The sequence below is a fragment of the Pelodiscus sinensis genome, chromosome 4 (assembly GCF_049634645.1).
Source record: "Pelodiscus sinensis isolate JC-2024 chromosome 4, ASM4963464v1, whole genome shotgun sequence".
NCBI lineage: Eukaryota > Metazoa > Chordata > Testudines > Trionychidae > Pelodiscus > Pelodiscus sinensis.
The window spans coordinates 112,136,848-112,425,205 of record NC_134714.1 but is presented as its reverse complement, the minus strand read 5'-3'; the positions used below and the strand labels follow the sequence as shown (position 1 = coordinate 112,425,205).

Here is a 288,358-nt window from a genome sequence, read left to right as displayed (position 1 = left end):
CACTGTTGGCGTATAGCATACGCTATAGCTTGCTGCGTACATTATCTCCAAGAGCATGTGAAACATTAGGCTGCAATACTACAAAGGCTTGCATACCTTTACTCAAAAGTAATCCCACTGAGGTAATCATTTCCCCAAGAACATCAATCATATTTGTTGAAGACATTATTAAATTATAGACAGATATCTTTAAATTATATAAAACCTGTTTTCTCTTTCGGAAGTCGTAGCTAATTTTCTAATGCTGCGGACTAGAAGAGAAAGGCTTGTCGGGTTTATCTTCCTGGAACAAAAAATGCACTCAACCACATGTGTCTGTGAACGAGGGCGTTCAAACTAGCAGCTTCTCTCTCAGTGATCATCACCTTGGTCATGAGTGAAATGCACTGCATCAGGATGTCTTTTTAAGAAAAAAACTACTAGTAGTTTGTAATTTACACGCATTAAGTTTTAAGTAAAATCTTCAGCAGTTTCTCAAAGTGACCGCGGGCCTGCTTTGGGAAAGCTGCTAGTGGGCCTACACCACTTTGTTTCCCTAAAGGGTCTGTAGCCACAGAACCTTGCAGCTCCCATTGGCTCTGGTTTGTGGTTTCCAGCCAAGGGAAGCCATGGGAAGTGGCAGCCCAAGCCATGAGGCTCAATGGCTAAGGACCATCTGGGTAAATAAAGTGGCACTGGCCTCTAGTGGCTTTCCTAAAGCAGGCCTGCACCCCACTTTGAGGAACACCGGTCTACAGGGAAGATTCAATCAGGTAACTCAAGTTAAAATGACATCTCCCATAACCCCTGGGATTTTGCCTTGTGCTAGAGACCATGTTAGCTAACGCTATGTCTATGCAACAGAGGTACAGTTAGGGAACTGCAGCTGTGCTGCTGTAGAACAGACACTTGCTCTAGCAACAGAACGGTTTTTGCATCACTGGAGTTATTCATCCCCTTGGAGAGGCAGAGGTTAGGTCTGTGGAAGAATTCTTCCATTGAGTGAGCAGTGTCTATACAGGGGTTTAGGTCAGCTTCACTGTGTCTCAGGGCTATGGATTTTTTGCACTCATAGCAATGTAGCTATGTCAACCCAAGATTTAGGTATAGACCCGTCCTGATAGGAGGTAAACACACTCTTTTTTCCCTAGTGGAGACAAAGTCACAGAGACACACCACATAAGAAGCTCACCCATTAGCTGTTAAATACATTTTGTTAGTTGTTGATCAGTACACTCATCCCACTACACAGTTGTCCAAATTGGAAACAAAAATCAATGGAACTGTATGTTTGTATCTTTCTCCTGTTTGGCTTGAAGATTCTCTTCTCCCATTTCAACATTATGACCGGCCTCTCTGCCTGTTTTCAATTTTTTTTTAAAGTTGCCTCTTTATATGGTCTCTTTTTAAAAATGCGATATTGAAGGCACCACAATGTAACAATTACTGGGATTTGAGTAAGTATAAAATCTCTCTCCATCTATGCTTCCATGACATAGGGAAGCTTTTAGTTCCTATCAACAGACATGCAAAGAGAATTGTGTCAATGGGTATGTCTACACTGAAGAGTTTTTCCGGAAAAACGGCCATTTTTCCAGAAAAACAATACTTACATCCACACGTTTTTCTGACAGAAAGTCAAAAGAACGGAGGGGTTTTTCTGATGGCGGTAAACCTCATTCTACGAAGAAGAAGCTTTTTTCCATAAAAGCTTTTTCAGAAAAAGGCAAGTATGGATGCAGAAGAGAGTGTTTTTTCAAAAGAAGAGTCCTCCAGGAAAAAGCACAGGTGCGCTGGTAGCCACTCTGTCCACAATAATCACATTAAATGTGATTTAGCGTCCAATCAATGTGGACACTATCTTTCGAAAAAGCACATTGCTTTTTCATTGCATTTTTGCTGGGTAGATGCTCTCTTTCGAAAAAAGTTTTTCCGGAAGATCTCTTCCAAAAAAGCTTCTTCCAAAAGAAGCCTGCAGTCTAGATATAGGCAATGAGAATCAGGCTTTTTTATAGCCAAATCTCTTTCCATAGTTCAAGGGCACAAGTTCTCTGAGAGCCAGGTTTCCAATTTTGAGTGCACTAGTCCTGATACAAGCTACTCTGATCCTTTCAAAATCTTCCTTAAGACCCAAAGGGCTGCTCCCGCATCACTGAAATGATCTGAAGCTTTTTTTCTATTGGTTTCAATGGACACGGGGTCAGGTCCACAAGGTTAATGACATGTACCATAGCTCTCTCAAAGGATGCAGTAGCAAATACCTTGGAATCATTTGCAGCCTGCCAGAGCATCATTTGGACTAGCTTAAATATCTTTCACTTGCCTTCGTTTCCCATTCAGTCTGTAGGTCAATAAATGTCTTCTTTTCCCATTTAAATGTTTGTGGAACATTACAATTTGCTCTTAAACAGTTGCAGTTTCTTTCGTAGGTAGCTACATTTCACTGATGGGTGGAACTATCCCAGTGTGTATGCTTATATAATAAAATGTTTTAAAAGATACTAAATAGAAGGAAAAACAAGAATGCTAAATAGAAAAAGTGCAGTCTCTAAATAGGCTAGTTCCAAATAAAGAAATTTGCTACAGCTTTAAACATCTGGGCTACGTCTACACTGGCCCCTTTTCCGGAAGGGGCATGTAAATTTCACGAGTCGTCGTAGGGAAATCCGCGGGGGATTTAAATATCCCCCGCGGCATTTAAATAAAAATGTCCGCCGCTTTTTTCCGGCTTTTAAAAAAGCCGGAAAAGAGCGTCTACACTGGCCCCGATCCTCCGGAAAAAGTGCCCTTTTCCGGAGGCTCTTATTCGATCAGCTGTTTGTCGGCTCAGCGCGGCAGCCATGTAAATTTAAATGAAGCCGCGATCATTTAAATCGCGGCTTCATTTGCCTTTGCCTATCTGTCTAATCTACATGGCTCCATCGATGGAGCTATGTAGTCTAGACACAGCCTAGGTGTGTTGTGCATGCAACAGAATCCCCTGGCTTCAAGGGGTTTCCATCAAGTACAGGGTTTACAGTTTGGTTCAATGTCTCTCAGCAAACCCACTATACAAATTGTTCCAGCACCTCTGCCATCAGCCAACAGTGAGCATATCTCAGCTCCCTCTTAGCACAGCTCCTAACATCAAAAAATATTTTCCTTGTCGGGCTGAAAGTACCATAGAGCAACGAGAGATGTAATTGGCATAAGTTTGTGGATCTCTGCAGCCCCAGCCTGTTTAAACTAAGAAAACAACAGCTACAAGGTAACTGACATTTCTGATTAAGATGTTAACAAAACCAAGATCACTACATCAGCATAGCATCCTTTATGCTTGAGGGCAGGTGGGTATGAATCAGTACAACATGCCCCCTTCATCCTGAGCCTTCTCTCTTCCTGACATTCTGGGCTCCTTCCTCTGGTTTCAGATCCTGGATTCTTTGGGGCAAAATTCTCTCTTCTAAGGCTAGCCCGAGCCACTTGGCTGAATGAGTGTGTGTGTGTGTGTGTGTGTGTGTGTGTGTGTGCATGTTTCCCTCCCACCAGTTAGTTGAAAGTCACTGGCATTGCTCAGTGGCCATTATTCCATCCTAAATCTAGTGTAAGCTCTCTATCCACCATCAGAGCATCTCTTCCATTTCTCCAGGTGGCATTGGGAAGAATGGGAGGATTCATGTAGCCACAATTCCTAACGGAGTAATGTGAATAAATAGGACCTAGAAGTTCAGTCCTGCAAGGTGGGGAGCATCCTGCATTGCTACTGATCTCAGTGGGGGACGATGACCCTGAACCTCTCGAGAGAGTGTTCAGCACCTAGCAGGATTAAGCTCCAACATTCCATTGCCTGAAATTCTCCTCACATAGGGTGGTAGATACAGGCTCTTTTGGAACAAATATTATTGTTTGTTCAGACATAAAGTTGATAATGTTGTTATATGAATAGACTAGACTAAATATTTCTCTTGGGGGCCCTTGGTAATGTTTCCATGATGCATTCCATCTGGACAGGTCAAAGGTAATTTAGGCTGTGATTTTCAATGTTGTCAAAAGTATTTTGATGCTCACGGGTGATTTTGAAATTCTAGACAGCAACACTCTGGTGCCCTGCTCCCTAGCAGGGTCTTCAGCCCCAAGTTAGACATCCACGGGGAAAGCAAAGGCACCTACAAAAGGCAACCTTAGGAGCCAGCAAGCTGAGAGAGGAGCCCCTAAACTAGCCAAAAGAGAAACACAGAATCTTAGGGCCCAAATTCAGAGATAGTTAGGTGCCTAATCCCCATAGATCTGGGCTTTAGGCCCCTGACTAGTGAGGCACAGGTGCCTCCTTCTGCTTGGGATCCTCAACCATGAGCCATTTCCTGGGATTAGGCACCCAAACCAGTTAGCATCTTAGGTTGTCAATGGGACTTGTGCTCCTAAATCACTTAGGCACTTTTGAAAACCAGACCTGATGTTTTTAATTTCATGCTGATGCAAATAAATCTAGAAGCACTCATTTCTTGGCTTACGGGCTTTTTCTGCTTTGAAATCTACATATATTTCATTAGTGAGACAAGGTGGGGAAGGGAATATCTTTTTCTGGATGAACTTCTGTTGCAAAGAGAGATGAGCTTTGGAATTTACACAGAATTCATCTTTAGGCCTGTGTGAGCTTCAAAGTTTGTCTCTGACCAGCAGAAGCTTTTCCAGTAAAAAAATATTACTTCATCCATCTTGTCTCTCTAATATCCTGGGGTATGTCTACACTTGCACCCTCTTTCGAGAGAGGGATACAAATGAAGACATTCAAAATTGCAAATGAAGCCAGGATTTAAATATCCTGCACTTCATTTGCATATTCACGTTATGGAACTATTTCAAAATAGCGCTACTTTGAAATAACAGATGCTTTTAAGGTGCAGCTTTTCGAGAGAAAACCCTTGTTTCTAAGTAACCCTTATTCCTCATACAATGAAGTTTACCAGTTATTTTGAGAGATGGGTTTTCTCTCGAAATAACCACGTCTTAACAGCGTCTGTTATTTCAAAATAGCGCCATAATGCAAATATGCAAATGAAGCGTGGGATATTTAAATCTCGGCTTCATTTGCAATTTTGAATGTCTTCATTTGCATCCCTCTCTTGAAAGAGGGTGCAAGTGTAGACATACCCCCTGGTTACCATAACACTGAATATATATATTATATATGAAGTGACCAAAACAACTAGAAAAGTTAGAAATTTCAATGGCATTTTAAAAATTTAGTTAATTCTGAGATCATTTTGTCTTTACACAGCAGAAATGGGATTTTAGTTTCTGCTGGCCTGTTCCAACTTTTATTTCCAAAGAAAAGGCTCCATGTTTAAAATTATGTCACAATTTAAAAACAATTCCTTGCCTTATTTTCATCCATTTACCTTCTATCTCCACGGAATGTAGATCAGAAAAGCCACCGGAGGTGAGCAACTGGGATCAGGAACTATTGTGTGGAGACTTCAGCCAGATGTTTCCATAATGCATACAGTGGATGCAGTCTGAAGATGTTTGGGTATCTGGAGAGCTGTGATCAGTACTGATCAGCTACGAACTGTGCACATCCTTGTAGATTTATATTGCTCCCTTTCCCCAGCTGTTTGTTTTCTTTATCCATGTCTCAAGCCTTGTCTTTCAGATTGTAAGATCTTTTAGCACATTTGCAGGGGAGTAGGTCACGTGTTTAGACACTAGGAGTGTGTCTACCCAGCACCCTAAACTTGAAATAAGATTCACAATTCAAATTGCATATCTTATTTCAATTGTATTTTGAAATAGCTCATTTTGAAATTTGGCGTGTCTACACAGCACCAAATTTCAAAATAACATGCTATTTTGACACATCCCTTAACCCTCGTGGAACGAGGGTTACAGAGATGCCAAAATAGTGCGCCAGTTATTTAGACAATATGTCGAAATAAAGGGCATGTTTAAAAGACGTGAGGTAACTATTTCGGGATACCTCTGGTATAGATCATATGGCTCCTGATCTCTAGTCCAGTGAAATACATGGGGAGATGCCTATTGATTCCTGCAGTGTTTGAATCAAGCCAATGAGAAACATACATACAAACTAATAGCATCCCTAAGAAAAGACGTTAAAAGGGCTCATTGCTTACAGATATGACAAGGTGTAGTTGAGATAATGGAATCATCACCATCACTGACAGCTCACCAAATTGTCAACTGTGTTACAGAGACTGAGGAAACAGCTCACCTCAGAACGTTCTAGTTTAATCAGTTTATCTAAAGCACCAAAGCTATTTAATCCAATTGCTCTATGTGGACTACAACTTTACTCCCGTCTTACAGATCCATCCTGAGCATGGACAATACAATGTGATGTTTGATAAGGGGATGGCACCCTGGATGGCTCTGCCTGCACGCACCACTCAGCCCTTCCTCAGCGCCGCCCTCCAATCGCCGGGCACAACTATGCTGGTGGGCCAATGAATTCACGTAGCATCCGACAGGCAGTGGGTGGAAGGAGCTCGCTGCAGCCAACGGCAAAATGAGGCCCTGCAGGGAATTTCCCCTTCCCCCTACACAGGGTTGAAACTTAATTTTAAAGGTAAGAAGCTTGGGCCTCAGCTTGTGTAAAATGGCACAGCTCCATTGAGTTCAGCGGGGCTATCCTGATTTACACCAACTTCAGCCTCGTCTAAATACAAAATCAACAGCATAGTTAAAGTAGGTACATACAATCTCCCTAATGCGGACAAAGCCATGCTGGTGTAAAAGTGCTTTGGTATAGTTTATTTCCATACAGGTAGGGGGATAGTCTAAATTATAGCAATATAGATTACAGCCGCTCTCCGAGTTACGAACGAGTTACAGACCAAACACTTGGCCGTAACTCGATCTGTTCGTAACTCGGACCCCATTGAGTTACACGTGACTGTGCTGTTCATAAGCGCGGGTCGCGTTCGTAACTCGTGGACCGCCTTTACGACCGCTCCATGGGAGCTTTGGTCGTAAGTGCGAATGGTCGTAACTCAACTGTTTGCAACTCAGGGAGCAGCTGTATTATAAAAAGAGAGGTGTCCGTCGTGCTATCTGTCACAGAGAACATTTGAGAAGACTTGAGAGGTTTCTAGGGAGAGGCCAGCACCCAGCCCCACCTGCAGCGATGCCCTCTATGCTGAGGCCCCATTCTCACCATGATGAGGAGGAGGAGCAACGTACCGAGTGTATGTGCATCCCCCACCACCACGGGTAATAGAAGAGCATGCATGCACCCCAGCATCCCTGGGAGCAGCGGAGAGGAAAAAGGCCACATGCACATGCCCCACCACCACCACGAGGAGGGGAAGAGCATACGTGCACCTCAGAATCTCCAAGGCAGTGGGGAAGGAAGAAGCCCCACGGCCCGAACCAGCTGAAACCTTCCCAGCCCCGGGAGCTGGGGGAAGGGAAGAGACCATATGCACGTGCCCCACCACCACCATGGGGAGGGGAAGAGCATGCACATCCCCCAGCATCCCCGGAGCAGTGGGGAGGGAGGAGGCCTCGTGTACATCTACCGTCACAACAGGGTGGGCCATGCTAGTACTACTAATAATACTTTGCTCTTATACAGCACTTTTCATTAGTAGATGTCAGTGCTTCAGACGAGGAGGTATGATTATCTGTCTGCCACAAATGGAGAAATTGAGGCACAGAGCAGAGAAATGACTTGCCTAAGGTCACCTGCATGCCAGTGACAGAGCTTGGAATAGGATCCAGGTATTCTGAGTTCTAATCCAATGGTCTGCCCGCTTGACAGCACTGACTCTCGCTTTGTACTGGTATAATTGTGTCCATACTAAGAGACTGAAATGGTATTCCATAGATAAATTACTCCCTAAGGGTACGTCTACACTAGCCCCCTAGTTCAAACTAGGGAGGCTAATGAGGGCGACTGAAATTGCTAATGAAGAGCAGGATTTAAATATCCCATGCTTGATTAGCATAATCCCAGCCGGTCGCCATTTTGGAAACTGATTAGCCCGAAGTAACTGCCCGCGTCTACACGTGGCAGGGAAGCGGGATTCTGAGATAAACCCCTTAGTTCAAATTAACTGTTAAACCTCATTCCATGAGGAGTAACAGTTAATTCGAACTAAGGGGTTTATCTCGGAATCCTGCTTCTCTGCCGCGTGTAGACGTGGGCAGTTACTTCGGGCTAGTCAGTTTCCAAAATGGCGACCGGCTGGGATTATGCTAATCAAGCACGGGATATTTAAATCCTGTGCTTCATTAGCAATTTTGGTCACCTTCATTAGCCTCCCTAGTTCAAACTAGGGGGCTAGTGTAGACGTACCCTAACTGAACTAGTCAATGAGCAGTCCTGTGACACCTTAGAGACTAACAAATATATACAAATAAAAATATATAGAATCATGAGCTTTCATGGGCAAAATGTACTTCATCAAAAGAATTGGAGTGGAAATATCCAAGTGGGGAACCTCACACAAGTGAGAAGCAAAAAGGAAAAAACAAACTCTCACTGATATGGCCCTGACTGAGAAGGAGAAAGACACTCCCTACATTTTCCTCACACACTAGAGTCTAGAGGGAACCTGGCTAGTAGATTTTGTTTGTGTGTGCTCCAGCCCCACGGCGGGACAGCAAGGGGAGCTGGATTGCTAGCATGGCTCCCCAATGCTGGGGGATGGGGGAGCGCCAGGCCTCAGGGGCCAAATCCAGGCAAAATGGGGGCTGTGTCTGGCCTCCGGGCCTTAAGTTCCCCACCCCTGCATTATGGTCTAGTCTCTCAAAGATCCCTATTCCCATGCCAAACAGCATCAGCAGCATATATCTCTAGTAATGGTAACCTGTACTGATGTGTATTTGGGTGAGAGGGAAAATCTCAAGCTGCAAACCATCAGGAGCTGTCAACAACCTCAACAAATCTCAGAGACATCTGTGGCTTATCAAGCAAGCAGCATTTTTTCCTACATTAATCTCCACTAGGCCTGCCCCAGCTTTCGTTTCAAAAGGCTTGGCATTATATCTTTTAAAAAAATGCTTGATTTCTTCAGATGCAGCTGGTTCAGAGGACTGTCTTTGAAATCCGAGCATGTCTGACATGCTTGTTGCAAGCAGCTTGCAAAGCAAGGGACAGTCTAATTACTGAAAAAGGGGTTTCTTTGGTTCTCTTAAATGAGCTAGGCTGGGAGGGGTTTTTCATCATCTTCCCTTTCCTTTGTAAGCCATCTAAAGGGGGGAAGGCTGCTTCTAAGTGGCTGTTAAAGAGGTTTGATCTGGATGCAGCACACACGTGCCAACCACCCTCCACCCATCAATTTACTCAGCAGAGCTTGTAAAACAATGACATTATTTCCTAAGAGGTCTTTGTTTTGTCTCTAACGGTGTCATCTCATTTTGCAAACCAACACCGTGCTGTCAGACAGACAATGTGACTGGAATGGCCCACTGTTCTTAGTAGCATACCAGGGGTGAGCAATAATTTTTGATGGGGGAGAGGGGGCTCCAAGAATTTGGAAAGTGGTCAAGGACCACACTCATCCCTAGGTCTGGGATGGAGGTTGGGTGCAGAAAAAGAGTTTGCAGTAAGAGATTAGGGTGCAGGAGAGGGTGTGGGGTCTGGGAGGGAGTATGGGTGAAGGATGCAGTTGTGACCTAGAGAAGGGGACTGGGGTGCAGGAAGGGGAGGAAGGGTTTGGGCTGTGACCTAGGAAAGGAGGGGACTTGGGGCAGAAGACTGGGGAGCAGCAGGGGGTGCAGGGGTTTGGGCTGTGACCTGGGGCAAGGGAATGGGGTACAGGATCTGTGAGGGAATGTGGATGGAGGAGTGGGGGGCAGAAGATTTGGGTTGTGACCTGGGGCAGGTAATTGGAGTGCAGGATCTGGGAGGGGATATGGATGCAGGGGGCAGAGGGTTTATATTATGTGCGGTGGGCTCTGGCTGGGAGACTTACCTGCTTGACTCCCAGCCAGCAACCTTCTGAAGCAGACTCCCTGCCTGCCCCGCCCTCTCACAGGCTGCAGAGGCCATGTCATTTTTGAACAGCTATGAGCCTGTGGGGGGGAGGGTATTTCACAAGCACAAGCTGCCTATGGACAACCGGTAGCTCCCATTGGTTGGAAACCAGCCAATGGGATTGTGCAGGGGGCATAGGCAGTACATGAAGCCTCCTTCCTCCACTCCCAGGCTCACAGATGTTCAAACAAAGCCCCTCAGCAGCTTTTCTCAGCAGCTTTTCTCAGCAGCGTGTGGAGAGCAGGGTTCCCCGATGTGTCCGTAGGGTGGATCTGGAGGCCCACGAAGGATATTTTGCCCAGGCCTGATCCAGCGTCTTAAACTGACATATATTGGTCTCCCAGGCCTACAAATGCATTTTAAGAATAAGCTCAGAATTAAAAGGGTCCTTGATCACTGTCAATACTCAGTGCTGCAGCCTCCTCCTCCTCGGCCTCCCCAATCTCACTTGCCATTCCATGCATGATGTGGCAGCTAAAATCATCTTCCTAACCTAAGCACCTTGGTCTGTCCATAATGGCTCCTCCTTTTCCACTTCTTTTCATTGGGAGCCCAGATCCAGCCCTTTTACATAGGCAAAAGAGCCCTAAAAGCCCAAGTTCCAGCAGAGTTAAGAAAGATCCTCCCTCCCTCCTACTTTAGACACTTCCCTTTGCCATCCTCCCTCAACTCTGTGCTGTATCTTTTAGAGGCTCAGTACATAAGTCTTACCCCTTGTCTAAGGCTCCTCATAACTCTGCCCTTGCCTGCATGCCAGCCCCAGGGCCAGATATTCAGCTAGTGTAAACAGAGGCAGCACTATTGAAACAACTGAAGTGAAACCCTTTCCCAACAGCTGAAGATCTGGTTTGTAATGTAATTCTTTGCTGCTTCCAGACACAGACTCTTGGTTTTTTTCCTATGCAAGCAATGCTCTCCTACCAGTAGACCATGACTCCTTACTTCACTGGGATCCTTCCCCTTGGATTACATCTACACTGCCTACAGGAAATGAGGCAATGACCACCATGATGTGTATTATAAAATAAGTGCTCAATGAGCGGAAGCAAGAAGCTGCGTGTATCTTTGCTGAACACCACTATTGCTGTGTCTGTCCATTTTCCTTCACCCCATCCCTTCCTAGCATGGAATATACACACATCAGCTTGCAAGCACCATAGGCTAGGGACCAAAGATGTCCTTAGGATTTATGGGGCCCCATGCAATACTATTAAACCCAGGCCCCTATGTCCAACAGCAGCCAGGAGGACAACAATTTGAGATTTCATAATATTCAGCAACCCACTTATGAAATATTTTTTAAAACCAAATTTCAAACTACGGTCCATAGACCACCACGGTAAATTCAGAAGCTGTTTGTGTACCTTGGGGTTGGCAAATGGCTGTTAAATGACTTCATTGCCATTTGAATTGCTCTTTCACAGGTTCAATGTTTTGCTAATAGCCCTGGAAGGCTTTTTCACTTTTAGGTGAACTAGATCTTCTCTGGAGGAAGCACAGCCATAGAACATAGGACAGGAAGAGGTGGGTGGGTGGTCATTAAAACCCCGTGGTGCCCCAAATTTTCAGGTACCCTATGCAGCTGGGTATTCTGCGTATGGGTAAGAATGGCCCTGGCAGGGACTGGGTCATCCTATAAATGTAGTTAAGCACCTAGCATTCACAGACAGTGTATTATGTTATAATTTACGAACAAATGCTAATGGCCTAACAAAAATATTCTGTCAGTTTAAGCATCCAGCTTTCTATTTTTCAACTACAGTGACTGTATCCAATGCTACATTTTTCCATTCTTCTCCCTCCCCACTCCCATTCTCTCTCTCTTCAGTACATAAATTTGGTAATTGTGCCAATAGGATAACCCAAAAGCAGTGGGGCAACATAAGGGAGTGCCAAGCAAGCATTGCTATGCAGTGCAGACAAGGCAACTCAGCCTAGTTCGAATCATCACTGCTAGTCCAGTCTTGGGATGCTGTTGTCTTGGATGTGTTTCCCCCTTTTTCTCTGAGAGTCTTGCTTTAACATTACACGTGAACTCATTTCACTCCACTCAAACTTTTCCCTAACCGGGGGTGCTTGCCCAATTTGTCAAGTGGGGGGAGCTGAGAGCCACTGAATCAAACTGTACACCCTGCATATAACAGAAACCATTTCAAGCCAAAGGGTGCGCCCACACTCCCAGCAGCCCTAGTTCCAGCACCTATGTCCCTAACTTTGAGATTCGTCTTTGGCCACATCACATGAATTATCCTGGGCTCAGCTACTGTCCTTTCATAGGTTTTAGGGATTAATCTGACCTACATACACACATCATCTAGGGTATGTCTACACTACCCCGCTAGTTCGAACTAGCGGGGTAATGTAGGCATACCACACATGCAAATGAAGCCCGGGATTTGAATTTCCCGGGCTTCATTTGCATAAGCCGGGCGCCGCCATTTTTAAATCCCGGCTAGTTTGAACCCCGTGCCGCGCGGCTACACACGGCACGGAGTAGCTAGTTCAGATTAGGCTTCCTAATCCGAACTAGCTGTACTCCCCATTCCACGAGGAGTACAGCTAGTTCGGATTAGAAGTCTAATCCGAACTAGCTACTCCGTGCCGCGTGTAGCCGCGCGGCACGGGGTTCGAACTAGCCGGGATTTTAAAATGGCGGTGCCCGGCTTATGCAAATGAAGCCCGGGAAATTCAAATCCCGGGCTTCATTTGCAAGTGCGGTATGCCTACATTACCCTCCTAGTTCGAATTAGGAGAGTAGTGTAGACATACCCCCTGTGATTCCTGCATCTTTCCCAACAGCTTGTATCTGAAACAAAGAATCTCTTTTCTGAAAGACATTTAGCACTTTATTCTTACTTACGTTTAAGATGCCTTTAAGGATTTTTTCAATGCTACAGTGGTTTAAAGCAAATGTCAATCTGTGCTCAGGTTCAGGCATCCTTTACACAACCAGAGCAGTGTAAATTAGCCTTTGTGTGAATGAAAACCTGGTCCCCAAGGTCTTAATTTGGTTGGTAGCTTTCAATTTGCCCTTTATTAATACATAGAGGAGGTTGCCAGCCTCCTTTATGAATGTAAAGTACAAGAAAAAGGATGGCAGTGATCAGCACAGATGAAAGAAAAAGGCTAATGGTGTTTATAGTTATAGCCCTTCTTCCAAGTCTGTTCCAGCTGTCTCAAAGTAGAGTGATATAAAACACATAAGTTCATTGTATTTCCAAGAGCGTCTCCATATGCTTTCATATCACATTAAAAATGTCAAAATATATTTATGTCTGAAGCATGCATGCCACAAAAGGATCAGAATGTTTTTTCAAAGTTCAGAATGCACAGTCCATCACTCTACTAAATCCTGTTTGTCACAAGTTGGTCAGATGCTGTGTTACAAATATGTCAAACCAAGTCATTCTCCTTAGTTAGCACAGTGGAGCCCTGCAATTCAAATTCACTTTGGTTAAAAAAATGGACATAGAACCACAGAAATGTAGAATTAGAAGTGATCTCCATAGGTCATCTAGTCCAGTCCCCTGCACTGAGGGAAGATTAAGTATCATTTCTAGACCATCTCTGAGTGTGACAGATGTTTATTTAAGTAACCTGTTCTTTAAAATCTCCAGTGATGGAGATTCCATAAGCAATTTGTTCTAGTAATCAACTATCCTTACAGGTAGGAAGTTTTTTCCTCATGCCTAACCTAAATCTCCCATGCTGCATTTTAAGACCAGTATTTCTTACCCTAACTTCAGTAGTTAAGGAGAACAACTTATCACTCTCTGCTTTTATAACAACCTTTGACATATCTGAAGACTTATAGCCCTCAGTCTTCTTTTCTATGATTAAACAAACTTTTTTTTCAATCTTTTCTCTTAGGCCATTGTTTTCTAATTCTTTAATCATTTTTGTTCCCCTCCTCTGGACACGTCTAGACTACACGGCTCCGTCAACGGAGCCATGTAGATTTGTTTACTCGGCAAAGGGAAATGAAGCGGCGATTTAAATAATCACAGCTTCATTTAAATTAAAATGGCTGCCGTGCTGTGCCGATCAGCTGTTTGGCAGCACAGCGCTGTAGTCTGGACGCTCTGTGGTCGACATCAAAGGCATTTGTTGACCTCCCCGGTAAACCTCATCCCACGAGGCATAATGGGGAGGTCGACAAATGCCTTTGATGTCGACCGCGGAGCGTCCAGACTATAGCGCTGTGCCATTTTAATTAAATGGAGCGGCGATTATTTAAATCGCTGCTTCATTTCCCTTTGCCTACAACCCTAATTTACATGGCTCTGTCGACAGAGCCATGTAGTCTAGATGTGCCCTCTGGTATGTCCACTTCTTTCTCATAGTGTGGCACCCAGAACTGAACATAAAACTCCAGTTTAGGCCTTTTCAGTAATGAGTAGAGTAGAAGTATCACTTTTTTTTTCATAGAATAGTAGAACTGAAAGGGACCTCTAGAGGTCATTGAGTCCTGTCCCCTGCCCTTATGGCAGGACCAAGCACTGTCTAAGTCATCTCTGATAGATTTCTATCCAACCTACTCTTAAATGTCTCCAGTGATGGAGATTCCACAATCCCCTATGCAATTTATTCTAGTGTTTAACCACCCTGACAGTTAAGAAGTTTTTTCCAATGTCCAACCTAAGCCCATTGCTTCTTGTTCTATCCTCAGAGGCTAAGGAGAAAAAAAATTTTCCCTCCTCCTTGTGACAGCCTTTTAGATTCTTGAAAATCACTATAATATCCCCTCTCAGTCTTCTCCTTTACAAACTAAACAAACATAGTTCTTTCAGTCTTCCTACATAGGTCATGTTCTCTAGACCTTTAATCATTCTTGTTGTTCTTCTCTGGACCTTCTCTAATTTCTCCACATCTTTCTGGAACCTGCAGGCAAGATGGAGAAGATGCAGCTGCCTTTAATATTCTTCTTGCCAATATTCTTCCTTTGTCCAAGCTGCCCAGCACATGGCCAGGAAGCCTTAAAGTTCTCCCCACAGCCATGCCTCTACATGTCTTGCTCAGTTGTAAGGCATAGCTCTTGCCTTCTCTCCTCTCAATGAATCAGTTGCATAGCTGATGGTCCTTAATGGGCCATCAAGTAGGCTAGGCAGTGCCTTACCAAGCTGTCTGGGTGTGTCACTCAGAAGCACAGAACAAGTTTTTATATACAGACATACATATCCATAACTCAAAATACAGAGGGTAGGGAAGCAGAGAGATGGCCCCTACCAGCCGGGGGGAGAGAGAGGACCCCTGCCAGCCAAGGGGAGAGAGACAGCCTTTACTGGATGGGTCCCCCCGACCCTGAGTCCCCTCTTCATCCCCAACCCTGTCTCACATGCCCCCAGCCTCCTGCTATGCCCCCCCAAACACACACGCGCCAAGGCCGTGCCCTGACCATTGCACCCTCCACACGACCAGGACCCAGGCAATGCTGGGTAAGTCTTCTAGTGCTAACATATAAACAAGATTATTATAATTGGCAAATTATAACATGCTTGTAGATGCATTACATGGCCTATCTGGCACACTTCATAACAATATTGTAGAATGGCAATTCTTAAGGTTCTAAATGTCCCCCAAATCCATACAGCATCACAGATGGCTCATCATGCATGTACATACCCTCCTCCAGTAAAGGGTGGACAAAATCGGTGGTGGTCACCTTCTCAGTAACATTGCCTAAGCAAGGAAGACTAGGACCAGGGCAGTAGCTGATGAAGTCACCTGAAAACATCCACTCAGTGTGCAGCGGCAGTCAAAAAAGCAAATAGAATCATTAAAAAAAGGGATAGAGAATAAGACAGAAAATATCTTATTGCCTCTATATAAAGCCATGGTATGCTCACATCTTGAATACTGTGTACAGTCGCTCCTTCACAAAAAAGATATATTGGCATTGGAAAAGGTTCAGAAAAGAGCAACAAAAATGATCAGGGGTTTGGAACGGGTCCCATATGAAGAGAGATTAAAAAGACTTGGACTTTTCATCTTAGAAAAGAGGAGACTAAGGGGAGGACATGATAGAGGTCTATAAAATCATGACTGATGTGGAAAAAGTGAACAAGGAAAAGTTATTTACTTATTCCCACAATATAAGAACTAGGGGTCACCAAATGAAATTAATAGGCAGCAGGTTTAAAACAAACAAAAGGAAGGGGTTTTTTTTCACTCAGCGCACAGTCAACCTCTGGAACGCCTTGCCAGAGGATGTGGTGAAGGCTAGTACTTTAACAAGGTTAAAAAAAGAACTAGCTAGATTAATGGCGGTTAGGTCCATTAATGGCTATTAGCCAGGATGGGTAGGAATGGTGTCCCTAGCCTCTGTTTCTCTGGAGGTGGGTGACAAGGGAGGAATTACTTGTGGTGTTCCCTCCCGCTAGGACATCTAATATTGGCCACTGTCGGCAGACAGGATACTTGGCTAGATGGACCACTGGTCTGATCCAGTATGGCCGTTCTTATGTACCAGGTGATGTCCAACTAATTCTCAAAATGACAAGAGCATGTTTTAGGGTACAGAACTACACTGAAGCATCAGGGTAGGTAAGTATAATTTTAGCCTGTGGGTAAACTACATAAAGTATTGTCCAATATAGGAATTTAAATAGGACTCCAAAGTCAAAGTAGAGACTGTGCTCAGTAGTGCATCAATTTTAAAAACACTCTTACAACACTTAATTTTTTTCACTGGCGCTTAAATACCACAATGATAGGTGTCTGAAATGTTGAACATTCTTCTGCTAGTTTTATACCCCATAACAAAATGGATACTGAAGCCAATGCCATTATATCATCATTCCTATTGTTACCTGCACTGGCCAGACTAAATACTAACAACACTGTGTTGGCTGTCTAGATGTGCCCTTAAAGAGAGATTATAATCTCACATATATAGGTGTAAATCAGAAGGCACCTGAATCTCTTGGGTTGCTGCCCAAGTGCTCATCTTACAGGGAACACTGCAATGGAGTCACTTCAATGTAAAATCAAGGCAAGTTAGAATATAATCTGGCTCTTACTGTACTACAGTGTACACCTTTCTATATACTACTACAGTGGAAACCAATCATCTTTAATTTGGAGGGGAAAAGTCAGATTATGGACTAGAGTCTCACCTAGTCAAATTGGCATAGCTCCAGAGAAATCAATTATACCAGCTCAGGATCTGGCTTGTAAATCCCAGATTGTTTGCAGCTTGCCCGGTGCCTACATGAGGTTGCTGCCTTTGTTCTGTTCAAATTTTACCCCTCTTTCATAAAGTATACAGTAATATGAAACCTGATAATGGGCAGATGGATGGAGAGTTATGATCACTGCCCTTAATTGGCTAAGGATTACATTTTATTATTTTTGTTACCTAGTCTCCCCTGCCATCTCCACCTCAGCCTGTTTCTTTATCTCATCCACCTGTTATGTCTTGTCTGCTAGACTAATATCACTGGAGTGGGGACTGGCACTTCCCAAACATTTATAAAGTACCTAGCACAATGGTGTCTGATCTACTTGGCCACTAACATCAGAAGTTTATTTTTTAATTAAAAATAATAACCTGAGCAGAGAACACTTTCATTCTGTTCTATATGCAGATGTTTCCACCACGCTGAGTTCTGTGTGGATTTTAATCGGGATTTCTTTGTTAGGTAAACACTTATAAGCAGTATTATCTTCTTCAATCTGTTTTATATTTTTCAGTTTGGATCCATCTCTGAGAAGTTTGTTTTGTTCCTGGGCTTCTCCTCTTAGAGCTTGATCCAAACCCCACTGAAGTCAATCAGAATCTTTCCACTGATTTCAGCAGGTTTTTGATCAGGCCTAGGTTGCATGAGCTGCCTCCAGTGTGCAGTGAATCCAGTCATCAAGATGTAGCCACCTCAGGAATACAAGTCTGTGTGAGATGCTAAACAACAAGCTAGTTATAGATTAACGGTTAATATAGCTAAATATATTAATCAATTGGCATCTCCACTATTGCATTGCAGCACCCATGAGTATAACATCAAGAAGGTTTGTTTGCACTTTAAGTAACCAGAGATGTGATTTAACACTGATGGTAAAAGCTGATAGACATTATGGGCTCGTCTACACTGGCCCCTTTTCCGGAAGGGGCATGTAAATTTCAGCAGCCGTCGTAGGGAAATCCGCGGGGGATTTAAATATCCCCCGCGGCATTTAAATAAAAATGTCCGCCGCTTTTTTCCGGCTTTTAAAAAAGCCAGAAAAGAGCGTCTAGACTGGCCCCGATCCTCCGGAAAAAGTGCCCTTTTCCGGAGGCTCTTATTCTTACTTCAAAGTGCTTTGAAGTAAGAATAAGAGCCTCCGGAAAAGGGCACTTTTTCTGGAGGATCGGGGCCAGTCTAGACGCTCTTTTCCGGCTTTTTTAAAAGCCGGAAAAAAGCGGCGGACATTTTTATTTAAATGCCGCGGGGGATATTTAAATCCCCCGCGGATTTCCCTACGACGGCTGCTGAAATTTACATGCCCCTTCCGGAAAAGGGGCCAGTGTAGACGTAGCCCACGGGTTATATACAGGTAAGGCAGTTTACTGAAAGACGTTTTAATTTCCCATTTGAAACACCCTATCCACATACCAAGGGGGTGCAGTTTGGACATGCTTGTAAAGCTTTATTATTGACTTAAAAGATATTTTTTTTAAAATCATACATTTGGTCATGTCACCCAGACTTTACATGTCTCCATTCTACCAGCTGATTTAAAGACCAAAAGGTGATGGGATGTTTTAGTTTTTAAAAGCCTTCTCTTTCTCCACGCTCATGCTACCAACAGTAGCACTGCCATGCTCTAGCACATTTTCCACCTCTGCTACTTCCACAAGAGAATTTGTGGGTAAACCACAGAAAAATAAACTGAAACATGTTTCATTTACATTTCATATGTTAGCAGACTTGCAGCTAGATCAGATCTGGATAGGTCTGTTTCTAGTTGAAGAGAGTCTCCTCACAACACATTGGCAGCCTCTCCAACTAGTAACACTTCATCTAGCCATCAAGCTGTCTGCTATTAGTTTCAGACTGTTGCTACTCTTTTTTATTTTTATTTTTGTAGCAATTACATATAAGGAACATTCTTTAACATTAGAAGATTTAAACTGCTTGTGCACAGCTTCATCAACATCACTGTTCTAAGCCTTGCATTTTCAAAACTTTTCCTACCAGTCACAGCATGTAACCTGTTTTTTGCTTTCCTTGATTAGGTCTGCATAAGACACAGGGAAACTCCTCTGCTGTTCTTAGCAGACTTATGTTTGTGATGTGTTTGTCTGCTCTTTCCACACAGTACCTTTCCTTGCCTCTTGGTCTGTTAAAACCCTTTCCAGGAGACATGACTATTCCAAAAGAGGGAAAGACGTTTTGAGATGTCAGAGAAATGTGCAGCTCAGAGTTCATTCTGTACAGTACCTTTATATTATTACTGCTGGAAGAATGCCGTTACATACTGTAATTTTGAATTGTTGAACGCCTGCAGAACTGGAGTGCTGAAGAATTCCAGTGGACTTGTACCAGCACAAGATTCCAAATGACTCGTAACAAGGATTTTTACTGTCATTTTCATTTTGAACAGCCTTCCTTTTATGGACTAAACATCAGCCATGTCAAGTTGAGATAAGTGAAGGACACAAACAAAGCTTCATGTATCTTTAAAATACATTTGTGCATGTGTTCAATTGTAATGACCTCAGTTTGTGGTCTGTATTTCATAAATTGTATAGGCACCATGGTTCAGTGGCTACGTGACTAGTAGAAAGCAAGACAGTTTCACAAATTAGATCTTTCTTCATAGTGTTCTTTCCCTGATATTATAACCCAGAGATGCCTGACACAGTCAAGACCAGTGCGGGTCAACTTCAAAGGGGCTCGCTATTGACACACAAATTCCATATCACCTCAGAGATTCTATGTGCCAATTTCTTCAATAATTAGGTTCTACAAGCAGAGATGTGAAATTATTATTTTAATATTAGGCTTCCTTTTATCTTTGAATGAGACCATTTGTTTTGGCACTGGCAAGGCAAACCTTAATAAACTGATTGGCAAACAGTATGTTTAGCAATGAAAATGATACCCGGGCAGGGATTATAACATAAGCAATAAAAGGGAATCGAGAGATTTAGGAAAGGATATGATTTATAATGACTTTAAGGAGGATAAGCTTCTACATCTGTGATTGTCTGATTGTATAATATTTTTAATTGATTATCAGAGCTAATAGGTTTATTGTTTCATGTGAATAAAAGCTTTTATTTTGATTTTCATTTGCTTTTATTTTACAGTCTGTATTGGCATGGATACTTTTTGTAAGTTTTGGCTTTATCATGTTGTATTCATTCCATGATCTGGGACACCTAAATTAGGTTAGGAGGCAGGCAGGGAAAGAAGGAGAATCTGAAGATACACCTGTTATTCTCCACTCTAGTGTTGTTTCTTTCCCTCTTCTTTCCCCCCTTGAGTTTTAGGAGGAAAACAGTATAATTGTTAAGAGTGAATTTCCTTAATGTTTGCTGACCAAGTCCCCCTGTAATTGGCCACCCCTTAATTCCGCTGTCTTCCCTTTCCTATCCTTTTTCCAGCTGGGCTTTGCTACAGCTTCTCTTCAAAATTAATGTATGGTCCTCCTCTTCTGAGCTTTCAACCCAGGAATCAGTTATTTGAGGATGATGAAAGCAGAGCCCAAGGTAACATCAAGGGGTACATGGGAAAAGTATCCTTTGACCCACCAAAAGACAAGCATGTACCTCTGTGGCAGGCTTGAACTTTTAGCAGAATTGGCCAAATACATTGCAGAGAATATCCGTTGCAAAGTTAGGCTGCATTTCAGGAAAATACTTAAGTATGAGGTTAAATCTCATGTATATTGTGAAAGTCTCCTAAAAGTCAGTGAGTCTTAAGTGAATATGAATGGATTTAAGCAAATACTAAAGGGCTTTGGTGAAGCCCCTTTGAACTTTTTTCCATATATTAATCATTTACAAACCAACCCTAATTTCAGTTTATGTATTCATTATCTGTAGGGCTGGTCAAAAAATGAAATCTCAATTCTGGAGGAAATTTTGACATTTTAGGAAGATGATCAACTTAAAGAAAGGACAAAATGTCCCACAAAACAAACATTTTGAAAAATTTGATTCGGGATCAAGAAAACATCTTAGTTAAATAAGGTAAAAATGTGCTGTTTTATTAATTTTATCTGGATGTTTATATTTCATTAAATATTAAATATGTATTAGATGCATATTACATTTATTTTAATATAATTATATTTATATACTTTAAAAGTTTAATATTTTAATTCAGTATAAATCCAAATGAAATTAGTCAAAATGATTACAATTTAAATTAAACTTTCTTACCAAATGTCTATTTCAATATGATTTATGTTTCCACAAACTATTTCAATTTTGACAAAATGACATTGTTCAATAGAACATTTTTCCACTGAAAGTTTCCCAACCAGCTCTAATTACTCATCATTTGTTAGAAATACTTACATTTTCATTAGATCAGAGAGAGAGAGAGAGTGAAAAAGAGGTTAGGGCATTTCCCGAGGTTGAAGTGCCTGCTCTAAATCAGCCAGAATGGGGATGTGAAGCTGAGTTTCTCATACCTGCTGTGAGAACTCCAACCACTGGGCCGTATGAGGAGGCTTTTAGGATGTGGGGGGAGGGGGGAGAAAGGCTGATCTAGCTAAGCCACCCAGTTCAGGGCTGTGAATCCTGAGTGAAGGGAAGTGCCCCCCTTGGGCTCAGTTAGGCACCTAACTCCCTTTGAAAGGAAGGGCTTAAGTCATACCCCAAGCTGAAAGTAAGCCAGTGCACCCTGGTGTGGCACACCTGTAAGAGACTGGCCACCAAGGACAAGGGCCCTGGGTGCTGCTGCTCAGCCCTGGTGCTTGCGTTCATGGGCAGCATGGTTCTTGCTGCCCCAGACACACCCAGGGATCCGGCAGCCGGGCAGCGTGGTAGCCATACGCTCTCTGAGCTACACACACACACAATCCTCTCCCCTCAGCCTCTCCCCCCCCCGCAAATCCCCTGACTTGAGGCCCCTCCCACACCCCACAACCCTCTGCTCTGACTCCTGCACCCCTATATCTGCCAAACCCTCCATGCTCATGCCCTAACACCTCCCCCCAACCTCCTACACTGACTCCTGCACCCTGCCGCATCCCTCCCCTGAGTCCCAAGCACTCCATCCCATACTTACATTTCTTACAGGTACTGTCCTATCAAAATACACTGCCCACCCCATCCACTGCCCCGACTCCCTCCAAGAGGCGGGGAGGTTGCAATGCAACAATACCTGAAAGAAATGTAAGTTACATTCACCCCAGCATACTCCTCTCCTATTGGCTAGTTTAGGCAGCTCCCCCTGCTCTGCTGTCTGATTTTTGTGAATCCCATTCTCTCTCTGGTGCCTAACTCCCCTTCACACACTGTTTTGGGAGCTTGGGCACTTAACTTGGGGACGAAGACTCAATTAGACAGTAAGGCACCTAAACGTTAGGCCTTGCAATGCTCTGTCTACATACAAGTGTTACAGCAGTACAGGCGATAGGACTGCAGCTACACTGCTATAGCATAGCCCAGTGGTCCCCAACCATTAGAGGCTGTCGGGCACCAGGGGGCGTGGCCGTTCGCCTGCCGGGCACCAGAGGGCAGGGACACTTGCGCGCCTGGGGGCGGGGGCAGGGCCCCCCTATAGCTGAGGGGCGGGGGGCGTCCCCCCCCATGTGCCGCGCGCCCAGAGCGTGGGCGGCCAATCTGCGGCACTCCCGGGGCCAGCACTCACCGTGCGCCATGCGCCCAGGGCCGGCTCCGGCACCATGCATGTGCCACGTGCCCGGGGCCAGGCCAGCCCCGAGCACTTGGCGGGCGCACACAAATGACCCCACGGGCGCCATGGCACCGTGTTGGGGACCACTGGCATAGCCCTGGACACTAAAGCCATACAGGCCAATGTGGGAGGGGCAAAGGGGGAGGGCAAACGCACAAGGGCCCAGAAGCTCAGACCCCATCCTTTTAAATAGCACTGTTGTAGCAACATGGCAGCAGCTGCCCAGAGCCCCAGAGCTGGGCTCCACAGAACAGCAGGATGGGAGGGACCCCCTGAGCTCAGATAGCAGAGCAGGGGATGGGGGGGACTGGCAGAGGTGCAGCTGGGGGAAGAAGCTCCCTGCCCCTTGATGTGTTGTCCTGGGGCTGGAATTCCTGTTGGTAGGCCTGACTACAGTAAAAGAAGGGGTTTCTCCATCACTTTAGTAAATTCCACCCCTCCCGCCCCGCTTTCCCTTTGAGATGAAGTCCATCACGCAAGCTGCATCTACAGCGCAGTGGGGGAGGGGGGAGATCAACCTATGTCCAGGGAGCTGACATCCTCCATGGATCCCCGGACAGAGCCCTGAGCAGAAGGGGCAAGGCCTGGGCAGCCAGCCCTCAGCACTGTCAGAGCACATTGAACTGTGCTCCGATAGTGTTTTTAAAAAGCCCAGGGCTCCTGCACTAGCAGCCAGAGCACCAGGTTCTGGGGCAACTGCCCCTTTTGCCACCTCCTCTCCTACCCACTCACCACCCCCAGTCAGCAGGCCTGCCTATATCTCATAGCGTGTGAAATGTTTTGCAGGAGTGGGTGCAGGCTCTGGGGGAGTCTGGGTTCAGGAGAGGGTTCTGACCTAGCACAGCAGTGCAAGAGGGGGAGATTGGGTGTGGGGGGGGGGTATGGTTGTGACCTGGGACAGGGGTGCAGAGGGGTAAGATGAAGGAGTGGGTAGTGACATGGGGCACAGGGTTGGGAGGGGTGCCAGGTGCAGGCTCTCGCCAAGTGAGACTCACTGTAGGTAGCTCCCAGATGGCAGCCCAGTGGAAGTCTCAGGCAGGCTCCCTGGCTGCACACGCATCTCAAAGCAGCTGGATGCTGGGGCCAGCACATGTGCCTGTGTGTTGCGCACCCTTTTGGGCAAAGGCAGTGTTCGTGGGTTTGCACTGTACAGAGACACACATGCTGGTCCCAGCAACCAGTTGTTTTGAGCAGCGTGTGTGGCCATGGCAGTCAGGGAGCCTGCCTGAGGGGGCGCCTACACCGCACCTGTAGCTCGAAATACGCTACACAATTTGAGCTAAGCAAATTGCGTAGCTTATTTTGAGTCAATTTTGAAATAGCTTATTTTGAAATTTGGCCCTGTCTACACAGCAGTTATTTCAAAATAAATAACTATTCCGAAACGTCCCTTACTCCCCGTGGAATGAGGATTACAGGGACGTCGGAATAGCGAGCCTGTTATATTTCAAAATAATGGGCATGCTAAAAAGATGTAAACTAGCTCTTTTGGGACACCTCTGGTATCCTGAAATAGCACTGCAGTGTAGGTGTAGCCTGAAAGTCCCACTGGGCGGTGGCGGGCCACATCCAAATGTTTGGTGGGCTGGATTCAGCCTGCAGGACGTATTCCTCCCCCCCCCCCCCCCCCCCCCCCGCGCGTTCTAGGGGATTTAAGCACATGCCTAAAGAGGAATTTTTTGTGTGTTTTCCAGAACAGTAGCTTTACTTTGGTTTAGTAGCATCATACTCTATGAGAAATTCCACTGACTGCAGTAGTATTGCACATGAAGTGAAGTACCAATGAATTTGAATGAGGATATAAAAAACTGGACCCTAATAACTTGCCTGGTTTTACCCAGGAAAGCTCTGCCAGCAGCAAGAGCAGAACTGACATCACCTGTTATTTTAGCATGAGCAACTGCAGATTAATAATTTAAGAACTGGAAAAGAGGCTCTGTACTGCTTAATCTGATTTCAATTCAGCTCAGCATGTAAACACACACTTACGTTCCATTGACTTCAACAGGACAAAGGTCTTTGCTGAATTGGAGCTATACATGTGTTATTATAATAATCTATGGATTAACCTATGCTCTACTAGTTGAAAATCTAAAGTTAGATCAAGCATCTGTATATTTTATAAGCAGCATCACTGATGCTCAGCCAGTCAGACTCATAATTAGAGCACCTGACTGGCAAAGTCATCAATTTTAGTATCAGTAATACACAGCCAGCTAAAATAGCACAAGTCAAAAAGTTCACTGTGTACTCCCCATGGACTGACAGAGGCCTTATGTTATACAATTCGGCTCTGACCCAAGTCGATGACTTAACGGAAATTTTTCCACAGAATCTGATGGACTTTGGATCAGGCCCTGAGTGAGCATACACCAGGGCTTCTCCATATGCGGCCCACGGTGCAGTTTGGGTTTACACAAGGCTCAACATGCGGCCCGGAGGTGGAAGCCAAAACAAAAAAGTAGTCAATAGAATGGTCTTCTGTTGATACATGTTTTAGTGGTCAAATTCCTGGAGTTTCGCTGCTCATTAAAAGTGCTGTCATATGTGTAGAAATTGGGTGAATATTATATTTCATTAATACCAGCAGAACTGACTGAAACAGGGCCTTTGTGTTGTGTAGTCTTGCCTTAATCTCTGACAATGGTCAGCATGAAAAGCTATTTGCATATATTTGTATATATATTTGAATGTATATGCAACCACACTTAAGTTGCAGCTCTCAGCATGTGCTGTGAGTATCATTGTGGCCCAAAGTGGAGTACCCCTGGCATATACTTTGTCTCTCTGGAACTATTATGGGAAGACTGCAAATACTAAAGTAATGTTATCTGAGACAACTGAAAAGTTTAAGGGCAACCACAGTTTCCCTTTTTAAACAAAAATGGCCTAAACTGTTCTTGATGCTAAGGATCACTTTATTTATTTATTGTTGCTATTCAGTTTAAGGTTCCCTTATTTAAGCCCCAAGAGGAAGTGGTGATTTTGATCTGACTGTATAAGTTCAGAGAACTATTCTGTTCCAGCCACTAAATGGTGGCAGATATGCAGCTCCAAGAGTAGGCACTTGTCAGAAAGGCTTAACAGAAAATTTAGCATTTCCCACTTTTCAACAGACTTTAGTATTGGGGAGGAAAAGGCAGAAACTTCAATACTGCCTCAGTTCTACTAATGAAATAAAGAGCTACATGAAATTAGAACCCAGGTTGGCTCTTGTGAAGTTGCTGTACATAAAGACAAAAACTGTTTGATGGCTTCTGCTTGTAATTTGCAATCAAACATTGTTTATCTAAGGGTTAAAGATTCAGGATTTTATTCAAAGCTCACTGACATCAATGGGAATCAGCTGAGGAACTTCAGTCGACAATGGATCATGACACATTGTGCTTATTCAGTAGAAATGAAGAATTCACTTTCCTTTCCCATTTTTCTCACCCTATTTCCCTTCCAACCCAACACACTCCTTCATAGAAATGTGCTTGTTATTATTTCTACAAAATGTCTAACCCGAAGAGATCCTTCAGGGAAGAAAGTATTTGATCTGAGGAAGTGGGTCTGGCCCACGAAAGCTCATCATCTAATAAACCATCTTGTTAGTCTTTAAAGTGCTACATTGTCCTGCATTTTGGAAGAAAGTATATCCAGGTAAAATGGAAAAAGTTCTCCACCTCAAATCTTGAAATGCTTAGCTAGAGAAACACAGTAGAGGATCTGCTCCTGCTCCCATTGACTTCAGAGAGAGCACAGAAGTAAGCAGACTGAAGTAACAGCTGGCATAAAAAATATTTTGATTGATATTCATAAATCTCACAGATAAACCTAGTTGTCAAGAAGCAGTTCACCTGTTTTCCTTTATATCAGTTTAACAGATATTCAAACCTATACAGTTACTATTGTCATCCTTTAGGTATGTGATACTGTGTTGATCTTTTTTAACTTTGTTAGTATTGGTAAAATACTCCCAAGCCAAACTCATCCTGGAATTCTTGTACAGAGTCTCCAGCCATGGTGATGAAAATGGAGGTCATCACAGAATGGAAAAGACTCTGTATAGCACCTCCATACAGTCCCTCATCTCAGATATGCGCAGGATTTGGTGGTGATGGGGACTTCAACTGTCCAGATATACAGGGCTCATCAAATCATGTAATCTACTCGCCTATGGCGAGTAGATTACAAGCCAGCACAGCTGGCGCTGCGCGATCTGCGCATGCGCAGCTCACAGAACCACACAGCTGGCGATCAAGGATCGCCGCTGCTTGGCAAGCCCTGCATATATATGTTGGGAAACTAACACAGCAGGGCACAGACTATCCAACAAGTTCTTGGACTGCATTGAAGACAAATTTTTATTTCAGAAAGTTATAAAAGCTACTGGGAGGAAGCTGTTCTAGATTTGATTTTAACAAATAGGGAGGAACTGGTTGAGAATTTGAAAGTGGAAGGCAGCTTGGGTGAAAGTGATCATGAAATCATAGAGTTCATGATTCTAAGGAATGGTAGAAGGGAGAACAGCAAAATAGAGACAATGGATTTCAAGAAGGCAGATTTTGGTAAGCTCAGAGAGCTGGTAGGTAAGGTCCCATGGGAAGCAAGACTAAGGGGAAAAACAACTGAAGAGAGTTGGCAGTTTTTCAAAGGGACATTGTTAAGGGGCCAAAAGCAAGCTACTCCACTGCATAGGAAAGCTAGAAAGTATTGCAAAAGACTGCCTTGGCTTAACCAGGAGATCTTGCATGATCTAAAAATAAAAAAGGAGTCATATAAAATGTGGAAACTAGGACAAATTACAAAGGATGAATATAAGCAAATAATACAGATATGCAGGGGCAAGATTAGAAAGGCAAAGGCACAAAATGAGCTCAAACTAGCTACAGACATAAAAGGAAACAAGAAGACATTCTATAAATATATTAGAAGGAAGAGGAAGACCAAGGTCAGGGTAGGCCCACTGCTTAGTGAAGAGGGAGAAACAGAACCAGGAAACTTGGAAATGGCAGAAATGCTAACTGACTTCTTTGTTTCGGTCTTCACCAATAAGTCTGATGAAGGAATGCCTAACATAGTGAATGCTAGTGGGAAGGGAGTAGGTTTAGAAGATAAAATAAAAAAAGAACAAATTAAAAATCACTTAGAAAGGTTTGATGTCTGCAAGCCACCAGGGCCTGATGAAATGCATCCTAGAATACTCAAGGAACTGATAGAGGAGGTAACTGAGCCTTTAGCTATCAACTTTGAAAAATCATGGAAGATGGGAGAGATTCCAGAAGATTGGAAAAGGGCAAATATAGTGACCATCTATAAAAAGGGAAATAAGAACAACCCAGGAAACTACAGTCAGTTTAACTTCTGTGCCAGGAAAGATAATGGAGCAAATAATTAAGGAATTCATCTGCAAACAGCTGGAAATAATAACGTGATAGGTAACAGCCAGCATGCATTTGTAAAGAACAAATCATGTCAAACCAATCTGATAGCTTTCTTTTATAGGATAATGAGTCTTGTGGATAAGGGAGAAGCGGTGGACGTGGTATACCTAGACTTTAGTAAGGCATTTGATATGGTCTTGCATGATATTCTTATCAATAAACTAGGCAAATACAACTTAGATGGGACTACTACAAGGTGGGTGCATAACTGGCTGGATAACCATTCTCAGAGAGTAGTTATTAATGGTTTACAATCCTGCTGGAAAGGCATAACAAGTGAGGTTCCACAGGGGTCTGTTTTGGCATCGGTTCTGTTCAATGTCTTCATCAACAATTTAGATATTGGCATAGAGAGTAAGATTATTAAGTTTGCAGATGATACAAAGCTGGGAGGGGTTGCAACTGCTTTGAAGGGTAGGGTCATAATTCAAAATGATCTGGACAAACTGGAGAAATGGTCTGAGGTAAATAGGGTGACGTTTAATAAGGACAAATGAATGCAAAGTGCTCCACTTAGGAAGGAACAATCAGTCTCACACATACAAAATGGGAAGTGACTATCTAGGGAGGAGTACCACAGAAAGGGATCTAGGGGTCATAGTGGACCACAAGCTAAATAACCTAAACTCATAAGCTAATTTCCCCCTCTCTTGAATAATTAAGGTGATTACTGAGCAATATGAAAATTATACAGACAGATCAATGATACTCATTCTTTATTTTTATATTACATTCAGTTTAATATGTTCTGTCCCCAAATGGTCATTTTCATTGTACCACAGATTTTTGTCCAGCCTCTACGTAGTTTGAGTGTAGAAGACAATTCTTCAAGAAGATGGAAGTTTTGGTACGGGCAGGCAGCTAATGACCATGAACTACATAAGCTCTGATTCAGGAAAGTAGCCCTATTCAGGATAGTGTTTGAGCAGTTGCTTAACATTAAACATGTGTTTAACTGAAACAGGACATACATTTCAAAGTTAATATCCCATCAGGAGGAATGGAATAGCTTGCACCACTCAGAACAGTTGTTTTGGGTGGTTTTCAAACTCAGGCACAAATCACTACATGCTATATACTCAGAACTGTCCACGGCTGAACTATCTGCAGCTATAAAAAGGTAGACATTTTTAACAAATGTTTAGATTCTGGAGGACAATTTCAGGGCAAGATGACTATTCTGTATCATATTCTGAAGCCTAGGAGCCATTAATCTATAGAATAAAATTAAATGGCAAGTCAGCCTTTAAAGATTATTTTTAAAACAGCAAATATATTCTGAAGAAATTATGTGGGTTTTAAGAGTTCAAAAAAAAAAAAAAAGATGCTACAGGGATGTTTTGCAAAAATGTGGTTACTGGTGGCATGGTATTTTGATAACTTGTCTCATGTTTAGCTGTAGGTTCCCTTTTAGCAGAATGAGTGACTTCACAGGCCAGATTTTCAAAAGTGCTAATTTGCTATTTAGGTAACTTTTCCTACTGGAAATTGAGCACTACTGAAATCCAGAATCAAATTTTGGATGCTGCACATTTCTGAAACTTGAGTTATACAAAAAAATACTAAATAAAAAGGGATGGAAATGATCTGAGAGCAGAATGTTTCAGATTTCATTGTGGCAAAGAAGCCAGTTTAGGACTTCCCTACACTGAAAGTTTTCCCACTTTAAATATACCAATACATTTTTATTTTACTAGTATAAAGTTAAATGTTGACAAGCCCTTTGATTTCTCAGGATTTTTAAAAGATGCTAATCAAAACCATTGTTGTTAAAATAGTGTTAAGAGTTTGAGTGTGTTAAGTCTAATGAAAGCATACTTTCTCCCCCTGCCCCTTCACAAATCCTTTGAAATCTTTCGTGTTTTTTTTAAAAAGCAAATAAATCTTTGCATCCTCTGGTTGAGGAAGACATTTGTAGGCAAAATCTTCTGAATGCTTGCTGCTCTCACTAAAACTGGCTAAGAAGGGAGATTTTGATTTGACATCTTCATGATGATGAATTCTCTAGAGAAGACTGAGATTTCACAGTGCTCACCTTACACACACTAGTGCTGATCCACTGCTTTGTGACACTATTTCAGTCACAGATGTCACACAGGGAGTCCGTGCCATCAGAAACCCAGTCTGATCAAACATCTGACCTTTTTGTGGTGCATGGAAATGCAATACCTGCCTAAGTGAAGTCTTTGGCCTCCCTATGATACCCGGTATAAAACCATTATCATAAACAAACCCAAAACAAACTTCATAAGCTGCATCTTGCTCAACCTCAAAATGGCACTTCAGCAACATATACAGAAAAATAAAAATGTTGGTAATAAAGAATGTGAAAAGCATGCACCAAATATATATGCAGGGGGAAAAAGTGATACAAAGGGGCAAACTGACTTTCAATGTGCACATGTACTGCTCATTGGCCCCCAAGAGCAGACAACATGCAGAAGCTTCAAAGTGGACTGTATTATTACTACTGATGGTCAACTCTTTTTATTCTAACTTAGAAACTTTTCATTAAAAAGATATCTAAAGAAATGGCACAGTTTCACTGCTTTATAGATCATTCCTAATTATTATTAATATGAGCCAGTCTCGACAGTATGACCAGAAAGAACACAGTTCCTGCCTCAGAAATCCTATAGTCCAAAGTAAAGAGCCAAATTCTGGACTAATTTATACCTTGTACAATGTTATTTACTGCTGTGGGACATTGTGGCTACATCTACACTGCAGAGCTATTTTGGGATACCGGAAGTCAAAACAAGCTTTCTTTGATAGAATAACGAGTCTTGTGGATAAGGGAGAAGTGGTGGATGTGGTATACCTAGACTTTAGTAAGGCATTTGATACAGTCGCACATGATATTCTTATCAATAAATTAGGCAAATACAAATTACATGGGGCTATTATAAGGTGGGTGCATAAATGGCTGGATAACCATTCTCACAGAGTAGTTATTAATGGTTCACAATCTTGCTGGAAGGGCATAACAAGTGGAATTCCACAGGGGTCTGTTTTAGGTTCTGTTCAGTATCTTCATCAACAATTTAGATATTGGCATAGAGAGTACGCTTATTAAGTTTGCAGATGATACCAAGCTAGGAGGGGTTGCAACTGCTTTGGAAGATAGGGTCATAATTCAAAATGATCTGGACAAACTGGAGAAATGGTCTGAGGTAAATAGGATGAAGTTTAATGAGGACAAATGCAAAATACTACACTTAGGAAGGAACAATCCATTTCACACATACAGAGAGAGAGAAGTGACTGTGTAGGAAGTAGTAGTGCAGAAAGGGATCTAGAGGTCATAGTGGACCACAAGCTAAATCAGAGTCAACAATGTGATGCTGCTGCAAAAAAAGCAAACATGATTCTGGGATGCATTAACAGGAGTGGTATGAGCAAGACACAAAAATTCATTCTTCCACTCTACTCTGCACTGATCAGGTCTCAGCTGGAGTACTGTGTCCACTTCTGGGCACCACATTTCAAGACAGATGTGGAGAAATTGGAGAAGGTCCAGAGAAGAGCAACAAGAATGATTAAAGATCTAGAGAACATGGCCTATGAATGAAGACTGAATGAATTGGGCTTGTTTACTTTGGAAAAGAGAAGAGCGAGAGGGGACATGATAGCAGTTTTCAGGAATTTAAAAGGGTGTCACAAGGAAGAGGGAGAAAAATTGTTCTCCTTAGCCTCTGAGAACAAGATAAGAAGCAATGGGCTGATACTGCAGCAAGGGAGGGTTAGGTTGGACATTAGGAAAAACTTCCTAATTGTCAGGGTGGTTAAACACTGGAATAAATTGCCTAGGGAGGCTGTGGAATCTTCATCTCTAGAGATATTTAAGAGCAGGTTAGATAGACATCTATCAGAGATGGTCTAGACAGTACTAGGTCCTGCTGTGAGGGCAGAGGACTGGACTCAATGACCTCTTGAGGTCCCTTCCAGTTCTAGTGTTCTATGATTCTATGAAGTATCCCAAAATAGCTATTCCACATCTTTTGAGCAGCCCGTTATTTTGAAATATAATGGGTTTGCTATTTCGACATCCCCGTATACCTTGGTCCACGAGGATTAAGGGATGTTTCAGAATAGTGCTTTATTTCAAAATTTGGTGCTGTGTAGACTATAAGCTATTTTGAAATTACCTTGAAATAAACTACGCAAATTACGTAGCTTTATTTGAGGTAAGGGTGCAGTGTGAATGCACTCTGCATGGACACACATTTACATTGCAGGTTGGTGGCCCAAGGAACCTAATTTGAATATAATACTTCTTGACAAATGCTTTACAAATAGCATCCAATTAATCAGTCAACTTTCTCTAACTGATAATTGTTTTCTAACCTAAATGGATGAAACATACAACTAGTCCAACACACACTTTTTGTCTTCTTAAATGACTACATCTCCTCATGCATGGACTCTGCTTTTCTCCATTTCTACACTGGAGACTAGTCAATATAAACCCTGAGCATTACATATATAAAACCATGAGGAACTGGGCATACTAAACAGTACTGGGAGTTTTTAGAGAGTTTAAATGACAACTGGAGTTACAGCAGAGCAGATATAGAAGAATGAGCTGTGTGGCTTGATAGTATTTCAATACATGGAGTAATTACCTACTTTTGATGGTTCCTTTGGACTGCCTCATAAGTCATTAGAGCTGGCAGATTCCCTCCAGCAATTTTCTGAATCTATGGCATTTGGGCCCCAATCTAGCAAAACAGTTAAGCGCATGTGCTTAAAACGATTTAATCGCAGAGCTGAAGGGACTTTGAGAGATCATCAAGTCCAGTCCCCTGTCCTCACAGCAGGACCAAGCACTTTCTAGATCATCCCTGACAGGTGTCTGTCCAACTTGCTCTTAAATATCTCCAGTGATAGAAATTCCACAACCCCCCTAGGCAACTTATTCCAGTGTTTAATCACCCTGACAGGCAGGAAGTTTTTCCTGACATCAAACCTAAACCTCACTTGCTGCAATTTAAGCCCATTAAAAAGTCCTGTTGAAGTCTATGAGCTTAAGTGCTGGATCAGGACAGTATACTATAAGGCTATGTCTAGACTGCAAACCTCTTTCGAAAAAGAGCGTCTAGACTGCAAGCGGAACTTTTGAAAAAGCAAGCCGCTTTTTCAAAAGAAAGCAGCGAGTGAGTCTGGATGCTCTCTTTCTAAAAAGCCCTGTTGGCATTCAAGAACGCCTTTTTTCGAAAGAGCACTTTTGAAAAAAGGCTTTCTTCCTCGTGAAATGAGGCTTACCGCCGTTGAAAGAAAAGCCGCGTTCTTTCGATTTAATTTCGAAAGAACACGGCTGTAGTCTAGACGCAGGTGAAGTTTTTTAAAAAAAAGGCTACTTTTTTTGAAAAAAACCCTGAGTCTGGACACAGCCTAAATGTAAATAGCATCAAAGGAAGTTTAGAATGATCCTGAATTACTTTTGATGTTTAAGATTACTTTATCATTCAAAACATCTCCTGCAGTATCAGTTTCATGACTTTGCAACTTTTGGGTAAAAACGTTTTTAAGTGTAAATGGAGATTAAGTATAGAGCTAGAATGAATGAAGGACATACTTTATAAATGATGGATTGTACAGTGGGAAAATATCAGCTCCACTAACGCTAGTGGGAGTTTTGCTATTTACTTCAGTAGGACCATAATTTACCCAAAATGTATAAGAGCATCTAATCTCAAGCACTTTGGGCTAGGATCACTGCAGAGCTGGAACTTAATTTTGCAGTGCAAGTCTTACTTTTCAACACTGGATGGAGCAATTCCCCTGGACTTTTTTGAATATACCACATGAGAATATATAGTTATGATGCAGAAAGCTGGAGAAAGCTACAATTTATCACTTTGCTCTTTGATGCATTACAAAACGAAAACATCCACTTTGGAAAAAAAAATCAGGCAATTTCTATACAAGGATTTAGAAGCCTAAGGCTAGCATCCTATTTTTGAAAATCTTGGCCCTAAATACTAAAAATGGATTAAACTTCGAGGTGTCACTGGACTTTTGCTGTCCTTATGAAAGCATTGGATTTAAAGAGTGATGGGGTCTAATTCTTCTCTCACACAAATTCTACCCTGAGGCATCTCCATCTCCTGCTGCATCCCAGGAGAAGTGCTAAACAGAACCAGGTTTGGGTTTCTTTACTTGCAGTAACATTTAGAATATTTTTCACTTTGGCATGTTTGAGAAAATCATGAACACTGGGGGGGAGGAGGGTGCAAATTTACATAGGAGTGTTTCAGAAATGGAGTGGTCTAATAGACCAGCAATGGGATATATAACACATTTCACGTGAAATATTGCCTCCAATCTTATTTAAGTTACAGGTTACCAGAGAAATGTTAGAGCCACTGTTTCAAAGGCTTTTAAAAAGATTCCACTGTAATCAGTATACTGGCAAGTTACAACTATGGCAGCAGCAGTTGGGTAGCTGGCTTACTTTTCAATCCTTTAATCTTAGCTTGGTTATATCAGACAATGCTGTCAACAAATGCCATCCCATAAAAGGTGGGCATTCTCACTTTCCATGATTAGAGCTTAAGCCTACTCATCATGGACTTCCTGAGCGATAATCAGAGTTGGGCAAACAGTCAAGTTTTCATGGTGACATTTTGTAAACTGCAGTCAAAGCTTCAGCAATACAGTGTACCCAATAGGTAGGAGAGACTGAGAATTCACTATGATCTAGCAAATATCAGCCTGGATCCTGCAGGTAAGGCCCTTTTGCTAAGAGAAAAAAGTATTTTTTCTCGTGAAACAGTGCTGGGGAAATAAATCTTTCTTTTGGTAAAGTGGAAGAATCCCCTTTCATAACAGAAAGGTTTGGTTTGGTTCTAATGATGAGCACATAGATGACACAGTATTTCTGGCCAAACATCCAAAGAACCTGTAGGCATTCCCTGGGGGTGGGGGCACAGCGTGTTTAAATATCTGCACCAGTTTTACTGAGAATGCCAAAAGCTTTGCAGTTAGTACAGTACTGGGAAAGGGGGAACAGTCTGTCAAGTTAAAGGAGCTATTTCAAAGAAAACCCTCCTAAAAAGGGGGATATATTCTGCTTGCATCTCATCAGTTGAAACAAAAGGCTCCCGTTCAGTGAAACTTTTCAGTAACATTCACTCAACTGATTTAGGGATAAATTCTATTCATTTAATCTGATGGAACTCCACACACTACATATACCTTTTAGTGGCAGATAGATTTAAAAAAAGTTAAGCCTTTTTTTTTTAAAGCTGTTGAATTTGGGATCTGTGTAAATAAAATCAGAAGAGCCTTCCTGTAAATTCATTATCCCCTTCCAAACTCTAACACAATGGGTCATATCCGCAGCTGGTGTAAATCAAAGTTGCTTTATTGAAGCCAGCTGAGTGCCTAGACAATGTTGCCTCTAATCTTTTCCATCCGTGTATGGATTTTTTCCACCCATGTGGAAAATTAAATTTATTATGTGCACTGGGGCATGTGTGGATGTGCACTACCAGTAGCAATACATGCCACCAGCTGTGGGCACTCTGCTCATCAGTTGGATGGCATTGGAATTGCTCCTGAGCAGCTACACAAGCACTGAGCTTACAGGAACCACTGGGCCTAGCCATAGAAACCAATGAAGTTGGTGAGCACATGCAGTTGCAACTGAGTTAACAGTATGTAGGATGTGTACCTGAGGTAAATTGGCCGTTCAGTGGATGCAGATCAAATTATTTAAGCCATTCCAGACAGAACACCTAGGGTACGTCTAAACTACATGGCTCCGTCGACGAAGCCATGTAGATTTGTTGTTTTGGCAAAGGCAAATGAAGCCGCGATTTAAATAATCGCAGCTTCATTTAAATTTCCATGGCTGCCGCACTGAGCCGACAAACAGCTGATCAGCTGTTTGTCCGCCCAGCGCGCTAGTCTGGACACTCCCCTGCCGACATCAAAGCCCTTTGTCGGCAGCCCCGGTAAACCTCATCCCACGAGGAATAACGGGGCTGCCGACAAAGGGCTTTGATGTCGGCAGGGGAGCGTCCAGACTAGCGCGCTGAGCGGACAAACAGCGGAGCAGCTGTTTGTCGGCTCAGCGCGGCAGCTATGTAAATTTAAATGAAGCTGCGATCATTTGAATCGCGGCTTCATTTGCCTTTGCCTATGTGTCTAATCTACATGCCTCTGACGACAGAGGCATGTAGTCTAGACACAGCCCTAGTGTCCATGAAGGATACAATTCATGCCTGCCTGTGAATGGAAGAGGTTTATCCATCTTATGCAATATCTTTTTCAACGTCCATCTTTCCTCACTCCGATTTTGCTGTGCACTGCAAATATCCTGTCTCAAGTTTCTTAACTCTGGAAATATTCCCCACCAACGTTTTTCTTCTAAAGTCCTTACACATTTAAAGAGAACCTTCATTCATCTGGAAACAAATTTGAAACAAATTCTGTCACTATTTGAAGCAAACACTCCTTTACTATTGGTCTTAAATGTTTCAATCGCCCTCTGCTTGGGAAAATGCTCAATAAAACATATACCTAACAAGTTTTTTTATTGTTCATATGTCCCATGAGGTCACTGTTGGGGGGGTATAATAATCAATAGGTTTGGAATGGCCTTTTTGCATTGGTGGTTAAGGATTCAGCCACAGCAGACATTGCCCTTGGACATGTTTTTTCCTTTTGTTTTGTAGTTTGGGATGACAGGGTCTGGTTGAGACCAGTATTATGTTTTGACATATATAACCTTGCTCTCTCTCTGTTCTGTAGTCTAGGAAACCAGATAAGTATAGGGCTGCTCTACCTTGTTGTGACTCTTGCTTATCCTCATTGGATCTGCATAACATCTTTAGGGTCAACTTCCTTGTAATCTCTGATTTGTTAGCTTGTAATATAAAAGTGTTGATTTAATTAGAAAGTCTGTAAATAGTAATTGAGGTGGGTATAATTGTATTCATTATTTGCTTATTAATATTCATAGTATGGGAGTTAACATTACTAAATAAGGCTTTAGGAAAAGTAGTGATAGACATGTGAATTAACGTACTAAAATAGATAAAAGATTTTGACTACTGCCAGGTTGTTGCCACTCAGACATTGTGTTGAATGTCCGAGGTAAATATGCATAGGAAATAAAGCTGTCCCTTTTACCCCATCCGCTCCTGGGTCGCCTGTTTCTTCTCCAACAGTCAGTACTGAACTCATATCCCCAGAGAATATCAAGCTGCACCCATAGTCCTTTGGACAAGAAATATATCTGAGGTCCTGACCTGCAGAAGGCCCATGAGAAGATTTAACCCCAATGCCCTGGTTTAAACACAGTTGCCATAACATCCCGCCATCCTAACATTTCTCAGTCGTGAGAATTCAAATTAATTACACTTCACTTTCCATCCTAAATTGTTAGGTAGCATTGCTGGGTGCTCCTAATTAGCTTCTGCCTTTGGCCCCGGAAACCAAACACTTCAGTGGTGATGAAATGGTCCTTGGGTGTAAAAGGCCAGATTCCTGCGGGAGGATCGCCTGATATGGGGAAATGGTGTAAGGGGAATGAAACTTACATTTGATTTGGAAATTAGAAGCTTTGCACTGGATGAGCTGAAACAAATTGCTGTTATGGGAAACAGGCTATTCTTGTCTGGCTGCCGCCCTGGCACATTCTCTTTTCCAGAAACCAAGCTCCATGTTACTGTGTAACAAAAGTAAATAATGACTCATTAAGTGTTCCTATGAAGAAAAGCTGAAGGCTTGCTCCACTGAAAAGAATCTGCACTAGGAAACTTGATAATGTCACCAACTCCAGCGGCAAACATTACTTGCAGAATTTATGGAACTCCTCTCTACATCAAATAGCCCGCAGTGTGCTGGAAGCATGGCCCCATATGGTTATGTGGTGTGTTCTTACTATTAAGCAAAACTTAGATTTTGATAGGCAGATTTCTCTGAAGAAAAGGGAATCTCCACATTATCTGTCTGCAAAGATAGCTTGAAAGGATCGCCCAAAGGTATAAACAGAACAGATCCTCTTGCAGTAGGGGATATATTTTAAAGACAGGTTCAGTTTCAGAAAGTTCCATTTTAATGCTGCCTGAATTTGACTGACTGTTTTGAGTCAAAATCTGTTCTTGTTAACACTGCGGTAGATCAGGTGTATCTATCTTATCTGAGCCTCATTACCATAGAATCTAAGCATCTCTCACTATGTATCTGTAGTCAACACTCCTGTGAGTTAGGGACATGTTCTTGTCCCCATTTAACAGGCGGGAAACGGAGGCAGAGAGTGGCTAAGTGACTGGCCCAGGGTCACAGAAGAAGTCTGGTATGGAGGAAGGAGTTAGGGTTACTTCTGCTAAACTTGGTAAGTCTCAACTGGGTTTGCTTAACCCAGGCCAACCCTATCTCGTCTTCCACTTTGTCCACCACTTGCATCCTGTCGGATACGTACATAGAAAACTCTAAGGGGGTAGGGATGGTCTTCTTTGTTATTTGCTTGCACACGGTCTAACATAATGAGGCCCTGCTTTTTGACTGAAATTCCCCAGTGCCAGCCTAATAGAAAATGGTAAGTAATAGAAACTAGTGGGAACCAGCATGAGAACAGAATCAGGCCTTTTTATGCATTGCTACCACTGACTAAATGTTTGAATACATATCCACACTATTGTAAATGGTGGGGTGTCCAGCTCTGGAATGCGGGTTCAATCAGTTATCAGAGATGAGGCCCGATTCAAAGTTCAGCTCTGTTTTTTGACTCTGGATAACTTTTGCTAAACTCAACATATTCAGATTTGCAGTTTTGCTCTGTGATCAGCTCTGCTTTCTACCTCTTCTGTAAAATATATTTGATTTTCATATAATAGATATTTAAAATAGATGTTCAAAGTATTGCTTTTTACTGTAGATTTATAACCAAATTGAATCTTCAGAAACCCTCCCTCCTCCACACTTTTTCTTATTTGCTTTAAGATCATTCTCAGACAGCCTCACAAATACCTCTTCTAGGTTCCCAAGGTGTTCTTCATCTCTGTCTCCTATGATTAGTATGCCATCCAAACACCACCCATGCAAGAATACCCTGTAATACCTGGTCTGTAGCACTCTGCCAAACAGCAGGTGCAGATGCTATTCCAAACACTAGTTTATCATCTTGAAATGCGCCTTTGTATGTTATGTGAAGTATTTTCACAATTATCATAATATTTAATCTCCATTTATAGACAGGCTTGGGCTAGATGTGTCCTGGAGAAACTCCTGTCACCATCTAATGAAGCAATCGCTCACAAGTGCCCCTTTATGGTCAAGTGTGGGTGCCTGCACACTCTCAGTTGATGTGCCTCTTCTGCATCTCTGTCCTGTGGCTGAGTCACACACCAAGGCTGCGTCTAGACTGGCATGATTTTGCGTAAATACTTTTAACTGAAAAGTTTTTCTGTTAAAAGTATTTGCGCAAGAGAGCATCTATACTGGCATGTGCCTTTGCGCAAAAGATTTGTTTTTGCACAAAAGCATCCGTACCAGTGTAGACGCTCTCTTGCGCAAGAAATTAACGTGGCTGTCTACACTGACCCTCTTGCGCAAGAGGGCTTATCCCTGAGCGGGAGCATCAGAGTATTTATGCAAGAACCACTGATTTTGTACATTACAAAGTCAGTGTTCTTGCGCAAATACTCGCGGCCAGTGTAGACGGGCGGCAAGATTTTGCGTAAAAACAGCCGCTTTTGTACAAAATCATGCTGGTCTAGATGCAGCCCATGTGTGAACAACCACCGCCTTACAGGATTTACCTTTAACAGGGGTCCATCTCCAAGCCCATTTGCTTAGCCTGTTCGCCACTCAGATGGAGAACAGTGTCCCTAGGGCTTCCCCTCCTGGAAACAGCTTCCTCGTCCTTGTCAGGGCTTTATCTCAGAGGCCCAGTATAGTCCATCAGCCTCACTAAGCTCACCGCACAGAGTTGCCCACAGTGCTGCTGCTCCTTTATAAGCCAGTCTCCACACCTTGAGGTCTTCAGCGGTACTGACTACTGTGTGGTCCTGCAGCTCCTTTTCTAGGGCCTTCCTGGCCCCTGTGTGGCTTCAGAGAAAGTGGCCACACTAGCCTGCTTGGAAGACTACTCTATTGTCTTTTTGGGGCAGGACCACAAGGCCTCTGATGGGGAGGGGGACGACTCAGGTCTTGTCTACCATGTTGCAGGCAAATGCACAATTTGTTTTAGGTAAAGAATATTGAGTCACTTGCAGTCCTGACAGTCCTATTCTTTGGAACAACTGGCACTTTGGGTGCTCCATTAAGTCCATCTAACCTCAGATACAAATTCCAGAATCCTGTAAGTGCTGAAATTCTGCCTTTAGGATTATATTGTAAAAGGTCCTGGAAACATTTTGCTAAATTGTGCAATTGCTCTCTCTTCAAGCATAATTTTTACTTTCATATGTTTTAAGGCTCTGATGTAATCCTGAGACACATCAGCTGCCTTGTCCACAAAAATTCAGCTAATTTTAGTTTTGCAGTTGAGTTCCTAATTTCTTTTTAAACTTACAGACATTTTACCCTGTGTCAGTACAGCTGAATCTGTGTCAGCTGTTCTCTATAAAACAGTGCATGATAGTTTGCTAGAGATTTAGCTGCTGCTTACAGTTCTGGTGAGTGCAGATTTCCCCTGTATGTTTTAGAAGCACTGAGGTTCTATGCAGTTTCATCTCTCTAAGCAGTCTTTGATACCTCTGCTGTAAGAATACAGAAACAGTAGACCCTGTATCAAACCCCTCCCCCATTTAAATTTTACTCCAACTTGGAAAAAAAATCCACATTCATTTGTTGTTTAAATTAAACTCAAGAGCTACAAAGAAGCTATAGAAATCCCAGTAGACTATGTGATCAGCTACATACTGATACATCTGCAATCCCATGGCAGTATGTGCTCTAATTTCTTGCCTTTCTTTCCTTTTCTACAGGGTTTTTTTCTGGAACCAACTATCATCTGCACTGTGTGACTGTTTCCCACAATGAAAGCACACACTTGGGTGTTGGCCATGCTGTGCCTCTGGCTTGACCCTCAGTTTATTTGTTGCCAAGATCACATCATGCTGTTGCAGATTCCTGGTATCTTAAGCAGCTGTCTCCATTGATGCAGCAGTTTCTAGTGAACATTTTAAGGTTAAATCAGCCTCAGTCACCAGCTAGTTTTGGATTGCTTCATTTTGCATAGTGTACACTCACTGGTCCCTTAAGTTAGCCCAGAAGCTCTGCAGAATGGCAATGATCTGTTAGGGTATGTCTACACTGCAAGCTTCTTTCGGAATACGTTTTTCCAGAAGCTATCTTCCAGAAAAGATATCTGATATCCCTGTTCTCAGGGCAATAAGGCCTAGTGGTCACTGTCACCAAATGAGCAGGTTACTCAGTGCTATTGGCCGAGTTTCCTTTTCAGTTTCACTAGGTCTTTGCAGTCACTTGGCTTTCTGTCATGAGGATTCTATTTTGTTGCCCGTGCTGTGTCTTTTGCACTTTACACAGTATGTAAAATACGAAGGAACAAGATGGGCATGGGAGGATATGTTCCAAGTAATCATATTTATGAGGTATTGTCACAGGGTGGGTACACCCAGCCCACTCAGAGGCAGGGGGGTAGGCCGTTAAGGCCCCTCAAAGAGTGCTCCACCTCATGTGCATCTCAGTCCTTTCGGCTCAGGCCCAATCACTGCACCCTGTCTCCCACAATGTAGTCCTGCCTAGTGGCCACAGACAGTAAAACTCCCCTTCTCGACAGGTAGCGGGGCCCAGTGGCCACAGTCCCTTCCCTCAGGGCCATAAGGCCTAGTGGCCTGTATCAATAATTAGTCCGTTCCCTTAGGGCAGTGAGGCCTCGCGGCCTAAGTCCATAGTAACATTGCCTGTTCTCAGGGCAATAAGGCCTAGTGGTCACTGTCACTAATCACTGTTGTGGCGCCCCCCCCCCCCCCCCCCCGGGATTAATGGGGTGGGGTAGGGAGACTGGGCCCTCCTTCTCCACTGGGTCCCTGCCCAGGTCCCTGCTAGTGGTGGGCTTGTCCCACCACTAGCTCAGTGGGGAATCCCCAAAACATCTTGGGGATTTATCTCCCTGCCCTAGGCTACTTCCTACCAACCAGACTCACAGCAGTTGGCATCTTCAGCACTTTTGTCTAAACTGGTGGCTTCTCGGGCCATTCCCCACTGACTGGCCTCCGCGGTTCGGTCTGTCCACAGCTCTTCCTCCAGAGCTCTGGCAGCAGCCCCTGCTCCCGAAGAGACCTACTAACTTCAAGTCTAAGGATTCATAGTAACTGGCAAAATCTGTCAGATGAGTTAAGGAGTTGATTATGAGTGGGGAATGAAGTACAGGTTGGACCTCACTGGTCCAGCACCCTCAGGGCCTGAGCAGTCCCGGATGAGGGAATTTGCTGGACCAGGTCCTGCCTCCAGCCCCCTCAGACTGCGGCCCCTCCCTGCCATCAGCTCCTTCAGCCCTGCTGCCGGCCAGGTGACACAGCTGCCCAGGCCCCTCTACCATAGCTGCTGTCACAGCACCACTGCCACCATGACAGCCGTGGCCCTCGCCTTGCCACCACAGCACCGTTCCTGCTGTCGGATGGCACGCCACCCCGACTGAGCTGCCACCCTGCCACGGCCCCAAATGGGATTTCCCTTCTGGGCTGCCACAGCCTGGCCTTCCTGCCAGTGTGCTTTGTCCCCACTGCTAGGCTGGCACTCATGGGCTTCCTCTGCCATGCCCCACTACTGCTGCCAGTCTGAGTGCCTGGTCCTGCTACCACCAGCCTTGCCTTTCCCGGGCTCTCAGCTGCTGGTCCTCCCACCCTGGGGCTCTCTCATTCAGCAGTACTGCCAGACAAGAGAGTCCCGGATCAAGGAGGTGCAACCTGTCGTGAATATTTGAAACTCTTTTAGATAAGGGACTTTCAGGGGGAGGGGAAATGATCTTTGCTGTGTGGAAAGAAAATTCATCAATAACACTGAGTGATAATTTAGGGTGTTCAAGACCAAGAGACATCTATACATTAACACCGTGGAATAAAAACCATGCTTGGGGGTGGTGCGTGGTTAAACTGGAAGACTGCTGTGTAAACATTCCAACAGGCCCCTCTTAATGGACACTGCCAGACAGAAATGATTGATAGGTGATTGCTATTATTGGTTTGTTTTCAAAGACAACCTTTTAAGACACCATCAGACTATAACCCAATTCATTCCAGTGTAATAAGGCTTTATGACATGCAAAGGAGAGGAGAAAGAGAGCACATCCATCTGAAATACAGTGTATTCCAAGACATTCCCCAGTCCATGCTAGTACCCATGTTCCCTGTAAGCTGTGTGCTTGGGCAACCAATCAGGAGAGATTCGAATGCTGCCCAGCTGGTTATAGCCCGCAGCCAGCAGCACATGTTTCTATTGGTGGTGCACATCTGCATATGCTTTGGTAAGCATAGTAAAATTTATTCTGCACATGGATAGAAAAAAGTAGAGGGAACATTGGCCAGCGTAGTTAGCCAATGAAAAAAATCATGCTTTGACGACCAAGTCCTGAAATAACAGAGCCCAACCAAGGGCTCAATCTTATAACCCTTATTCTGATACAGAGTGCTCACCCTTGTTGATAAGCCTGTTGATTTCTACCCATGAGGACTACTTGCATGAGAAAAACGTGCATGATTCAGGCTTTCCGGATCAGGCCCAATTTAGTCTTCTCCAATTTAGTTTGCTTCCACGTATCAAGTCTTAGACATGGCTGAGAGCATTTCTGTGGCAAAAAAAAAAAAAGCCTGGCTAATAGAAGTTGCGGGACACAATGTATGCCCATGTTGCGTAATTCTTGTCAGCGCTACCTCTGCACCATGTGGGAGAGTGCCTTTGTCACTGCTTTCATTCAGTTTCACTCAATTACAGAGTATTCTTTCCCTCAGCACACAGGCAGATGGAAACTGATGCCTAGAATCTGAAGCTCATTCTTTTTTATTGAGATCATATCAAGCCTGTTTCCCAAAACAATCCAGCTTTGTTGGAATATATACAGAATAAAGACACTTGTTGTTTGTGTCCTGTTTTCACTGTCATACATCCTACCACAGAAGTAAAAGGCAGGTACCTAAGAACTAAATGCCCTCCTACGTTACACTTCCATTTAAGTGAATGAAGTTATGACAGTTCACTCCCGCTAAGGCTTTGCTTCTTAGCATATTCTGCTGGTATGCATTGGTTGTTTCAAAGGAGTTGTGCCAATTTATCCTAGTAGAGAAGTTGACCCAGTGTGGCTCTGTCAATTCGAGGAAATAAAGAATGGCATTTAAACATAGTTGATAAGGACAGCTAAGAACATCAAACTTCGCAACATTAAAAAAACCAACCAGCATGCAAATATCTCTATTAAGGGTCCCCTCAAAGATTGTTGCAAAGATTGACCAGTCAGACAGGAAATCCCTAACTTTCATCTGTAGGTTGCTATTTAGGTTAAGCTAAATCCTTCTGGAAGAATGCAGTATATACTTTAGGTATGTATCTATATACTTAGATGCAGAAAGAACTTCCAACCCCCAGGAATCCTGCATTCCTCTTCTTTCAGTAAGCTATCACTCACGTAAAGTGTAAGAGAAACCAGCTAAGCCCACGGGGGGGATAGAACTATTTTAAGTAATAGCGTCTGACACCAGAGGAGCATGAAATTCAGTCCTGCCATAACTGAAATGCCTAACCCCCTCAAAAAAAAAGTTTATAATCTGAACTTTTCCAATGGCTTTACAGATTGTGAAGTGGAGAACCTGGCTTGCTACTTTAGATATCAATAAATTAGCCACAGAGACAAGTCAATTTGTTTAAATTGTATTTTGCCTAAGGATATGGCGGTGACATGAGTTATTTCATATCTTGGCAGGTTGATTGTAGTCGGCATGAAGGTACCTGATTTACCACTGCATGGTTGGTGGAGACTACTGCTGAATGTTTCATATGAAGCTACAGGAGCACCAGGAGAAGTGTTCTGATATTTGCAGAGATTAGAGCTGCCAGTATCACAGTTGTGTGTGCACATGTATCTCACACAGACCTGGGTCCGATATTTAAATGAAATATTTAGAAAGGGAAAATTACAATAATTCTTGGCACTCAAACAGACATTGGACCAAGCTGAAATTCTACTAAGGCTACTTTGCATCACTCTGGTGGCATAAAGCTCCCTTAAAGCATCTGTACGGGAATTGGTCTACAAGATCTAGACCATTATTTTAGCTTTTTCTGTTTTTCCCTCACCACCATCCCACGCTCTTACGAAAGATTGGAACAACACTCGATACAAATTAAGACCAGTATCACACTTGACAGACTACCAAGAGAAAACAAGCCAGCCATTTAATAAGAATAGCCCACCAAGAAAGACCAGCATCACACTTGACGGACTACCAAGAGAAAACAAGCCAGCCATTTAATAAGAATAGCCCACCAAAAGACCCTCCTGATCAAGCCACCTTCTGCCCTAGTGCACAAACATTTGGCAGACCACTGGTTTGTAACCTATCATTTAAATCAGCATCTGTACCCAACGACTGGAAGATAGCTAACGTAACGCCAATATTTAAAAAGGGCTTTAGAGGCGATCCTGGCAATTACAGACCCGTAAGTCTAATGTCAGTACCAGGCAAATTAGTTGAAACAATAGTAAAGAATAAAATTGTCAGACACATAGAAGAACATAATTTGTTGGGCAAAAGTCAACATGGTTTCTGTAAAGGGAAATCATGTCTTACTAATCTATTAGTAAGGGGGATCCAGTAGATAAAGTATACTTAGATTTCCAGAAAGCCTTTGACAAGGTCCCTCACCAAAGGCTCTTATGTAAATTAAGTTGTCATGGGATAAGAGGGAAGATCCTTTCATGGACTGAGAACTGGTTAAAAGACAGGAAACAAATGGTAGGAATAAATGATAAATTTTCAGAATGGAGAGGGGTAACTAGTGGTGTTCCCCAAGGGTCAGTCCTAGGACCAATCCTATTCAACATATTCATAAATGATCTGAAAAAAGGGGTAAGCAGTGAGGTGGCAAAGTTTGTAGATGATACTAAACTGCTCAAAGGTAGTTAAGACCAAAGCAGACTGTGAAGAACTTCAAAAAGATCTCACCAAACTAAGTGACAGGGCAACAAAATGGCAAATGAAATTTAATGTGGATAAATGTAAAGTAATTCACATTGGGAAAAATAACCCCAACTATACATATAATATGATAGGGGCTAATTTAGCTACAACTAATCAGGAAAGAGATCTTGGAGTCATCGTGGATACTTCTCTGAAGACGTCCACGCAGTGTGCAGCGGCAGTCAAAAAAGCAAACAGGATGTTAGGAATCATTTAAAAAGGGATAGAAAATAAGATGGAGACTATCTTATTGCCCTTATATAAATCCATGGTACGCTCACATCTGGAATATTGAGTACTGATGTGGTCTCCTCATCTCAAAAAAGATATACTGGCATTAGAAAAGATTCAGAGAAGGGCAACTAAAATGACTAGGGGTTTGGAATGGGTCCCATATGAAGAGAGATTAAAGGGACTGGGACTTTTCAGCTTGGAAAAGAGGAGACTAAGGGGGGATATGAAAGAGGTATATAAAAGCATGAGTGGTGTGGAGAAAGTGAATAAGGAAAACTTATTTACTTGTTCCCATAATATAAGAACTAGGGGCCAACAAATGAAATTAATGGGCAGCAGGTTTAAAACAAATAAAAGGACGTTTTTCTTCACACAGCGCATAGTCATTCTGTGGAACTCCTTGCCTGAGGAGGCTGTGAAGGCTAGGACTATAACAGGGTTTAAAAGAGAACTACAGTAAACTTCCAATAATCCAGCACCTTTAGGACCCAGGGGGTGCCGGATTATCAAATATGCCGGAGTACCAGAAGGGGTCTATGAGGGGTCGGGGGGGGTTGGGGGTCGGTGGGGAACTGCAGAGTGCGGCGCTGCAGGACCAACCTGGCAGCACCCCAGCTGCTCTGCCCCTGGCTTTCCCAAGTTAGCCGCTGCTGAACCTGACCAGCGGCTGACTTGGGGAAGCCAGGGGCAGAGCAGCTGGGGTGCTGTCAGGTTGGTCCCACAGCGCCACCCCTCACCTGAGTGGCGCTGCGGGACCAACTCGGCAGCACTCCAGCTGCTCTGTCCCCGGCTTCCCCAAGTCAGCAGCTGGTCAGTTTCAGCAGCAGCGGACTTGGGGAAGCTGGGGCAGAGTAGCTGGGGTGCTCTGCCCCAGGGCTTCCCCAAGTCCACCACTGCTGAAACTGTGACAACGGGGGCAGAGCAGCTCCAGTTGTCTGGCTGGCTGGAGCACTTCCGGGTTCCAGTTGGTGGCGGATTATCAGGAGTGCCAGACCACTGGATGCTGGACAAATTTGGAGGTTAAGTGCATAAATAGCTATTAGCCTGTATGGGTAAGGAATGGTGTCCCCAGCCTCTGTTTGTCAGAGGGTGGAGATGGATGGCAGGAGAGAAATCTCTTCATCATTACCTGTTCGATTCACTCCCTCTGGGGCACCTGGCATTGGCCACTGTCGGCAGACAGAGTACTGGACTGGATGGACCTTTGGTCTGAGTGACCCAGTATGGCCATTCTTATGTTCTTAAGTCAACAGATGTTTTGCTGTTGGACTTCAAGGAAGCAGGATCAGGCCCAAGGTTACAGGGCAAGCTTGTGTCAAGCCAAAAAGGGAAACCAAACTTCCTTTCACCTAGGCCTGTCCTTTAACCCCTTGTGTTATTCCCCACCATTTAACACATAATATTCACTCAATACATGGGGGAATATATTCAGATTGGTGCACAGGGCTCTGTTACAGGCAGTCCCCGGGTTACGTACAAGATAGGGACTGTAGGTTTGTTCTTAAGTTGAATCTGTATGTAAGTCGGAACTGGCGTCCAGATTCAGCCGCTGCTGAAACTGACCGCCAGTTCTGACTTACATACAGATTCAACTTAAGAACCCCAAGCGTCCCCAAGTCAGCTGCTGCTGAAACTGATCAGTGGCTGATTCCAGGAAGCCTGGGGCAGAGCAACTCTGCCTTGGGCTTCCTGTAGTCAGCGCTGGTCAGTTTCAGCAGCGGCTGACTTGGGGACGCCTGGGGCAGAGCAGCTGGGGTGCTGCTGGGTTGCTCCAGTAGTACTGCTCCTCACTCCTTGGTGCTACTGGACCAACCCAGCAGCACCCCAGCTGCTCTGCCCCAGGCGTCCTGATTCAGCCACTGCTGAAACTGACCAGCAGCGGCTGAATCAGGACCTGGGGCAGAGCAGCTGGGGTGCTGCCGGGTTGGTCCAGTAGTGCCCAGAGCGACGCTGCAGGACCAATCGGCAGCGCCCCAGCTGCTCTGCCCCAGGGTCCACAACAAAAGCCTGGTCTGCTGGGGGGGGGCACACTAGCTGCGCCCCCCCCCCCCCAGCAGACCAGGGACACGGGGAGCAGAGCCGCAGCGGCAACGGGGTGCCGCGCCTCTGAGGCTTTGCTCCGGCAAAGTCTCAGAGGCGCGGGACCCCGCCGCGGCTGCGGCTTCAGTCCCGGTGCCTGTGGTCTGCTGGGGACCGTCTCCAGCAGACCAGGGGCACCGGGACTGAAGCCGCAGCAGCGGCGGGTTCCCGCGCTTCTGAGACTTTCAGAGCAAAGCCTCAGAAGCGCGGGAACCCGCCGCTGCTGCGGCTTCAGTCCCGGTGCCCCTGGTCTGCTGGAGACTGTCTCCAGCAGACCAGGGGCACCGGGAGCAGCTTATGAACGGGGCTTTCTCGCCCCGGAGCTCGCAGGCAGCAATCCACCACCTCGACCTCCGGGGCGAGAAAGCCCTGTTCGTAAGTGCGGATCCGACATAAGTCGGATCTGCGTAAGTCGGGGACTGCCTGTATTCACAAATTCAACACACTGTTTAACAATGGACGTGATCTTTATACTCCATACTAGGAATATCAAAGATACATCATGCTAAAAATGTTCCCCATTATAAATAATACTTATTAGACATGCAGCTAGAATAAAACTGTAGTTTACTTCAGAGCTATATTCAGCTGATGTATAGATCATGAGTCACTGAGCTTGCTTTTATAAAATGAATGTGCAGTTACTGGAAGACAGAGGGACGGGCCCTCAGATGGCATATATAGTCAAATCTATTGAGGTAAAGGGCACTGTGACAAAGGATACAATTGGTCCTTATCCTTTGGGATGCTATTCATAAAATCATGTAAAATCATTGTACTGAATTTTTCTTTTATATGTAATTGTTCTCAAACTACAGCTATTCAGCTAGAGAAAGAATAAGCTCAGTGCGAAAATAGAGTTAAGCATATTTAAAAAAATGTTTCCTCCAAAATGAATGAGGGTCAGAATTAATTTGCTATCCGGAACAAATCTATAGACAATAGAATTTGGAGAGTAGGGATGATCAATTCTTTCAGTCAATCAACATACAAGAAATGTACGCATTGGGTCACAGAAACAGTCTGTTGTTCTAATACCCAACATCCAGCCTTCCCCACCATATTCACATGTCAGTCAAATGACTAATAGGGTTAATGCTGCCAATAAAAAGCAGCATACTGCTGAAGACAGATGATTAGCACAACAGGAAATGTTCATTTTACTGTCTCTGTGCTGTGTGTAATTCATTGAGATTTCTACCAGTGCCATTCAAATGAGACTTTAAAAACTTCATGTCTGACAGGTGAAAGGATAGGGAAGGTAAAGAAAGATTCTCCTGTTTGTTAGGGACAAAAAAGGCCTTCTTGCATTCATATTGACATTCAGATGTCTTTCAAAGTATGCTGTAAATTCAAGTGAACATTAGCTGAATATCGATATTGATATTCGTTCCTTTGAAAGTTGAGACATAAGAAAGACGAGAAGTGTAACACAAACTGCAGATATGTAGAGATTATAAGTGATGAAACAACCCAGAAGTCTACACCACAGTTCAACGGCCCCTTAGTCTAAGCCCCATGAAGCCAAGTCAGCTGACATAGGCCAGCCGTGGTTTTTAGCTGCACTGTGGACATACCGTGACCAATTCACCCTCTTTTTTAAATTTCCACAAATGCAAAGGGGAGAAATAAAACAGGGGGTTTATTTCCCAAGAGCTGTTTTTAATCATCCCCTTTTCTTTCCAAAGCTCCGCCCTTTTTATATCTGTGTTTTGTTCCCTTGTTCCTCTATGTGCAAGTTGAGAGTTTAACATCAGATGGAAGGTGGTGTAATGGGAAATTCTCTTATGGATGTAACTAGTGTGGGTTAAAAAAAAAAAAAACTAAAAACCAAAAACCTACCAAATGGAAAGAAACCAAACCCTCAACCCCTTTTCTCCAAAAGGCAATCAGAAGAATTCTCTACTCCTGATCACACTTGTAGAAAGAATTTTTAATTGTTTACTTTTTTAGCCTCTTCTGTTAAATAACTGTAGTGAGAAATCATATGTTAAAATGAATCATGATGGTTTTCTATTTGTGTAGAGAATTTAACAGTACTTTTGCTGGGAAGAGCAATATGATCTTTGATTCTGAGAAATTATTTTAAGTGGAGGCTCTTAGGCCCTGGACACTGGAATGGTACCTCTGCTCTGGAACACAGAAGCCATTATGAAAATGCAAAGCAGTTGGTCAGCATCATATGCATAAAACAGCACCTACATTGCAAACCTCTAAAATGACATACAACACTAAGGGTATGTCTACACTACAAAGTTCATTCGAAGTAATGGGCGTTAGTTCGAATTAACTTTGATAGGCGCCTCACTAGTGCTCCGCTAGTTCGAACTTAATTCAAACTAGCGGAGCGCTTAGTTCGAACTAGGTAAACCTCATTCCACGAGGACTAAGCCTAGTTCGAACTTACTAGTTGGAATTAAGGGGTGTGTAGCCCCTTAATTCGAACTAGTGGGAGGCTAGCCCTCCCCAGGTTTCCCTGGTGGCAACTCTGGCCAACACCAGGGAAACTCTACTGCCCCCCTCCCGGCCCCGGACCCCTTAAAGGGGCACGGGCTGGCTACGGTGCCCGTGCCAGGTGCAAGCCTGCCAGCACCCAGCCAGCAGACCCTGCACCTGGCATGCCTCGAGCCAGCCACCCGATGCCCCAAGCCCTCCCCCTCTTCCCGGGACCAGGCTGGCGGCTCCCGGGAGCTTGCCCGGGACCGTAAGAGGCGGGCACTCGCCTGATCTAATGCGGACATCGTGGACCTTGTCCACGACCTCCGCACTAAGCACAGGAAAGTGTCCATCTAGGGCAGGAGAGCTGCCAGCCTGGCCACCCAGGAGCAGGTGTGCATGAAAATCAAGGTGGTCCACTGAGACCCCCGACCGTGAGCCCTGAGCTTAGAATGGCCGTACTGGGTCAGACCAAAGGTCCATCTAGCCCAGTAGCCTGTCTGCCGACAGCGGCCAACCCTGGGGACCCTGGAGGGGATGGACCGAAGACAGTGTCCAAGCCATTTGTCTCGTGCCATCCCTCTCCAGCCTTCCACAAACTTTGGGCAGGGACACCACTCCTACCCCATGGCTAATAGCACTCCATGGACCCAACCTCCATGAATTGATCTAACGTCTCTTTAAACTCTGTTCTAGTTCTAGCCTTCACAGCTTCCTGCAGCAAGGAGTTCCACAGGTTGACTCTTTGCTTTGTGAAGAACAACTTTCTGTTACTAGTTTGAAGCCTGCTACTCATTCCTTTCCTTTGGTGTCCTCTAGTATTTCTATTATGGGAACTAATGAAGAACTTTTCTTGATGCACCCTCTCCACCCCACTCATGCTTTTATAGACCTCTATCCTATCCCCCCTCAGTCTCCTCTCTTCTAAACTGAAAAGTCCCAGTCTCTTTAGCCTCTCTTCATATGGGACCTGTTCCAAACCTCTGATCATTTTAGTTGCCCTCCCCTCTCCCACCCTCTCTCTTCTCCTCTCCCACCTCCTTTTCCCAGTCTCCCTGAGTTTTGTTCAATAAAGAGAGATTCTATTTTTTACCACACGTTTTCTTTATTTTGTACATCAGGAAGGGGGGCTAGGGAAGGGTAAGTGGAAGGAGGTGAGGGGGGAATGGGGTACGAGCCCCTGATGGGGAGGACTGGGCTGGCTCTGCGGGCTTCTGGGGGTGGAAGCTCTCCTGCAGCCCCCCAATTGCTCTCTCTCCCCAGATGACAGCCTGCGGCAAGTGCAGCCAGTCTGATGGCCGAGTGCTGTGATGTGCCCAGTGTGGGCACTCAGGGCACTACAAGCCAGGACTGCTTTGCAAGCGGGGCACCCCTGAGAACTGTCTGTCCAGGTTGGGGGTCGGGTCCCTTTAAGCACAGCCCTCGGCTAGCCTGAGACAGCAGCTCCATGCTCTAAGTCCTCATCTGATGCCCTGCCGGCACTGCTTCCGGCCATTCTTAAGCATGGTTCAGGGTCCACTTAATGTGGACATGCTAGTTCGAATTAACAAAACGCTAATTCGAACTAGTTTTTTAGTCTGGATGCGTTAGTTCAAATTAGCTTAGTTCGAATTAACTAATTCGAACTAAGTTAGTTCGAATTAGCGCTGTAGTATAGACATACCCTAACATAAAGTGAAGGTCATTCATGGTCGGCACTGAATACACACACACACACACTCCATTACTGTCAAATCTCTCCTCCTCGCGCCCGTCTATGAGCAGATGTCCCTGCTAACCAGAATTGTGTCTGTCTCACTGCAAGACCCCAAAACAATTTGGACTTTTAATTTGCTTCTCCAAATCAAGTTTTGCCCTGTTTGTATTTGCTCCAAGCAGTTTTGTGATAGGAATGCATGTATCACTCCATGGCAGGAATAGATTGACCTACTTCCATAGGAGCAAATTCTGTCTGCAATTACATCTATCTTCATGGTCCTCTGGAATGATGCAGCCTTTTGATGGAATTTATTAACCTAACCTACAAAATTCCATTGCAATGTTTTAACTCCTTATTAACTGCTGCAAGGTGGTTTGACAGTTCTAGAGAAGAAACATTCTAAAAGATTTTTGGAGTAATTTTTATAGAATCCTATTGGCCTTACACCAGTTTAGTAATAGAATATTTCCCATGCATCTCATTGCTGTCAAGCTGGCACCAGTAGGGTTGCTTTGGTGGAAATAAGACCAGTTTGTGGCCTGTATTGTGCTAATCAGTCCTCCTCTGGGGTTGCATAACACAAAATAACTATTTACAAGAAGATAGCAAAGACAATGAACAAACATGACTAAGGCTTCTCCATCTAAAGTCTGCGATACTTTCTAATGAAACCCGTTTCCCTGGCTCAGAACTCAAAGAATAAACATCCCTTGCCTTTTGGACACCCTTCCTTGTGAGGGAAATTTCCATTAGTAGGACATTAGTAGAGTATGTTCCTTGGCTGCCTCCCATTTTCAGATAAGTGTTACTTGCTGGTTAGCTAGAGTCTCAGAGGCGGGACTAAGCAACAGTACCACTAGCTCTTACAGTTTTCTTCCTTCACTACCTATTCAAAGCTTGAGAATGCAGGGGGGTTATCAGGAAGGTGAAAGCGCAATTGGAATTGCAATTTGCAAGGGATGTGAAGGATAACAAGAAAGGTTTCTATAGGCATGTTAGCAAGAAGAAGGTGATCAGAGAGGGTGTGGGACACCTACTGGATGAGGGCAATGACAGATGATGTGGGGAAAGCTGAAGTACTTAATGCATTCCTTGCCTCTGTCTTCACGGACAAGGTCAGCTCCCAGACGAATGCGCTAAGTGACACAATAATGGGACGAAGGTGGACAGCCTTTGGTGGGGAAAGAACAGGTTAGGAACTACTTACAAAAGCTAAACGTACATAAATCCATGGGTCCAGACTTAATACATACGAGGATACTGAGGGAGTTGGAAAATGTCATTGTGGAGCCTTTGGCCATTATCTTTGAACAGTCGTGGAGATCAGGAGAGATCTCGGATGATTGGAAAATGGCAAATGTAGTGCCCATCTTTAAGAAAGGGAAGGACGACGACCCAGGGAACTATAGGCCAGTCAGTCTTACCTCAGTCCCTGGAAAAATCATGGAGGGGATCCTCAAGGAATCCATTTTGAAGCACTTGGAAGATGGGAAGGTGATCAAGAATAGTCAGCATGGATTCATGAAGGGCAAGTCGTGCCTGACCAATCTGATTAGCTTCTATGATGAGGTAACTGGCTCTGTGGATATGGGGAAGTCAATGGATGTGATATACCTTGACTTTAGCAAGGCTTTTGATACGGTCTCCCACCATATTCTTGCCAGCAAGTTAAGGGAAAGTGGATTGGATAAATGGACGATAAGATGGATAGAAAGCTGGCTGGAAGGTCGGGCCCAGCGGGTAGTGATCAACGGCTCGATGTCAGGATGGCACTCAGTTTCTAGCGGAGTGCCCCAAGGTTCGGTTCTGGGACCGGTTTTGTTCAACATCTTTATTAATGACCTGGATGAGGAGATGGATTGCACCCTCGGTAAGTTTGTGGATGACACTAAGCTAGGTAGACATGCTGGAGGGCAGGGATAGAGTCCAGAGTGACTTAGACAAATTGGAGGATTGGGCCACAAGAAATCTGATGAGGTTCAACAAGGACATGTGCAGAGTTCTGCACTTGGGATGGAAGAATCCCAAACATTGTTATAGGCGGGAGACCAATTGGCTAAGTAGCAGTTCTACAGAAAAGGACCTGGGGATTACAGTGGATGAGAAGCTGGACATGAGTCAACAGTGTGCCTTTGTAGCCAAGAAGGCTAATGGCATATTAGGTTGCATTAAGAGGAGCATTGCCAGTCGATCTAGAGATGTGATTATTCCTCTTTACTTGGCTCTGGTGAGGCCACATCTGGAGAATTGTGTCCAGTTCTGGGCCTCCATTTACATGAAGGATGTGGATGCATTGAAGAGGGTCCAGCAGAGAGGCAACCAAAATGATTAGGGGGCTGGAACATATGACCTACGAGGAGAGGCTGAGGGAGTTGGGTCTATTTAGTCTGCAGAAGAGAAGAGTGAGGGGGGATTTGATAGCAGCCTTCAACTTCCTGAAGGGAGGTTCCAAAGAGGCTGGAGAAAGGCTGTTCACAGTAGTGATGGATGGCAGAACAAGGAACAATGGTCTCAAGTTGTGGTGGGAGAGGTCCAGGATGGATATTAGGAAAAACTATTTCACTAGGAGGGTGGTAAAGCACTGGAATGGGTTACCTAGGGAAGTAGTAGAGTCTCCATTCCTAGAGGTGTTTAAGTCTTGGCTTGACAAAGTCCTGGCTGGGTTGATTTAATTGGGTTTGGTCCTGTCTTGGGCAGGGGGCTGGACTTGATGACCTTCTAATGTCTCTTCCAGCTCTATGGATCTATGAAAGCAGTAGTTCTGTCCATGAATAATGAATCATGAAAGCAGTCAATGGGACTAGAAAACAGAGTCAATACTTATCTTGACTTGTCAAATGTCCCTGCCCTAATGTTATCTTAGCACAACTGCACAGTTTATGAGCATGGAAATCAAGATAAGCTCTAATTTTACTGAAGCTAGAATTTACAGTGTTAGGGCCTGATCCTGCTCACGTGGAGGTCAAAGGCAAAACTCCCACTCATTTCTATAGAAGCAGGCTGAGAGCCCTACCTTCCCAAGTTAAATCTCGAAATTAACTGACTTAGTCACTATCCTTCCTAGGATTTAACCCAAAGTTAGTGCTATGAAACTGCTTGTTTCAAATAAATTAATTGGTATTTCAGTTTGTAACCCCCCAAGGAGATTACCTAGATTCCTGGGGTTCTGTCTGCTGGCAGCTCAGGGAGAGGCATGCTGTTCCTGGCAGGGAGGGGGAGCCAAGGCAAACTCAGAGTCTGCCCAGCAACAAATAGGGAGTGAGATGCCCCTCCCAGAGGTACCTCCAACGTAGCACCCCTATCCACCCGATTACCTTCTTAAATGCCACTCTGCCTACAGGTTTCGGTGGACAGGCTGAGTTCTTCTGGGTCCTGCCACCCACTCAGCAGGCTGTATCTTCTTTCTTTTTTCCTATGAATTTATTTGGTGGTGCCTTCACCCCCCTCACTCCTTCCTGGCAGGGTCACCAGGGCAGTTTGGTAGGAAAATTCTACCACAGGGTAATCCCCACTTAGTTACCCCACTTACTCCAGACTTCAAAAAATAACACAAACACATACAATATATTCAACACAATACAGGCAGTCCCCGGGTTACGTACAAGATAGGAACTGTAGGTTTGTTCTTAAGTTGAATTTGTATGTAAGTCGGAACTGGTACATATTTGGGGGGGGGGGACAGGGATCTGGAGTTAGGTGGAAAAGACCCTGATTCTCATACAACTTCCTTATTCTAAGAAAAACATATACTGTTTTGATATGAAGGTTTTTTTGGTTGATATTTTAATTAAAAATTGATCATAAGTTTCAGTGTTTCATGCTATATCCAAATCTTCCTTTTGGGGTACCTGAAAGATCCCAGTTATTCATTTAATAGTCAGAATCTTTGTTTTTTATAACTAAAAAAAGTTTATTCAATGCATATTACTGTTCCAAATAGAATTTGCTACAGATGGTTCAGTGAAATGGGTATTAAGTGTAATCAATAGTCATTGGAGAGCACAGTGAAATATTGATACAATCAAAGCTGTTGTTGTATTCTGCTAAGCAGAAAATGGAAATCCCTTCCTGTGAAGTGTGTGTGTGAATTTATCCACAGGATTAATTTTAAAGAAAAATTCTGTGTTGGGAACAGGAGTTTAGCCACAGGTGGGTCCTCATTGTCCACTCACCCACTTTGCAACTAGACCCATCCCCTCGGGGCTTACCCTGCTCCGCTCCAGCCAGGGTGTGGGGTTGGGACTTATCCCCTCTTCCCTTCTGTCCTGCTCCTCCCCATTCTTGCCCACCCAAACCACTGGGTAATTTTTCAGCTTCACCTCTGCCAGGCTGGAAGGGACTTGTTAATTTCACGTGACGCTAACAAGATACTTGCAGCTCTAGTGCTGAAGAGGGAAAGAGCTGTTGCTCCCAAGGTGGGGGCTGTGTTGGGCCTTTCCTCCATCAGGGACAGGGAAGGAGATGGAAGTTGACATCAGGTCCTGGCTGGCCTTGGGATAGGGACCCTCAAATCCCACACACCCAGGGGGGGAAAGGGGCTCGTTGGCACAGCCTGGGCACTGGTCTATTGACTCTGCCCCACCTCTCGCCTCTGCAGCGCATCAGCTCTTGCATCATGTCCAGGGTATTCTAAGGGAGAGCCAAGGCCCCAGGAGCAGCAGAGCCTGGTTGTAACTCCCCGCTTCCTGCATTGGAGGTGAGTGACCTCTGAGCTGGCCCCTGACCAGCTGCACAGGCTGCAGGGCCCGCAGCGGCAGGGCTGGGGGCTGGCAGTGACCCCTGGGTAGGGCAGAGTCAGAGCCGGGCCTGAGCAGGGTGGCCGGGTGTCCGGTTTGGAACCAGACAGGCCAGAATTTGAGCTCTCGGGATGTCTACACTACAGCACTAATTCGAACTAAATTTGAATTAGTTTATTTGAACTAAGCTAATTCGAATTAGTGCATCTAGACCTAAAAACTAATTCAAATTAGCGTTTTGCTAATTCAAAATAGCATGTTCACATTGAGTGGACCCTGAACCACTGTGGTCTGGCAGTGCCGGCAGGGCATCAGGTTAGGACTTAGAGTGTGGAGCTGTGCTTAAAGGGACTCGACCACCACTCCGGACAGACAGTTCTCAGGGTTCCCCGCTTGCTTGTCTACCTCGATGAGGGACAGCAAAGCAGTCCTGTCTTGGAGTGCCCTGAGTGCCCACACTCAGCACATCACAGCACTCGGCCATCAGCCCGGCTGCACTTGCTGCAGGCTACCATACGGGGGGGTTAATCGGGGGGCTGTCAGGATCCAGGAGGCCCTGCAGAAGGGCTTCCACCCCAAGGAGCCTGCAGAGCCACCCCAGTCTTCTCCATCGGGTGCTCATGCCCCATTCCTCCCTCATCTCCTTCCACTTACCCTTCCCTAGCCCCCCTTCCTGATGTAAAATATAAAAGACACGTGTGTTCAAAAATAGAAACTCTCTTTATTTAACAAACTGGGGGGGGGGATTAATCTCTGGGGAGACTGGGAAAAGGAGGTGGGAGAGGGGAAGAGAGAGGGTGGGAGAAGGGAGGTGGAAATCTGGGAAGAGGGAGCTGGAAGGGGGAAGCCAGGGAAAGAAGGAGGAGGGGAAGTATAGAACTATGGTACGCCATATCTTCAGTACTGTGTACAGATGTGGTCTCCTCGCCTCAAAAAAGATATTTTGGCCTTGGAAAGGGTTCAGAAAAGGGCAACTACAATGATTAGGGGTTTGGAACAGGTCCCATATGAAGAGAGGCTAAAGAGACTGGGACTTTTGAGCTTAGAAAAGAGGAGACTGAGGGGGGATATGATAGAGGTCTATAAAATCATGAGTGGTGTGCAGAGGGTGCATACAGAAAAGTCCTTCATTAGTTCCCATAATAGAAGGACTAGAGGACACCAAATGAAATGAATGGACAGCAGGTTTAAAACTAATAAGTGACAGTTCTTCTTCATACAGCACATAGTCAATCTGTGGAACTCCTTGCCACAGGAGGCTGTGATGGCTAGAATTATAATAGAGTTTAAAGAGAAGTTAGATAAATTCATGGAGGTTGGGTCCATGGAGTGCTATTAGCCAGGGGGTATGAATGGTGTCCCTAGCCTCTGTGAAAGGCTGGAGATGGATGGCCAATCTAGAAATGTTTATTTTCAGTGTTCCAGTTTGGCCCAGGGTCAAATAGAGATACATAACTCCTTACTTCTAGCTTAGGGTAGCTAGGTTTTCCAATCTGTTGCTAAGTCCATCTTTACTTCATACCATGTATCTTCTGAGTATGTAGCTCCAGCAAGACACAACTAAATGTGGGTATGTCTACACAGCAAAGTTAATTTGAAATAACAGCTGTTATTTCGAATTAACTTTAATAGCATCTATACATGCAAATCGCTATTTCGAAATTAATTCGAAATAGTAGAGCACTTATTTCTAATTTGGTAAACCTCATTCTACGAGGAATAACACCAAACCCGAAATAGCTATTTTGAATTAAGTGCTGTGTAGACACTTAATTTGAAATTGGGGGCCTCCAGCCCTTCCCAGGGAGCCCTGGCGGCCACTCTTGGCACAACCAGGAAAACTCCTCTCCTATCCCCCAGCCCAGGGGCCCTTAAAGGCGTAGAGCCTGGCTACTGTGCATATGCGAGCCAAAGGCCTGCCTGAAGAGAGCCAGCACTGTCAGCCCCGCATCCAGTGGCCCCATCATGAGCCGGGTAACCAGTGCCAGCCCGGTGTCCCCTGCCAGTTCCCCAGCTACCAGTGGCCAGCCAGGGGTCGTAGACGGCACGCGCACGCCTGGACTGGTGCGGAGATCATGGACCTCATTGAGGTTTGGGGGGAGGCTCCCAATATCCATGATCTCCACACCAGGCGGAAGAACGTAACCGTCTATGGCCAAATAGTGGCCACCATGGCCAGAAAGTACCACAGGCGCACCCAGGAGCAGGTGTGCTTCAATATAAAGGAGCGGCAGCAGGCATACGCCAGGGCCACCAGGGGTGACGTCGCAGCAGGGGCTGACACCTGTCCCTACTTTCCCGCCCTCGACCACATCCTGGGGGGCGGAACAGTCTGCACCACCCTGGGGGGCAGCAAGCCGGGACCAGAGGGCCCTGACCCGGGTGCGGCAGAGGGGCCAGCACGGAGGGTGCCATGCCAGCAGGACCCCTGAGCTGTCCCAGCACCGGAGTCAGCAGGGTTGTCAGGGGAGGCCACACCAGGTAAATGCCATCACTGTCCCCTACCCGGGGGAAGGGCGGGGAGGGAGACCAGGGACCGTGCACATTGGCCATGCCTCCCACGGATCACGCAGCCACCTGTACACGTGTGGGCACATGCCATGCCACCCTTGGGCAGGTGGCTCCAGCTGTGTGCCACACAGGGGCCATGGCCCAATAGTCACACAGGTGTGTGAAGAGACCTGACACGCTCCCGACCCTGGAGCGGGACCCAGCAGGATGCCCTCCCTTCACACGCCCCCTCTACACAGAGGGAGGGGACATCTCCCCTGCCACCTCGGCTGCACTATACACAGCACAGAGGCATGGGTGCGGTCTTGGGGCAGCTCCCACTCCCGGGGAGAGCCAGACATCCTGACCATGGCCTCTCTGCAAGCACGTCGGCTCTGACGGTGCAGGGCATGGTCGTCCTCACCTCGCAGGGGGTGCTGGGCATCATCCACTGTGTCCCCAGGGAGAACGGACCACTCCCCTTCTTTCTCCACAGCCGCACCAGCTGCATGTGCAGGGCGCACCACCCCACCCGGGACAGCTTCCCGTACCCAAGGGCTCCTCCGGACCACCAGCACGCAACAGGGGTACCGGGACCAGCACCTGGGGGCCCCGTGAGCCCTGCACCGCACCATCCAGAGCTGGGTGCTAGAGGACCTGCAGCTCCACCAGGAGCAGCTTGCCCAGGGCCGTGCCATGTGCTCACACCTGCAGGCCCTGGTGCAGAGCGTGCTGCCCCATGTTGCCCCAGTGCCTGCGGCCCCTCCCCCCAGCTATTGTTCCTCCTCCCACTCCTGTCCCCTCTCCTACCTCTCCCTCCTCAACCTCCACACCCTCCTCCTCAATCTCTCTACCCCCCACCTCAACCTCCGTACCCTTCTCCCCATCCCCCCTGGGGACGCTGAGGACCCCTTCTCTGAGGTGCTGGGAGGCAGTTGGCCCAGTGAGACCCCCACCCCTGAGAGCTGAGCTTCCCCTCTTCCTTCTTCCCCTCGCTTCCCCCTTCCAGCTCCCTCCTCCAAGAGTTCCCCTCCCCTCTCCCACCACCCTTCCCCAGTCTCCCCAGAGTTTTGTACGATAAACCCAGTTCATATTTTTGAACATATGTGTCTTTTATTTGACATCAGGAAGGGGGGGCTAGAGAGGGGCTAGTGGGATGACATGAGGGAGGAATGGGGCACGAGCCCCCGGGGAGGAGGACTGGGGAAGCTCTTAGTGCTCCTCGGGGTGGATGCTCTACCGCAAGGCCTCCTGGATCCTGACAGCCCCCGCTGGACCCCCTAGATGGCAGCCTGCAGAGAGTGCAGCCAGGCTGATGGCAACGACCCCACGGGACGCACCGGCATGCCCAGGGGCAGCTCTGGCTCCATGTGACCGAGTGCTTTGCTGTCCCTCCTCACCAAGGTAGACAAGGCAGCAGGGTACCCTGATAACTGTCTGTCTGGGGTGGGGCTAGGGTCCCTTTAAGCAGGGAGCTCAGTTAGCCTCAGGCAGCAGTCTCACACATTAAGTCCTAACCTGATGCCCTGCCAGCACTGGTTCCAGCCAGCCTTAGCTTCAGTTCAGGGTCCACTCAGTGTGGACGGGCTATTTCGAAATAGCAAAATGCTATTTCAAAATAGTTTTTGTGTATAGATGTGTTATTTCAAATTATCTTATTTTGAATTAACTATTTTGAAATAAGATAATTCAAAATAGCACTGTAGTGTAGACATACCCCGTGAGAAGTGAGAGAAAATTTTCTCTATGCTCTCGACCAGTGTTTCTCAACCAGTGGTACAAGTACCCTTAGGGGTATTCAAGAGAAGTTTAGGGGGTACGTCAACACAACTGAAATTTTGAGAAAATTGAATTTGTTTTAAGTTTTACAGCGGTCTATTATTTTTTTACTTTTTACACCCAAAAATTGAATCACCTGCCTGGCTAAGATTAAGTTGTTTAAACAAATGTGTTGCAATGGTAGAAAAAAAAATTGTGTCTGAAAACTGTAGGTACTGGGGGTACTTATATTTTTTAAAGGGGGTACTTTATAAAAAAAGGGTGAGAAACACTGCTCTAGATACGAAGTCTTGCCCTTAATCTGTTGAGTAAGTGGCATGGGATGTGTTATGCAGATGTTCTGCCCCTAGGGAGCCTGAAAACCAAGAAATGTTATACTTGCACTCAAAACCAGACTGAACTGGTGCCCTATCAGCCTTAGTGTATGTCTAAATTGCACTGTTATTTTGAGATAACTAGCGTTCTTTCGAAATAACAATGTGAGTGTCTACACAGCCATTCTGTTATTTAAAAATAATTTTGAAATAACAGACAGTGTATGCCGAAATCTGTAAGCCTCATTCTACGAGGCATAACGCCTATTCCAAAATAGCTATTTGGAAATAAGGCATGTGTAGACGTTCTACTGCTGCTATTTTGAAATAGCCCCTCATCAGGGCCATTCTAAGTTATTTCTCCTGGGGCTCTAAATCGAGATAGCACTTCTACACTAGGGAAGCCTGCCTTGGACTTATTTTGAGGCTTCCTTGCAGTGTAGGAGTGCTATTTCGGAATAACTATTCCAGAATAGCTTATTTCAAAATAAGCGTGCAGTGTAAACGTACCCTTAGAAAGGTACTCAATGCCATGTTTATGCATGGTGCCCGGTATGATCAAGATCAAAGGAAGCCTCCAGGTACTTTCATTAAAAGCTGTGTAAAACATGGCTGAAGAGAGAAACGGGATAAGGAAAAACCCCTGACTGACATCTTGCTGTGTGCCGTTGCATAAGCCACAGGGCAGCAGTCAGGACACTTGTAGGAGGGAACTCCTTGATAGACAAGGTGTCACCTTGGGAAACCCTCAGTGCCAACTGGCAGAGGACCCAGTGCGTTGTAACTTGTATCAGGCCTGACAACATCTGTTTACATTATGTATGATATCTAAATGTCATGTAACAACTAGCAGCATGCTGGGCCTGAAAATCTTTGCATGAGGTACGTACGAATCATGTACAAAGTTACATATGTGTGGGCCTGCTGACAGAAGGCAGGGGAGAGGGGCAATTGCCCTGGGACCTGGCCATTCAAAAGAGTTTCTACTGCATCAGTGGCAGCAGATGGAGCCCTGGGCCCTTGAAATCGCCACCAAAGTCCCTGCATGGCAAACTCCAGACAATGCTAAGCACTGGCGGGTGGAGTGCAGTGCAGTCCAGGCATTTTGTTTTTGTCTTTTGTTGTAAACTGTTAATGCTGATTTTTTTATAAAAACACTCTCAGCAAATTTCACCAATACAATGATACCAGGGGGCTGTGCCCCCTGCTCGCTATGCTACCCCCTCTCTCAAGAGGTGGGTGTCTGTATGGGGGGGAGGGTGTCTGGCCAGAGGGTAGGGACAGGTTGGGGATAGGAGTCTGGCCATGGGAGGATGCAGGAGCAGGCTAGGGGCAGGTGTCTGGCCAGGGAGCAGGAGCAGGCTGGGGGTGCAGGGTCTTGGTGGAGCGGGTATGTGAGGGGGCTGGGGTGTGAAGTCTTGGCAGGGTGGTGAGTGAGTGGGCTGGGGGCATGGGGTCTTGGCAGAGGTGATGTGTGAGAGGGCTGTGAATGTGGGGTCTCAGCAGGGCAGTGAGTGAGTGGGCTGGGGCTGTGCTGGGAGCCCATGATGGGGCTCCAGCCTGCTCCTCCCTCCCCCCCCCCCCAAGATTGAAGCGCCAGCTTCCTGCCATGGCAGGGAGGGAGAAAAATCTCAAGATTCTCCGCATGCTGCTGCTTTCCCTCAACTGGGGGAGAGCGAAGGGAAGCGGCAGTATGCAGGGAGCCTTGGGATTTTCTCCCCTGTCCACCCTCTCTCAGGAAGCCGGTGCTGGCTCTTCAACCTCACAGAGGGCAAGGCTGTAGAAATTCTACAGCCTTGCCCTAGAATTATGGTGTAAGAGGGACCTGGGGGTGCACAGTCTCAGCTAGCAGCTGAGTGAGGGGGCTGAGGGTGCAGCAGGGCAGGGATTGAGCAGACTGGGGATGTGGGGTCTCAGCTAGGGGGGTGTCAGCCGACAGTCAGGGCAGTGTGTGTGTGTGTGTGTTACCAAGAAAAGGTTTAACACATGTGTCTTTACCACTAGGACCAGGGTCCCATCGCGGAGGGCAGCCAACAGGCTGACAGACGCCCCAGAGTTTATAGGAAGAGCTTATTACATCTCAGATTTCAACTGCTAGGATACAGGACCCCTTCGCAGCGGGCAGTCTAGGGAAGACAGAGATGCCCCAATGGATCTGTCCTTTGGAAGTGACACGATCCAAATGTCCCAGCTCTTCCTATATCTGTCCCTTATGACCAGCTGAAGTTCTTTTAAATTGTGCTTGGTTCTGTTACAGCAACTGAAGGAGTCAGGTTAAAGCTTAAACAGTTACAGGTTTATTAAACAAGCTTATAAATCATATGGTTACAATGGCTATTGCTCTATTTCTTAACTGCTAGCAAATATAGATCTTAAAAATGGTTACAAAGAAAATAAAGATAGAAAATAGGAATAATGGTACCAAGTGACAGCTTAATCTTTAAAGAGCTCTAAGTCTATGTGTACACTTAAGACAAAGGACCACATGCAGGTACAATTTTTACCCCCTTCTGTGCCTCTCGACTCCAGTGGGTCAAGCCAGGGCCAGTCCCTCAATTCCTAGGAAAGATGAATATGAGGTGGGCGTCCCCGTGGAACCTCGGGAGGTCAAACACCTAACCCGATCAGCAGATACATGGTAGATTGACACTCAGAGTAAATGTGCTGCTGGACCCATCTTTATACCCATAGGGGCCCATATCCTATGAGGAGTAACGGTAGTTCGGACTAGAAAGCCTAGTCCGAACTACCTAGTCCGTGTAGCCGCACGGCACGGCGTCCGCACTAGCGGACATTTAAAAATGGCAGCGCCCGGCTTTATGCAAATAAAGCCCGGGAAATTCAAATCCCGGGCTTCATTTGCAACTCCGGTTGCCTACATTACCACCGTAGTTCAAACTAGGGTGGTAGTGTAGACATACCCTAAGATGCTAAATTATACTGGTCCATCTTTGTGACGCCAGTTCTTACAAGGAAGTTTCAACTTAATTTACACTTGCAAGAGAGATAGCTAAATTGTGAGCACTGGACATTTTTTTTTTTTACTTGGCGGGAGATTCCTCCCCCCGCAGACGGCTGTGTGTTCATATCAATATGGGTTTCAGTCAAGGGCACTCCTCCGAAGCCTCTTGGTCAGCAACTGGCGTATCTCTGTTTACAGCCATTCAGGGTCACAGCAGACTGCATATCCGGGCCTTCTGTTCAAGGCTTTCTGCTCTGCGTGCCCTGTATGCTCCATGCAAGCAAAAATGGATGTTACAGGGGGGTTCCTGTCTGGCTACAGGGGGCAAGTGAGGGGGTTGAGGGTGGCATGAGGAGGGCCTGCAGCAAGTAGGGCTCCTGAGGAAGGTGCCAGTCAGTGTGAAAGGCAGGGATGGGTATTCTGGGCTTGGTCCGCCCAGCAGCAATGGTAGTGTGGCACGAGGAGGGTCTTCAGGCTGCAGGGGAAGAGGCCAGTCAATGTGGAAGGTGGCTGGTGCCAGGGGGTGGGGGCAGGAGCTGGTAGTGGCCTAAGATTGATCCCCCTGTGAGGAAGGAATGTAAGGGCCAGAGGAGCTGAGGGCAGGGAAATGTGATGACACCACTGTTGTCCCACCAGAAATTTTATATATGTGTGAGAGAGAGAGAGATTCTGAAAAGCTGCTATGAAACAGGATTGATCAAAAACTCATTTGAGTGATAGATAATTACATTCATCAAATTGATATGTCCGTGTGTGTGAAGGCAAGGGGCAAAGGACAAAAACACTTTCTCTATTGTGCATTTACACCAATAATGAATTTGACTGAGAGTAGGTACCACTTATAGTATTTCTGATGCTTCAGGAGAATCAAAGGGTTACATTAAACTTTGATCATCATATTTCTATATTTTACTGCAGTCAGTTTCTCCCAGTCCAGTATGTTAATTAAGATGCATTTAAATAAATGTGATTTTAATTGAATTTTGGAAAAAACTCTGGCAACAGTTTTGCAGGACAGGTACACCCCTCAGGTCTTCAGTCAGTTTCATTCATGCAGGATGTTCATCATTTTATCTACTATCACTTAAAAAAAAGAATAAAACATAACTATTCTCTTCTCACAAGCAAGAGAAAGTGAATTATGTAAGCATATTTAAAAGTGACCTGGGTGAAACTGCATCCTACTTGAGCAGAGTTTAGGTTTCTGCATTGAACTGGAACATTTTTCTGTCTTCAATGTTTGAGTATCAGTCTGGAAACTTGAGAAGGTTTTTGAAAGATGAATTTACTGTGAAATTAACTCATCAGAAAAATAAACCTAAAGAGTGCTTATCATAATGTATTTTCCTCTTGATAAAGGCATGTAGCTTCTTATTGTCTAATTTAAGAGTTTTTAAAATGAAATTATCTTAAAAAGTTGATGAAATAATTTAATAGAAATATTGCTTTAAAAACCCTACAATTTTTGAAACCCTGGTTCTGGAAAGGTATAAAAATGAGACAGGACATTTCATGCACCAGAGTATGGAAGGACATAATAGCCAGATAAAGCTTTCAAATAAAGCAATATAAATTTAGAGCAAATCTATTGACATATATTGACATGATCCAACAAACTAAATTTGGATCATTGATAAATATCTTGTATGGTGTCAGGGGGTTCACACCCCAGTGTGCCTCAGTGCCCCCTGACTGTCTTCATATAGCCCCTCTCAGGGCAGAATACAGTCTGTATGGGTTGCTCATCATAGGCATTTGGGCTTATCTCCGCAGCCCCGCTTACCTAAGCCAGGCTGTAACCTGCCTCCAAGCCTGGGCCTTGTCTCCAGCCCCTCATCAGGGTAGCCTTAGCTGGCCTTCTCCCAGCCCTTGCTGACTATCCCCAGCAGGTCTCCCTCCTGGGAGCTCCTGCTTCCTCCACAGTCAGCCCTTCACCGACCTCTCTCTCCTTCCCCCTTGAGCAACCTGGGCTTCTCTATATATACGTGCCAGCTGTGCTCCTACTCACCCTAATGGGTTCAGCTGGCTTCTACCCGCCACTCGTGCAGTCCTGGATCTTTGCCAGCTGGGCTCTCTCTAGTCTTAACTAGCTCCCGCTGGTCTCCTTTCTGTTAGCCCCAGCTCCGGGCCGGAGTCCTGGTGTTAAAGGGCCAGTGCAGGGCAGGCGCCCTGTCACATATGGGTAATTGAAATTCATGTTCTACACACATGTTCATCCACCAAGCCTTTCACTGTCATACCCCCTCCTGCAGCCCAGTCCCCTACCCTAAACTCCATTCTGCACCCAACCTCCGTCCCAGACCCTGGCACCCCCTTCCATAGAAGGGTCTGGCCCTTGACCACTTACCAAAATTTTGGAGTGCCCCCCAAAAAAATTGCTGCCCACCCCTTTTCTACACAGAAGTAAATTTATGGATTTGGGGGTTTACTAGCAATTCTGAAAAAACAAATGAAAAAAGTTTTGGGTTGAATAAAAAAAAAAGAGTTACATTTTTATTGAATAAAAAAGTTGAATTTTGGGTCAAATAAAAGGTTGTGCCAAAACTGAAACCGTTGCTTTTCATTTGACAATTTACAATATTATTCATTTTATTTAAATAAAAACAAAGTAAATTTTGAAACAAAAAGATTCACCCACCTCTAGTTCTACACTCCTATATATTCCATGCTTCATTGAAAGAATTCCTACTATTCATTACAAAGACAGAAACCTTTAAAAAAAGTATTTCCTCCATCAACTTATGGATAAATCAGCCCCCTCATTAATGACCCAAAAGCTTCCATTGGCAATGGTGCTGTTTTGCTGCTTCAGGTTATGTTGGGAGTCCACAAAGGGGGTGTAAGTCTCATGCAAGGCAGGTCCTATGTGGCACTGCAGAGGGGGGAAAGGAAATGGATAATCCAGAAGGTGGGGGTGGGGCATGGCCAAAGAATGCACTGCTCTATAAATCATTCTGTACATTGTAGTCGAAACTACTTCAACATCCCACTTTCCAAACATATCGCTACCTACCACCTACGTTGGCTACTTAACCTAAGTAGGTGGGCTAGTGGTCCTGGGCTAATGGTTTGGTCTATAGTGTCTTACAGTGATCAAATTCACTAAACAAACAAACAAACAAAAAGCCTCTCTCTTACAATAAGCAGATGAAATATTATCCATCAACAAACGGAGGCATTCTCATTTAACAATTTGCAAGCTCCTGCACTTGCTCCCAGGGTCTGCTTCTGACCAACCCACTATCACTCTGGATGGGGAAAAGTTGTAGCCTTATTTACACACTACAAGGTTACAAGACATCTTGTTAGGGAAACTTCTAATTGCCATGAACTCTCTAGTCATTCACAAATCATTTCCACCGTATTGTGCTACCAGTAAATCCATAGCTATAAGACATTGCCACACATGAAGTGGCATGGGTATTAATTAGTTCTACCTCATACTCCAGTCACCAACAGCACAGCCTGGCTTCCTAGAATGGAACAGCCAGATGTTTTATTTGACACACATTAGAATTCCATGGATCAATACTATATGTTCTCCACATCCATCCTGTCTGGCTTGTAGTCACCAAACCATAGTGACTTTGTCATGACCTAGTCATTGTACTGCTCTGCAAGTGGTCTGAGATGATCCTTGAATCTATCAGAGTGCCATCTGCCAATTACACTAATGCCACACTTTGGAAAGCCAACTGTACATCTAGACTGCAAAGTTTTTCTGGGATACCAGAGGTATCCTGAAAAAGCTCTGCCACATCCAAGGAACGTGTCTACTTTAAAAAAAAAAATCAGAAAAGCAGACACGTTTTTTCGGCATCCCTGCAAACCTCGTTCTACGAGGAAGAAGGGATGTTCCAAAAGAGTGATGAGGAGTCCTGTGGCACCTTATAGACTAACAGATTTATTGGAGCATAAGCTTTCGTGGGCAAAGATCCACTTCATCAGATGAGCAGTGTAGTCGGGCCAAATGTCGGAAAAGCCTCTTTTGGAAGAAAAGCAGAAAAAGATACATATCTTTTTCCAACTTTTCTTTGTAGTCTAGACACAGCCTTAGCTGAGATGGCTGCTGCTACTACTGGAATGTGTGACAGTCTGACCAAATCTTGCTTGCTACAGACATCTCTGTGATAGTTGAACCAAAATGATTTTGCTGATGTGGAATCTGTATGTGTTTCTTCCACTTCGTATACTGGGATATCATTTATATTTCAGCAAAGTGAGTGCCAAAGGGCTACAAAGTATTTCTCACTGTCAAGGGTGGAGAATTCTGATTTGGTAGCACTTGACATCTACTTTATATAATGTGTAAATGATTACATCAGATGGATGATACTTCAGGACCAAATCCACTTTGCTCTCATGGAAAAATTTTGGTTTCATTCCTATTGAATTATACACAGAGATTATGTTAAATGTTATTCAATTTAACAGAGAATTTTAATGTTCCTATAGTTTTTTTAATCCTTGTATATAATAAAGTAGTAAATTTCTGTCAAATTATATAGAAAAGTTGAAAAAAGTATAGAAATATTATTTTTTATTCAGTTATATTTGAGTTTTATAGAAAAGAAAACTTAATCGAAAACTTTCCCTACCAGGCCTCTTTTTCTGTTGTGATCCTTACATATCTACAACAACACGTGGTTTTAAAACACACACACGCACGCGCACACATACAGAGTCCTTGCTTAGGTACATCCCACACTAAAATCAGTAGGAGTTTGCTTGATTAAGGTCTAACTCAAAATAGCAGGATTTGGCCTTTCGTTGCTATAGATGGAAGTTGCCATTAAAACTGACAATAAAAGTCAACATTTACAAGAGATTCTACAAGTTATCAACACTACTTCCTATTCTAAATAAGGAAGGGGCAGATGATGTTTCAAGTATTGTGCAGAAACTTCTCAGATGATGGCTTTTTTAGAGTAATAACTTACTTGCTTCCTTTTATATTAAAAAGTATTGTACTAATAACTTTCATTTTACTAGAAGAACTCATCCACCTTGATTATAACCCTATATTTCTTCAATAATGGGCATTTGTGCACTCAAATTGGGTTTGTGGGCTTGAAAATGCCTGCCTGTTTGTGCAGTTACCCAAATCTGGAGTCTTGTGCAATACCTGTGCATTTGTAGAGACCAACCGAAAATCAATCAATCAATGCTTCAGGCATCAGGAGATGGGATTTAAATTTCTGTGTGTCACAGACTTCCTATGTGCCCATAGGCAAGTCACTTAATATCCTTGTGTCAATTTCTCATTTGTAAAATGTTGATAACACTTCTTTTCTCTTACCTTCGGTCTATTTAGCGTGCAAGTGCCTCAGGGCATAGAATGACTCTTTATATGCTTGTTAGTGCATACTAGGCTGGATTCTCTATAAAAGGTACAGCATTAACTGAGGTAGATGTTCATATAGACATTGCTGCCACCATTTCATTGCTACCTTGTTAATAAGCTCAATTAACAAATTTCATATTTCCCCCCTCACTAGTGTTGTATCAGTTGTGACTTTGAATGCAGATGAAACAACATAATTAGATTAAACAGACATCAACATGTCAGTTGCCATGGGTACAAGCTCCAAGGCCTGTCAGATGAATAGCCATTTTTAAAGCTACAGAGAAGGAATTCCACTTAATTGCTACTATGAAAGCATCTCATCTGATGAATTTGTTAGTCTCTAAAGTGCCACAGAACTATTCCTTGTTATAGAATTAAGTTATTACTGTCTTTAGAGCTTGATGTATAAACACCAGTTTAAGTCTTTACTTAAAAAAGTTCAGGTAAAGTTAAAAATAACTTTTTATACCTTTGGATCCATCTAGACTGTAGGGTTGTTGGGTTTTTTTTTTTTTTGAAAAATGGCCATTTTTCTGAAAAAACATCACGTCCACATGGCTATTGCATTCTTTTGAAAGAAAATCAAAAGAAAGCAGGGGTTTTTCCGACATTGGTAAATCTCATTCTACGAGGAAGAACGCCTTTTCTGAAAGAGCTCTTTCAGAAAAAGGTGTGTGTAGATGCAGAAGAGGAAGTTTTTTTTTCGAAAGAAGAGGCCTCCAGCAAAAACCCCAGGTGCCCTGGTGGCCATTCCGCCCATACCAATCACAGCTTATATGCGAGAGAGTGTCCGATGAGTGTGGACATTCTCTTTTGAAAAAGCAGATTGCTTTTTCGATGCACTTTTGAAGTGCGGATGCTCTCTTTTGGAAGAAGTTTTTTTGGAAGATCTCTTCCGAAAAAGCTTCTTTTGAAAGAAGCCTGCAGTCTAGATGTACCCTAGTAAGTAAATGGAAATGAATGTTGTTTGTGTACCCATTCCCTTGAGGGCACAAATTAATATTATTTCCACAGAGGTCATCATGATAACATTTCCCACCTATTAAAATGAATAATTTTTATGTAAAAAGAGATCAGTTTAAGTGTAATTAAACTGGCCTGAGAATACTACCCTGTCCTAGATTTGCTGTAAATATTTATGGGGAAGATTTTCAAAGATACAAATTGTTAGGCACCCAGCTCCCACTGATGCCTTTTGTCGTTGAAAATCTTCCCATCACTATTAAAAGAATCCTAAATACACCCTATTGTAGATTGTAGGCCACATTCTGCACTCATATGCATGTGTGACTCTTACTATATTCAAAGTCAAAATTTGATCTCTTTTATTAATATAGTTGTTAGAGTAAAACACTAATACCAAATTCCTGCTCTATTTATTTGGCAGAATACATGGTACTAAAACTCAAAAATTAGCCTTACTCCAGAACAGGCACAACACATTCATTCTGGAGAGAAGGCCAAATTACATTTTTAATTCTGATCTGTGCACTAGATCTTACAGCATTAAGGCTACATATGCCCTCATTAAATGGTGGAGCTCCCATTGATAACAATGGTTGTTTGCGAGAATATGAATTACAGAACATGGACTCTATGTAGTTATCAACTTACAGAGCAATTGTTTTCAGACAGTGGTCTGCACATCCCTGAGGGTCTACAGACAATGTCTAAAGGGTCTGTGAAAGGTGCTTATGAAAATAAAGCTTCAGATCTTAGGAAGGGCATTATGTTATTCTTATCAGAAATATTGGACTACCTCCACCTACAGGTCAAAACCCAGAAGTGGTGTCTTTACTACAGAAGCCCACAGTTTGGCACAACACAAGTGGGTGTGGGTGCCGAACATGCACAACATTTGTAGTTTAATTCTTTTCCATCAGTTTTCAGTCTAAGACAGGTGTCTGCAGACCAGAAAGTGAATTTCCAAGGAATGCACAACTCCATTGGAAATTGTTTAGGAGTCCACAAAGGTTGAAAATCATTGTTATAGAAGGTGAAATGGGGGAAAAAAATATGCTGGCCACTATTAGGTCCACTGCTATTTCTGGCCTTTGTTTGCCTATCTGCACAAGCATTTACCAATTTTGTATATGATTGCACTGGCTGTGTACAAAATATGGTATATATGCATCAGATGCAAGTGTGAACTTCTGAGACCTGTTTAAAAAAAACTGTCCGCAGGCTCAGGAGGACAACATTGCATTAGTTACACTTGGAAGGTTGTTGTCATAATAAGCATAAGGACTAGAAACGTATATTTCTTTTTGACAGCATTTGAATCTGTCATGGAGCAGGGAATGAATCTACCTCCGATGGGATACACCTGACTCCTGGGCAAGGCGACTGAAATAACTGTTCTAATTAGAGCTATTTTAGCTTGGGAGGTATCCAAAACTGATCTGGGAGCATACATCCATTAAGCCCCTTTGAGAATCCCAAACCTTATAACTGGGAGTCCAACTCTGCAAACCTGCCAGATGGTGAGAAGTGATATACAGACTCTGTGAAGTAGTCTCATTAGGGATGGCTCACATTGTAAGGTATTCTTAGTGTGAGTAATGCTGGCAGAATTTGGCACCAAATATAATTACATGTATTGGGTTTCAAAAACCCATCTGCCCTCTTATTAAATTAACCCAATGCCTTAGTATTAATTTTGTTAAAAATCAGCCTTAATTTCTATCACTACATCAGTTATCCAAATTCCAGTATAGATGATTATCAATATACAAAGGGATATGAATCAGATCTACCTACAATGAAAGAATCATACTAGGTAGTTCAACATCAATGTTAAAACTAGGGCTGTCAAGCAATTAAAATTAATCTTGATTTATCAACCTATTAATAGAATTCCATTTATTTACATATTCTGGGATGTTTTCTACATATTTCAAATATATTTATTTCAATTACAACACAAAACAGTGTACGATGCTCACTTTATTTTTTTTTATTTCAAATACTTGCACGTAAAAAGACAGGTGACATTGTGAAAAAGAAGACGGCAGCATTATCTCCTGCAAACTGTAATCAAACTTGTATTCTGCATGATTAACTGAACAAGAATAGGACTGAGTGGACTTGTAGGATCTAATGTTTTAGATTTTTATTTTTGAATGCATTTTTGTACTTAATTCTACATTTATAAGTTACAATGTAGTGAGAAAATGTAATACTTATGAGGTGAATTGAAAAATGCTATTTCTTTTGTTTATCATTTACAGTGCACATATTTGCATTCAAAAATATAAAATGAGCACTGTAAACTTTGTATTGTGTTGTTATAGAAATCAATATATTTAAAATTTAGAAAAACATCCAAACACATTTAATGAAATTCACTTGGTATACTATTGAATACCAGTTGACAGCCCTAGTTAAAACCACACTTTCTAGCAGAATGTTAATATATCCTCTGTAGCTGTCATAAACAATGGTGTACTTCATTTTTTCTGTGGTAAAGGTTTTTTCAGCTACAGTTTGACCCTCATGGAGTTTAAACAGCAGCAAATGGTTCAAGGCATGACTGTATTTATGCTAATAGTTCCATTGAAAATGGAGCCATTGAAAATAATCAGGCATTTACCTAGAAATTGATTGAGTGTGTGCAAGGTCATGAAATGCAGTGAACCTGGGGGTGACAATGCCCTGGTGTATCTTGAACTGTGCTCACACCTTCAAAATGGAACTCACATGCCAATGTCTGCAAAGTCATGCATTGGAAATAATTAGGTCATTAAGGGATATACTCTAAAACCCATTGAAGTCTTCCTGTCAGGATGAGTTGCTTCTACATTTGAATGGAGATGTCCAGAAACTCTGTTTCATAACAAGTTAATTCTGTCAGCTTCAAGGTACTGTTAGTTTTCTTCTGTCATATTACTTGAGAGCTTCATTTAATCCAGATCCTTCAAGAAACAGGGTAGTTGTGGGATTTACTAATTTAGGGGCAAAAACATCCTGCTTTAAACTCTGCTAGCCCTGGTCTATACGAAGACCTTATTCCAAAATAACACCCCCCCCCCCCCCCCCCAGTTCAAATTTGTAAGTGGTCATCCAGAGTACCAGGCCCATTATTTCAAAATAATGGGCTGCAGAATTCAAATGCTGTATCCTGCTTTTTATGAGGAGTAATGCTAGTTCTGAAATAACATTAGTGTGGATGTTCCGGTGCCACTAATTCAAATTTATTGTTCTCTGGGTGGCCTCCTGCAGCTCCCCAGACTGCTTCCTAGGGCTCTAAGTCAAGGTAGTGCATTCACGTTCACTGCTCCTGCCTCAGACTAATTTCGATGTTTCCCATAGTGAGGATATGCTAGTTCGAATTTGCTAAAATCAGGAGTTCTTAAATCAAATTTAATAATTTTGAAATTGTTTCCAAGTGTAGACACTGTGTTAATGTAAATGAGCTGATCTCAGTAGAGTTAAGCCAGAGGTGAATTTGGCCCATTGTCTTTTAAACTCCCACTCAGCAACACCTTTTACAATTGTGGTGCTTAAAAATTCAGTAGGAAAGAAAATTCCTCAGGAAGGTTACCCTATTGAAAAGTATCTTTGCTTCTGAATCCAATCCAAACTGACTATTAAAATGCAAGCAAAATTAACAATCCTGAAGTTTGGGAGCCTGCAAAAAACTCACAGCAAGATGTTTCCCCCTAACTAACTTTCCCCAGCCACATTTCTTGCTACTGTCATGGTCCTTGCATTACAGCAGTGGCCCAAAGATGCATTCATACAACAAAGCAATTAGCTGTGAGGCCCTGTATCACTAATGAACACTGAACTGCATGGGAGGTTCGGTATATGCATTCCCCTTCCCACTTGATTTGTTCAATTGTACCTAGGTATTATTATTGCTATTTAATTTTTCTCCTAGGAGTTGATTATATATTCTTCTGCTTGGAGTCCCTTGGGATCTTTCTTCAGCTATGTTCCCTTCCCAGGCTACATGCAAGCAGTGTAGGTAGGCATGCAAAGATAGCACTGTCCAGTCCCCATGATAGGTCAGAGAAGCTGCACAGCTGCTCTAATTTATATTAGACGGTATATGGCTTAAGAGGTTGCTTAGCATTTAGGGATCCCCTAAGAAATCATCCATTCTCTGCTGAAACTGGTATTTCAGTTCAAAGTAGCATGGGCTGCACAAAGCAGCTCTAGATGACCAACACATCTGAATCACTAAAAATTTCTTCTGCTGATTGAAGTAACTGAAGAGCAGGTGTGCTCAATTAGCATGGAATTAATCACAGCAACTTGTGAGTTGCCATGAAATAATGTGAGGTTTTATAGAGTGAATCGAATCTCAGGGGATTACTACTTCTGCATGAGCCAGGAATAGCCATTGCCTGGTTTAAACCTCTGCACAAAACAATAGCTATAACAGGGTTGGTATAAACTAGTTCTGCTATCTAAATCCATAGCTAGGCTGGATAGCAATTAGCTGCCTAATAATCAGGAAGAACTTTACCATTTCTCAGAAGCCAGTGAATATAACTCAATTGCCAACTAGGAAAGAGCAGAAGCAGAGAATTGGTTTAGTGGATACTGTTACCTCCCAGCATTGGCTACTGCAGAGAATAGATAGGACAGTTCTCCTCTAATCATTGTATAGAAAGAAAAACAAGGCATCTTTGGCAGGGAATGCTGAATTTTAATGGTGCCCATTTTACCTAAGTATTTGCCATGTACAGCATCAACTTTGATTTAGTTCCTGTTCCAATTCTTTGAGAATTTACTTGCCAAAGTGTCAAAGGGAAATGCATACACACATGCACAGAAATTTGGAGAAAAATCAGATCCAGACCATCACATCAGTATAGCTCACCCCGACTACAAGGCTAACAGCAAAGGGTATCAAGTGCAGATAGCTGGGAGCAGTCAATATTGCTTGTACAGTGCACTATTAGTTACTTTCAACTTCTGTGTTCTAAAGAGTTTGATTAGTTCTCCAACTGACATCAAACCTTAGGATATGCACTGTCATGGATTAAATATTAAGGCGGGATAGTAAAGAATTAAAAGATCTGAAGTAGTATTTTTTTCTTAAATAAAATCTGTATTAGCCTTAATTTAATTTATCAAGATAATAAAAGCCAACAAGATTTATTTTGGCAGCATGGAAGAGTTTGGAATAATTTAACTAATCTGATTTCAATAAAACACAGAATTGAAAGTACAGCTGTTGAACCTTTATGGTTTGTAAATCTCTGGAATTATATAAAAAATTTCCTGACTACCATTAGCATAATTTGGGAAAGAATATTCTTTAAAACCTAATCAATTATAGTTGCCAAAAATCTCATAGTATTTTAAAGCACAGATAATTTGTGCTGAAATTCACACCTCAACTTTCACAAGCAGTCTCTAATTTGTCCCTTTGCTATTTAAAAATAATCTAGATCACAAGTTGTGTGAGGGGAGGGTTCAAAAGAAAAAGTGTTGCTAAGGTGAAGTTTTATTCAGCCCATTCATAGAATTTTCTGAATAAATACATTCAGAAACTATTGTTTTGCTTTTTGTGGAGAGCCCAAAATATACAGTGACAAATACTGAATATAAGAAAAACTAAAATACATACATCTAATTACACACTTCTGCTTTCCATGCCTTCACTTCTTTCTGCACAATCCCCATCTTACAACTGCATGCAGAAATGCATTTCCTTTATAGCAGCTTTGAAACAGTCTTCACAGTTTATCTTTACACTTAATTCTTTGCAGCTGTTGCTGACTGCAGACTGTACATGCAAGTAACAGTATGAGGGACTCCGACTGTACAACCAGAATACTATAGAATCATTTTGTCATTTCTACCTCTCCCCACTTAATCCCCTCTGCTGGCCATGATCCAATGAGTGCCTCGTGAAAAACAGATGGCAGTAACCGATATCTTTCGTAACTGTGGCCAGTTAATAGCTCAGGATAACAGTGAGATAAGGAGTAGGCAAGCTAGAGTTCTTGAGGCCAGCTGCTGCTGTTTTAACCCTTCGTAGGGCTAAACAGGGTGGGGTTCAGGAGTTGCATGAATCAAATTGTTTGCAAGACTTGTGATAAATGTGAATTTCAGTTCTGGTGTCTTACTATCTTCTTTATTCCAGGGCATTCTTAACTCGAATGATTAACACTTAACTCTTAGCACATTCCATCCAAGGATCTTAAAGTCTATAAAACCCCCCATGAGATAGATAATTGTTGTTCAATTTACCCATCTGTAAACCAGGAACAAAGTTAAATGACTTGGCCCATGTCATACAGAGGTTTAGGACCAGATTCTGATATCAGTTATTGGTACAAATCCAGAGTGACCTGAATTAAGTCAATGGATTTACCTCTGCAACAAAGGAATGGGTGAGTCACCAATGCCCCTCAGCTCCACTGTCAAATAGCTAACCACCCAGTGGTTAGATGCACCTGGGATACAAGAGACCCAGGTTCTCACACTTTGAGAAGGAATTCCATCTTGGATCTGAGAAGACTTTCCAACAAGGAATGGTTAGTTGACGTGAGCAAATACCAGCCCACAGGCCAGATCTGGTCTGCTAGAGTTAGCTTTTGGTGGGTTCCTACCACTATATTTAGCTGCACCACCGCAGATACAGGGGACCACAGTTCCTGTTGGCCATGGATCGCGGTTCCTAGCCCATGGTAGCTGCGAGAAGTGGTGTTCCGGTCCACTCCACTTCTTGCCACTCCCATTGGTTGGGAATGGTGATTCATGGCAAATGGAAGCTGCGATTGCCAATACCTGTGGCTGTGCAGGTAAATATAGCGGCAGCAGCCTGCCAGGGGCTAATCCTGGTGAACCACCACCATGTTATCTAGAGTTTAAGAAAAAACCTCTGTCTGACCCCTTTCCAATCAGAAAGGGAATTTCATGGCAATATCATTATTTAAAAAAATGAAAAGCTCTATCAAAGTTAAAACATCATCCACAAAGCTCCACTACCGTCCTGTCTAATGTGCAGGGAAAGCAGTGACCGAGTCCAAGTGAAACCCCCTCTCCAAGCAAAGGTCACCATGAGCATAAACATTCATTACTAGCTAACCCATTCAAAGTTTATTCTGATCATATATATAGTAGCCCAGTGTCAGAGTCTGTAACACCAAAATGCTGGCTGTTCCCTCTGGGCGGCCCGTGCTGCATGAGGAGTGTGGGGCCCAAACGGCTGCTTGTGCCACTTACTCCCCCGCGGCGGCCCGGCTGAGCAGCGCAGAAGTCAGCCATGCGCCACAGTGGGAGGCGAAGGGGGATGGGGCGGTGATGTGCGGTATGACAACGGCTCCGTGCCCTGCCTCCTGGCCATGAATGTCATCGCCCCCCCCCCCCCTTCGCCTCTCACTATGGCACTCGGCTGACTTCTGCACTGCTCAGCCAGGCCGCCGCGTGGGAGCAAGCGGCACAAGCGACCGTTTGGGCTCCGCACCCCCTATGCAGCATGGGGAGTGCAGAGCCCAAACGGCCATTTGGGCTCCGCAGTCCCCTGAGAGAGAGGCAGGAGGGGGAGGAGAAGTGAAAGAGAGAGAGAGATGGAATGAGAGACCAAAGGCTCAGGAGAGAAGACCGACGTGGAGGAGAGACCTGAAAATCCTGTCTTATGACAGGCTAATTGGCTAGTTAGGGATAAAAAGACATTTTGTTAAGACAAAAAAGATGAAGGAATAAATATGTAAGAATCAGCCAATTTAGTCCAAAGGTGGTCTCTTGCCAGGTTATTCTACCTATTTTAGTGGTTTGGGTTTAATCATCATGTTCTCACTCACAAGTGGCCTTAGTGAAATCACAGGATAGGATAGATTATTCTCATTACAAGTATACATTTAATATATGTGTAAATTCCTCTTTCATCCAGCAGCTATCTTCTCACATGCAGTCTCACTTACCATTGTTTTCCTGAGCTTCTGCTCAGAGATGGTATGACTTCACAACTGTAGAATCTGCTGTACAGGAGAAGGTCTGATAGAAATATTATAGGAGAAACACAGACATTTCCAGGAAATCTTGCCAAAGCTGTTGAACAATGCTAAGAATTTTTGTTTTCAATTAGTGTAGCTAGCCAGTGTAGTTTAGGATGTATTGTCTGTGGTTGTCTAACAGTTACTATAGCCGTCATGTATCCAAGGTTTTCTTGATGATAAAAGATGACAGATGTAAAGGTTTCAGAGGAGTAGACGAGTTAGTCTGTAACAGGAAAAACTTAAAACACAACAAATTGTCTAGTAGCACCTTAAAAAGACTAACAAAACATGTAGAGGGTATCGTTAGCTTTCATGGGCACAACCCACTTCTTCAGATGACCGAACACTCTGGTCATCTGAAGAAGTGGGTTGTGCCCACAAAAGCTCATGATACCATTTACATGTCCATTCTCTGGACTACGTACAGTTTAGACCAATGTTTTGGGTAAAACCTCTTGGTACATGGATGTCTGTTGGCCCTGTTAATAGTAAGACACATTCAGTTCCAGTTCCTTTCTCCCAAGGAAGACTAAACTCAGCTGACACATTTACCACAAATAGTCCACTTGTAGCATATCAGATATATTATTTCTGTTCTTTCCTTCCTATCTACCTTGCTTGTCACCTTTCCTTGTCCACTTCTTCCCTTCAGCCAGAGTGACGAGTAAATTGAATAGTGGCTGCAAAAATTCAGGATGTAAAATTTCTCTCAGCTAACTGATCTGCAGAAGGAGAGCTGCCTTTTACAAAATGAGTGTGCATGTTAGTAAATTCAGTGCTTTTTGTGTAGCAGCATCAGTTAAACTAGAGGAGAATGCTTACTTTTCTAGGCTCAGATGTCAAAAGAGGGCTTCCTAAATTGTGTCTGAACACACTAACATGCGAATCCTGGTGCTCTGGCAAATCACCACAATTAGGCTATGTCTACACTGTGCATTGTTGCGCAAGAAGATATGCAAGTAAGGCATGGCGATGAATATCGCCGTGCCTCATCTGCATAATTAATGGGCCACCATTTTTGTGGAAGGGGCTTTTGTGTAAGAAGGAGCTGTCTACACTGCTCCTTCTTGTGCAAAAAACCCCTCTTGTGCAGGAGCTGTTCTGTTGCTTATTGCGCAGGAGCCATTCTTCCTGAAAAGAGGGGGTTTTTGCGCAAGCAGCAGTGTAGACAGCTCCTTCTTGCACAAAAGCCCCTTCTGCAAAAATGGTGGTTCATTAGGTATGCAAATTAGGCACAGCAGTATTCATTGCCACACCTCATTTGCATATCTTGTGCAACAATGCACAGTGTAGAGATAGTGTTAGGGTGTGTCTAGACTACAGGTTTTTTTTAAAGGTCTTTTTTCGAAAAAATTTCCTCTGCATCTAGACTTCAGCCAAGTTCTTTCGAAAGTAAATCGAAAGAATGCAGCAGTTTTTTTTATTGCGGTAAACCTCATTTTACGAGGAATGCTGCCTTTTTTCAAAAGTACTTTCAAAAAAGGCGCTATTGAATGCAAACTGCTTTTTCAAAAGACAGCATCTAGACTTTTTTTTTTTGAAAAAGTGGCTCTTTTTTCAAAAATCTGCTTGTAGTCTAGATGCTCTTTTTCGAAAGAGGCTTGTAGTCTAGACGTAGCCTTATTGTGGTACATTCTGGAATATTTTTCCCCTCTTCGGATACATCTGGGATAGATTACTACAAACAGGATTCTGGATTAGATGTGTTATTCTTTCTTGGCAGTTCCCTCTACTTCTATAACTAGCAATATATTTTTAAATATATTAATACATGTAAATGTTGCAAAATCATCCATAATAAAATTTCTATGCTTGGCTGCATCTAGACTAGCAAGTTTTTCCGCAAAAGTGGCTACTTTTGCAGAAAAACCTGCCAGCTGTCTACACTGGCCACTTGAATTTGTGCAAGAACACTGACGATCTAATGTATAATCGTCAGTGTTTTTGCCAAATACAATGACTCTCCCACTTGGGAAAAAGCCCTCTTGCACAAATGCTTTTGCACAAGAGGGCCAGTGTAGACAACTGAGAACCGTTTTGTGCAAAAAAGACCTGATGTCAAAAATGGTGATCGGAGCTTTCTTGTGCAAAACCGCGTCTAGATTGGCACGAACGCTTTTCCGCAAAAAGTGCTTTTGCGCAAAAGTGTCCGTGCCAATATAGACGCTCTTTTCCACAAATACTTTTAACGGAAAAACTTTTCCATTAAAAGCATTTGCGGAAAATCATGCCAGTCTAGACGCAGCCATTGTGTTGTCTAAGAATGAAATTAGGTGTCTGGCAACAGTGAATACAGTACAGTCCACTCAGTGTGGAAAGCCACTTTCTTGAAATGTTTTCCTGGGAACCAGTTTACCGTGGGGAAAATAGCTGCTCCCTTACTCAGACAATATTGGCAGAATTTCTAGGCAATGAAGACACATTTGGCAATTCCAAAGGAATAAATGGCAGTAGACACATGTACAGGTCAATTCTTTTAATACGGATGTTGCCATGTAAAGATTGAAAGTAAAATGAAATCCAGTGATAACATTTTAATTTGAAGGCCAGAAAGGATCATTGTGGTAATTTAGTCCGACCTCCTGCATAACACAATGCAAAAACCTGCACTGAAAAGGTTACATTTGTATGTGGTAACTAAGTCTTTTCAGACTGTTTTTTTCAAAATGACTTCTCCCAATCTCCAAAAACAAACGTTATTGCTACTTAAGGCCATTTTACTATACATTCATATTGAGTTTTGTTACATAAACTCACAGTAGTAAACTAGCAGAAGACAGAAAAAAACCCCCACCCCCACCCATCAAATCCAGAAGACAAAATGCTTTAATTTATTTTGAAAGTTGCCACGTGACAAAAAAAATCCAGTTTCCTCATGTAGAAAAGTTAAGCACTAAGAAGCAAGGAAACTAAGTTTAGATAAATACTGCAAGTTCACATGATGACAAACTGTCCAACCCTACTTTTTTCTTGAGAACAGGCAGCTGTACATCCACGCCCCCCCCCCCAGAAAGCCCCATCTAGTATTGTTCTGATGGCCTCCTGTGCCTCTATTGCTTTGTGAGACTGGATAGCACCCTGCACCTCCTTGCCACCCACATGTAGATAACCTCTCTCTCTCTCTCGCTCTGATTGGCTACCTCTCATCCATCCACCTCATCTAAACTGGAGGCCCCACACAAGCCCATCCCTCTGAAGATATTACCTCCTACACGGGCCCCATATATTCTCTGTCTTACCATCAAGGCCTTTCATCCAACCAGCTTCAAACACTGCACCCTCCCACCACTCCCTCCTCGTCGGCCATTCCCACCAACACTTTTCAAACATATCCCTTCTAGATCCCCACCCCCAAGCAGCTTCTCTCCCCCATAGCTGGACTTGATGTTCACCCACACAGTGTGCTGTACCCTTCCTGAACTAGGTGTGACAATGAACAAGAGCTTCTTTGCCACAGACAACTGCAGCACTGAGCAGATTCCATTTCCTGCAGCGGCAGCAAGACCCATTGCACCCACAGCAGACATAGGAAGCAGCTAGACCTTCTCTAGAATCCTCTTGCCCCCCCACCCCAAAGTTGCAGTGTCAGTTACATGGCTCAGGAACACGTGGAGGGAGAGGATTGCCAGGTCTCCCTCAAGCCCATGGAAGGAGAAAAGTGTTGAGTCTGTGGAGGCAGGTAGGAAGGGCTGCAGAACATTTAAGGTCCGGGCACAGCCAGGAAGAGAGGATGAGTTGTAGGAAGAGGTTGGAGAAATTAGCTATGAGCATGGTGGTCTCAATATCTGAAGCCACCACCCCTGCCAGGCAATGTTAGTTCACAGCTAGCCCCCAAGCTAGAGGAAATAGTAGAGTTCCAAGTCATGAGTCTGATCCCAAAATCACCACAAATAAGATGCATGTTTAATATCAGACTTCTTTTTTGAAATGTAAAATGTATCAATATATTATGATTTTTCACTCCACCTTATGCTCCCGAGATAGACTTCAGTCGTTTCTCTCTTACTATATTAGATTTGTCATGTGAGTAGTATGGTAAGACTATAATATGGATGGTGATGGATGGGTAAGACTAAAATACGGATGGCTAGATAGAGTGGTCCCTTGGGACATAGAAGACCAAGAGTCAATTTCACCTTCTTCCCTATGGCAAGCCACTTAGCCTCTTTGTGCCTCAGTTCCCCCTTCGCAAAATGCCCTCTTTCACTTGGGTATTTTGAGAATAAAAACACTAATAATGGAGTTATTAACTCAGACACTACAGTAATGAGGTCTGAATAAGGAACATAAATACTAGATCATAGGAGGAAAATGCAAGGTATGGAAATGCATGATAATGTAAAGAGGGGGAGATTTCAAGGAGTATGAATAATGTAGAATCATAGGACTGGAAGGGACCTCAAGAGGCCAGTTAGTCTAGTACCCTGCACTCCTGGCAAACCTAAGTACAGGCAGTCCCCGGGTTATGTACAAGATAGGGACTATAGGTTTGTTCTTAAGTTGAATTTGTATGTAAGTCAGAACTGGCTCCCGATTCAGCCGCTGCTGCTGAAACTGACCAGGGGCTGACTACAGGAAGCTGGAGGCACAATTGCTCTGCCCCCAGCTTCCTGGAATCAGCCACTGATCAGTTTCAACAGAAGCTTAATCTCGAGACTGGGACAGAACAGCTGGGCTGCCAGGTAGGTCCCTGCAGGACCAACCCGGCAGCACCCCAGCTGCTCTACCCCAGGGTCCACAACAAAAGCCTGGTCTGCTGGGGCGGGGGGGGTTTCGCACTAGCTGCGCCCCCTCCCCCCCAGCAGACCAGGGACACGGGGAGCAAAGCCGCAGCGGCGGTGGGGTGCCGCGCCTCTGAGACTTTGCTCTGGCAAAGCCTCAGAGGCACGGGACCCCGCCGCCGCTGCGGCTTTGCTCCCGGTGCCTCTGGTCTGCTGGAGATGGTCCCCAGCAGACCAGGGGCACCCGGAGCAGCTTTTCTCACCATGGAGGTCGAGGTGGCGGGACCCTGCGCTCTGGGCGGTCCCGCTGCCTGCGAGGTCCGGGGCGAGAGAGCCCCGTTCATAAGTGCGGATCTGACGTAAGTCGGATCCGCGTAACTCAGGGACTGCCTGTATTATCTAGACCACCCTGATAGATGTTTGTCTCACCAGCTTCTAAATATCCTCATCACTGGGTATTCCAAAACCTCCCTAGGCAATTTATTCCTGTGTTTAACCAACTTGACATTTAGGAAGTTTTTCCCAATGTGCATCCTAAACCACCTTTGCTGCAATTTAAGCCCATTGTTTCTGTCCTATCTTCATAGTTCAAGGAGAACAATGTCTCCTTCTGGTAACAACCTTTTAGGACTCCTTAGACTTCTTTTCCAGACTAAACAAATCCATTTTTTCCAATCTTCCCTCATAGGACTTTTTTTTATTTTTCCACTTTTTCCCTTGAACTGTGGCACCAGAACTGAACACGATGCTCCAGCTGAGGCCTTAGCACAGACTAGAGCAGGAGAATTGCTTCTTGTATCTTGCTTACAACACTCCCGCCAATGCATCCCACACTGATGGTTGCTTTTTTGGAAACAGTGTTACACCATTGACTCATTTTATTGATGATCCACTATGACTCCTCCCTCCCTTTCTGCAGTACTCCTTCCTTGGCAGTCATTTTCCAAACATCTCATATCAACATTTTCAGTGATGTTGAAAAGGCATTAAAACTGTTAAAGAATTCACCACCTCCCCATCTCTCTTCTGCTGTCATTTACAATGAAAAAGCAATGAGGAGTCCTTTGGCACCTTATAGACTAAGGCTATGTCTACACTAACCCCCTAGTTCAAACTAGGGAGGCTAATATAGGCATTCAAAGTTGCAAATCAAGCCCAGGATTTAAATATCCCGCGCTTGATTTGCATCTTCCCAGCCGGTCGCCATTTTTGAAATTTACAAGTCTGGACTAACTGCCTGCATCTACACGCAGCAAGGAACCAGTATTTTGAATTAAAGCCCTAAATCGAACTACCTGTTATTCCACCTGCAAGGACTTTTTTGATTTTGTCCACTCCTGTAAGGAGGTTAAACAGGTAGTTTGATTTAGGGGCTTTAATTCAAAATACCGGGTCCTTGCCACGTGTAGACGTGGGCAGTTAGTCCAGACTTGTAAATTTCAAAAAACGGCGACCAGCCGGGAAGATGCAAATCAAGTGCGGGATATTTAAATCCCGGGCTTGATTTGCAACTTTGAATGCCTACATTAGCCTCCCTACTTCAAACTAAGGGGCTAGTGTAGACATACCCTAACAGATTTATTGGAGCATAAGCTTTTGTGGACAAAGACCCACTTCATCAGATGACATGCATCTGCCCACGAAAGCTTATGCTCCAATAAGTCTGTTAGTCTAGCCACAGGACTCCTCGTCGCTTTTGCAGATTCAGACTAACACAGCTACCCCTCTGATATTTGACAACTAAGAAACTCAGAGGCATTCCACTGCTTGAAGTTCTTTTCAGGTGATGGAATTCTGTGTTTTGCTGTTCCAATGCACTAGGTACAGACAGGTTTTTGTAGCCATGAAATGCCCCTCCCCCCAGCTCAAGCCACACACACGGGAGTCAGCAGGTATGGGCTAGTGACAGTTGTCTAATTACACTGTAGACAAACCTGCAGGGGGAGTCACATTTCCATGAGATCTTTTTCTTGCAACAGAATTCAAGGTGTGCAACCATATTCCAGCATGGTGTAAGAGAGCATCTCCACGGCAATTCAGCTGGATCAGGACTGAATTTGGTCTCTGATTTCTGATGAAATTCCCACTTGTCTTATTCTTCATGTTCAGGGCATAAAATACAATGGTTCTCAGAAGGCTGAATTCTGCTCCTGCTCAAGTACATCAGAATGCCTCCTTTAACTTTAAAATGGGAGCAAGATTAGACCGTTAGCCAATAATTCTTTATAAAAAAAAATCTGTAAAGAACACGGCAGAGATTGAAGCATGAGACCTTAAAAGTCTGAGATGTACTGTAGTTTTCTCCTCTCATATCCAGTTTTAGGTTATACATTTACACTGCAGGGAAGTTCAGCCCAGGGATGTAACAACTTGTCATTAAAATTATGGAGCTAAATTCCCCAGTCCTTACTCAGGTACAAGATCCACTCATTACAGTTTCAGTCAGATAAAGCCAATAGGAGTTTTGCCTGGGTGCCGACTGCAGAACCAGGTCCATTAGACCTACATCAGCAATGGGAGAGCAATTGGGATCTGATGCTTTATCGTGCAAGGATTGTAATGATTATACATTTTCTAATCCTCCTTCCTTCTGGCGAAACAATAGGTTTACTATGACTTTATAGCCACTGTATGTCAATCAGTTGGGTTTCTATCACCAACATTCTTTCCTTACCACTGACACGTTGCTTCCACTTGGCCATAAGCCGTGCAGTAAACCCTTTCGTGCTGTGTAGTTTGATTCAGACCATACAAACACCCTGCTCACGTGCCCTTCTTGCCTGAGCAGAAGGCTGCGGTTGAACATCTTGTTTTTTCATTTGCTATAGACATTTGTTCTTGCAGCTGACCATATGCAGGAGAATTTGCTTGTGTTCCAGAAAAGGACAGCTGCACCACAAATTACCTTAAACCTCCTTGCTTCAGGGATTAGCTGGGTACAGTGAAGTGTGTGTATCTGAGGGCAGGGGTATTTTCTAACCATAAACACAGTTTTTAACCTTTTATTTACCAGAGAGAGTTAAACTCAGAAGTGTAGACAGTTTTGTTATCAATCACTTCTGGCTGGTACTATATATGGATTTAAGATGGCCACCCTTAGGCCAAGCATTAGATCCCTTCTCTGGTCTATTTCTTTAGCCTCTTTCTTGCTTCCAGGTGGATTAACCCTTTCTCAGAAGAGCCTTTCACAAGCTTCCCACATTTGGAAAGAACACACAAGTCTTTGGGACTCTGGCTATGGAAGATTGGGATCTTTTAACCTCCCTCCTTAACCACCAAGCCTTCATGAGAAGGTACCAGCAGGGATGCCGACAGACTTGCAGGGCCCCTAGCCAAGATGGAGGAGGGCTGGCTGGTTCCACTGTTCCCCAAAAGAGGTGGGGTCTCCAGCAGAAGGGGCAAGGGCAGGGGCAATCAGCCCTCAGAGCTGCCTGGAACATGCCACGTGGCGCTCCAGTAGCCATTTAAAGGGCCAGGAGTTCCTGGCCCTGAATCAATCAGCTCTGGAGCAAAATCCCCCTTTGCCTCCCCCTCTTGGCAGGCTTGGGTACCAGTTTCTTCTTTTTAGGGTCTTACTAAACCATCATTGGGAGTCTTTCCCCTAGCATCCTTGACCACTGTGCATAGGTCTGCCAATTAGCTCTCTTGCCTGTCAGAGGACATTTCCAATGCAGACACCTCAGGCCCCACTATGTGTATAGCCTCCTGCCTCTACTCACAGCTCTCAATGCATGAAGGATGACCAAAAAAATCTTCCTTTAGTTTCAAATGCAAATAGGAAGGAATATTGGTAGAGCAGACACACCCTTTTCCTCTCCTGAAGCGTATCCCTTCAGTAGCATTCCAGAAGCAAAGAATTAACCTCAAGCACTCACTCTTGGTAGGCAAATTATCATCCCTTTTAAAACAGAATAAACCTGCCTGTGATACAGCCAAGAATCAAACTCAGAACACTGGAGGCCTACACCAGCACCTTGAGCATCAAACACACCTTTTCAGAAGTACTTGAGCAATTTGAAGAGAGCCACATTCTTGCCTCACTCTAACATACTCTCCCATGAAAATCCCTATGCTAGTATCCCATCTTCTCCTGGCTTTAGTACGATTTACTTGGCTTTGGGTAGTACTGTCACTAGGTTGGTACAGCCATCCTCCTCTAGAGGCAGGCCACATGCTGCAAGGCCCTGTGAGTGGGGCTTAACTCCATGTCACTTGCTAATCTAGGTCCTCATCATCCCCACTACCTAACCAAACTGGCCAGGAAGCCAGAGTCCACACAGGGTCACACAGCCTAGTGGCCAGAGTCAATAACTGAGGTGGTGGTGGTATAGGGTGACCCAGCCCCACCCTCTCCACTGGGTCCCAACCGAGGACCCTTCTAGTAGCCACCAGGTCGATGGGACTCCCACTGAAACATGCCAAGCTGCTCCGGTAAGGCAACATTGCCCCCACAAAATCTCCTGAGTCACTTCCTACCTGACTCTCTGTCTTTCTAGTTCTGGGTTCTTCATCTCCCCCCTCTTGGTGGCACCCTAGCCAACACATTTGCATCAGTTTTCCCTTGGCTGGTGTTGGCATCCTGATGTACAAGCAGTTTTTCCTCAGGCACTCATATGGTATTCCCTTCTCCATCCAGTCATCCCAGACTGATTTCTCTGCAGGCCTTTATACCTAGCCTCCATTTGGCGCATGCCCAGGGGAACTGAGGGGACAGGGTCTCCTCAGCCAGGTGAGCAGGGTTAACTCCTGCAGTCTCAGTGTGGGATCGGTACCCATCACAATTACCCTGCACACCTTCTCATCTCCTCTGTTACAAAATTAACGTCACAGATAAACACCAGAAGGAATGGCTTCAGTGGCTTTCCATCTAGCAGTCGTGTTGCCCATTTTCCCGGCCACTCAAAAGTTCTAGATAGCCTGTTGTATTTTAGTGAGGGCTTCACAGCAAATAACTTTTGAAACATGCTACCTCATTTTGAGAGAGATCTAGCTGCAAATCAACCATGCAAAAGCAAAAAGGAACTTGGAAAATGATATAGAATTATTCCCTGAGTGTAGAGTTCTTTCTTCTAATAGCAAGTTTTAAAGTATTTTGCAGATTGAACTAAATATTTATACCTCATTTCATCCAGGATTAACCAGCCATTGGCGGAGTTTTCATTTACGACTGGATAATTGCTTAACAGTTTGGAAACACCTGCCAGCTAATTAGAATGCAAAGATACACTTGTATGATAAGAAATAAAAAAAGTCAGTTCAGCTAATTGTGATTTTCTCCAGTTCGCTCTGATGAGTTAGTACTTTGGTAAGCACAAGTCTAATTGGCTCATTGTCATGGTGCATGAAATAGCACCCCAGCCAGATGTGCGAAGTGGCAGAAAGGGCTGACAGCTGAACACCCTCCTGCCCAGCAATTAAAGGCTAGATTGTGAGTTTAAGCCAGTTTTGGCCTGGAGAAGGTGCGGTACCATTAGTCTCCTGGCCTCCCAAGGAAACATGTTGCGCATGAGTATGCAGCCAGATTGCATCTCCTCCCTGACTCCTTTGGGGGCACTTTGTTCCCTCAGTGCATCCCACTGGTGCAGTTTTTGCTCCCTTAAATTCTGTGTCTGGCTCTTATGAGTCCTCTGCAACAGGCCAGGAATAGAAACCAGACACTAGCCAGGGCTACAGCTCAGCAGTTCCAGACAGTTTCCCATTTTCAGAGGTTTTCAGTCTTTCTACCATGCCAATCACCACTGCAGCTAGGCTAGCTGGGAGTGTTTCACTGAGCCCATTCGATTGTGTTGTCTTGAGTCAATTCAATTTGTGATAAAATGATTCTTCCTTTTTCCAATGCAGCATTTAAGGGAAACACCTTTATTTTTTTTCTTCTCCCTATTCTACCCTCCTGACCAATGACAAGCCCCAGAAAGATGGCTCAGTCTATTCATGCTTTTGTTGTTAATAAGGGAGCCAAATAAAGTGAGTCTGAGTCAGGTGGCACAGAGAATTCTAGATGATTTTAAACATAATGATGGACTGAAAATCCTGACTCATCCAGGCACTACTGAGTGCTGCCAAATGATCCATTGTGTACATGGAAGTATGTGCCTGGGACCAGTTTCCCATCAAGCAGCAAAAGCAACTGGAGACCCCTGGCACCAAAGGGTCAGCCCAGAGAACCTATGGCATCCATTACAGCTGGGCCCAGAACAGCTAGCACACCCCATTTAAGAGTAGGCTTTGAAATAGAGGGTGTTGAGCTAACACACAGGAATGAAGTTCAAGACAAGAGCAAATTTCAGATTTTTCACCTATGCCTTAAGATGAATGAATAGCCAGGTTTTTTGGATGCAGACCTTGCTAGAGTTACTCAGAAGTCTCTGTAGCAGAGAGGAGGTATAGATCCTGACAGAAAACATGGCATGCACACATTTGCAGTCAAATGTATTATTCTGTGCTTGTTCTTGTGGATCATTTCAGCAGAGAAACTGGGACTGTATTTTTAAGAGTGATATTTTTCTAATCTGGAGGGGTGGCCTTTGAATAGGATGTTTAAAGGAACTATAGGAATTACATTTGTGACCTCTCAACTTTGCTAGCATCCCTTTAAAATGTAGTTTTGTTGCAATAAAGTACTTTATAAAAAACCCATGTAGATGGTATCATGAGCTTTTGTGGGCAAAACCCACTTCTTCAAATGTTTCCTGAGTTTTCCCCATGAAAGCTCATGATACCATCTACATGTTTTGTTAGTCTTTAAAGTGCTACCAGACTATTTGTTGTTTTTTAAGTTTTTCCTGTTACAGACTAACTCATCTACCCCTCTGAAGCATTTGCTTTCTGTGTGTGTAATAAGAGCCAAATTAGGGGCATGGGCGGGGGGAGGACAGTTACTACTTTTTACTTGAGTTAGCATGGCAAAACCCACACTGCTATGAGAGAGGGGGTTGAATCCAGTTCTGGCTCTCGCATCACTAACAACATAGTTGACAAAGTTCTATGTCAGAGTTAAATTTTGTCTTTAAATCACCTGTACAATCCCTGACAGAAAAACTAGGAGACAATGGGGTTTAGATCAATGTAACTGAGGAAAATATTTTTTTTCTACATAGTTTTCATTACTAGTGATGCACAAGCCGCCCTTGAGAAAAGCAAAACAAACCTCTATAAACCTGACTTTAGATTATATTTGCAAGGCTGTCAATTAGAAACAAGAATTCCTTTTTACTGTATAATGGATACACTTGAACTGGAATCAGTTAGCCCCTATAAACTATGCTATTTTTACAGTCACATTTCAGATTATCACTGTGCGAAAATATCAATCTAAACAAAGACCAGGCTTTTTCATAAGAAATCACTCGACAGAAATCCATAATTTGTATCAGTCTAATTTCTTCCCATGTCTGGTATTTAAAGTAAAAGAGAGTTTCAGGCAATAGGAAGCAGTCATTTTTACAATAGAAAAACAGAGTTATGAACACCTCAGGATTGGAGGTTGATTATAACTTTGAAATATTCATAACTCTTAATCAAACCGTTCTTTCAAAAGTTTACAACTGAACATTGACTTGGTACAGCTTTGAAATTTAATGATGCAGAAGAAAAATGCTGCTTTTAAACATCTAAATTGAAATGAAGCAAGCACAGAAAGTTTCCTTATCCTGTCAAATTTTTTAAACTTTCCCTTTATTTTTTTAGTTTACATTTAACACAGTACTGTACTGTACAGTAGTTGCTTTTTTTTTGCCTCTGTTGCTGCCTGTTTGCATATTTCCAGTTTGAAATAGTGTGGATTTGTCCAGTCAATTTATAACTCTGGTATTGGTAAGTTTTGCTGTAAGTATAAAGAGAAAAGTAATACACAAACATGTCTCTGACCTTCATGAGACAGGGCTCCCCCTACTGGTTTGCTCTAGAAATTCCTTTGTGGATTTGCAGATTTGCTTTGAGTGCTTCAGAAAGCTGGAGAGGACAGGAAGTTTGTAATGTCCCTGTAACATAATAAAATAAGACTGTGGCTTTACACTTCAGCAAGGAGCACTCCATGAAAAGGCAGGTTTAAGCAGCTGGGGGGTTATGGACATACCAACGTTGATTCCAAAGGAACCTGTGGGAAGCAAAGGACAGGGTTTTTTTTAATATATAATATTTGTAATACACCCAGCAGTTTGGTTTTGCTTTTTCTTTTGTTAAAAATTGGGGAGGAAAATGGGAAACTATCTTTCAACTATCTTGGGGTTTGGATCTCACTGGACACTGGAAAAGCCTTTGCGGGATGATATTTCAGATGTCTTTATTTCATTAATAAGCCACATAATGGAAGCAGGACTTGGGGATATATCGATCTCTATATTCTATAGGCATATAGGCATGGAAACCGAATGATCTTCTCCATAGTTAAGCTTCCCTTATAAATCTCTATTTTAGCCTTTTCCCCATAGGTTTGGCTTGGAAAATTGATTTAGCTTGAAAATTTCCTTTTCTAAAGGAAAAGAAAAGTGTTTCTGCCAAGTTTAAAGAAAGTTCAGAAAACTGCTTGAGCAATGGGTTACTAAAAAAAAATTAAAAATCACATCTTGAGTGTGAGATGCAGACTTTGGCCAATTACTACCTCTGCTGGCAGACAGCAGGAAAGGTCCACTCCCTAGGAGAGGGAAGCCTCTTTTTCTCTTTCTTTTCCCTGCTCTACCCTACTGCTGGCACAGAAAGAAACACTCACTACTAAGGCCCAGGACAGTCTCTCCCCATCCCTTGCCCCCTGAATATATAGCCCTTCCTTTACCACTGGCTCTGAAGCATTGGGCTTCACTCTGGCCATCCACAGCATTGTCTCAATGGGGTCCCCTCAAAGGCAACAGAGTGTAGATACTGCTTTACATCTCCACTGCTGCAATCTGCGACAAGCAGCAAGGGGCACAGAGTAACATTTTCAGCTCCTTGTAGCACTATCTTCCCTTCATGGTTACCCTTGACACTGAGGAGAGGAAGGATCTGGGGGCAGTACAATTGTTCACGACCTTCGATGCATGGGGAAGGAACAATCAGGATTTTCACATCTGTCAGAGCTTCATTTGGCATCATCCTCTACCACAGCAAGAGCACTCATGAGATCCTAGGGTGGGGAAGGGTGACATCATTAGGAATAAGAAAAAAGGATGGAGAATCCCTATGCTCATTATTTGCTTTCAAATGGTACTTGTAGAAGACACAAGTGCCAGAATTCTCCATCCATAGGATCAACCACCCACCCACAAAACATTTATGATATTATCTTCTCTCTCTCCATTTCTAAATCCAAACAGCTCACCTCAAACATGTTTACAGCACACGCATTATTTATGTATTAAACAGCTTTGCCAGCAAGTGATCTGGCTGCTGGAGGGGGAGGGCGGAAGATTAGTGTTGAAAGAGTTAAAGAGTTTATTGTGCTTCTACACATTTTAAGAGATCATCTTTCAACAATGGCAGTAAAATCAGCATGTAGCCTTAATTTTCTATGGTTGAACCTTGAACGTGAATCATTATATTACAATGTAGTTATTGATTTCAACAGGAAGAGGATTAAGTCCAGAAAATCAGGTTAGGAACCCGAAACTGGACTGAAGAAAATGGAATTTTTCTGGTGCTAAAAACCTCTTAGGTTATGCAAAATACATTAAAATTTTAGACATGACATTGGACCATTTAGAAAATATTCTTAGTATCTCAGAAAATAGCAGTTGAGACAAGATAGAGGAACTGAAGAATCTGACTAGTTCTTTGTGTCAAAAATTGAATAAAATAATATCTATACACATATATTGGCTGCCATTTAAAAGTCCTTATTTGTCAACTGTTATCTCTTAGAGTTCTTACAAGTACCACATTTTTCCATGTTCTTACAACAGGAAACAGTGATCAGTAGGCAAATGTTGAGTTTTTCATGGCAAGCACTGTAGATAGTAATTACATGTAAAACATTACCAATTGAAAACAGAGTCTTCTAATGGAAATGCCAGGCAAACTTAACTACACATGTTAGAACTTACTCTGTCTTGTGAGGACATCATATGGCAATGAGTTGAGTGTACAGTACACATTTTAGTCCTATATTCATCTATTGTATCAGTTATAATTAATTTTCCATCATTATTACAGAGGGAGCTGGTAGAACCACCTATAGTTAAGTTTGCCTGACACTTCTAATATCTGTAGAGCTGAGTGAATAATTTTTGTTTGCTGATATAACAGAAAAATATTAAAATATTCATAACTTTTTTTACTAAACCAAGAGTAAAAACAAAATATTTTTTTGCCTTGACCAAAATGTGTTGTTCAACCTTAATTAATCATTTTGTTTAGCTTCTAGGTTTTTAAAAACTACTTTAAAATTAAATTGAAGTAAAATTCAAAATGAAAAGTCATTTCCAGTTGAAGTGTTTGAATTTTTTCCTGAATTTGTTGCCCACTCCAGCTGAAACAATTTGACAAGTTCAGCACAAAACCGCATTTTTATGTGTGTGAATAAGTTTCAGATAAAATTTCATCCAGGTTTAATTCAGTGACTTATAACTGTGGCCAGATATAAACCTTTTGGGCTGAAGTTGTTCAGGCTGGGTGTCTGCCTCATTCCGTCAGTCTAAATATTTCTAGTTGAAACTTTCAGCTAACACAGATCATCCATTTCTGATAATATGATTAAGAAAAATACATTATTTTGTGCATATTACAAAAAATTCTCACAGCCATTTCATTGAGAAGATGTAGTGTCCCACTGCTTTGGAACAGGGATACGCCTTTTGCTGTTTTATGTTTTAAAAAAAATCACCCAAATTTGGCAACGTTATAGATCTCTGGAAAAAATATCAGCTCTCTCCCTCTCAGCTCCTATACACCAACAGGACTGCACATGATCTACCCTTACAGTACAGCTGAGCATATGCCAGGCCAGAGCCCCAAGGACTGGACTGGATTTTTCTTGCAATTGCTTGCCCTAGCTTTTAGGAGCCCTTGTGCCAGGCACCTGAACAAAGAGACTAAAGGCAGTTTCTCCTGTATTCTCAATGCTCCTCTTGCTGGCACTCCAGCAGCTTGAAGGAGAAGGAACCAAGTGATTGGAATGCAGAAGAAGTGAGAAATAGTGGGGAGAGTGGGTGTGGACTGCAGGAACTGTGGGGTGGGGGAGATTAGATAAGGCAGGGAGAAAGGCAAGTGCTCTGCAGTAGAGAATTAGGTAGGATAACAGAGGGAGAGGAGTGGGAGCCAAGGCTTGGGGGGGTTCATGATGATGCGCAAAGTGGGGGGTGACAGGAGGCCAGAGAATGTGTCCAAAGTGAGAAGGACAAGCAAGGGTGGAGAACTGAGATCAGAAGCAAAGGAAAGAGGGTTGAAATTAACCAGAAGAGAAGTTTAGCAGGAGATGGGATGAGGGGTGGAGAGGAGTAGAAAAGTCAGGAGCCAGTGAGGGCAGCTAGGAGCAGAGACACAGGTTGGGTTAATAGGGGAAGGACAGTCTATTACCTATTAGAACAGGGGACTGCAGCTTATGGATCTCAAGCCAAATATGGCTCAATGTGGAACCAAATGTGGCTCTTTTGTCATTCCCAAAATGCATGCAACTTTTTAAATTAAAATGAAAAATTCAAAAATTTTAAAACGTGTAATTATTCATGTAGCATGAATGAACCTAAAATTGACCAATTATGATGTAAACGTCAAAGAAATGTGCAAAAAGATGCAGCAGCAGAAGTCCCATTAAATAAAGTCTGAGTACAATGTTTCATTTATGTTGTTATTAATCATCATGTCAATTATCAATAATATTACATTGTATATTTTCAGTCATACAAATGGGCATTCTTATCTGACTCTTTGTTGACCACTTGTTCTGAAGTTTGATGTAGTTTGGCGCTTTGGATTGAAAATGTTGCTGAGCCCTGTACTAGAGCAAACCCACTTCAAAAACCTGGTATTGGCCCAAGGAGCCCTGACTCTACATTCATCCAAGATATCAGTGGATCCAGTGCAAAGAGCTGGGGCAAAGTTGTCGAGGGGGAAAAAAAAGGACTGCCCCTTTTGCCCCTTTAAAAGGAGCGCCTGGTCGTGTTTGGTCGAGGGAAAAAAAACTCTACCCCTTTAAGAAAAAGCATTTAAATGTGTTTAGAGGCTTTTTGGCCTCATCAAGCTCCCCCCAGCCAACTCCAACTTTAATTCTATACCTTTAATTCTTTAATGACTGCACTGGACAGCTCCCCTGCCCAAGTCAGCACAGGGAGCTGGGATGAGACGGCCGTTTTTGGGGGTGCAGGGACGGCTTACAGGACACAGGGGAGGCTTTGCAAGCTGCACCCGGGAGGGGGGAGGGGAGGAGAAGAGCCACATGCGGCTCTCGAGCTTCGGGCTGACCACGGCTGAGCAAGAGGAACAAGGAGGGACGAAGAAGAAAGGTGACAGTAAAAAGAGTACAATTACAAAAGCTAACCATCTGCATAAAAACAACTTAAAAATAATGAATAGTCTATCAGCACCTTAAAGACTAACAAAACATGTAGATGGTATCATGAGTTTTCATGGGCACAACCCACTTCTTCAGATGAATGGAGTATAAGAAGTCCAGCTCCAAGAATAAATAGGGGATACAGGGGGAGCAAGGAAAAAAATAGTGAATTAGAGTGTTCAAGTTACAGGAAGCTGATGGAGAAGATGCAAATTGTTCTTAAGTATCCACTGTTAGTTGGTTAAATCATCAGGATGTGGAAGGTAGTGTGCTAGCCAGGTAATGTCTTTATTCATACCTTTTTGATGGCTCAGTTGATTATTCCAAAACATGTAAACAAACACACACATACACATGTGTATTTCAATAACCACTGTGTGTGTGTGTGTGTGTGTGTGTGTGTGTGTGTGTGTGTGTGTGTGTGTGAGAGAGAGAGAGAGAGAGAGAGAGAGAGAGAGAGAGAGAGAGAGAGAGAGAGAGAGAGAGAACCACTGCCTGCTTCTGGTTTTGTTTTATATTTTAAATCTCTGTGCCGTGTGTGCCTATATAATTAAAAAAAAATTTTTTTTTAAAGAATCTCTGTTGGCTGGCTATCTATTTGATTCTGTTGGACCTGGTTACATGAACCTGGGACTTAAAACAAAGATTTGTAAGTTGGCTCTGGTGCCGGATATGCACCTGGCATCACTTCCCAATCTGTCCCCAGGCACCTCTCACTCAAGTAATTAAGGCAGGATTTTGACTTAATTCCACATATGAGACGCACATCTTAAATGTTCTTGATGAGGATTTTCTTAAAAGGGAGAACAGCCGTATCTTATTTTAAATAATATGTGGTAAACATCTTAAATTATTTTGAACTTCAAATGACATTAGTAAAAATAGACTGGGTGAGCGATGAGTGAGTCATGTACTTGGTAAACACGTAACTCATCTAGGTTTCTACTGCAGCCATCTAGATCGTAAGTTAACTGTATCAGAGAAGAGCAGAGGAAATTCACAAAACTGTAACAAGACAAGGTCCTCTCTGACAAACCTCTGGCTTTGATTTGAAGAAGATTTTAGATTAATGGAGGGGGTTGATTTCATAGCTGAACACACCACCACATGAAGAAATACGCACTTTATCCCTTTAATTGTTCGCTTTCATTTTGGGTGCTTCCATTTTACTGACAAATCTAACATTCAAAATTATAGGATTTGCCAGAAAAAGTTTATGGCGTGTGCTATGGTATCCCTTCCAAATCTCAGCTAATATCAGGATCCCACAGTGGCAGATACTGTGCACATAGAATTAGGGTTGGAAGAGACCTCAGGAGATCATCAAGTCCAACCCCCTGCTAAAAGCAGGGCCAATCCCAACTAAATCATCCCACCCAGGGTTTTGTCAAGATGGGACTTAAAAACCTCTAAGGATGGAGATTCCACCACCTCCCTAGGTAACCCATCCCAGTGTTTCACCCCTGCTCTATAGCTTGATCCGTGAACTTTCTTCTCCCTCTGCTGATTGCCTTCCCCCAACTTCTTCCTCCCCCCTCAACCTCATTCTCTCTGCTTTCTATGCACCCCACCTTCGAAGTCCTCCTTTCTCTGCCTGCACATCTCTCTGCCCTTTCTTCCCTGCTATCTTTTATCCTACGCTCCTGCAAACTCATCCTTTTTTATCATTACCTCAAGTGTTCCTATTACCACTGCTGGGACTTTGCCTTTTTAACATGAGCCTTTCACACACCTGACCCTTCACCTGGTGTTGGTGAGCTCTTCTGGGCTGAGTAGCTTCCTAAATGTCTGTACCTCACTTCTCAGCATTACCATTCAAAATAAATAGTGATAAATGCATCCCGCTAAGAGGCATATTTCACTCTCCTGTCTCACTTTGTGCAGGTCCTGGTTCAATAAACAGCCTCTCCATCAATGGGTCTATTAATCAGCAGCATTCTGTGGCAATGCTCTGGCCTTGCCCCGATGGCCCTTGGCTGGTAGGTGGAGATCATATGCTTCTGAGGATCACTGAGACCCTCCAGACATCCTCTTGCAACTTACTACGGGGGAGGTATAGTTCAGTGGTTTGAGAATTAGCCTGCTAAACCCAGGGTTGTGAGCTCAATCCTTGAAGGGGCCATGAAGGGTTCTGGGGCAAATCTGTCAGGGATGGTACTTGGTCTTACAATGAGGGCAAGGAATGGGACTCAATGACCTCTCAAGGTCCATCTCCATTTATTATTACTAGAGCTAAGGGTCAAGGCTTATTGAGCCATCAGACCAAAGGATTGGGGTGAAGCTCTTCCATAGTCCTGGTCTTCCCACTCTAGGGCACACTCTGTAAGGGTGTGGGGAATGTTGGGGGGGGGGGAACCAGGCCCATCCACTCCTCCAGGTTCCATGCCAGAGACCCTAAGCATTTCAGTCTTGCAGCCTTTCCCTGGACCACTTCCCCAAACTCTCCCCACCCCACCCACGAGTACTTTCACCCTGGGAGCTGCGTCTGTCCTGCTGCTGCACAACACACTTCCCTCCTTGCAAGCCTCGGCTCTCTGACCGCACACCTCTCACTCTCAACCCTTAGCTTTTCTCCTCCTGTCTCCCTTTCCTGAAGGGAAGCGTTTTAAACTAGCCCCAGCAGGCCTTAATGGGCAGCAGGTGCAGTATATACCTGCTGCTTCAGGCATGCTCTTAATTGGCCCCAATTGCCTGCCTGCTTTGATTACATGGCCAGTTCACTCAGGCTGTCTCTACACTGCACCTCTTTTCCGGAAAAGGGATGCAGATTAGACACTTCGGAATTGCAAATCCACGGGGGATTTAAATATCCCCCGCGGCATTTGCATTTACATGGCTGCCGCTTTTTTCCGGCTTGGGGATAAGCCGGAGAAAAGCGCCAGTCTAGACGCGATTCTCTGGAAAATAAGCCCTTTTCCGGAGGATTACTTATTCCTAGGGCTTATTTTCCGGAGAATCGCTTCTAGACTGGCGCTTTTCTCCGGCTTATCCCCAAGCCGGAAAAAAGCGGCAGCCATGTAAATGCAAATGCTGCAGGGGATATTTAAATCCCCCGCGGATTTGCAATTCCGACTCGTCTCATTAGCATCCCTTTTCCAGAATGTAGACATAGCCTCAGGGAATGGAAAAGTATTTACCCAGTTCCCTCTACATTTGCCCTCCACTAAACTATTGTAGCCAGCTGCTCTGAATCTGTCACATCACAGAACAAGCTGGAACTCCTCTTGAGAAAGGGTAGCAGAATTTGTCCCATGACAAGGAATTATTATAGAGTTACTGGCTTTCTTTCAACTTCTGATTCCGAAGTGATCAGTAGGATTTTGGATTGAAAATTTCAGGCAGCTTTCATTTTGTGCGTGTGTGAAATATTTCTATGCTATGTCTAGCTTTAACCAGTGCCTGTAGCCCCCAGCAAATTCATGACCTGCTAATGCAATTTAGAAAGAAAAAGGGCGAGATAAAGAATACTTCCTGATGAGATTTCAAATAGTCAAAAAACTATCTGGGTAGGTCTACACTTGCTCCCTAGTTCGAACTAGGGATGCAAATGTAGGCGACTGAAATTGCTAATGAAGCGGGGATTTAAATATCCCATGCTTCATTAGCATGATCTCGCTCCACTCAACAGCTGTTTCAAAAGTGAAAGTGTGCACCGGGACGCGTTAGTTTGAACCAAACCCTTTGGTTCGAACTAACGTTACTCCTCAAAAAATGAGTAACATTACTCCAAAAAATGAGGAGTAATGTTAGTTTGAACCAAGGGGTTTAGTTCAAACTAACGTGTCCCGGCACGCACTTTCACTTTCAAAACAGCTGTTAAGTGGAATAACATGCCGACGAGATCATGCTAATGAAGCGGGGATTTAAAAGTAATTTCAGTCACCTACATTTGCATGCCTAGTTCGAACTAGGGAGCAAGTGTAGATGTACCCAAAGTTAATATGCAATTTCCTCCCAGAAATAATAATGATTGATCTCGTCATATAATGCAAATAGCTAAGGTTATTTCAGTCAGTTACTAAAATAAATGTACCAATAGGGGAAAACTTTCTTCCCAGAGAAAACTATGTTTATATCCAGCAGCAGATTTGATTTTAAAAATAGCAATAATAATTCCATTGTTTTTAAATCAAGAAATTGTTGACACTTGACAAAGTCAGAGACAAACATCTCAGTTAAATATTTATTGTGTATTAAAAATATAATGGGAGATATTGCAAAGCCAGAGAAAACATCTTGATTAGACATTGCAGACTGGCAGATTTCATAACCTCAGTAGAATTGTTTAACAGTGGACGTGGTCCTGCATTGGACCAAATGACATTTTTTACCTTTACGTGTTCATAGCAAACACCATCCCAAGAGTGACAATTTCAGAAAAATCAATATTATATCAAAGAGTCCAGCAGAAATGCTACCCTAATTTCAATTTGGAGAAACGTCTAATTCTTGAGGCTTATGAGATTTCACTCACTAACTCCACAGTTCAATGGATTAACTCAAGTGAGTTGATTAAAACCTTATTTCCATTACCTAGCCAATATTTCCAATAACTGTTTCCCATAGACTACTATCAGAGATCACTGATGGTCCTTTGTTAAACAACATTACTACAAGCTATCTAGGTTACGAGTGCTCAGCCCTATCAAATTGCATAGACACGTGGGGCATGTCTACACTAGGAAATAATTTCAAAATAAGTGAAATAGAAATAATAACTCCTGAAATAACAAAATCGAAATAGCGTGTCCTCACTATGGGGGAGCATCGAAATTACTCAGAATCATTTTGAAATAGCACATCCACACTGACTGGAGCCTGCATCAGACTTAGAACCCCCAGAAGCACTTCCTGTGGCTCTTTGGTCAGGCAAACTCCGATGCGCTCTTTCAGGGGCTCCTCTCTATGGCTGCATCTCACAAGCCACTCCTCCACTGCCTCCCCCTTTGTGGGACACCCAATGGAAGCAGTGCGCTCTGCTTGCCATTGCAGACACCACAGCACTCACAACATGAAGCCAGAGCTGCTGCGAAGCAGTGTCAGGTTCTTGGGCCTCGTGATGCGTCTCATGGCGCAGTTCATCCAGACTGCCCACATGCTGCTCCAGTAGGAGGGCAACCAGCCTGGACCAGAGGCCCTCATCACCCAGGTCCTGGTGCCCTGCTGATGCAAATGCCCCTCAGTCCCCTGGACACAGTCAAATGCCGCTTCTGGCAGAAGGAGACCAGTTCGGAAAGGCCATCCCCGTGCAGAAGCATGCCGGACAGCTACTGCTCCATCAGGAACCAGTTCGGCATGGGGAAATCCACAGTCGGGGCCATGTTTCTGCGAGTAGTCAAGGCCATCAACCACATGCTGCTACAGAGGGTCGTCTCTCTGAGGAACGTTGACAGCATCGTTGATGGCTTTGCTGCCATGGGCTTCCCCAACTTCGGGTGGCCATAGATGGTATCCCCATCCTGACTCCCGACCACTGTGCCTCAGACTACATCAACAGGAAGAGGTGCTTCTCCATGGCGCTGCATGCCCTCATGTATCACAAGGGGTGCTTCACTGACATCAACACTGGCCACTTGGGAAAGGCACACGAAACCCGCATCTTCCGGAAATCCTGCCTGTTCTAAAAGATACATGCCAGCACTTTCCCCCAGACCACACAATCAGGTCAGGGACATGGACATGCCCGTCTGCATTCTGGGTGACACAGCCTACCCCTTGCTTCCCTGGCTTATGAAGCTCTATATGGGCAGCTCGGACCCCACCAAGGAGTACTTCAACACCAGGCTGAGCAGGTGCTGCGTGATTGTGGAGTGTGCGTTCAGCCGCTTAAAGGGGAGGTTCAGGATTCCCCCCATCCCCTGGGACCTCAATAAGTGCCACATCCCCTTCTCGTGTCATGTGCTCCACAACCTCTGTGAGAGCAAGGAGGAGACTTTCTTTCCAGGGAGGGGAACAGAGGCTGAGTGGTTGGTCAGGGCTTATTATCAGCCAGACACTAGTGCCATCTAACAAGCACATCGAGGGGCTATGCTCACCAGGGAGGGTTTAAGGGAGAGTTTCAGCCAAAGCCAGCTGTGGGTCTCTCCCCTGTGCCTCTCTACAAGGGGCCTCTGCATTCCCTCTGTGTCCCTTTCCATCCTCACCCCTCTCCCTTCCCCTGCCCTCCCGTCCCACCTCCCCCCAAGCAAATAAAAAAGCCTTTTAAAAAACTGTTTATTTGGGGATATACAACAGGGGAGGGACTGGGGAAAGAACCTGAAATGGGGGAGGAGTGTGAAGGGGGAGCTCAGGGCTGGGACTGGCACTTGCCTCAGTCAGCTTGGGAGGCTTCAGCTGCCTTAGAGGTCCCACTGCTTTGTGTTCTGGGGCCCTGGGGACCCTGGGGGGCTAGGTGGGGAAGTCATGTGGGGAGGGAGGTGGCTGGTGCCCCATCCCATGCACAAGGCCATGCACTCCATCATCAATGTGAGGGTTTGTCTACACTTGCAGCCTATTTCGGAATAGGGCTGCAAATATAGGCATTTGGAATTGCAAATCAAGCCCAGGATTTAAATATCCCGCGCTTGATTTGCATCTTCCTGGCCGGGTGCCATTTTTGAAATTTACAAGCCCGGAATAACTGCCTACGTCTACTTGTGGCAGTGAAATGGGCATTTGAAATAAAGCCCTATTTCAAACTATCTGTTAAACCTCATTGAAGGAGGAATAACAGGTAGTTCGAACTAGGGCTTTATTTCGAACGCCCATTTCACAGCCACATGTAGACGTGGGAAGTTATTCCTGGCTTGTAAATTTAAAAAAATGGTGCCCGGCTGGGAAGACGCAAATCAAGCGTGGGATATTTAAATCCCGGGCTTGATTTGCAATTCCGAATGCCTATATTTGCAGCCCTATTCCGAAATAGGTTGGGAAGGTGCCAGCTGGTCCCAAGTGTCCTTCCCCTGCTCCTAGTCAGCCTGGGCTCCTCCCGGTCAGCTTTGCACTCCTCCCATAGCTCCTCATCAAGCTCCCAGTCAAGGGACTGGAGGCAGGCCATTGGCTGCCTCATGAGGGCTTCCCAGGTGCATTTCCTCCTGCAGATCCCATGGAGACAGGAAGATGGTGTGGGAGGTGGTGGATGCACCAAGCTTGCAACTGGCTCAGCTGTGAAGAAAAGTGACAAGGGCAGTTATCCCAGGAGACACTGTGTATGAAGCCTGGCTCTAATCTCTGAGCCAACACTGAAGGCCTCAATTCAGACGATGGTGATGTGCTTCAAGCAAGGCCACCTGTTGCCTTGACAGCAGGCACTTTCCTGCAGGGGCATGGATATCTCAGGGGAACATCCCCACACACCAGGGACAAGCAGGCATGGGAAGGTGCTGGCCAGGCTAGGAGCCTGCAGACGGGAGGAGGGGACAGGGTGGCTCAGCTTCCTTCTGTGTCCTGCACATGCCAGGTCCAGTACTGGTGGCATCCCGCAAAGAGAGAACTTCTATCCCTGACTGCTGGAGTGGGGAGTGTTGGGGGTGGTATGTGTGAGAGGCAGATGCCACTTGCCAGAGAGAGTGCCACTGGTGTCCCCTCTTCCTCCCTCTGGCAGGTTCCCATGCAAGGGATTGGTCTCCATGCATTGCTATGCATGACCAGTAGTGGATGCTGAACGAGTGCAGGCCTGTGTGGCACTGCTGTGTGGTTCCATGACCCCAGACTCCTTAGTGGTGGCTTGTCGTGGAAAGGTGTCCCAGCATAGAGGCCGGAATAATGCAAACCTCTCCGGGAACATTGTGAGAAGGAGCGAGGGGTTCCTATGTGAGAGAGTCATGGGGCTAAGTGCTCTGGACTGGCACTCAATGTGCATACACATGCACAAGCTGCTGTGCTGCCACCAATAGGCCGAGTGAGGGGTGTGCAGCCCACCACCTGCTCCTGCGTGTAGGTAGGGAAAGTTATAGAACTCACCTGAAGTGCCTTCCCTAGGCTTGTCCGATGCCTGGGAGACATCCGGTGGGAGGAAGGGCAGAGGGGGGGAGAAGGACTGACTCCAGGGTGAGGAGCAGGTCCTAGCTTGTGGGCATGGCTGGCTTCCTCCTCTGCAACCCCTCCCTTGTGGAGGCATGTCCTGACTGGACTTAAAGATGGCTGGAGGGAGGTGACTGGCCCGCCTCCCAGGATGGCATCAAGGTGCTGATAGAAGTGGCACAAATGTGGTGCCCCCAGAGGATCTGCTCTGCTCCTAGGCCCTGTTGCAGGCCTGCTGGAGCTCTTTTATTTTCATCCAGATCTACCTGAGGGTCTGGGAATGGCCTTTGTCAGCCAGGCTACATGTCGGTATTGCACTTTCTGGTGCAAAGATCCTGGAGGTTGGTCTCCTTGCCCCAGACCTTAATGCAGTCCATGCTCTCCACACCAGTCCAGACCAGTGCTCTCCTGCATCCCTGGCCAGTGGCAGCCGAGGGTGCTGCAGTAGTGTTGGCAGCTGTTGGGGGCTCAGAGGGAGTGCTGAGGTCGCTCATGGCTCTGTCAGCTCCTGATGAATAGCACGGGGCTTGCCAAGCTGGCCACATTCCACAAGCCCTTCTCTAGCAGCCTGCTGCTTTAAGCTCCGCAGGAGAAGGGGAGCAGCGGAGCTGGCAGGTGTGGCCAGAGCAGCCACAAGTGCAGCTGTGAGAGGCCTCTGGAGGCCAATTATTTTGAATTAGCTGCACAGGATGGTCCACACTGACACTATTTTGAAACAACAGTTTTGAAATAAGCATTATTCCCCGAGGAGAACAGGAGCACAGATTTAGAAATAACCAGCCCATTATTTCGAAATAACAGGCTTGGTAGTGTGGATGCTCCACTTGTTATTTTGAAATAAGGGGGCATGGGGAGAAATCCTGCCCCACTGAAGCCAGTGGTAAAACCCCCTTGCAAAGATTAACAGCAGCTCCTGCTAGGCAAAGTGTTAAGGTCTTTCCAAAGATAAATTAACAATAAAGTTAATTAAAATCTTATTGTCTTTGGATTATCATAGTATGACATGGTGTTATTCATCTAGATTAGAAGGCTGCCAAAAATCCACCTACCCCTCTTAAGTGGTGTATCTCTTGATGGATAAGAACACTTCTGGGCCAGGTCCAAATAATGAGGCAAAGGAATTGTGGATGTAGGACAGCTTCCAGGCAAGTGAATTCCACTCTCTCCCATCAGTGCAGCTCCACTCCCAGAGCCCAGACATCTGGGGGTTTATGAAAGGGGGGGGTGACTTCTGTCCAGAGAGTGTATTGCTAAACATGTGTAACGGTGCACTGTCCTTAAATTATATGGCTCCAATTAAATAGTAGGGCTAAAGGAGGCAACTGTGGAGTTTGAATAACTATTGGCAATCAAGTGTGAAGTGGAGCATCTGAAAAACATTGCCACATTTTGGAAACACATTGCCCTTATTTGATAGCACAGTATAAGCACCAAACTATTTGGTTTTAAAAGCCATGGTAAATTTGTGAATGAAACTGTGCAAGAAGGATTTAATAAGAGATCCACAGCAAGTGTTCAGTGCTCTAGATGTTGCCTGCCACCAGGGTAGCATGAAATCATTTGATAATTACACCATGGCCAAGCAGGATTAGTGTACCATAAAAATATAGGGCTGCATTATTTTTATTTATATAACAGATGGATCTAAAAGAGAGGCTTTTAAATGAATGCAACGTCATGACAGTGTTGACAGATGATTTCAAAGTGCTACAAGATGGTCAAGCCAAAAACCTAAGAATGTTTCCATTTCCCTTTTTCTTCTCTCCAGGAGAAAAAAGCAGAGAAACAAATATTGAATAATGGCATGGATTCCATCCGGGGGATTGGTGAGGTACTGTATTTCTGGGGCTCTGTGTATGTTGATCTTTATGTTTTCTTCCACTTGTCATCTGTCTTATATATTACCTAAGATAGCTCCTATTATCATTGCATCTGATTTCCTCATTACATTTAGTATATTTATCTTCACCACACACCAGTGAGATAAGGATATAAAAGTACGGAATGCTACTAGAACTGCAGCAAGGGCTACACGTCAATTCTGGAAGTAGAATGGTAATATTTGAAGAAATCTGTGAAAAAACATAGAGGCTTGAGATGTGTGTTAAAGCAAGGAGAGCTTGTGCTTAATAATTCCATTATTTTATTCCTAATGTGTGTAACTGGTGTATTACACTGGTCCCGGAGCTGCCTCCTTTCAAGACAGCAGTGAATCTTTCTGACCTATGCAGCCATACTCTACAACAGCTCCTCCAGACTCAAGCTCCAAATTTCATATCTGAAGCTGTGTATCTGAACTTTCTTAATGTTTAGATGCATTCAATCAGATCTATCAATATGTTGAGCAGCAGGTCTTCATAAACAGGCATTTATCAGGGAAAACTGCACTGCCGTCTGTCTGCCATTTTAGTTTATCCCTAAAAACTCACCCTTTTCTACAATTACCTATAGATCACAGCAACATCTACTGGTTGAACTTCATAACTGCATGAAAATGTTACACAGTCTCTATCCTCTCTGTTAAGTTGTTTGAATCTACACCTGAAGTAATTTTGCTGAGTCCATGCAGATCAGAAGTAGTGAGCGGCTGCTTTTGCACAAAAACTTGCCAGCTGTCTACACTGGCCACTTGATTTTGCGCAAAAGCACTGATGTTCTAACTGTCCGAAATCAGTGCTTCTTGCGCAAATGCTTTGACGTTTCCGTTTGGGCAAAAGCCCTTTTCCGGAAATGTTTTTGCGCAAGACGGCCAGTGTAGACAGCTAAAAACTGTTTTGTGCAAAAAAGCCCCGAGGGTGAAAATAGCGATCGGGGCTTTCTTGCGCAAAACTGCGTCTAGATTGGCATGGACGCTTTTCCGCAAAAAGTGCTTTTGCGGAAAAGCGTCCGTGCCAATCTAGACGCTCTTTTCCGCAAATGCTTTTAACAGAAAAACTTTTCTGTTAAAACCATTTGCGGAAAATCATGCCAGTCTAGACGTAGCCAATGAGTGTTACTGGTTTTATTTAGCTATGATTCCTGTTCGAGTCAGCACATTGGTAACAACCCCACCAAGAAAGCAGGGGCAATGCATAGTTATCATGGCACTCCCCCTTAAGGAATTTCAGCTATTCAGTCAGATAGTTAGTTAATGGCCATCTCTTTTAAAGGGAGAACAGACTGCAGATGTCCTATCTAGTTACCCCTCAGAAAAAACTTGTGAAAATGCAAATCCCTAAGGACATCACCCTGCACACATCCAGACTAGAGATCAAGCCTTATTAGACTTCTTCATGCCATCATTTCAAAAGGTACTTGTCTGCCTTTCCCTCTTTAGGAAGCAAGAAGTCAACAATACAGCTGTCAGTAGGGAATATGGTTCAGAAAACACAGCTGTGGGATTAAATAGGAGAGACCACAAGCAAGCGAGCTTTTTTTTAAAAGTATTATTATTCAAAATGCTCTTCACTCCACATTTTGCATTATACGATCAGATTTGTGTATTGGTCAGCAAATATAATTTTATTTAAATGTCTCTGCCACATAATAATGGAACTAGCACGTGAGCAATTTACTGGACAAATCTCACATTGCCAGGTGTCTGGGCTAAAGTCAGACTTCAGAAATACACTGAATTCAAAAATTCTCATGTCCCATGGATGAAGTTGATGTTCACTAATGTTGAAGTTCTGCGGACAGAATTTGATTTTGGTCATGACATGAAAAATGACCAGAAAAGGGCCAACATGTAGAGAAATTTCTATGCTTCTGCATGCTTCATGTGAGATACCTTTAAAAGGGTTTGATTTTGAAAGGATAGATGGCCAGCTTTTTCTGAAAATACAACCCCTTTAAAGATCGGGTATCCAAAAACTAAAGCATCCCAAATCACTAATTACCTCTCGAGATTTAGGCCAATGTCTGTATAATATAAAGCACATGAAGAACTTTGGAATCCACACACCTTCTAAACATCAACAGGCTTATATGCCAAAGTCCTTTTATACTAAATTGTCTGTAGTGACCTCAGATTTTTCTGTTCGCAGGAGGATGCAAAGATTATTAAAAAATAATGTTGTCATTTTCCTTCAGATTCATTGTTTATGAATAACTATACAGGAAGTCCCCCGGTTACGTACAAGATAGGGACTGTAGGTTTGTTCTTAAGTTGAATCTGTATGTAAGTCGGAACTGGCGTCAGCCGCTGCTGAAACTGATCAGTTTCAACCGCGGCTGAATCTGGACGCCAGTTCTGACTTACATACAGATTCAACTTAAGAAACCCAGGCGTCCCCAAGTCAGCTGCTGCTGAAACTGATCAGCGGCTGATTCCAGGAAGCCTGGGGCAGAGCAACTCCGCCTCGGGCTTCCTGTAGTCAGCCGCTGGTCAGTTTCAGCAGCGGCTGACTTGGGGACGCCTGGGGCAGAGCAGCTGGGGTGCTGCTGGGTTGCTCCAAAAGCACATCTCTTGCGCGAAAGCACATGCCAGTGTAGATGCTCTCTTCTGGAAGAGTTTTTGCAGAAGAAAACTTCCACAAAAGAGTATTTGCGTGAGAACACACCAGTGTAGATGTAGTTTAGAGAAGAGGTAAGGCTACAACAGTGAAAGACCACAAAGTGTTGAAAATTGGTGCTTATTCATCCTTTTTGGCTCCTTTTTGCTTTTATTTCTTATGCTAATTTCATATTTTCAAATTTGGGGCAGAATTGGCCATTTTTTCTCTTGTTATATGGTACAAATATAGAGCATGGTACATGCAGCACTGAGGCCCGCACTGCTTTGAGCTAACAAGAAAAGAGAAAGGAAAAGCATCTGTGGGGGGATTTACTGTTGATAATAGGATAAAGGTGGCTTCCGATGTCAAGCCACAGCTACCATGGATCTTTCCGTTTGCTTTTCTCGGCGTAAGCCGCATGTTTACAAAATCGGACACAGGAACTTAGCACGACATTTATTACTTTGCTTTGTCTAAACAAGGGGAAGAGATGACAGAAAGTTCGATTCCTGTTTACAGATGTGCTCAGATTTTGAGCTTTTACTGTAGCTGTAGCATCTCTCAGATTTTAATTCCCTTTCTCAGTTCCTTTAACTGCAGATCTTTAGACAGCCAGTGCTGTTCCAGTTCCTTTTATGACTTCGTCCTGCACTACTGAAGGCAATGGGCATTTTGGCATTGAATTCAATTGGATCAGAATTGGGCCTTCAGTCACCCCACTTTTTTAACACTGAAGGCTTAGTGATCACCATTTCATAGCTAGTAGATGTGTCCCTTGATGGAGAAAGGCAATTTTCCTTTGTCTATCAATGTTTCTTCTTTGCCACTAGATGTTAAGTGAGGGTGTATGATCTTGAGGTGGAAGCACTTGCTGTGCAAAGGTTTTTCTAGGAAAGTCACTTTTCTTACCTGTGATTCAATTCCCACTCTTCTGTTTCTCTGTTGTATTGACTGCTTGCAATCTGTATCTGTCTTACATATTTGGAAAGTAGATATGTAGGGCAGGGAATGTTCCACTACAATGGAAGTTAAAAAGAATTGCTCCATCCTTAATAAGTGAAGCATTAAAGGAATTGATTGTACTACTGTTGTATTGAAAGAATGTTTCTCTGTTTGTTTCGGGTAGCATTTACTCATTATAATAATTCAATATTGTTTCACAGTTTGGGAATAATTTATTTTTGAAGGAACTATTCAAAGATAGGTCCATCACAGACAGCTTTGTCTCTCTAGAATACGGGACCATCTATTGCTGAGGATCAGGGGACAAGTCATCTTATGATATGAGTGAGAAGCAAGGATTTATTTTTATTTTGAATAAAATGTGAAATTTTTGAAATCTGAATTTTTTGGGATGAAAATATGTTTGAACAATTTAGAACAGGAAGAAAGCATTTTCATGAAAGTGTTGTTTAAAAACAGAATTTAAACTCTTCTCTTCTACAGCTTGGTATCAGACCATCAGACGCTTGGACTATTAATATTAGCTTCAGTAAAAAAAATAAATAAATTGTGAGTACTTTTGAAACAAAAATGTAAGTACATATGCTATAAAGTTAAGCAGTTGTTGATATTAATAAGAAAAGAAGTAGTAACAAAATAAGCCTTCCTGTTGTTTATTAGATTTTATAGGAATGACATGTACAGCATATAAAAAGTATAAAATAGCAAAATAACAAAAATGTTCATGTGATGAATGTTTTGTTAAAACCATTCATTGGATTAACAGCAAAAACCAGCTTTTTACAATTTATTATGCAACAATACACTTCTAGTTTTTAGTTCCTAAGCTTAAAATCTTAGCAGCTCTTGTAGCTTTACTTCTTAAAATTAAAGCAATTGGAATTTTACTGTGTTCAGATGGCATGGTGAGGGTTGGTGAACAAAATATTTGGTTTTGTTATATCAAAAATATCAATTACTGCAAGTTTTAAAAGCAATTTTGTGAACATTGTACTTGGTAATTTGAACATTTTGCAACACAAAAAATATCATTGGACATAGGAAGTCAATTTTTATTGACTTATAATTTCTCTTTGTTAAAATATACATGGGACCAATTATAATTTTGATTTTCTTTTGTCTTTATGAAAATGGCATATTCTTAAAAAGGTCACAGCTCAGTGTAAAGTTGATTCTCCTAAATAAACAGTATAAGACACATTTAACTTGTGGTATGCTTTAGAAGACAAGGGTTTGTTTAGATAAAGTGCATCTATATAACTGTAATGGGAAATTTATTTTTTCATTGATAAACTTGTATGTTTTCAGTTTACATCATACAGTGGATATGTTGGATAAATCTAATACCTATATCTAAACTGGATAACCTAAAAAAATCTGTATTTCTTCTACATTACACATCTAACATAATGGCTTAATACTACAATGTAAAATACATTAGAAAAATCAAAACTTATTACCAGGGAATATTATATATACAATTACCAGTTTTGAAAATCTTCTCTGGTAAAAATTTCTATAATTTAATTACTCATGCATGCCCTATTTGCAATATCAATTTGATTTAAACTGAATATTTTTTAATATCGTCCATATAATGTTCTTCCATAGTCATCAAGCACTATTGTGACACGCTTAAGATCTTATACCACTGCCAAGACAGCTTATATATTAGGTATTTAAAACAGTTTTGGGTGGCTTTCAAAGAATGGATCAAACCTCCAGAAATAAAATATAAAGCATTATTCCTCTGATTGTCTCTTTTCAAGGAAATCTCTTTCCTTTTTATGTTGGCACATATCACAAGAACTCTTGAGATGATTCCCAGAAGTGAACATTATAATAATTTTAGAAAGGGATGATGCAAATCCATTATTTCAAAATGCAGAAGAGTCCAAAACAGCTATGCTTCTTAATATTAAACAATGATACTATTCAGTGGATGGATAACTTACTTTCTAAGGAAAAGATGTAAAAGATATCTTTATCATACTGAGAATAATTGTATATCTTCCAAAGAGTGACTCACTGGGTGCTCTTTTTGTAATGCTGTCTCAAGACCATTGGCAAGAACAGTCTGTAGGTTCTTGGATTGAATAGTTGACCCATGTTGAGTTGCCACTGCAGTACAATTGCACAGTTCGTCTTTGTAACCCAAGTTCCCTGCAGCATTTGCAGAATCTTGCATATGTGTTGATGTTGTAGTTATAAATGCTAGCAGAAGGGCATTTTCCATCACATGAAACAATGTTTACCTGTTAAATGAACATTTTAAAAGGATCATTGCTTTTAAATGACTAAAACACCCTAATTTGGGATTTTCAGACGCCAAAGGAAATTTAATGGAAGCTCAACGGCAAACTACCTTATACTCCTTTTAAAACCTCATCCAATGTGAATAATAATATGATTCAGCGAGGCCCACATTTTATTCTCACTGACATCAATAGGAATTTTTCCATTGATTTCCAAAAGACTGATTGGGTCAGCAAGCAACATACTCAGCTCCAACAACATGATTTCTGAGGTTTCATTTCGAAGACTTCACAATATTAATTTGGCCGATGCACAACAATGGCTATTTCTTTGCTACATTAGGGAGCAATGTTCTGGAAAAGAAATACTCCCTAGGAAAACTGAAGAACTTTACTCCAATACTGGAGCAGGCACTTACTATAACATTCCCTGCGTGATTCCTTTGTGTCCATGGGCCATCCCTTCTATTCTGAACTGGAAGGGACCTTGAGAGGCCATCAAGTCCAGTTCCCTGCCCTCATAGCATCATCCAGATGATCCCTGACAGGTGTCTGTCTGACCTGCTCTTGAATATCTCCAGTAATGGAGATTCCACAATTTTGCTAGGAAATTTATTCCAGTGTTAAACCACTGACAGTTAGGAAGTTTTTCCTAATGTCCAAACTAAACCTCCAATGTTGGATTTTAAGTCCATTGCTTCTTGTCCTATCATCAGAGGTTAAAGAGAATATTTTTTCTCCCTCCTTCTTGGAGCAACCTTTAAGATATCATGTCCCTACCCAGTCTTCTCTTTTCCAAACTAAATAAACCCAATTCTTTCAGTCTTTCCTCATAGGTTGTGGTGTTTTATCTCCTATAAAGTGCTGTACACCTTCAATTCCTATTAACTTCAGTAGTAGACAAATGCTCAATGCTTTGCAGATTTGAATCTGTATTTCCCATTCTAAAGATACAGCATAAGTGGTATTTGAGATACTACTGCATTGTAACGAATAGTAAATATTGACTTTTTAAACTGATGACCACTGCACGTGAGCCACTGCAGATCTGTCTGTGATACAGGCCAATTCCAGCCCTTATGCTGAGTCAGAAAGAGAATGCATACAATGACAGAGTTAAATTCCCATCATGTCTTTTCTCATTTCCACCTTTCTTTATTTTTTCCATTGAAACAAATTATGATAGTTACTTACGGGTGTGTTACTTCTGCAGTCATTCTTGCGGATAGTCATTCTAACAGTCACTTTTTTACAAAATTTCCCATCTTCTTTACCTGCAAAATGTACATTGATTGTAAAATAATAGCTAATAATTCTAAATATTTCAGAAATAGCAACATTCCTATAAGTGTGATGGGCTAAAAGGATACCAAAAAAAAAAAAAAAAGATATAAAGAGTATACCACAACATATACCAAAATCTCTTTGACAAAGCTATATAAACTGTAATTTGTATTTAAATTTTGGTTTTAAAATCTATAATTACAATATTTGATGTAATTTCCACTGTATCTTATGCATTCAACTATATTTCCAATGCATTTATTCCATATATATACATTTTTAAGGACAAAATCCATAAACCACTTAAGCAGTATTATAGCCTCTGTCATTCTGAAAATGCATTACTTCTAGTACATTGTTTTCTGAACATGAAATGAAGTAACCATTCCTTTGAGAAGACTATTGATGGTACTTTTAAATACATTTTCTGCCTTATAATTGTTTAATAGTTTTATTTCATCAAGGTTGCAACTTTTGGTAATAAACACCTTACAACACAGGAATTTGCCAACTACGAAGGGCTTAGGAGAAGCTCTGTGTTTTCATACTTTCTGTGTAAAGAAACAGAAAAGCATCCCTTAATAACAAGATAAAATACTCAATTCCAATTTGATCCGTATTTTAATTTTTACTAAAAAGATACAAAACATGTAGATATATTTTAAAATATCTATTTATACACACACACACACACACACACACACACACACACACACGCACACACTGAACAAAGTGTTAAACATAATTAAAGGGGGGAATATTGAATAGTTGAAGAAGAGCTAGATCACGCAGCAAGCTCAGTCATTTCAGGAATGAACTAATAGCATCTGAATGCAAAAAAAAAAAAAAAAAAAAGATCTTCCTGCTGGAGAACCCACATCACAAAGAAGATCTATAAGAGAAATCACACGTCCCTTCTATTTGTTGGACTATTGTAGTTTTATGGCACCTATACTGTGTTATTTACAGAGTCATATTATAGAATGCTTAGGTCTAAATACATAAACAGATTTTGACACCTAACTGCCACTTTAGGTGCCTAAACCCAAAATTTACCTCCGAGCCCCAGCCCAGCAGTCATATAACTATTAGAACATAAATTTCCACAGTAGTGAAATTTCCAATGAAAGGTCCCCATGGCACCTAAAAATCTACCGGCAAGCATACACACAGCCACCTAAATCCTGACTCCTGGCTCCTATTTCATAACTAAGACCTGGAAATTAGGTAATCACTAAACCTAATCCAGGAGGCATTCTCAGAGAGTCGGACCTACACAAAATACAACAGCTGGAGGGGTGCTTGGTGTACCTCTTGTAACAGGGGTGGCAATAACCAGCCCATGGGCAAGACATGGTTTGCCATGATTAAACACTGGTGGGCTGCCAGACACTTTGTTTACCTGAGCGTCCATCGGTATGGCTGCTCCCAGCGGCTGCGATTCACTATTCCCTGACAATGGGAGTTGCAGGAAATGGCATGGGCCAGCCACTATAACCATGAAAAGACCCAAGCCCTGTTACAATGACTATTTTGGTTATACAAAATAAATAGCTTCAACAAGAGAGACTGAGACAGGGCCACCTCAGAATATCCCATAGCTCAGTGGTTAAGGCAGGGATCTCAAACTCTTGACCCACGGGCCAATCCCTGCCACAGCAAGTGACCAATCTGGCCCAGGACTCTTTGTGAGTAGGGGGGGCAGGGCTGTCGATTATTGGCCCTCCAAACCCCATCCCTTCCTGCCATCGTCCCGCCCTCTCCCTCCCATGGCAACCCGCCCTCCAAGAATCACTGGGGCAACCTCTCGCAGTGCGGTGGCAGCGGTCAAGCCCCTGCACACTCCCCTTGATGGCAGGAGCCATGAGGGAAATGGAGCACATTGAGCAGACTCACTTGCTCCATTTCCTCACAGCTCTTGCCATCACCAGGTGTCGTTATCCATGCTGTTTCCTGGAGCTCCCATTGGTTGGCAACTGCGATCCATGGCTAATGGGAGCTTCAATTGCCCATACCTGCGGAAGCACAGGTAAATATAACAGTAGAGGCACACCAGAGGTTAATCCTGGTGAACTGCCACTGTTTTATTGCCCAACCATGAACTAGCCCTTAGGCCTCATAATACTCTCATCTTATACATCAATGCTGCCTTTCATCTCAAAACTCAGGATAAAACTCTTAATATTATTATTCACAGGAAAAGAAAGACAAATTTGGTTTGCCCAAAATCATGGTTTATGTCATGGCAAAGACGGGGTTAGAATATGAATCCTAGTGCTCAGTTATGTGCTCTCACCACTAGGAAATACTTCTTCTTTAAGAAATGCAAATTTAAGTTTTGAAAGACAATTGACACCAAGTACAGCAGGGTTTTTTAGAATGTGGATTTTTTTCTAAGAGGATTATTTCCTCCTCTTCATTTTCCAGTAGAAAATAGCTATTGACTACTGTAAAAGAATCAATACATTGTATCGTGGGTAGGATAAAAACACATTGAATAGGCATGCAATTAGCCCACTAGGACTGTCAAACAGAGAAGAGATAAAACAACATTTTAAAAAGAAACAACTCACCGTTATTTATTTTGTCTGCAAGGAAGTGGTCACTGACCAAATGAATAATATCCCAAAATCGCCAGTTATATTCTTGCCCTTTGTTTCTCTTAGCACACAGTAGTTGATGCTCAGGATGGGAAATTCTTGAGATATAATTATGGCTATGAGTTAATCTTGGCTGCTCTGCAAGTGTGACACTTCTTGGGAACAAGTACAGAATGCAGTGTATTTGCATGCATGTGTTGATGGTTCTTAGTAACACTTATTGACAGACATACATAGTTTTCCTTCAAACAACTTTCATATATATAGCGTATGACATTGTAGGTAACTATATGTACTGTAATGAGATTGCTTTGTATATTTTGTTTGGTTGAAACACGATGTTTGAGTGCCTCCAATAGATTCATGGGTCCTCTGTAACTATATATACTATAATATGTACTGTAACATTACTGAGGGCCACATTCTGCTCATTTATCTGGGTATGACTACAGATGAATGACACAGACATCAGTGGAATTTTTCCAGACTGACATCAGTGTAATTTGGTGCAGAATCTGGCCTTCAGTGAAGTTACAGCACATATCATCATGTATATAGTTACAGTCAATCCTTTGTTAGGTAGCAAAGTGTACTTGTGTTTTCACAAGATGCAAGTAGTGAAGATTGGCATTAATTCCATGTGTTGTAAGGCAGATTTTTACCATTGTTACTGTCTGTCTCCAATTATTATGGTATATATTTCCCATAGACTGTCCTGATTACAATATACTAGAAAATATGAGCTGCTTCTTGAACATATGCCACTAAATGCCATATAATCTTCTAAAGAGTTATTTGAATAGCAAGCTTTAATGGGCAAAGCAATTAGTCTTTATGTTCTACAGCAGTGGTGCGCAACCCATGGGTCGCAACCCCCAAGGGGGTCACAGATGTCTTCCTGGGGGATTGCCATAGCGGTGGGCATAAGCCCCAGCCGCCTGGATCTAAGTGCCGTGGGGCCACCAATGGCTGGGCCAGCCCCTGGCTGGCCAGATTTAAGCGCCGTGCCGCCACACTGCTCAAATTACCTTGGGGGTCACAACAGAGTACAATAAAATATGGGGGTCGTGGTTGAAAAAAGGTTGTGCACCACTGTTCTACAGCACTATAAACAATAGGATTAGTCAACTTTTTAAATGTAGCAAAACACATGCAGCAAACTAAACACTATGCAAATGCTTACTACCAACAGTACATTGTTGGCTAACAACAATGCACTGCCCATACAGTGCATAAAGAAAAAACAAAAACAAAACACAGGTGAGCCATTCTGAACAATAAGAAGTTAATACTATGGTGCAGCTTTTAAACATGATTTGATGACATGAGGCCTGATGCTCCTATCAGGGAGTACATCGTTGGAAATCAACAATGGTGCTGGTTGACTTGTTGCTACTGATTTCCAATAAAAAGTACCTGCATTACAGGTAGCCCTAGCTGTAGGAGGGCCTGGGCTAACAGGAAATGGGAACAACAATGACATTCTGGAACCTGGTAAAAATATTACATTTTGAACAAGTTACACATAAAAGAAATGGGGTCCCTCTATCCTTAGTCAACATTTTATGGTCAGACCCACTCATGTTTGAAAAGGGTACTTAGAAAAAGGAAAATAACTGAAAATGTAATTATGTTGTCTATGATACAGTAGTTATTAAATATAAAACATCTTGAAAATAAAAGTAAGGGTAGGAGGAACTGAATATTGCTTAGATACTTGTGATTTGTTTTTAGTTAGTATTCACCCCTCATTTACCTTAATTGTAACTCCGATGACCTCAGTGAAACATTCGATTTTATTAAAGGACAATGTTTAAACTACAGTTTTACTACAAAAATTAAAGAGCAAAATCACAGTGACTCATCAGGACACGGTATTTCAAATGAAGACAAGATGCTAGTGACCTTATTCATTAAATGTCTTCTGTTGTTATGACTGATCATGAAATTCTTATTACTACAAGTTTTTACATTCAATCTGGGCCATATGATTTTACAGTAAATGCTGGATCAACAAGCTTATACAGATATAAAAATCGGTTGCATTAAAATACTAATTATGAATTTATTTTTATCCACTGAAAAATATGAACAAATATTACACATTGTACATGCAAATGTCAAAAGATGTGGCATTATTTGCTGGCTAGATTTTGTTTCAAAAAATTAAGCCCTGAAGGAATGGTTCTGTTTTGCCTAAGTCTACAACATTTTAGCCTTTCTGGAAATATAATATCAAGTGATTTTACCAGTCATCAAGAAACAACATGGCTTTTTTTTAAAGGCTTGTGAAAAGACTGCTTGTCCATTAGCTGACTTAAATGACAGCAAGTGACCTGAGATATAAGGTCAGGGGAGAGAAGGGCAGTTGGAAAGATTGATTAGAGTACAGAGCTGGGGGGGGAGGGGGGAACGTATTTCAGAACCAGGGACAAGTGTCTGTAACAGATTTCTGACATGCAAAGGATAGAGCCCATCAAGACAAAAGACACCAAGAGCCTTTTTCCTCTTCCCCTAGTTAACAATAATGTTGGCAGAAGAATCTGATCTTCCCTACAGTGCTTTCCAGCCACCACTACCCCAGAACTGTAATAGTTAGAAACACAAGGAACCTTATCCAGCTATCCAACTCCTGCTGTAGCAGCTCTTCAGCTGGTAACCCCTGTGCGGGAAGAGAAAAGGATTGAAATCCAAGGAGGGCAGTACAGGGAGGCAATGAAGTAACCTTCTGCCACTACCAAAGATTTCTGTGTTTCTCTTCCATGGAGCAGGTTTGTGGCTCCTTCATTCTCCCCCATCAGCACCCCGAGCCCTGGCACACTTAATCCCGGCTATCATCAGAATTGATTATGCTGATGTGTGGGACTCTCATTTCTCTTCTTCTATGTAGGTCTGGTAGTACCATTTGCTATTGTGGTTGCCTGACATCCCATAACACCACCTTATTCTCAGTTGCCTATAACTTTGCCAAACATTAATGATTTGTACTGCATTTGCCTTGCCAGGTGTCTGTGTCAGCCTGAAGGTTTTTTTGAAATATTGAGACAAAAAGTTCAATGATTTCTGAGAATGGAGCTAAAGAAAAATACCTGGTTTTGCCCATGTTAAAAGGTCTACTGACATTTTTTTAAAAGGCTCTAAAAATCCTCAGGCTTTGGGTGAGAAGGTCAAAATTTGGCAGGGCAGTGGCCTTTGGCTATCCTGATGAAAATCTGCTTGCATCTGGTTGTTTTAAGCCTTTGAAAAACTGCAGTTCCCACATAGCAAAGCTTGCTTAGATTTTTGTGGCTGAATTCCCTCAGGATTCCAGCCACATGAGGCAGGACTTCCTTTGCAATTGCAGCTCTGTGCTGCTACAGGCCGTGCTGAGTCTGGGTACAGTCACCAAACTGAGAGCAGGGGGACAATCTCTCCTATGCTCTCAATGACCTTCCCCTGCTGGGCTCAGGCAATGTCGAGGAAGAATCTGCCTGATTTTAATATGGCAGGGACAAGAGCCCAATCTGCATGAGAGGCAGGAAAAGTGGATTGGGACAAGGATCCTCGAGAGGATGCGGGTGGAAACTGACGCTAGCAGAGAAGGGGAGAGGAAAAGTGGTACTGGGACAGAAAGGGAGATAAGGACTGGGATTTGGAGCCTGCCGAGACGACTGGGTTTAGGAGGGTAGAATGGAACGGAAATCCAGGGAGGTGAGATGGGGACTGTTTGGACAGGGGAACCAGTGGGAGTGAGAATGAGATCAGATGAGTAGCCAGGGAGGGTGACTGGAATTGAGAACTAGTGGAGTGAGAGGGACGGAGGTGAGGGGGGAGTGGAGACAGACCTGACAAAGACACAAAGTGTGTGAGGAGAACTGGGTTTGTCTGGGCAGAGAGACTGGGACAAGAGGATGGGGGAATGAACACAGAGTGAATAAAGAACGAGGGAGGGAATGAGTCAGTGGTGATTGGAAACAGCTGCTAAAGGTCAGGATGGTGGGGGGGCGGGAGAGAAAGAGAGAGATCACACCAGGGGTCAGGACAGGGGTGGAGCAGGGAGATGGACTGGCTGGGCAAAGATCCTGGGGACTAGAGCTGGAATTTAGAAGTGGCTGGGTAAGGCGCCTGAGATTGGAGGCCAGAGACTGTATGGGGAGTCCATATGGATGAGACTAGGACTTGCCGGGCAAGGAGACTGAGACTGGACTGAGGAGCCTGAGGAGCGGAGGCAGAGACTGCCAAGGTTTGGAGAACATGACTGGGAGGAGCAGTGTGATGCAGGGAAGACAAGACAGGGACAGGTTGGAGGGGAGGTGGCTGAAGGGATCAAGCTTGGGGGAATGGTCAAAAGAGTCTGTGCCCTCTGGAGTACACTCCCCTCCAGAGCCTATAATGGAATCCACAATTCCTGGGGCTCACCATTTCTGAGAATGGAGCTAGGGTCTGAGCCCCAGTGGCAAAGCATCCCACCCCCTCTAGTGATGGTCCACACACAGAAGATGACAATCTACTGTGTAGTTCAAGAGCAGAGATCTAGGTGGTAGCTCCAAAGGTTTCAAGCCTGCTGTGTCGATATGATGCCATACAATGGAATTGCTAATAACCTTCCATTCCGGCTCTGGAGAGGCGTGTGCTCCAGGGGGCACAGACTCTTCGGCTCAGTTGCTGGGGGTACCTTTCCCAGATCTGAAGAAGAGCTCTGTGTGGCTCTGAAGCTTGCCTCATCCTCAGAAACTGGTTCAGTAAAACACACTTCCTCTCATACCCTGTGAAGACACTATGGTGTTCTTCAGAATGTATTCTGGACAATTTAGCTAAGTATGCAGCTTCGTTAAAAGTCAATTACTTCAAAATTCTGTGAATTTACAATTTCCATTGCATCCTTAAAACCTGTTCCTAACAAACTGAATGAGATGCTTTGCAATAAATGTGTGGTACTGTTAAATTATAACATGTAATTGTGCTCTAGAGAAAGAAGACTTGAGAATTCTCGGATACTGTGCTGATCTATGAGATCATGTAAGCATGAATGAGCTGAGTGTTGTTAAATGGAATTCATGTAGTCATGGGAAAATCTCTTTTTATTGCCTTATCTCAGGGCTAGAATTAATTGTATTTAACTGCTATCCTGTAAAATATAAATACCACCAGATTTCCCTCTCCTCTTTTTTAATCAATAATTTTCCTTCTCAGAAAAACAGATAATTAGTTTCTAATTTAAAAAAAAGCAAAGTAAGGATAGAGGAAAAGAGATCAAATGTTTATGTTTATATAGTAAAATCTAAAATAACCCTATATAATATAAATCAACACCATGTTTGGAGGGAAACATTACAGTTTATTGTAATATTTCTTATGTCCCTGTAAGCAATTACATGTGATACAGACAGTTAGCTAATGTTTGTGCAGTACCTTTCATATGTGTAGTCCCCTTACTAAAGGGGCCTCTGTTTTATTCTAAAAAGACCCTGTGTGCTACAATCCAGACTACAATTCCCATGAGCCCTTAGAACAAAAGAGGTAGGAGGGACTCTTGTGAGAGAGAGGAGGCTCTCTCCATGTGCTTGAAGAAGAGGCCTAGCAGTCTGGGACTCTGCCTTGCAGTTTGGAACCAAAGGGGGAGCCAGGCTGCTGCCAAGGACATTGACCCAGTGCAGGGGCTGTTGGAGTGCAGCTACTACATGCCTGTTGGAACTGGGAGTTAGCAGGCTGCTTCCTATAGGCACAGCATGAGGCAGTAAGTTTGGGCCTTGCTGGAAGGGTGCTGCCTGGGACACAGCTGCTGTTTAGCCTGGACCAAATCCTCACTACAGCTGCAACATCAGCGCGCCAACGCAAGCAAGTGTCTGGGACTGAGTCTAAGGGTGTACACGCTCTGGGGTGGAGTAACTGTTGTCTAGTTATATAAGCTTCAGTTATTGTTATGTGTTTTGTTAATGCTATTCCTTGCTAATCTGTTAATCCCTGTTTAATTAAGTAAAGATGGTTTATTTTAAAGTATTCTATTAGATGTATATGATTTGTAGTTGTTCTGGAGTTAGATCCAGCTTTATGTTGGAATGAGTATATTCCTGGAGGCTCTCAAGGCACCAGTGTGTGTACAAGGCCAGCCAGGTGGAGGCACCACCACTTTACATTCATTGCCAGCAAGGGGGTGGATAGGGCTTTCCCCAGCTAAACACCATCACCACTGGGGTACTCAGGATCTCTTTTGGGTTAAAACACCAGGCGCCCAGGCACACCTGTGAGTGTGACCTGCTCCCCAGTAACCCGGGGAGGAAAAAGGGGGTTACATATGTAACGTACCATTGAAGTGAAAGAGATGCTTTACACACCTTAGAAGTCACTGCCTTAAGTTTCATGATTGTATTCTACCTTCCAAGCAGTTGGGGAACTTTACTGAAGCAGAAAGAAAAAATATTTATTCTTCAAAATAAAGATTAAAGCTTCTAAGATATAGAACATTTCTTTCACTTCTGTTGTACTTTACATGTGCAAGGTGCTGCATAAACGTTAGCCAACTGAGTCTCTCGATGTTCTGGGGTGTTTGCTTGCTTAAACACTACTGTGAGGGTGATCCTCTTCATTTTAAAGATGAAAAAGCAGAGATAGAAAAGGCAATGGCCATATTATGCCAACCTGGCTCACGTGGATTATTAGTTCAACACCTTAGTCCACAAGTAGTTGAATTCATTTCTGTGGAGCTACTAGATGTGTGTGGCACTGTGCAGTGTCAGTAAAGTGGAGAGCTCAGGGTAGACTTTAGGATTTGCTATCTTCTAACCTGTTAATCAGCCTCCCAAGATATACAGTCTCTCATAACGGTAATCTACATAGCACATGACTCCTCAAACTCCATTTTAGTCTAGTCATTTGCATATGAATTGTAAAATAAGTTTAAATAATATTTGCTATAAACATCCATTTATTTTACCCATATTCAAATTTATATTCATTTAATTTTTTTCTGGAATGAAGAGAGGATTTAAAAATTATGTTAAAGGAAACACAGAGAGTTTTATTAAATGGTTGTGACTTACAAGTTCAGGCAAGAATACCTGAACAGATAAGAAACTGATCTGGAAGGATTAAAACAGAATTAAACATGCATTTGCAGATTAATGTAGAGAAGACTGATGCACTTCAAAACCATTAGGCCAAGTCCTAGCGTCATTAGAGTCCATGGCAAACTATGGCATTGGATTTCATAAGTAAAATATTAGACAATACAATAGAGCTTGGGTCTGATCTCACTCCATTAGTTCCAGTCAATATAATCCTGAAAAGTACTAGAAAAGTCATCTTTCTTCTAGGATCAATGAGGTCAGAATCAAGCCATCATTCAACAGTAAGCCAGACTTGCTCCTACTACAATCACATTAAAATGGACTTTTTTGATTCCTGATTCACTCACATGTTTTGCAGCATCCGTCTAGAAAGGGCACGACATAACCTCCAACCTAAACAAAAACCAAAAACATCAGAATAATTTCTTTATCATAGCACCTACATATCAGTGTTATTGGACATGGCTTCCTTTGTTCTATACAGATCTACAATTCCATGCAGCCTCACTACTTTCAACGGGTGTGGATTAGAGAAGAAATTGACCTTAGATGATCTAACTTGAGTCTGTTAACACATGTGAATATATTCAGTGGCTGTCATTAAATATCATCATTCACCAATAGTTACCTCAGTGGTACCCGAACAGAATTCAGAACAGAAAACAACAGTGGGATCTCAGATTTTACCATGTGATTCTTGAACTTCACACATTCTTTATAGACCACAATTATAGTCACAGAAAATTAATCTTGAGTTAGTTCTCATAAAAAAGAATTCTCTGTTCAACAAAAGGCCCACTCTAGCCATAGCTCACTGACTATGACATCATAAAACGAAGCACCAATTGAAACAATGTAGCCCAGAAGCCACAGGTACCTCTCCAAATGTGGGTCTCCATCAGGTCTCTCACAAGGTGATCACTGACAAAACATTGAAACTTTCTGGCTGTCAAAAATTCCAAAAGATGAAAGAAGGAAGAAGACTTTTCTACTAAATGTATTTTGCTCTTAACCCTCTTTGCTCTTCCAATATTGCCATTTTAGGAGCTATAACAGAAAGTATCTTCTACCTATTGTGCCCCTTCCTATCAGCTAGGAAGAGGTATTACAGGTGCACAGTTCCTTTAAGACCCTTCCATTCACACCTCACCACACAATTGGGAGAAAACTATACAAGATCATTCCCTACAGTACATTTCCTTGGGTATGTCTACACTACCCCGCTAGTTCGAACTAGCGGGGTAATGTATGCATACCGCACTTGCTAATGAAGCCCGGGATTTGAATTTCCCGGGCTTCATTAGCATAAGCGGGGAGCCGCCATTTTTAAATCCCCGCTGCTTCGAACCCCGTGTAGCGCGGCTACACGGGGCTCGAACTAGGTAGTTCGGACTAGGGTGCCTATTCCGAACTACCGGTACACCTCGTTTCACGAGGAGTAACGGTAGTTCGGAATAGGACCCTAGTCCGAACTACCTAGTTCGAGCCCCGTGTAGCCGCGCTACACGGGGTTCGAAGCAGCGGGGATTTAAAAATGGCGGCTCCCCGCTTATGCTAATGAAGCCCGGGAAATTCAAATCCCGGGCTTCATTAGCAAGTGCAGTATGCATACATTACCCCGCTAGTTCGAACTAGCGGGGTAGTGTAGACATACCCCTAGTTACTTTGTCCAGCCTAGTTTTATACATTCATGGTCTCCCCTCCTTTGTAAAACTATAAATCACAGCCTCATACATCTTGCTATAGGATGATTTTCCTGATATGCAACCTAAATTTTCCATCATTTTTATGCTAAATTGCCATATACGGTACAGCAGTTAGAAAAGAGAAGTCTATGACTCAGTGCCCCAAGCAGCCAGTACTCCAATTCTCCATCTGGGAGCCGACTAACAATAGCTTACCTGGGACCCATGAAATCCAGCTCCACCGTGAGGCTTCAGCCCTGGGGACTGATTGACAGAGTCCCAGAGTGACTGAATGACCCACTGGCCCCACTTAAGCCAACAGCAGGAACAGGAAGCTGTCTGAGCACCTGGGTTCCACTGTGCTCTAGACTGCGTGTTTCCTGCTCCTGTCTTGATTTCCTGGCTCCTGAGCTGGCTTAACAAATGGCAAATTATTTGTGGTTCCTCATCTCCAGTTTGTCTTCTGCCTCTGAACCTCTGCTTTGATGACCAGAGTAACTCTTGGCTCCTGTCTTCTGGCTATTGACTCTAGCTCTGACTAGGTCTAGTTGCCCATGACCTAACCATGACAATGATTAACCAAGAAGTGCCTGCAGGTTTGGACAGCTGTGTCAGGCTAAGCTTATTGTTACAAACTTGCTTGAAAGGGGGATACATCCTCTCAGAATATGCAGTGTCCATTACAGTTTTGTAGCCCAGATGGCTTGCTGACCCAGAAAATATGTAAAGTTTTTGTATAGTTAGAGCACTTAGTGCAGTCACAATTTTGTTTTGAAGGATCTAAGTTGAAACTATAATGTTTCCCCTTCTTGAGAGGATTAGAGGATTTAGAGCAGGCAAAAATAAAACTTCAAATGCAAATGAAAACCATGATGACAAAATAAACTCTAAACACTGACCTTCACACATTCAGTTTCGTTAAATGGTGGGCAGCTGATGGAAGATGTAATTAAAACAGGTCCTACTGCTGTGGTTGTGCAGTCATACTTGACACAGTTTGAAATCCAAGAGGTACCAGGCTGTATAAAAATTGTAAAATGTCACCATTACCAGAGCTTGGAACAAGACGTGATATTTTTATTTTTGAAAACAATTGCAATTAAACACAATCACAGCTGAATTAATGCAAACATACTTCCTGCAAAAATACAACTTAAATAGAACTTTAAAGCACAAAATTGTAGTGAAGATCACTCAAAAGTGTATTGTGATCTATTTCTGTGATACAGAAAAGAGCCTATTTTCTGTTTGGTTATACTTTTTTTTAAGAATCATCAATTCATTCTCTATTGTTAAAACATAAATAAAGCCAAATATGTCCCTCAATACACCTGGAAACTTACTTTAAAATTGGAGACTGTTCCATTGCTGAAAGTATGGACACAAGATACATTCTTACAGTGACCACAGCATGTTGTTAAATCTTTTGGAGGCTCATACACTTGATTCTGCAAAAATCAAACATGTTAGTCCTGCTATATAATAAGAGAGAGAGAGAGTAGATATTATAACTGTTTTTAATATCTAGATACCATGCCATGGGTTAGATTTTTCAGGATGGTATGACATTTTCAGAATTATTATTTTAAATTTCAGTATACAGCTTATATGCTCAGTTTTAAAAGATGTTGAGGGAGCTTGATCCAGCTTTCATAGCCATCAATGAGAAGAGACTGACTTTGAGAGATGAATTGGGCCCTTTGCAATTTTTAAATAGTGCATGTAACTGCTCATCCAATATTCAATGTGCATTGTAATCAATAGGTATTCAGGAAAATTCATATACTAAAGACATGGAGAAAGTTTTTTGCTGTGAATTAATTCACAGTATTTTGTACAAAGACAAGATGACACTTCGAATGTGTGTGGAGGACAGGAGGATACACAGTCCATTTTTACAGGATTTCCAGTCAAGTTTTTCTTAATTTTTATAAATATTCAGTGAGAGCCAATTTCTCGTTGGCATTTATGCACCAAAGAAGCAAAGGAGAAAGGAGAGGAGAAAGCTGGGTAGACATGTTCTATTTCTTCTCTATGAATTTATATCTCTCATCATTAGTGTTACACACAAGTATTGGCTCTTCTGAAACCAGAGATGTGCCCCAATTCTGATCACCCTTGCATTCTGTGGAAACTCAGATCCTTGTCTGAACTTTCAAGCTTGCTCCTACTTCAATACTATTACTACTACGACTACTACTACTAAAAACCTATATAAGCATCTCTGAGGAAGTTCAGCTCCAAATGTGGATCTGAACATTGTGGCAAAGGCTAATCCCAACTCATAGCATGGCTGTTCCACGTGTGCTCTATGAGTACAACTGAAAGGAGTTGTTCTGGGGAGAAGTCTAGGGTTGAAAAGTTAAATCTGCTTAATTCACCATGCATATGCTGTGATCCATCTAGTCTATATATCCCCAACTCATGTAGGTTACTTTTGCAAAAAATAGTGTACACAGGAAAGCGCTGCAGAGGCCTAGGACAGCCATCATAAAAGCACTGAGTTTGCAGTGTTAATTGGAGCCAGATTTTGACTTTGAGTTTGCATTATTATTAATAGTACATGGTTTTAAACAGAAGAGGTGCCCTAGACCGTTAAGGAAGGAGCTCATCATTGGTTAATCTCATTACCCCGTTCCTATTAATATTATCTGTTAACCAAAGAAAACTCATAGTTTATCCAACATTACCGAACACAATATGAATGTCTAAATTTCTGAATTTCTTACAGCTTCACACTTGATGACACAGTTTATCCAGGAGATATTTATCCGATAGTATTTGGTGGCAGGATCAATCATGTTTGTACAATAAGAAGTGTGGCAAATGCCATCCGGTGTGCGTTCCACAACTGTCTGTCCAGGATGCAGTACTCCTCTCTCGTTATTCAGACACACCTTGTCTCTCACTGCAACAGTATATACAATGATACAACACACTCACACCAATCACTTTGGTTTTACAGCTAAGCAAAACGGAATGTTTATTACAGAGTAACCTGCGTGACAAAGGCTAATGTGGTGTTTGATATCTCTTTTTTTTTAAAAATGGGGAGTCAGATCCTCAACTGAAGGAAATTGGCATGGCTCCATTGACTTCAATACAGCAATACCAATTTACATTAGCTGAGAACTTAGCCCTATAGCTTTAATAAGAATCTTTAACTGCATTCATGACAGTCCCAAAACTGTACCTACAAAAGTCATGCCTGAGATGTAGAAATGGATAGAATATTCCATTAATAGGAGCCTTAAAATGACTATAGGCAAAAGGTGATACATTCAGTGCTTAATTTATCCCAGGGATAACTAAGAGCGAGACCCAGGACTTCTAGGATCAGCTGTTCATAGCCCCGGCACCACTGGTTATGAAAGCAAAAACAATGCTTGAACGCCAGTACCTAATTGGTTAAACCCCTGCACATCTTTCATTACACATTATGCACTACATAAGCTCCTCTGGCTGTGTACATCTGGGTGAAAGAGAAACACCTTGAAATGTATACCGTGGAGAAGAAATGCTGACATACAATCTTATTAAAGGCCATATCCAATGTGCTTCACACATATTGCAGACTGGAGATCTGCAGGAACTGAAAGCAGAGACTGTGACGGCACGTCAGGGACCCCCCCCCCCCCCCGATCCTGCACCCCCGTAGTAGCCAGAACAGACTCCGCCATCCAGTAGAATAGAGAGGGTTTATTGCTTCTCCAGGATACAGCACAACATAGACGTGATGCCAGGGTGCCTCAGACCCCTTAGGGTAGGGGGTCCACGAGGAGTAACGGTAGTTCAAATTAAGATCTTTAATTCGAACTACCTACTCCGTGCCATGTGTAGCAGTGGGCACAGAGTTCGGACTAAGGGGGATTTAAAAATGGCGGTGCCTGGGAACATGCAAATGAAGCCCGGGATATTTAAATCCTGGGCTTCATTTGCAACTCCGCTTGCCGTAATTATCCTACCTAGCTCAAACTAACGAGCTAGTGTAGACATACCCTAACAGATTGTGTTTCGTGGGCAGTAGTGTGCTTTGCATCTGCCCTGTTTCTCTTTGAAACCGGACTGGATCAAAGTGAATTAACAAACAGTTAATGCATGTCAGCTGGGCGAATGCAGGCAGTAGTGCATGGCAGGCTAGCACAGGGTAGAATCACTCCTCAGCTTGCCAAGAACAAAATGTTTGTGTAGACACATACCTAGACTAGTAAGAACAACATGTCTTTGCCACAGGACAAATTGACTCTGTCCAGACAGGCACACACACCTGCAACCCCTTTGTAGTGGCTCACTGAATTCCTGCTCCTCAGAGCAGCATTACTTTGAGACCCTTCTGGCCCCATTTCTGAGATTGATTCTGCACAGCATTGAGCACTGCACATGTTTAGCTTGCAGTGCCTGGGCAGTGATCTCATACGGGATCAAGGAAACTACTCCAGGGCTTATGAATCTACTTTACATGTTTTGCTAGGCTGAGGCTAGTGCTCAGTGCTGCAGAACTGAATCCTGTGAGGGGAATCATGTTGCTAAATCAGCTGTTCATCCACATCTCATACTGCCTCCAGGCAATGCCCCCGATTGCCCTAGCTGGCTTGCCTGCTGTAAGAATTCCAGATACCCAACTATCCAGTTAGTGAGAGACCCTAACATATTCCCTCCGCATCTTCTACCTCATCCCACAACCGTAGGGGTACGTCTAGACTACATGCCAATGTCCCCAGAGGCATATAGATTAGGCTACCAGGCATAGGAAAACGAAGCGGCGATTTAAATAATCGCTGCTTCATTTAAATGTACATGGCTGCTGCGCTGAGCCGACAAACTGCTGATCAGCTGTTTGTCGGCTCAGCGCAGTAATCTGGACGCGCGGGTGTTGACATCAAAGGCATTTGTCGACCACCCAGGTATGCCTCAGAAGTGAATGGATGGTCCCTAATAGGTGGTCCCCCCCTTAGCACTGTTGGGATACATCTTTGATGCAAACTCTTTTCCTACTTACCACACTTGTACTTAGTACAGCCACAAACATTCTCTTTGCTGTTCTGAAACTGTTCATCTATCTGCAGCTTCTCCCCCTATCCATACAAAAGAAAAAGAGATTAAGTGATGTCACAAATAAGTGTTTGTCTGATTTTTCTCCTTTAAATTTTCACTTCAGGGCTAAGTAGCACAGTTAACACACTAACCTGGAATCTTTGTATCCGCAAGTCATCTAGAAACTGTGACTTACTACACATTTGTTTACTTTTCCAAATTGAGAATGATTATAACTGTCAGTATAAGAAGAGTTTGAAACTGAAGTGGAAAGGCTATGGCAGATCAAGACTGAAATGCAGTGTCACACCTCTTAAGGGAAGTCTGCCTACTGTATGAGCCATGTCTTTAGCTGAGAGAACTCCATTGATGTGAATGGAATTACACCAACAGGGAATATGGTCCTACATTTTACTTTGGCCAATTTTCTTTCCTATATACTAAGATTAGTTAATTCACCCCTTCCTTTCCTCATTCCAGATGTCTAAAAATAGCTTTATTGTTAGCTTTTTCTAAATAGTTTCAGCTTTAGCTTTTTCTAAATAGTTTCAGAGGAGTAGCCATGTTAGTCTGTATCTGCAATAACAACAACGAGTCTTGTGGTACCTCTAAATAGTTAACTATATTTCATGGAGAGAAAAATACTATTTCTACCATTATGATGCCAAATTACATTTATCGTTGATTATTCCAAGGATAATATATTTTTCTGGATAAAATATTCATTCTGAATTCAAAATGTATTCATCCAGCAAAGTAATTAAGCATATGCCGAATCCTACGCACAAGAGCAGAATTCACACAAACAGTTCTAATGAAACATGATTAAGTGGTTTGCTGAATCAGAGCCTGATGTTTAAATATACTGACATATTCATCATGACAGGAAAGTGTTAAAATAATTAATGATAAGTTAAGTGTTTAATTTCTGATAGAATAAAGACCACTGATGTGTGCATGCAATTTCTGGGTAGGTACATTTCAAAGCAGGATTTGATCCTAAAAGAAAAAAAGCAAACTGATATGTGCTAGTCATTTTAGTTTGCTTATTTTTTCTCTCAGATTTTAAACTGGTGTGTCCAATTGCAATTGAAATGTTCATGACTAACATTTCAGCTATATTATGCCATAATTATTTAATATAATCTATCTATCGACTAACATTTAAAATGGGGAGAAAGTTACAGAAGTTCATCATAATTTACTGATGCTTTAAATATTTTTGCTAAGAAAATTCTAAAATAATTCATTTTAACAACAGAGATTCCATACCAGTTTGCACTGAGGTTTAGTGATTGTGTCACATGAACACTCTAAAATAAAACAGAAAAACAGACATTATTATTCAGAAAAGTATCTTTCCATTTGCATCAAAACAAAACAGTGTCAGAGACCAGAAACTCTAGAGGTCCTGCAGACTTTTGAAACATATCTCCTGCTGAACCCAATACTCTGGAGACAAAACTGCACACGGCATCTGTTCTAGCCTGATTCCCAATCCTAAATAAATGGATCCCACAAACCATTTTATCACTTATTTTATGATCTCCCTGAAATAACAGCAACACCAACAAAAAAGGTAGATCAAGAAATTCCTTGCTTTGCTCTGGCTACTCCCCATTTCATCTGCACACCAACCCCTCTCTATGGGAGACGTATCCAAAAGAGCCTGTACCCTCAGCCAGTTACCAGCTGAATAAGTGATTATTTTATAGCCTCCAAGCTAAAAGGCCACAGATCTTGCCAGATCAATAGGATCTAAGAGTTAAAATGAAAACAGATCATTTTACCACATGTCCGATATGGACAGCACTTTTCTGGGCTCCAAACTTCCACCAACGACATCCCCAGTGCACACTGAAATTCATGGCAACGGTAGGTTTCACAAACTAAAAAGAAAGAAAAAAATACCTTCAACATGCAATTCTAAATTTTTTGTAAATGAACAGAAACAGGAATCACAGGAAATGAACTGCTCACTCATGACAAGCTCCGGAGAATATCTAGCTTGTAAAAATTGTTGACCAAGATGAAATGCTAGATAGCAGTTGATAGATATATAAAAGGTAACCACTCAGGGACGAGAGTATTGCGTTTATATTTGTTTTATAATGTTCTGAGTTAATCAATTTAATCTCTATTGTTTAGTGCCAGGAAAGACCAGTACCCATCCATGACATAGATGCGTAGATGCAGCTTTATGAATACAGTAGTTTAATCATTGAAAGAGTACAGGTTTAGCATTAGAGAGAACAGATCATATGCCAAACAGGAAAGATATATCTAATCCACCACTTATGGCACTGAATATTTATTACTCAGAAGTTTGGTGCAGTGACTCTAATACATTCATTTCAGAATCATGAAAAAAAGTCAAATTAACTTACCACACTGATATGCAGGGCAACATCTATCTGTAGTGTTGCCATCCACAGTAAGCACTTCTCCTTCCTGACATTTTGGTATCTGATCAGAGCAAACCCCGCATGCTGAGGAAGACAAAGATTTAAATGCAAGAAAGGAAGAGAACTGAAAATGTCAATGAAATGCAGCACACAAGAACTAACTGTATTTTTTCTGCAGTCATTCAGCTGTCTTACAGCATCTTCAATCTGCCTGAACTTAGGTACCGCATACCCTCGCTATAACAAACCCCTAGAAATGCAAGCCATTTATTCATTTCTAAACAGCAGCAATTTGTTTGTTATAGTGAAAAAGACCTGCCCTAGGGGGAGGGGCAAGTTTACATCCTCCAGGCCTGTAGTGGGAGCTGACCGTAGAGCTACAGCCGGGGCAGACAGTTCTTAGCCCCCTATCATGGCCCCAGGGCCAGAGATGCTCTCAGTGGAGCTCCAGGTGGGATCTAGAGACCAGGTTCACTATGGCTCAAGGTTCATACTTATGAAAGGCTTTGTATCAAGTGTGTCCTGTATCTCTGGTTCCCAACAAAAAGCCTGTTTCATCTGCTTACTTGAACTTGCAGCAAAATCACAATTTTTGATTCCACAAGCATTTCTAGTTGAGAAATTGATTACTTCAATCACAGATAGGACAATGGATGGTGAAGGAAGGAGTGCCATACTGAATACACAGCTTCCATGCTCACAGAGCAAGCACAGAAAGCTGTCAACAATGAAAATGACTTTGATCCAAATCTATGGAAGGTAGTACCCAGGTGGTAGTCCTTACTGAAACCCCAGCTATTTAACAGGCTTTCTTTAGTTCATTAAAGGTTGCATGCAGACTGCCAGGCCAGGAGATTCACCCCCTGTGCTCCACTGAAATTAGGAGAGTGCAAAATGAGAGAATATGCTTGAGGGACACATATAGGACAGTTTGCAGGCTATACAGCAAAGATCTTTACCACTGCAAGTGGAAACCTTGCAGGATCTCAAGAGTGCTATTTTATTATTGATCTACACCACTGGTTTTCAAACATATTTGATCGGTCCCCCCTTCTTTGTGTCTCTAGTCATTTTTGTACCCCACTTCCCCCTTCCACAAGTACATATACTTAGGCCCACCGACTTGTGGGGCAAAGAGGGCAGCTGCACTGTGACCTGGCAATTCAAAAGAGCCTGGGGCTTCTGGCCACCACTGCCACAGGGGCAACAGTGTCCAGAGCCCCAGGACCTTCAATTGCTGCTGGAGCACCATGCGGCATGCTTCAAGCAGCTCTCAGGGCCGGCTAGCGGGTATGGAGCCCTGTGCTGTGTGCTCCAGGTGGGGCTGAAGGCTGGCTCCCCCAGCCCTACCCCTCCAGCCCGAGGCTCCACCCCTTCTGGGAGCACAGAGCCAGGCCTACCTACCTTGCCCAGGGGCCTACTAAGTCTGTCAGCCCTCCTGTGTGTACCACCACCCAGTTCTGAAGAAGCACTGAAATCCAGGTGGCAAGGTGAACAGTGATACCCACCAATACCTCTTTTCAGAACACACTCAGTGCCCTATTGCCACCCTTACTTCTATGCTGTCATTGCCGCCGCAGCAGGGCTGACAGGTGGAGCCCTGCCACCTCCAGGTGAGGGAATGGGGAGGAGAGTCCAAGTCCAGATAGCAGAGCTCAAGCTGTTCTCTTTATAGGTACCTCCCAAGTGTGCACAGCCTTTCCGCATGAGCCCACCCACCCAGGGCTGGCAGCAAGAGCTCTTTACAAAAAAGCACACAGTTCATGCCTCCCTTGACACATTCCTGCCCCTCCCTTGGGAAGCCCACTCTAGGCCAGCCTTCAGTCCCCCTTCCATGGAATCCCCAGTCCTGCTAGAACAGGGTATGTCTACACTACCCCGCTAGTTCGAACTAGCGGGTAATGTATGCATACCGAACGTGCTAATGAAGCCCGGGATTTGAATTTCCCGGGCTTCATTAGCATAAAGCCGGCTCCACCATTTTTAAAAGCCGGCTTGTTCGAACCTCGTGCCGCGCGGCTACACGCGGCACGGGCTAGATAGTTCGAACTACGTAGTTGTTCCGAACTATCTGTACACCTCATTCCACGAGGCGTACAGATAGTTCGGAACAACTACGTAGTTCGAACTATCTAGCCCGTGCCGCGTGTAGCCGCGCGGCCCGGGGTTCGAACAAGCCGGCTTTTAAAAATGGCGGAGCCGGCTTTATGCTAATGAAGCCTGGGAAATTCAAATCCCGGGCTTCATTAGCACGTTCGGTATGCATACATTACCCCGCTAGTTCGAACTAGCGGGGTAGTGTAGACATACCCACAGTGTTTCCCAAACTGTGGGCCGCGGCCTGGTACTGGGCCGCGGCCTGGTACCGGGCCGCTGGAAAAAATAGCGGGCCTCAGCATGGCTGGTGGCTGCCGGCAGGGCCGGCCTTAGGCCAATTCGGGTCCCACTCCCCTGAACCCGGAAGTGCTGTCGAGTTACAGAGCTAGGGGCCCTGCTCCACCGATATGTGGAGCTGAGTCTCTTTCCCGCTCTGCCTGGAGCGGGCCCGGGCCCAGGCCCCGGCCTCAGCCCCCGTGTGCGTCCTCCCACCCCACCCCCAGAGCGTCCCCGCTGTGCGCGGCTCCTCCTCACCGCCTGCTGCTGCCCATGTGAGGTGTTGAACGTGGGCGGGGAAGACGCCCGGGGGGGGTTACATGATGTCACGGCCTGGGATTTTAAAACTCTTCGGAGGCACGTGGCGGGGCCACGCTGCCTCCAGGGCCAGCCTCCGGGGCCTGAGCGTAGCCTCCGGCCCCACAATGTGGAAGGCAGAAGGTAGGGAACGGGCTTGGGCGGCGAGGTGGTGGCAGCGGCAGCAGCGGGGGCAGAGGGGAAGGCACCAAGGGAAAGGGTGCAGGAGAGAGAGACAAATGCCAGGGGGCCAAGTGCAGACAATGCGGGAAAGGGCAGGAGGGGAGGTGTCATTGGGAGAGGGGACAGGGTGATGCTGGGAGAGGAGAAGAGAGGGGAAGGGCATTGGGGGCTGGAGGAGGAGGTGCTGGGAGAAGGCTTGAAAGAAGGGGTGGGCATGAGGAAGGCCAGGATGGAGCAAGTCATGTGTGAGGGCACAGAGGGGCATGAGAGGAATGGGGCAGAGCGTGGTGAGGGGGTGGGTATTAGGGAAAAAGGGGGAAGGGGCAGTAAGGACAGGGGGAGGCACCAGGAGGGTGCAGGACTAAGGGAAGGTGCAGGTGCCAGGAGATTCTGGGGTGAGGAGGAGGGGAGAGCTGGCCACTGGAAGCAGCACTGGACGGGAGAATCGGGGCAGGCTGGGGAGTCTGGGAGGCTGGTGGAAGCAGGGCTGCCGGGGGCTGCGAGGTTGGGGGCAGGAGAGAAGTGGCTGCTGGAAGGAGGGCTGTACGCGGGCAGCGGGGCTGGCCAAGGGAGATTGGGAGGAGAAGCGGGGGAGAACTGGCTGCCTGGGAAGGGGTTGGGGGGAGTGGGGCTGGCCAGAGGCGCAGTGGGGAGAGCCGGAGGGAGGAATGAATCGGCTTGTGGGGAGTGGGACTAACCCGGCCATATGTAGATCTTGGGGCGCTGCCCCCGTTCTCCCCTCCCCCCCCGCAAAGCATGAGTTAGTCCGGCCCGGGGATTCTATTGTCCCCCCGCACGCACACCTCTCGAGTAGTTGCGAACTGTCTGGCTGGTAGACACACTCATGCAGCCTGAGCACATTTACCAGCCAGGCAGTTCGAAACTACAAACTGATACATCTAATAATAATACAACTTACCTAATGAGAAAATACCAGACATTTTATATGTCTGGTATTTTCTCAGTTTGTTTTTTATGTGTTTATATTTTTGGGCTGCAAAAAAGGGTTCCAACTAAAGTAAAAAGTTTGGGAAACCCTGGTCTAACCAGTTTTCTGTCTGTCTTACAGCCCATTTATCCAATCCATATTCCTTAACTTGCTGGCAAGAATATTGTGGATGACTGTATCAAAAGCTTTGCTAAAGCTGGCACTAGGGGTTTTGGGAGGACCAGAAACAACTTATTTGAATATTCATCATTTGATTAATGAATATGCAAATATGCAAATGAACATTACCGGTCCTCCAAAAGTTTGTGAATGGATTTACTGGTCCCCGTGTCAAAAAGTTTGGGAACCCCTGTGCTAGAACATCATGCAGGGCTGCTGTGCAGCTCCCCACAAAATCCACATGGGATGGCATCTGTCATTTCACTTCTCCTATACACGCAACAAACAGCTTTTAGCTTGCTTCTGGGCTTTATACAGTTGTGTTGGGTGACCTGCTGTGGCCTTAAATCATAAATTATTATCTGGTTACCCATGGCTCCATGCTAACATGTACAGCGGCATTAAGTGAAGTTATCATACCACATATATAAGATATGCAGCAGGTGCTCTCCACACGAGCAGCAATCAGTGTTTGGTCTTCTCGGCAGGTCTGGCTCTGCTCCACCGGTTCACACTTGGATGGGTCACATTCTAAAATAAGCACAAAACTATTTTTGTTCAATGTGAAGTGTTGAGCAAAATTATAGCACTCCCCTTCCCCTGTGAGAACAAAGGGGGAAAGCATCATCAAGGCCATGCTAATCTCAGCACTATCCATCTATGAGTTTAGATTCACAAAATAATAAACCAAAAGGCTCCCTTTGGGTAAATACAGCACAGAGGAAGGTAAGTAGGCAACCAAGTCAGGCAAACTGAGTGCAGAAAAGAGAGTGCATGCCTAGGAACAATTTTGGCCTCTTCTTCCCTATGACTGGGAGGAGGAGAGCAGCTGAGTGAGGGTCCCTGAGCCATCTGGCCTCTGGAGGAACATCACAGAGTGTATGTCTACACTACAGCGTTAATTCAAGTTAACTTAATTCAAATTAACTATTTTGAATTCAGCTAATTCAAAATAACGCATCTATACACAAAAACTATTTCTAAATAGCGTTTTGCTATTTCGAAAAAGCACGTCCACATTGAGTGGACCCTGAACCGAAGTTAAGCCTGGCTGGAACCAGTGCCAGTAGAGCATCAGGTTAGGACTCAGTGTGTGGGGCTGCTGCTTGAGGCTATCTGAGCTCCACGCTTAAAGGGACCCTACCCTCATCCCGGACAGACAGTTCTCAGGGTTCACCGCTTGCTTGTCTACCTCAATGAGGGACAGCAAAGCAGTCCTGTTTTGGAGTGCCCTGAGTGCACTTGGGACACCACAGCACTCGGCCACATGAAGCCAGAGCTGCCCCTGGGCATGCCGGTGCGTCTTGTGGGCTCATTGCCATCAACCCGGCTGCACTTGCTGCAGGCTGCCATCCGGGGGTCCATCGGGGGGCTGTCAGGATCTCGAAGGCCCTGCGGGAGAGCATCCATCCTAAGGAGCCCTCAGAGCTACCCCGGTCCTCCCCACGGGGGGCTCATGCCCCATTCCTCCCTCACGTCCTTCCACTTACCCCTCCCTAGCCCCGCTTCCTGATGTCAAACAAAAGACACGTATGTTCAAAAAGAGAAACTGGGTTTATTGAACAAAACTTGGGGGAGGGGGAAATGAACCTCTGGGGAGACTGGGAAAAGGAGGTGGGAGAGGGGAAGAGAGAGGGTGGGAGAGGGGAGGGGGAAACCTGGGAGGAGGGAGCTGGAAGAGGGAAGCAAGGGGAAGAAGGGGGAGGGGAAGCTCAGGGCTCAGAGTTGGGGGGGGGGGGGTCTCGCCAGACCAACTTGATTTTCATGCAAACCTGCTCCTGGGTTCACATGTGGCCTTTGGTGGCCAGGCTGGCAGCTATCCTGCCATAGATGGCCGTGTTCCTCCTTCTAGTGAGGAGATCACGGAAGTTGGGGGCATCCCCCCAAACCTGAATAAGGTTCATGATCTCCACCCTGGACCATGAAGTTGCCTGCCTTCTCCAACCCCTGTCAGGCTCCTGGGAGCTGGCAGACTGCTCCTAGGGAGCGGTGGAGGGCTGGCTGCCAGTGGCTTGCTGGCTCATGTTTTGGGGCCACTGGGTCAGGGGCCCCGGTGGCCACTGCCAGCTCTTGGCTGGCAGGCTTGGAGCTGGCACAGGCACTATGGCCAGGGTCTACCCATTTAATGGATCTGGGGCTGGGGAAGAGGAGAGTAAGTTTTCCTGGTTGTGCCCAGAGTGGCCACCACGGCTCCCTGGGAAGGGCTGGAGGCCCCCTATTTCGAATTAAGTGTCTACACAGCACTTAATTCAAAATAGCTATTTCGAATTTGGCATTACACCTTGTAGAGTGAGGTTTACCAAATTTGAATTAAGGGCTCCGCTATTTCGAATTAATTTCAAAATAGTGGTTTGCATATATAGACGCTATTAAAGTTAATTCGAAATAACAGCTGTTATTTCGAATTAACTTTGCAGTATAGACATACCCAGACAGAATAGCTCAAGAGGCAGCACATTTACCAGCACTTCTTACACTAGAACTAAGGAAGGAGCTGTGTGTGTTAACATCAATGCCTGCTTCCAGGCACCAGCAGGCAGAGAGGCGACCATACTCTTGCAACCCCAAATCCTGGGGACATACCCATTAAGATCAGAGGGCATGTTACTTATGGCCTTGCCCAGCACTCCACAGAGTGTTTGGTTACATTTCTGCCCGAACCTTTCACAGAAGGTTACTCTGCCAGTTCACCTGCTCAAGGTGAACTAGTACCCTGGGTTTTTGAGTGAAAGCGAGCACTGCACACAAGTCATAATGATGATGTCTGCTCTGACATATTTTTCCAGTGAAATTCAATCCATTTTTGCAAATGATTTTGTTTCACCCCAACATTTTCACACAGTGAAATCCTGCAGGACCCTCTGTAGCACATAAGATTGAATATTACAAAATACTGTTATGAAACAGACATTTTTGCCAAAAATAGTCCTGCTGTATGCTTTTATTTCATCATAAGATACCTACCACAAGTGTAATTGGGACAACAGGAATCTTCACGATAGTAGGTGACTATCTTTTCCAAGCCCTTACATTCAGGGATAAAGGAGTCACAAAAGCTCTGATTACAAACTATTTAAAAAAGCATAGAAAAAAGAAATTAGGATATTCTATGATATTCAGCAGAGGTCTCTTATGTTAAGTCGAAAACATCAAGTTGTTCACTGATAAAAATCCAAAATAATAATAAAGCGTGCACAAAAAGGCTGAGTGGGATTTTCAAGAAGTGCTGAGCATTAGCCGAACTCTCATGGAAAATTGACTGAGCACTTGTGAACATCCAACCAGCCACTATAAGAATTGTACCGCATGACAAACCAGCTCTCACCATTCTGCCCTCCAAAATAGTATTATGTAGTATATGAATAAACCACAGCACAAAGGAAGTGGGATATGCCAGAAAGGAAACCTCATACATTTATATACTTTGTTAAGGATACTTACTGCAAATCTTTTGAGGACAACAGGTTTGATCATCAGGAACAATCAGGGCCATTTCCCCAAAGCGCTGACAGTCTACATCATGAATATCTGAGCAGTTGTATTCCACAGGAATAATGGTCTCATTGTCAACACATTTGTGCATGCAGCATCCACTAAGGGAGGTTTTCCAAATCTCCCCGACTGCATGGGGTGCTCCCAAACTGTCTGTGCAGGCTAAATTATTGCAATAGAAGACAGAAATTGTTAATGTTTCAGAGCTGACCATCTTGTTATTCTATGGCATGTGTTGTATGACAGCAAACTAGTGTCTGAGTCTGGGAGAAAGGCTGGGCCAGTGATGACCCCTCCACATGAAAAAGGGAAGATGGATCTGAGTGAGCTTGACTGGGAGGATGTGCTGCACCCTTACAGAGGGTGCTGGAGCTGACACATCAGAGTACTCCTGAGCCAGGCAGATATCCTCTGGTGGTTCTACCTGCAGCAAGACTGCCTCCAACATCACCTCACTCCCACTAAGACCAGTGGTTATATTCTGCTATCTAGTGAATAACTACTGTGTTATGGATATGGTATACATTCTGAAAGTACTTTAGCGTTGCAAAATAGACTCCTTTAGCAGTGTACTAGGCTGAAAAGGGGACTGAGAAAAGCCTAACATGCTTAGACTACTGGAAGTTTGTTTTACACACTACATTTCAGGTACATGTAAATTACTTATATGAATTAAATTCCTTATATGGTCAGAAGGAGGCTATTTTTTGGTTCACTTGGTAGAGCCTGGACCACAAGAGCACTCATTTGAGCATCGGCTTCCATCGTGTGCAAGACCTCACATTGCCTCTGCCCAGCATCCAGATAGGGAATACCACTAATTAGTGAGGCCTGTGGTCATCACTTGAGAGGCAGCAGGAATAAAAAAGGGCGATTAATACCCACCACATTTCTCTTCTGTAATGCAGAGGGCAGAGTGAGCCCGGTGAAGAAGGGTCCCTTCAGAACAGACGCAGCCTTCTGTCAGCACTGAGCAGGGCTCCAAATCCAGAGGAGAGGGTTCACCATTCTGACACGTACTTGGAACGTCACAGGCAGCTATACAGGCCTGGTAGGTGGTGCCTTCAGAGCAGGGGAAGGCTAACAGGGCAATAAAACACTTAAAACAGACCCCATTTTGAAGCTCTATAACACATAAGGCTCTTGTCTGGTACAGAAGGGTACAAACAGGACTGTGTGAAATTCCTATCTGTTACATTGCTATGCATTGCTCAGCTCCTATATGCAGTCTGAAGTGATCAACAAATCTGCACTGCATTGTCAAGAGCAAACTTTGAAAACAATGTAATTCATTTTCTCTCCCACATAACATTCTTTTCCAAAGTCAATAGCTAGCCTTTTGGGGGGAAGTAGGGGAGAGCCAGAGAAACAACCCCAACACACAATTTCTTCCCCTTCATAAACCAGTTCACATCTGTAAAATGTGTAAACATGCAGGTTATCTTTACATATATTTATATAGAAATGTTTGAATATTTTCCAGAGGCAATGAAATGGCAAATATATTGATTACTGTAGCATCTGGCAAACCTTTATCAATTACAGCAAGTTGCATATGCAGGCAACCAAACTTAACACCTTTACACCCAAATTATTGTGAATGGGACAACTGCTGTGCTCCCATACTTAGTAGCTACTAACATTAATGATTATGTTTGTGGTATTAGTACTGTCTTTTGTATCCACTTCTTTGCTTTTGCGAGTTCTTCTCTTTTAACAGCAGTAAATATGGTTACATGGGGCATAGGCCTGGGCAGGTGGTTTAATGACACAACATAGTCTCTATATTATGCCTTCTCACTTTGATGAAGTTCTGTCTGCAGAACACCTAAAATGAGATCCTCAGCTGGTGAAATTGGTGCTTCAGTTTCCACAAATTTACAGCAGCCGGGGATCTGAATTATTTTTTTTTTTTTTTTTAAAAAGCTCAAATCTTCTATTTTCTCTCACAGTAAAAAACAACGTGCTTGCTTTAGTCATACCTCTTGAAAGCCTTAGGAGAATGTTACTCTTCTTTCACGTAAAATGGCTATTTAGAGGTTTATCTGTGCTAATTTATAAAGTGAGATATTTTATTAAATGAGTGTTGTGGAAGGCCTTTGTCCTGCAGCCAATAGCACATGGCATTGAAGGGAGAGGTTTTTCATAATGGTCAGTTTCATAGCCCTAATGATTTTATGATTATTGTGGGTATATATTTCCTAAACAATCTATAATGGCAGGGGTACTAATGTCATACATGAAGGGGCTTCTAGAAATGTGTTGCTATCTTCTTGGTCTGAGAGCTGTGGGGAAAAGGCACAGTTTTGAAAAGCTGCGTTATGGCCCTGCAGTGTGGTTAGCACAGAGTGCAGTGTGCTCAGTAACTCCCGTGTGTGATTGTGATGACAAGTAATTCGCACAAAGTTGCTAACTGGAATGATGGCTATGATGGGAGATCAGAATCCAGTTCCCAGAGGGAGTGTTTGGTCAGGAATGGGGAAGTTTCCAATTAAAACAAATAATCCTAAGGGTTAGTAGTAGTAGAAGAGGGAGTTTATCTTACTCAGTTCAACACCACCAAAAATCCTCATGATACCCCACAGGAAATATCTCTCATGCCCCCTATGATCACAGAAATCCGAACTCTTAAAAACCAGATCACAACACATCTCTGTCTAGCAATTAGAAAATATGAAGAAAACTTCACTATTTTTGCATATGCACACCCAGCAGAGGTCACTATGATATAATAATAAAAGAGTGATGTCTCTTCATAAAGTATCAAATACTTGAGTATATTTCCAGACTTATTCTGTGAACTCTATTGTAAAGTAATGTTTTGCTTGCAAGAGCAAAACCAGTGAAGCAAGTTACCGGAAGTACAATTTGCCCTCTCGTTGATTTTCTAAACACAGACTATTTTATCATATGTGCCTGTATGAAAGATTTTTATTTGATTTCCAAATATTGTGTATATTGTTCTTCCTATATAAAAATATCACATATGGTATGGTGTGAGAGGCACTGTTTTCTTGTCTACTGGGATCATGTTCCATCCACAGAATCACTCCTGTTCAAATAACCACTCTAAACATTGACACCCCAGTAAATATTCCATATTACCCTTCTTCTATCTAATCAGACCCCAGTTCCCTGTCTGGTTTATCATTCTCCTGGGCCATGCATTCCCTCATCGACAGCACCTTTACATGGTAACTGTAATCCAAACCAGTATAGTCATACTGGTACATACCAACCAAATTTCTCTGTGAGGCATTCTTTAATACTATTTATGAAATATTTATCTAGGATCCCCTTCATTCTCTGGTTAGCGCTCTTTACTTTCCAAATGCCCTCTTATTGCTGCAGTCCTTTCTGTAGCCAAAGAAGGCTGGGTGCAGCTATCTTCAAAGCTCTTTAGTGTGAATCTGAACACAGACCAGACAGGACCACTCCAGAGCAGCACAATAAGAATCCCTTCCATTGTTCCCTTTCTCCTGCAGCTAGCTAAGCATGTTGCTACCTGTCTTTGGTCTAGCTTCTGTTCCAATTCCAGATGATAGATCATTCACTAGTGCGGCACCTGAGCACTTAAGCTAGAACTCCGATCCTAAATGTATTTGTGATTCTGCAAAACAGGCAGATCAGCTGATGCACACCATACTAAAACGCATTGCATCATCTTAGACTTGCAGTAACTCATGTTCTGAGGCATGCTTTCTCTCTCCTGCACATGCAATCCCCCATAGGACAAAGTACTTACCGCAGTATTCTGAACTTCTCCACTCTATGCAGATATTAAATTTGTTACACATAGCCACATAGGAAGCAAGTGCCACACATGGATTCTGAGTGTATTCCACATCTCGGACCCACAGGTCACAGAACAGCTCAGGTGGAACCTGATAAATAATAAATATATGTGTTACTATTGCACTGTGAATGTACCTTCGTACAGTACTGCAATAGGGGGAATGTGTCCACCACTTCGGGGAACCGATCAAACCTATGACCTACTGACAGGGAAATCACAAGGTCTGCCCATCTGGACTGATGGTACAGAAGAGGCATTGGGCTTGCCTGCCTTCCTGAGTAAATGAAGAGGATTTATTTTCCAAGGGCATCTTAAAATGAAGGCTCCTGATTGCAAAGAGACTGCAGGGAACTCTTAGTTTCCCTGACCGAAGTCATTCAGGATGCTTAGGGCAAAAGCTAATACTATTCTTCTCAATGGGAGGCATAATCACTCTAGACATAATCTTGTGTACTCCGTTCTCTGTTTCTCTTCCTACATATTTATTTACACGTTAGCCTCTCATCTAGCATCACCCTCCTATTTCATATGTGAGAATGCAGGGATCTAGGTTTAATCTCCTTTACAGAAAGACACCTAAAATAAGGTGACCAGAATTTGAAAATGCGCAAGGAGGACATGGAGTTGACAAAAAAAACATACTTGTATATTAGGGTTGCCAGATGGACAGCCGGTATTTTTTGGTTGAGCAAAAAAAAAAGACAATTTTTTCAAACGAGGACAAAAGGAGAACATAATTATTGGGGGAGGACAAGCCCCTCAAAAGGAGGACGTCTGGTCACCTTACCTAAAAGCAATGGTAAGTTTCCAGTGCCTGCTCCTGGCTGACTAGGGGAGAATCCAAAGTAATCAGTAACCGGAAGAGAGCTGGGAAGAATGGCAGATGGAGGCACAAATCGGCATGTTACCTACAGCTGTCAGTGGTTTTTCAGTATCTTTCTACCTTGTCAATGATCTCCCTCCATCTTTGGCAAAACTATGTTTTTATCTAGGTGCTCTGTGTGTTTCTTATTTGCTTTAAATTGGTGGCAAGTGGGCCTATTATGGAACAGATGGATTGGAAGGGCAGAGGGAGTTCAGCTACCAGCCTTGAGCATACACAATTATTGTTCTTATCAATAATATTAGCTATTATGAACAATATTAATGGCGTTATTTTATAATATTGCATATTATGTTATTTAATATTTATATTATTAATATTACTCCAAATTAACATTAAACCTGTATGCAGGCCTGCCAATGAGGAAGAAAGTGCAAAGCACGCAGCTGCCCTCGGATCCAGCGATATAAAAAGGACCAGATCTCCTGGTTGCTGCCACTATGGCAGCTGCCAGAGTCACGGGTGGCACTAAAGGGCTTGCTGGGGAGGCTAGCCCTTAGCCCCACCCCTTCTACCTGAGACCCTGAGTCAGCCTTCCCCCTCCCCCCCGACCTGGCCCAGGGCCCAGCAAAGTCTGGCTGCCCTGCCCATATGACAATTGCTGATTTAGAATGTCAGCTGTATAATGCACATCTCGTATTGAAGAGCTCCATTCTTAATTCTAACCTGAAACAAATTGAGAGGCATAATCCAATGCACATACACCACTCATGAAATCTACAATGCATTATTGCCTTTAGCTACATTAAAAACATTGTATCAAATACATATAAATCTATCAAAATTAAATCTAATACAGCAAGCCTCTGAATTAGGTAACTTACATAAGGATGGCAGCTACTGAAGGTCTGATTCAACACCAAGCTGAAACACTTTGAACAGTCCAAAATAGAACAATTAGTTTCCTGGTGCCTGTCTTCTCCAACATACTTTAATGTGTCTGGCACCTGCCAGGTGTCTATAAAATTCGATGGTGCATCAGTTTTGCTTAAAATTGTTCTGTTGGGTAGCATCAAGTCATTGGCTGAGCGTCCGTCACAGAAACCTGCGTATGATCATAGTAAAATATATATTAGGACTGCTGTGGGCTGGGCATCCATTACCTTGATGCATGACTGAAGTACAAATAAATTATCTACTTTTCTGATTAAAATCAATACCGGTAAATGCAGGGTTTGTCTACAGTCAATAAAAGAGCTGTGGGCATAGCTATACCTGGCCCAGGCCGACACTTCAGTTTTACAGCTGAGGCTTTTGGGCTATAAAATTTCAGAATACATATTTGGGTTCAGCCTGGAACCCCAACTGAGACTGTTCCTCCATGCTGGGAGGGTCTCAGAGCTCTGAGCCCAAATAACTACATGGCAATTTCATGGCCTTGCAGTGTAAGCCAAGACCTGAGCTGTGAGACTTGTTGCTGTGGATCTTTTATCACAGTGTAGATATACCCCCAGCATTTAATTATTTACACAGCATATCAGTATCAGAGTTCCACAAAATGTGACAGGGTATTTAGTGGGACCAAAAGGCACAACTATTCATCCTCATGCAAGTGAAGAAAAGTGAAAGTAAGGAAGAGAAATGTTATCTCAGAAATGTTTGATTCAAAGGACTGAATCAAAAAGGGATTCTTAGTAAGACAAAGTTGCTCAGTGTACCAGAAGTGGGTGAAAGTAGATTTACTGCATCGAGAGCTTTCCGAAGGAATTCTATGCCTAAAAGTCCTTGGGTAATAAGGAGCATAACAACTTCTCACAATCGTTTGATGTTTATAGTCTCACAAACCCCTGCGAAGTAAGGAAGTATTGTAAGCATTCCTCATGATCCTCTTGGCAAAGACATCAGAGGAGGAATTCTCTCACCCATACAGAGGGTGCAACATGTGCCCTGCTCTGCCGCTAGTGAACTCTACTACTATTTGCTGGCAGTTAATACTACTGCCACTCACATGAGACCTAAGAGCTACACAAGGATGTTAGTAGACAACTGGGACTAAAGTCTTGTCCACCTCTGTGGAAAGGTGGAAGAGGAAGAGCCCTCTACAGTCTGGCCAGTTTACCATAATGTATTGTAGCTCGAAGTGGGCTTCTGCCTCTATCACATAGACCATCCATCCTCAATATAACTGACAAGCTCTGTGCAGGAGAGAATCACGCCTGGAATGGCACAAAAGTTGAACGGGAGGGACGCATTGATCCATAGGAAGAGCTATTTAGGGCAGTTCATAGAATGAGTGCCCATGGTCCAAGCTCTCAATTTCATATAAACTGAGCAAAAATTCAATTAGGACACAAAGCAGCTCTCTGTTTACCCAACAACGCAAAAAGTGTTAGTGTCATTGTCGTAGGAGAAGGAGTACCCATCAAATGCCTAGACATACTTATCTGACATTGTATCAACTTTTACACACACCCTTCCAAAACAAGCTGCTACTTCTGGGCTGAAATGAACATTAAGAAATAGCACATCAAAGTGTAACTTTTACCCCCCCTCAAGACATTAATATCACTCATCAGCTGAAAAGAATCTGTCTTTTCTACAATGTTCAGAAGGCAACATCACATTTCATTTCTGTTTAAAGCGAATATAGTTGGTAACTTTGAAAAAGGGCAATATTGTGGCAAGAGGGAAAAATTAGGGCAATGTAGTCTGGTAAATATAGAATGGCTGGGTGCGCCATCGATCACCTCTGAAGCCTATTTTCAAGCCCATCAACTATAATAGCAAAAAGATGGACAAATCCACCATCCCTTTTTTCTAGGAAGCACTGTGTATTGCAAATGGCTTTTAGAAAGTTCCATTTTCTCAGTTTCTGCACTCATATGATGAATTAGTTTCAAAGAGATTTGTCCAGTAATTCACGAGGAATCCAATCCTCTCTCAGTGAAAGGAAAATTGGCTCAATTGTATCATTTTTTCACCAATTCGTGGGCCAGATTCTTCTCCCACTGAAATCACTGGCAAAACACCTATTGATATCATTGGTAAGAACAGAAAGCTTTTATAAGTTACAAATAGTTCATGGTGGACACTTATTTCTGACTGAAGCTTTTGTCAGCTTAAGGAGGCCTTGTGAGGAGACAGAGCTTATGAAACAAAATGGGATGAATATGATGAGATTGATGCGAGTTACTTTCAATAGGATTGTTGCCCCATCTGGCAAGTCACTCCCACCATCACACCTTGCACAGAGGGGGGTACATCTAGATTACATCCCTCTTTCAAAAGAGGAATGTAAATTAGGCGCTTCGAAATTGCAAATGAAGCTGGGATTTGAATTTCCTGTGCTTCATTTGCATAATCATGTAATGGCACTCTTTTGAAAAAGCACTGTTTCGAAAGTAAAACCACCGTCTAGACATGGTTCTTTCGAAAAGAAAAGGCTTTTTTGAAAGATCCTATAAACCTAATTTAAGGTGAAGCCTTCCCTTTTCAAAAGAATTGTGTCTAGACTGCGGTTTTACTTTTGAAACAGCGCTTTTTCAAAAGAGCGCCATTACATGATTATGCAAATGAAGCACAGGAAACTCAAATCCCAGCTTCATTTGCAATTTCGAAGTGCCTAATTTACATCTCTCTGTCGAAAGAGGAATGTAATCTAGACACAGCCATGGGGAGTAACTCCCACTGTAAAGGACATTTTTCAAACGAAAGGTTGAAGCCTCACTGAGGTGCTGAGTGGGCACTCTGTCTCATCTCGGTTCTGCCAGGCTGTGTGGCTATGAAACACTGATGTAATTCAGACTCGGCCTTGTCCCTCATCCCATAACCAGCAGTCCATGTCAGGGAGGCTTGGGTATGAAAGTGGGTCCTCTGTATCCTGTGTTGCAGTGTCGTTTCCCTGCTCCCACAGGAGAACTGGAAATGCAGCTTTCTGCAGCAGACTGAAAGATCTAACCAGAGTATAGAGGCAGCTCATTCCATGGTGACCCCTCTAAAATCTGAAACAGTTGCAGGCACCCGTATTCCTCTCTCCTTCAGGCAACAGTACTGCATACACCCTCATGATCTTCCCCAAACCCATGATGTCTCACTACATACAATTTGTTTGGGAGGGGAATCAGAGAATTTATTATCTAAACTCCCTATTGACCAATTTCCTACTGTCTATTACAGAACTTATTCCAAGATGGATAATTTCTGCCATCAAGCAGGAGCACCAAATAGCTCCTCTGTGTGGGTTAAGCGGTCATTTCAGAAGCCATACAGGCAAATCTGCCAGGAAAATATGGAGCAACCCTGCGCAGAAGTAAGGCTTGACGCACCAGTTTAGAAAGAACACCTAAATATCTTGCAATGCTGTTCACAAGCAGGGTGCATTGGAAATGTATTGCTCAGCTCCAGGATTCTCTGAGATAGCAATCAGGCAAGTTAGACAAAGAAATCCTTCAGGCTAAATCTAATCCTAGGCTTAATGGATCATTTTATCTTTATCTTCTTGATTCTTTTTATTCTAAGTAAGATGGACATTAAAAAAGGATTAGGACTAAGTCAGAAAAAAAAGGAAGAAAAAAGCTCACAACAAAGTGAACATAATAATCAAATTTATATAGATATTAAATTCAAGCTCTCCTACTCTGCATGGGGCATGCTACTGTCGGTAGGACATGGAACTTGACTGAGCTATCATTAGTATTTGATACTATGCTACACATATTTGCCCTTTCTGAAATTGGCAAGACAAAGCAGTGATGAACTTTATATTCCTGGTTTCAAGCTCTGCTTTACAGCAGAAGATAATTCAAGAGTCAGAGTGGAGGTTTATATCAATGAATATAATGCTATAGACCTAACATATCCATGCTACTTCCAGAAAGAATGAAACCCTGTATACGTATTGTAGAGATGTAATAGTGATCATAATTTAAATGATCATAAGTTATTAGCCTCTGTGTGTGTGTGTGTGTGTGTTACATATTGATAAATACAACTCTAAAATAATTGAGCAACAAGGTCAATCTAGAGTTGATCTATGAATTTAATAGCTATCTCTCCCATGAAATAAATGTAATCCTTTGGAAAATGAAAATAGCAGTATTTTTTATCAGATGGACAGCAAACACTAAATCTATAAATGACCTCATTTGACACCAAGGGTGGCTTACTGTAAGACACATTTCATGCTTATGACTGGGCTATTTACTTGGACATTACTTCAGTGTTTGTGCCTGTGATTCAAATAAACCTAAATCCAAAGGCATAATTGCAAAAAAAGAAAATGATAGCACTTCATAGCTGGGCATCAACCAGCATTGCACCAATGAACACAGTTAGCAGTTTTATATTTACACGATATTAATATTTTAATTATATATATATATTCTGTTTTAAAAAAATTAAGCTGCCTCGAATATTTTAAATAGCAAGCCGGGGTAAAAATATTTTAAATAAATAAATAAATAAATATATTAATATTCACAACTAGCTAAACTGCTCTAGCTGAACTGCTCTCCATACTGATACCTGTAAGTCTGAACCTACTAAGGATACTATTTGTAGCCAGAAAAAAGCTTCTCCCCTCTTCAGCAGAGCATATGAACATATGAATGCTTACAATACCCTTTACTTACCACATAGTCCCAAGGCTTTTGGCTCACTGGTTGTATTTGACTTTATGATCAACACACCGGTACTGTGAAACCACTGAATCCTGATATTGGTTGGTGTCTCAATTAGGTACATGAAGCCAGTATCCTCAATTTTAAATCCATATTTTCTAACCGTAGGCCAGGCATATCTTGAATTTACAGTTATCTAAAAAGATGGTATAAACAAAGGCACAGCAGTAATTTGAATGCCTCCTTCTACAGGAAGCTATTCTTTCACTTTTACTATTCAAAACTTGGCAGTTGACATAACAAACTTTGACCATTTGAACACAAAGGCAGGCCACGAGGGGACTGAAATGAAAATGTTTGATCCTTTTCAAACAGTTTTTGAGTCCCTAAGTTCCTTTCCTATAATGCCGGCAACATATCTGATATAGTGTGGTGTGAGCAGGCCTGCGGAGCGGGGGAGGGGAGAGGGAAAGAGGGCAGTTGCCCATGACACAACACTTCTAACAGGCCCAGGGCTTCCAGCGCAGTGAAGTGCTGTGCCCGGTACCCCAGGCCCTTTAAATCACCACTGGAATACCATGCGGCATACTTTGGGTAGCTCTAAGAGTTGGGGGACAGGGCAGCGTGGTGAGTTCCGGCCAGCCCTGCCCCTTCTACACGAGGCCCGCACCTTCCAGGAGCACCGAGCCATGCCCTGCCCCTGTACCATGTTGGCTCCCCTGGGTATGAGTCCCAGTTTCAAAACTAACTTTTCATATCTGGGTTTCTTCTTTTAAAAAATATATTTTGAAAGTCTATACACAAGAAAAAAACCTCCTTGTTAGTTAATGATGAAATGACCATCCTATCACCCATCTAACCAACAGAATGGAATATTTCAGATGATAAAATACTACAGTTTTATATAGAAATGTTTTCAGTAATAAGAATAAAACAGAGAAAATTACATGACAGATAAAATTGTTTCTAAATGAAATAAGATGTTCAAAATTTCACACACACTTATCTTCAAGGGAGATAACTGGATACCACCAGGGCAGTGAAATGTGTCCATCATGATTGTTAAAGGGGAGTATTATACAGGACACAAGCATAAATTACAAATGATTAATGGCTCTCTTGCTCTGTGCTCCTGTTCATAAATAGACCCACATATTTTAATCTGTTCAATTTTACAAGTTACTTTCACAATTTCAAACCGTTAATATATAGAAACTCCATTGTGCTGGCAGAGAAAAAGACCAATGAGCTAGTGTATAATCCCCATTCGGAGGTACCAGACATTTTCTGACAATTGTCAATAATTAAAATCAGAAATAACCAGCACCTTATTTCGCACCTTATGCAACTATCTATAATGTCCAAAAGTTTCAGAGGGGTAGCCGAGTTAGTCTGTAACAGGAAAAACTTAAAAGACAACAAATAGTCTGGTAGCACTTTAAAGAATAACAAAACATGTAGATGGTATCATGAGCTTTCATGGGCACAGCCCACTTCTTCAGATGATGGGTCATCTGAAGACGAAGGCTGTGCCCATAAAAGCTCATGATACCATCTACATGCTTTGTTACTCTTAAAAGCGCTACAAGACTATATGTTGTCTTTTAAGTTTTATCTGTAATGTGTAGGAGAAATAATTGTGCCATCATGTTGAACAACATATAGTGGAGGTATCATCTTGCCAGTATCAAAACATTCTTGGGATTTCTAAACACTATAGTTGACAATTTCCTAACTCCAAAAGAGTTATAGCCAATATGGGGGAACTAAAAGTTAATGGTAGTTTAGGTGCAAATGTTCATACTAAAATAAAATGATACAAAATTAACAGGTCACACATTAAATGGATTAATAACTGGCTAACTCATAGGTCTCCAGTGGGGTCCTGTGGGGGTTAATTCTTAGCAATACAGTATTTATCATTATTATCAATGAGCTGAAGGAGAACATCAAATCATCACTAATAAAGTTTTCAGGTGACACAAAAACTGGGAAACAGGTCACTGAATCAGAACAATTTAAAATGGCTTGGTAGACTGGATGGGAGCAAACAATATGAATTTTAATGTAGCTAAATGTAAATATGTAAATCTGACAACAAAGAAATTAAGCCATACTTACCAGATGGGGGATTCTAACATGGGAAGCAATGGCACTTTAAAATTGGGTGAACAAGAGCTCCCACAATGGGCAAAAGAGCTAATGTGATCCTGGGATGCATAAACAGGGGACTCTTCAGTAGGAGTAGAGAGGTTATTTTACCTCTGTATTTGACAAGGATGTGGCCATTGCTGGAATACTATGTTCAGGTCTGGTGCCCACAATTCAAGAAGCATGTTGATAAGTTGGAGAGGGTTCAATGGGGAGTCATGAGAATGATTAAAACATTAGAAAACATGCCCTATAGTAACAGTCATGGAGTTCATTGTATTTAACTTAAAGAGAAAGTCAAAGGGTGAGTTATGACAGTCCCTAAGTAGCTACTTGGGGAGTAACTGTCCATGACAATGTCAATCTGGCAGAGAAAGGCGTAACACTATTCAATGGCTAGAAGTTAAAACTAGACACATTCAGGCTGGAAATAAGACACACATTTTTAACTATATGTGTCATTAACCTCTGAACAGTTTACCAAGGATAGTGGTGGATTCTGCATCACTGACAATTTTTAAATCAAGATTGCATTATTTTTTTAAAAAACCCATGAATTATTTTGGAGATATTTTATGGCAGAGGTGAGGAAACATTTTTGGGTCAGGGACCACTGACTCACAGAGAAATCTGGTAGGGGCCGCACACACATGAGAAGCAAATGAAAAACCAAACAAAAACACTCCTCTCTGATTGAGAAGGAGAAAGAGACTCCCCACATTCCTCTTGCACACCAGAGCTTATGGCAGGCCCAGGCTAATAGATTCTGTGTGCTCTAGCCCCACAGTGGAGGGCTGGAGTGCTGGGGGGAGCCCTAAGCCTCAGGGGTCAGCAACAGACAATCGGGGGGCCACATCCAGCCCCCAGGCCTGAGATTCCCCACCCTTGTTCTATGGTCTGTAGTGTGCAGCCGATCAGATTAGCTCAAAATGACCTTTGAATATCTGGCTCTATTAAGAGGGAAGTAAAATAGTATATAAATAGCAAGAACCAACCAAATAAATCAACAAACAAAAAACCCCCTTAAAACTTACTTTTCTGTTTATACGATCAACAGTGATTTGGTTTGACAAATAGGTTAAATTCAGCATTGCCAGGCACAGCGAAGTCAAGTTTAGGTGATCCTGCAGAGAAAGCAAAATTTGTGAATCTCAGTTAAGATGGGAATAATTTATATGCTAATTATGTACTATTTTTTGGTAATGGGACAGTAGGGGCATTTTTGTATTTCAGTTTTTGAAAGAGGAACACATCTGCTGAATGAAGTTTATACAAATTAACTAAGAACTCTTTCTTTAAATGAGCTATGTTTGTGGGGTAATACTCATTTGAATAACATTGATTTAAAATGTCTACATTAAATGTGTCAATTCATTATGTTCTGGAAATCTGTATTAAGCCATCACATTTTTAAAAAGCTGAAATACAAAAGGTTAAAACATAGCAACAACACAAATTAGGGGCAAGGAGAAGAATCACATGAAGAGGAATTGAAAAGATTCAAACTGTTTACCTTTGGGTAGACACAAATATGAGAGGGAAAGATCAATATACAGAAAATTGCAAGTTTTCCACAAAAGTCATATCAGGAATGTATGCATAATTCTATTCACTCTCTTGTAACATAAGAATTACAGATATTCGATGCAATAAATAAGTAGCAAATTCAAACACATTAAAATACTTTTTCACACAATACATAATTAGCCAGTGGAACTCATTGGTACAAGCTATCATTGAGTGTGAAGGATAGTTTGAAGGATTTACAAATGAGCCAGACATTTATATGGATAATGAGAATATCCAATTATACTAGTAAAGACTGGGAAGGAAACACAAAGAATTTGGGAAGATGTACAAATTCTCATGTTTCACGTCATAAACCAATGTCTAGACTATTGGGGATTGGGAGAGAACTATTCTGGTGAGCAGGGCGGGGAGAAAGTTATCCTGTAACTGCTTACTTCAGGGTTTCTTCTCTGAAACAGCTGGCACAGCCTCTTTAAGAGATTAAATACTGGAATAGATGGACTGCTGGTCTGATCTAGTCTGGCAATTCTTATGAACCATCATCTTTGAAGTTTGAGTCTGGCAATTTAGTAATGCAGAAGTTTCTGAATTAAGCTGTTGAGATTCCTATATCGTAGTAAGTTGGTAGGCTGTGCTAGTCTGCAAATATATGATACGGTGAAAGCCCAAAGGGAGTTCAGGTGTTAATTATCACCCTGCAAGACTTTATATAACAGAACACAGAGGGGATCACTATAGTCTGTTAAATTCTAAGGACAGGAGTTTCCCAACCAAAAAAAGTCATATAAAGAAAGATACATAACGTTGGTGTTTACTAAGGTTATGTCTACAAAGCAGGACTAAAGCCAAAATAAGCGACGCAACTTGAGCAACGTCAATTGTGTAGAGTAAGTCGAAATAGCTTATTTTGGCTACACAGCAGGAAGTCCGAGAAAGAGCACTCTACCTCCAACTTCCCTTACTCCTTGTAAAATAAGGGTTACAGGAGTCAGAGTAGGAAATCCCCCAGCTCGACATTATTTTGACATTTTGTTGAAATAACTGCTTGTTGTGTGTAGATGCGGACAATGTTATTGACGTTATTCTGAAATAACACTGCTGTATAGACGTACCTTTCGTGAGACATTATAGACCTGGTTATTTGCGTGTTTGAGACATATGTGTAATCATTTAACCTCTCCATGTTTCAGTTTTGCCATCTACAGTATGAAGTTAATACTGATGAATCAGTAATCTTGCAATAAGGTCATACATTAATACAATAAGGTGAAAAAGCACTATACTCTTTTAATTAGAGATATTTAAAATTACACATTTTGATCATTTGTAATGAAAAATTCCATATTATTTTATATATAAGTATACAAAACTAAAACTTATATACTTGTATTCATGCTACTATTTAACCTTGTCTAGCAATCAACGTCGTAAAGAATAAAAATAGAGTTAGTTACCATATTGGTATTTCTGCAGTCAAGGATATGGATAGTTATAGTTTCATCTTGTGTTTGGCTAACAATGTAGGATGCCTCTTTAAATAAAGCCAGATGATTCCCATCAAAGGTTACAAAGCTCAGATCAGAGAAAAAAGTACAGCGACCTAATTTAAAAAAAAAGGCATTTCCTAACTTATTTCATTGTTTCGGTAAGCAACATAATGCATGCAAATAAAATATCATAAATGTTTATATTATTTACCCTGCTCTAAGGTTTTACTAACTCAGCAAAACATTTTTGGCCATTTTTGTCCCCACTTAGCTGTCACTTAACTACAAATGGACAATAAAGACCTACATTCTGCAGGTTTCAGGGGGAGCCTCTTGCAAGCATCAAGAATAGAATCTGATTCATGTGACCAGACGCAATCTTGTAGATTTTCATGACTCACAAGATACTAAAAGTTATGGAACGTAAGAGTTATTTTGGACCTTGAGTTGCTTCTCTTTCTACTCATGCTCCTGAATGGAGAGTTGTGATGGAAACCAGTCCTACTGCTAAAGTATTTCTGCTTCAAAAAGCAAAGAGTTCTAATTTCAGTAACTACAAATAAAAAAACCCTGAGTAGTCATTTGCATAGCTTGTCCTTGTATCAATTCTTTGCCATTATGTACCTAACTCTGTTCCCATTAAAGCCAATGGAAGTTTTGCCTTTGACTTCAGTAGAAGTAGAATTAGGCTTCTATGCTCTATTAAGCAATGAGCAAGCATGAGAAGGTATATATAAACTCCATCTTCTATTCTTACTCCAGAAAAACAGAAAATTTAATTCTCAATCTGCTTATAAATTTAATAATTTGTTCCATTCATTCAGTTTTACAAGTACTGCTGGATAAAACTTACATGCACATTCCCATTTGGGGCAGCATTTGTCACCATTGATCTGAACAGCAAGCCCGAGAACCCCACAGCTGGGCTGAGTTGCATTGTAAGGGCAGTTCTGTGACTTGTTAACTTGGATTAGTTGTCCATCCAGGCAAATGTGTTTTATGCACTCACTCTCTGTGGTTGGCTAAGGCATATTTAAAAGACACAGGTTACCATTCTTACCAACCTAAAGACACAACATTACAGCATGCTAACTGAAAAGACAAGTAGGACTGATTTTCAGATACACTGGACACTCAGAAACCCCAGGGTAGCCAAAGGAAGCTAGTTTAGCACCTCAGAAAAGCAGGCCATGTGCAAAAATGATACAAAACCATGGTTCTGCTCTAAATTCCAGAACAGTATTATTAAATTTAGACAATACATCAGGCAGAAATAGAGAATAAAATAGAGAAATAGAGAACAGAGCTTAAGAAAGAAGATTACAAGGATCCTAGAGATGGCAAAGGTAGCTAAGTGAGTTTAAGGAACAGTCATTACAGAAAGCAATGGACCAAAAGTATACCGAGTAATGTATAATGCTACAGGGTGCCAAAGGTATCCAATGAAAAAAATCACCTCTTTTGGATTGCAGTAAGTATGAAATCCATTAACTGCAAAGGGATTCCTCTAGATTTACCCACATGTAACTGAGATAAGAATCTAACCCCATAGTTTGATAGATATTTTTAATACTGAATACAAAACCATATGGCCCATCAATAACTATTTCAGCACTAGTTATAAGGGAACATATCCATACATAAATCTACATTCCTGTCTATTTACAGATGGGCAGAGAGATAACCATGAACAATGTTACTCACTACACAAGTTTGGAGTGTTGCTGTCTCTCTAGATGGCATGAAAACTGATGCTGTGACTCCTGAGATAGCTTCAGCTGTTGTTAGCCCACCAGAATACTCTGTGGCAGACTCATAAAGTGGTTTGGTAGCATTTGGGTGTGTTGGCATCATTAACAATGAAATCATTGAGGGTGTGTGGACCTCAGTCACAGATGTTGTCCCAGGTTTCGGAGTTAGAATAGTGGTGCCTGATGGTGTGGCACTAGAAAAGGCAGTTTTTTGCTCAGAGGATGAATATATGGTAGACAAAACTGATACACCTAGTTTATGAGGCATAACCGTTGTATTTGTGAAATATGGAGAATGAAGTGTCTGTGTTATTTTTAAGGTCGGGGTGACAAAATCAGTGATGCTTGAAGTATGAACCGTCTGTGGTCTTGTAACCAGCTCTGGCCCTGCAGGTTCACCTGTTTCTGAGGCAACGGCTTTGTCTGTTTCTGAAGGAACAGAAAAATATGTTGGCTTCCCTGAAAACAAAGAGGTGGTGAGGGCTTCTCTTATCGCTGCTGAAGTAGCTGATGCTGTAGTGATGTTTAAACTACTTACTGATGATGGTGCTAAAACAGTGGTTGTTCTCACAGAGCGTGCTGTAGCTGGTAACACTGTTCCTACTTGGAACATGGAACTGTAGGAAGTGGTTGAAAGTGGCACATGCTTAGACAACACCACAGTCTTCTCTGTAGCACTTTTGCCCACTGATGTAGACGTTGTTGAAATCACTGGAGTTAAAAGAGTGCCTGCTAATGACTCCTCCTCCATTGTGGTGGGAGTGCTTGATGTTTCTGACAGAAAACGTGATGTAGATGTTATCTTTGATAAAGGAAATATGGATATAGAGGCTGTAGATAGCTGTCTAGGAACTAGGGGTTCAGTCACTGCTGACTGCTTTGTGGATTCAAAACTGAAATCTGGCTTTTGGGCTGGAAATGACAGAAATTCCTTTTTCATTGTAGCTAATGGTCTTGTACTGACAGTCAAGTCCATTTCTTTTCGGGTTAAGGTTGGGAATTTTGTCTGCAAAGATGAGGCCGTTCCTGGTACATAAGTCAGTGAAAGTGTATCAGATAAGGGTGACACTTTTTCAGTAGTCAAAAGAACTTTTTCTGGAACTACTGAGGTAGGAGAGAATGTTGAAATAGCTACCTCAGGTAGTGAAGCAGTTAGGAATGGGTACAGGGTAGCAAATTCTCCTAGAGATTGTGTTGTGCTAAAGAGATCTTTTGGATGAGTAGTGGTGGTCAAAATTTCCACTGGAGGCTGGTATGTTGTGGCACTTTCTTTGCTTGCCAAGTAAAGTTTGGAAGTTGAAGGAACATGTTCTATTGCCAATTTGGTAGCGAAATGTGGTTTAGATGACTCCTCTCTGGTCTGTATAGAAACCATTTCTGCTGATGAAGTTTGAGCTGAGAAAGTACCTCCTGAAGTTGTAGCAGAAGAGTAATCTTTGACTAATGATACTGGAGTTGTAGATGCTATTTGTTTTACTGTTTCTGTGATGTTTTTAGTTGGAGGCGCTAAGATGGTGGATACTGTTTTAGTATCTACTGGGGGCTTTGTAGTTGCTGGCTCCTTAGGTATCTTTTGTGTTAAAGTGTGTGGAGAAACTGATGTCTCTGCCAGATATTGAGTGGCAGAGAACATGTGAGGTGACTTTGTTAATGGAAGTATAACAGAAGTGGACAAAGTTGACCTTTCTTTGGCTGCTGTCACTTTTTTACTAGTTATTAGTCTACTGCTGAATTCAGAATATGGGGATAATGTGGCATCAGTAATATTTAAAGTGACTTTTGCTGGCAATTCATCAGGAGATAGTGCTTTTAATGAACTTGGTTGGTCTGCTATAGTGGATAAAGTTGAGGTAGTCAAATGTGGAGTCTTTCCTTCTGCTGGAAAAGTAGATTTTAGTATTGTTGTTTTGGGATATAAAATACTGGTTGTTATAATAGCAGCTTCAGATGATGTACGCACAGAACTACTAGCTATCATTGATACCTGAGTTCTAAATGTGGACAGTGGAATTTGGGAACTTGCTGGTGAGGAAGCAAATGTTGTTGGCTTTCTGGCATGTACACTAGTAATTGTTTCTGTTTGTGATTCATCGGGAGGGACAATCATCCTTGTTGTTTTAGTCTCATTAAGAAGAGTATGTGGAGATTCAGTGATGAATGTTGTTTGTATTGATTCCAATTTTTTAGTAGCCAGTGGAATTGTAGGGACCAAATCCATGATTTCTTTTGCAAAAGCCGATGTTTTTGTTGCTGATGTGGTCGTTCTAATGGTGTCGGATGCAATGCTCATTGTTGTTGTATTTAGAAACAGAGGTGATTTGTATTCAGTAGATGTTCTTTGAGAGGATGTGGTTGGCTTTGTGGGCAAAGGAGGAGCTCTGGCACTCTGAGATGAAACAGGGTATGTAGTGAGTAAAGTAGTCAGCGTTTCTGTCATATTTAGAACTATGAATGGATATTTAGTCGTTGATGCTGTCTGCAAAGTTTCTTTGGATGCTGTTAAAGCTGGAGAAGCAGCACTTATATCTGATAGTGAAGGCCTTTTTGTAGGAAGAGTGCTGAGTTTTACAGTTGAAGCTGAACTAGAAAAATATGAACTTGATAGATGCTCCCCACTCGTTGTTTGTATTATTTCTTTCTTATCAGTTGTAAATAGGAAGCCAGTTATTCCTGATGATGATGACATCTCTTTAATTTGCAGAGCTGTTGTCCTTGCATCATGAGTGGCGGCAAGGAATACCCCTGTACTACCTGTCAAGTACTGAACCATATCTGTAGGAATTTCAGTAATCGACAGTGTTACAGGTAACAGTGGAATAGGGTGTGTAGGTGGTGGAAAAAATGTGGTCTTTATTCTTTCTTTGGTAAAAACTACTGTTCCTTTTGTTGTTTCTGAAGTGGTTGGTGGCAAAAATGATGTTTCAGTGACATTAGCTAATGTGAAAAAAGTTTGCTCTGTACTCAGTTTTGTTTCCTCTGAAGTTCTTGTCTGATTTGCTGTTGGTGCATAAGTAGAGAATTCCAAAGATGGTGACACAGTAGATTTGGTGAAATATGTAGTTGTTTTTTCTGTGTCTGATACAAAGGAAGGGGCTGTAGTTTCTTCTGGTTTTAGTTTGGTTTCCACTGTGGGACGTATCCTAGTGCCTATTTCTGAGATTTCTGTTATTGCTGAAGTTGTGACTGGTGATTCTGTTACTCTTACTATTGATGATGTTCCAGTAAAAATAAAAGTAGAAATTGGTTTTCCTACTGTTTTAGTGATTTCAGTCACTGCATGTGTTGCAGTTGCAGACTGAGGCTCCGTACCATGAAATACCTTAGCAGTAGTACTACTGATTGCTTGTATACCTGCAGAGATTTCTGTAGTGGCCGAAATTGTTGATGGAAAAACATCAAGTACTGAAGGCAAGCTTGCATTAGATTTTGGTGATACAGACATTGCAATAGTGCTTCTGCCAGATAATGTAGTTTCAGTTGAATATGTCGAAACATTTAGTGATATTTTTGTGTCTTTTGTTTCAGGTATAGGAGATGAGGTTATTATTTTACTCAAAACTGCTGCATCCGAGACACTGAAAGCACTAGAAGTTACATGTGAAAGAGTGGGTGTTTTCATTGTGGATAGTGAAGGTTGAACATCAACTGCAGGCTCAATGCCTAAAACCAGACAAAAATAAATGTTAGTTCATGAATATTTATTATTAGAGTTATTAGTGGTGGCAGGGATCCAATTAAGTAATCTATTTCCTATCTTTTTATGTTTTTGTAGGGAAAGTTTATACTGAAAGATTTGTTTTCTTTATAACTTGCCTTAGATTTTAGAAAAAAGAAATGTTTTCACTGAAAAGCATGTTAAATGATAATTCACAATTTACAAATGGGGGCATCTAAAGTTGCATATGTAAAAACTGCCTTTGGTCACATAAGTAAGTATTCTAATTTTCACTGATATTAACTCAGTATATTGCAGGGGTTCCCATCTCTGAAAAAAATCAAACCATTTATGTGGGTTGCTAAATATGGACTGAAATGTCTAACTGTAGGCACCCATGTTTGAAAGTTCTGGCTACACAACTTTAGGTAGCTAGTAATGCCATAAATTAAATATCAAATTAAATGTAATAAAATGAAAATGTTTGAACATACAATCTTCAAAATAAACACATCTCTGAGTGACTTCATCCAACACCATATGGGGAGGACACATGGGGACACATCCTTCCACTCTAAAAGAGAAGCACAGTTACATACTAAGTATTTCATTTTAGGAAAGCAGTCTACCTTCCTGAAGAACCTGAGGCATAGAATCCTGAGAATGGACCTTTCTAATGCTCATCAGCTCAGGAAATTTCTTTGGGGATGTGAATGACATCATTTCCATTCCTGCAGATCTGAGCTAACATGTGAACTATGTGTCTCTCTAACTTTGGAATGAAGGTTGGTCCTTCCAATGATAAAGACTTTCATTTAGAAGTGTCAGAGAGCCAATGCCCTCTGGAACAAAATGGTGTTCAATAGCTTCGTTAGGGACAGATGCAGTTACTGCAATGCTGTCATGAGAGGAGCAGAACCAGCGCTATTTGATATCAACTGACTATCACATCATTTCAATTATACTCTTAATTTAGAATACTCACTATCTTGAAAGAGGCAGCAAATCTGATACATTCTAGTTTCTGGCTATGGGCACCTGTTTACTGCCATTCAAGGACATCACATTAATGTAGCTGCTGCAATAGTTACAATTCCACTCTATGACTTCCTCCTCCACTGAACTTTGATAAATTAATACAATACCACAGCACTGAACTATATCCAGTGCCGTATATACTTACCATACTATATAAATATTACTAAAATTATGTACTTTTATTCTAGAGAAATATAGGTACTTACTTTGGTACATCCTGACAGTTTTGTCCCAAAGGGTCTCTGCATGTTTTGAAACAAGGGCTTCTACACGCATCATAACGCCACTCACATGTAGAATGGGCTGGGAACTTAAATTTGGCATCTGGAAGAACACATAATTTATTATACAGAGACATATGTATATACCAATATACATATGTACACATATATATTTAATTATACATACACATATACACACTCTAGGGTGAAACAAAAAACAGGACTATGTAGCACTTTAAAGACTAACAAGATGGTTTATTAGGTGATGAGCTTTCGTGGGCCAGACCCACTTCCTCAGATCAAATTGTGGAAGAAAATAGGCACAACCATATATACCAAAGGGATACAATCAAAAAAAGTGAACACATATAAAAAGGACAAATCAAATTTCAGAACAGAGCGGGGATGAGGGGAGGAGAGGTAAATGTCTGTGAGCTAATGATATCATTACAAAGATAGCTTCCCCAATTATCACCTCTAATATCATTAGCTCACAGACATTTACCTCTCTCCCTCATCCCCCCTCTGTTCTGAAATCTGATTTGTCCTTTTTATATGTGTTCACTTTTTTTGATTGTATCCCCTTTGGTATATATGGTCATGCCTATTTTCTTCCACAATTTGATCTGAGGAAGTGGGTCTGGCCCACGAAAGCTCATCACCTAATAAATCATCTTGTTAGTCTTTGAAGTGCTACTTAGTCCTGTTTTTTGTTTCAGCGAGACTAGACTAACACAGCTACGTCTCTATTACTACTCTAGGGTGGGCACACTTAAAAGGTTCATTTTGGTTCTACACATCTATTTCTCGAAAAATCTCTGACAATTTTTATGCCATGCAGTAGAAACTGTGACACAACATTCTAATTAACATACTGGCATCTGTTTTCTAGTGCATACTAAAACAATGAAGATTCACAGTGCAACAAGAATTGACAAACAGTTCAGAAGAATTTTTAAAACAATCCTCACAAATGAATAAACTATTTAACTTTTCTAATAACTCTTAGAATTTAATTGAGATTACCTATCTCTGAGAACTGGAAAGGACCTGTCCAGTCTCCTGCTTTCACAGCAGGACAAAGTACCATCCCTGACAGATTTGTGCCCTAAATAGCCTCCTCAAGGATTGAACTCAGATCCCTAGGTTTAGAAGGCCAATACTCAAATCATTGAGCTATCCCTCCCCCTTTTGCTGAACTGCTGTAGATTTTCAGTGGAGAAACAACATGATACCAATGTGAGTAATGTTATTCACTGGTCTCATTACTATGAAGGACTTATAAGAACATGCCATTTTATTTAATGTGCTACTTTTATGATATTTTGAAAATAGATTGCATCAGAAAGAGACATTTATTTGGCATGCAAAATTAGCCAATATAAGATTTCCAGAAGGTTTGTACAATGCAACTGCTTTTATTTTTGAGAGAAAAAAATAAACTCCATTTCACACAAGCAAATAATCAGAAATCATTAAATTTAAAAAAAAATACAAGACTAATGGTTGACATTTTCAGAAACAGTAAAAAGTCAACATTTTAAAAGAGGACTATAACTGAATCAGAGAATACTTTTCGGGCTCGAATGATAGGTGACCCTTAGCGTGAGAAGCCATTAAGATATATGCAGGAGTATGGTCTACATTTCTCCTATTTAAAATGACCAAGAATCACTCCGGATCTTGCAAAACTACAATCAGAGTTCCCATATCACCTAAAATGGGGTGTCCTGATAAATTAAATCAATAGTATGGTGAATTTTAAAAAATCACCTGTATCACCATAGTAATGTCTTTGTGGGATAGCGTTTATTAAAAGGTATTAAAATCACAAAATTGAAATATAATTAGTGAATGCAGGTAGAGAAAGTATGAAACTTTTGCACAGGAGCAAGAGAAGGAATTTGGGAAACTTTCATCAATAAGTTGTGCTGTCACAATTTTAATTAAATAATGCTGTCAATTCATAGAAGGAAATCTTAAGAAAACAAATAAAGGGGGAAGTATAAACCAGCCACCTCAGCTCGGTGTGTGCGTGCATGTGTGTGCATATATACACACAAAGATTATTTAAAGCCAATGCTTAATTTGTGTGGGGGCTTGACAGGCTGAGCCCTTTAACCTCTGTTCTTAGCAGCTCATAGCCCCAGCAATTCTGAGTTTGCTCCATTCAAGGGCAGACTGGCCCAGTGGGATACTGGGAATTTCCCGGTGGGCCGTCATCCGGTGGGCCATTGTGTCCGCACGCCATTGCCCTCACTCCGAGTAGCTTCGCATCTGCGCTGAATGCGGCACACAGAGCCCAACGCTCCGCCTGCACCGCATGCCGGACATGATGCAGGGAAAGAGGGCGGGGCTTGAGGGGCACGCAGGGGTGATGTCATGGTCTGAGGATGAGAGCTTTGGAGTATAGGAGGGGACTCTGGCTTGGGGAGGGCTGTTCTCAACCCATTTCCCGGGCCTATTTTGATTGCCAGTATGCTCTTGGCTGCATTAGTTAGGAAACTTTTAAAAAAATAATTGATTGAGCCCTGGCACCTCCTTCATTCCAAACTGAGCATTTTTTCCAGTTCTCCTTTCTGTTTGCCTGATTCTGCTGTATCCATTTGTGTGCTAATCCCAAGGACAATGTTAGATTAGCATCCAGGCTTCTCAAAGCTCCGGCAAACTCCAACAACTACAGGGAATCAAAAATGTATCCAGGAATCTGCATATCACTGCAGTGTCCTAGCCCAAGGCTCTGTTCTCTGGTTGCACTGGCAGTGGGAGTAGGGTAAGTGCATTATATGAGCCTCTCTGTTGTCTCTATGCCATCAGCCAGTGGTTTTCAAATGAGGGATCACAACCCAGTACTGGGTTGTGGAATGTCAGGCACTAGGTGTTGTTGCTGCAGAGTGAGCAGTAGGGTTGCTAAGGCAGGCTACCTGCCCCTACCCTGGTACCGTAAGTTTGGCTCCTAGGCGGGGGAGTGGGGAAGAGTACATTTGGCTCTACATACTGCCCCTGCCCTGAGCATTACCTCACACCCCCATTGGCGGTTGGCTGCTTTTGGGGCGCAGCATTGTTTGCGATGCCAGAAGAGGCAGGAAGCTGCCTTAACCCCTGTGCTGCTCCACTGACTGAGAGCCGTTCACGGTAAACCCCTCCTGCCCCAGCTCTAGCCCCCCACCCAAGCCAGAGTCCCCTCCTATACTCCAAAGCTCTCATCCTCAGACCCACCTCAGAGCTCACACTTTCATCGAATTATGTTGGGCCGCAGGCATCAACCATTTTCTTCCACTGGGTCACGAGAAAACCTTGGCCAAAAGCGGGTCACCCTTCCATTAGTGCAATCCTTCCTTAGCACATTAAACTGGACACCAGGCCCGATAATGCCCCCGGCGCAACCTGGCGTAGAGTAGCTCTACTGCACAGGCTGTTTTAGTGATGAGGAGGCAACGTTTGTTACTTGAAAATATATTTTGCTACAGCATATGGTTGTATTTTATAGATACAACCATACGCAGGGACTCCTGCCCCCCCAAAAAGTACTGATCTTTGCTTGAGTGAAGATTGAAGTTTCAGGGTCTTTAATGTACTGCTATTTTACACCTGTTCAGAGGCATACAATCATTTTCCAAAGTACTTCAGATTTTTTTTCTCTCTTCAGCCTAGACATATCTTCACTGATGGGTAGGGAATATATTATTACAAGCAATACAACCCCCTTCTAGCTAGATACAAGTAATAATTCTCACAGCACAGAAGAAAATAAGTAAACCCAAGTTTTTGAATCTTCCGCATTTTCTACACTAAAAATATATCTGTTGCCATCTAGTGTTATCCTCTAGCATTACCAGTCCGTACAATATCCCTGAATTCTTATTTCTATGAAAAACACTGGTTTTGTTGTTACTAAGTTACATATTCTATATATTATTACATATTCTATACGTTATGTGTGTCCTGTTCCAGTGGAAGAAGCTGCCATGGCTTAAATCTGATAGTGATGGGAGAAGAGGGAATTCTTTACATACAATTCTCAATAACAAGTAGATTTTTTTATATTTTATGTAAACAGAGTTGATATGCAGGCAGGAGCCCGGAGGTGGAAGGATATATGGCATAGGGACATACCATATATGAGGAGATTATAAAGGATTATTTGCACATGGAAAAAAAGGTCTCTCTCACACTGGCTTCATACATTAATTTCTTGCTTTATGGAAATGTCCTGCACTTGGAATATCCTGTCCTTCAAACCATTTCCCCTGCTAACAGTTTTACATGTCCACAGTTAGAATTAATAAAATACAATAGATATTCCTAACCCTGCAAAGAGTGTCCTTGTGGACTCAATAACCTGCCATTGTTAGTCTTTATGCAACATATGGGCCACAATAACTTCCTTCATCCAAACACAAGAGAAGTAGACAGACAAGGTATGTGCTTGAAATATTCCATGAAAACAGTAACCACAATTGGAGAAAATACCTTTAAAATGCTGTTATTTCCTTTTCCCCAGAATATGTATCTATTTTTGCCTGTGTTTGTGCAATTTCTAATTCCGAAATGGGACAGCCATTGGCACTCTTATGAAATTATTAGGAGGTCTAGATGACTGAGTAGTTATTTCTACATATTTCACAGTACTTTTTTCTCAAACCACTCACAACATTTTATAACACCACAGAGACCAGTAGGGGGAATAGTAACACGCATGCTTTTCTCCCAAATAGCCTTACGTTAAGCATTTAGTTGAGACACCTATACAAACATATATTAATATCATGCATCTCACCCTTCAATTCAACCTACCATCAAAATATTGGATTCCTTTTTAAAATACAACATAGGAATGACACTGAATGTTGGGCCCTCATGAAGGACTCCAGAGGAGTAAGTCAATCAACAGAATCATGGGGTGGGGAAAATTCAATGAGGCAGGTGCACCAAATCAAAGCAGGTGACTAGCACACAGCACCATATTCCAGTAGCATTCTTGCTAGTCAGACTACCTACCCCCCACTTAACAACATAAATTCCAAGCTTTATACATGATCTATTACAGTGAAACCAAACAGTTTATTTCTCCAGACCAAGTCATCTGGGACTAACAGGCTGATGTTAGACTCTTGCCCCAAGCAAAATAAAGGGATAATTATTAAATTTTCAAAGTATTGCATGCTTTCCCTATCTGTAAAATCTGGAGAACTGAGAACTTGAGGGCAGGTGGCAAGTGCTCCATAGTCACAATGTTTTCAAACAGGATCTAGTAACACAGGGGTGCAGGTCTATGAGTTTTGTTCTCCATTTTTTCCAAAATCACGGGTAGGTAATGAGTGGTTATGAATGTTGCTGAGTAAACAATTAGCAAAGAAAACTTGTGTGGCCACTAGAGAGTTTCCATTCTAGTCAGGGAATTTCAGACAAATGAGAATGTCAAACTTAGTAAAGTTAGATTTTTGTGTATAAATTACAAAAGGAGTGCATCTAATCACTTATGTGAGCTACTAAAATGCCTCCAGAGGGATAGATGAGACAAAGGATATACCTTCCAATGATCAGAAAGTAATACTATACTTATCCCTTGGGAGAAAACGAGATTAATGCAAAAAGCTGCATGGGAGTAGAGTACCAGAAGGAGATTTTGTACCAAAATCTGTAGTGTAAAATGCTAATTGTGGTGTAAAAGGCAAACACACACTTAGTTAATCATATTGTGAGTAGCACTAGTGCAGAAGTGTTGAGGGGAATCCTAGGACTGGAAGGGACCTTGCAAATCATCTAGTCCCATCCCTTGCACTCATGGCGGGACTAAGAATTATTTAGACCATCCCTGACAGGTCCATGTATCTATGTTCTTGTACGAGGTCCCACCGGATGGGATTCCTACTAGACTAGTGTGTTAACTTGCACATTCAGATCAGATGGCTTCTAAATATAACATCACTTCAGCCAATTTGTATCATAAGCTACAAATCATATTTTGGGAGTTCTTGTGCCTTAAGATTTATTAGTGTCATTTCCAAATGAGCACCATAAATTCTCTATCAGGTCTTTTCCCTGAGCAGCTCATGTTGCAACTTGAGGAGCTTCATGATTCCTTGCCAGGCACATCACAACTTTCTGATGAAGTCCATCCTAATTTGCTTTCTATCCAGTGAAATGATAGATCCTTTACAGAATAATGAGTTATTATCTGGATGACAATTCTTCCAGTTTACGAATTAAGCAAGCCCGTGTTTCTACTACCTGAAGAACAGCTGAGCATGTCAGTAAATCAATCGCATGTTAGGATAGAAATTTCTAATGTGAATCTGGGCATACATATACTTTGCAAAAAAGAAATGATATTTTTTCAAACCCCCTATTTAGCATGGTCAGCTGTTTGGGTACTGGAAAAATACTATGTCCTTTATATACTAGGCCATGGGTGGACAGATCGCTGCCACTATATTGATCTGCGCCTCTGCAGGTATCGGCAGTTGCAGCTCCTGTGGGCAGCAGATCACTTTTCCCGGCTAATGGGAGTGGTGGGACGCAGCATAGATTGAGACACTGCTTCCCGAAGCTCCTATTGGCTGGGAATGGTTACCAGTGGCCAATGGGAGATGCGATCGCCCATACCTGTGGAGGAGCAGGTAAATATAGTGGTGAGAGCTCACTAGAGGCTTACCCTGGAAGACCAGATCTGGCCTGTGGGCGGGTATTTGCCCACCCTGCATTAGGCCCTAGGTTTTCACATATTAATGCCTTCCTGACTTTTGATACAATCTGCTAGTGTTGGTTTTCACTTTCTTCTTAGAATCCAGACAGTGATAGTCATTACTATCAACTTAAAAAAGCAATTCAACACTGATCCACCACTTAGATTGGCTAGCTCTACAGATACATGCTTAGGAGCATGAAACTATCTACTCACATGTAAGTTCCAACCACCTGCACTCATGTATTTTAAATTCTTGCACTGCAGCACGAAGGCACATGCCACTGGCAGAATGAATTGCTTGCCCACTCAAAATATAATCAACCGCAAAACATAGTTATCTAGATCCCAGGTATCATTGCCTTAAGTACCTCACAGTTGATAATGGGATGTTTGAGGCATATACTGTTGCTATCCCCACAGATTAATCTCTTCATGATTATTCAGACAAATTCAGGATGTGAAATGCCCATTTGTGATATTAGTAGCAGAAGGTTATGACACCAATATGAAGACACCAATATGAAGACAGCTTGCTGCTGTCAGATGCTGAGAACCTGCAGTTCTCATTAACTTACTTGGGATTTGCAGGTACATAGTAGCTCCCTCAGCATCAGACCCCAGAATAATGATCACTTGGACTTAAACAAAACAGAAAAGCTCAGTGTAAACTCAAGGACACCTCAATATGACTTATAAAAAGGACATTTAAAAGAATGCCTTTTACAGAGGGATATCTTCCATTGTTTTATTCAGTGGTCTGTGATACTGAGTTTGTTTCCCAGACCTGAAGAAAAGCTCTGTGTAGACACAAAATCTAGCCTCTTTCCCCAACAGAAGTTTGTCTAATAAAAGATAATACTTTACCCATCTTGTCATACAGAAGGAAACAAAGATAAATGAAGTGCACACTGATTATCAAAATGTACATACAATCTAAGTATGAAAGACGCTTTCATCAAAAAGAAAGAAATTCTGTATCTTAAAAATCAATTTAATTTTCAGTTATACAACATCCTTTCTTGGTGTACAAGATACACAATCATTAAAATAAACTAAGGAAATCCAATACTTGTCTCAAATATAAATCTTCACTGACTGTATCGCATGCCTATGTCTTAGAAGTTATTAAAATTATGATTGGCAAAAGTAACAAATGTTTATCAAAGTAAAATTCTATGCATTCAGCAAAAGTCTAGCACTCTGTTCTTCTGAATGCTATACTGGGCTTTGCTGCAGAATTTCCATATGAGCTTAGACAAACCACTTAAATTCTCCATCCCTCACTTCGCTTATCAGTAAAATGAGGATATTACCACTTTGAGCACATGGATATTAGGTAGTTACACACATAAGTTAGTAAAATGCTTTTAGATGCTCAGATGAAAAACTATTTGTCAGAAATTGCAGTGCCTTATCAAGAACAAACGTTTGAAGGACACAATAAATATATCTGTAAAAAGATCATGATTTCCTCATATTTATTTGTTATTCAAAAGATTCACATGTATTGTTCTATGGATTGATTGTTATCATTTGATATTTGATCTGTGCACTTACATATGATTGGTTAGGAAATCTTACTGTTACTCAATTGGATGTGCATACATGCACCGCTAGTCCAAACTGTAGCACGTGCAAATTTAAAGTTTGTTTCCCCATGAACATTTTTGCACAGGATATTAAAATTCAATGAACAACATGATCACTCAGACATTTGCAGGAATAGGAGCGGCTGACGAGCACGACTGAAGCAACTTGATTTACAAATTCACTTGGTCGGTTGTGAAAAATGTATTGCAGTACTTCATCACATGTGTTATTTATATCCAATGCATTTCAGTACTTCAGTATTTATTGCTATGCAACTAGAAGGAGTGACTCTTTGGCAGACTTCAGACAAATATGTATGTATCTATTGCAGTGGCAATTGGGTCATTAAAAATTCTTCCTTCTGAATGTGCGTCATAAAACATGAAGAGGATTCATGAAGAGTTTTCTGGCCAAGAGATTTAGAAGGCCTATTATTCTGCTCCCAGTATTTACCCTCTGGTTCCTCAGGAATAGCAGTTCTCAGTTGGAAAGTTTCTGATCTAATATGCAAAGCATTTACAATAGTCAGCAGGAAACTCAATCTGCCTTTGCCTCTGCTCTCTGGAGCCGGTGTAACTTTTCCATTAACTTAAACAAATGCTGCTATATTTTTAGACCATGTAATTACCCTACATCAGCAGACTGAGCCCTGTGAAAGTACACTGGAGAAAGATTCGAGCCCTATGTTTCTCTACTTATAAAACTCTGAAACCCAAACCTTCGGATGTGGTGATTAATGAAATGCCTCTTGATCATTTGATCTGATCCCACTTGCTGAGGTAAATTGTTTCAGTTTTCCATTGACATAGATAGGATTTTTTGGCATAATGACTGGAGGGCAAAAACTTCACACTTGAAAAGACATACAACTCGGCGTTAGTGCATGACCACTGAGAATTGTAGCACTTTTTAAACTTTCTTCATTCCCCCCTCAAAGATCAAGGAAACATTTTTGTTATGTCCAAAAAGAGGCCTTTGCTTGAGATGTTTTACGAACATTGTGGTAATAGCATTAGCTGCATATACTCTGCCATTCAAAACTTCAGCAGCTCTGTGATTAAAGGCATTTGTCAGGAGGCAACAGGCATTTGGCAATGACAAAATCTGTCATTTTTCATGAAGTTGGAGTGTGCCAGTCAACAGCTGCATTAGGCTGTCATCATAATGTACCGCAAAGACATGGGCAGATTCACAATGCCACCATTAACACTTTAATTCAATGTTTTGATAACAGGGTGCTCCATAAGGCATACAGTTGGTCTCTTCTGTCATATAAGTCAGTGCCTGTTTCAGATCTGTCTGTGCTTAACAGTAGGGATTTATAATGGTAACTGTACAACAGACAAATGATGCCTCACTTGCTGCAATATTTCATTTTCCTCCTTTGCTTGAAAAGGCTATTTCAGAGACAGAATATGAAGGACTGGTATCACATATTTGCACTGGAGGGGTATCTATGAACATACTCCTACCGCAGCAGTAAGCACGTTACTGATCCATTTAAAATGATAGCACAAAAATCTTTACTGTATGAAAAATAATGTACATTTTTAATGACTTTTGAATACCACACAAGCCTTCATGTTGAGGAAGCAATAATTGCCACTGAGGGCCATAAAGAATGTCTAGATTAAAAATATTCAATATAACTGATTTGGATCAAGGCAAGGCGATGCTGAACGAAATGTTAGCTTATGAACACACTGGTATATTTTATTTTGCAGGTAATATGGCTTTTTATCTCTTGGTAAGTTTTTATAAGGCCCCGCCTCACTATAGTATATAACAGGAGCTCCCAAGTATTTAAAAACAAACAGATAACAAAAATCATCAGGAAAAATAGGTTGATTTTTATGGGCTTTATTGTTTGTTTCCTATCAGTTTTTGTGGGAGTAATTTCCATAGTCTAGATCCAGCTCTGAAGGTCTCATAACCCCTGTGTTCATGGTCCCTGCTCTTTAAGAGTTCCATTTTTCCATTACAATATAGATGTAATGGGAGGTCAATGTCACAGAGAACAAGGTGATCTCTTGGGTAATTAGGCCCAGTTCCATGGAAAGCTTTGAATATCAAGATGGAGACCATGAACTGAATTCCACTCAGTGTGGAACTAGTGCAGAGAGCACAGCACAAGATGGATGTGTTCATAAAAACCTGCATTGCTGAGAACTCAGGAAACTGCATTTTGTACCTTCTGAAGATATTTTCGGGGTATGGAGCTGAAAGGGCTTGTGACTTTGACTAAGCAGTTTGCACATTAAGTCATATTAAGGAAGTTACTAATGTAAAGTGACCGTATTTTCAAAATAAAAATGGGGACAGTGATAGCTCCAACCACAGAGGGAAAATAGAAGGGTAGCAACTACAAGGAGCAGAATTATACCTCACATTAAAAAAAAAGGTAGAATCAAGAGAAAAACATCATAACCAGCCAGGGCTGAACTTAAGTGAATTCTGTCCCATCCATTAAAAAATTGCAGTTCTCATTATTTGTTACATCACATTGCATCTATATTTATACTAAGTACAAATATTTAAAAATACTTTGTCTGCCTTGAATTGTTCTTTTGTCTTTCCCGTCACTCTATTATTTTCTTCTACTATGTTTTTACCATGTTTTCTTGTGTCTTTTCCACTCATCATAATTTTTTACAGTATGTAATCTTTGTTTTTCATTCTCTTTTTTCCCCTGTATTGGGTTCTCTTCCTCCTCCTGAGTATCCAGGCTCTTACCCCTCTCCTTTCAACACTCCTTCCCTCTCAGCTCCCCTTCCCAGTCACTGTACTATCTCTGTCATCTTCTCTCATCTTCCTTCTTTCTGTTTTTCCCACCAAAAACTCTCTCATACATTTTTGCGCCCTCAGAAATCTCAACAATCTTAAAAATCTGTTCCTGACATTTTGGTTATCAAATCCAGGCCCTTCACATGTATACAGCACAGAGACTGCAACAGTTTCACTGTATTACTGGATCTTTATCTTCTTAATAATCACCTATAGATATATGGGCCCCAATGGGAAATCTGTCTCTGTCCCTCCCACTCCCTGTGCCAAATTCCACAATATGGTGGCTGAAGCACTAAAAAAGGGATGACATCATAAAAGCCAGCACCTCTGTGAGATTCCCCACTGGGTATGGAAGGGGATAGAGGAACAGGTTTTCCTTTATTGGTTTTCGTCATAGCTGGCTATAACGAATGGGTTACTTGGCTGATACTTCCAGAATAGAATGACTGTCAGGGACTGTAGGATGGGATCAACTGGACGGAAGGTTCGCCATTCCCTATGGCAATCACAAGGCAGAAAAAAGGGTAAGACCTCCAAACGCTGTTCTCCCAGTGACATCTCCAAACAGTCTTTCCACTCTCTAACTCCCCTGAAGCAGCGCCATTTTTATGTACTGTTATTTGGGGCAGCCTTTGTGTCCATTTGCTTGAGCTCCCTACTCCCCTGCACACCATGAAAGGAGCACATTGCTTCCACATTTCTTTCTGCACTGGACTGAGCAGCCTCAGAACCAAATGAGTTGGCATATAGCTAGGTCATGCAAGGGATTACTGCCACATAACACAGAGCCTTTCATGCACAGCTCTGTGAAAAAGCAATTGGGTCAATGGGCATTAAGGGCTCTTAGCATCTATCAGATAATCAGACCCATTAAGCTTTAAGTGAATTTTTTCCTCTTTGGTTTTATCCACATCCTTAGAGCTTAAGTGATCAATAAATAACTCCTGCAAAGAAAATCATGGTGGTGGGGAAAATAAAACATTTACATTTCTTTGTAAGGACCATTTAGCTTTTTCACAGGAATTCCCTCTACATTACAAGTGATGCTTCATTCTTTATGCTTACCTTTCCACGGGAATAAAATCATTGTAGGTACATTTGATATGGACATGAATCCAGGCTCTAGATCCAAATGCCCTCCATGTTTTTGGGAAGTGTGGGGGAAGAAGAAGGAGTTTGAATTCAGGATCTCAATTTTACATTTGAGGCCCATATATAATTTACAAAATGGCAGTACAAAATAAAAGAAACAACTACAGAGTGATTATCTTCTTCCTCTTCTGAAATACTGTGTTCTTTAAAGTGCCATTGTTATGTACTTGAGTCTTGGCCAGCAGCTCTGAACAGAAGCCTTTTTAGTCCCTGGAATAGGAGCAATGCTGTAGAGATCTATTGTCAGAGACTCATACACAAAAAGGACACTAATCACTACCATGGTAAGACCTAGACTTTCATTGAAAACTTGTCAAAAAATTTCCAATGAAACTTTTTTCCAACCAAAATTGGGGTTTCAACAAATGAAACATTTTCCTCCATTTTTTTAAATTTTTAATTGAAAAAAAATCAATAAATCCTCTAAATTTCTACAGAAAAAAGTTTTCTACAGAAAAAAAATCTGAACAGCACTACTCTACATTATCATTCAGATTGTACTGATTTAGGCTTCATGAACCAGGTTGTATTTCAGTGTATTTACTGTGATATTAGAGTCATATCAGCACAAACAACTCTCTGCAAAAATCAATTCAGGAACCTTTATGCAAAAAATTAAATAAGAAGATTCCTTAACCTCGAATTATTGGGAAAAGAAAAATATTTCTTCCAGGGAACCTCATCATGGTGTCTCTTTACTGCATCCTTCTAGATTCACCATCACTATAATCATTACCACAATCTGGTTCTCATTCCTTCAGCTGCTTTATTTTCACTTTTTTTTAAAATCTGATGTCTATATGTGTTTTATTATATCCCACTCTGCAAATAGATCTCTTTATTCCACTTTTCTCTATTGCAAGTTTGACTCTATGCAATCATGGGTATTTTACAAGCTGTTGAACATAAGTGAAATAAACTTCCCCTCTGCTACCATTACTATATCACATGCTCCCTTAAATTTCATTTTATGTTTCCCCATTGTTTATAATGTCAAATGACCCTTATTCTTCTTATTATTTACACTAGTTTTGTGCTAGTGTAACTCCATAAATTTCAATAGAGTTATTCCTTACTTGCAGAATAGAAGTGAGGAAGAAGAATCAGACCAAAAATTAGCAGTTATACCAGTGTAAATCTGAGTAATTCCATTCTAAAGATTTACGGCTGGATGTTTCAGAGGAGGGCAGAACATGACCCACAAAGCTCTCCCTTTCAAAATGTGGTTAAAGTAGTTAATTATGGTTTGTAAAATACAAATTTTAGTACCTACCTACAAGTTTAAAAAGAGCAGACTGTCTGAATGCCTCTGAATGCTGGTATTTCAAAAGAGTAATTGAGGAAGCTGAAATGTGGATAAAGGATCCTGGCTTTGCAAATGATTCAAAGGAACTGTATCCTGGGAGCCATGTGTTCTTGTGGATGGCAAAGGTTGATCTGTTATGGAACTCTTCACTTTCTTCCCATTTGGAAAGAAGCAGGGTACCATTGGAAGCCAAATGAAGAAAATAATTTGGCCTATCAGCTGTTTCAAATGAAACCAAGTTGGGATCTGAAAAAAAACCACAACACAATCACTGAACTAAGCAGAACAAGCCAGATTTACCTTTGGTGTAACATCACTGAAGTCAATACCATTGGAATCCACAGTAAGGATGAATTTGGCCCAGTTGTTTTAAGGAAAAATATTTAATATTCACACAGGTTGCTGCCTTACCTCACACTGAATACCTTGCTGTCCCAATAATTTGGCATGACTGTTATGCATGGTAAGGTGCTTGTCACAAGGAGGGTATAGTAATCTAGCCCACAGTGAGCATATAACTTCAGTTTACTCCCTCTGTTAGCCTTACATGTATCCAAAGTTAAAGCTCAAAAGCTTAATTATTCATTTAAAATGAAGTAACTCAAATGCATTTTACATTCAGCTTATAGGATCATGTTTTTCAGTTTCAAAGCAGCCAGCTCTCCAGTCATCCTCAGGACAAATAACATTAAAAACAGATCTGGAATATTCCTGTCTTTAGTAGCAGCTCTACTGTCACAACCTTATACAGGCTGACCAGTGTTTTACCCCTAAAACAGTCTCCTTGATTTCAAGCTAATTTCCTTTGGACCACTTGCAGAATAAGGTACTGCTCAATGAAAGAGCTGAGTCTATTATGAGCACCTGTTGTTAACAGTATTGCTTCATTTTATTTTTCTGTAAACTGTGGTATTCTGTTTAAAATAACCATAGAACTACTGTAAAATCAACTATCCCCTGAGGACTGGATAATATTTCTTTTAAAATAAGGCACAGAGAACAAATAATCTCTATTAAACAGATGTTTTATTATGCTTTGTACCATGGTTCTGGAGCACCACTTATCTTCCAACGATGACAACATTTATTTATTTGAAAAATAGAATTGCATGGAAGAAAGTATCTTTTCTAATACTGGCAACAGCAGATATACTGGCAATGAGATTAATATCACCTATTGCAAGGTAGAGAAGCTTTTTTGGGTCAGAAGCCGCAAAGAAAACTCAGTCAGGGGCTGCACACAAGTGAGAAGTCAAAAAAACAAAAAACAAAACAAAAACCAAACTCTCGCTGATGTGGCCCCTGACTGAGAAGGAGAAAGACACTCCCCTTACACACTAGAGCACAGTGGGATCTAGGCTAGTAGATTTTGTGTGCCCAGTCCCTTAGTAGGTCTGGATTCCCCAGTGCTAGGAGGGAAGCCCTGAGTGTCGGGGGCTGGATCCAGGCAAGCCAGGGGCCGCATCTGGCCCCTGGGCCTGCAGTTCCCCACCCCGACCTATTGTGTATACAAGTGTTACTTTGTTACCAAAAACTCCCAGTCTTCTTTTGTCACTTGTCTGAAGCTAACAAAATTAAAATTATTTTTCCTGAGATACAATTTATTTATAAAAACAACAAAGAATCCTGTAGCACCTTAAAGGACTAACAGATTTATTTGGGAACAAGCTTTCGTGGGTGAAAACTACTTCAAAAGAGGCACTAAAAGCTTATGCCCAAATAAATCTGTTAGAGTATGTCTACACTGCATTCCTCGTTCAAGCGAGTAATGCAAATGCAGCTGAGCAAAATTGCAAATGAAGCACGGATTTGAATTTCCTGCACTTCATTTGCATAATCGCATCCAGGCACTATTTCAAATATCTTATTTTGAAAAAAGAAATGCTGTCTAGACCTGGTTATTTTGAAAGAAAACCCTTCTTTCGAAATTACCCTTTCACCTTATAAAATGAAGTTTAAGGGTAATTTCGAAAGAAGGGTTTTCTTTCGAAATAACCGTGTCTAGACAGCATTTCTTTTTTCGAAATAGGGTATTTCGAAATAGTGCCTGGACACGATTATGCAAATGAAGCATGGGAAATTCAAATCTGTGCATCATTTGCGATTTCGCTCAGCTACATTTGCATTCCTCTCTCAAAAGAGGAATGCAGTGTAGACATACCGTTAGTCTTTAAGGTGCCTCAGGACTCCTTGTTGTCTTTGTAGATACAGACTAATACAGCTATCCCTTTGAGACTTATCTAATTTATAAAATTACATCTATGTGGCTGCTCTGGATAATCACAAAGGAAATGGCAAAATAAATGGGCTGATGATGCAAAGAAAGAGTTATATCAATTTTGTAGGCTTCTCCAAGGCCAGATGACTAAATGACATCCTATTAGTGTTATAATGGAGTCTGCACATCCTGGTAGGCATGGCAAAACCCAAGTAGGAGAAATTTGTACATAGCTGGAAAAGGAGACAGACCCTTTCTCCCAAATCAAAGACAGCATACGAGGCCCTAGTACATCAAAACTGAGATTCCTGCTACAGGCTAAGAACACATGTAACAGCTCTGGCCCTCTGCATTCTCCAATATGTAACATTGGGACAGTTCTACACTGGGACCAAACTCACTAGTTAGAACCTCAGTCAACCCATAATGCCCCTTTCTATGGTCTCACATGAAAAGCTACCAAAGAACATTGATTCACGGCTAGCAAGAGGTGCAGAGTCTGTGCCAAGCTTTCTAGGAACCTGATCAGCCATTTCTGGTGCATCTTAAGTTAAGGAGCATTAAAATATTTATTATAACCAACTTTCCTGACAGGAAATGGGATGCACAAATAACTGCAGTATTTCACCAACATCCTAAAATACTGAAAATATTTTTTAAAAATCCTGCATGCTCCTCTGAAGGGGTAGAGGGCCTCTTTGTCAGCCAAACTGGTGAAATTCTGGTATGAAAAGGCAAGCAAGATTTGAGGAGGTCACTCAGGAGATGTGCTATTCCTGTGCAAGGAGAGGCTCTGCTTCCAGATGGCTCCCTCCAGGACAGAGGAAATGAGAGGTGGCTGAGCAAGGAGTGAGCTGAAGCATCTGTTGTTACATCAATCCTTCCAATCATCTCCATCCCTCTCTCCTGCCATCGAGCACATTGGTCATATGGAGTTTACAATGTTGTTTTGAAAAATAAAAGTATCTATTTATAACCCTGGAATCATCCAATTAAAACACACTGACTGCCGCAGTTGGCTGACATGGTTACAATTTAGAATCAGCAGATAGCTACAGAGCAAACATCTGTGGGCAATTTTGCCCTCAGGTGCAGGACTATATTCAAGGGCAGAATTTGTTATGTGTGTTCGCTACCCCCTCAGTCTTTATCTGTATTTATTTTAAGGTTACAGCGACTTTACCATGTGCTTTAGGCTTATACCATCCTGAAGTCAGCATAAAGTTCACAGCTACTCCTGGAACTAAATCTTCTGCTCTTGCTGGGAAAACATAACCACCCAACAGTTTGGCTGCCATCGTGACTTCTCCATCCAAGTAGCTGACCAGTTTGTAGGGACCCTTTCCTAGAACTGTGGAGAGAGAAGCCAAAATTTACTTTCATGATGAGTGTCACAAATGCTTGAACTCTCATATATTACCTTAGGCAATGATGTAGTGGCAAATTAAACAAGAACAACTCCAGCCTGACAACTACTCCAGATTCCATGTGCTAAACTGAAATGGTAGTGCCTCACAAAGCAATCCTACCCTTCCAAAAACAGAAACAAAATCCAAACAATACTTCCACCTAGTAGCAGTAATTAGCACAAAATTTACAACTTCATTTCTTAAATGTTTGTGAAAACTTTCCCTTTTCCTCCATGCCACCATATTACTCTAGGTTTCATTTTTAATTCAGTTCAACTAACGTAAAATGTAGCTGACTCCTGCGGACAATAATCTTGCAAGAAGTAGAACTAGATAATTAGCATGATCCTTGCAGGCTTTAGACTATATAGATAGACATGTATAATAAGATTGAACATATTTAGGCTTTGTAGATTTCTGTCAGTAAATGATAAACATCGATTTCACTGCACCCCTAATTTTACTTTGCTACAGCCAGGGATCATTAGACTCATTTTCATAGATTATAAAGTCTGAAGGAACAGTTGTGATAATCGAGTCTTGCCTCTTGCATAAATCAGACGGCCTTCTCCCAAAAAATTCTTGTTTGAACAAAAGCATGTCTGTTGGAAAGACATCCAATCTTGATTTTAAAAATTTCCAGTGATGGAGACTACCAGAATCCTTGGTAAATTTTTCCAATGGTTAAATTACATAGAGCTGAGAAAATACGAGATATTTCATTTTCCTGGCAATTCCAAAAAATTAGAGAGAAAAATCAGGTCCGATTTGAGAGTTTAAAAAAATTGAGAGTTAAAAAAAAAATAATGTGGGGGAACAAAACTTTAAATTTCATTAAAAGCTAAATAGTTTGTTTCAATTTGGCTAATTTTCAAACATATGTGTTTGCTTTTCATAAAATTAAAGGAAATTTTGAAACAAAGTCATTTCAAAACAAACATTTGAAGCATCTTCCCTTGAAAATACAACATGACAAATATTTGGAATTTTTGGTTTAGGGTTTTTTCATCTGAAACAATTCAATGAAACTGACAGGTATTTACAGATTGCTTTGGAGTGACTGAATCTGCATTTTCAACTGAAAAAAGTTTCAGACTAAAAGTTCCCCCATCCCTAGTAATTTTCTCTGGCCTTTTCATATGATGAGTAAGGGCAGTAGAGAGTCATGAGGGGGAAGGAAAAGGAAATAAGGAAATTTGTGTGCAGCCATCTTGGTCTTGTTAACAAGAGAGCAAGAGTCAGGCTAAGTCTGTGGCCTGACAACGAGAGATCTGTAATTAGATGCTGCCTTTGCCTCTCACCTCCATACGGAGATAAGGATAGAAAGCTGACTCTGGCAGGGACCTTGAGATAAGGAGCATCTGGGTGGAACTAAAATAACTGTTAGCCATTGGTGTTTGTAATGGGAAGGAGACTAATTGTTATTATATCTAATGGACAGTATATAAACTGCTTCATAATTGCTTGTATTTGAAGATCTGCCTCGGAGGGGGAGGGAGGCTTCCCCCTCCCCGTCTGAACCAGTTTTTCTCTTGCTGCAGCTCGTAATAAAACTGCCTCTGGCTACTTGTTGCTTACAAACGCAGAGTGAGGACAATGTTTTCTTCCACTGTCAGAAGTAACCTCGCCTACTGAAGGCCCCATCCAACCTCTCTCTGAAGAGCTGGCTCCATTTCAAGTCCAATGCAATGTCCAAATACTACAGTACAAACTATCTCTAGAGAAGCAAACTTCTTCACAGATACAACAGCCAGATGTGGAAGGTACTCTGAACCATGAATATTGTTCGGATCAGATTGTTTTAGTTAGTTCAGTTGCTTGTTCGTGGCTATCTCTTGAAAGTAACTCCCTCTTGAGGCTACCCAGGGAAATGCCAATGGGAGACTAGATCATTTTAATGACTGCAAACATTTCACATATCATTTTAAGAGAATACTGTTGTCCTTAGAGCTAAATACCAGTCATTTTTACGAATCTTTAGAGGTAACTAGTTATTTCAGTAAATTTATTCCAGATTATTCTGTGCCTTTCATAAAATAATGGATTTTTTAGGCTCAGGTATATGCAAGTCCGTTGTTTTTAGCGTATGAAACAGTACTGAGGAACCTCTTATTATATGGAATGGTTAACTTGTATCACAGAAGGAAACAAGTCTGTTTCAAAACTGGGGATTCCATTGAACAAAATTAGCTGTCGCTTGTGTATTTTCCATATATTTTTCTCTCTCTCTTCTTCCCTCGATCTCTTGTTCACATTTTCTTTTATCAATAATACCTTTCAGTGTTTTATAAGAGATATTGCTATTAAACCTATTATCACTTAATAATGTAGTAAACTAGTCCTTTTCTAGCTGTTTTTATGAATAAGCTATAGATGGACCTAAACCAAAATGATGAACATCCCTAAACTTTGGAGTTGAATTCATTTCCACAACACAATAGTTTTCACTGGTTACATTCTTTTAAACCACATAATCAGCTATGATAATATCGTGATTGGCTGGCAAAATTCAATTGGATAAAATATGTCATTAGTTATTTAATGAACACTTACTTATTTATGATCTCCAAAGATTTCCATAGACAGACAGACAGACAGACAGACAGATATATAGATAGATTAGAGTGTGATAGTTTGTGTGTCTATCTGCGAGTCCATCTGTTTAAGAACTCCTCCTAAATGGTAAGAACAAGGGCCACCAAATTTGGTGTGCAGCTTCCTCTTCTTCCAACTTACAGAAAAGCCCTTGGTGACTGGGGAGGAGGCTGGAGGGGAAGGAAGGCTCGTGGTGGCTGACGGAGGGGGTTGGAGGGAGAATGGAGGGGTTGGGGTGAGAGAAAATGTACCTGGTGGCTAGGGAAGGACTGGAGGGAAAAAAGGCTTCTGGCGGCCAAGGGAGTTGTGAGGAGAGAACAGGCACATTTCAGATGGGACACACACACCAGGATCCCACCATCACCCCAACCCTTTCTCTCATACACTCCCCGCCCCCAGCCTCCTGCACCCTCACATCCCCAAGGCCAAACCCTGAGTCCTGCACACACACACACACACACACACCCCACTGCCAGCCCTGTCCTAAAGGACCTGGGCAAAAAAAAATTATATATTGATGAAGTAGGTCTATGTTCAATATGAAGTAGATTCCATGATTACTAGTTCTTGGAAACAATACAGAAAACCTGCAATACAGTAACCTGAACAGTAAAACAATATAGTTTTTGCAACTTCCATTTCTTTTCATGAACCAGGATCCAAATTTCCATTTATACACCACATTAAAATGCTTTCTTGCTTTCTCATCAACTCTTCATTACTGTAGGACTTACCTTTATTGAAATATTCACAGTCATAAGCTAAAAAAATAGAAAGGAAAGAAATGCTTAGCTACGGAAATTTTGCAGATTTGAAATTTAGATTAAAAACAAGTTTTCCTTTAACACACTAATGAAGGAACAAATGAAAGCTGTTCAAACTCAACGCCGGCTAAATTAGATTTTACACAAAATGTTACTCTTTAGCAAAGCATTTATTATAACATTTGAGGGGGAAAGCACTTCACTCTGAGCAGTCATTGCAAACACTTACAGTTATCTGTTTGTGACCTCTAGTGGTCAAGACTCAGATTTACGATTTTTCCTTGACACTGAAATGTGTGTGTACAATCTACAATGTCAAAAACTATCATGTAGCATCCCCATTCTACGAGGCTCCCTATGCAACCTTAGGCTAGCTCACATAACCGCTCTGTGCCTCCATTCTCAGTCAAAATGTGCAAATGTTTCCTTTTTGCCACCCTTTGTGTGATCCTTCGGTTGTTTGTCAGAATAAGATCCAACGTATAGACTGGTAATATGCTGGGCCCACTACTTCATTAAGAAAAAACTTACGACACACTCTGGGGGATCTCCAGTCTACTATGACTCCATGCTGGCAGCATTGATGTGCATACACCGATACACTTGTACAGAAACATTCACAATCACCTCCTTGGTTGCAACCACATGTGTCTGTCAAGCAATTTGAATAAAACCAGGTGACATCAACCTGAAGAATATAAATGTTATTGTAATAATAGTGAATAAGTCACAGACTTTGACAAGTGATCTCAATGCAGACCTATCAGACTTCGACAATTTTCACAAATAATTCTTAAAAATATGACAGGTGTTACACTAAGTGTCTGCCTAAAACATAAAGCATCCTCATATCATGAGAAACTTGTACACCGTTTAGAGGTACAACTGAATTAATCAGTGATGCACAGGAATCAGTTCAGCAATAAGTTGTCTTGAACTATGGGGTGGAGTAACTGTTTCTGCTGTCTTGAACTATGGGATGGGGTAACTGTTTACTTGTAATTTAAACTTTAATTAGCTAAAAAACTAAAAACATTAATTTCTGCAAATTAACCATAAATAAATAAACTTAGCAAGCTTGTTAAGAACCACTGGACACATCATTTAATAAGTAATCAAATGTGGTGCAATTATTTCTCTGTTCTTCGGACAATTTCATAAAAATAATTTTGTGATTTTTCCTCTCTCATAGTAATGAAGTCGTATTGTGTGTGATCAAATGTACAAGAAAAGTCAGTTATTTCCAGTGCTAAGTTTGCCCATTGAAAAATTTTAATGTGCTCTCTGCATAGGTCTACACTTCTGGAATATTTAGAACCCAGTGCAAAACAAAGTTTAATGGACCTAACCGCATGGAGAATGTTACTTTTGCATCATTATATTTGCACTAGCTAAAATTATATTATCACCCCAACCTGGGTCTTAGCTCTTGTCTATGAAAAAAATCATCTTTCTCCCTATGTACCATTAAAACAACTGAGACAAGCAGAAGGCCTCTAAGCATAGGCCAGGGTCATTAATTGTCCCTAGATTTGAATATCTTGGGGCAGGGTGTACTTTTCCACCAGAGCCCAGGCTGTGGACTGTCAGGACAATTTGTAAGGTTCATTTTATTTCTTTTGGCTTTTGCTTGAGGAGATTTATTTAATTGATTCTAGGGTGTAAGTCTTCAGGGTTCACGTCGCTCTGCAACGTGCTGTACTTATTTAAATAGACTCAGAAAACGTGTCTGATAGGTGGCTGTTATTAAATATGTATGTAAATAAAATAATCCAGCAGGTAGCTATACGAGTGCACATGTAATGGGTAGATGGAAGAGAGGATTAGACTCTATGAGCCCCATGTGGCTCCCTTTACTCTTCAGTTTTAAAGGGACTAAAATGAGGTACAGGTTGGACCTTGCTGGTCCGGCACCCTCGGGACCTAACTGGTCCCAAACAAGGGGATTTGCAGGACCAGGGAAGGTCCCTCCCCTCGTGGCCGTGCTGCCACCGGGCTAGGGCTCCAGTCTGCCCCCACTGCTACCTCAGTCCCCCGGGGTTCTCTCTAGCCCCGATACTGCCGGGGCATGGAGCACCATGACCAGAGCTGCGCAACCAGGGCAGAGCTCTGAAGCTGCCTGGCTCTGCAGCTGCGGTGGAGGGATGGAGCTGGACCTCCATGGCCCAGGCCAGAGCCCATGGCTGCCGCTGGAGCTGGGGCTGGAGTTCCCCAGCCGCTGGAGCCATAACACGGCTGGAGCTTAGTGGTTAGATATGAGGCTAGAGCTCTCTGGCCAGAACCAGAAGTCCATGGATGCAGCCAGGCTAGAGCTCCCCGGCTGCTGCGACCAGGAGCTTTGCTGGGGCCAGAACTCCCTATCATGCCGTCCGTTCTTCCCCCACACACGCTGGGCTCCCGGCTGAGTCACTTTACAACACTCCTGCCTTGCCACCAGGCCACCCTCCTCCTGGGCTCTGTGGTTCAGAAACATCCGTGGACCATGTTGGACCAAGGATGTCTCTGGACTAGGGAGTCCCGGTGAAGGGAGGTACAACCTGTACTAGTGAATGAAAGATGCACACTCAAGCCCTCAAGTATAGCTGGTTAGTTGAATGTGTCCAGGTGAACTGGAGATCAGCTGAGAGCATGTGATCATTATGAATGATGTAACTAAGCAAGTACTGATGCATCAGGATCAGAACAGATATGGGTCACATTTTCTCTGTCTCATTAGAAAGGACCAGAATTTAAAGTGGTTTCTTTTTAGTCATAAAACCAGAACTTCACATAATTTTATTTGTCATCACTACTCACCACTGGATGGCAAGCTTCGAACATTTCACTTAATAGTATCCCACATTCCTTCTTGGCAAAGGGCTCTCTAAGAGGGTTCAAGCTGCATGGATTTCGAATGTCAGAGCTGTCAACACACTACACCAGAAAGCAAAATTGTCATCCCCCAGACATGTTTCGCAACCACTGTGTTATCTGAACTTTCAAAACTTAACTTTTTCTTTAAAAAAGACATGTGAGCACAAATCAAATGCACCATTTCTAAAGCACTCACTGTAGGAGTAAAGACGCTTTCAGACTTATTAATAGAGGAAGGTAAATTTGAGAAGAAGAAACAGCCCAGTGTGTAGAAATATTTCACTGGTTCTGAGAGAGAAAAGGGGGGAGCCACAGTTGTACACATTGACTTTGTTGCGGTTGAAGCCTTACTCACATAAGCAGTCCTGTTTGCATGAAAGATTACTCATATAACCAGGCATTGGGTTTTTCCATTATTTAAAAGTTTAATTGTACTTTTGAATAGCAAACTCAGAATTGCATATGTATTTAGTAATGTGTGGTTTCTTTCTGGTAAGCTAAATACTCAACATTAATTAATTTAAAATAAATACGTATATAGATACTGCATATGAAATAGTTAAAATACACAATTTATAATTACAGCTTTGCTATAGTACAAAAGATGGGAATATTTTAGAGTGATGTTCCTCTACATGTTTCTATTACTCTTCGAGCAATACACTGAATTGAAGGAAAAACTGCATTGCATTTAGAATAAATATAAAACAGAATATTACACATCAATCCTCCATGTATTGGTGCATTAGGAAGAAAAAAAATCCCTGTCCTTTTTTTCCTTGTTTCACTTTAATTAATTATTACAACAAGGTCAGTAGACATTGTAAACAAAATAATCCAACAGATAGCATCTGAGCTGGGATTTCAGGAATGGAATTTTTGGTTCCAAAGCTGATGAGCCATGAAGTGTTACACAACAAGTATTTACTAACAAAGCCATTCTTGTTATTAGTTACCTCTACAGCTGACCAGCTACTTCCAAACTCTTGAGGGTTTGTTAACTCAAAATTTTCTGGCGTTCTCATTTCATTTATTGTTTTCAAGTCAAAATTTCCACATAATCCTGTCAGTTCACCCTAAAAAAAGTATATGTATTAGTTAGTGCTATTAACCTTACCCATTATTAAGTTTGCCTGTCATTTCCTATTATAAGCACCTATTTTCAGGTACTTATAATTTTGCCAAACTTCAGTTATTTAATTCTGGCAGCTGTGTTTGATAGATCTTCTAGTCTACTCTCTGAACCGTGGTCAGATAGTTATGTTAGTCTTGCAATATTCTACAAATGACTTTAGGTGAGATGATCCTCTACTTACCTGCCACTGAGGTCCAGTCTGTATGTGAATAGTTGTTCTCTGGTCCCACAGAATGGTGATGTGTTCATTAGGAAAATGGACAAGTGTGAAAAATCCAGCTTTCCATAAATGTATTTTTTGTAGTTTGTCTATATAACTAGATGGACTCTGTTCAAAATAAAATAAGTCATTTTGTAAGTAAAGTCTTTAAAGGGCATCTGCTTGCCAGGATGCAAACTACATCAATAACATGAATGATGGGGATGATTTAAAAAATTAGTCCCAATACTGAGTGCTTATCCCAGAGGACTACATGTACAGAGGATTTTTACCATGATTAATGCTGGATTTGTTGTGGATTACCTGCTTTATATGTTTTTAAGTGTTTGGGGTTTTTTTCTGTACAAACATTTATGACTTTTCACATTTTCAAGTTCAACGTAGTGAGACAAGGGTTTGACTGAACAGAATAAAATGCTGACCAAATGCCATAGAACTGTGATTGTCTGACGCTGGTAGTCTTTTCATCTTCCTCATATTACCACAAGGACAGAAATAGGATTTGGAAATTTAACACTGAAAATTGCACAGACATTTAGTGCATCATAAATTGCAGTCAGTATTTAGTGTGGTCAAAAAGAGCCAGTGCCCAGAAATAAGAGATCTGGGAGTTTGTTGATGGGTCTCAGGCCTATGGGAAAATGGGAGACCTGAAGTCTCCATAGGAGAGTCAAGGAACATTTTGTCCCCTTTGGTGGGGGAGGGTTAGAAGATTCAGCAGAACAAGATGAATCATAGGGGTAGATAATTACAGGCTTTATGACAGGAGCCCTTTAAATCCCACCGTGAATCCACTTAAATGCCCGTCATAGGAAGCTGAGGTAGCTTGCACCAAAAAGGGGCAATAAGTTAGGGTATATCTACACTACCACCCTAGTTCGAACTAGGGTGGATAATGTAGGCAACCGAAGTTGCAAATGAAGCCCGGGATTTGAATTTCCCGGGCTTCATTTGCATCTTGCCGGCGCCGCCATTTTTAAATGTCCGCTAGTTTGGACTCCGTGCCCGCGGCTACACGCGGCACGGACTAGGTAGTTCAGATTAGGCTTCCTATTCCGAACTACCGTTACTCCTCGTTCCACATTCCTCGTTCCACAAGGAGTAACAGTAGTTCGGACTACCTAGTTCGAACTAGGATGGTAGTGTAGACATACCCTTAAATAAGGTTGCAACCTGCCACTTAAAGTCCATCCCTTTTTTAGTTCTCATGCATTTGCATCTCCCAATCAACAGTGTTAATGGCAAAACTTCTACTGATCTAAATGGGGCCAGGATTTCACCCATATATTTTAATGTCAGAAACTAGCATTATAATCTTCAGTCTGACATTCTGCATAACACAGGCCCTAGATTTCACCCAATGATTACAATGAACTAGCATTTTAAAATGATTTACTGTACAGGCAGTCCCCGGGTTACATACAAGATAGGGACTGTAGGTTTGTTCTTAAGTTGAATCTGTATGTAAGTCGGAACTGGCGTCCAGATTCAGCCACTGCTGAAACTGATCAGTTTCAACAGCGGCTGAATCTGGACGCCACTTCTGACTTACATACAGATTCAACTTAAGAACCCCAGGCATCCCCAAGACAGCTGCTGCTGAAACTGATCAGCGGCTGATTCCAGGAAGCTCGGGGCAGGGGTTTCCTGTAGTCAGCCACTGGTCAGTTTCAGCAGCGGCTGACTTGGGGATGCCTGGGGCAGAGCAGCTGGGGTGCTGCTGGGTTGGTCCAGTAGCGCCGCCGCTCCTCGGCGCTACTGGACCAACCCAGCAGCACCCAAGCTGCTCTGCCCCAGGCGTCCTGATTCAGCCGCTGCTGAAACTGACCAGCAGTGGCTGAATCAGGACGCCTGGGGCAGAGCAGCTGGGGTGCTGCCGGGTTGGTCCAGTAGCGCCCAGAGCGGCGCTACGGGACCAACCGGCAGCACCCCAGCTGCTGTACCACAGGCGTCCGGAGCAAAGCCGCGGAGCACGGGGGCAGCGGGACAGCCCAGACGCGCCGTGGCTGTCCTGCTGCCCTCGGGCTCCGCGGCTTTCCTCTGCTTTGCTCCCCGTCTCCCTGGTCTGCAGACCAGGGAGACAGGGAGCAAAGCAGAGGAAAGCCGCAGAGCACGCTGGCAGCGGACAGCCCAGACACGTCTGGGCTGTCCGCTGCCCGTGTGCTCCGCTGCTTTGCTTCCTCTCCCTGGTCTGCTGGAGACCAGGGAGACGGCCCCGTTCGTAACTGCGGATCCGACATAAGTCGGATCCGCGTAACTCGGGGACTGCCTGTATAAGAACATTTGCTGTATAAAAGTTTCAAGCATTTGCAGGTTAATTAGTATAGCTGTTTTAAGTGTATATAAACAAGATGATCCAGTCCAAAATATACATTTTCCCCTTTTTGCAGAGCTAAAAAGTGAAACTTACTGGATTTCCAGTGTCATCATCAAATATTATAAAAGATTTTCCAACGTTAATGGAAAGATACTTTCTGCAAATTATTCCAGTATTAAAGCAGTTTACGTTTTCTGTAATGACTGAAAAACTAGTAACTGAAGTGCTCTGTAGGAAAAAAAATCAAAAACCATATATAAACTGAATCAATAATGTTATAGTTCTGCATGATTTTTTTCTTTAGCAATACCTCAATGTGCTACAAGTCTATATGACCCTAGTCACTCCCGTGTTCACTCCCTACATATGACATCAATAATTGTACAAAATATGCCTTTTACAAAACATATGTCATGCTAATAATATGCTGGTTATTAATATAACTGTAAAATGCACGTGTTAACCTTATATGATTAATTATTAATTCTCTGTATCATGTTACAAAAACATGAAAGTAGCCTACCCTAGATAAACAGGCCTGTCATCCATAAAGGAATATGTTTACCTCAATTTAAATACTATTAGTAAACGAAGCCATGGAGTTAAACCAACAAGGGTTATCTAGAACCTGAACTCAAGATACAGAGAATTAACATAGTTCCTGCACTCTAGAGAGACACAGGAGACTGAATCCCAAGGAGGCTTTCCTGACTTGTAAGGCAAAGGCAATTCCTTTCGTAATATAAGAGAAAGAGAGAGACTCCATATTTGTCCTTCACTCTAAGGAAACCAAGGAACCAAGCAATTTGATCTCTTTGATGGGTCCTGGCTAGCTCAGCCAGTGAAGAACTGGAAGGGAGGCTGTGGGTAAAAGAAACAATCTTGAACAAAGACTGGATTAGGGATGTAAAATTCTGTTTAATTGGGTAACTGGTTGTACATTATGTTTAATCGGTTAACTGATTAAAGGGGAGGTGAGTAAGGGAGTGATGGAGTGCCCCACCACCCCACTGTGGACAAGGGCTGGGGCGGGGGAGCCTGGCCAGGCCCACCACGGACAGGAGCTCCTCCAGCTGTCTGGTCAGAGCAGCCCCTGCATGAGGAAGAGGTGGGCAGGTGGGCCACGCCTGCCACAGACAGAGGCGGATCTGGCAAGCTTGAGCAGCCCCTGTCTGTGGTGGGCCCCCTGGTACCTTTATCTCTTTTTCGTGGTATTACTTAAGCCATGCTCCTTTGTTAATAATCTCATATGATTTAATTATAAGTTAACGGAGCCGCATACGTTCAGTTAAACGAGTGCTTATAATAAGCTGACAAGTTGAAATGTTACACTAATACTTTTTCTGTGAGTTTCTGCGGAGAGATAGTCTGGTCCCTGCAATAGGATTATTTGGGGGCCAATTCAGGGCTGGAAGGGTATTAAGGTCAGCCTGCACAAAGTAACCAATTTGGGCAAAGTCAGGTGGAGGCTTATGAGCTGTTGGTAAGTTGCTGGGGTCAGAGTCCTGGATCAAAGCTGCACAGCCACCCAGGATTACAAATTAGATGTGGACTGAACCCCTTACTGGCCCAAGTGAACCTCAAAACATTCTAACTCTCAAAACATTCTAACTAACAAATAGTACAAGGTTTTAGCATCAACAAAGTTCATACAGTGACAGGTGAAACATCAATATAAGATACAGGTAAGCAAGAAGTAGAATGGAAGAGGAATTATACTCTGATGTCGTAGAAGCCTGGAAAGCCTCAGGCCTTGTCTACTTTCATTTGTTTCCCTAAATATGACTGTAAATTTTGTCTTTTTTTTCTGACTATATATTTTGTTCAACATTGGAAATAATTTTCATTATAATGTTAATCATGCAAATGAAATAACAATGTGATATTACATAAAGTGAAGATTTTTTTTTTAAGTAGCAAAAAAAAATCTTTCCAAGGTTTGCAAATTGCAGACATTCCCCCTATTTATATTTTTATCCAAATTTGGGGAGACTTTAAAGAAAAGATTCTCACCTTAACTAGATGAACCTTACAACCTCCAAAGAAGTCAAATGTGAGTCCATCAAATGTCCTGTAATGCCGATCCCCATAGACTGTACACATTGAAGGACAGGGATGGAAGGTGCATTGAAATGACCCATGCTGGCAAATACTGAAAATGTATGATCAATAATGTAGTACCACATGTAGAAACTGACAAATAAATCATAGTTATTTTACTGATCATTTTTCAAAGTTAGAAATATTAATAAAAAGAAAAATCAGTAAAAAAAACATTTCTACAAAGTGTTAGGAGTGGAGTTAGATTGTGTACTGAAATGTTATATAGAAATGGTATCAATAAAACCCACCCTGAAAAATATTCTGCATGTTGATTTGATACAGTTTGCATTTACATACATTCAACAGTATGTTGAATCTGTAGGATCCATAGTGTATCAGACACTGGCATTTCCTATATTGAACCAGTAGAAAAATATTATCTCTGCTATCAATTTAATACGTTACATAGTATTAAAAATATTTTTGTTAATTTATTTGAACCCAAATGTTAAAATAAAATTACTGAACATGACATACCAGAAAATGGGATGAAAATATACTCCAGAACAGCAAAGCAAAACAGGAAAATAACTAAACATTTATAAGGGAGATTCTAACATGAGATTAAACAGCCAGATAGATTTCTGCTTACCAGGTATAACAGGAAGAAATGACTTTGTCACCTGGGAAGTATTCCTTTCCTTTCCATGAACACGGGCATTCACCTGGCTCAAAGCATGTATCACCATGTTTAACAAGGCTGTCAAAAACATCAAGTATACATCCAATGCAAATATATTTTTTCAGATCACCTATACGTTTATAAATCTTTTCATTGCCCTTTAAATAATTTGTAATTAATTCCACAACATTTTTCTTTTTTAAAAGCAGCAGCAATATTTTAAATCCATTTGAGAACTGAAAATACATTTTATTTTGTTCCTAATACAGGTTGAACCTCTCGAGTCTAGCACTTTCTAATTTCATTTAGCCGGATGTCCACTTATCACGGGTCAAGTTTCCTATAGTCCCATAAAGTTTGTTTACAGCTACCAGTCCTGACTCTCAGTGTTCTGTGCTGTTATTTAGCACTAATTTACCCTAAATGTCTTCTAAGAGCCCAGTAAACAGTGGAAGTGTTGGTAATGCTGCTAGGCAATATTGACCTTCCGTGTTTCGGCAAATTCTCTGGTTCAGCACCAGTCAGGTCCCAAGAGTGCTGGACTAGAAAGTTTCCACCTGAACAAGTTTTTTGCCAGTACTTCACATTTACATTCATAGTTATCTGACTATTTCAGCCTTAATTAAAATTAAACAGTGGAATGGGATATTAAACTCTAACTCTGCAAAGAATAGAGGCATAGATTTTAAAGTCAGGAGGGACCATTAGACCAATGATCTAGAATGACCTACTGTATAACACCAGCCATAAAATTCCATCCAGTTACCTTTGTATTAAGCCCAAATAACTTGTGCTTGACTAAAGCGTATTTTCCAAAAAAGCATCAAATCTTTTTTTGAAGACATCAAGAAATGAAGATTTCACTATATCTTTTGGCAGTTTGTTCCAGTGGTTAAACCACTCACTGTTAAAAAAAATTGCCCCTTACTTCTAATTTGAATTTGTCTGATTTTAACTTTGATCCACTGGTTCTTATGTTTTTTCTGGCAGATTAAAAAGCTTGTGGATACCCAGAATTTTCTCCTCACACATGCTTATGCACTGCAAGTAGCCCCATTTCCTCCAAATAAAAGATAAATGATAAATGAAAAGTTAGAACAGAATAACAATTCTTCAACAACATAATATGAGTGGACATTTTTTCTTGTGCAATTTAATGCACCATTTGATGATGGAAATTTTAAAAAGTCCCAATGGCACATTAATGAAATTTCAGAAATTTCAGTTGCCACTGGCGAGAAACAGATTTACAGAATGAGAAAGTTTTTTAAATGTGAACCCTTCCTACAATTGTAGGAAGTAGACTCTCAGTTGTAAACTTTATGACTCCAGCTTGCATTGATTTCTACTTTTGCACACCCTTATCTCTGTGCAGTCTCTTCTGACCATAAATAAAAAATAGTGGAGAAAAACATGACAATTAAGTAGAAAAGGTGAGATGGATCCCTTGAAAGCCCCATAACATCTAAACTTATCTTTTTTTATTAAAAAAGCACCAAGTTTTGCCATTGACTGCCTTTGGGCAAGAAATAACAGTATTGCTGCCAGGCAGTTGTTGGCTTCTTTAAAAAGCTTATGTAAGTAGTTTTTAAGAATACAAGTTCTCTGCTACAATGTATGCAGAGAATTTCCCTGAGAAAACTCACTAGACTAGTCCAAATTACTCAGAAATGTCATATCTGTTGGTCATTGCAATGTGTGTATGCCAGAGGATCTGAGACAGGGGAGCAGCTCATCACTGACAGTCAGATCCTGGACAAACTGGTTGGTGCCACTATTTTATCTCTGCAGGAACCCAAAGGAAAAATTAATTTATTGCATCAATTGCGTTCATCCCAGCGTTTGTATTAGGATTTTGTAAACTAAGTTCTGTGACTATAACCTAGAGCTCAATGCAATATAATTTAAAATAAAAAACAATAACAATAACTTTACCACTCTGGAGCTCTTTTGCTGGGAACATAAGTAACAGCATCAGGAAAACAAGAAAACAATAAACTGAAAGATTTTATTTTGCTTGAAAGCATTTGAAATGTCCTTTGTAAGTTATACCCATTGCAAGTTTTCTGTCACTTCTTGTACAGTTTAACTACAAGACCACAATTCCCACTGATTTACGGTACAAACTGAATAGGCCACATTCAGAGAGAAAGAACATCACATTGACAAGCTAAGACCAAATGCAAGGTTCATCTCTGTAATATTACACTGGATAAAATAAGTGATAACAGCTCGCTCTCTTGCAAAGCCAGGGAACTAGATTGATTTCAACGATCTAAGAATTCATAACAATATGCAATTTAGATACCTAGAACTTTTCTTTTTCTTTTGAAGTATCAGATGTTATTTTTAACACCTATGTTTAATGTGCAACCCAAAGACCAGTGTGAAGGGTACACTTATTTCTAACTTCAAACTCAACCTGTACTGAATCAAATTCATTGCCACCTTATTAGGTTCCTATGGTTTTGATCAATTTCAATCACATACCTTGCAGATATTTAAATAACATTCATGAGGTGGAGGGGAGAATTATTAGAAGCAAAAATGACATTTTTGAGCGAGTAAAAGGATTAACGGATAAAAGCTTCTTTACTCTCACCAAGCTCAAGTACCTGGGCTTGAGAAGTATAGAATCATCTCCATGGGCTGCACTGGCAAGAGAGTCACATCAAGGTCATTACCACAGTGTTGGGTCTTCTGTAACCTCAGTGCCTAGTGCACTCACTTCTTCTTGCTATGCAAAGCCATATGGCCAGTGATATTCCCTGACCCAACTCATGAACCTGTGAGTGGGGCTTCTCTCACCCCTCTGCAAACTCCTCAGATTTTGTCCTCAGTGCAGAGGCGGTGTCAAGAGGGAAGAAAACTGCAAACACCAATTATTATGAGCATACTCCAAAGACATAAATAAGCTCCTGACTAGCTGACAAGAAAAAGAGATGTACAACTAAACTGATGTGTCCTGTGCTTATTATTGGTATTACTGCAGCATCTAGTGGACCCACTGTAGAGGATACAGTGGCTGGCCTAGTAGAGTTAATTTGTTCCTAGAGCATGTTTATGCAGGCAGAATTATGCTATTGAAACATTAAGGCTACGTCTACACTGGCCCCTTTTCCGGAAGGGGCATGTAAATTTCTCTAGTCGTCGTAGGGAAATCCGCGGGGGATTTAAATATCCCCCGCGGCATTTAAATAAAAATGTCCGCCGCTTTTTTCCGGCTTTTAAGTAGGAATAAGAGCCTCCGGAAAAGGGCATTTTTTCCGGAGGATCGGGGCCACTCTAGACGCTCTTTTCCGGCTTTTTTAAAAGCCGGAAAAAAGCGGCAGACATTTTTATTTAAATGCCGCGGGGGATATTTAAATCCCCCGCGGATTTCCCTACGACGACTAGAGAAATTTACATGCCCCTTCCGGAAAAGGGGCCAGTGTAGACGTAGCCTAAGTGTCATGGCACTTTAGTCAACTTTTATTTATTCACTGACAGCATTGCCAAATGTCAGGCATCTTGCACAACACATTCCATTTGAAATCTGTAATAGGGGGAGACTCAGTTCTTGTCTGCCTCTTAGCCATTGGGTGTAGTACCAGAGTCCTTTTTTGCTTGTGGCACTCCCTGAGGGTTGGAAGCTAACCGTGGTAGGTTTTCAGTGGCTTGGCCCTCTGATCAAGTCATGAAGTCCAAATGAACCCAGGGTATCAAAGAATCCAAAAACTAACAGTATGTTTGCCTGCACTAAGGTCTTCAGCCCTGCACTAAGGTCTTCAGTCTATAATTAATCCAAAAATGAATCATCCTTTTCTTTTGTGAATGTGTGTAAATGTAGATATGCCAGATGGAATATTCTTGGTTTGTGTCGTTTTCACCTGTTGCACAGCAGAATAACAAATTGTCTGCTAAATGACCGACTTCATTTCATGGTTGAAGTAGTTTCCAACAAGGGGGACAATTCAACAAAAGTGAGCGGATCAGTAGACTCACTCATCTTTGCCAGTTAATAAATAGCAGCTGCTTTTTGGATTGAGATCAAAAAGCTGCCTGCTTTGTACTTTGCACAATGTTAGCATGAGAACCATCTGAACAGTAATATGCATATCAAAAGACATATAACCATGTATTGGCTTGTCTGGCTCATGGTTCTCAACTGTACTTGGAGAGGGGAAAAAAGTAAAACAGCTGTAGCTATAAGAACTGTAATATAATATATAAATTGTACTTCCTTTGTCCAGCACCCTTGGGACCTGACTCATCCCAAACCAGGGAATCTGCCGCACAGGAGGAGGTCAATGCCAGCCCCTCTATTGCTGCCGGTTGTGAGGTTCCACTCCAGTGACAGCAAAGGGACCAGCACTGACTGAGTGGGAACTGGGTGTATGTAGGGGGATGCACTCAGGGAAAGGGTGACTGTGGAGCCCTGTGGTCGGAGGCCAAGAGCATCGTCCCACAGGAGCACACTGAGCCCCGCAGCTGCAGAGCTGCGCTCCCAAGCCCCCAACTCCAGCCATGGGGCTGCTCCTGGCTCCCGGCCACCAGGCTCCATGGCCTCCCTGCCTCTTCCCCAAATGTTCCTCCCTTCATCCCCCCCGGTTAATGCCAGCCTCTCTGCTGCCACCGGCCTCCAAGCGGGGGTGCTTGGGGAAACAGGCAGGATGGCTGCAGAGACCGGCAGGGCTGCACCCCTGGCCTGCAGCTGTAGAGCTCCACAGCCACTCTGCCTCTTCCCCTGAGAGCCCTCCCCCCCCCCCCCCCCATCCCCTGCTCCTCATCTTCCGCTCCCTGTATTTGAGTGGAATCTCTGGAAGGGAAGAGGAATAGTTATTGAGCATGAGGCCCATTTTTCCCTGTGAGTGGTCTAGCCCAGAAGCACCCTCAAGGATGATGGTCCACAGATGTTGCCAGACTATGGCAGTTTAGACTATAGAAAATGTACATATCTCTCTGTCTCTGTCTCTCAAAAATAGGCATCTGAAACGCATGCTACATGTACGGCCACTCAGAAATCAAATGGTGTGGGTGGAAGGGTTTCACTTCATGTTGAATCTAAATCCTGAGGTAGGGGGTTGATTTGATTGCCGTTGGATGTCTGTGTATGAAAGAGAAAAGGTGCAGCTGCACCACAGAAGCACACACAGAGAAGACAGAAGAAAGCTAAGGAGAAACAAAGAACAGCATAATTCTGAGAAAAAAAGCTAAGAGAACTTTTGTCTAAATTGCTGGCTGGAAAGATATTTGGAACTCTGCAGAGAAACTGCCTCCTCCTGTTTGATACAGGGCATCCCCATTATAAGTCGCCCTGGTATACATCCGTTCCTCACGGAAGTCATTGAGACTTGTAGGAACTGATACATTATGGCTATGTCTAGACTGCAAGCCTCTTTCGAAAAAGAGTGTCTAGAGTACAACCAGTACTTTCGAAAAAGCAAGTCACTTTTTCAAAAGAGAGCACCCAGGCAGTCAGTTTGCATTGCATAGCACCTTTTTTCAAAAGAGCACTTTTAAAAAAATGTGTTCTGCCTTGTAAAACAAGGTTTTCCGTGGTCGAAAAAATTGCCGTGTTTTTTCAATTTACTTTCAAAAGAACGCAGCAGCAGTCTAGATGCAGGGCAAGTTTTTTTTTTAAAAAAAACCTGTAGTTTAGACACACCTTTTAAGTCCTCCCATTCTCTGCTTGAGCTGAAAAAAAAATATTTTTTGCACAAATGGAAGTCATCTGCAGGGGGAAAATTCCCTGCTTTAAGTTGTTTCTTTATAAGACCATGTTTTTTGGTACATATCTTGGACTTATAGCAACAACGGTCTCTAGTGCTGAGTTCAGGAATCAGGACCATTTCTTTATACATAAAAAAGGACTGAACCAAAGAAATAACTTTATTCTGTTACCAATTTCTCCATCTTATGGAAACAACATGCTAGACTTTCCACTTTGGCTAAATGCTGCAGTCAAAAGGGATATCACTATCAGGAATTATAACAATATTATAAAGTACTGTGGCGGTAGAAATTAAAAATTCAACATTTACAGTTCTCTCTCAGTAACACAGATATAGTATGTTTCTACACTCACAATGGGAAAGAAATATGGCTTCTCAAATTTCAATGTGTTAAGTTTTGGTAAACATTAATTTAAATGGTGATCACGGTAATAAGTTTTTAAAAAGTGTAACCTGAAAATGAAAACAATGCATTTCAAAGTCTCAAAATGTCATGAGTAGGGAATACAGTGTAATGGCAAGTCTTTTCTCTGATATATTGTATGTACTTTCTAGAGTCATTAGCACCACTTTAGCACTTCCAGTGGGAAAGAGGTTGCTTAGATACACCTGACATTTTGGGGAGATCCAGAAGCACAGTACCATGTCAGAGCAGCAAATATATACAGCAAACTGTATGAGAAACAATTTACTTTTGCTTCTTTTATTATAACACTAGAGGCACCATTCAGTCTCAAGGAAACAAAACGAATTATCCTTTATGTGCCCTTCCTTGTCTCAATAGTGTACTATGTTTTCATTCTCCTATGACAATACCCTTGAAAAACTGAAGTCAATGCCAGTAGCCAGTAAACAGCACTTCACCAGTATAAATAGCAGATCTAGAAGCACCTAAGTGGATGTGGTACTTCCACAGATGTTGATTCAGCCTATGTAATAGCATAATGCTTTCATGGGCAGGTCATGGAATGCAGAGCCAAACACACCTCCAACACTTAGGCAGACAATTATACACTTCTCCTGAGGAATTCAAGTATTTATTAGAGATCATCCCATGTCTCTGTTAAACCTAAACAAACAACGAGGGGAGAAAGATTAATAAGGATGAATCACCTGCTAGTTTTCAGGGTACCCATTAACAAGAAAGAATATTGTGTATTGTTTTTAGTTTTTTCACATTAAGAATATAAAACAATGCTCTTTTCTTAAATCCTGTGTAAATAAAACACATGAGTAATTTAGAAAAGAAGATACTTTAACATGTATCTATAGGACAAAAGAGCTAAGAAGATGTATGGCTTAAGTGGCACATATATGATCACCTATATTTGTCATAAAAGGTGACTTTATAAAATGCTGAAGATCAAATTACACTCCTCCAACATGGTTAAATTTATCTGGCCATAGATCGAGTCATTTTTAAAATTACATTAAATGCATTGTTTACTTTGTGCAAATTAAAAAGTGATGAGTTCTCTTTTTTAAAAAAACCTTTCAGGAATTAATTTAAGCTTCTTACATGTTATTTGATCTAATATGCCACCTGTTTATTACAAAAATACAATAAGAAGCAATTTCTCATTTTGGGGGGTGGGAGGGAAGCAGGCTCAATATTTCTGGATGAATTTCAGCATCTCATTATGGTTGGAATGCTGCAATTTACAGTTTACTTAATATCTTTTCCAGGGCTCCAATTTATAAGAGCAAGCCTCTAAGAAAAAATGTTCTCAATTGGACAACTTTGCCCAATGTTAACCATCTATTCTAAAAATTTTCAGAGGGGTAGCCGAGTGAGTCTGTAACAGGAAAAACTTAAACAACGAATAGTCTCGTAGCACCTTAAAGAGTAACAAAACATGTAGATGGTATCATTAGCTATAGTGGGCACAACCCACCTCTTCAGATGACTGGGGTATTAGAAGTCCAGATTCAAGAATAAATAAGACAAGTGAGCGGGGAAGGGTGGGGGGGGGGGGAGCGAAGAGAGAGACAGTGAGTAGATGGTTCAAGTAGTTAGAAGGAGTTGATAAGAACAATTGGCACCACCATTGTTTGTTTGGTTGGTCTAGTTATTAGGATGTGGAAGATAGTGTACAAGCCGCTGAAGTCCCTGTTCATACCATTTGCATAAGAATTAAACTTGTAAATGAAGTTAAATTCCAATCCTCCCTGTGTATTTGACTTGTGGAACTGGCCTGAAACACAGTAACTTGGAGATCCATCTATATACTAAGAAAAAGATTTCTCCAGAACCATTTTAAACACATCTCCAGTTGGCTTTGCCATAGTAGAAAGCATTGCATGAACTGCATTCCAATCTTGACTGGGAAAAAACCAAAAGCAACCCCCTTACTATTGTTTAACAGATAAAAAAAGTGTGATTGGAAAACACTAAGGTCAAAGCATAGTACCATGAAACCATATAACATCTTACTGATTTTATGTCTAGGTGCAAGACAAGTCAGGAAAATAATGGTTTAGGGATTTATACTACCAAGAAAAAATATTCCAAGTTGGCTTCTTGTTCTGTGCAAGTGCCATCTATTGTCAGCTGCATTAAGGCTGGCTTTAACCAACATTTGACTAAATCATTTTGTGGATTATTCCCTGAGGACATGATTGAATGGTCAATGATTATTGGACCTGGTTTTTATCTTTTTTACACTGGTGTGAAGCTGGTGGGTATAACATCTACTTTCCATTTAGCTTTAATGTGGGAACACTAACTACCCTTCATTTACAGAGAGATCTGGAAAAAAAATGGACACACAAAACACAAGCTACTTTTTAAAGGGGGAAATCTCAAGGATACAGTTCCACCTTGTCCATCTCTGTGGGTGAGGCCCCTTAAAATAGACACCAAGCTAGAAAGCTGCAGGCATGATTCATTTAGAGTACAAATGTAAATATTTAACAGTCTTATCTCTTGCATATTTAAAAATATGATTTACTTCAGTTTTACAGATAATTATCGCCTGTTTCCAAACATAAAAAGACAGTCTGTTCTATGTTTCTAGAAATACTATTAGTGTCTCTCTCCCTTAAATAAAGTCAGCTATAGCAGTGCTGGGATCACACAATGAAAGGTCCTTCTTTACCCCAACATACTCTGTAAAAACTAAGATTTGTCCAACCACTGGGTCCTTTGCAGTTAGCCTAGGCTTACTATGGAGAGACAGAGTTTAGTACTGACATGATGTCCTATAACACTACATACCTATTGCAATAATGACACCTTCCTCACATATAGTGATTTACACTGGTAGGTCTCAAAGTGTTTTACAAAAGAGGTCAATATCATTATCTACATTTTCTAAATGGTGCAACAGAAATATAGAGAGATGAAATAACATGCCTACAAAAGACACTACAACAGGCCAGTCAAAGAGTTGGGAATAGAAACCAGTTCTCCTGAGTCCTAGCCCAGTAGTCTATCTACTAGGCAACACTAATTCCTCTTTGTGTAGATTAGATATCAATATACATTGGTGTAGATTTCTAGGCTTAATTCTGCACAAAAGCTATGCCTCTTAATGAAAGAGGATCACAACAACAAGGCCATTCTTGAAGGACTGGTACAGAAAGAAAAGCAAAAGAATCACAGGCAGACTGAGATTCTTAACTGCAAATAATGGTACACTTTATCCAGAATATTCAGTTCTATCAAGTAATAGCATGATCAGGACAAAAAAATGACACAGATTCTAGAATCAGATGTTTCACTTTCCTTTTTTGATAGAGAATCCCAACCATTTGCAGGATCTCATTCAGAGAAGTCATTCCCATTAATCCTTCCAGCATCATTTTAGTAACATAGTAGACCTCTAGCTGGTCAGCAAATAGCATAGAACTAAGAAAGAATCAGTTCAATACCATATGATTAGAACCAAAGTCATAGTATGGGAAAGGAAGGGGTAGCAGGTAGTTGCAATAAAACAATATTACAATGATGCACAGCTTTGCATGAACATAAATCACAATTTGCCACCAGCTTCCAAGATATGGGGCTGAGGTTTTCCACTTGTGTTGCTTAATTGTGAGATGGTATATTATGGTCCTATCAGGAACCATGATAATATAATTATTATTAGCAGGAGTTGAGACACAGCTCATTTTTGGGGAAAAAAAAGATTGATCCCAAGATCAGTGGCATGGAGAAATAACGTATGGACTATCATTACAATGGGGGGAAAATGACAGGTAACTTTATTCAAGAATCAAGCATATTTCAGGATGTCTGGTTAGCAGTTTTGGAGCTTGAACAAAATAAAATACAGATAATGATGAGACTGATCAAGCACAGAGGGATGCTGTAAAGGTGACTATTCAGCAAAAGCTGTGCAGGGCAGATGATTCCCATTATGAGGGGACACAAACAGCAGCTGATTGACTTAAATGATGCATAAAGGGAATAGGCTTCTGGAAGATCTAATAAATAGGTGTAATAGAAGAAAAGAAGATGGGGTGATATTATGGACAATGTATTCGGCAAACTATTGACTACACCTTCTACACTGTGTTTATATTATTGCCATCAGAAGGCCTGAAGTCCTCTTGATTATTTGCAGGTTAAATAAAATGAAATTAGTATGCAAGGTACATGGACATTGTTTTATGACTATGGATAAGATTAATTGTACTACATAGACATGTAAATTTATTAGGTTAAAGTTATGAAGAGTAAACAGTTATATAGCTCACCAGTGTAATTAATGATAAAAGTTATAAATAACTTATGCTCCTTGCTGATCTTGCCAATATGAAATAGTAGAAAATGGACAGTCAAAAAGCAATCTAGGGTGGGACTATCCTGAGAGTCAGTTCTCTGTCCTGGAAGACATGTGCATGTGCTCTCTCTTATGAGTACATGCTTATTTTAAATACTGAATTACCTATAAAGTGTTTCACAAAGCTCACCTGTAAGGAAGAGTGAAAACATTCTTTATAAAGCAATGCCTTTCTTTTTTGTCTTATTTTCACAGTTTCAGTAGGGAACAGAAAACAAAGACCAGAGAGTATCTTCTCTATTTAAAGCCTTCATCTTATTCAGTTTATAACAGTGGAGGTGTGCTTGTTCTCTATTTAAATCCTTAAGTGCTGACAGCCTCTGATATATTTAATCGAGAAAAAAAATGAGTTGAAATATTTAATTGACACAGGTATCTGAAATACCTGAGTCAAATGATTGGGGGTATGCATCTTATCCATAATAATCTACTCAATTATACATGCTCCAGGCAGTAAGTCCTACTGACTATATTGCACAGCTATTTGGTTAATAGAGAGGTTAGAAATTTCTTGAAATACAGTAATTATGATCATGCCTCTGAATGAGCTTGGATCTACAGTCCTGAGTAAAATAACAGTAACTCCTCTGACATGTTTGCATATTAAAAACAAAACAAAATAACGTCCGTCCCCACCACACACACACACACACACACACACACACACACACACACACACACACACACACACATTACAATTTCTCTTTGCTTCATCTGAAGGCCCCTCTATTAAAAAGATGTGTAAGTAGCTTCTTAGGCAATGTGGATATTTCTCTTCACCTGAAGCTGTTTTCATATCTGCCCTTTATAGTACAAGTTATACACCAGGGGTAGGCAGTAAGCCACATGCAGCTCGCCAGTGTCCTAATCCAGGCTGCTCCCGCAGTTCCCATTGGCCGGGAACAGTGAACCAGCTGAATGGGAGCTTCACGCAGCCATACCTGTGGAAGTGCAGGTAAATAAAGTGCTGGCAACCCACCAGGGGCTAACCACGGTGAACCCCAGCCAGCCCATGGTCCAGTTATTGCCCACCACTGTTATACACCAAGGTGCATAAGACTGATCATGACACCATAAGGTAGTAGTGTTCATCCCCTTTGACCTAAGGGCCAAACATACTATTTCAAAAAGATCAAGGAGTTACAATCAAAAGTCTATTAACAGGAATTCCCCTAGCACAGGGGAAGCTGTAATAGGTGCAAAGGCAGAGTAGCCAGTTCCTCCATTGCCCCATAGCTCTCAGTGCAATGGGGCATAGTGAGGAGGAAGCATGGGGCATGTCAGGAACCAGAAGATGGCAGAAGTTAGAGGACCTCCCTCATTCTAATCTGTGATGTGTCAGGAAAACAGGTAGCCATTGTATCTTTGATTCTCGCCTTCTCCTCTATGCTCCGACTGCCTTGGATAGCTGTGGGATGGAGGGAAATCATCCTTTGTTAGAGGCTTCCTTATGAGTATCTATCCTGGCCCCACTGGCGCATCAACAGCCCAGCAGGCAATAGACAAGCCAGCGCTATTCATGAATTAAAAAGGAGGAGTGCTTATATAAAAAAAATATGTGCAACATGTTCAGAGAGAAACTGGAGAAACAGAGTACATCAACAAGCACAAAGAGCGAGGGGAAGCTTCCTTTGTTCCACAGACCTCTTATCAGTGATCAGGAATTCACTTAACATATTCGGTACATGGAGATTGTATCTGCATGAGTGGAAATTCTGCCTGAGAAATGACTAAATGATATACCCAGTGTAGGTTGGAAAGAAGAATTCTGCTCTTCTGAAGTCATAAAGCAGCTGTCCATAGGGGAACTTCCTATTCACAGGAAATGAGAATACTGAATGAATGGACATCTCTAAATGAGAGAGGAGCAAAAATTACTGCAAAAGTAAATACACAATTTACATTTATTTAAGTCTGCTGTGTGCCATATTGGAAAATGAATTGGAAGATTAAACTCTGGCTATGTACAAAAAGCTGTTTTAGGAGAAAATGAAGGACTAAACTAGGTCAAGTTTCTTTGCAATACAAAGGCTGTCTGTCTAAGAAAGAAGAAATGATTGTATGCAAAGCATGATGATGGCCTCTTTGTTACATTAATATCATTAGCCAATTCCTGGGCATGCACAAACACAAAAGTTGCCCTCTCATATAAATAGGCACTGAAATTCCAGTTAATTGTCAAGTTGCATTCTGAGAAAATCCACTTATAAATAATTATTCATGCTTTAAGGCCCATACCTCCTGAGGCTAAAGCACCTGATGCCAGAGGAAAATATGAGAAGTTTTTTCAATAAACCAGTTGATCACTTATCTCATAGACAAGAGGAGGAATCCATTTAAAGTTAAAGCTTTCTTTTTTCAGTGATGATTATGAATCTGACCCATCCAATGCCTGTTCAAGTCAATGGAAAGTTTGCAATGGATGAGGGTCAAAAGTGTATTATGTTAAACTGGTACATTTGGCAGCAGAGTACAAAAACATACAATTGCTTTCTGCCTTTATGTTCTGATTAAAGCCCATATAAAATTGCTAGGTTATGCTAGGTGATATTTTCTCTTTAGCAAACAAACAGTATTTTAAGTTTGAAGCATCACAGTAAATTGTGTTATGAACAGGACACTATTTTCCGTCATGTGACAGAGCATGGATGTTCAAAAATATACAAATAACCCGAGAGAAAATCCTGATGTTCTGAGACTGTATTAGGTAGTTTGGATGAAATAATTCTTATAAAAGGAAGAGGACTTAAGTTTTCCAATGAAACACAAGGTATGGCAACATTACATAGGTTATATTCCTGGTGCAATTTTCCTCCCCCATCATACTTTTAAAAAGTGGGAAGTGGGGGGGAGTTGTTTCATATTGTGCTAACAGTACAAAAATTCATTCTGCGCTAACAGTAACTGATGGGGATACTGAAAATACAGCTACTTTATACTAAACTACTCTCATTTTATACAATTTTGTATAAAATCTATAAAATTTTAAATAGTACAATCTTAGATTGTACTATTTGATCAAGAGCTCTAACAAAATATATTCTGAGCACAACAGAGAAGGACTCTAAGCAGGGGTGGCCTGAGGCGGGCTGCGGCAGCTGGCGCCCCAGGTGGAATGCGCAATCGGCGCCCCCGCCTACACAGCCCTCAATGGCGTGACGTCATCATTGGGCATCCCGGGCGCCCTACTCACGGGCCGCCCCTGACTCCTAGAACTAGTGATGTGACATTCTTGCCTGCCTACTAGGTTATAAAATTATTTTTATATAATATTAACGTTGGAAATATATATAATGTTTGGGAAAATGGTCTTAAAACTCAACCAAATGTGTATTGTATTTGAATCTTCAGGGACTTTCAAGTAGTCATTACGCTTAAGGGTTCTCTATTAATGGTGGTATTTATTACAGCTAGTGCTTAGTATTTTCTTTTCTTCGGATGTGTGAAAGAATGAGGGAAACCAGTGAGGCTGAATCTGACCTGTGCCATCATACCATAATCAAAGAATAATAGACGTATAGGGATGTAATGTAATGGGGCTCAACATGTTATCTAGTCCATTTCCCTGAGCTGAAGTAGGACCATAATAATTTGGATTAGAATTCTCATCAGACACACTTCTACATCATCTTTACCTACCAGATTTCAGTAACACAATTCAGTCATAATCACTGAAATGTTAAGGTTCACAGGCTTGGACAAAATAACAGAAATAGCAATTTTAGTAAAAAAAGGAAAGTATCTAATCTTTCATGCTTGTAAATGTATGTCTTGGATTGCAACACAGCCTTAAGAACAACCCAATTCCTTCCAAAAGTGACTTCAACTACAAATATCATATGTATGTAATATATGATCACTTCAGAAGAATATATAAAGAAACCTCAGATATGATGGGCATGCAAAATTGTAGGCATGCCAACAGCCTTCTATAATATGCACACATTACTAAAGATATATCTCTAATAATTTAATTTTTTCCTGGGAATAACTGATACTGGGATTACTGTTTACAATCCCAAACCATGATACTTGAAGATCACATTATGTATTTAATCTTTAAATTTCAGATATTTCATTAATTTTGTAAAACAACAGCCACATAAACACACACTGCAACCATAACAGATCATGAATAAATGCCAGTGGGTAGATGAATAATGGTTTTGTGAAAAAAAGATGCAAGGCATTTAAAATAAGTAAATAAATATATCTGGTGTCATGTAAAATTCTATATCTGTATTGTGAGAACCATAACAAAACTCAGCATTCATACCAGAAGAAATGAATGATACTGACAGTTTCAAATTACCTCCTTAATGGAAGGTATTTAATACATCTCCATTATTTTTTCAAACTTAATGAAATCTCCTTTCTTTTTGCATAGTGACTTTTCAATATTTAACGACAAAACAACTACATTCAGACAAAGTACAGAGAAGCCTTGGGAGAAATCCTACCTATTATTTAGCATTAACTTGGTTTATCAATAAAGACTGAAAAGCCCTCACATATTTACTGTTGTCAGACTGAGTTGGTAACATGTATGGATTTATTTAATTCCTGGACTATGACACATTATCATGCCATAAGACATTAAAGTAGTTGTAAATTAAAAAGACACTGATACGGTCAAAAGACAAAAGATAGTGATTCCTCCTTGCTGTCAGAGCTCATACTTAATTTTTGTGTTCAATAATCTCCTTGTTTGAAGGCTTTGACTTATGTGGGGTGTTTTTTTTTCTTTTGTCCAGGTCAAAGGTATACAGTTCCCATCTATTTGCCCCTTCAGAGAGTTAGCTGCTTAGTAAGACTAAAGGTCTGTGTCACATATTTAACATTCATCCACTCCCTCTACAAGGTCAGAAGAGGATCACTGCCTTTTTACTGATATTTAGATTAATTTACCTTCATGAGATCTTGTCTCCTAACCTCTGTTTGCTGCACTAGAGCAGGGGTTTCAAACTCCTAGGCCCAGTCTCAGCCAGAGTGACTGCACAATCTGACCTAGGACTCAAAGCAGGCTTAGTGGAAGAAGTATATCCATTACCGACTTCCAAACCCCGTGCCCTCCCACCATTGCCCTGTCTTCTCCTCCCCGAGGAGCTGCAAGGAAGCAGTGCTGTCGTGGGGAGTGCAAAGGGGGTGAGGGCGTTACTTCAGCTACCATGCAGCGTAAGGCCCCCCAACGATCTCCAAAGCCATGTGTTTGGGAGATGAGATGCTATGAAGTGGAGCGGGTAGGGCAATGGTAGGAAGGGATTGGGTTTGGGGGCCGGTAACGGACAGTTCCTCTCCCCCCCCACCACCACCACAATCGCTCCGTCCAGGATTTTGAGACACATGCATTAGAGGAAACTCAATGTTCAGTGAATAGTTATGTGTTCCAAAAGGTCCCTTCCAGTATAAAGAAAAATGATTCTGACCCCAAAAGTAGTCTCAGTCTATATACTGTTCCTCGGCTATTACAGGGAAAGAAAATTCCAAAAATTGATATTTGTGTCTTTATCTTTAATTTTCAGGTGTGTGCATTTGTTCACCATATATTTTTAGGTAAACTAGATTGTCTCAAAATTCTATAAAATTAAGCTCATCTGTTTGCCATTTTAACTAAGACTGAATGGCTTAATATGGTCAGTAGGTGTTATTTTAAGGATAATTATAACTATCATGTCTACAAATCTTATTTTTTTTCTTTTTTTATTGATGACCAATAACTGCTTCAGTTTTTGGACTTTAGGAAACAATCGTTATTCAAAAGCTAATCAGGGTTACTAAATCAGCACTCTTATTTAAATACGGAAGTATCAGAAGGAATTATAACAAAATAATTTTGGGGACCGTTTTTCAAAGAGAGCAGGGTGCTTTATTCAGATCAACATTCAATTTCATCATTCAGGTCAAATGTTCTGGCTCAGTTTATATAAAGTATAATATAGTTGAACCTCTCTAGACTGGCACACACTGGTCCAGCAACATCTGTGGTCTGGCATGATTTCAGTTAGCCAGATGTCCACTTATAATGGGTGTGGTCGAGTCTCCTGTAGTCCTATAAAGTTTATTTACAGTCACCAATCCCGGCTTTCAGTGTGCTGTTCTGTTATTTAGCTCTAATTTCCCCTAAATGTCTTCTAAGAACCCCATAAACTGTGGAAGTGTTGGTAATGCTGTTAGACAATATTGACCTTCCATGGTTCGACAAATTCTCTGGTTCGGCACCAGTCAGAGTGCTGAACTTGTGCAAATTTAAGAACGTTACATTGATACATCTGCCAAAAAATAAGCATATTACAAACACTACTTTATCTAATTCACATAACAATGTTCACTCTCCAGCTATCCTGGTAAGCTCAGCTGAGCAGCAGTAGAGATACTGGGCCAATAATTTTGGGAGCCCAACTTTACACAGATGAAATGGGTTTTATCCACAAAAAAGCTCATGATTCTATATATTTTTGTTAGTCTCTAAAGTGCTACAGGACTACTTTTTTTTCCACGTCACACACTACATCTTAGTAATCGGATCTGGTGATCACCCAAGGCTCTAAATGACTTCATCTGGAGATATTTCTACATCTAAGAGGATACACCCAGGTGCAGAACAGAACCGTATCAATCAGTAACTTTTAAAGCAAGTGTAAAGATTTTTCCTGAACTCCACAGAATATTCCAGCTATAGCTCATGCCAACTGCAATCTGATATACGGATCTAGTTTTAATAACTGATTCACTGAGGCAAGACAGTAGAATTAATGTCCTGTCAGCTTTCATCTGCATTTACTGTATGCTCCACTAAATCAAAGAAGTTTCTCTGGCCCAAAATTAAAGGTAAACTCTCTCCATAGCTTTTCTCTACAAGAAAAGGGGGCCTCGATATGTTTAAGTGTTGATGAGTCAAAGTTATTCTCTCATTCATCAGAATAGAAAAGAAAAAATATATTACTAACATATTAAGTACTAACGTGGTTCAGACGGTTCCATTTCCTGTCACAGAAATAACTGCAGAAAACTTTTCTGTCCATAAATAATTTAACAACATAGATGGACTTCACGTCTACCTGCTGCAGTATTGTGTCTTGCTGACATCCAGAATTGCCAATGAACTCTAAGTCTTCCTATCTGCCCAAGTATTCATTTTTGGCACCTAAGACTCATTACATATGATCTACTGTAAAGTAGGATTTTGTGCCCATATTTCAGCTCAACTGACTTATTGCAGAAAGATAGCACCTTCCTTTGCCAACTTCCCAACTCAACCCATTTTCCTCCCCCAGCAAATACTACACCGTACGCCTGTAGGCAGGCACCATAAAAAGCTTCTTTTCTAACAGACCTGGAGGAATGCAAATGGAGACCATGCATACACATCAACTATGAATGCAATTTAGTGCAAGAAGTGTTGAAATCGCAGTGTGTCTTGACTTTGCACACGTAATTTGGAGAACATGCCTCTGCTTACCAAGATTAAAGATAGATTAATTTTCAAAAACCCAGCTTCCAAGGCAGCATCAACGGAGATTTCTGGTGCCACACTGAGTCAGCTAAAGTCACACAAGCCACTGAGAGCATTACAAATGAGGTGCCCATTTCCTTTTGACTATTTATATGAATGTCTCCAGTGTAAGAGGCCAAAACACAAGCCGTTGCAGCCAGGTTGAATTTCATAAGAAAAAATTAGTAGGGTGCAGAAACTGGTTTTGCTGTCCCACAAGGGGTTCACAGAAATTATATGTAAGCTCAGGGACTGTAACAGGTTGGAAGTATTTCCCTGAGACACCTGCTAATCAGGATCCAGCAGTACATTTTTGATAGAAAAAATTTGACATATTTCTGTCAATTCTACTTTATCAATACAGTCTTATATTTTTCAGTGCAACTCCTACTCCAAGTGACATCATTTTATAACTCTGTCCCATTGTGAACCCATCCTGTGCACTGAATGAGGCAGGGATCCTGTGGAAAAAATACTGTGTGATATGCATTTTCATTTTCCCACTCCACTCTACTGTGGGGAAGGTTTAAAAAAAAAAAAACACTTCACCTTCGCTAATCTGCTGGTGAGGAAAAAATTCCTTCCCAACCCCCCTGAAAAGGAGCAGCCAGCTCAGCATCCAGATCAGATCTGGACAAAAGCTACCATTCCACCAGTTCCATAGGTAGAAGGGGGACTACTGCTCTTCCTGGTCCACATGAAACAGGGCTTTTCCTGAACAACACAAACTTATATAATTCCCCATCTCTTCCAGTCACCAGAGGTGAGGGCAGAGGGGAGTGAGGTGGACCAGCATTTCCCATACTGATCTGGTCTGCAGCTGCAGCAGAAAGTCACTTCCTGGCCCTTAAAGGGACATGCACCTTTCCCAACAAGCCAGACAATGATTCCCCCCGCTTAATGTGCAGAGAAACCATTTCAAATGTAGACAAGCCTTGTTTCCCATTGGAATCTAATGGAATTTGGGTACTAAGTGCTAATCATGCCCTTCAGAATCTCCACCTTTGTCTCTATAACAGCTTTCACTCACAAACCAATGCAGCATATCTGATGCCAAAAATATATAACACGTTTGCTAGCACAGGATCAGCATAAGCCCTGGCTATGTTTGCAAACCCATCTGGCCTCATCTTTATTATGCGGTATTAGATATTTGACATCACTCATCCATCTGGGCTCTCCAGAGGAACATGCCTTTTGGCTGGCGAGTCCTTAAAAACAGAATTTTTTCCCCTTGACATCAGAAGTTCTCTGAGTAGTAAGTGCTGTGTTTTTCACCACTATAAAAGCAACACAAAGCAATTCACTATTCGACTTTTCCTACCAAGAGGACAGCAATGATGGGCAACCGTAGGCTAGTGAGGGAGCCGTGTGAGTGGCTCTCCTTCATTTCAGTGGCGTAATCGAGACAGTCTCCTGAGAGAGGATAGTTTAGCAATTGTGTTTGTGTACTTAGAATCTGCAGGGTGTGCCAATCAAACCTTAGCAGCACTTCGATTGGATGCAGAGGGAAAGCCCAGCTCCCACAGTCAATGTGCTGTGTAATCAGCACACACATCACTTCACATGCCCTTCCTTTACATGCGTGTCACTTTAGTAAAAACTGCCTGGAAACCAGCAGAATCTGGTATTTCTACATGAGCAACAGGTAAACAAAATATCTCCTGGGCTACACACACAACCCTCTTGGGCTTCTCTGCCCACTCTGGAGTATAGCCATCGTTGCTGGTGCAATGAAAGGCATGGTTGCTTTGGACTTACCCTTGTGGACAAACACATCCTGAAAGACAAGGAAGATGTGCGGAGAAGGTGAGATTTAGCAGCTGATTCTCACAGGTTCTCTCTCTGCTAAGCTCCATATTAGCTCGTGGATTACTACAGTTAACATAGATCTGGCCCTCTGGGCAGCCTTGTACTGGAAAACAAAATAGCACAGACATTCATCATTCCTGAAGCTTCAAATTTAGTAGAAAGCTTTGAAAATTAATAAGTGCTGATTTAAAGCAGAAATTAATTTGACCAGTCATGGGGATGGTTTCATCTATAATTCCTGGTCAGATAGTTAACGCCATATAGTCACTGTGAGTCTGATTCAATTGGAAAAGAAAGGGACAAAGATTAATGTATTCTAATGAACCTCAGCACTGCTCCCTCCAAGTTCAGCAGCTAGGCCGGAGAACGTTCCATAATCCCTCAAGCACAGCAACGGGCAATACTACATGCAGCACAAGAGGTTCTGGCTCAGAACGGAGCCAAAGGGCTACATGTGAGCAGGAGCTGGGAGCTAGCTGTGGTGGGAATGGTGGTTGACAGGTAGCCTGAGAGCTGGGAATGAAGATTGGGCTGAGATTCCCCTATTGCTGGCAGGGATTCAATGACAGGCAGAGCAAGAACACAGGGTTGAATTATGCCTGGGTTATTTTTATTGTTTATTTCTGGCAGCCCTAACAAAGGAATCCTCTGTTACTAGAGCTGTGCAAGTGTTTGGGGGAAATCAAGGGATAAATCCTGGAGAATCCAGCACTTAGAGCATCTACAGTGCTTGCCTTCAGACTCTGAGTGTGGCAGCAGACAGCTAGGAGACTGCTGTATCCCGCACTGTTTGCAGTGACAACCTGCACTATGATTCCTTAGACTAGAGAGTCAAGAATCAGCCGTTTCAAAACCAACTGAAACATCCTGCACCTCACAGCAAGTTAGTCTTTTAGGGTTCATCTACACAGCACCCTTAGCTCAAAATAAGCTATGCAACTTGCACTACACAAATTGCATAGCTTATTTTGAGTGTATATTTATACAGCTTATTTTGTAATTTGGCGCTGTCTATACAGCACCAATTTCAAAATAACTTGCTATTCCGAAATGCCCCTTAACCCTCGTGGAAGGAGGGTTACCAGGACATTGGAATAAGCCACCCGTTATTTCTAAATCTGTTTTGAAATAACAGGCTGCTTCAATAGATATGGAATAGCTATTTCGGGATACTTCTGGTATCCCGAAATAGCTCTGCAGTGGAGATGTACCCTATGATGTGAAATGAAATGGAAAATTTTCACAAAGCCCAGCCCCTAACAATCTCAGGATCTACTTGTCAGAGTAAAGACACTATAGCACAAGAAGTTATTGTTATTAATCCTACACATCATTATAATTCTTGTGATATCTATGCTACTCTGAGAAGAAAGTAAAATGGATGGTACAGAAATAGTACTTAACTAGAACTGTGAGGGGAACAAAATGTCAGTTAGTAAAAACATTGGAAATGTCCAGTTTTTCCAACATTTTGAGAGACAAAACTGGGACTATGTTTGCTCCATGTGAGGAACTGTTGTTTACATTACATAATGAATTTAGGTTGAATTATCAACTGGAAAACAATCTGCTATATTAAAATATTGATAAAACGCAAATCTTCACAGGTAGCTTCTATTGTTTTATTCTAACCCTAATTTTAGCTATACCATAGGATACATTTCTAATGTAAGGCTCCAGTCCTGCCAACTGATGATTTGCATGGGCCTTTATGCCCTCACGGTGTCCCTCTATAATGAATGAGACAAACAGGAGGATCTGTTTAAGTCATCTCTTTTCCATGTCTTAGTGAGTCTTTTTCACTTACCAATGTTGTTCTCGCAACTCATCATCCCATTTTTGCAATGGCTGCAACAAAAACATATTAAGCTGCAATTATATTAAGCTGTAATTAAAATCAATAAAGTGTGAAATATTACCATTAATCTAGAATTGAAAAAATGTTCAAAATATTACTCAAAATAAAATAATTATATAAATATGTGCACATAAATATAACCAATAAGGGACTTTGTGTTGTCTTATTCAGAAGGTTCCTAATGTATGTGCACTAACAAAGTTTCAGTCTATATATGTGCTTACATATGTATTAAAAGAATAGAACAGTCCTTGTAACAAACAAACATTATTTAGTACAAATGCTAAGTTTAAAGAATAGAGCCCATGGAGGACTAACACAAAAATATTACTATATTACTAGGTCCAGTCCCATGGATAGAGCCCGGTGTGGACACACAGTTTGTATTCACATCCGTAGCCACAAAAACGAGCCACAGATTTCCACATCCATATCCATGAATGAGGATACCAATCGATATGTGCAGATTTGCAGGGCTCTACCCATGGATATAAATGGGAATTTTATCACTGACTACTATGACAGTAAAAACAAACCTTCTATGTGAAACAGTGTATCATACACATCTTACATTAAAATATGTTACTACAATATAAAAACAAACACACACACATAGATCTGTAGCAAACTATTCATTAGACTTCAATTATGGTAAGAGAAAGCCCCTCCTAAATAGAGTGAATAGTTACTCTTTACAAAACAACTACTGTAAATATTAATTCAATTGATTTTTCTCACTAGAAGCCCAAAAAACTGCTGAAGAGTAGACTAATGAATGAAATGAAATCCCAAAAGTCTCCAAAGATAGCTCAGAGCCCTGCCAGTCCAATAAGATAAAATGGTGTCCTATACAAAATAAAATCATTAGACTTCATCTCCCCAGCCCTACCATCACACGCTACTAAACAAAATTCATTCAAGGCTGAAACACAATGAAAAAGGAAAATAAATCCCAGAAAAAGTTAGTAACTACAACTATTAATTTTTCCAGACTCTCAGCCTATGTATATTCCTCTTTTTTTCCAACGCAAGCAAAGCTCATTGGCAGCATTACCATGCTGCTGCTACTTCTTAACTGTTCCTAACCTAGCTCATTAAATAAATGTCCAGTACAGAATATTTCACTGGATTTTCAATTCACACCTGACTTTTATTAAGACTTTTATGAATAAAGGTTTCAATTACAATGTGTCAGAAGAGTGGGGGGAGGGGCTCATATGCCAAGCTTTCAGCATCAGAGGGACTGAAGAAAAACACAACCACTTACAGTATTCCCTTACTACTAAGAAAATAATAATAATTGAAGTCAGTATTTCCCACTGTTTTGTATGTGCATACCCCAAAGAGGCAACATGCGACTAACTGGGGTGATACAGAATAGTCACAGTGAAAGCTTCCTCTCACATTACAGCATTAGCAATAATTGCAGCAAACATTATGCAAAGCAGCATTACAGACTGTGGCACTATCTGTACCTGTCTAACTCCAGCCAAAACAGTCTACTACTTGATGAAACAGTAGCAAATTTGATAGTGACTCAGTATTGGTCCTAATTCAGATACTGTGCTTTATTGATGGAGAATTTCAGCCAATGAATTTCATTACTATTCACATATTCTTCTGAGAGAGTTGTGGTCTCTTCATTTCACCTCTGCTAAGCAGCCAATAAACAAAATATCAAAAATACCTCTGCCTGTACTACTGCCAATTTAATATTATAGCTGGAGCTACATATGTTTTGCACAATTATCCAAATGCATTAAAAGTACGGGCTCTGTCTTAAGGAACTTGCAATCTAACTCAGAGAGAAAAATATGGAAAAACGGTACAAGATGGAAGGGGAGGGTGTTTTTGTGGATGTGAGAGAGTATCACACTGAGTGGGGTTTTAAAGAAGGAGTTAGAAAAAAAAGACAGGAAGAGCACTTAGCAGAAAGTTAATGATAAGAGCCTGTTTCAAGCATAAAAGGAACACAAATCTAAAAGTGGGAGAAGACCAAGGGAACAATTAGAACAAAGAGAATTGGATGAGCCTGTTAAAGACCCTGATTTTTAGCAAGTACATAGCAGTAGTAAACATATTCAGTTCTGTTTTGCAGTTTTCTTAGTGATCAACCACGTAAATAGACACTATTACTCTAGAATGTCTCTTGGATCTGACCATTTCTTCTAGACCCTCTGTCCATACAGTAACTCATACACAAGAAAGTCTCTGCATTCAATTGACATGCATAAATCCATGTTAAAATGTTGCTAGAAGAAACCATGACAAACCAGGAGACAAGCAAGAGAATCTTACAACTCTCTAAGGGTATGTCTACACTACCCTCCTAGTTCGAACTAGGAGGGTAATGTAGGCATACCACACTTGCAAATGAAGCCCGGGATTTGAATTTCCCGGGCTTCATTTGCATAAGCGGGGAGCCGCCATTTTTAAATCCCCGCTGGTTCGAACCCCGTGTAGCGCGGCTACACGGGGCTCGAACTAGGTAGTTCGGACTAGGATTCCTATTCCGAACTACCTAGTTCGAGCCCCGTGTAGCCGCGCTACACGGGGTTCGAACCAGCGGGGATTTAAAAATGGCGGCTCCCCACTTATGCAAATGAAGCCCGGGAAATTCAAATCCCGGGCTTCATTTGCAAGTGCGGTATGCCTACATTACCCCGCTAGTTCGAACTAGCGGGGTAGTGTAGACATATCCTAAGAAGTCTACTCATAATGTGTTGTAAAATCCACTACTCATAGTCCAATATGCTACATTTAACAAGATGCTTCTAGTTAAAATACAAGGGTCCACATCACTGATGCAACGTCACTGAAGTCAACAGAGAGATGAATTTGAACTTAGAACTTAAAAATTTCAGTCAGCGGAACTCAGCTGTCTGATAATTCCAGTATGTGCACAGAGTGGCAAATCCTGAGTAGGAAATATTCATGTCCAGAAGGCTCCCTCAGGTAGTGCACCTCACCACTACATTCTGCACCCTCCTGTCTTTTGCATGCATAGCAGAAATGGCCCAGCTCTGTGCCAGGATACACTCCTCATGGGCATGAAGTCAGAGGCAGTATTGGCCCCCAAAATGAAGACAGACTTAGTCAAAGAACAGTTTAAATATTTATCTGGGTCAGTGTGTTTGCTGGTGTGCAAGCGTGCATGAGAAGGCTTGGCAAGCATTCACACTACGCTATGGAGTTTCTGCCAGTATCGATGCCTCATCAGGTAAATGGGAAATCAGACTTCAAAAATTAACTCGTGTTTTATTAACCAGCCAGGCTTTTTCAGAGACAAAGCAATCTGTTCTGCCTGTAAATAAATGACATGAAAATAAAACAGGATGTTTGAGGTTGCTGAAATTTGGCCATGCCCTAATTTACCTTTTCTAGGTAAAATTAATGGGTGAAAAGGACACATCTGGTAGCATTCAGAATAATTCAAAAAGTTTTCATATTCAAGGTTATGAATATATTGGGAATCAAAGGGCAACTGTGGGAAGGAAAATAACATACACCTTGATGGGGAGAGGCATTCACTGCTCTTGAGTTATAGTTTACAGTTAACCAACTTCAGCGGCTCAAGAATACAGGCCCCCTGCTCACTAGCCTTCATCTGTGGCAGGATGGGAACTCTGCCTCCACATTACTTCCCTGATCCCAAGTGAGTTCAGCAAGGATCCAGTCCAGCAAGACTGAAAGAGGAAAGCCAGGATGGGGTGGAGCTCAATCAAGGTTCTCTGCACCATTAATGTGCACACTTTTCTACTCTGTTGTGGAGCCCACTTACAGGAGATGAAGGATAAGCACAGCAGGGAGAAACATGGATTCCACAGGAAGAGTGCTGTCCAAAGATAGGCAGAAAGTCATGGACATTTCAAAGTTAGTTTATACATTTCACACTGAGACACAAAATAGGATAGGGTGAATGACTTGATAGAGACATAAGGAGAAAAAAAAACTAAACAAGGTGCATGCCCTACCATTTGCCCAAAGATGTGATGATATTTTCTCCAGGTGGATATTCAATTCCTTGAAAATAACAAGGGCACTCATTCCTACGGAGGAGAAAAACAAATAATTGTGATCATATGGAAACATGTACATAACAAATTAGAAGACAGATATGAAGGAGAAAAAAATTTCACACTGACCATTAATTACTGCCATTCTAAAAGCTGGTGATCTTATTCTGAATGGCATATTGGACAAAATCCTTAACATGTTATTGTTATTAAAGGGCATTGAGATGTGGCACCCTGAAAGTAAGGTCAGCAACTTTCTGACCTTATCTTCTATGCAAAGGTCATATAATCGGTAGCAATGTGAAAAAAATCTGAAGTAGCTACTTAAGATAAAAAGAGAAGTGATAATAATCCATGATGACTTTATTATTCTAGGATCTTTTTAAAAATCATAAATTACCATTTTTTTAAAAGGAAGCAAATCTCGACAGCCCACTGCATGGAAAAGCTGGAACACAGTCACAGAGAATGCCATGAGAGAGATACATGAGGCCACCACTTTTCCTTACATATAAAATGTGTACAGCTGTATGGAAAGAGATACAGCTGGAGCAGAGGGGAGAGCCATTCTGCCCTACATATTCTCTCTCCTAACCCCATGTTCATCAGGAATTAGTTAATACTTTATTAAGTGAAATTAAGTATCCCTTTTGTTTTCTGTGACTCTGATCAGAAGACAGATTCTGGGGTTCCCAGGTGGCCATTGTTTGTTGGTGAACGATAGACCCCATGGAAGGTAAGATTCTTTATGCATCCAATTAGAAATCCATGAAAACCTAGGACTGCAATCATGTACATTCCTGACTTCCATTTGTTTTTTATGGCCCTAATTCCCCAAACTGTGACTTTTCTATATTTCAGCTGCCCTGTACTGGCCCCTTAAGAGCCAAACCCCAGCCTGGAGCAGCCCCGGGGAGTTCAGCCCAGCTGGGCGGCGTTGGCCAATTAAGGCCCAGCTGGGGGCTATAAAAGGGCAGGGCTGCTTCAGCCAAGGCAGTGTGAGCCTGGCTGCCGAGGGAGCAGGACGCTCTCTGGGGCTAGGGCAGGGCTAGAGAGTCAGGCTGGGCCAGGACGCTTGGACAGCCAACCGGCCAGCCTGCTAGGCCTGCGGCAAGGGTGTGAGCCTGGCTGCCGAGGGAGCAGGACGCTCTCTGGGGCTAGGGCAGGGCTAGAGAGTCAGGCTGGGCCAGGACGCTTGGACAGCCAACCGGCCAGCCTGCTAGGCCTGCGGCAAGGGTGTGAGCCTGGCTGCCGAGGGAGCAGGACGCTCTCTGGAGCTAGGGCAGGGCTAGAGAGTTAGGCTGGGCCAGGGTGCTCGGACAGCCAACCGGCCAGCCTGCTAGGCCTGCGGACAGGCCTGCTGGAGAGACACCAAACCCCCGGAAGGGGGGCTCAGAGCGAGTGACTTGGGCACTGCCGGAGGGCAGTGTAGTGAAGAGAGCAACGCGACCAGAAGATTCCAGAGGGGAAACGCCACGTGAGCGGAGGCCTGTGCGGGCGGAATGGACTGATTCCGGGAACAGACGACGGACCCCCGCTACGGTGGTGTGACCCCCTCACACAGCAATAGAGAGGCTTAAATACTGCACGTGCTCTCAGCAGCCACCTGTATTATTGTTTTACACTCCATTGGTGAAATCCTGGCTCCACTGACATCAGCTGGAGTCAGTGGGAGCCATGAGGCTCTATGGCTACAGACTCTTTAGGTAAACAAAGCACCATGGGCCCATTAGCTTTCTCAAAGAAGGCCCACATTGAGAAACACTGGACTAGGATTTTACTAGGGCTGACAATTAGCACACATTAATCGCAGGTGTTTTGCATGGAGCCCAAAATCAGCACAATGCTGCCCCTCTGAAATGCCGCCACCATGGCGCTTCAAAGGGGCAGCGCAACACAGAGCCCAGGGTCAGCTGGAGCCCCAGATGACCCCCAGCTCCATGCAGCACTGCCCCTTTGAAACGCTGCCATGGCATTTCAAAGGGGCAGCACAGTGCAGAACCCGGGATCCACTGTGCGGCACTGCCTCTTTGAAATGCCACCGCATTGTTTCAAAAGGGCAGTACAACACAAAGCCCGGGATTAGTACTATACACTTTGTATTCTGTGTTGTAACTGAAGTAAATATATTTGAAGATGTAGAAAACATCCAAAAAATGTTTAAATAGATAGTATTCTTATTATTGTTTAACAGCACGATTAATCGGGATGAATTGTTTTAATCGCTTGACAGTCTTAGATTATACTTGAAGGCTATGTCTACCCTGGCATGATCTTGCGCCGGAGATATGCAACTGCGGCTAAGCGTGGAATATCGCCCCGCCTCATTTGCATATTGAATGAGCAGCCATTTTTGCAGAAGAGGCACTTGCACCAGAAGGAGCTGTCTACACTGTCCTTTCTTGTGCAAGAAAAACCCTCTTGTGCAATGCCGCTATGCTGATTATTTTCAGGAATAACGGCATTGCGCAAGAGGGCTTTTCTTGTGCAAGAAGGGGCAGTGTAGGCTCCTTCTGGCGCAAGAGCCTCTTCTGCAAAAATTGCGGCTCATGAGATATGCAAATGAGGCTGGGCGATATTCCACGCTTAGCCTCATTTGCATATCTCTGGCGCAAGATCACACCAGTGTAGACATAGCCTATATGCTTTTTTATGCTCAAAAAATATATGGCAGTATGATCCCAGCTGCATCAGTGTAAATGAGTAACACATTTGAAGTCAAATCTGGTCAAGAGTCACCAAATATTGGCAGCAGTCATTTATTTAGATGAATAAAAGAACTGAAAATGCACAATTTTGTTATAGCTGATAAATAAAACAGGATACAGCACAGCATTGCCTGTCTGTCTGTCTATCTATCTAGGTACTGCTGCTCTTCGCGATAGTATTTGACTGCTTTCCACATCAAATCACCAATGCTAGCAAAGTCTGTACCCTTATCTTGCTGATGTTCAAAAACACCCAGCATGTGAAGAGTGATCATCATCAATACCATGTTAAAAGACCTGGAGCTTTAAAATTTCAGCTTTGCATAGGGGTGGTCTGCTCTGCAGGGTAAATTTTATTGAACAACAAAAAGACCCCATAAATAAGGCACTCCCATCCCGAAGGGCAGATGAAGTATGAAGGCACCAGAACTATATGTGGAATTACTTGAAATTCAGTGGAGAGAAAAAATATAAAAACTGTCTTAGGAAAGAATATTTTTTTCCTTGCTTTCCCCATTGCTAAGAACTGGCCTTTCAAACTAGCACATCAAACTGGATAGGCTGAGTTTAAGAGTCAAAGGATTGTAAACCTCCTCATTAACACGATTCTATGTGATGCTGAAAGTCTGCCAGATCTAGGGGAGATGTATATTGTTCTACAGAATACAAAAAAGCCACTCATAGTTTCTAACCTCTCTCTTTGATTTGACAATATAAAAGTTCACATTTAAAGTGGTACTTACTGTCAGTGATGCAAGCTATACCTACCTCTGTACACATCTTTCAGTCTTGCTGTTCAAATACATTCCAACAGGACAAGCACAACCTTCAACACAATCACTGCTGCATGTCTCTGGCATTGAAAATGTTTGGCAGGTTTGACCACAGGTAGATATGCAGGTACTGTACTCCTTTGTGTCTTCACATGAAAGAGCTATCCAAATGAAATAGATCTCTCTAATTACAGTGCAAGAGATTCAAATACACTCCAATCTCATAAGTCTTTTTAGGGCAACACATTTTCTGATAAAACTTCATTATTTCTTGGCTCCCTGTTGCATTAAAATTGCTATTATAACACCACAGGATATAAATTACACAGTTGTATAGCCAATGTCAATCCAATTAAGCCAGTACATTTAATCCAGATTTACCCTGGTGTAACTGAACAGACTCTGGCCTTTTGTGTCTTTATAACTCTCAGCATGTTTGGCTCTCAAATGAGTGAGCAGTGCACATCTTAAACAAAAACATAATGAGGTATCCGAGGAAAATGTTGGTGTTTTACAACTGTTGAGTCACACAATCTGAAATTTTGTTTACATGCCCCACAAGACAATAGTCAGGGACACATGCAGTCTAGGGTAGTTCCACTAACTGAGGGATTGAATACCATTACCAGAGACTCAGGTTCTTAAAGAATTGTTGGAGGATTTCACATCTTTCAAATGTGGATTTCTGCTGCCATGCACAGCTATGATATCAACACATTAATTCATAAATGAACTGGGTGTTAAAATTACATGGAATTCTGACAACTGCTGTTTCCTAATATCCAAAAGAGAAAATCTAATGTATTTTGAACTGGCACCAATCCCACCTTCTCACACAGTATACCTAGAATCGGAGAGAATTGATTCGGAATGCCATTCACAGTGAATGGACAACATATGGACAGAATCCTCAAATTCAGTGCATAGTGGCTGAAAGCAAACCAGCCTCTTGAGTATACACAAAATTTCAATATAAACTAACTCCAAAGGGATCATCCTCCACATTCTCATAAGCCATGAGTCTGAAGACACTTAAAGGAAGCTGGCTGTTGAGATTGGTGGGAAAGAGGAGTTAATGAAGCCTATGAAAACATTCCCCACCAATGTTTGTGGAGCCTATCCAAACTCCATCTTAGGAGAAGTTCAAGTGGTTTTGAGTCATTTCATATGTAAAGGCAGCGGGTCCACTATCAGCAACTCTCTGTACCACTAGATCAAGGGTCTCAAACACCCAGCCCGCGAGCCAAACCCAAACAGAGCAATTGCACAATCCGGACTGGAGTCTCCGCAGGACAGGAGGGGGAGCCTGTCTGTTACTGTTCCCCAAGCACCACTTCTTGCTGCTGCTGCCCCCCCCCAGCCTGGACGCAGCTTTGGTGATCTCCTGGGGGGCCTGGCACCGCATCGCAGCAGTGGCTGGGACCTCCGCACTCTCTGCAGTGGCAAGAGCCTCAGGGAAGCGGCGCATTCAGTGGGAGCATTCACTCTGCAGCACTCCACTTCCCTGTGGCTCGTGCTACCTCAGGGAATGTAGGGAAGCCTGACCTCCAGGATCACCCTCTCCCGCTCCCCACCCCCAGTGATCCCCAAAGCCACATCTCTGGGGACTGGGTGCACGGGGGGAGAAGAGGACAGGGCGGTGGTGGGAAGGGGTGGGGCTTGAAGGACAGTAATGAACAGGCTGCCCACCCCTGCACAGCAGCACTCCCAGGCCAGATTGCACAATTCCTCCAGCTGGGGATGGCCCATAGGCTGGGAGTTTAAGTTCTCTGCACTAGACATTCAAATCTAAATAGAAATTTACTAATTTGGGGACATCTGCACACGCTTACCCTTCTTCGTGGATTTAAATCCCAACACCACCACTGCACAGGATATCCGCACTGCCTGTACTCTAATGTCACCTAAGAGAAGGTTCCAGTGATTGCTGAGGAGGTGGATGCAGAGAGGGCTGGGAACTATCTAAACAGGAACTGCTAAGCTACCCCATAGGAATAGGTTCACTTTCAACTCCAATCAGAGAGTCATATTGTGAACCTTATAAAAAAATCCAGAGCCCCACTCTGAGTACAGAGAACCAGAAGCCATTTACCCATCCCATGAACTGCACCAATACAGACCTTTGGGATGAGATATTCAAAGCAGTTTAGGAGATTGAGATACACAGAAATAATGGAAGATGTGTCTAGATTCCCTAGCCTGCTTTGAAAACATCTCAGCCTTGGACTCTCAGAAAAAAGTTACCTTCTCACAACTGTTCTTTTTCAAGATGTGCTGTTGGCGTCCATTCCAATCAGGTGTGTGCGTGCACACACTCATGCTTGCCAGAAGCTTATTTTCTGCAGCAGCTACCTGTAAGGTCAGCCTAGACATCCCCTGGAGTTGCACCCTCATAGCACCTGAAATAAAGCTTTGCTGACCCATCCCCTTTTCAGTTCCTTCTTTCCAGCTGCTCCGACAGAAGGGAAGAGGAATGGGTGTTGGAATGAACATGAACAACACATATTAAAGAACAACAGTTGTGAGTAGGTAAGTAACTATTCTTCTCTTTTTCGAGTGCTTGATCATGTGCATTCCAATCCAGTGACTCTCAGACCCACGTTCAGGTGTCAAAGTCTTGCACCAATTGGAACACGGCTCACGCAAATGCTGCATCTCCTCTGGCCTGATGGGTGATTGCATAATCCTTGGCAAAAGTGTGGATGGAGGATGAGGTCCCCGCTCTGCAGATTTAATGAGCAGGGATCTGTGCCAGGAATTTTGTGGGGCAGGCCTGTGTCCTGGTGGACAGCGCAGTGCGTGGAGCTGCAGGCATTTCTGCAGGATTGTAGCATTCACAAACACAGGACGCTGTCCAAGATGAAATGCATTGATGATACAGGGCTGGCCTTTCATTCCATCTGCCACAGCTATGAATAACTAGACCGACTTTCTGAACAGTTTCGTTTTCTCTATGTAAAAGGCCAGTGCTCTGTGGACATCCAGAGAATGGAGCTTTTGTTCTTGGCTGCTAGAATGCAACCTGGGGTGGAATATCAGCAGAAAGTTGTCCTGGGTCACGTGGAGCTGCGACTACAATGTTAAGACCCTGAATTCAGATATCCTTCCGTCCAAAGTTATTGCTACCAGGAATGCCCGCTTGTTAGAAAGGTAGAACAGGGAGCATGTCACGAATGGTTTAAATGGCAGTCCCCTCAACCTAGAAAGGACTACGTTGAGGTCCCAGGCAGGGAAGGGGCTGGCAGATTTGAAGGTAAAGTCTGTTGAGTTCTTTTAGGAACCAATCTACCATAGGATTTGCACACACTGAGCAGTCCTGCACAGCTGGGTAAAAGGCTGATATGGCCCCTAAGTGCACCCATATTGATGAAGATGAAAGTCCTTGGTGCTTCAGATGGAGGAGGTATCCAGAAGGAGCAGCACTGAGGCCAGCATCAGGGACAAACCATGTTGCACTGATCAGACTGAAAATCTCTTCCACTTAGTGAGGTAAGTGGCCCTCCTAGAGGGTTTCCTGTTGCCAAGGAGGATTTATCTGACCTGGTCTCAGCAGGAACACTCCATTGGGTTCAGCCATTGACCATCCATGCTATGCGGGGCAGCAACTCGAAGTTCGGATGTTGGAGGTGACCATGGTCTTGTGTCTGAAGGTCTAGCAAGAGCGGTTGGGTCACCATGGCTTCCACGGACATGTCTAAGAGGGAAGTGTACCAGTGCTGATGGGGACAAGCTAGTGCTATCACTATAACTTGAGCTATTCCCTCTGGATCTGGAGGAGTAACTTGCGGACAAGTGGTATGGGAGGAAAGGCATAAAGGAGATGACCTTACCATAGAAGGAGAAATGTATCTATGCTGGAGCTTGGGCAGTAGTTCTGAAAAGAGTGAAACTGCTGACAATGCCTTTGGTGTTGAATGGGGAATAGGTCGATTTGGGGAAACCCCGATTTCTGGAAGACTGAATTTGCAACGTCCAAGTGAAGGGACCATTTGCACCCAGGAAATGACCTGCTGAGCTGGTCAACTAGCTTGTTCTGTATCCCAGAGAGGTCCCATGCTTGCAAGTGTACTGTACATTTTACACAGAAGTCCCAGAGCGCGAACAGGGGAGAGGAGTGTGTTTGTTGATCTAGAACATTTCTGTTGGATTGTTCATCTGTGTTCCCTCTAAGCTGCGGGGCAGCACAGCTTCACAGGTGATTAATCAGCCCTGCTCAGTCAGTCAGCTCCCTGCACAGAGCCCTGAGCCTCTGAATGGGCAGGGGTGATTAATCACCCGTGAAGCTGTGCTGCCCTTCAGCTTAGAGGGAACACTGCTCTCCATCATAACTGCTATGCAGTGCCCTGTTTGGTGTGCCTGGAAGGTCTGCCTTGCAAGGCACACCACTCTCAGCTCTCTGACAGTGTGTCCTGAGGTCTCTCAGATGGGCTCCCCATCCTAAGTCTGACAAGCCATCATGGCAGGCTCCTCTCCAAAAGGAGGAGACAGGAGGATGGGACTCATGCCAGTGACATCTGTCTGGGTGGGGAGAATGGTACCATTAAATGCAGCAGCTCTTGCAATGCGCTGAAAGCCTCCAGCATCAAGGGAAAGTGCAGCTCCTAGCGTTGCATCAGTGGCCGAGAGTCCAGACATAACCGCCCATCCCCACTGGGGATGACCTGCAGCGGCGGTGAGGCTGCACTAGCATGGCATGACTCAGATCTCACAGGGGCTGATTCCTTAGGCCTCGCAGTGGAATATCATTCTCTGTCTGGCCTCTTCTTTTTCAGTGGCACCAGTGCCTGGCAGCGGTTCTTGCTTGCTTGCTTGCGGCACATGTACTCAAACAGTGCCACGAGGCCCTGTCCTTTCCTGGTACCAGCCAGGCTGACATGCCAGGGCGCTCCATGCTGAGGGAGAGGTACTCGACACAGAGTCCCATCAACCCTGGCTCAGACTCCATTAGCAAAACCTTCAGGCATTGATTTCTATCCTTTCATATTCAGGGCTGGAGTTTTACAGATGGCACAACAATCTTTCTGGTGACCCCCTCCTAAGTACAACACGAACAGTGGAGATCTCTTCTGGGCATATACATGATGCAGGTTTCACAGGGTTTGAAGCCCAGAGACCCAGATATGCTCCAGAGTTGAGACATGTGGGAGACAACAACTCTCCCAAAAAGGTAGTCTAACTCCAAACTATGCACTAACCACAATTCATGCTAGCAAGAAAGAACTCTAGAAAAGGATGATTGCTATGCTTGTAGGCTATGTCTAGACTGCAAGCCTCTTTCGAAAGAGAGCATCTAGACTGCACGTTGAACTTTCAAAAAAGCGGCTTGCTTTTTCGAAAGAAAGCATCCAGTGAGTCTGGATGCTCTCTTTCGAAGAAGCCCTATTTACATTCAAGAATGCCTTCTTTCGAAAGAGGAACTTTCGAAAGAAGGCGTTCTTCCTCGTAAATTGAGGTTTACCGCCATCGAAAGAAAAGCCACGTTCTTTCGATTTAATTTAGAAAGAACGCGGCTGCAGTCTAGACGCAGGTGAGGTTTTTTCGAAAAAAGGCTACTTTTTTCGAAAAAAACCCTGAGTCTGGACACAGCCGTAGAGTGTTGGGAAATTCCAGCTACCATCCCTGACAGAAAGAAGGAATCGAGGAGGGGTGTGGGTTAGCAGGGCTTTATACTGAGTGCCCTCCAAAGGGTGCTCAGGCTAGCTGCTAGGGGAAAAATCTTCTGGCTACTGTGCACACACACACACTCCTTATTGGAATGCACATGAACAAGCAATCAAAAAAATATATATGATGATGTGTGAGTGGGAGAACAGAGTTATGAGTGACTTGATAAATGACAGCATTTATTCTGATTTGGTGAGAAAAGGACTTTTGTCCTAGTACCATGTATAACAAGAATGGAGTATAATTCATGGGCCCCATATATGAAATAGGCAACATTCCATTTAGCTTGCTCACTGCCATGCATAAAACCTGACATTAAAACATTAGTCTGAACTGAAAGCCAACTTACCACAGTCTGGGATGCTAGATCTAAAATCTATTATTACTCCATGTCTTCGGCATTGATGAGCATAATTGGCTAAAGCAGAGCACAAACAAATCTGCCCACATTTGCAGGTGTCCCTTCTACATTGCTCAAAATAGGAAACAGGACTCAGATAGGTGTGACACGCAGCAAAGAGTTCTTTTGTAATGATGCTACAAGCTTCTGCTGCATAAGAGGCTGTTAAGGCAACATATTAAAAAAAATTTTAGTTCCAAAACTATTAACGCTTGTTAGCGTTTTTACGGGAGGAAGTAGTGTTGTTTATTAAAACAGAGCATAGCAGGAAATTTATGAACATATTTTACTCTATAGTAGATGTATATGTGCAACTTCCATTGCTGTCAATAGGAGCTGCACTGATTGCTGAAGAAGCAGTTAGGTCTGAATCAGGGGTAGGCAATAATTTTTTGCTGGAGGCCACTTAAAAAATGTCTGAAGTGGCCGCGAGCCCCACCCCGGGGACTCAGGTGAAAGGGGAGGGGCGGGGTAGGGCTGGGATACTTCCAGGTTCTCCACCCCCAGACCATGATTGGTCTGGGGGTAGAGGGGCACCTTTGCCAGCCTGCCCCCTCGCCCTTCCCTTTAGGTGTCTGAGCACATGCCCCAGGCTGGGAGGAGACTTCCCACTCTCCCCTGCCCCCAGGCCAATCAAGGCCTGGGGACAAGGGAGCGTGCAAAATTTCCTACATTCTTCCCCCACCCTGCATGGTGTTTAAAAGCACCACGCACTCCTGGCAGGGTGGGAGGAGGCTTCACGTGCTCCCCTGCCCCCAAGCCAATCAGGGCCCAGGGGTAGGGGAGTGCATGAAATCTTCTCCTGCCTTGCCAGGAGTGCATGGTGCTTTTAAGTGTTGCGCGCTGCTCGCAGGGCGGGGATAGAGTGGAGGAAACTTCACATGCTCCCCCGCCCCCAGGCTCTGATTGGTCTGGGGGTAGAGGAGCACGCAAAGCCTCCTCCAACCATATCAGAGCGCCTGGCAATTCCAAGCACCACGTGCTCCTGGCTTTGCACACTCCCCCCACCCCCAGACCGAAATTGGCCTGGAGCGGGAGAGTGGTAGGGCCTCTGTGGGCTGGATGTACCTGCTTGGTGAGCTGGATCCAGCCTGCGGAGGCCCTTTAGCCCATCCTGGTCTGAATCCATAAAGGCACTTAGGCACTGTGATGCTGAGCTTGGAAAAAACACAGGATAACACTGATATCCACAAAGCCTACACTAGCCAATGGAAGGTGCTAATGAGAAGGATGTGTCCTAAACCTGTCCGACCCTGTCACAGAAATAAGCACCAAGTCTAGGCTACAGGGAGATGCCTATTTATGCTAGTCATCCACCAAAAGAAACCCTCCCCACTCCCAGAGTCAAGCAGCTTGCACGCCCAAGTCATTTCTTGTGAGCATGAGCTAGGCAACCTGCCTCACTCCACATAAAATTATAGGGGGAGGAGAAGGTAGTGGTAGCTGCTTAACACTGCACAAAGTGGATGGTGCTTATGGTACCCAGTTTATAACATAAATCCCAGTGGTTAGAGCACTCACCTGATCTGTGGGAGGCCCAGCCCTCCCTGCTGCCTAAACCATGAAAAGGATTTGAACAGCCATTTCCTGCTACTTAGGGGAGGGCTGTAACCACAGAGCTAGAGGATATTCTGGTGTGTGGCTCCCAGAATCTTTCCCGTTGAAGCTACATAGTTGTTGGAGCAGTGGAACTGGACCCTGGCTTTGCTGCACCCCAGATGAGAGCTCTAACCACTGTGCTAAAAGTTATAGGGTTGGCATCAGCAGCACATCCATTTCAAATGCGACCAAATCCAGCAGGCAGCTTCCGAGTACACCTATAGGATCAAAGCCTGCACGTGAGTTAGACAGACAAACGCCTCTTCCCCTGCAGTCTGTATCTTGCTCTGGAGCTTAGGGGTCAGAGAGGTACCTGGCAGCCTAGGGTAAGGCAGTAGTGCACGTGTCCAGAGACAGAAGCATAGGTGCCTACAGAATTAGGCAATAGCCAAGCAGTTATGTGGTTCACAGTGAAGCTAAAACTGGGACTTAGATACCTAAGAACTTTGTGGATCTGGGCCTTGGTAGATTTATCTATCAGCATCTGGAATCAAGTGTACTAATGCACTAAAAATAGCTGTTTAGCTTTTGTGACTTGGGCTCAGAGGTCCAAGCAGAATGAAACATGTTGGTGTCAGACAAATAATGACGGATCCTCATTGCTCACCTGCCTGTAAGTGGATATCACAAGGGTCCACAGGTGAATGATCATACCCAGAGGCACATGCCGATGAAGTTTTCCAAGAGTTCCCAAACAGCTGAGGAGTGCTTTCAGGGACTCCTACTGGAGATCTTTTGAAAGGCAAAGGTCAGTCACTGAAAAGGTCACAAATTCACAACATAACCCATCACCGGCACCACAGTCCACAAAGATATTGTTCAGCATCCCTCTCTCACTGCATAGCTCTCTCAGGCCCAACCCAGCAGGATAGGAGCTGCAGCCTGCAGCTCTGCACGCAAGCACGCACACACAGACACACAGACACACACACCGTGACCCAACCCCTCCCCACCCTGACCCCAAACAGCAGACAGAAGGCTAGAAAGGAAAGAGGGGAGCTGACCAGGAGCCTGTAGATTTCAGGAAGGGAAAGGGCAGGAAGGGGGCACGTGAGACCCAGTATCATTTTCCCTAGATGGGAAGTGAGAGCAGAACTGGCCTTGAAAATCTGTGGCTATGTTTGCCCAGCTGTCAAACATGCACAGCTGGCCCATGCAAGCAGGCGTAGGCTCAAGGGGCTCATACTGAGGGGCTGTAAAACTGAGGATATGCACTTTATATCCATGGGTCTCCTCATCCGCAGATGTGGATGCAGATATCTATTGCTCAGTTTTGCGGATATAGATGCAGATGCGGATAAAACTGTGTATCTGTGCAGGGTCCTAGCCATAACCACACACATCCACCCTCACTTGAGTCTCTCCCCTATATGATCTCTGCATGCTCACCATTGGGCATCACGCAATAATTCACAAATCAGAATTTTAATGAAAACTAAATGAAGCAAATCAACTAGGTTCGCAACCTGCTACTGGTTAATTAGGGATGCACAGGGGGTTGTGGGTAAACCACGGTACCAAGTCTAAAAATTGCACTGTAGACACTGGAGATTGGGCCAGAGCCCAGGCTCTGAGACCTGCCCCCTTGACTGGGTTTGAGAGCCCAGGATCCAGCCTGAGCACCTACACAGCAACTGTTAGTCCCATAGATAGAGCCCCACAAGCCCAACTCAGCTGACCCGGACAAGCCATGGCTGCACCACAGGTGTTTTACTGCCAAGCAGATGTACACTAAGAGACTGCATAACCAGACCATTTGCTTCACACACTGAGCAAGCCCCTTAAACACATTATGATTTGTCAATTATGGTTTTATACTTAAACGTTGTAATCTGCCCAGTATGGTGCAGCTGTCACATTTCAACCATTTGTCACCCAGGGTACGTCTACACTACAGCGCTAATTCGAACTAAATTAGTTCGAATTAGTTAATTCGAACTAAGCTAATTCGAACTAACACATCCAGACTAAAAAACTAGTTTGAATCAGCGTTTTGCTAATTCGAACTAGCATGTCCACATTAAGTGGACCCTGAACCGGGGTTAAGGATGGCCGGAAGCAGTGCCGGCAGGGCATCAGGCTACTGGGCTAGATGGACCTTTGGTCTGACCCAGTACGGCCATTCTAAGCTCAGGGCTCAGGGTCGGGGGTCTCAGTGGACCACCTTGATTTTCATGCAAACCTACTCCTGGGTGGCCAGGCTGGCAGCTCTCCTGCCATAGACGGCCGCTTTCCTGTGCCTAGTGCGGAGGTCATGGACGAGGTCCACAATGTCCGCACTGGACCAGGCAGGAGCCCGCCTCTTGCAGTCCTGGGCAAGCTCCCGGGAGCCACCAGCCTGGTCCTGGGAAGAGGCGGAGGGCTGGGGGGCATCAGGTGGCTGGCTCGAGCCGTGCCAGGTGCAGGGTCTGCTAGCTGGGTGCTGGCAGGCTTGCACCTGGCACGGGCATTGTAGCTAGCCCATGCTCCTTTAAGGGCTCCGGGGCCAGGAGGGGGGCAGACGAGTTTCCCTGGTGTTGGCCAGAGTGGCCACCAGGGAAAGCTGGGGAGGGGTAGCCTCCCACTAGTTCAAATTAAGGGGCTACACACCCCTTAATTCCAACTAGTAAGTTCGAACTAGGCTTAGTCCTTGTAGAATGAGGTTTACCTAGTTCGAACTAAGCGCTCCGGTAGTTCGAATTAAGTTCGAACTAGCGGAGCGCTAGTGTAGCGCCTATCAAAGTTAATTCGAACTAATGTCTGTTAGTTCGAATTAACTTTGTAGTGTAGACATACCCCCATACGGATGGTGTGTGTTACAGATCAGATGGTTTGGAAAATGAAAGGTGTGTTGCAAACATCTGGTGTTTGTGAATTAAACTTTTAAGAATGTAAGAATATCTTGGCATCTTGTAAATGCAGTTGGCAAATTTATAGTATATCCCAGTGTGATCTAGGCCTTGTTACCTGATGATTCTTTGTATCTTTAAAATAAAGCGTAGAGCTAGTTGGGAAAAATAATTCTAAAAGTTTTCAATGAAATTAGGGACATTTATGTGTGAAAAAAGGTTTGCATTTTTCTACCAGCTTTAATAGAAAGTATTCTTTTTTTTTCTTTCTGATAGATCAGAAGAATGTCTCTATCATCTACTTTTTGCTACCCCTTTCTGTTCAGTTGACCCTCTCCTTATTCTTTTCCCTTCATTTTCTCCCTGCTCAGTAGACTGTTTCTTCATCCTGAAGACACTTCACTGTGCTGGGTCTGCAAAACTACACACTGACTTCAGAGCAAAACTGACCAGATTTTACTATGTTTCACTGGGAGGCTCAGGCAACTCTAAGGCATTCACAGCAGAGGGAAGATCAAACAACAGGCAAATTCATTTTGAAATCTACTGCTGGGCTGCAAAACTCAGCACAATGGGGACTCTGTTGGAGAAAGGAGATTAGAATGGTAGTGGGAGAAGGATCTGAAAAGAGATAAGAAAAGGCTCACAAGGAAGCAGAAGAAAGTCCTTCAGGAGAGAGACATTTTCAGGCACAAGATTCCAAATAAAGTATGCCTAGGAACTACCAGTTGGACCTCCCCGGTCCGGTACCCTTGGGACCTGACTGGTCCTGGATCATGGATTTTGCCAGACCAGGGGAGGTCATTTCTGGCTCACCTCCTGCCAACCCCAGTCCCTGCCTTGCCCCCTCTCATGGTTCCCCCACAACCCAGCTAAGCCATGTGCCAGCTCGCAGTCCCCACAGCCCTGCTGAGCTGCACACAGGCTCCCACTCCCCCACCCCACACATCACACCATCCCCCCCATCTCCCACAGCATGTGGGGTCTCTTTGATCCTGGAACCAGACCAGAGAGTTCTGGTTTATAAAGGTGCAATCCGTACTAGGATTTGTTTATATTCTAATGAATTTTATATGATTATTTTCATTACAAAAGACATGAACATCAATGTGGTTTATAGTGTCTTAAAGGTTTCCCCTTCTAGAAAACCAAAACCAACTTCTCAGTTCCAGCATTCTGAGGGAGAAGAAGGGGAAATATGAAGTCAAATTATTGGTATCTGTCCAAGAAACTTCAGCATGTATATTTTCTATACCACTCTACACATATGAAAAAAATAATGTAATCGGCCATACAAAAAGTCATCCTGCATGTTCTCATTGAAGGTTCCACAAAGGCCCACAGTATCATCCTTCCATCGGTCATCAACTTGAAGATAGAGCCTTAGCCCTTGCCTGTCATACAGTATCTGTAGTCCAATGCGAGACTTTATTTGCAAAAACACAGAGGAGAGCTTCCTTATTTCAAAATAATCTGGTGGGGAAGGTAAGAGGGGGAAAAAAGGTAAGTTGAAAGAAAATGAAAATTTGTTAAGAACCTAGTCCTACTTTCAATAATGAATTTTATTTTATGTCACTTATATTTTCCATATTCTGAATCTAAAAGAGCAACAGTGATTCATCATATGAGGATAGGATGGCTTTTACTGTCTCATGAGCTTGATACAGTCTCTCAAGTTTTGTAAAAACACATCAAAGGATCACTGGCAACTTCATAAAGAGTAAGTAGCATCAAATAGTTTTAAAAATACATTTTTTTCAGATAATCAGCTGTATGCAGGTGACATCATCATAACAGCGGCAGTCTACTGCATGAAGCATAGACATTTTGGACAATTCCCATGAACCCTGATCCTGCAAGATGCTGAGTGCCCTTAGGCTCTCACTGAAGTCACAGAGATTCTTACAGGATGGGGCTTTGATTTAATATGCAATATATTAAAAATGCACTGGATTGAGGCAAGAAAATACGAAACCCAAACTTAAGACAAAACTCCTCTGCTGGGTTTCAGCAGCCATATGCTATGTAAAGGAGAGCTAGAATTCCCACTAATATTGCTATGAGTTCTGTGTAAGTAAGGAGAGGAGACAAGTCAGAATTAAGACACATAATGAAGACTGGGGAGAATTTTGCTTATAGGACACAATTAAAGACCCTTGTAGTCTGAATGATAGACTTTGGGCCTGCCACTGGTACAGTATACTTTATCTTCATGTGAAAGGCTTCTGGCATAGTACTAAAAATTAATCAAGGCATGAAATACCATGACAATTAGTTAGTGAAACACCAATGGATGCCATCCTATGGGGAATTAGCAATGTGCCAAAAGGCAAAAACATAATTCATACACATGGTTTTTAAAGTACTGCTTTGGTGCTTGCTATGCATTATTTACTTAGGTATTTATTATTCCTTACCATCCGAATAGGGCAGGCTAATTTTGTACTGATCATATATCAAAACATCTCCTGAATGAGTCAGAGTCACTTGCCTCTTGGGATCCTGATTAAGAATAAGACTGACTGATTGGATACATGATCCATCTTGGTTCTGCAAATAGGAGTAAGAGAAACATTTTGAGTTGGGTTAAATGTTAAGACAGAAGTATGTAGAAAGGAAAATTGTAAATAATTTTCAATTGTATTTTCTATAGAGAAATGTATTTGTCAAATACTGTACATAGTTTCAAAGTTCAATTCAAAACAAAATTAGTAATGAGATATTTAAGTATAGCTGTTTAAACACACTTCTAACATGCTAGATAAATAAAACTCAAAAGTATGAGACAGAAAAACAACTATAGGAAAATCTTTTTATAGAGCCTGATACAGAGCCCTTTGCAATCAATGGTACATTATAGTAACTTCAGTAGACTTTAGATCAGACTCATTTATTTTCAGAAAAACGTAACTGAAAGTTGATGCTTGTAAATAAAATTACATTATCATATTATAATGCAAAGAAACAATTTGAGTCAATCGTTCCATTTAAATTTAAATGCTTTTTTTCATATTAAAATGTTTAAAAACAACTTTGAACCTAGAATGCTTTTGAAAGTAACAATAATAGAGGATACATATAAAAAGATGGTCCATGGTGTACGTGATTTTAAAGTATATTTGCACTCACTCTTGCCCAGGCAAGAGATCTGAAATCCATTGGCCTACCCTATTTGCCATGTTATACAAGCAATCCTCTTATCTAACAGGTTAAAATTAATCTCAGAACCACTCTGCAGATTCACAGGCAACAGCACTTGGCTGACACATGCCAACTGTGCCACTATATCCAACCACATGCTTACTGAACTAAGGCAGTGATAAGAATGACATAGCCAGGACTTCAGATAGGAGAATACCTGGGAATTGTATTAGTTCCTTATGAACACTTGGTAAGGGCACATCTTCACTTGCCATGCCAGAGCTCATTCTTCTAGAGTTCAATTTAGCGGGTCTAGGTAAGACCCATAAATCAAACACTGAGGGTAGCTCCAGCCAATGCCAGTACTCCTGGCATTGGTGAGGAGTAAGGGAAGCTGAAAGAAACATTTGCTCCCATCAGCTTCCCTCTGTGAAGATGGTGCCAACCTCAGCTTAAGGTAAGATGACTTCAGCTACGTATTTTACATAACTGATGTTGCGTTCCCTAACCAGACCTTCCAGGTGTAGTGTAGACCTCGCCTAAATCTTACATCAAAGGAAGGAACCAAAAAAATTATTCTAAAACAATCTAATCAACTCCTGGTAACTCCAGGAGAGTTGAACAGGTAATCATCAAGCAATCCCACTCTGTCACCCATTCCCAGACTCTGATAAACAGAGGGTAGGGACATCATTCCTAGCCATCCTGGCTAATAGCCATTGATTGAGCTATCCTCCATGAATATATCTAGTTCTTTTTGAGCCCTGTAAAGACCTGGTCTTCACAACATCCTTTGGCAAGGAGTTCCACATTTTGATTCTGCATAGAGTGAAGAAATACTTCCTTTTGTTTATTTTAAACCTGCTACATATTAATTTCATTTGGTGACTCCTAGTGTTATGGGAACAAATAAATAACTTTTCCCTATTCACTTTCTCCACACCAGTCATGATTTTATAGACCTATATCATATCCTCCCTTAATCTACTCTTTTCTAAGATGAAAAGTCCCAGTCTTTTTATCTTTCTTCATATGGCAGCCATTCCAAACTCCTAATCATTTTTGTTTATCTTTTCTGAACTTTTTCCAGTACTAAGACATCTTTTTTTGAGATGAGACAACCACATCTGTATGCAGTATTCAAGATGTGGGTGTACCATAGATTTATACAGAGACAATAAGTCTCTATCTTATTCTCTATCCCTTTTTAAATGATTCTTAACATTGTTTGCTTTTCTGATTGCTGCTACATATTGAATGGATGTTTTCAGAGAACTATCCATAATCACTCTAAGATCTCTCTCTTGAATGGTAATAGCTAATTTAGTCCCCATCACTTTGTATGTATAATTGGATTATGTTTTCCAATGTGTATTACTTTGCATTTATCAGCATTAAAATTCTTTTGTCATTTTGTTGCCCAGTCACCTAGTTTTATGAGATTAATGATATAAAAAGGCACCAATAGATCTAAATAATTAGCCTTTGCATTGTAAGTAACCAATAGGGGTCTGCAGCAGAATCTTGATTCAGGGAATTGTGTTAAATCTAAGCAAGGAATAGAAACATGCCATGAGCCGTAAAGGAGAAAATGAACCAACACTGTTCAAAGTTCATATTTAAGCTGCAGTAAAATAAGTGCTCTGAAATTGAAAGACCAATAATTATTCCATGAAAAAAATTACACAAAATTTTAAAATAACTAATAAAGATGACTACATTGTAAGCAGCTCATGAATTCTTTGTGAAGAGAAAAAATAGGCAAAATTCATCAAGTAAATTATTTACTGAACATTGTTCTCACAATTCTATTGTGCAATTTTGTAACTGGTCAGGCTTTATTAAAAATAATTTTTTATTTGGTCACAGGGTTTTCAGGGTTTCTGATAAGCTGTTTTGGAGCTGTAGTATGGATGGATAGTCAGAAAACCTTTCCCAGACGTGCAGCCTTTCATTTTGGACTTCAAAATATGTGCTTTTGGCATAAATACGGTCGAAAGGAGGTAGTTCTATGCTCATGCAGTGTACACCTGTGGCTTGTTAGCAATGGCCTTTGCAGTGTGAAAGATTCCCATGATTCAAACTAGACATGCAAAACCTACCTGGCCCGCATTTTACAAAGTTCGTACAAAGAAACATAGCCAGATGAAGAAACTAGATGGTGTAAGAAAAACCCTAAAGCAAGTAGTGAAACCACTTGTTACCTCAATCAAGTATTGAGGCACTTCATATTCCAGCATGTTTTATATTACAGGAGGGTAAACTACAACTAGATACTACACCAAACAGGTGGAAGGCAATATGAGTTCAAGATTCCAGTGTATCACAGTTACAGACACATGTGCTAAATAACTTGGCAACAATCCACACAGATGATTCAATAGCTATTAGAGCTTCCAGACCAGTACCTCTGTCTTTGTGAATAGCTGAACCCAGTTAGCCTCCTATTCAAAGACACAACATTGGGAAAGGAGAAAGAAATGCTTGATAAGTCAAACAGAACTAACAGACTTGTTGGAATAAAATTCGGCAACTGGTACTTTTGTAACCAGATAAAACCCTAGAAAATGTACTGTAGGGGCCAATGTTGCATTGGAAAAGGGAACGGAAGGGAATGGAAAAGATCTCAGTTTGGTTCTGCTGCTTGTCAGTAATTTATATCACCCCTTTTGTGAGCACAGATTATTTCACTCTCTGCACTGGCTCTAGTGAACTGCATGGGGTGTACTGGGATCAGCAGAACTGAGATTTTGTGCCTTCCCCACCCATTTAAACAGGAAGGGAAGTTGCACCCCACAGATGCCACTGTCCCCCAGTGTAAACTCTGACATGTTTGTTAATTTTTTTCTTAATGTATCATCATGCATGAATTTTCATAGAAATGTCTTCTGCAACAGAACACGACACCAAAGAGAGATGTTTGAAACCCCAGCCCTCCCACATCCCCAAGCCCCTGCCCTGACTCCTGCACCCCCCACACTAAGGATATGTATAATCCCATTTACTTAATGGGTTAATTGGTTAAACATTATGTTTAAGTGGTTAACTGATTAAACGGGGGCAGATGGGGACTGAACCAGCCTCATCTGAGTAGCACCCAACCGTGGCAGGCCCAGCCCAGGAGCACAAAGGATGGGGTCTGCTCTAGCAGGGTTGGAGCACCCTCCACCTGCGGCAGGTCCCACAGGGCTGGAGCAGCCTCCTGGAGCAGGGTGATGCTTACTAGTTAACAGTGAACCATTCACATCCCTACCCCACGGCCACAGCTCTGAAGCATCTGAGCAATGCCAAGTAAATCTTGTAGTAGAGACTTATGCTGGACATACATCTGCACACCCAAAACCATGTCTCTGAAAAAGCAAACTAGATGCCGGTGCGTGTAAAGGCTGGCTTTCCACGCACACTTCAGTATTTTTACATGTTATGTAAAAGCCTGACAGGCTTCTTCACAGGCTTCTTCCCTCTTGTTTATAAGAGTAACTATCATCCAATCAAGAAACTGACACAATGCCATGTTGCTTATGTGACAATTAAACTAACCAATAGGACTAGAACCCTCAATATCAAGTATTGAATTATCATAATTAATTCTTTGTGACATATCCAGAATTCACAAATAGCAGCAAAAGCTTTATCAAATTATTTCAAATTAAAAAATCTGGCATAATGATACAGTCTCAACGAGCAGAAAAAGAGGCTTAATTCATAAAAGGGCTTGTCTAGACTACATCCCTCTGTCGAAAGAGGGATGTAAATGAGCCCCATTGAAAGTGCAAATGAAGCAGGGATTTGAATTTCCCACGCTTCATTTGCATAACCGTGTCACAGCGGTCTTTCGAAAAAGGGTATTTTGAAAGTGAAACACGATATTTAAATCCCCACTTCATTTGCACTTTCGATCTTCCTCATTTACATCCCTCGTTCGAAAGGGATGTAGTCTAGACGTAGCTCAAGTTATGATTTGCCATTTACTGTTTGTTCAGCTGTAAATGTGTAACTCAACACACATATCACCTTCTTACAATCCAACTTGCAACTAGATCAGTGGTGGGCAATAAGCAGCCAGCGGGCCGGATACGGTTCATCAGGGTTACCCTCTTGGGGGCTACCAGACGCTTTATTTATCTGCACATCTGCAGGCAGAGCCACCCACAGCTTCCATTGGCTGTGGTTTGCCATTCTGTCCAATGGGAGCTGCAGGTGAGGGCCAGAATACTGCTTCCCCGCAGCTCCCATTGGCTGGGAACAGCGAACTGTGGTCAATGGATGCAGTGAGCGGCCATGCTTGTGGATGCAGAGATAAAACAACTGGTGGCCTGCCAGGGGCTAACCCTGGCAAACCATGTCTGGCCCCTGGGCCACTTTTTGCCCACCCTGACTTAGATCCTCGCACTTCAATGGAATTCTGCTGGTTACTAAGCCCACCCATACAGAGCTCACTGCAGGGGCCATGATTGTAAACAGAGCAAAGAAGCAATTTGAAAACAATGTGTGTTAAACATTCTGCCTTGAAAGAATAGAGCTTTGCAGTGCAGAAAACTACCGGTGGAAAGAAATGAATGGAATATTCCTGCTAGTGTAGTACTGGTACCGGGTAAGTGTGTTTCAGTGATAGTTAAAGTTGATGCAGTAAAAGCAAGCAGTCTCTCCCTTTAAAATTATACTGTTTTGATCTTTGAGAATTCTCTCTTCCTACTTTTAAACTTTTTTTTATTAAGACAAGTTAATGCATTGCATGACCAAGCAGTTTACTCCCCTTACATAACACAAGAACCTAGGGCTACCTAATGAAATTAATAGGTATCAGATTTAAAACAAACAAAAGGAAGTACTTCTTTACACAATGCACATCCAACCAACAGAACTCATTGCCAGGGGGATATTGTGAAGGCCAAATATATAACTGGGTTTTAAAAAGAATTGGGTAAGTGCATGGAGGATAGGTCCATTAATAACTATTACCCAAGATGCTCAGGAATGCATCAACATGTTCTGGGTGTTCATCGCCTCTGATTGCCGGAGGCTGGAAATAGATGACAGGGGATGGATTTCTTAATGATTCCCTTTTCTATTAATCCCTCTGGGTATGTCTACACTACAGCGCTAATTCGAACTAAGCTAATTCGAATTAGCGCAGCTAGACTTAAAAACTAGTTCGAATTAGCGTTTTGCTAATTCGAACTAGCATGTCCACACAGAGTGGACCCTGAACAGAGGTTAAGGATGGCCGGAAGCAGTGCCGGCAGGTCATCAGATGAGGATTTAGAGCATGGAGCTGCTGTCTCAGTCTAGCCGAGGGCTGTGCTTAAAGGGACCCAACCCCCACCCCGGACAGACAGTTCTCAGGGTTCCCCGCTTGCAAAGCAGTCCTGGCTTGGAGTGCCCTGAGTGCCCACACATGGAACATCACAGCACTCGGCCATCACCCCGGCTGCACTTGCCACAGGCTGCCATCCAGGAGGAGGGAGCAATCGGGGGGCTGCAGGAGAACTTCCACCCCGAGAAGCCCGCAGAGCCAGCCCAGTCCTCCCCATCGGGGGCGCGTACCCCATTCCTCCCTCACCTCCTTCCACTTACCCTTCTCTAGCCCCACTTCCTGATGTACAAAATAAAGAAAACGTGTGTTCAAAAATATAATCTCTCTTTATTGAACAAAACTGGGGGAGACTGGGAAAAGGAGGTGGGAGAGGGGAAGAGAGAGGCTGGGAGAGGGCAGGGCAACTAAAATGATCAGGGGTTTGGAACAGGTCTCATATGAAGAGAGGCTAAAGAGACTGGGACTTTTCAGCTTAGAGAAGAGGAGACGGAGGGGGGACAGGATAGAGGTCTATAAAAGCATGAGTGGTGTGGAGAGGGTGCATAAAGAAAAGTTCTCCATTAGTTTCCATAATAGAAGGACTAGAGGACACCAAAGGAAAGGAATGGGTAGCAGGCTTCAAACTAGTAACAGAAAGTTCTTCTTCACAAAGCAAAGAGTCAACCTGTGGAACTCCTTGCTGGAGGAGGCTGTGAAAGCTAGAACTAGAACAGAGGTTAAAGAGAAGTTAGATCAAGTCATGGAGGTTGGGTCCATGGAGTGGTATTAGCCAGGGGGTAGAAATGGTGTCCCTGCCCAAAGTTTGTGGAAGGCTGGAGATAGATGGCACGAGACAAATGGCTTGGTCACTGTCTTTGGTCCATCCCCTCCAGGGTATCTAGGGTTGGCTGCTATCGGCAGACAGGCTACTGGACTAGATGGACCTTTGGTCTGACCCAGTACGGCCATTCTAAGCTCAGGGCTCAGGGTCGGGGGTCTCAGTGGACCATCTTGATTTTCATGCAAACCTGCTCCTGGGTGGCCAGGCTGGCAGCTCTCCTGCCCTAGACGGCCACTTTCCTGTGCCTAGTGCGGAGTTCGTGGAGGAGGTCCACGATGTCTGCACTAGACCAGGCGGGTGCCCGCCTCTTGCGGTCCTGGCCAGGCTCCCGAGAGCCGCCAGCCTGGTCCCAGGAAGAGGCGGAAGGCTGGGGGGCATCGGGTGGCTGGTTCATGGTGTGCCAGGTGCAGGGTCTGCTGGCTGGGTGCTGGCAGGCTTGCACCCGGCATGGGCACCGTAGCCAGCCCATGCCCCTTTAAGGGCTCCGGGGCCGGGAGGGGGGCATACAAGTTTTCCTGGTGGTGCCCAGAGTGGCCACCAGGGAAAGCTGGGGAAGGCTAGCCTCCCACTAGTTCGAATTAAGGGGCTACACACCCCTTAATTCCAACTAGTAAGTTCGAACTAGGCTTAGTCCTCGTGCAATGAGGTTTACCTAGTTCGAACTAAGTGCTCCGCTAGTTCGAATTAAGTTCGAACTAGCGGAGCCCTAGTGTAGCGCCTATGAAAGTTCATTCGAACTAACATCCGTTAGTTCGAATTAACTTTGTAGTGTAGACTTACCCTCTGAGACACCTGGCATTGGCCATTCTCAGAAAACTGGATCCTGAGCTAGATGGTCCATTGATCTGACCCAGGATGGCTCTTCTTATTGGTGAAAATAAATTCATAATGTTTCACATGAAAATGGCTGTACCACAAAATCATTGGGTATATTATCAGAGACTGGCTGAGCAGTTGTCCCTAAGCTTGCAAATAATACCTACCAGCTTCTATGTATAACAAACGATAGCCATGTAATGAGTTAATATTTATTAACTATCGAACATTGTTCTGCAGAAACTTTGCAATCTCCACCAAAGATTCTATAGAAGAAATTTTACCTGACAATAATTCTCTGTCTCAGTGAATTGTTTCTTTCATAACTTTCCCTCAGCCAACTATCAGCAGGAGTTTTCACATGAACTGCTTTCTTTCCCACTAGACACTTAACAAAAATTCTTATATTCAGAATCCCTCATCATACAAACTACAAAGCCGGTGATGTTGTCACTTGAAACTCAGATAAGGTTAAGCTGTGCTGATCAGTTTCCTGATTCTTTTTCCAAAAAGTGCTTAAACAAAATTTCACATCATTCTGAAACCACTTGTTGCCTGATGACTATTTATGTCACCAGCTCTATGGCGCTAGATGACTGGTGTCTTTGTGATCCAAAGGGCTGGAATCTCTACAGGTATTTTCTTTCTTCATTTTTTAATCTGTTTGAATGTGATGGGACTGATCAGTAAAAAAAAATGTAACATTAAAAAAAAGAACCGAAAGTCTCAGCCACTGAGAAATAAGAGCATCTATAACACACATCTTTTGGATTCCCTATTCAGATTTATTTCTTAAGAGAGAAATAGATGATAGATGTTCTCTAGGTGTAAAACAGTTTAACTGTCAAGCAGTGGTCACATATTTAACCAGCTTAATAGATCCTTCACACCTTTACTCTGATGGTGTCTGGATTAACTTCAGTGAAAAGTTACTCTTGATTTATACCACATATGCCCTGATTTTCCACTGGCCTATATCTTCAGAACCTCTCTGCTCACTTATATCTGCAATAGATTAATGCCCATTTTGGACTCATGGAGACATATCCTTTGATCTGGATTCAGCACAAGACTTCATGAACTACGTGACAGTGATCCTGATCTTGTTTGTGGTTGTGGATCCCAACATATCCCAGAATGGCCTGATGGATGCTCCAGGTTATACCTGGATGCTTACTGCCCCAAAATGTTATTCTGGGACCTTGAAAACATCAGAGCACAGAGATAAATTAGATGCCGCCACCCCAGTGCCTGAGATCAAGAAGAGGGTGATGGTAGAATGACTGTATGCAATCTGAGGATTACCCCAGAGGACTAGACACATCAACATTATGATCACATTACAATGCAGAAGAAGCAAAAAGCCACCAAAGCAAGAAAGGCCCAAGTTCTTCTTTATGTTGCACAGAAGCAAACTAGGGAAGAATAAGGTCCATAATAAGCATCTTGCATGTTTTCATAACAGAAACATGAACCAAGACCTTCATTGTGTATTGGCAGCATATTTAAAAAGCATCTCCCTTTAGCCAAAATAGCATAAACTGGCCTAAATTGCCTCAGTTTTTGTACCTTGCTGGGGAGCATGTGTTATAAGTTTCTTTTTATGTCCCAATACACTCCCCACTCTCAATATAGAGCTTAAGTTGTAGTAACTTACATAAGAACACAAGAATGGCCATACTGGGTCAGACCAAAGGTCCATCTAGCCCAGTAGCCCGTCTGCCGACAGTGACCAGCACCAGGTGCCCCGGAGGGGGTGGACCGAAGACAATGATCAAGCAAACAGAGGCCATTCCTACCCCCTGGCTAATAGCCTTTTATGGACCTAACCTCCATGAATTTATCTAGCTTCTCTTTAAACTCTGTTATAGTTCTAGCCTTCACAGCCTCCTGTGGCAAGGAGTTCCACAGGTTGACTACATGCTGTGTGAAGAAGAACTTCTGCTTATTAGTTTTAAACCTGCTACCCATTAATTTCATTTGGTGTCCTCTAGTCCTTATATTATGGGAATTAATGAATAACTTTTCTTTATTCACCCTCTCCACACCACTCATGATCAGTTTCAAATAGAAAGTGAAGAAGAATACTATAAATAAATAGAGTTATGGAGGGAAACAGAGCACAGAGGATCTGATTTTGATCTCATTCAAAGTTACTTAGGGGAAAATCCAGAGGACTGTAAGTTTTGAGGTTAAATGACTGTCGTTGGACAGCGCCAGCACATTAGGGGAACTATCAGAATACAAATAGCAAATAATAATAAAGTCTGCAATTTACATAAATTTCAGAGGAATCAGCAGAGTTGCCACTCATTTAAACTAGTTATGTGTGATCATAATCGGACTCAGAATGTAATTACCCAAGTTGGAATTTGGCCAGGACACAAAGTTTAACCTGTTTTACTCTCAGAGCAGGTAGCCAGCACTTCAGTTTCTAATCTCAGAAATTTTGTACCTGTTACTGTCGGCAAGTACACCCTAAACTTTATGCAGCTTTTCCAAACACCACAGGAAGAACACAAAATAAGAAGCCCTTACCAAAAGCACTGAAATTGGTTACCAAACACTATTACCAATATGTTATGTATGCTATGTCCTTATAGCAAACACAGAGAGAGAAGAGCCCACCACACCCAGAAGCATCCAAGAAAATCAGATACCAACATCTAGTTTCCAGAGTAAGCTTATCTTTTCTATTTTTCCCCCTCATCCAGGGCCGGATCCAATATCCATTAAAATCAGTAGGAGGCTTTTGACTAACATTAATGGTTCCTGGATCAAGGTCTAGTTCTTCCTTTCTCTAGACCAGAAATATGAGTCTTTCTTGCTAATCCACCTAAAAAAATCTATTTTAATGCCTTTAAAATTAAAAAAAAAAGAAAATCATTGCTACAGTCTAATTTTTTAAATTTTACACTGCAGTTGGTTTTGGATTTTTTTTTCCATACCGAATACATTTTTCTGACTCCAGTAACAGAAAATAGAAAGATATAAGATGTAATTAGAAAGCACGAAGCCTTACCTGTCCACAAGGAGCATTTTGTAGAGACACTGTAAACTTGCCAGATCTGTGGCTTTTTGCCAGAATATATTGGCATGGAGCTTGGAAAGTGTATTTGCGTCCATCAAATGTCATGAAGTTAATGTCTCCTGAGACAGAGCATTCAGCTGATATTTAGAAAAAAAAAAAAAGATAAAGTCCTTTATTACATAGCAAAAGTGTATCTTGTAAATACTCTACAACTTTTGTTATTGCTGTAAGATTCAAATGCTCTGGTATGGATCGAACAACTTTAATGACTGATTAACAATGTAATTTATGTACTGTACTCAAGTATTAGTAAGCTTCAGAGGGGTAGCCGAGCTAGTCTATAATCAGAAAAACTTAAAAAACAATTAATAGTCTTGCAGCACCATAAAGACTAAGGGTATGTCTACACTACCCCCCTAGTTCGAACTAGGGGGGGTAATGTAGTCATACGGAGTTGCAAATGAAGCCCGGGATTTGACTTTCCCGGGCTTCATTTGCATAAAGTTGGCCGGCACCATTTTTAAATGCCGGCTAGTGGAACGAGGTGTACAGCTAGTTCGGATTAGGAAGCCTAATCCGAACTAGCTAGTTTGTGCCGCGTGTAGCCGCGCGGCACGCAGTCCGAACTAGCCGGCATTTAAAAATGGCACCGGCTGGCTTTATGCAAATGAAGCCCGGGAAATTCAAATCCCGGGCTTCATTTGCAACTCCGTATGACTACATTACCCCCCCTAGTTCGAACTAGGGGGGTAGTGTAGACATACCCTAACAAAACATGTAGATGGTATCATGAGCTTTTTTGGGCACAACCCACTTCTTCAGATCAAGTGTTAGTGACGAGGAATGCATTAACCATCCCCCTTGTAAAAAAGCAGGTAGAATATGAACATTTGATCTTAGAAATTCTCATGGGATCTACCGCAAACTAAGACTGTGAATATTGAATGACTGCTCTACGAATTTGTCAGGCTGTTAACTGTAAGTTCAATACCAGAGTGGCGAGCATTGCAGAAAACTGTAAGACAAGTGAATAACTGGATGTGTAAAACTTGGTTTCTTGATTATTTTTATTACTTTATATATTATTCTACACAAAAAATTGTGTTAAAGGCCCCCTGAGGTTGTAAAGTCAAGCATTCAAACATTAAACACCAGCATTAAGATAAGATTATCTGTTTCACAAATTTGGGGGTTTTTTTCTTTCATTAAAGAAAAATTAAAATCTCTGACACCAGGACAATCCCTACTGCCTTATTTCAAATTTTTGCTCCAAAGGAAGAGATTAACAATGAAACAAATATAATAATGTGCTTTATGTGGTCAAAACTATGACTTTTTATAATGGAAAGTGTTGATCAACATACATTAAAGATGGTGGGACCAGCCCTGCCTATAATGATGCTAAACTAATGTACTGCGAAGACCATTATTTAGCTAAACTAGAGGACTGCGCCCTGTGCTCGCTATGCTCTGGACAGAATTTGGCCTTAAGTAACTGTTGGCTATTATAAAATAACATTTTTGAAGCTATGAGATATCTGACCTCAGATCCTTTACACATACCTGGACAGGTAAGATTTGTGCAAGTCCACTTTCCTTCAATACAAGTACTGAAAGAAAAATCAAAAGTTGCATATTAAAAAAAAAATTCAAAGGTTGTCTATCAGTTCCACTTCCTGGTTTTCTGCTCCATGGAAACAACACCAAAGGAGGAAGTGGAGAAGAGGGTACTGCAATAGCAGCAGGTGGCCAGACTTAGATATTGTGGGCAATGGTTGGACTTGCTCATAAGTGGAGAGAGTGCTGAAAGAAGTTCCAGCTGTTTCCTTGCCCATGAAATCTAAGATTAGTTTTACTTTTCTCTCATTAGTGGTCATTATAAAAAACTAGTGATGAATGAACCTCAAAAGGTTAAGGAGCTTTAATTTGGATCAAATCACTTGAAAAATGTGGCTGTTTATCCAGACTTTACTTGAACTTTTTGGATGTGCTTGATACAGAAGTTCAGGTCAATTCCTTTTGTTTTAATCTGAACTTGATCCCCTCTCCTTATTACTTAGGTAAAAAACATGGAACAATCCTGTTAATAAAAGGACTGTAGTTTAATTGAAACCTTTGAGTCAGTTTTGTGACCACAAGGCACAGCTAGGGGACACTCATCTACTGCACTCCAGAAGCAGCTCCATTATTATGAGCCAGATATTAACGAGCAGATATTCTGCTCCCTGTTGAAGCAGTTTAGCAGCTCCCCCACTTGCTGCCTAATAGATTGCAGAAGGAGGGGAGTAGCTCTGGCTGTGCCAGGGGTGAGTAGTGGGCAGCAGACCTATTGGTCAGAGACAGAGTCCACAGTCATAAGACAAGAGGTCAAGCATCAGCTCTAGGAAATTTCTAGATTCAAAGCCATGTTGACAACACTACAAAAATTAAACAAGGACATCTGCGACTATCTTAAAGTATAAAACAAGATGTCTGACAATTACCTTGAGTTTCTACAGTTTATCTAAACTTGGGTTTGAGCTAAATTTTTTCTCATAGTATTAAATTGACAAACCTCCACTGAAGCCCACAGAACTGTGCCAAGTTACATCAACAGAAAATCATACTCGATTATGTACCAAATTTCTCAGTTTATTTCATTTGTTAACATTTATCTGCTCAATTTTTCTGATCTGCCTTTTTATAAGTGGAAAGAAAAGTGCATTCACTGTCCCTTCTTAATCACACAAAATACATTATATACAAATTGACTATTTTTAGAAAGATAAGGGATTTAAGAAAGGGTTTGTTTTTGTCTCATGATCAAATTATTAAATCAAGTATGGAGTATAAAAAGGGAAGTAACTAACCAGTTATTGCACTCCTCATAAACCACTGATCCTGCTTTATAGAAACTTCCATGATAATCACAAGGGCATTCTGTAGGCTTGACACATAATTTGTTTTCATAAATTAGACCTAGAAAGAATAATTCAACATGAAATAAATGTGAATGAGCTTCATTAATGGTGACTGGCACTTTGTCTGTCTAACTATAAAACAGACATCCCTGTAGAGAAAATATTTTAGTATAATTTGAAGTTTCTTTCATCTTGAAAAACAAAATTATTAAAAATATTAGCTTCAATCCCTTGATTGTTGGTGATACACTGAAGTCTCTGAGGGGTGCTGGTTAAAATTTAGTATCTTTGAAAGTCACACTGCTTATGGATCTGAGAACATAATGTCAAGCACCCACTGACATCTTGGCTTTTAGTCAGACATTTTATTCATTGGTTGCTGAATATTTTGTTCATTTAATAACTAACTTAAATTATAACTATTCTAGTACCAGAACCCATAGCACTATAGCCCACTGGAAACTAAGCAGCTAACAGAGATGATTGCACTTACATGCCATTACTGAGAATTACTGAGAAGCATCTCTTTTAAGATTCATGGAGTATCACTGTTACGTTTGATCTGTCCCCTTCCAGACAGCATTACATACTCAATAACGGGCAGTGGCAAATGGACAATAGGGACAAAATTTTGCCGTTAGATATGTGTTCAAGGCTGACTTAAGAAACAGATTCTATACCAATAGGGACACATCTTGGATCCCAGCTCTCAGCACAAGCAGAATCTCAGCTTTCATTAAAAAAGCCAATAATATGTATGGGTATGTCTACACTACCCTCCTAATTCGAACTAGGAGGGTAATGTAGGCATACCACACTTGCAAATGAAGCCCGGGATTTGAATTTCCCGGGCTTCATTTGCATAAGCTGGGCGCCGCCATTTTTAAATCCCGGCTGGTTCGAACCCCGTACCGCGCGGCTACACGCGGCATGAACTAGGTAGTTCGGACTAGGCCCTAGGACGGGGTTCGAACCAGCCGGGATTTAAAAATGGCGGCGCCCGGCTTATACAAATGAAGCCCGGGAAATTCAAATCCCGGGCTTCATTTGCAAGTGCGGTATGCCTACATTACCCCGCTAGTTCAAACTAGCGGGGTAGTGTAGACATACCCTATATTTCTAGCCTTTATGGTTGCAAAAGAGAGCTTGAAATTGTGACTTGAGTGTAACCAATGCCATGATGTCTGCCTAAGTGCACAGACAGCATCTAGCAGAGAGATGACCAGCAGCCACTAGAACCAGGGAGGAAGATGCCTAGCTCCAAAACCAATACAGAAGCAAACCAGTGCCTCTCATTCAGGGGTGGATCTCTGTTGCTCCTGTTGTAGAGTGGTTCCATCTGATTACTTGTTGCATTCAGTACCGGGGAGAAGAGCTCCTCCTGTTGAGGTAGCAGCCATGGTGAGTCCCCCATGCAAGTATGTGCCCAGATCCCCAGATTGCCTCCTCAGTCTGGTTCCCATTTAGTTTTTCCAAGGCTTACACACATACTGGAAGGCAAATTTTGGCCATAGGATAAAACAAGTTTGAGAAATAAGGCTGTGTTACCATCTGGACAGTAGCATCCATCGACACAGGGAAGTTCACTGTCAATACACTGTGTTTTTTGCTGACATGAAACTGGGCAACAGTCGATACATTCATTGTAGATTAAATGTTCTTCACAGGTAATAACTGAAAAATGAAACAAGCTGAGAAATGAAAAGGCATTATGCTACCACCTCAGTGGAAGATAATATGATTCATACTTTTTCATATATTTTACTTTTTAAACTATCAAATCTGATGTTCTGAATTGTGAAGGTTTATCCAAGTGCTACCTGAATATGCAATTTTTACATTTCAAAAATCAAACAAGTATTAAACGACATCGGAGACAGCAAGTTTACAATAGATAAGATGCACAATCTTCTGAAAAATACCGGCAATATTTCTAGCAGGATGATACATTTTAAATATTTAAGGTTATTAAAGAACATATGCTTCATAATTTATGACAGTCTTTTATATGGAATCTGGCATAATGAACATTCCTTAAATGCAGATTAAATGTGCAAAAATTAGAAGTAGTGAAGTTCATATAGCACTGAAGTGCAGCCAGTTCTATGTTGCCTGTGAAAGACACATTGAACCATAATAGGAAGAAAGACATGCAGATCTATCTCATCAAAGTTCAGCTATAGGGAAATATTCAGAGTATGTGAACAACATACATACCACATTGCTGAAAGTGTGTCCGCCACATATGAAGGGGTTTTCCTGCATGAGCACAGGCCCTTGCATATTCAGTTAATGCTCGACACCAAGTTGAATTATCAGCTGCTGACCTTATACAAATAAAAAATGGGCATGACCTTAATTTCTCCCTATCATCATATAAATATGCATCCATAACTTCATAAATATTTCATTCTCTTGCATTGTTTCAACAATATATATGCTCAGGTATTTGAATTTATATTAATAAGTAATAACATTTCAAAATACTCTGTTAGTTAAACAACCTAAAGGTCTTAAATGAATAAAACATGTTACCCCACTTGGGAGAGTACTTGCCTCATTCTGATTTTAATTATACTCATATAAATCAAGAACAACGCCAGTATAATCAATAGCAATGCAAAAGTAATGAAAGTGAGAGGAGAATCAGTTCTTGATTTTTAACAAAGAGAAGAAATTCTCTCAGAAAAATTAAGATGAAGGGAACAAGAGGAAAACATTATGAGGGCCATCATGGTATAGGATGCAAATGACTGCCTTTGCCCAGCAATCTTGCATTTTAAATTATAGTCAGAACAATTCAGACAAACAATGCATCAGGTTGCCAGATGACAGACTAATCTTCAGAGAATGTAGAGGGTGTTTTTTTTTAATCATTGATTTTTTTGTTATTGGACTAACATGTTTATGGAAGTTTTTTTGTATATGCTTATTCATTCAGCAATCCTGTGCTATTAGAATACAACATACTGAATACAGCATATAATGTGCAGTAAAGTACAGACACACTTGAAGACAGATAAATTGGGTAATTTAAAACTACGTGAAAGTTATTGGATCTGAGGCATTTCTCATTTAAACCAGAGTAACAGACTAATTCCACTGACGTCTGCGATAGTACATGGGTATAAAAGCAGGCCCATTTTATTTCATCACAAAAACTGTTAAATACAAAGAGTTATGCAGAAAGAGGCATTCACTGAAGGGTCAGAAACGTGTTCTGGAGAAGAAAATGTCATTACCAGCTTTTCAATTATCAAAAAATGCTTACTTACATGCAGAGGTCATTGGTGCAGCTGGCCATGTAAGGAAAAGGACTCACATAATCATGACACTGTTCAAATGGGGGCCACCGTAGTGTGTTACACAGAGCATATGCCTTCTAAAAAGAAAGATTGCTGAAGTGAAAGGAATATTCTTAAAAACATAATCAGCATAGCACCCAGTGCAAAAGCAAAACATGTGGAGCATTCAGGCTAGGAAACTGTTTCTTCTCAGCAACTGAAAATGGTTTGTAGCACATTGCTCCCCATCAGGGCTAGCAAGAGAGGGAGAAAAAGGGAGGGGGATTGTACCAGGGCCTTAGCTCAGATCTCCTCCTCACACCACCCAAAGAACCCCACCTTAAACTCAGGATGAAGAAAGGGGGAAGCCAACATGATGTACCAGGGCCCCAAATTTCTCTCTATAAGGCTGCTCTCCAGCCTAAGTTTATCACAATATTGACTCCTCAGTGCTATCTGTTATTGTCTGTATAATCACAGGACATGAACCATGACGAGAACCTTTGACTCTGTGTTAGAGCTGATTCTGAATGCATTCAAACTCCGGTCATATGAAGAAGTGGGCTGTGCCCACAAAAACTCATGCTACCGTCTAAATGTTTTGTTAGTCTATAAAGTGCTACCAGACTTTTTTTTTTTCTGTACAAACTAACTCAGCTACCCCCTGAAACTTCAAAGTTTAAGTCAGTGAGTTTAAAAGGGCCAGCAAACCTCTCTCAAATATTCCTTCAGGCTTTACAGTACACAGTACTCTTTGGTCAATACAGCCTGGTTCTGTCAGACTAGTGAGCAAGTTCCGGCATATCCTTGCTGAAGACACCCAGCCTACAGGTTAATTCAAATACACAATACAATGCATCACAATAAAAATGTAACCTCTCAAGTCATGTCACTGGCTTCTGGTGCAAAATATTTCATCTTGGAGGGCTTCCCCATAACACATCATTTAGAGGGGGAAATACTGGAATTTGGGTAGGTAAAGAGATGACAGCTAAGCCCTTATTGTTGCCATCTATGATGCACTTTCATTTTTGTTTTCTTAAGGGTTATTTCTTGCAGTTCTTTTTCAGAAAAAAATAATTTTACTAAAGGAGTCCAGGATTGGCCCTTTGGTGTGCTGCGGTTCACTTGTATAACTGAAAAAATATTGCTCAAGAATGTCACAGAGCTTTTCTTCCTTGGTTACAGAGATGAAATTTTGGTCCCCTGTGGTGAGAGAAATGCTGAAATCTCTTTAAGTAATTGTTTTGGCACCAGATCTAGAAGAATCTGCTGGCCTTCTTGCCAGGGTGCAGGTTCTGTTATGAGAAGACAGCAGAAAGTGCCAGAAGATTAAGGACTACCGGTAAATTAGAAACATAAAGAGAAGGCAGATGATAAAAGCACATTAAAGATCCACTCCATTTAGCAGCCGAACCCCTTTCAAATTATGCAGAGTCAGTGTCTTTGGGGCAATGTCCAGTCAAAAATATGCACCTTGGAACTAGATGACACCAACTAAAGAACATCAACATAAAGTTCATCCCTGGTACTAAAGCTTATTGACTAAATCCTGCACTCTCAGTACTAAGGGAAAAGAGATGGTAGAACAAGCCATGCTCCCCCAACCCAGCACTGTTACCGCCTTGCACAGAAGTAAGAAGGTAGAATCAGGTAGCAAAGTAGGCTGCAGTGAACAGTGAGTAGGGAGAGCGAGGAGTCCTGTTCCACACCACAACATTCCTTCAGCAAAGGGCACATGAGGCAGCAGCTCTACTCTCCCTTAGTGGTCAAGACTGTACAGGAATGACGGACATTCTCCTCATTAATTTTGATTCAAACCTGTAAAGAGTCTTGGCTTTGGGTCAAGCAGGGCGGCTCATAGTTAAGAGAATTATCCCAGTGAGGAGAGCCCAGTGGACGATTTTCCCTCCAGCTCTCTACAAACTCTGCAATGTCTTCAGTCAATTTTCCTAAGAAATATACACAAATATTAAAGCATCAGTTTGATACAGAACAATAATTGGTACATTTGCATAGCCTGTTCCGCCCCAACCTCAGATCTTAACAACCATGTCAACAGTGTGACTCTCTTTAAGAGTTGGGTCAGCCCCTCTTGTGACTATCTAGTGGCCTCCCACCTAAGGCTGCAAGGTAAGATGATAGCCTGAAGGTCCTTCTAATGACCAGCAAGACCTCAGCTAGTTAGGAGGTCTTTTTGTAGGTCCTGGAGCTCAGGAAATAGCCCCGCTAGCTGGTGTCTCTCAGGCAAATGACCTGAAAAGTGAGCTGCAGGAATCAGGAAGCCTTCTACAGAAGACCATGGATTAAGAGAAAGAACCAAGTGGCATGGAACATATAGAACTCCCAGGAAGGTGATCTGGAGACTGAGAATAACAAGGAGTCCCTGGGTCCAGGTAAGGAGTTAGAATGTCAAAGGCAGGCGAGTGGGAAAGCCTGCAGGAACTACTTCCCATGTTCAGCAGAGGAAATATTTTATATGGGTATTTTGCCTATACTTTTGCTTTAACCAATAAATTGTGTCACGAGGCAAGGGCTGAAACTGATTCTGACTCAGCATTCATTCTTCCTCTAGCTGGATGATGGTAATTTAAAGAGCCAGCTGGGAGAAGGCAGCTGCAGGCTACACTCTGCAATAAGGCACTAAACTTGAAAGCCCACTTTACAGGCATGGAAATAGTATCTTCGTTTTTATTTTTGGAGATAATGGGACACAAAGAGCTTAAGGGCAATAATTTCAAAAATGACTAATGATTTAGAGTTCTCAACTTGATACACTTCAAACTGACTTGATTTTCCAAAAGTAATATACACCCACGGCAGAGAATGTAGACCTTAGAGGGTGTCTCATATCGTGTACTGAGGGTCTGAAATCACTAGTGAAAAATCTTGGTTTAAATTAAATGCCATACTATTTGAATTGGTGGTGTTTTCCTTTCATTATGTGTGGAAGTTTAATTATATATTGACTTACACCCCTCCTCATAAATAGTAGTAGTGCTTCAGGCTGCCAGAGACTCCTGTGTAAACTTACACAGAAGCGTACACAGAAGGAAAAACTATCAAAACTAAAAACCTACCTACTTTTTAGATTCCTACACCCCCAAGTATGAATAGAGCTCTAGCTGGGTGCTCCATCTAAATGTTTGGTTTATTTTGAAAAGGCCCCTAATCCTGGAGACCATATTCAACACAAATCTCTTTACAGATAACACATGACAGAAGTACTACAATATCTTATTTTTATTTCAAACACAGGTCTACTTTTAAAGACAATTAAGATTACCATCACAACTACATTGAAAGAAATTACTTTTTGAAAAGTAAGGTGAACTGTAGCAAACTTATATTACACCACAGCACATAAATATAAATACTCACCATAACTCGTCTCAAGATCATCCTGCAGTACAGCATTGTTGTTTCCGCATAACCCACGTGTTTTGTCCAAATAGTCTGGCGTCAATTTAATATAGACTGCAGATGTACCATCCCAAGCCAGAGTGAAGGCATACTGGTGTCTAACTAGGATGTACTCAGCTAGTTTTTGGATATGTACATTCCCTATAGCACGGGGTAATTGTACTCTGTGTGGCAAGTATAGTAAAAGACAAAAGAGCAAAGAATTTTTATATTTAAAATGAAAAAAAAATCTCCATGTAAAGGAATTATTACTCAGTGATTTAATGTCTTCCTTATATATTTGAGAGAAACTGTGCTTTGAGTAACTCTGATGTAAATCTGGAGTAATTCAACAGAAAGCAGGGGAGTAATATCAGATTTGCATCCAGCTCCAATCATGAATACAGAAATGTTAGCCTCTAATACCTCACGACAGTTTAAATGTCATTCTCCTAGTGCACGATTTTGTAAAATGCAAAAATGTTGCCATCAATATGCATGATATATTTGCCTTTTAGCTGCCAATAAATGGTGCTGTGTATATCCACACAGATGTAAACAATGTCATGAGAACTGATTCACTATAAAAACAAAACATTCTACAATAAACATGAATATAATTACCCAAGTCCTTTGTAGGTGACCTCACTGCTCAACTTTATTTCTTCATCTCCAGAAAAGAATAGGCTAATCGACCTTTCACAGGAATAGGGTGAAGATTTGCATTCTGGATCATTGTTAACCTGCCAAATAATATTATTGAGAAGTTATACTTTTAATAACATTATCCACATTCCCTATGCTACCCAACTAATATGTTATGCTCCAATCATAAGTTTTAGCAATGATCTCAAAGGATAGTTTGGTCTCCATGTCTTCAGTCCTGAATTTCCCCAAGACTGCCACAAAACATGATAGACAGCACTGCAGTTACACTACTGTAGCATTGTATAGCCTATGAAAAGAGTTTTTCCCCATTACTGTAGTAAATCCACACCCTCAAGAGATATTAGATAGGTTGATGGAATAATTCTTCCATCAACCTAGCTCTGTGGTTCTCAACTGGTGGTCCATGGTGACTTTTTCAGTGGTCCACAGGAACACTGTCCAAAGTCACATGGCATGAGCAGGTGCCGCCATTAGATTGTTTTATGCCGTATTCACAAGCACACGGTGCGTCATCCATAGCATCACCTAGGACGCAACTGTGTTGTGTTGCCAGTAACTTCTGTCTGAGGCTCTGAGCGTCAGTGTAGTTGCCGCCGTCGTGCTAAGTGATTGCTGTGTCGTTCGTCCTGTGCTACATGTGCTGTTTTACAGGTGTGGTGTAGTTTTTTTATAATGGCAACGACAGAAAGAAATGTCAAACGCAAGTATTCAGAGAACTACATCAAATTCGGCTTCACTTGTCAAGAAAAAGAAGGCGTGGATTTGCCTCAATGTGTTATTTGTTTCAAAGTCTTGGGGAATGACTCAATGAAGTCGGCTAAGCTGAAACTCTATCTCGAAAAGTGTCACCCCAAATTGTTGCAAAAGGATGAAGATTATTGTGAGTGGCAGTTATCAGGTCTGAAACAGCAGTGCCTCAACTCAATAAGTGCATTCTACAATAAGACAAGCAATGCAGTGCATGCTTCCTACATTATTGCATACAAAGTTGTACAGGCCAAGAATCCTCATACCATTGCATACCCTGTGCAAATGAGATGGTGCGGCTTGTTCTTTGCGAGGAAGCAGCAAGGAAGCTGAATGATAAATCTGTCTCTAACGACAAGGTATCGAGATGGATAAATGAGATATCACAGAACATCAGTGAACAAGTTGTGGATCAAATAAAGAAGTCTCCATTGTTTGCCATACAATTGGATGAATTGACCAACGTCATATTGTGCTCTCAGCTATTGGTGTTCGCACGATATGTGGTTGAGGGAGACTTCAAAGACGAGTTTCTTTTTTGTAAGACTTTTGATACCACCAAAAAGGCTCAGGATGTGATGGAAATTGTTAACAATTTCTTTGAAGTACATGGTCTGGATTGGGTAAATCTTGTGGCTGTCACCATGTTGGGCTCAAGATCGGGCTTCCAAATGCTGGTGAAACTGCACGCTTCAATGGTAACCGGAGTTCATTGCTTCATTCATGGGGAAGCTTTGACATCAAAAACATTGTCTAATCAACTGAATACTGTTTTCAAAGGGTCAGTGAAAGTGGTGAATCACATCAAATCATTGGCTCTGAACACCAGGCTCTTTCAAAAGATTTTGCCTAGACATGGGTTCCGACTTTGATGTGTTGCTGTTCTACACTTCTGTATGGTGGTTGTCAGCAGGGAACGTACTCAGAGTTTTTCAATTGAGAGAGGAGTTGGGTTTATTTCTCCAGGATCAAGGGAAAGAGGAATTCCAAAATGTGATGACGCAGTCAAATTTAGAACTTGCGTATCTTGTCAATATTTTTGGAATCTTGAACAAACTGAATCTTCAGCTGCATTGAAAGGTGCAAATCTGTTCTCTGACCAAAGCATCATCAAGGCTTTTCTTGATAAATTGGAACTCTGGATCATAAGAGTTGAAGGTAATAATTTGGTTCAATTTCCATATGTGGATGCCATGCTCGGGGAAAAGGAAGCCATTCGGACACAAATTCTCGATCATTTATGGAAGCTACAAGATGAATTCCAACGATACTTTCCGGAGGTGGGCAGGACTAGGGATGGATTATCTTTCATCAGGAATCCGTTTATGACTGAAGTTAATAGTGTTCCAAAGGATCTGCAGGAGGAACTCTTGGATCTGAAAAATGATTTTGCGGTTCAAGACATATACCAGCAGTCTGCCATAGAGAAATTTTGGGCCAGCGTGACCAGGAGTTACCCAAATCTGTCAGCAGATGCAGTCAGATTTCTTTTGCCATTTGCATCAACTTATATGAGAGAGACTGGATTTTCGTGTTTGTTGCACGTTAAGTCCAAACAGAGGAATCGACTTGCAGTGGAAAACGATATTCATTGTGCATTATCAAGTACCACTCCAAACATTGAGAAGCTTGTCAGTGAGAAGAGAATCCAAAAATCTGTTAGTAAGAAATAAATTTCAAACCAAAATGTTCGTTGTCTGCTCTTTTTTATCATGTCAAAAAGGAGGTAGTCCACGAAAATGTTTTGATTGGCCTGGTGGTCCGTGGACTGAAACGAGTTGAGAACCACTGATCTAACTGCATCTATAGTAGGAGTTAAACCAACTTAATTACATTCCAAAGGGTGCAAAATGTTTCATGACCCTGAGCACCCTAGTCTAAGTTTCAGAGGTAGACCAGGCCTAATTTGACTATCAACTTCTCTCCAGACTCTGAGACTATACATATGCAAAGAATGTCTATGTGCAAAGCCATTTTTACTTCTGATGTAATGCTAATAATAGGAACTGGTGATTACAGAAGTTGCAGCTGACAAAATGACTTGGTAAAATTACTATTTTCTCTAGTGTGTAGCCATTGGAAACAACAGCAATGCACTAACACAGGACAAAAATATAGCAGTGACATACCTATGGGGAAAGGAGACCAAGGGCTGGAAAAATTGGCAAAGCATATATGAAGAGAGATCAAATCAAAGATACAGGAAAAACAGAATAAATTAGTAATAGAAATGTAGCCATGTTAGTCTGGTGTAGCTGAAGCAAAATGCAGGACTATGTAGCACTTTAAAGACTAACAAGATGGTTTATTAGATGATGAGCTTTCGTGGGCCAGACCCACTTCCTCAGATCAAATAGTGGAAGAAAATAGCCACAACCATATATACCAAAGGATACAATTAAAAAAATGAACACATATGAAAAGGACAAATCACATTTCAGAACAGAAGGGAGATGCGGGGGGGGGGGGGGGCAGAAGGAAGGTGAATGCCAGTGAGTTAATGATATTAGGGGTGGGGAAAGGTAGATGTGTGTGAGCTAATGGTATTAGAGGTGATAATTGGGGAAGCTATCTTTGTAATGGGTAAAGTAGTTGGGGTCTTTGTTCAATCCCCCCCGGAGAGTGTCAAATTTTAGCACGAATGACAGTTCAGAGAATTCCCTTTCAAGTGCAGATGTATGTCATTCATGCTAAAATTCGACACTCTCCGGGGGGATTGAACAAAGACCCCAACTACCTTACCCATTACAAAGATAGCTTCCCCAATTATCACCTCTAATCACCTCTAATTATCACCTGCCCCATTACTAGGGCCATCCTGCTGCCGCCGGGAATTCCAGTCACCTGCCTTCACCAGCCCTGCTTCAGCCAGGGGTTGCCCAGTGGAGGCTGCCAGTCACCCCAGATTCGCTGTCACTGGAGGTTTCCTGGGGTTCCTGGCCAAGGCTACCCAGCGGCGGGGAGGAATTCCCTGGCTAAGGCTGAGACTCCCCAGCCACGTGGCCCCACTACTGCCAGGGGTTCCCCGGCATGGGCGGGAGATCTCAGGCTGCCACCTGGCCCCATTGATGCTGGGGGTTCCCTGGCTAGGGCTCCCTGGCCACCACCTGGCCCCGTTGATGCTGGGGGTTCCCTGGCTGGGGATGGGGCTCCCTGGCTGGGGGTATCAGGCCAGGGCAGAGGCTCCCCAGACACCACTTGGCCCATCTGGGGCTCCCCTAGCCCATGCGTTGCTCCAGGGCTCTTTAGTCCAGAAAAATCCCTGGCCCTGCCAGACCACAGCTGTTGCTGGACCAGAGAGTCATGGATTTGGGAGATTCAACCTGTGCAGTTATATTGTAGGACTTAAAATAAGTTTGATTATTTGGTGTTATGTAACCTTATACCATGGTGAGTACTACAACTGGAAATTGTGGAACTCACTGAGCTGGGCCATATATGAGTGCGTGGGATTGTAACCTGGCAGATTGTGCTGCTGTTCTTCCATTCAATTGCACCCACAGAAATCATGACTCTAACAACCCCAAATCTGAGTGGTATTTGTGACCCCATGCACCAGGTCACATCACGCAGAGTGGGGAGCCAGACTCAGATCCCGCTCCCAAGACAAAAGCTGCCACTGTGGGACGAGTGCAGGGCGAGCTCACTTTCCAGACACCGCAACCCCCATCCCAGAACCTACACACACATACAGACACACACGGCGATGCTAAGGAAGAGAGTGCTGCTGTGCTAGTCAGTGCCCTTCTTGACTATGTCCAAGAAGACTTTAGTATCCTGCTCCCTATTGAACTGGGTGCCTCATCCACCTGTGGTGTTCACCACCTCACCTGATTATGCCTGAATAAGCCAATGCCATTGACAACCTTGTAACATGTCTACAGATCATTTTCCCACTTTAAACGCATAAGTTATTTGTATGCCAATAACAGTATGAAACTGAATTTAAAAAGCAGTATCCCACCTGTATAGAGAAACTCTGTTCATCTATTTCATTCTGTCTCACAAGAACATAGGTTGATTTCCCAGAGAAATAGTAGTAGAGTCCATCAAAGGTTTCAAAATGGTATTGACCCCACGTACGGCATATGTTATCCCTTTCAGCACCTGTGTTGTACACTAGGCAGACAAAATGAGAAAAATTTGAATAGCATTAACTTTTTTTTTTTGACCAAACAGTAATGTTTAAAAAACACTGTTGCAGGACACCTGCAACACTCAGAGTGGAAGAGATATGAGCTAACATTTTCAACTCTTTAGTTATGTGTTAGCAAACCCCAAGGCGAGCAGGAAAGCAGGCAGTGGCCAGGAGTTGTGCAACTCCAGCTCTGCTAGTGTACTGGCTGTCCACAGAACAGGGAGTAATGGTGAGCTTTGATGTATTTTGGCAAAGGTCTCCATGTGGCTGTGGAGCCTGTGTATTCTTAACCTCGCCCTGAACAGACTGTACTGCTATACAGATTTTTTTTTCCCTACGCACCTGTCTGGCATCTTGATCCAGAGGCATTAAATCGACTGCAATCACAGAGCCCTCTGTGCACACATTCACCTCCATTAAAGCACATGAATCCACCTAAGTAAAGACACAAAGCATATTCAAAACTAAGTGTGATAAGAATTTACATTTACAAGGCCCAATTCTACCACTGGATGTAACTTGCATGTGGCCAGCGGGTACTGGCTATGCACCTGAAGGCTGGATGGGCTAACATATTTCAACCTGAAGGGTCCCAAAGAGCTGCACAAACAATATTCATACAGGAATAATATGACTATTCGAATGCATACACCTGTGACGATTTCAGCCAAATGAACACACTAAAATTAGAACATGCCAAAATCACCAGGAATGCATATATTCTGATAACAAAGGCACCCTGAGGTGCTTATACCCATCTATCATTGTAGTATTGGGGAGTCAACACAAGGATGGCAGCATACCTTAGTATCTAAGGGTACGTCTACACTACAGCACTAATTCGAACTAACTTAGTTCGAATTAGTTAATTCGAACTAAGCTAATTCGAACTAACACATCTAGAACTAAAAACTAGTTCGAATTAGCGTTTTGCTAATTCGAACTAGCGCGTCCACACTGATTGGACACAGGGGCGCATTTAAGGGCGGCTGAAACTGGTTCTGGCAGGGCATCAGGTCAGTAATTGCGTTGTGTGGTTGCTGTCTGAGGCTATCTGAGGCTCATGCTTAAAGGGACCCCCCTGGACAGCCGGTTCTCAGCTTTTCCTGCTTGCTTGCCAACCTCGCCGAGGGACAGCAAAGCATTGGTCTCTGTGCCCATCTGTGTCGGTGCTTCCCTTCGGGGATGCAGCCACAGGTGGCAACATGGAGCCAGAGCTCGCCCTGCACCTTCTGGTGCACTTTCTGGACTTGCTGCTGCAAGCCTGCCAGCAATGGCTCGAGGCTGCCTGGCACCACCTGGTGCACGTCAGCCCCCTGCCTCTCCACCTGGCTGCCCTGGGGGCCGTGGAGGAGCCGCGGCGGCGCCTTGGCACCGGCGTGCCCCGCCGCATCTGGCGTCTGGACACCAGCAGCGTTTGGTGGGACCGCATCATCCTGGAGTGCTGGGAAGACCGACAGTGGACCCAGAACTTCAGGATGAGGAGGGATACCTTCCTGGGGCTCTGCGTGTGGCTCGCCCCTGCTCTGCGCAGAAGGGACACTTGCATGAGGCCCGCCATCCCCCTCCAGAAGCGGGTGGCCATCGCCCTCTGGAAGCTCTCCACGCCGGACAGCTACCGATCCGTTGGGAGAGGGGAGGGGGAAACCTGGGAGGAGGGAGCTGGAAGGGGAGGGAAGGGAGGAAGGGAAAGGAAAGCTCAGGGGTGGGGGTCCGGCTGCCTCTCCTGTCTCACAACACTGCGGGTCCGGGGGCGTCGGTGGGGAATGGTTGTGAAGGGTGGGGCAGGAGGGACGGGGGGTGTGGAGGAAGCAGGAGCGGGAGCAGGAGGGGGAACAGGAGGGGGAGCAGGGGGTGCAGGAGGGAGAGCCGGAGCAGGAGGAATTGGGAAGCGGTCAAGCAGGCTCTGGAAGAGGCCTCGCAGGGCATGGCCCTGCTCCTCCAGTGCCTCCAAGCTCCTCCGGCGCAGCCTCAGGTCCTCCTGGACCCAGTGCTCCTGGATACGGAGCTGTTTCTCCATGAACCGGAGGTGCCGCCTCTGGTACTCCTCCTGGTTCCTGGCTCTCCTGCTGGCCCGGGTGCGGACGGCTGCTGCAGGCAGGGTGGTGCGCCCTGCAGTCCCAGGTGCTGCGGCTGTGGTGAAACAAGAACAGCGGTCAATTACCCCAGGGGCCCAGGTGTGTGAAACCCAGCTCCCCTCTGCAAGGCCTGGGCCCCTGCAGGATCCCCAGCTGCTGCTCCGTGGTGGGCAAGGCCCAGGCACACGGTCCCTGGGCTCCCTCTCGCCCCAGCCCCCCGTACACATAAGGGGAGCACGATGGTACTCACATGTGGACGCCTCCCCGGCCTCGGACGACACAGGCGAGCGGCTCTGTGGGGTGCCTCAGGGGTCCCGGGTCGTGGGCAGGCTGCCGGCAGGCTCCTGGCTCTCGGACTCCTCCTTCTCCTCCTCCTCTTCCTCCGTGTCTGGGAGCGGTCCCTCTGCCCCGGGGTCTATCCCGTCCCGGGGGGCAGGGACGGCATGAGCCCCCAGGAGGCGGTCCAGAGCCAGAAAGTGGGGGCACGCCTCCGGGTTGGCCCCTGGCAGGCAGGCCCGGGAGTAGGACTGCCACAGGTCCTTGATCTTGCAGCGCACCTGCTCCCGGCTGTGCTGATGGCCCCTGGCAGCCAGGCTGGCAGCCATGTGGCCGTACACAGCCGCGTTCCTGTGGCTAGTGCGGAGATCGTGGACATTGGAGGCTTCCCCCCAAACCTCGATGAGGTCCACGATCTCTGCACTAGACCACGCGGGCGCCCGCCTCTTGCGGCCCCGTGCAGGGTCCTGGGAGCCGCCAGGCTGGTCCCGGGAAGAGGGGGAGGGCTGGGTGTCATCGGGTGGCTGGCTCATGGGTGTCAGCTGCTGGGTGTGCTGGCACTGGTGCTGGCAGCCTTGCAACTGGCACAAACTGTGTAGCCAGCCCGTGGCCCTTTAAGGGCTCCGGGACCGGGCAGTAGAGTTTGCCTGGTGTTGGCCAGAGTGGCCACCAGGGCAAGCTGGGAAGGGCTAGCCTCCCACTAGTTCGAATTAAGGGTCTACACAGCCCTTAATTCGAACTAGTAAATTCGAACTAGGCTTAATCCTCGTGGAATGAGGATTACCTAGTTCGAACTAAGCGCTCCGTTAGTTCGAATTAAATTCGAACTACCGGAGCGTTAGTGTAGCGCCTATGAAAGTTAGTTCGAACTAACTTTGTAGTGTAAACATACCCTAAAAGACCCCTGAATGCTAAAATGAATGAAGAGCTAAGTCAGCCCTGCCAAAATTCAAACTTGTTACTCCATCAAGTCCTGCTGTTTCTAACTTCCAGGCCATTCCTTCTGATAACTTGCAAGGGTACCAGTCACAAATCAATCTTACAAATATAGAACTGAATCAGATGCTTTCATTTCATAGTGATACTCTCCAGCTTTCCAGTGTGAAATATTTCTATCCACAAAGTGCAATGAACCTACAGTATAGAAAGCAGAAACATTTTTATTTGTAATGACGATTTTGGTTTACCCAAAGGAGATCTCTATCGGAATCTTTTGGGACAAATGTCCAATTATTAAGTAATGGAAACACAAGAAACATGCATTTAACTACCTAATTAGCATTTTGAAATGCAAGTTAGGGTGTGGGGGAGGGAGGATAGTTGCATGGGCATTTTGATGGGTTTGTCTGTTTAGTCTGTCTTTATCCTTTAAAGTTTGAGCCTGCTTGAAGGATCACTCTGATTTTTAGTAACTATACGTAACTCCAATTACAAATCTGTCAGTTTTATCTGCACAAGTATACAAAGTAGAAATACAGACTATAGTATCTGGAGAAAAAAAGCTTTACACATAAAAATATATCTATTATTGTCATTTAAAGTCTGGCGTGAAGCAGGCAAGTTGAACTTTGAATAAAGTAACTTCATGTAGGTACAGCATTTGGATTTGGACGTTTTTATTTTATTTTTTTCCTCTAAAATATTTTTTCATAGAAGCTTTTTTGTGCTCACACACAGAGAGAGAGAACTTGTGCAAGTTAGATGTATGGTTTGTTTTTCAAGAATTTTGCTCACACACAATTCTTGAAAAACAAGCTATACATATAGCTCACTTAAGTTCCGTACTGAAACACAGTACAAAGTCAAGATGATTTCACTGGAAATAGATACTCTTTTCTTCTGCATCTAGGGACTATTAATGTTTGAAATTTCAAATCACAATCAATAGCATAGAGTGAAACCATGGGTGGCAATTCATTTCAGGCTTTTGAAAGAGACAGCTGTTATTTAAAGTCTGAACTTTTGCTACACTTAGAAAGATACTAATATGAAGCCCAACCCTGCAAACCCATGTGAAAATAGTGTGATTGGTTTCAATGGGCTTGGGCTTGTGAGTGGGGCTTCAAATATTTGCACTCATGTTTTATGATGCCACATCATCTTCCATGCATTATGTTTCGTTCCAAATACTGGCATTCACTGCACACAGTTATAAAAAACACAATGACAACCATAAGCACATTCTAAACTATTTTACTAGAATGACTGAATTCAATTTCCTTGAAATTAATTTTAAGGTCACAAATCACAGTGCTTTGACAAGCTAAGAAAGGAAAATTCACTGGATATATTTGTATTGCTTTATTAAGGCTATCTTTAGCAAGACAGCAAGCTACAGACTTCAGCAAGAGTAATTTACTAGTAAATTTAATTTCAAATGCTGTTTTCCTGCCTAATTTCCTGTCCTCAACTAGAAGTTCCTTGTATTGATATTTTTCAATACCGATTTTATACAAACACCTGCTTTAGCAGGTGCCTAGTTTGTTCAGCCAGCCCTGGAGATCTTCAGTACAAATATCATTATAGAGACGTTGAGCCATATAGTTTTTTCTGCTAAAACTTTAATTGCACCAAGAAAAAATAATCTGAAGTAAAGCATCCTGTGAGAGTGATCCTGTCAAAAGTATCTATAGGTTCAACAGTGAACAGAAATTAAGCAATCATGAGATTCTATCATTTACATGTTTTGTTAGTTTTTAAGTTCTACCAGACCATTTGTGGTTTGCTAATTAATGGTCTTTATCTGCCTCTTTTGACTATAGTGTAGGGTATGTCTACACTATAAAGTTAATTTGAAATAACAGCAGTTATTTCGAATTAACTTTAATAGTGTCTACATAGCCAAACCGCTATTTCAAAATAAATTCAAAATAGTGGAGCACTTATTTCAAATTTAGTAAACCTCATTCTACGAGGAGTAACGCCAAATTTGAAATAGCTATTTTGAATTAAGTGCTGTGTAGACACTTAATTCGAAATAGGGGGCCTCCAGCCCTTCCCAGGGAGCCATGGTGGCCACTCTGGGCACAACCAGGAAAACTTACTCTCCTCTCCCCCAGCCCTGGAGCCATTAAGAGGGTAGACCCTGGCCACAGAGCCTGTGCCAGCTCCAAGCCTGCCAGCCCAGAGCCAGCAGTGGCCCCAAAACATGAGCCAGCAAGCACTGGTAGCCAGCCCTCCACCACTCCCCAGGAGCAGTCTGCCAGCTCCCAGGAGACTGACAGGGGCTGGAGAAGGCGGGCGCCTTCCTGGTCCAGGGTGGAGATCATGGACCTTATTCAGGTTTGGGGAGGATGCCCCAACTTCCATGATCTCAGCCCTAGACGGAGGAACACAGCCATCTATGGTAGGATAGCTGCCAACCTGGCCACCAAAGGCCACATGCGAACCCAGGAGCAGATTTGCATGAAAGTCAGGTTGGTCCAGAGAGACCCCCAACTCTGAGCTCTGAGCTTCCCCTCCCCCTTCTTCCCCTTGTTTCCCCCTTCCAGCTCCCTCCTCCCAGGTTTCCCCCACCCCTCTCCCACCCTCTCTCTTCCCCTCTCCCACCTCCTTTTCCCAGTCATCCCAGAGGCTCATCCCCCTTCCCCCCCCACCCCATTTTGTTCAATAAACCCAGTTTCTATTTTTGAACATACATGTCTTTTATTTGACATCAGGAACGGGGGCTCGGGAGAGGTAAGTGGAAGCACATGAGGGAGGAATGGGGCACGAGCCCCAGGTGGGGAGGACCGGGGTAGCTCTGAGGGCTCCTGGGGGTGGACGCTCTTCCTCAGGGCATCCTGGATCCTGACAGTCCCCCAATGGACCCCCCGGATGGCAGCCTGCAGCAAGTGCAGCCGGGATGATGGCAATGACCCCACAAGATTCACCGGCATGCCCAGAGGCAGCTCTGGCTTCATGTGGCCGAGTGCTGTGGTGTCCAGAGTGTGGGCACTCAGGGCACTCCAAGACAGGACTGCTTTGCTGTCCCTCATCGAGGCACACCAGCAAGCAGAGAACCTTGAGAACTGTCTGTCCGGGGTGGGAGTAGGATCCCTTTAAACACGGAGCTCAGTTAGCCTCAGGCAGCAGCCCCACACACTAAGTCCTAACCTGATGCCCTGCCGGCACTGGTTCCTGCCAGCCTTAACTTCGGTTCAGGGTCCACTCAGTGTGCACGCGCTATTTCGAAATAGCATTTTGCTATTTCGAAATAATTTTTGTGTATAGATGTGTTATTTTGAATTAGCTTAATTCGAATTAACTATTTCGAATTAAGTTAATTCGAAATAGCACTGTAGTGTAGACATACCCTTAGGTACCTATAGACTATTTGTTTTTCCTATTACATTCCAGCTGGACTTTCCTCTTGATATTTTTTACCCACTGCCTCTTCTTGTTCCCACTTCTCCCATTTTTTTCTCTTCCACCTCCCTCCCTTTACTCCTATTTATTTTGGTCCTGAATATCTAACACTCTGGTCATCTGAAGAAGTGAGCTGTGCCCACAAAAGCTCATGATACCATCTACATATTTTATTAGTCTTTAGAGTGGCACCAGACTATTTGTTGTTTTTTAAGTTTATCCTGTACAGACTAACTTGGCTACCCCCTGAATTTTCTACACTTTTATAGACATTTTCACGAACTTGTTTGAAGGTTTTTGCTTTATTAAGGTGAATAAATAATCGTTTTCACAATTATTTAAGTCTGTGTTGATTGTAACAAGCTTTTCCAAGCTGTAAAACCATTTAGAAAGGCCACCTGGAAAACAAAACTAAAAAAAACCCAATTGCTAGTAGGCACCCTATTAAACCACCACTTCTCTCTCAGTCCATAAGAAATCACACTTTTGATACCAAATCAGTGCCACAGCACTGGTTTACTATAATGTTATGTAGAACTGAACTATATTTTCGATCTATTTTGAGATGTTGGCCACTCAAACTGATCAACAGAAGTGGAGAATTTGCATCAATTATATATTGACTCATGGTAGTTCAGACAAACATTTTGCCTAAGTTCACTTTTTTATCTAAAATAGTAAATCACTTCTTTAGAAAATGTGTTCCTGCATACATCATTTAAAGCATTAGTCACTCAACTGTATTGTATACTTCTGTTTTTAGTAAAAGGTTGCTCACTTGGTACTGAGGAATAATCGTGACTCTATAATGAAAAACCTACACCACACAATGCTGCATAATCATATCTAATTATTCTTGATTTTCTGATGTGAGTGCACAATTGGATATTGGAAAGTTCTGACATTTCAATTTTCAGCTTAATAAGGAAGCAGAACTTTTCTGGTCACCTCAGCTCTTATTAGCCTGCATTACTACCAATTTCTGAGATGAAGGGGACAATGCAGAATTAAGAAATTCCCAACAATACTGTATACATTTTGCATTTCTGTAGCCCACTGAAATCCCTTAAACCTTGAGCTTTTTAAACTGTTGCAATTGTACACAGCTGTTAAGACAATGACATGATGAATAATGGACAGTATTTAAAAAGCCATTATTTTAGCACTGGTATTTAATTCTACTCTGTCCTGAGAAGATCTGTACTTTGTGACACTCTTGTGAAAGAAGTTTATTAAATTCATTACTTGATAAAACTTTATTCTATATAAAATTTATTGATTTAACTTTATTATTTGTCGCAACAATCTTGCTTTATTTTATTTTCCATAATTCTGTAATGTAGTTTAAAGTGTCTGACTTCAGAATTAGCCTACATTTTCATTGGCTAAACTAGGAATCCAATAAACTGCAAAAATCTGGATATGGTTAGCCTTATTCTTTACTTTCATTTTATGGCCTTTGGATGTAACTGTCCAGTAATGGTGCAAGTTCTCATTTCTCTCTTGTTCTTTGCATTTTAGCAAATGAAGATGAAAAAGTCTGTCACTCAGGTGCATCAAGTTTTTCTTCTTCAGCTTCTAAGGGTATGTCTACACTACCCCGCTAGTTCGAACTAGCGGGGTAATGTAGGCATACCGCACTTGCAAATGAAGCCCGGGATTTGAATTTCCCGGGCTTCATTTGCATAAGCCGGCCGGCGCCATTTTTAAATGCCGGCTTGTTCGAACCCCGTGCCGCGCGGCTACACGCGGCACGGGCTAGATAGTTCGAACTAGCAAGCCATTCCGAACTATCTGTACGCCTCGTGGAACGAGGTGTACAGATAGTTCTGAATGGCTTGCTAGTTCGAACTATCTAGCCCATGCCGCGTATAGCCGCGCGGCACGGGGTTCGAACAAGCCGGCATTTAAAAATGGCGCCGGCCGGCTTATGCAAATGAAGCCCGGGAAATTCAAATCCCGGGCTTCATTTGCAAGTGCGGTATGCCTACATTACCACTCTAGTTCGAACTAGCGGGGTAGTGTAGACATACCCTAAGATGCACAAGAGTAGAATTTTATTTGTTCACACACACCCTTCTCACCTATTGCCCACAAGTCTCCAGTTAACTATAGTCTTTCCCACTCCTGTGGGATAACTAGAGTTCTGCAGGAGCACAGGCCAGTTCCTGAACATGCTATATTGCAAGGCCTATATCTTCTATAGCAAAGTTGGCCTAAAATATACAAGTCCAGTGTTCCCTGTAAGCTGGGTGTTTATGTGATCACTCAGGAGAAATTCAAATGCCACCTAGCTGATTATCAGAGCGCCACCAAGGCATGTGCCCTACCAAAAGAAACAAATAAACAAAAACAACACTGGGGTTTTGTTGTTGTTCTTGTTTCTATTGGTAGAGCACATGCCTCAGGGCATATAAAAAAAATGATTCCACACACTGATGGAAAAAATCCACCCGTGTATAGAAAAGCTTAGAGGGAACACTGTTACAAGTCCTTCAGATTCAGCAGCATTTCATAGAGCAGGGAAGTTCTAGTAAATTAAATATAAAAAATGCACTAATCCCATGTTTATGTTCAAAAATTAATTTTATATTAGTGCTAGGCATTCAGAATGTCAGGTTTTTTAACTCAAAACAAAAAATTGCATTGGGTGGAGCAAGCTGATGTCAAACCTCTTTACTTTGTGGTCTCCCTCTATGTGGGACAGACTGTCATCTTGAATCTCAAAGCATAGGAACCTGCTTGGCAGAGTTTGACAGTCTCCCAATTCACCACAGCTTCTTGGGTACAGGCAGTCCCTGGGTTACATCAATCTGACTTACGTCGGATCCCTAGTTACAAATGGGGGGCGCAGCTAGTGCGAGGTGCCTCCCCCACTGTCGCCACCTCCAGCGGCGCGTGGGGCGCTTCCCCCCAGCAGACCAGGGAGATGCGGAGCTAGCGCCCCCCCCCACCCCCCCAGCAGACCAGGGAGACGCGGAGCGGCTTTTCTCGTCGCGGAGGACGCGGGTCTGCTGGGGAGAACAAGACACCAGCCAAAAGGGGGCACCCCAGAGCGGAAAAATTAATTTCCTAGGGAACAGCAGGAACAGCAGGCAATGAGATCCATTGTGTTAAGGTCCCCACCTTGGGAGCAACAGCTCTTTCCCTCTTCAGCACTAGAGCTGCAAGTATCTTGTTAGCGTCACGTGAAATTAACAAGTCCCTTCCAGCCTGGCAGAGGTGAAACTGAAAAATTCCCAGTGGTGTGGGTGGGCAAGAATGGGGAGAAGCAGGACAGAAGGGAAGAGGGGATAAGCCCCAACCCCACACCCTGGCTAGAGCGGAGCAGGGTAAGCCCCGAGAGGATTGGTCTGGTTGCAAAGTGTGTGAGTGGACAATGAGGACCTACCTGTGGCTAAACTCCTGTTCCCAACACAGAATTTTTCTTTAAAATTAATCCTGTGGACAAATTCACACACACACTTCACAGGAAGGGATTTCCATTTTCTGCTCAGCAGAATACAACAACAGCTTTGATTGTATCAATATTTCATTGTGCTCTCCAATGACTATTGATTACACCTAATACCCATTTCACTGAACCATCTGTAGCAAATTCTATTTGGAACAGTAATATGCATTGAATAAACATTTTTTAGTTATAAAAAACAAAGATTCTGACTATTAAATGAATAACTGGGATCTTTTAGGTACCCCGAAAGGAAGATTTGGATATAACATGAAACACTGAAACTTATGATTAATTTTTAATTAAAATATCAACCAAAAAAACCTTCATATCAAAACTGTATGGCTGTGTCTACACTGGGCCACTTATTCCGGAAAAGCAGTCGCTTTTCCGGAATAAGCTGCGAGCTGTCTACACTGGCCCCTTGAATTTCCGGAAAAGCAGTGATGATTTACTGTAAAATTGTCAGTGTTTTTCCAGAAAAACTATGCTGCTCCCGCTAGGGCAAACGTACTTTTTCCGGAAAACTGTTCCGGAAAAGGGCCAGTGTAGACAGCCCAGTAGTCTTTTCCGGAAAAAAGCCCCGATCGCGAAAATGACGATCGGGGCTTTTTTGTGGAAAAGTGCGTCTACATTGGCCACGGACGCTTTTCCAGAAAAAGGGCTTTTCTGGAAAAGCATCCTGCCAATGTAGACGCTCTTTTTCCGGAAATACTTATAATGGGAAAACTGTCCCGTTTTAAGCATTTCCGGAAAAAGGTGCCAGTGTAGACGTAGCCTATGTGTTTTTCTTAGAATAAGGAAGTTGTATGAGAATCAGGGTCTTTTCCACCTAACTCCAGCTCCCTGTCCCCCCCCCCCCCCCAAAATATGTACCAGTTCCAACTTACATACAAATTCAACTTAAGAACAAACCTACAGTCCCTATCTTATACATAACCCGGGGACTGCCTGTATATGCCTGGCTCAGCGCACCACCCCCTTCCACCTCCACAAAGTCAGAAAGTGAATCAGGATATCTGTTTCGAGTAATGGGGTGAGTTGATCCCCTGACTGGGAGAGAGCCTGGTGGGCCTCAGCTGGTATCGAGGATGGGGATATCCCTTTCCAGAATCAGCAACTTCTCCCACCTCCTTAAGGGTTGCCCCTCCAACCCGGCCAGAAGAAGGGGTCCTGGACCACTGGATGGAGGAGTCCCACTATGTCCACCAACAATGCCCCAAGAGAGTTCCAATTCCGGGGTAAGCCATGGTTGGAGGCAGACCAACCACCAGGGGCTCTTTGCATTTCCCTGCTGTTAAAGAAACTTCCTTGTGGAGGGTAGGCCTTCACATCCCCATGCATGAACAGTAACATGACAGTACCCTGAGTTGGGCCACAGTTAAACACCGCTGTACTTTGTACCAGTGTCTGGGCACAGCCTGAAACTACTACTCCCATCACTTCTCTTCCATTTATCCACAGCGGAAAGGTTAGCTTTGCTGGGCCCCAGGGTGTGCTCATACTTGCAAAGTCCCAAAGTTACATTCCATGTATGGACTAGTGCTCAGAATGGCCATACATGAAACACCAGCCCTGATCACAGTACCATTTGGGGTACCTGGACAGTCTGAGCATGATTGGTCTCCCCCAAGTTCTGGGCCAGGCAAGGGCCCTGGATGGCCTCGAAGGTGGCAGTGATCTCCCAAACTGCAGTGCAGGTAAACAGTTCTAAGATTCCTGGTTTGGAAAACCCTGGGAACTTGGAATGCTCAAGCTCTCCAGAGCTCTGGTAAGATTGGAAAGATGCCAACATCTCTTATGAAACACGGATTCTTGGGCAGTTTCATCCATCAGAGACATGAGGATTTTGGTTCCAGCCAACCCTGAAAGGGGTATTATTTTGGCAGCTAGGTAGTTCTTGGCAGTCTTGGTAACTAGTCTTGGTAGCTAGGTAGGTCTCCAGGAGCTGTATGGCCTCTATCGTAATGTCAGGCTGATTCTGTAACACCCCCGGGAGGTACCGCTCCCTGCCAGAAGCACTGCCAGAATATTTCCTCTGACATATCTAGGGTGTCGAAGATCATTGCTCCTGGGCAGTGGTGGACTTCAAAGGGCAGTATGCAGTCTGTACTACTCCAGTTAAATGCGGGGCCAGAACTGCAGCTCAGTGGCCCTGAGACCAATTCAAGCATCTCTAAGGGTAGGTCTAGACTACAAGCCTCTTTCAAAAGACAGCGTCTAGCCTACAAACAAATTTAGAGAGTCTAGACACTCTTTTTCGAAAAAGCAGTTTGCATTCAATAACGTCTTTTTCGAAAGATTTACTTTAGAAAGAACGCGGTTGCAGTCTAGACGCAGGTGAAGTTTTTTCGAAAAAAGGTTACTTTTTTCGGAACCCCCCCTGTAGTCTGGACACACCCTTAAAGCCTAGGGATCATGAGGCCCCATTTTGGCAAGCTGGAGAGGGGCAGGGTTAGGCAGCTCTGCTGGAGCAGTGAGTCACAAAAGGGAGGCCACCTGCTGGACCAGATGTTGCTGGGCTGCAAATTTGCAAACTAGCTGCTACTGCTGCATGGCCATCTGCTGCAGAAGTTGCTGCTGTTGCTCTTGGTGGATATTTTGCTCAACCATCCATTTCAGCAGCTGTTCAATCTCCACTCAAAAGTTTGTCCTAGGGGTTTCTTCACCTTATCTCTCTCTTCACCTTATCTCTCTCTTCACCTTATCTCTCTCTTTCCCTTCAGCACGGACTAGGGTGATTCCTGCTTTCTCCACCACTGTGACACCTTCAGTGTCCATGCAGCCTAGTGGCTAGGTCGTTGGTTAGGGGCTGAAGGGGGACCTGCCCCTCCTTTTCTCCCAGCCCTGGCTCAGTGTCCTGAGTTGCTCACACCCCTAAACAGGGGAGATGGGTCTTGCCCCAGCCATGAGGATGGTCCTGAACCATTCCTTATATAAATACTTTAATTTGGGGGTGGCCTTGCTAGTTCACTTCCGCACAGTGGGGAAAATCTCTTTGCCTCCAGTAGCTGTGTAAGCAGGCAAGTTGCATTGGTGCCTTCAGGCAGGCACACAGAGAGTGCCTGCCCCTTTACCAGTCAGCCCCTAACTGAACAAGGCTCCCTTCTTTTCTCCCACTCTAGGCCTGGCACTGGCTGCAGGTTTAATGGGGCGGCGCTAGCTGAAAAGCTTTTATTTAACCATCGCTGTGCCTGGAAGACATCTCTCTGCTCCTTCACACTTGTGTTAAAAACTACAACCTGCCTATTCTTCATTGGAGCCTGCCTTGATAACGCTGTTTACCCAAATGACAGACACTGAAGTGGGTGTAGCTGGCATATGAGCAGCAACACTGTCGAGCCATACTTGAATTAATGAGTACACAGGGAGGTATATCTCATGAGATTTTACTTTGTATTGGTAAAGAACACATTTTTTTCCTAGTGAAGATGCACCTTCTATGTGTTTTAACTGCACAAGTATAATACAGGTGATCACCACCATCCTAAAGTCTGTCAAAATCTGCAGCCAAAAACTACCATCTTTTTTCACTTGGGGTTTTAGTTAAAATTCCCTAATCACATCAACAACTCATTTATCATTCCTGATCATTTGAGTAAATATTTTTCACCCACGTTTTGGGTTTTGGAATAGAAAAAAAATATCTGTTGTATTGACACCACAGTCACTCCCCTGTGTATGGATTATAGTTTTGGTTTCCCAGTTTCCTCCCCTAATTTATAGTCCCTGCATCTGTCTTATTTTTTTAGTCATGTTCTCGAGTAGCCTCAGTCTGTCATTCTTTATCAAGCTGCATAAGAGGGTTGGTCCAGTGTTTTTCTGAACGAAAAGGAATATTCAGGGTACAATTGCTACACCACTACGCTTCCAGGCAGTTCTGAGGCTGCTTACTTATATTTCCAGATAGCTGATGTCTTCTAATCCCAATCCTTCTTTCAATACCAACACCAAGACCCTTATTAGAAGAAATATTAGTGTTTATTTGATCATCTTCATGTTTAGTGTATTAGTGTACTATTCTCTGTTGTCTTATTATAGTTCAACTTTTAAAAACAAGGGTTTTCTTTAATACAAATCACTTTTGATTTCTAGCCTAGTTCTTATTTTTGTGACTACTCCATACAGGACCAGGGGCCATACCCCTAATTATTGGGATTGCCAGAACTTGATTTTTTTTATGGTTTTAAATATTTTGAACGTGTTATTCAGTTTTTAAATTTATTTAAATTTTCACAGTTGTATGAAATTATGGGGGATCAGATAATTAATTATGTAGATGTTGAGATTCAAAAAATTAAAGCTTTAGCTGTCAAAATGTAAATCACTTTTTAGTCTGAAATCAAACCATTTCTCAAACAGCATTTTTCTTACTATGCCAACCTGTACATTTTGATCAATGGAAATATTTTGTCAGATTGTGTGCAGACAGTGAAATTGATGCTTACTGATATTTACCAGTAAGAGTTACCTTGCACCTAGAAATCAGGTCAGAACCCATTACGGTAAGTGCTATAGAAACATTTGTTCCATTTTTTTGTTTTAATTCCCTGTCTAAGATTTAATACTCATATCAAACTATTTCATGAGTTATCCATTACTCTTCTTAGTCAAAAAGAAAAGTAGCTTACTGGGTGGTTCACATTTCATACTACGAAATCGTCTTTCCCAGGATGAGGATGTTGAAGTAGATGAAGAGATAGAAACTGAAGTTCCAGGCTCCTTTACAAAAAACAAGGAAAAAACTCATTTAAGCAATTATATTATTGTTTGGTCAAGCTATTTTTCATCGCTTAAAATCCATTAGTAAATTCTGGCCTTTTTTAATAGGATTCATATGTAGATAATGATGCTGAGTAATCAAATACATTAGGGCCATTATGTCATCTACTTTTTAGCAGGGTTAAAGGATTTTAAATAGATTGGAACAAAGGTTTCTTATAAAAGAACCCAGAGCACATTATGTTCAGTTATTATTCTAGTTAAAAACAAAAATAAGAAGACATAGCTTACAGCTTCCAAAATACCAATGTGAGCTCCAGAAACTATATTCACACACTCCTCCTTTCCCCTTTTCCTAGCAGTTTACAGCCTCTGCATTCTAATGTTTTTATATAACAAAGGCATTTACTGCAAATGTTTTCCTGATTTGGAAATTCTGATCACCAAATGAGAAAGCACAAGAAAGGAAAACCTACAAATTTACTTGTGCAAAATCCTTAGCCACTGCATGTGTGCTGAACTCCTAAAATAAAATAATCCTTAATAACAGAATATAGTTATGCAAGGTCTTTTCTTAAGATAAACATGTATTCCAGTCTAAAGGTCATGGCCTGATCTAAAATCCACTGAAGTTAATGGGAGCCTTTCAATCAACTTCAGTAAACTCTGGGTCTGGCCCTAAAGGTATCTCATCATCTCTGTCTCTCTCTGTAAATTTGTGGTCAGGTTCTCTTCTTGTGTTCTCTTTTTCCTGAATACTTCTGCAGTCATTTCTACTGGGCAGCTAATCTTTCTACATTATCTTGGTTTTCCCTCAGTCTATGTTTTCAGTGTTACTATGAGTTAGATACCTCTAGATTCTGTATCCTTCCTTTTCTCAATAAATTACCTTTCTGGCTCCCATTGATACTAGTCCATTTCACATGTATTCTTCTTTGATGGAATTCCCATTGCTCCACATTTTTCTTACTTTTAGATTTCTTGTAATATTTTTTGCATTATTTCAATATTAATCTCTTCAATTTCTTTCTTCCCCCAGATTGCATTCTGTCCTCTCATCAAGTAACTTAACCATTGATACCCCTGGCTCCCAACTTCCATAGTGGACATCTGTATCACATAACCTTGAATTTGAAATGGAGTTGGTCTAGTCCTAGTCTAACAATAGAAGCTTGTGCCAGCACTTTAAAAACAGTTTAGGATCACAGTCTAACCTTTCAGCCCTGGCCTTCTTTAATCTAACAGTCTCCAGAAAAGTTAAAGAGGCAACATTATTTAGGACCAAAGCAGTTGCAACTACAGTCATATATTATGCATTTAAATTTTCATAACTTCTTGCAAATGCAAAGTCTTGAAGATGTACAGGCAAATATAATCTGCATATATTGTGGTTTAGTATTTGCCCAATTTATAGGGAAAATCAAAACTAATATTTTTGTATATATAAATATGAAAAATGCAGATACAGTTTTATCTATTTGTATTTGAAGATGTGGCTTCTAGTGTCTAGATTCCAATGTAATATATGGTTAACAAAGGACTGTCTATATCAGGAGAACCGGGCCCAGGGGCCACGTACGGCCCCCAGCTTGACTTGGTTCTGGCCCCCAAGTCTCAGGGTCCGGTCCCCCACGCAGTATAGGGGAGCCAGTACTGGCACTCCAGCCTCCTCCCTCCCCCCACACACTGCCCCACTGCAGGGCTGATGAACACAAACATCTACTAGCATGGGCCCTCCTAAGCTCTGCTGTGCGAGAGGAATGTGGGGAGTGTCTTTCTCCTTCTCAGTCAGGGGCTACATCTCTGAGGGGTTTTTTTCCTCATTTGTGCGCATCTCCGTACTGATTTTTCTGTGGGTGAGTGGCTTTTGACCCAAAAAAGGTTCCCCGCCCCTGGTCTATATTAAATGGGACTGTCAGATAACATAATAACAGATGCAGTATCAGTGCCTGTAATACAATAAAACTAGATAGCCATCTTCAGAAATATTATTTAAAAACTAATTTTCTGTAGAACTTTGTAAAAGAAACAAGATTCAAAATGACCAATTTTTTTTCTATTTTCTACTGCAACCCAGTACAAATATGGACTGTTTTCATATCAGCTCTTGTAGAAAGTGTGCTTTAATGCACCCAGGGCCATTAGATTTTTTCAAAATTTTATGAAATACATACAGCATCAATCCCTGTAAAATGTATCAAACACTACATTTCAAGGCAGATGTGAGCACCAAACAAAGGCATTCACCAAACAGAAAATTTTCTAAAATAGGAAGTGACTTCTGCCTTGACTGCAAGCAGTTAAGAGTAATACAGAAGGAAGGACAGTAACAGCATAGAACGATGATCAAGGATTTTTAAAGTCATTCAGTCATTAAGAGTTTCATCACCCCCCCCTTGTTCAAAGTATCAAACTGCAACCACTAACAAAAGAGTAGAACTTCTTAGACAAATAAGAATTCAAGTGATTATTTTTATTTCATAATTCAAGTGATTATTTTTATTTCACAAAGTGCCAGTTATGTTTCAGAGTTATGTGCTCTTCTGTAATATAAAAATGTAGCTCATCATTCATTTGACATAAAGTTACCTGGTATGTCTTAACAATTTCCAGTTTCTTTGTTCCAGTACTAACAGGAAGTAACACTAGTTAACATTTTTCACATTGGTTCATCAAAACCAGAAATTAATTATATTTATAAGTGTCCTCTCCATCAGAGTCAGAGTCAGATCCAGCTACATTTATCTCTTGAAACTTTAACTTGGTCTTTGTCTTAAAAGATTATTTTGAAAAGGAATGTATTCTAAATACAGGCAGTCCCCAAGTTACATACAAGATAGGGACTGTAGGTTTGTTCTTAAGTTGAATCTGTATGTAAGTCAGAACTGGCATCAGCCGCTGCTGAAACTGATCAGTTTCAACCGCGGCTGAATCTGGATGCCAGTTCTGACTTACATACAGATTCAACTTAAGAAACCCAGGCGTCCCCAAGTCAGTTGCTGCTGAAACTGATCAGCGACTGATTCCAGGAAGGCTGGGGCAGAGCAACTCTGCCTCAGGCTTCCTGTAGTCAGCCGCTGGTCAGTTTCAGCAGCGGCTGACTTGGGGACGCCTGGGGCAGAGCACCTGGGGTGCTGCTGGGTTGCTCCAGTAGCGCGGCTCCTCGGCGCTACTGGAGCAACCCAGCAGCACCCCAGCTGCTCTGCCCCAGGCGTCCTGATTCAGCCGCTGCTGAAACTGACCAGCAGCGGCTGAATCAGGACGCCTGGGGCAGAGCAGCTGGGGTGCTGCCGGGTTGGTCCGGAGCGGCGCTGCGGGACCAACCCGGCAGCCCCCAGCTGCTCTACCCCAGGGGTAGGCAAGAAAAGCCTGGTCTGCTGGGGGGGGAGCAGCTAGTGCCACGGAGCACGCCCGCAGTGGGACAGCCCAAGCGCGCCTGGGCTGTCCTGCTGTGGGCATGCTCCAAGGCTTTGCTCCCCGTCTCCCTGCAGACCAGGGAGACGGGGAGCAAAGCCTTGGAGCACGCCCGCAGCAGGACAGCCCAGGCGCACCCGGGCTGTCCCGCTGAGGGTGTGCTCTGCGGTTTTGCTCCTGTCCCCCTGGTCTGCTGGGGGGGGTCCAGCAAAGCCGCCTGGGCGCCTTTGCTCGGGTGTCCCTGGTCTGCTGGGGAGAGGGGGTCCAGCGGCTTTTCTGGACCACCCCCAGCAGACCAGGGGGACAGGAGCAAAGCCGCCCAGGCGGCGGGAGTCCCGCTGCCTGGGCGGCTTTGCTCCGGGGCAAACGAGCAAAGCCGCCCAGGCAGCGGGAATCCCGCCGCCTGGGCGGCTTTGCTCGGGTGTCCCTGGTCTGCTGGGGGGGTCCAGCGGCTTTGCTGGACACCCCCCCCCCCCCCCCAGCAGACCAGGGAGACCGGGAGAAGCTTTTCTCGCCCCGGAGGACACGGGTGGCAACCCGCCGCCCGTGAGCTCCGGGGCGAGAAAAGCCCCGTTTGTAAGTGCGGATCTGACATAAGTCAGATCCTCGTAAGTCTGGGAATGCCTGTACACATTACCACCCTAAACACTTGTATTCTATTCACTCATTTATTCTAGATCAAAAGAACAATCTGAAATAGCAGTTCTTGCAGTTTTCTCATTTCCGTAACCTTTTTACATGTAAATATGGCACGATTTTAATAAGAGAAAACTACTATGCATATTACTCATGTTGTCAGCTTGTGTATAATCTGTCTGGAAGCTATATTTAATATGTGTTGTCAAATTTGGAAAAATTATATTATTCATTAATGTAATGAAAAATAGTGACTGGGCATCAAAATGGCATTCTGTGTTGATGAATGCAAAGTAAAGAACATTGTAAAACATAATCTTAATAATATATACTAAATTATGGGGTCTAAATTAGTTGTTAGCAGTCAAGAAAGAGATGTTGGCATCATGGTGGATAGTTCTCTGAAAACATCTGCTCAATGTGCAATAGCAGTAAAAAAAAAAAGTTAGTCACCTGTAGAAACCGTTTCATATTTAGCTAGAAGCCATTCTGTATAACAAAAGCCATTTCAGTTTCTTGTGTCTGCACGTATACTAGAGAGAGTGAACTGGCCTTCACCGAGGTGGGGAGAGGCCAGAAGGATGCGCTGTTGGAATGTGTTAATGAACTATTTTGAGCTGAAGCTCGAACTCCCTCTAAACCTGTTTCTTCCTCTGCTGATAATAGTTCCTCTTTGAAGTTTGCTTTGATTTCTTGCCCTGACGTCAGACTTGTTTGGTTAAGGGTATAAAATACTAGGATTGATTGTATTAGCCAGCCTCACTGGGCCCAGCTCTGCTGGGACCACATTTGGCTCACTTTGCTTTTATTGGCCAATAAAACTGTCTGTTTAGCTGCATAAACTGAGTGAGGCTTTTGCTTCGACAAACCTTAGGAACCACTAGGAAAGAGAGAGATAAGACAGAAAATATGAGAATGCAACTATAAAAATCCATGATATGGTTGAACAGGATATAGCTTGAATACTACATGCAGTTTTGGTCACCCCATCTCAAAAGGGATATCTCGGGATTGGAAACAAAGAAGGGAAACAGAAAGAATCATGGTTATAGAACAGAATCCATATGAGGAGAGATATAAAAGATGAGGAGTGCTCAACTCAGAAAAGAGACAACTTGGACAGGTTATGATAGAGATCTATAAAATCATGAATGGTGTGAAGAAAGTGGATATGAAGAGTTGTTATTCCTTCATATAACACAAGTACCGGGGATCTCCCAGTGAAATTAATAGGCAGCCAATGTAAAACAAATATAAATCAGTACTTCTTCACACAAGGCAAAGTCAATCTGTGGAGCTTGTTGCCAGAGGATGTACGAAGGCCCAAACATATATCTGGTTTCAAAAAAAGAACAAGAGAAGTTCATAGAGGATAGGTCCACTAATGGCTACTTGCCGAAATGGTCAGGGGTGCAAACCCCATGCTTTGGATATTCCTAGAGAGCTCACTGCCAGAAACTGGAATTGATGACAGACGATGGATCGCTCATTTAATTGCCCTGTTCTGTTCATTTCCTGTCCAAGCATCTGGTAACAGCCAGTGTTGGCAGGAAAGATACTGGGCTACACGGATCATTGGTCTGATCCAATATGGCCATTCTTATATTCTTAAATATATTTAATTAAATCAAAACAAATATGCCCACATAAAATGACATTAAAATTTGGTGAACTTTATTATTTACAATGTCTCATGCTTAAGAATTTTAAAGTTCAAATCCTTTTAACTGTTTTGTAACATAGTTTTAGAAGACTCAAAAGAAAATGACTACTGTTTTTATCACAAGTTAATCAGTGCTTCTATTTCAATAATTAAATGCTTACTGTAAATAACTTTTTAAAATATACCAAATATATACAGTATTTCCCACAAAAAGTTGAACTGGATGACTTAGGATCAGTAGTTGTCACAGAAGGCAACAAAGAGCCAGTTACTGTTTCCTTTCTTTGTAAAGAAAGCCTTTGACTTTATCTGTGTTTGACTTAATTACCTGTTTGTGGTTGTGTAGCATATTTCTCTCTCCACTGAACTTTTCCAGAAACAAACAGTGGAGAGAAAGAGGAAACAGAACCATATTCTCTTCTGGGAACCTGATTAAAGGGTGAAAAAGGGGAATTTTTCCCCCTAATCAAAGACAAAAGGATATGTAAAGTAATAAGGGAAATTGCACTTCAGCAGTAAGCTAACAGAATATTATTCTGTTGCCAGAGTAAAATACATACAAAAATCAGTATTGATTTATTAAAATCTAATTGTGTTAGCTCCTAGCTTGTATTTAATATTGCTATTAGCTAACATAACTGTTTTACATTAGTGACAAAGGGCCCAGATCCACCCATTCTGGGACACAGCTCAATTCCCACTGAACTGAGCACACTCTGCACCCTATAAGCTTATGTTCTAAAGGCTGAAGGAGCCCATTTTCCCCAGAAATTCTAAATGTGTCCAATAGTTATTAATAAAAGGTTTTAACTGCCGTTTATCTTTTTCTCTTGGTTCAATTATTAACATTCTGCTGTTATGGCTGCAACAGAGAAAGAGACTTTTCATGCTGCTAGAAATGTTTCAAGTACAAAAGGAAAGTCTATAGACTCCAGATTTGAGCTAAATTAACTTTAGTTTAATTGTGCTTATATTTTGTGTTTGATATCTATGTTTATCAGTCTTCTTAAAATTAATCAAATACGAGAAAACGTTTCAAGTGTACTGACTGATGGCACCTTAGCGAATAAAGTATTACACAGAATTCAAAGTATATATACGTTTTCTAAGGCTAGCCTCATTTGATATATGATAATACTCTTCCCTATGCAGTGCTCATTAATAGAATCCTGCAAATTTGCATATATTCGCTTTATATTTGTGAATATCTGGATCTGCAGATATGGATTTTTTTTTTTGTGGATGTGGATATAAATTTTGTAGCTAGAACCCTGCAAATTTTAAGATATCCACTTTATATTCACAGTTATCTGCAACCACAGATGTGCATACGGATATCCAAGGATTTTTGCAGATGCTGATGTGGATACCAAATTAGCATCCAAGCAGGGCTCTACTCTTTAATCCTTGAAGCACTGACTTGTATGAAATATTGCGAAAGACCATCAATTAAATATGCTCAGTGGAAGAATCATAAAGTGTGATTTTTGAGCACACATTATTGATTCCGTTTTTAAAAACCAATATTCATCTACAGCTCCCATTAATTTCCACCTTATAAAATCTTTGTCTTTCTAGCTAGCTATGTCAAACTATGTGCTAAAGGACTACAGCAGAATTTCCCATCATTCCAGATTAGAAACACAACCAGAAATAGTGCTGTTAAACACCATTTTAAGGATTTCTTACATTTAAGCATTAGTCCATGTACCTGTTCTTTCTAATACTGTTTGTGCATTTCTTTCCCTTCTCCCCCATCAACCCATCTTTCAATAAACCACAAAAAGGACCAAAGAGTAATAAATATTGTTATAGACAATCAGAGCTTACTACAGGCCAACTTTTCCAGTATAGTTGGCTGTCACAGTCGGACCAGAAAACTGAGTGTGTATCCCACATCAGGACACTTTTATAAGAAGGCAGGATGGAAAAGAAGCACTGCCCAAGCTCACAGTGAGTGGACTCCTTCCTCTTACATCTCCATAGCTATTCTCGGCCTGAGCAGCACCTGTGCACCAGCATGCACAGAAGGTCTCCCCCAGGTGAGTGGCTGCGCCTCACCTACCTCCCTTGCTGGTGCAGTGGGATCTCCTTTCCGCAGTCCTGCACTGCTGCCGTTCCTGGGGAAGAGAAGAACAAGGCTGGGTCTGTTCGGCCCAGGTAATCTGCACCTTCACTACTCATGCATAACACAGCACTTCAAACCTACAGGGCAGCAGCAGCTGTTCTCAAGCTCCAAAAGCTACTCCGGGGGGATTACACCAACGTCACTCACACTGCGCCCACCGCCAGCTTCTACAGGTGCTGCAGCCACAGGCCTGGCCCACGTAAGCCACTGAGCCCACCATGTCACTCACAGGAATTTAGGCTGCTCAGCACTTCCCTTATTAAGAACAGCTGTACAGCGTGAGGAGTGCACAGGGCAAGGAACAAGAGTGCTGGGACAATCTGTCTAGTGGGAACTGCTGAGAGCCACTGAACCAAACTGTAAACCCTGAATATGATGGACACCACTTCAGTCTAGGGGTACTGCAGCCCACTCCCCTCCCCCACCTCTACCTTTGCTCCAGCCACGCTGTTCCCTGAACAAGGGTCTCCTTCTCTAGGAGCTTTTGTAACCCTACCCCCCCCCCCCAGTGCAAGAAGGGGGTTTCCCATCTGCTCTTCAGAGCAGGCTCCCACTGTCCATGAAGGGGCGGGGGTCGAAGCCAGAGGCAGGAAGGGAGGTTGCAATAGGAGCCCCCTGAAGCTGCTCGGGTGGGCGCAAGGGAAAAGACACCCAGGTTGGGCGCCCAGCGCCCTGGGCGGGAGATGATAAGGAGTCTCTTACCTGGGACGCAGGGGGTCCCCGCCCGGCGCCAGCTGCGCCCCTGCGCTCCATGCGGACAAGGCTGTAAGACAGTAGCCGGGGTCAGCTAGAGCGCGGCATCCTCCCGCCCCACAGCAGACGCACCGGCTCCCCCCGAACTACCGCCCCCTTTGCACCTGTTGCGCCTTCCCGCAGGGCCGCGTGCGCCCGGGGCTGCCCTGCCGCGCCTCCCCCGCGGAAAGACAGCCCGCCGCGCGCTAAAGTCGGGGATACCCGCGGAGCGCCCCTCCCCGCCTGAGGCGCAGCTCACCTAGGCAGAGCCAGGCACAGGCGAGCGAAGCGCAGAGAAGCCACTTAGGCTGGCCGCGGGGCTCCATCTGGGCGGGCTGAGCGGGAGGCTGCGCTGCAAGGCAGGTCGGTCCGCCGGCTCCCTACCTGCACATCGCAGCGCGCCCGAGCGCACGGCCGGGCGGAGGAAAGCGCGGGGCTGACAGACTCCCGCCTTCGCTCTCCCCACCACTGCTCCCTTCTCCAAGGCTCAACCTCGCTCAGCTGCCCCCCAGGCCAGGGCCGCTGGGGCTCCTCCCCTCATCAGCATAATCCCGCCGCTATCAAAGACCCCCCAATTGGTCCCACCCCCTTCGTCGAATCACTTGATACCTCAAGGGCACGTCTAACCCGTACAGTGACTTGGGAGTCTAGCCTCATCCCTTGTCAGTGCACCCAAACTAAACTGGCCTTGTTTACCAGGAAAACCACCTGATTGTTTTTTCCTAACTACCAGCCAGACAAACACAACCAAGGGCTTGAAAATATTTGTTCTGTCTTGCGAAGTCCCAGAAATAAAGAGTCTGCCACTAACATTTGAGTATGGAGAAAGAGCTCGTTCTCACACAACAGCATTGGCTTTACAGTCCTACACCTGGACTAGAACATTTAGTTTTGCTACCAAGGTCAGCAGATAAGATTCCAAACTATTCTAGAAGGGCTGGAAGGGACTTCTAGAGGTCATCTAATGGTGATGAGGTTACATTGCAATATTAAGTACACATTGGGGTGGCTATAGTTTTGGCATCTTCTTCATAATTTAAATCAAATAGACATAAAACAACTCTGTTGAGAAAAAAAAATATTTTATGTATTTCTGTGACCATAACTGCACTGCAGGTAAAGATTCAAAGAAAGGCAACAAAGTTGATCTAGACTAGCATGTGGGATGGCTTCCATATGAAGGGAGACTAAAAACACTAAGGCTGTTTTGGCTTAGAGGAGGGACAGCAAAGGGGAAATATGATAAGAGGTCTGTTAAATCAGGAATGGTGTGGAAAAAATGAATAGAGCAGTGTTAGACAAAATTGATAGCCAGCAATGTTTAACAAGAAAACGAGGAAGTGCTAAATCACATGGCTCAAATTAACCTGTGGAACTCATTGGCACAGGATGTTGATGGTCTAACATGTAATTGTGTTTAAAAAAAAAAGAATTAACGTGCATGGAAGATAGGTTTCACGAGGCATAAGGGATCGGTCGGCAAAGGCTTTCCTTGTCGACCGATCTCCGTCTTGGAGTCGGTTTGTGCCGACAAACAGCTGAGCCGGCACAACGTGACGGCCATTTTTATTCTAATGAAGCAGGGGATATTTAAATCCTTGCTTAATTGACTATGTCGGTATGTCTAATTTACACGCCTTTGTCAGCAGAGGCATGTAGTGTAGACATACCCATAATGGCTATTCGCCATAATGGTCAGAAACACAACACCACATTCAAGGCAACCTTAAACCAGTGGTTTCCAAATACCGGGCTGCGGACTGCTGACTGCCGGGCTTGGCACACTACCAGGCCATGCCTATGGGGCTGTTCACGGCTGCTCTGGGGCTGAAGCTGGCTGCTGTGTGGCATCTCAGGAGACTGGGGTGTACCGGGTGGCTGCTACAGCTGAAGCCAGCTGTTCGTGGCAGTTCTGGGGGCTAAGGCTCAGGTTAACCCCAGCCCTTTGAGCTGACACACAGCAGCTGGCTTCAACTCCAGCAACCGCTGGAAGCCAGCTGTTTGAGGCAGCTGTAGGGCTGAAGCCAGCTGCTGTGCACCTGGCAGGCAGCTGCTTCAGCTGAAGCCAACTGTTCACAGCAGCTTTAGAGGCCTGGGCTGTAAATTTCAAAGACATATGCAAAAAGATGCAGCAGCAGCAGAAGTCCCATTAAATAAAGTGTGTGAGTACAATGTTTAATTTATGCTATTATTAATCAGCATGTCAATTATCAATAATATTATGTCGTATATTTTCAGTCATACAAATGGGCATTCTTATTTGGCTCTTTGTAGACCAATTGTTCTGAATTTTGATGTAGTTTGGCTCTTTGGTTTGAAAAGGTTGCAGACCCTGCTGAATGGGATGGTGCCAAAATTTCAGGTGGGTTAATAGCTTTTAGACTGCTTTTGAATACTGGAACAAAAAGCCCTAGCTCATGTCATCTGCTTGATTACAGTTCAAACAAAGTTTACGTAGGTGTTAATGGCTTAAGATAAGAAAGGAAAGGATTTTTTAATGGAATTTTTTTAGTGTTGAAGATATCTGCAAACTCTGATCTTAATAACTGTATGCAAATATGCAAATGCAATGTTACCAGTCCACCAAAAGTTTGTGAATGGGTTTGCCGGTCCGTGGTATAAAAAAGGTTGGGAACCGCTGCCTTAAACCACTGACTTCCAGAAGCTAGAAGGAGAAGAAAATGATAGATCATTCCAGTTGCCTTTTTCAGTACATTCCTTCTGCAGCTCTGATATTGCAGTATGATATTGCATATTGTCAGGAGACAAGATACTGGACTAGATGGAAAATTAGTCTGAAATATGACAGTTCTTATGTTCTGAAGAATGTTTCCATCTTCTATATATGTTATTTAAAAACATTATAGGGTGCTTTGATTCTAGCAGTACAGAGAGAGATTTCACGAAATCTTTTCTGAAACTTCTTTTGTATAAACAATATCAAAGTGTGAGTACAGTCTAGTGGTCAAAAAGGACTCAAAGTCCAGTTGTATGGATTCTTTTCTCATTCTGCTGTACAGTTACTCTAATGACATCGTGTAGGGCCTGATTTTGCACCTGATTTCATAGCGGGGGCCTGGCTACTAAAAGTTCATTGCAAGAATTGAGGCTTTTAGGGCTCATACTTACTCCTATTGAAATCAATGATATTTTTGCCACCGGTTTTAATAGGAACAAGAGCAGGCCCTTAGTTATTCCTTCCAGGATCCAAGGGACTATGAAGTTTAAATCAATGAATACCTGCATAGGTGCTGGATCTAGAAGTGGGGGAAGGGTGAGGGGAGGGAGCTGCAACACCCTCTGGCTTGAATGGTTTACATTATATACAAGGTTTAAAGTTTGATTCAATGGCTCTTGCCATGCTCCACCCCAAAGCAATACACACTAAATATCTATAGAACACATCAAGATTCTCCGATCTGGCACTAGAGATGCAAGGTACTAGAGAAGTGGAAAGTATTGTTAAAGACAAACACATAGAAATATTGAACACTTCCTTGTTTTGAGCTATCAAGCCCCTGATAATCATTTTAATTCCTTATGTGCACATTCAAGGGTTTCTATGGACTTTTGAAATTAGTAAAAACTTCCAATTAGCTATAGATATCCAACAGCAGGAACAAAAACAACTGAACAACCACCAAAATCCACTCCGATATACCATACATGTTTATAAATGTATACTCTACATATAATCATGAGCAATGATGGACCAAACCTACAGCCGGACTATATGCAAAATTTCTGGGACAAGAATTTTGCAGACAAATTGCAGGAGCCCTAATTAAACAAAAGGCCACAATTAAACAAAAGCCTTGCACTGTGCCCTAATACTAACTAAAATAAAAGGCAAAACAGAGTAAGTTACAAGAAGATAAAACCTTAAATCTTACTTGGAAGGATGCCAGCATTGTCCTCTGGCAAACAGTGGGAAATGCATTCCAGAATCATTAAGAATGGTGACTGAATGATGGCATTTCTGCTATCCATCCTTTCTGGTCAACAGTTCTGTTCCTACTGATGTCAGGTGCCATAGGTAAAGGCAAGTACCGTACAAATAGATGAACACGCAAAGAAGTCTTTCTACAAGAGAGTCCAATCACCAGAGCTTTCCTTCATTTCACAATAAGGGCCTGTTTGAAATCTTAACTGAAGCCAAACTCCCATTGAAGGCAGCAGCCACATCAGGACTACAAAATTAAATCTTGTCAGAGAGGAGATGGAAAAGTTACATGTAAAACCTGAACACCTGAATCTAACAAAAACCAAATAGGTGTTTCAAAAGAGCTGGATTCAAGCAAAAACAAGTCATATTTGTAGCATATTCCATATATGGATGGCTAAGTAGTCAGATAAATCCCCTATGAATAAAGAATTGTATATTTGTGTTCTGGAAGTTTTCTATAAAGCTCACACTAACTAAATGGATAACATATCAGCACATGATATACATACAAACACATCAGCTTCTCAGAAATATTTTTAAAAAGTAAAGAGAAAAAGATACAACAAGCATCTGCTACTAAATGACTATTTAAAGCTGGAGCTGTTTGGCTTTGCCAAATTTAAATTTAGGTCTATCCTCAGGAATGCATAATTGAGGAGGAAGAAGTCCCTATAAGAAAAAAACCCCATACTACAGAAAGAGAATAAAGAGAAGAAATAAATGAAGGTATGGTGGGTTTTGTGTTTTACTCATCCATCTCCATTTTCTCCCACACAGATATGTGGGTACATTCAGGAAAATGGTTCTGTTGATGAATTTTCTTACAGGTTATTCCTATTCATTGTCTGTTTCATACTGAGAAATTCCTAATATTTCAGAAATATTTGGCAGCATCATAACTCTGAAATAATTCTGAAAGTCTGATGCCTTTCCCCTCTACAGCCACACACAAAAATTCACAGAAGCTAGAGCTGGCCATGGCTAACTCAAACACTAGACACAGCGGCTGAGAACTGAGAAGGATCTATCACTATCAGCTTCAAGAAAGTGTTACCAGCTCCTAGCAAGTACTCCTAAGTGCTTACTAGATGGATTACTTATGCTAGTATCATATAAAAGTTTCATAGCTGCAAATGTATCTTTGACTGTCAAAGTGAGAAAGGGAGAAAGAATTGCTGAAAGAACAGATCATAGGCAGGACTAAACTGATATTACTAACTTCCACAGCCTTGTGTAACCCTACTCCTTTCTTACTGTAAACTCACACGTTTGAGCTTCATCCCTCTCATTGCTTCTGTGTGGAAATACTTTTCACACCCACTTCCCACTTTCTCCTACCTCTTACTTCCTTCTCACTTCTTTAGCCCATCTTTCCCTCCTTCCTATATCACTCTTTCTGATGCCTTCTC

The 288,358-nt window shown here is 42.6% G+C and overlaps 1 protein-coding gene across 1 annotated transcript; it reads right to left on the bottom strand.

Moving 5' to 3' along the window:
• Positions 1 to 110,691: 110,691 nt before the first annotated feature.
• Positions 110,692 to 283,481, bottom strand: OTOG (otogelin). The gene is made up of 56 exons (XM_075928087.1): positions 283,263 to 283,481; positions 282,974 to 283,034; positions 282,209 to 282,263; positions 274,340 to 274,430; positions 259,899 to 259,991; positions 259,383 to 259,537; positions 254,627 to 254,745; positions 253,982 to 254,187; positions 252,422 to 252,552; positions 250,592 to 250,698; positions 249,534 to 249,643; positions 248,865 to 248,990; positions 247,266 to 247,374; positions 245,980 to 246,026; positions 244,408 to 244,553; positions 233,709 to 233,841; positions 232,587 to 232,764; positions 229,071 to 229,195; positions 226,814 to 227,026; positions 220,796 to 220,961; positions 217,278 to 217,352; positions 213,253 to 213,293; positions 211,395 to 211,548; positions 191,611 to 191,718; positions 190,929 to 191,067; positions 189,009 to 189,143; positions 186,560 to 186,706; positions 186,200 to 186,319; positions 185,187 to 185,303; positions 182,922 to 183,078; positions 182,361 to 182,387; positions 178,806 to 178,973; positions 175,372 to 175,650; positions 161,864 to 161,981; positions 161,114 to 161,193; positions 156,918 to 160,624; positions 156,067 to 156,235; positions 155,181 to 155,326; positions 153,231 to 153,320; positions 150,058 to 150,241; positions 145,312 to 145,532; positions 143,554 to 143,692; positions 140,694 to 140,888; positions 139,758 to 139,970; positions 139,281 to 139,385; positions 136,737 to 136,847; positions 132,338 to 132,439; positions 131,741 to 131,839; positions 131,223 to 131,263; positions 129,916 to 129,991; positions 127,646 to 127,824; positions 126,260 to 126,364; positions 125,816 to 125,935; positions 123,579 to 123,624; positions 113,496 to 113,575; positions 110,692 to 112,301 (listed from the first exon to the last, which is right to left on the bottom strand). The coding sequence occupies exons 1-56, from the start codon at positions 283,327 to 283,329 to the stop codon at positions 112,101 to 112,103; spliced, it is 10,632 nt and encodes a 3,543-aa protein (XP_075784202.1). The 5' UTR covers positions 283,330 to 283,481; the 3' UTR covers positions 110,692 to 112,100.
• Positions 283,482 to 288,358: the final 4,877 nt, after the last annotated feature.

Bases quoted from the DNA above. Each gene is read 5' to 3' on its own strand.
- OTOG (XM_075928087.1), bottom strand. From the start codon at position 283,329: ATGGAGCCCCGCGGCCAGCCTAAGTGGCTTCTCTGCGCTTCGCTCGCC. The intron at 189,144-190,928 runs GTGAGAATCTTT...TTTTTCCTACAG, and splicing joins GTAAGGTTCATCTAGTTAAG to AGCACTTCAGTTACTAGTTT. The intron at 150,242-153,230 runs GTAAGTTTTAAG...CCATCTTTTTAG, and splicing joins TTGATCGTATAAACAGAAAA to ATAACTGTAAATTCAAGATA.